The sequence below is a fragment of the Panthera leo genome, chromosome E2 (assembly GCF_018350215.1).
Source record: "Panthera leo isolate Ple1 chromosome E2, P.leo_Ple1_pat1.1, whole genome shotgun sequence".
In the NCBI taxonomy this organism is placed as follows: domain Eukaryota; kingdom Metazoa; phylum Chordata; class Mammalia; order Carnivora; family Felidae; genus Panthera; species Panthera leo.
Window position 1 is genome coordinate 24841060 of NC_056693.1, and position 288358 is coordinate 25129417.

Genomic DNA, 288358 nt, shown 5'->3' on the forward strand with positions numbered 1-288358 from the left:
AAAATTACTATTTTCTTAAAGAAAAATTGGAAAGTGGTTCCTGAATCTATTATACTTTAGCTACATTTATCCACACATATGTAGTATTTCTTATTTATGGAAGGAGTCCAGTTAACTCAACATTATCTTCATAAAGTTCCAAAGTAAAGAACTCTATGAGACATAGGAAGAACTCTAAGACATATTGTAGGTAGTGACATATGATCTTGTTTGTTGTTGTTAAGAGAGAGAGCATGTACACAAGCAGGGGAGGAGAGAGAAAATCCCATGCTGGGCGTGGAGCCTGACATGGGACTTGATCTCATGACTAAGATCATAACCTGAGCTAAAACCAAGAGTCAAACACTTAATCGACTGAGCCACCCAGGTGCACCTGATCTTATTTGAACTGAAACAAAACAAAACAAAAAACAACAACTGTGAGGCTCCAATTCTAAGGCAAATAAGAGTAAGGATACACCTGCCTCTCCCACTGAATATAACTTTAAATCCTGGAAAGAATGCATGGAGCATATCCTGAAGACTCTGAAATATAAATACTAGTAGCAGACAAATTAGGAAAGCAGACCCAAATTCTAAATTCCACAGAACTGGCAAAGACTTTATAATCCTCTAGTTACTGCCTAGCTTGGAGCCAAAGGCAGTCTGAATGTGAACTTCCATGGAAGTATGCACCAAATGCACACAAAAGAAGCCAACAGAAGCCCTCCCCTTCTAATCTCAAGAGTGGGAAACTCCTAAAGGTCAGAGAGGGTGGGTCATGTCTTTTTTTTTCCTCCCCCTTGTTTTCTCCCTTTTTCATCACTCCAGGTCCCAGATGATATACCACAGCAACCACACCTGGTAAGGCACTTAAATCTCAGAGCATTCAGAGTAAATGGATCCCTTCTCTTGCACCATGAGTTATGATCCCAAGTGTGGGTAAATCCCCATTGCTTTTCTTCCCTGCCTTGTTACCTTTTCACCACAGATGCAGTCCCCGGAAGTGTACAGCAGAAGGAAGAAACTAAAGCCTCAGCTTTTTAGATGAAAGACTGAGAAGGGAGGTTCTAATGAGCCAGAAAGTGTCAAGACTGTAAAAAATAGGAAAATGAAGAGTGTGATCCCAGAGTTGTGATTTATTGGGCTTACCTCTGAGCTGTGTATGCAATGGATCTGACCCTAAATAACACAGCACAAGTTTTGAGAAGGGAGTTACACAGTAGAACTAGGTCTGACTTGCCAGAGTAGTACACATGCAGAACTGATCTAAATAGTACTGCAATCACTTAGAAACTGAACGGATACTGGAACCAGAGGTTCCATCAAAATGTGCAGCCTGAACCACTTGGCTGACTACTGTTCTTAGTTACCCAGAGATTCATATACAATATTTGAAATATCAAAGATAAAGTCCAATATCACTTACAACACAAAGAACTAAGAAAACTTCAACTCAAAAATCAACAGAAACCAATTATGACAGGACACAAATTTTAGCATAACCAGAGAAAAGATGTTAAGGCAGCTATTATAATCATACACTAAAGGCAATCATTTTTTTTTCTTTTGGGAAGAGAGTGCACGCACCAGTGCGTAGAGGGAATCCTAAGCAGGCTCCACAACGCGGGGCTCAATCTCATTACCCTGAAATCACAAACTGAGCCAAAATCAAGAGTCAGTCACTCAACTGACTGAGCCACCCAGGCGCCCCAAAGTGAACATTTTTGAAACAAATGAAAAGATAGAAAGTTTCAGAAAGGGAATATAAAATCTAAAGAAAAGTCAAATGGCAATTATAGAAATAAAAAATTACAAAAATAAAAATAAATTCACTGGATGAACTAAGCAGACTGGAGATAAAAGGGGAGTCAGTAAACTTGACTATCCAAAACTATCCAATTGGAAACTATCCGATCCAAACAGAGCAGTAAAAAACGAAAAAAATAAATGAAGGGAGCCCTTGGGATCTGTGAGACAATACCAAAAAGTCTAAAATCTTTGGAGTCTCAGTCAGAGTTTGAGAAAGGAGGTAGAACAGCAAAAATATCTGAATAGCTAAGAATTTTATGTATTTGATGAAAGATATGTACTTACACATTCAAGAAGCTCACAAAACCTCACACAGAAAATAAAAAGCCAGAAAAAGCCATACCCAGACATATCATAATCAAACTGATAAAAAGGACAAAAAGTGCTGAAAGCAGCCAAAAAATAATAATGCTTTAAAAGGATGAAAAATTATTTGAATGGCTGCATATTTCTTGTAAGTCATGGAGGCCAGAAGGAAGTGAGGGAGTTTTTAATGTGCTCTAAGAACTGTCAGCCTAGGGCACCTGGGTGGCTCAGTTGGTTAAACGTCCAACTATGATTCAGGTCATGATCTCACGGTTCATGAGTTTAAGCCCCGTGTTGGGCTCTGTGTTGACAGCTCAGAGCCTGGAGCCTGCTTTGGATTCTGTGTCTCCCTCTCTCTCTGCTCCTCCTGCACTCATGCCCTCTCTCCCTCTCTCTCTCAAAAATAAAAATAAACTTAATGGGGCGCCTGGGTGGCTCAGTCGGTTGAGCGTCCGACTTCAGCTCAGGTCATGATCTCACAGCTGGTGAGTTTGAGCCCCGCGTCAGGCTCCGTGCTGACAGCTCAGAGCGTGGAGCCTGCTTCAGATTCTGTGCCTCCCTCTCTTTCTCTGCCCCAACCCACTTGCATTTTGTCTCTCTCTCTCTCTCTCTCTCTCAAAAATAAGTAAACATTAAAAAAAATTAAAAATAAAAAAATAAAAGTAAACTAAAAAAAAGGAGTGATAATAAAGAAATAATGAAAATCAATGTGACCCACTATATTAACATTCTGAAGGGAAAAATAAGTTTTCTAAAGGAAAAATCATCAGTTTACATGGAAAAAACCATCTGACAAAATTCAACAAATGTTCAAAATAAGAACTCTCAGCCAATAAGAAGGGAATTTCCTCAATTTAATAAGGGGCATTCTACAGCACAAAACCTATGGCAAACACCATACTTAATGGTGTAAGACTGAGTATGTTTTCCCCAGGACTGGAATCAAGGCAAGTATCTTCCTCTCTCACCATTCTTTTTCAATATTGTACTGAGGTCCTTGCCAGTGTAATAAGGCAAAGAAATAAAAAGCACACTGAAAAAACATTAAGGGGGAGGGGAATGACACTCTTAATGGTAAGAGGATAAAAGATTCCTTAATAATACAAAGGAAAATGTCTGTGATAAAAAGAATTATTCCAGTCTAGCACAGAGTCTATTATGTACCTCATACTTTTCGTTCCAGAGAGTTTGCTTTGTAGGTTATGATACTCATTATTATTATAGTTGTGACCCTTGAGCAATGAACACTAATAAACTAAGTGGATTAAAACAGCACAAAAGAGGGGCGCCTGGGTGGCTCAGTACGTTAACTGTCTGACTCTTGATTTCAGTTCAGGTTGTGATCTACACTGACAGAGTGGAGTCTGCTTGGAATTCACTCTCCCTCTCTCTACTCCTCCCCTGCTTGTGCTCCTCTCTCTCAAAATAAATAAATAAAACATTAAAAAAACCCAGCACATAAGAACGACTAGAAAAAGTAAAATATATATGTGTACATGCATATATAGATACATATACCCAAATATAAAAACAAGGCTTAGAAAAACAGGAATCAAAGATGAAAAAAAAGGAAACCCAACTACATTTGCACAAAAAATTTAAAAATTCTATCCACAGCTTATTTTTGTATGCAGAATCAAACAAATTTGATTAATATTTTCATATGAAGTACATGAGAGCTTAATTTCTCCAAATTTAAAGGATAAACATATGCATGTTGAATGTAAAAATTATCAAAAAAAGGTAAAAAGTTTTGCAGTTAGAATTAGAGAATCAAATGCAATTACCATAGTTTAGAAAGTCGAACACTTTTCAATTTGAATTCTTATCTCAGAAAAAACACGTACATATTACTTTTAGCAAACACCACAAATGTCATGACATACTGAGCATTATTTTTTAAAGTACTTTTGAAGTTTCAAAAAGTATGTATTTATTCTGGCTAAACTTTAAAGTCATTTATAATTTTATATTTTATGTCATCATGATGTAAATTGTCTCAAGCTGTTTGATCATTTCCAGTGATTGCTACAGAAGAAATAATTTGCAGGATTTCCTTAAATAACTTACATTAAGTACAACCGAAGGCTTCTCTGCCCATAAAAATGTAAGAAGTGTTGTTAAAAAAAAAAAATTAAATCTCAAAAATTTAAGTGTCCCCCCCCCCCCACCCCGCAATGAAAACACTCTGGAATACAATGGGATTGGGTGGGGGAGGTAAACATACAAATTTGTATAGTTTAACCTAACAACTCCCAAATACCTTGTATTTAATTTTGTTCACATTTAAGAATGAACATATCTTCAATGGACCTAATCTAATTATGGAATCATTTTAGGGCATTCTGAATAATCATATCACTTACAGATATTAGAGCAGAATAAATTTTGGATTATATAATTAAATTACTACAATTATGTTCTTAGGATATCTGCTGATAATAAAGGCTTCTTAAACACCAATAACAAGTAATACATTCTGAGGCCATTACAACATTTTTAGACAAATTCAGCTTTATAATGAGATTATAAACATATCAGAGAATACAATTTTTAGAGAAATTTTTTAAATAGGTTACATCACAAATAGGAGAAGCTTAATTTGTCCCTCTGCCAAAGAACTTTTTAAATAAGACAATGATTTAACCTTATGAGCATCTGAAATAAATTATCTCTTTACATGGCAAGTTCCAGCCTAGTCACCAGTCTCCACCCTTATTGTATACATGACTATTTTAACATGACTTTCCTCTAAGGTCTCCAGCTTTAAATGGATAGATTCTGACATCAATAATTCTTTAAAGAGATGCCTACTCCTAAGCTTTTCTGCCTTTTTCTGAGGACATATATATACTCACAAGCATTTTAGATATTATTTTTTTTGTCAAATTAAAAATAGTTTTCTTATATTTCAAAGATAAAATCACATTAGCATGCTTGGGAATAAACTTTATTACTAGAGCTTTAAAATGCATACAAGATAATTGTAGTAGTACCTGCAGGTAAATAGGGGGATTGAGGGTAAAGGAATTCTTAGAAAATTCTTAGAATAATTCTGCATCCTACCTAGAGTACCTCTTAAGCTCCCTCTGCTGGCTACCATTTAAATGAAATAGGAAAAAATGTGAATCTTTTTTTCTTCTGGGAGGTGATGGGAGATGCAGGATGAAGCTGCCAATGCTACTATTGAAACTGAAAGGGAGGGCGCCTGGGTGGCGCAGTCGGTTAAGCGTCCGACTTCAGCCAGGTCACGATCTCGCGGTCCGTGAGTTCGAGCCCCGCGTCAGGCTCTGGGCTGATGGCTCGGAGCCTGGAGCCTGTTTCCGATTCTGTGTCTCCCTCTCTCTCTGCCCCTCCCCCGTTCATGCTCTGTCTCTCTCTGTCCCAAAAATAAAAAAAAAAATAAAAAAAAAACGTTGAAACTGAAAGGGAAATTCTCTTAAAGTTAAATCTGGCTGATGACTACCTTCACTAATAGGGCTTCTGGACTTCCAAACAGATTTGGCCACTGGGGTGGGAGAGGGAGGTACCTGAAATAAGGGAAGTTACGGTCAAATTTGAATGTTAAATTGATATGCAAAAAATGCAAAAGCATCTAGTATAAAATAAATCAGCTATAAACAGTTATCATTTATGACTAGAAAAACTAAGAATTTAAATATAGTTCACAACTTCATAGAGCACAAACTTATACCACACTATTAATCTATTAGTTTCAATATTAAGGTTTATTTTTTTTCCAGAGTGAGGTTAAGTAACAATTTAAATAATTATCAGGATGTATAAATGAACATCCATTCAGATAAAACATTACTGCTTAAAAGTGGCTAAGAAATATTTTGTATGTAATAAATATATCTTATGTTTAGGTTAACAGGCACCATCTTGAGAGCAGAAAAGGTTTTTTTTAAACCAATAAATAAATTACATTCAAGAAAACAAGTTGTTTATATCTGAAGTATGATATATCCTTAAATGTTTTTCTTCATATAGCACCCAAACTTCCCAAATGTCTAGAAAGTATCTCCCAAAATATAACTCATACCTTAAGTCATAAAAATAAAGGCCAAGAAAAAAATCAAGACAAAATTTACAGTTTATATTCTTAATTCCCCATTCAATAAAATATCAATTGCCAATTTATTAAAAGTAAATGAACTGTATATATGCAATCTGTTACTGCTGAAAATCTGAAATATATATTTTTAAAAGTCACTCTTTTTCCAAGTACTTAAAATATTGCATCTCTGGTGGCAAACCTGAAAACTAACAAGCATTTTATTTCCCTAGTTTTCATTCTTCCACTCCCACCCCCTACCCCTTTACCCTTTAACAGCCATCCATTGTTTTTGTTTTTGTTTGTTTTTGTTTTTGGTAAATATACTTACTTATATCCCAAACACAAAACACTGACAATACTCCTTGGTAAACAAGGAAATCCCAGAACAGTCCAAGCCTACAGCTTTGCTCCCAAAGTGTGGCACAGGCTAAATGACAGGGGAAAAAAAACAATCAATGGCCCTTATTGATGCAGTCAGAATGCTCCTGAGAGTCCACAACTGTTTGAGAATTTGCTGATGTAATCCTGAAGAAAGTTTCAACACATTGTGCAGACAAATATCAGAGAATAAGTCTTTGATTGATAATTTTTCTATTTATTTCTGCCAAGGCGACTGAAAACACGAAAGCCTTTTCATCAGAGAGGTTAGCATAGATGTCAATTTCCTTTTCCTGTTTCTCTGTTAAAAGAAAAAGAGAAAGCTTAATATAAAGGCAGTAAATTCAGTCATTAAAAAAATACTTAAAGCTTTCAAGTATTTCTTTAGATGATAATAAACATTATATATAATACTAACACTGTATATTAAGTGTTATATAGTATCATGCTACTAAACTGAAAATTTTTAGAAATTACACAAAGGAGTTACTGAAATGCCATGAACTAAATGGAAACTGTATATATTTCTATACACACTGTTCATGTATCTACATCATTTCTGTAAAAATCCCAAGTATTTCTTTCTCTTCACTAGGATGAGTGCTCACTGTCCCAATCAAAATAAATTTCCTCATCCTAAAGATGTTCCCTTCTGAACACCAACAGTACCTTGATGAATATATTAACTTCTTCAACAAATAAGAATAACCTACATTTAATTCTAATTTCACCCTCCTGATTACAAATGTAACCCAAGTTCATGGTAGAAAGTTGAAATAAAAACAACCTATATATTATCTCCTGAGCCAGCTAAAATCACAATAAATATCTTTGTACACATTCTGCCAAATTCTTTTTTTGGGGTCTTCTAAGATTCTATTTTTGTCTGTTTTTTTTTTGTTTACTTGTTTTATTTTGGCTTTTTTAAGCAAAGTTAAACACATACATAAGTTTAGATTCAAATCACTTTTATAAAACTTATCACAAAAAACAGAAGTCCTCCTCCCCACATGTACATTTTTCACTCTCCAAATGCAACTATTTTTTTTCTCAGTTGTTTCTTTTTGTTTTTGCCTCTCTAAGCAACATTTTTATATGATGCTACTTCGTGGTTTTAGGCATTATTAATTGACCTTCCACCAGAGAAAGTTAGAATTCAGTTGTATCACAATTTTGATGAGACCAATATTCAATGTTTATATTATTCTAACTATGTAAATGATTTCACTTTTACTGCACATTGTTTTTTTTTTTTCCCCTGAAGAGATTCTCTTTTTCCATCTGGTTAATTTTCATTACTAATTGAACCCAAACTCTCTCCAAGTTGTATAGATCTTTCAGGATGTTTACACATATTAGGCATTATATCAATTTTATCTTCTTGAAGAAGTCTCTCCAAGTCTTCTGCTCCAATCTGAAATGGTTGCTTTCTGGACCTGCTACACAATTAATTATCATTGAGATCTCTCTTCAACATCATGCTGGATATAACCATCTTTCTCTCGAGTTGGACTCTGTGTCCTGGATGCCAGGACATTTTCTTGGTTTACTTCTTCCTTTGGATGTCATGTATCTTGCAGTAGCTTCCTGAGAAAGGGGAGTACAGGTAGCAAAAATTTTGAGACTCTGAATGTTAGAAATTGGCTTTAGACTACCTTCATGCTAATCCATAGTGTGGGCAACTAAAAAGTCATAGATTCCCTCTTAGTATGTCTTCTAATGGTGTCACTATTTTTTTTAAAAAAGCCAGTACCTTTTTGTACAGTTATTTAAAAAATTATTGCTAAATATGCATACAATGAAATACACAGATCTTAAGTGTACAATTGGATGAGTTCTAACAAAATATACACCTACATAACCCACACCCTCAATCATTAATATACAGGAAATTCCTCATGTTCCTTTCCAGTCACTGCTTCCCCCACCTCATCAGCAACTACTGTTCCATCGCCAGAGATTCATTTGCCTGTTCTTGAACTTATATATGGCATTATACAGCATGAACTGTTTTGTGTCTAGCTTCTCTCATTCAACACATTTTTAAAATTCACTGATGCTGTTCATATGTAAGTAGTTTGTTCCTTGCTGGGTAGTATTGCATTATATTAATTCCAAATGCTATCTTGATTTCCTCTTTTTCCCTTGAGCACTTGAAGGGGTTTTCCTTTGACAAAAGAGATAGGATTTATGATAGTACGTTTCAGCATGATCTCTACTTTTAACCATTCACTGGTCTGGGAATTTGGTGGGCCATTTCAATGTGGAAACTCAATGTCCTTCAGGTGGAAAAATTTCTTGAATTATTTCATTGATGACTTCCTTCTCCCCCATCTTCTATGTTCTTTTTTGGAACATCAGTTATTTATTGATGCTGACCTCAAACTGGTCCTCTAAATTTATCATTCCCATTCTATATTTTCATCTCTTTTTCTACTGCTCTAGGTTCTAGTACAATTCTTTAATTCTGCCAATAAACCTGTTAAAGTTTTTCATCTGCAAATCTTTATATGCATATTGTTTGAGATTTAAAGTTCATTTTCTAGGTACTTTTTTTTTTTTTTTTTTTTTTTTTTTTAATTTTTTTTTTATTTATTTTTGAGACAGAGAGAGACAGAGCATGAGTGGGGGAGGGGCAGAGAGAGAGGGAGACACAGAATCGGAAACAGGCTCCAGGCTCCGAGCCATCAGCCCAGAGCCCGACGCGGGGCTCGAACTCACGGACCGCGAGATCGTGACCTGGCTGAAGTCGGACGCTCAACCGACTGCGCCACCCAGGCGCCCCTTCTAGGTACTTTTTGACACGTGCTTTTCCTATTTAAATATCATCTTGTTCTTGTTTCATGACTACAATATCTCCTCTTGCCACGAACATTAATGATAGTTTTAATTTTTTCTCATTCATGCAAAAACTTGTTTTACCCAAGCTATTGTTTTTTCCTGTTGATATGGTCTTAGCCTTCCGTATAGATGCTTTCAGAGAACACATGCGCACACAAGGTGGGGAGAAGCAGAGAGAGGGGGAGAGAAAGAATTCCAAGCAGGCTCCCTGTTGTCAGCACAGAGCCCATCGCAGGACTCAATCTCACAAACCATGAAATCATGACCTGAGCCAACATCAAGAGTCAGACGTTTAACCAACTGAGCTATCCAGGTGCCCCAACCTGGGTAATTCTTGATAATTTGCTCATATTTATGAGTGGGATCCAAAAAGCTGATTAGCTCATATACATTGTGGAGCCTGACTCTGATCACTAATTTAGGGTGATCTGAATAGGCCATTTCTTTGTGAAATCCCTAATGAAACTATCTTTATTTTAGGCTTTTTCTCTTGGGTTTTTCACATTTCCTAGAGAAGATACTACTAATTTCTTTCTTACCTGGGAGATAAAAGCCTGAGTATAGAACTCAGTATTATTTATCATCTCCAATTCTCACATAGTCTTCCTGATCTTAATACAGTACCCCTGCCCTCAATGACACCTGGTGTTCCCTAAATCAGAGACTCTGTTTTGTCTGACCTTTTTCAAAGGATAAATTTGGAAGGAGGGGAAAATGATGTAAACAGCCCTACCAGGCCATTAAAAAACAGACTTCCAAGCAATCTCGTTTTTAACCTCACCTTCACCTCTACACTTCCAGACCTAACTGATGTACAAATTCCTGACCTTAAGGCAGTTGTGTAATAAAAATCAGTTTCTTTCTTAGTTTTCCCCAAAGGAGCTTACAATTTAGGTTTCATGGGTCTACTAAAGCAGTGATCACTTTCCAGAATTCTACTGCTTTTCCCATTCCTTGTCCTTGTGGTATTTGGTCCTTTAAAAAAAAAAAGTCCCTTTACTATAATATTACTAGGAGTTGAAGATGGTGGAGAGCAAGGTGTGGTTATTCAATCTACCAACTTTAACTTGAACTCTACATTAATCTCTTATGTTCATTAATAAGATATTCAGAATTGCCCATTATATTTTAATAAAAATGTCACTCAACATTACTAATATTCAAAATAATCCTACTCCCCTCATACAAAATAAAAACTTATCTTAAACCAACCAAAAAATTTTAATGGTTTGTTTTTATGATTGTATAAAAATAGGTTGTTATCTAGATGTCTAATAAGCTTCCCTTTCCCACTCTCTTCTTCCTATTCTTTTTTGAAATACAGAAAACACAGTCAATTAAAAATGTGTTTTTAGACATACTGTCAGGTTTTCCTTATTAAAGGTAAAGCTTGCTTCTTTTTAAGCACCCAATGAGCAAGGAATCAATAAAAATGGAATTAAATAGCTACTTAATACTAAGAAGCATATGACAGAAGTCTATTTTAAAATACACAGATATTTCAAAAGTTCATATTTCTTATCCCTATTATATTTAGGGAACATGGTCTGCCTCAAGGGTTGGTAAAATACAGTCCAAGGTCAAATCTGGCCTGCCACCTGTTTTTATAAAGTCTTAGTGGAACAGAGCCATGCCCGTTCATTTACATATTGTCTATGGCTGCTTTCCAGCTACAATGACAGGGCAGAGTAGCTGCAACAGAAGACCGTATGGCCCACAACGTCTAAAATATTTATTATCTGGCTCTTTACAGAAAAAGTTTGCTGACCTCCTCCCCCCTCAGACTCCTGGACTACATTAAAAGATTCTACTCCTCCCCCGTCGCCCTCCTGGCCTATATTAAGATTCCAGTTTATTCTACAAAAACTGCTTTGAGCATCTTCCTGTTTGTATTAAAAATAAATCAAAAGCATACCTTACTCTAGAAATAGCTCAAGATTTTTCTACCATAAGCTGAAAATACCTGAAAAAAGAATTTATAGCTAAGTAAATTCCTTTCTCAAGTTAACATGAAATAAAAATTCAGACCTGTACATACAGAGTCCTAGCACAACTATCAATAGACTTCATTTCTCCAACTAAAAGACCATCATTATCTGTTTTCTCATCTCCTCTCACCACCAGAAGCATTCCTTTTCCATTCTTTGGGTTATATTCCCTTTACTTCAACTGAAAAGTATGTTCTGTTTTCTGGGTCAAGCAGTATTTCCCTTTTTTTTTCCCTCCTGTTGCCTTTTCTTTACCTAGTTTCCCTTCTGAAACAGGTTTTAGCACAGATTTTCTGACCACCCCATTAAAAAATATATTCAAGGGCGCCTGGGTGGCTCAGTCAGTTAAGCGTCCAACTTCAGCTCAGGTCATGATCTTGCAGTTTGTGTTTGAGCCCTGTGTCAGGCTCTGTGCTGACAGCTTGGAGCCTGGAGCTTGCTTTGGATTCTGTGTCTCCTCCTCTCTCTGCCCCTCCCCTGCTCATGCTCTGTCTCTGTCTCTCAGTAATAAATAAACGTTAAAAAAAAAATTTGTTTTTAAACACAAAAACCCCAAAAAACCACATTCATGTTTAGAAAATAACTCAAAGTCTCCGGAAGAGCAGCATAAGAGAAGGAAAGAAAATGGGAGTAAAATTACCCATGGAATTAAGGAGTATTTAAGTATACTTCAAAGAATACAAATATGATATAAACCTTATCCTTTTAGCTATACAGTGCTAAGAAACCATATATAATTTATTTTTACAGTAAATTTATTTTCCCTAACAGTAGTAACTTTATTCAAATAAAAGCATACAGAGGGCCACTTGGGTGGCTCAGTCAGTTAAGTGTCTGATCTCAGCTCAGGTCATGATTTCATGGTTGGGCAGTGCAGGGCCTGCTTGGGATTCTGTCTCTTCTTCTCTCTGCCCCTCCCCCACTCATGCAAAGGAGCGCATGCCCACACGCTGTCTCTCAAAATAAACTTAAAAAAAAAAGCATACAAAGCAGGGAGAAATGGTAAACAGGTAAAAAAAAAAAAAAAAAAAAGCTCAGATGTCTAAAATAAAACAAATTTGTGCTTATGCTTGAATACCTAAAAACGAATGCCTGAAAAAGCAAAGTATAACTCACCAGCAAGAAATTATTAATGCATTTCACTGAATATGAAATTATTTTGATACAGGTTTTTTAAGTAATTAAAAAGAGCAACTATCCCTTTTTCCATTAATTACAGGTTTGACAGTCTCAATTTCAAAAGATATTCATGGCCACATGGGGGTTCATCATCTAGTCTAGTCTCTCTACTCTTGTGTCATCTTTGAAATTTCCATGGTAAAAAGTTTTTTAGAAGATGTATAAAAAGAGAAGATGAAGTTTTAGTTAATCATAAAAACAAGTTACTGGTAGACATACTACTTATCAGAAGGAGAAGACATGTAAGGAGAAATATAAATACATTTTGGACCAAGAAGAATTTACCTAACTATCCAAAAGCTGCCTCAAAGCAGGGAGGACACAATGAACAATTTAAAAATTCATACTAAAGAATACTTTCAATAGAAAAATTTTAAAACTTGTAGTATAACAGTTTGAAGTCTAATGGAACTCAGATTTATCTTTAAAAACAAATAAGTAAAAAACACCCATTTTAATAGGCTTCTCTGGGTGTCATATGAAAATTATTATCTCTGAACTCTTACTATCATCAGTTTTTTAAAATTTTTTTAATGTTTATTTATTTTTCAAAGAGAGAGAAAGAGAGCATGAGCAAGGGAGGGGCAGAGAGAGACAGACACAGAATTTGAAGCAGGCTCCAGGCTCTGTCAGTACAGACCCTGACACGGGGCTCAAACTCACCAACTGTGAGATCATGACCTGAGCCAAAGTTGGACCTTTAACTGACTAAGCCACCCAGGTGCCCCTCTGCTATCATCAGTTTATAGCAAGGTGAATTTTACCTAATTTAAGCCTTTAGATTTTGAAAACTAAACTCTGATTTTTTTTTTTTTTAAACAAGCATCTATCCTGGAGGAAATATTTTCAAACTAAAATATGAGTTGTGGGGCACCTGGATGGCTCAGTTGGTTAAATATCCTACCCTTGATTTGGGTTCAGGTTATGATCTCACAGTTCATGAGATCAAGCCCTGCATCGGGCTCTGTGCTGTCAGTACATGGGCTGCTTGGGATTCTTGCTCCCCCTCTCTCTCTGCCCCTTCCCGCTCAGGCTCTCTCTTTCTCAAAATAAATAAACTTCTAAAAATTTTAAAAATAAAATATGAGTTGTGATTTTAAGTCTAGGAGCTCAATGCCTACCAAACACTTTCTTTACTACTATCTAATTAAGGCTCTAGAAAAATTTTAATATTTGAAAAAAAAAAAACTGCTTGGATTTATTCATACCTCTTTCTTCCTCATGTTTTTTGGCAGATGCAGTTTTAGGTCTTCCTCTTCCTCGTCTGATATGATCTGAATGGCTGTTACTTCGAGACCTCTTTCTGTTTTCTAAATCCTTATTTACTGTAGAATTTATCTTCTCTCGCCTAACTCTCTCTGTTCGCCTCCTCTTGGCCTCATGCTTGTTTTCTGTATGGATGAATAAAAGTGATATATTTTAGGGCTTAGCAAGAACTGTTTGCCCAAGTTCTCATTGTCTTCTTTTTCTTTCTAAATAGCACTAAAGTTTGCTGTCTGGCATAATTTATAAAACTACAACTGTTACATCTATGCTCCTGACACCCACATAGGAAAAAAGAAATTCAAATTGAGATCCACATTAACTCATGAGGTAGGAGGAATTTTAATAGAAGACCAGTTTCTTTATTTGGCACAGTTAATTTCAGTCCCTACATATTCACACAGTTCCACAGAGATCTTTCTGCCTTTTTCCTTCTCTCTGCTTCCAAACTAAAAATGGTCAAGTATTACAAAAGGAAAAACAAAACAAAACATTTCGTTTTGCCCCCTACTCAAATTATAGATTGAAATATGTCAAATACACAGAAGCAAAACTGACCTTAACCATAATATATTAATTAAGGTTACCAACAAAAAGCAAACAGAAGGCATCCACAGAAAAATATAAAAACACTAGGGAATAAGTAGTTTTCATTTTAGCCACAGATGAGGTCATTTCTGACATTCTCAGAGCATGTGGATCCCTAAATGGAATAGCAATAGGGGAACTTTACTCAATATGATGATTTAAATAATGCAAGAAGCGATCCTTCTCACTCCAAACAATTCAAAACGTTGGAGAAGACAAATTTTAAAAAACAAAAATGTGCTTTAATACATCTGAACTCAAAAGCAACAAAGAGAAGGGGCACCTGGGTGGCTCAGTCGATTAAACATCTGACTTCAGCTCAGGTCATGATCTCATGGCTTGTGAATTGCAGCCCGGTGTCTGTCTCTGTCTCTCTGCCCCTCCCAACTCGTGCTCTGTCTCTCTGTCTCTCTCAAAAATAAACATTAAAAAAAAAAAAAAAAGCAACAAAGAGAATTCCCCAAATGGCTAAACCACAATGGTGAAGGGCCAAAATAAATAAAATTCATATCCCAAGAAGTAAAGAGAATAATTTAAAAGACTGTAATATAATTATGCTTAATAGGCTAGTGTAAAATTAAAAAAATAGTAATGATTATTTCCAAATGCCATATCTTTAGAAAATTAATTCTAATCTCAGACATATCAGATGATGCAAGAACATTTAATTATTCCAGACTTCAAGTTATCAAAGACAACCAGGCTTGTTAAAGGATTCAAGGGCAACTGGAAAAGGCCTGACCACTGCAGGACAACTTGAGCATCAATAAAAATAGTAACTGTAAAGCTGAAACATCAAATATACTGAAAACTACAAGCACATGACATTAAATACAAAAACAAAAGCAAAAACTACTTGACCAGGATAGGAAGATGCTAATGAACCAACTGAGTATTTTGAAAACTTAAAGAGACAGAATTCAAACTGTACCATTTACTGGATAACAAAACAACAGATAAAGAGAAGTTTCTCATTTAAGGATTATTGTGGATAAAAAATGAAGAAAGAATGATAAAATCAAAGTATAGCTGTTTTCAACCAGAAATGAACTAAAGGATGTAAGTACTAAACATAAATAGCTGCTAACATCAGAAAAACAGAGACAAGCAGGCTTTAATGAACCTCCTGACAGAATATCATCTTGTCAAGAAAATCAAGCCTTTGAATCCAAATTACAATTTACAGGAAAAACAAGTCACTGGAGGAATGTGTGATCCTATATTCCTACACCATAAAGACCCAAACAGCACATCCAAATGTAAAAATGACAGTATCTTTAACATATAATTTGCAAGGAAAAACAAAAAAAAGAAAACAACGGATAAAAGAGAGCTAAAAAAGATATTGTCCATATGTAACATGGAATTTGGTTTTTAAAACTTTTTTTTTTTAAGTTTTTAAGACCATTTATGAGACACCTGAAAATTTCAACACCAGTTGGGTATTTAATATTAAGGAATTGTTAATTTTAATTGTGCTTATGTTTTTAAAGATCTGTCTTTTAGAAACATATAATGAAATATTTACAACTGAAATTACATGATATTTGCTTAAAAATAATATGCAAGGGAAGGAGTAAATGTGGGTGTTAATGGGGACAGGTTGGCCATTTTCTCCTCTGTGTGTGCTTAGAAAACTTCTAAAAAAATCAAGGAAATAGTGATAGGTAAAGCTTCTGGTATGCCTTTTGAAGTTCAACAATGAATTTAGGTTTGTTCTTCCACCTACCCACTCATCTCTGCTAACTTCTAAATTATTAGCCAAACTTCTCAAAAAAAGAGATATCTGTACTTTCTGTCTTCAGTTTCTCAACCTCCCATTCCCTCATCAATCCATTCCAATACAGTTCCCCAATCAATGAAACTGATCATCCAGAAGGACAAACATCTGTTAACAAATCTAACAGTTTCTCTTTAATCATCTTAATACCATTCGTTATCAAATCTAACAGCATCTTTCTTTAATCATCTTAATACCATCCCTAAAAAATTCAACAAAGATAGGGGTGCCTGGGTGGCTCAGTCGGTTACGCATCGGACTTCAGCTCAGGTCATGATCTTGGTTTGTGAGTTTGAGACCCATATGGGGCTGGTCTGCTGTCAGCATAGAGCCCACTTCAGATCCTCTGTCCCCCTCTCCCTGCAGTTCCTTCATGCACACACACATACTCTCTCTCCCCAAAATAAATAAACATTAAAAAGGAGGAGGAGGAGGAGAAGTAACACACTCTCTCTCCCCAAAATAAATAAACATTAAAAAGGAGGAGGAGGAGGAGGAACATACTCTCTCTCCCAAAAATAAATAAACATTAAAAAGGAGGAGGGGGAGGAGGGAGGAGAAGAAAGAAAAAAGAAGAAAGACGAAGAAGAGGCACCTGGGTGGCTTAGTCAGTTAAGCACCCAACTTTGGCTCATGAGTTTGAGCCCCACATCAGGCTCTGCACTGATAGCACAGGGCCTGCTTGAGATTCTGTCTCCCTCTCTCTCTCTGCCCCTCTCCCGCTCTCTCAAAATAAACTTAAAAAAAAAAAAAAGAAAGAAAATTCAACAAAGATGACTATACTTTTCCTTAAATTATTCTTCACTTGATTTTCAGGCTTCTGTCTTTTCCTCCACCAGGTTCTCACCTTTAATATTAAAGCCCTGGGACTCTGACCTGAGCTCTCTTCTCTTACTTACACTCTAGATAATCCATAGACCCAAACGGTTCCAAAATTTATACTTTCAACTGATATCTTTCCAAAGCTCCAACTGCCTACCTGACAGCTTCACTCTAATATCTTACAAGCATTTCAAATGTATCAAAAAAATAACTTGATTTTCCCTCCTCCAAAGCTTCCTTATATTAATAGATAGTACCACCCAGGTGCAAAAGCAAAATAATTTGTAGTTATCTGTGACTCATCTTGTTTCCTATCATCACAAAAGTCCACAGGTATTCTCTGCAAAATATATCTACAATTACTTTATCTCTTTGCCTCTATGGTCAACATCCAAACCTAATATATTTTGTAGCTGCCAAAATTATCTTTAAAATATTCAAACCATATAGCTGCCCTTCTAAAATCTTTCATTAGCTTTTCATTGTATTAAAAAATAAAGTTAAATTTCCTTATGAGAGACTACAAGTGCCTATAAGACCTGACATTTGCCTCTCTCCAATCTTCTCATAGTGCTAGACACTTTGTTCACTACACTCCAGACATGCCTCCCTTTAATTAAAACAAGTTCCTTCCTCCCCTTAAGTCTCTGCATTTGCTAATCCTTCTGCCTAAAGCTCTTCCCAAAACTTTTAATGAAGCCACTTATTTACTTCAAATTGTCAATTTATAAATAAGACTCTGTGTCTCACAGTCCATATTACTTTTTATAATCCACTACTACTATAATCTGTTATTTATTTATATGCTCAATCCCCCATTGGAATATAAACTCTATGAAAGCTGGGAGGCCTTTGTCTCATTCACAGATCGAGAACATTACTTACACAGATTAAGTAGTGCTAAATAAATAAAATCAGACTGAGCACAAGCATCTACCACCACCCCCTTTGTGGAAAATCCCACTGAAATGAGAATAAACATGGGTAAAAGGGAAAGGGAAAAAGGAAAATAAATCTGTAGTGCTGGAAACAAGGAAAGGATGCTATCAATCACCTGAAATTACAGAGTTTCAGCCAACTGGCGAGCTCACAGATTCTGATTAAGAAACCAGAATAGAAGAAACTATAATCTAAACTAGAAACAAAAGATGGCTCCTGTAGAAGGCAGAGGTGTTCTTCCCAAAAATACTCCCAGGACAGATCAAAAAGTACAGTAAGGGAGAGCAAGCCATGAGTAATCATCGGAATACCTACAGGACTATTGCAGAACAGTTGGGCCTAAGAACTGACATAAGGAACCTCCAAAACATAGAAGAAAGAAACAAATGGCAACTCCTCATAGAAATGAAATACTGGGGCGCCTGGGGGACTCAGTTGGTTAAGCAACAGACTTGATTTCAGCTCAGGACACGATCTCATAGTTGTAAATTCAAGCCCTGAATTGGGTTTTGCGCTAAGAGCTTGGGACCTACGTAGTATTGTGTCCCCCTCTCTCTCTGCCCCTCCCCCACTTGCTCTCTATTTCTCTCTCAAAATAAATAAAAATTTAAAAAATGAAGTACTATAAGGGATTTTGCATTCTCTCCCAGAATGAAGCTTTCCTTATTTTGGCAATCATGGAATTCAACAGGATCACTCAGCTCGTATAATTTACATCCAAAAGCCTGCCAATAAGCTCCTCCCAACGGTACACTAAAGAGATCTGTGGTCAAAACAGACCTTTAAAACAGTGTGTACGATAGTCATGCTAATTATCTACACTGATAAATCAAATCCTACACTGATAAATCAAATCCTTCATTTATAAATATCAACAGGCAATTAAGGATTACCAGCAATTTAAGGAAAATGAAAAGTGTAATAGAGGAAGAACAAAATAAAATAGGAGGAAGAAAGGTAGTTCAAAAAACAAGACAAGGGGTGTCTGGGTGGCTCAGTCAGTTAAGCGTCCAACTTCGGCTCAGGTCGTGATCTCACAGTCGGTGAGTTCAAGCCCCGCGTCGGGCTCTGTGCTGACAGCTCAGAGCCTTGAGCCTGTTTCAGATTCTGTGTCTCCCTCTTTCTCGGCCCCTCCCACGCTCACGCTCTCTCTCCTTCAAAAATAAATAAACATTTAAAAAAAAAACACAAAAAACAAGACAAAACCATCTTTAAAACATTCTAATGCATAACTTTAGAGAGACCTGATTGGACTTTATATCATTAAGAATAAGATTCTTTTACAGAAATAGAAAGCTCAATCCTAAAATTCATATGGACTCTCAAGCGATCCAAAATAGCTAAAAGAATCTTGAAAAACGATGTCAGAGGTCTCATATTTTCTGATTTCAAAACTCACTAATAAGCTACAGTAATCAAAAAAGTGTGGTACTGCAGTATGACAGATATACAGACCAACAGAATAAAATAGAGAGCCCAGAAATAAATCCTTGAATATATGGTCAAATGATTTTCAATAACAGTGCCAAGACGATTCAAGGAGAAAAAGATAATATTTTCAAGTCATACTGGGACAACTGGATATCCACATGCAAATAAATGTAATTGGACCCTTATTTTATACCATATACAAAAATTAACTCAAAATGGAATGAAGACCTAAATATAACAGCTAGAACTATAAAATGCTTAGAACAAAAAGGGAAAAGCTTCTTAACACTGGACTTGGCAATGATTTTTTGGATATGACCTCAAAAGTAGTATAGGCAACAAAGAAAAAACAGACAACTTGGATTTCATTAAAATTTAAAACTTTTGTACATCAAAGGACACTATCAACAGAGAAAAAAGGCAACTTATGGAATAGGAGGAAATATTTGTAAATGTGTATCAGATGAAGGATTAATATCCAGAATAAAAAGAACTTATACAACTCAATAACAATCCAATTCAAAAATGAGCAAAGAACTTGAATAGACATTTGTCCAAAGATGACCGGCAAATGAAAAGATGTTCAACATCACTAATCATTAGAGAAACGCAAATCAAAACCACAAGTTATCACTTCATACTGATTACAATGGCTATTATCAAAAGCATATAAAATACGCATTGGTGGGGCGCCTGGGTGGCTCAGTCGGTTAAGCGTCCGACTTCAGCTCAGGTCATGATCTCGCGGTTCATGAGTTCAAGCCCTGTGTCGGGCTCTGTGCTGACAGCTCAGAGCCTGGAGCCTGTTTCAGATTCTGTGTCTCCCTCTCTCTCTCTGATCCTCCCCCGTTCATGCTCTGTCTCTGTCTCAAAAATAAATAAACGTTAAAAAAAAAAAATTTTAAAAAAAGTGCGCATTGGTGAGGATGTGGAGGAATTGGAAACTTCAGGCACTGCTGCTGGTAACATAAAATAGTGCAGCTGCGGTGGAAAATGATATGGCATTACCATATACACAAAAATACCCTATGACCCAGCAATTCCACTTCTGGGCATATATACAAAAGAAAACAGGGAATCAAACAGATATCTGAACAACAATGTTCACAGCAGCATTATTGACAATAGCCAAGAGGTGGAAGCAACTCAAGTGTCCATCAAGGCATGAATAAACAAAATGTAGTACATACACACAATGAAGTATTATTTAAAAAGGAAATTCTGACACATGCTACAACATGGATGATATTTAAAGACATTAATGCTAAGTGAAAAAGCCAGACACAAAAAGGCAAATACTGTGTGATTCCAAATAGGAAATTACACTAGTCAAATTCACAGGTACAAGATATATATATCTTTGCCTGAGGCAGTGGGGAAGGGGAACGGAGAGTTACTGTTTAATGGGTATGGCCTTTCAGTTTGGGAAGATAAAAAGAGTCCTGGAGATTAATAGTGGTGATGGTTAGGTATACAATATGAATGTACTTAATGCTTAAAATGATTAAAATACTAATTTTATGTTATGTGTAATTCACCACAATGAATAATATGAAAAAAATAAGATTCAATGAAAAAGAAATCAGAAAACAAGATGAACTATTCAAAATTAAAATGCAAAAGAGAAACTAAATAATGGACATGTCTGACTGAAGACAGAATTATAGATCTAGAAAGGGAAATCCATGAAATTTCCTGGAACACCAAAAAACAAAAAAGACAATAGGTGAAAAGTAAGTGAAGAGAAATGAAGATCGAATAAATCTAATATTCACCCATGACATAATTATTAATTATCTACCCAATATTCATTCTCCCCCTCTTCATTAAGAACAGAATGTTCTATTCAAGACAGCAATGGGCCCAGCTAAAATATACACATTCTAAGACTCTCCTGCAGATTAAGTGGACATAGAATTTTGTTCTGGCCATTAACAAGCATGTGGAATTGGGTGAGGTTGCCAAAAGATTTTTTTTAAGGGGGTAAGCATAGCTGGCATGTCCCTTTGTCCCTCTGCCCTTCCCTTTTCTTCCTACTTGGAATGCTTATAGGATGCGTGGAGGTACAATAGCTATCTTGTTAACAATGAAGATGAAAGCCATGTCAGGACAGAAGAAAGAGAAGAGCCCACGTCCTTGATGATATCATTGAATCATTAGTCCCATAGTGCCAACTTCACCTTTCTTTACTACATAGTGGAAAAAACCCTATTTGTCCAGTCCAGTGTTAGTCTCTGTGGATGGTAATCCTGATGTATCATACAGTAAGTATGCAGTAAGTATGCCAGGAGGAAGAGAAAAACGAATGGAGAAAAAGAAATACTGGGTAAAAACTGCCCTAAACTGAAGATTTGAGACCTCATATGGAAAGGACTGAGGAAGAATGAGAATGACATTTAAATGTGAGTACAAAGGAAAGGCCTTCCACACAATGGAAAACAGGAAATGTACCACCACATATCTTTTATAAAAAAATTTTTTTACAGGCCTAAAACAATTTTCTGGAAAATTTATTTCAGAAATAAAAGCACATGAGTTAAAAAAAAAAAATGGTACATAAGAAAAAGTGGAATTATCCTAAGAGTACAAAGGAAACAAGTCTCAGTATGACAGCTATGCAGCAGACCTAAAATCAGCCACTCTTAATTAGACGAAGTCAGAAGATTCTATAAGAGCCCTAAAAATAAATACTGCATCATTATACAAACTATATGATTAAGAACCTAAATGTATAGGTACAGATATATAAAGCTATGCATTCTTCCATCAAAAGGCAAAACAAAAACTTAAAGCCATGTCTCATATATGAATGTATAGCAATTTTAAGTGATTAGCATATAAGAAACAATGTTTTCTGAAATAACAAAACCAAACCTTCATTGTCAAGTAATTCAGAGTTGAGGATCACTTACTACTGAATTAATATTCAATCACTGGGTTTATAAAAGGTACTGGCAATCAATTGGCAATAATCATTTCACTTTTTTTCTTAACTAAAAGTGAATGTTATTTATAGACTTCTTGGCTTATTTATCAGCCTCTATTAACTTATCCTAGAGAATAATTTGAAAAGTTTAATTTTTTTAATCCGTTTTTTCCTTCTCAATTAAAACTGAGGAGGTTGTTATTTATCTGCCTAAGCTTAACCTGAAGAAATATACAGTTTATTTATTTATTAATGTTTATTTTTTTTTTAATTTTTTTTTTTCAACGTTTTGTATTTATTTTTGGGACAGAGAGAGACAGAGCATGAACGGGGGAGGGGCAGAGAGAGAGGGAGACACAGAATCGGAAACAGGCTCCAGGCTCAGAGCCATCAGCCCAGAGCCTGACGCGGGGCTCAAACTCACGGACCGCGAGATCGTGACCTGGCTGAAGTCGGACGCTTAACCGACTGCGCCACCCAGGCGCCCCTATTAATGTTTATTTTTGAAGGAGAAAGAAAGAGAGTAAGTGGGGGAGGGGAAGAGAGAGAGGGGGAGATACAGAATCTGAAGCAGGCTCCAGCCTCTGAGCTGTCAGCAGTCTGTCAACAGTCTGCCGCTTGACCAACTGAGCCACCCAGACTCCTATCTTTATAGTTTTTAAAATTAAAATTTTAGAAGGAAAAAGGCACATCCATAATTATTAAATGCAAAATGGCACCCCTGATATGACAAAACACCCAGAATAACCATCAGAAAAAACAAATTTAAACATCTGGATAAAGCAGAGTTTGTTCTCGCCAAAAATTGTTTCTATCAAAATTTTTGGTGACTGATCAAATATTTGAACAATATTTGGTGCTCAAGGTTTGGTCTATAGTACAGATACTCTCAATTTTAGGATATATAGTTTTTCTCATTTAATCTTTTTATTTTTTTAGGATTTTTTTTTTTAGGTAATCTCTACACCCAATGTGGGGCTCAAATTTACCCAAAACAAGAGTCCTAATGCTCCACCGACTGAGCCAGACAGAGACCCCTTCTTTAACTTTTTTTTTAATATATGAAATTTATTGTCAAATTGGTTTCCATACAACACCCAGTGCTCATCCCAAAAGGTGCCCTCCTCAATACCCATCACCCACCCTCCCCTCCCTCCCACCCCCCATCAACCCTCAGTTTGTTCTCAGTTTTTAACAGTCTCTTTTGCTTTGGCTCTCTCCCACTCTAACCTCTTTTTTTTTTTTTCCTTCCCCTCCCCCATGGGTTTCTGTTAAGTTTCTCAGGATCCACATAAGAGTGAAACCATATGGTATCTGTCTTTCTCTGTATGGCTTATTTCACTTAGCATCACACTCTCCAGTTCCATCCACGTTGCTAGAAAAGGCCATATTTCATTCTTTCTCATTGCCACGTAGTATTCCATTGTGTATATAAACCACAATTTCTTTATCCATTCATCAGTTGATGGACATTTAGGCTCTTTCCATAATTTGGCTATTGTTGAGAGTGCTGCTATAAACATTGGGGTACAAGTGCCCCTATGCATCATTAAAAATAGACCTACTCTTTAACCTTTTTTTAAAGAAATTGCTTCAAATCAATAGTTTAAGACTTAATCATAAAACTATTTTTTTTTCTCTTTTAATTCATTTATTTTTAAATTTACATCCAAGTTAGTTAGCATATAATGCAACAATGATTTCAGGAGTAGATTCCAGTGATTCAACCCCTATGTGTAACACCCAGTGCTCATCCCAACAAGTGTCTTCCTTAATGCCCCTTACCCATTCAGCCCATTCTCCCTCCCACAACCCCTCCAGCAACCCTCTGTTTGTTCTCTAAGAGTCGCTTATGTTTTGTTCCCCTCCCTGTTTTTATATTATTTTTGCTTCCCTTCCCTTATGTTCATCTGTTTGTATCTTAAATTCCTTATATGGGTGAAGTCATATGACATTTATCTTTTCTGACTACTTTTGCTTAGCATAATACCCTCTAGTTCCATCCACGTAGCTGCAAATGGCAAGATTTCACCGTTTTTGATTGCTAAGTAATACTCCATTGTATATATATACCACATCTTCTTTATCCATTCATCTGTCAATGGACATTTGGGCTCTTTCCAAACTGGCTATTGTCAATAGCTATAAACATTGGGGTGCATGTGCTCCTTCGAAACAGCACACCTGTATCCTTTGGACAAATACCTAGTAGTGCAATTGCTGGGTCATAGGGTATCTCTATTTTTAATTTTTTGAGGAACCTCCATACTGTTTTCCAAAGTGGCTATACCAGTTTGTATTCCCACCAGCAGTGCAAAAGAGATCCTCCTTCTCTGCATCCTCTCCAATATCTATTTTTTAAACTCTTAGGCAACCATTCAATTTAGAAATGAAATCCTACATTAACAAGACAGTTAATTTTTTTTAATTTTTTTAATGTTTTTATTTATTTTTGAGACAGAGAGAGACAGGACATGAGCAGGGGAGGGGCAGAGAAAGAGGGAGACACAGAATCTGAAGCAGGCTCCAGGCTCTGAACTGTCAGCACAGAGCCCGACGTGGAGCTCAAACTCACAGACCGTGAGATCATGACCTGAGCCGAAGTCAAACGCTTAACCAACTGAGCCACCCAGGTGTCCCAAGACAGTTAATTTTTAAAAACCTATCTCCATTTACTACTGCCCCCCTAAAAAGAATACAAGGAATAACACAGACCTAACTCATTTGGAAAGTTATCAAAGAATAATTAATTGTCTTTTGGTTCTATGCACTCATACAAAACACTGAGCATTTCTTTTTTTTTAAATTTTTTTAATGTTTGTTTATTTTTGAGAGAGACAGAGTGTGAGCAGTGTGAGCAGGGGAGGGGCAGGGAGAGGAGGAGACACAGAATCTGAAACAGGCTCCAGGCTCTGAGCTGTCATCACAGACCCAACACAGGGCTTTAACTCACAAAACTATGAGATTATGACCTGAGCTGAAGTCAGAAGCTTAACCAACTGACCCACCCAGGTACTCCATCTTAATACAGATTTATTTATAACACTCATCTTTTACCCTTATCAAAATTAAAAAACTTGTAAAAATCCTTTAATTTCCATAATAAATTTTATTTAAATGTATTTTCAACTTAGATAAAGTTCTATGTAGGTAATGTCCTACCTCCCTATTTCTACTGTGCTATGAAGATACACAGATAATTAGTATGTTTGAAAAAATTTGAGTTTTAAGCAATTTAAGCTTAGATAAATCTATTTGACTTAGCAGCTAATTTTCCTCCTACATGTCAGAAACTTACAACAGAAATTTCGGGACACCTGAGTAGCTTGGTTAAACATCCAACTTTGGCTTAGGTCATGATCTCACGGTCTGTGAGTTCGAGCCCCACATCAGGCTCTGTGCTGACAGCTCAGAGCCTGGAGCCTGCTTCAGATTCTGTCTCTCCCTCTACCTCTCCCCTCCCCTGCTCATGCTTTGTCTCTCTCTCTCTCTCAAAATAAACATTTAAAAAATTAAAAAAAAAATTCAACCCACTGAAATTTAAGATTATCTTCTACAGCTTTGATTTCATTTTTAAAATAACTGCAATCTGAACTTTACAGATGGCTCTCTTTCCTGTTTTAAATGTTTGTATAAGTAAAAGTCTTCCTTGATTCCTCCCTTCTTATTTAGTGACCTACCCATGTAGAAATCATTTTGTGGGGTCTTAAAATTAAAAACAAATGGAAAATAGAACTACCACATGATACAGCAATTCTACTTCTGGGTATTTATCCAAAGAAAATACTAACTTGAAAAGATACATGCACCCCATGTTCATTGCAGCATTATTTACAATAGCCAAGATTTGGAAACAATCTAAAGTGTCCACTGATGGATGAATGGATAAAGATTATGTGGAGTATTATTCAGTCGTAAAACAGAATTGACAGAATAAAATCTTGCCATTTTTGGCAACATGGATGGCGATATGCTAAGTGATATGTTAGACAAAGGAAGATATATACCATATAATCCCATATAATCCCACTTATATGTGAAATCTTAAAAAACAAACCTAAACTCATAAATAACAGAGAACAGATTGGTGGTTGCCAGAGGTGAGACTTGGCAGGTTTGCGGGGATGGGGTGGGGTGGGGGGTGATCTGGGTTGAAGAGGGTCCTACAAGCTTCCAGTAACACTATACAATATACAAAGTACAAGTTTCTAACAACAATATAAATAAGTCATGACAAGTAACATACAACATGGTGACTATAGTTAATAATACTCTATTGCATATTTGGAAGTTACTAAGAGTAAATATTTAAAGTTCTCATTACAAGAAAAAAAAACTTCTGTAAAAAAAAAGTTCATGCAAGTATCGTTTTGTACTTTTTTTTTAAGTATTAAAGTTTATTTATTTTGAGACACACACACACACACACACACACACACACACACACACACACACACACACACGGCACGAGTGGGGGAGGGGCAGAAGGGAGGGAGAAAGGGAGGGAGAGCGAAAGGGAGAGAGAGAGAGGAAATCCCAAGCAGTGCCTGACACAGGGCTCAAACCCACCAACTGTGAGATGATGACCTGAGCCAAAGTCGTGAGCTGGATGTTTAACTTACAGAGCCACTCAGGCACGCCCTGTACTTTTTTTCTTAAATTAACTTTTAGAGATTTTTCCATGTCAATACATAACAATTTGCACCATTCTCTCTAATTAGCATATACTATTGTTCCCTAAAAGACGTACCCTACTTAATCACTCCCCATTGATAATATCTGGCTTCACTTTTCCTATTATAAACACTGTTGCCTGAAAATCCTAGTTAAGTATTTCATTGTGTATTATAAACAACTATCTCCAGGTTACATACCTATTGATAAAGAAGTCTAGATTCTAGGTTATGTGCATTTAAATCTTTTAACAACTACTGTCAGACTGTTCTGCAAAAAGGCTGTGGTGTTTTATAACCTCACCACTAGTATGAAAGTACTCATTCCACCATATTCATAAAAGTACTTGGAAATCCTTTACATTTTTGTCAGAATATGGGTAAAAAGAATGGTATTTTATTTCAACTGCATTTCCCTAATTATTAGTGAAATTCATTATCCTTCCAGATATATATTATATTGTCCATTTTCATTTTTTATTTTATAAATTCTTATTAAAACTGAAATGTTTTGGATCCCATTGACCAATGTTCATCAAGTACTTGGTAACTGTAGACATTTTAAAAATTATACTCTTCTCAATCTCCCACATACTACAAACTAACCAAGGTAAATCTTACTTTTAAGAAATTTAATTGTAAAAATGAACATTTACTGAGTACCTATAACATACTAAACTTTGTTTACATTAGCAATTTTTATATGCACTTCATCTGCACTTCAATCCTCTACAGTTGATACTATAAATCTACCTTACATGCAAGTAAGTAGCAGCCACTCAGGGGTTAATTAACTTGTTAGAGAGTGACAAAATTGGAATCTGAATCTGAAGCCAAGGTTTCCAACTCCCATGTTTGTACTATACCAAACTGTTTTCTAGGCTTTGAATATTCTTAACCTTTCTCCTTAAAACCTTTTCCTCCTTTGGTTTCTACGGCACAGTCTACTTCTGATGTTCCTCCATATTTTTAACTATTTTTTGTTTCTTTTGCTGGTTCCTCTTCCTCCTCCAGGGAATTTCTAGGCTTTATTGTCTCATCTTTACTTCAAGGTCACAAGGCCACTTTTTATTAAACAACAGAACCTCAGGAAATTCCAAATGTAAAATAATAATGAACTGCCTCTTATTTATCACCATGACTTAAGTACCACCACTCTCTTTTGTTTGTTCCCCTACAGCTGACATGTACATGTACATCTTCTCAGTTGACCTGAACTCCCTAACAACCTCCACCATTTATGACTGGAGTTTGCCAGAGTTCAGTCTCTGAACTCCTTCCTTTTCCTACCCTATAGACCCTAGGGCACAATCTCCTCCATTTCCATGATGACAACTACCATTCACTAATGGCTCAAAAGATTTATCTCCAGGGTCACCAGGATGGCTCAGTCCAACGACTTCGCCTCAAGTCTTGATCTCACAGCGGGTGAGTTCCAGCCCCAAGTTGGGAGCTATGCTGTCAGCAGGCCTGGAGCCTGCTTCAGATTCTCTGTCTTCCACTCTCTCTGCCCCTCCCGTGCTCATGCTCTGCCTCTGTCTGTCAAAAATAAACAAATATTAAAAAAAAAAAAAAACAAGATTTATCTCCAGGGGCACCTGAGTGGCTCAGTCCATTAAGCATCCAACTCTTGATTTCAGCTCAGGTCAGGATCTCACACTGTGAGATGGAGCCCTGCATAGGGCTCAGGATGGGCTTGGAGCCTGCTTGGGATTCCCGCTCTCTCCCTCTACCCCTCCCCTGCTCAGGAGTGCACGTGCACTCATGCGTGCACTCTCTCTCAAAATTAGTAAATAAGCATAAAAAAAGAGATTTATCTCCAGTTGCGGCTATTCCCTAAGCTTCAAACTCTATGTCCAATGGGGAAAAAAATAACCCACAAGGATATTTCACAACCACATCCAAAACTAAATTCTTCATCTTTCCCTCAAAACTTGTCTTCCTTTTTATATTCCTTTTCTAACCAGTAATTCAAGTCATTGGGAGTCACTGTAAAAGTCTTCCCTCTGGTTCAAGTGATTCCAATTCCTTAATTGCAGCATCTGTCCCTTCTCTCTATCCTTGCTGGGTTTCTTCTTTATCTCATTTCTCACCTGAGCCATTGGTATACAGAAGGAGCTCAAAAATATTTGTTGAATAAAAAAAATTAACACATTTGTCCCGCTAAGGGGCACAAACTATGTCTTACTCATTTTGGAGACCCAGAACTGAGTTGACACACCACCCAGAAATCTACTGAATGAATCATTCCAGGATTTCCATACCTGAACCAAACTCTTTAGAGAATATGACCCAGGAGAACCCATTTTTAACAAGCTCTCTGGATGACTCTTGTATAACTAATCCAGCAAAGCCTTTATTCTCATAATGAATGGGAACAAACTTAAACAGAGGCAGAAATGGAATTAAATAATTTTCTTGACTCCTAGAATAAGCAGACCTCTCACAGACATAAATGTAAATAATTCTTGAATCATCTGCTACTATAACCTAACCACTCTCTTAGTATTTTCACTCAGTTAACATACTGCAATAGCCCACTTCTGTCTTGTACACCTTTCTCTAGACAACAACCAAAATGGTTATTTCTGAAAGGCAAATCAGATCATGCTACCTTTACCTCACTCCATCCCACATCCGAGGAATAGTTTCTCCTCACATTTTAAGAACAAAATCCAAAACTTCTTACTCTGGTTTACAAAACTGTATGCAATCTGGCCCCTGCCTATCCCTCTGGCCTCATCTCCCACATTCCCCTGCTCTTACTGTCTACACTGCAACCACACTGGCCTTTTTGTTCCTAAAATACACCAAAATTTTTTCAGCCCTAAAATTTTTGCATTTGCTATTTCATCTGTCAAGAATGTTCTTGATCTTATCAGGGCTAGCCCCTTGTTCCAATTCAGCCTCAGTTTAAATGTCCCTTCTCAGAGAGGCCTTCTCCAGTCACTCAATCAAAAGTAGCCTTCTAGTCACATACTAGGACAGCAATCTATTTTAATTTCCTACAAGGCATTTATCACAAGCCAGTAACTGCCCTTTTTATTTGTTCATTGTCTATCTCATGCCCACAAGAATGTAAGCTCCATGACAGCAGTGAACCTCCCTTGACAGATTTCATTCATTACTTTACGCCCAAGGCTTAGAACAATGCCTAGCATACAGCAGTCACTCAAAATTTATTTGTAATCAATTTACTTTTATTTGGAGATCATCACTCTTCTAATATCACGCAAGGATAAACAACAAAATTTCATCTTTTAATAAATATACTCACTGAATAAATCCAATTTGTCTACATTAATGGGAAAGTAAAACTCCAACAAAATTATTTTTTAGATATTCTAAATGAGAGAATTATAAAAAATAACCAATATGTCTAAAACTTATATTCACATCAAAATCAAGTTATATTTTTCCAGTTACTAGTTAAAAAAAAAAAAAAAACTTGAAAGTTGTTATAAATTTTACCAGCACTGAGGGGGTAAAACCAAATGTCCATCAACCAGTGAATAAACAACATACTGTCACATAGCCATACAAAAATTACTAGTGAGTAGTAAAAAGCAATTGATTCTTATTGATAAACACAACAATATGGCTGAATCTTAAATTATGCTCAGTGAAAGCCAGGCAAAAAAAGAGTACATACTGTATGATTCTATTTATATAAAGTTCTAAGAATAGTGACAGAAAACACATCAGTGGTTTTGTGGGGGTGAAGGTAGCAAGAAGAGAGTAACAAAGGGGAACTAGAAAACTTTTGGAAAGATGGACATTTTCATTACCTTGATTTTGATGACAGGTGTAATGATATGACACAACCTATCAGACTGTACACTTTAAATATGTGCTATTTATTGAATATCAATTATACCTTAATTAAACTATTTAATTTGTAAAAATCAGATCAGATCACTCCCTTCTTTAAAACTCTTCTATGTCGAGACACATCCTCCAATAATAAACAGATTCATCAGCATTATAAGGGAGTTAACATTTAAATGGAATGAAGGGCAAACTAATGTCATAAACTGATTTCCAACAGCTAATAAGAACCAAAGGCATACTTTAATAGGTTTTAATTTTTAACTTCAACAGAGATGTAAATACTAAATTCACAAAAATTAGTTTTAAATTTCTACATCAAAAAGCTAAATATGTGGTAAACTTTCACAATTACCTGTAGAAGGTGGTGATTTTTCTGGGTGTTTTGCATTTAAAAGTTTTCTGCTAATAAATATGTAACCACAGGGACACGATTTACATGCAACAGGAACCTGTACAAAAATAAGAAAAAGTGTATTATTACTATTCTTCTATTGAATTTCTCAGTGTTTATGTAGTCTCCTGAACTGAATGATAAATTATTGAAGTAGGGATCATAGATTTATTTAAACCCCACCCCCTTACAACAAATTGACACTGGTATTATGTCCTATACATCGTTACATTCTCCTAATGCTTTAAAATACCATGAATATAGAAAATGCATGATAAACATGTGCTGATGAGAGTGACCCATAGAACACCATAACAGAATCAGAGCAAGGGAAAAAAATGTGGGATAAGAGGTAGTATTTTCTAAAATATATGTTTGAGCCAATATCCCTGATGAATATGGATGCAAAAATTCTCAATAAGATACTAGCAAATCGAATTCAACAGCATATAAAAAGAATTATTCACCATGATCAAGTGGGATTCATTCCTGGGATGCAGGGCTGGTTCAACATTCGCAAATCAATCCACGTGATACATCACATTGATAAAAGAAAATATAAGAACCATATGATCCTGTCAATCGATGCAGAAAAGCCATTTGACAAAATTCAGCAACCTTTCTTAATAAAAACCCTCGAGAAAGTCGGGATAGAAGGAACATACTTAAACATCATAAAAGCCATTTATGAAAAGCCCACAGCTAACATCGTCCTCAATGGAGAAAAACTGAGAGCTTTTTCCCTGAGATCAGGAACACGACAGGGATGTCCACTCTCACCGCTGTTGTTTAACATAGTGTTGGAAGTTCTAGCATCAGCAATCAGACAACAAAAGGAAATCAAAGGCATCAAAATTGGCAAAGATGAAGCTTTCACTTTTTGCAGATGACATGATATTACACATGGAAAATCCGACAGACTCCACCAGAAGTCTGTTAGAACTGATACATGAATTTAGCAAAGTTGCAGGATACAAAATCAATGTACAGAAATCAGTTGCATTCTTATACACTAACAATGAAGCAACAGAAAGACAAATAAAGAAACTGATGCCATTCACAACTGCACCAAGAAGCATAAAATACCTAGGAATAAACCTAACCAAAGATGTAAAAGATCTGTATGCTGAAAACTATAGAAAGCTTATGAAGGTAATTGAAGAAGGTATAAAGAAATGGAAAAACATTCCGTGCTCATGGATTGGAAGAATAAATATTGTCAAAATGTCAGTACTACCCAAAGCTATCTACACATTCAATGCAATCCCAATCAAAATTGCACCAGCATTCTTCTCGAAACTAGAACAAGCAATCCTAAAATTCATATGGAACCACAAAAGGCCCCGAATAGCCAAAGTAATTTTGAAGAAGAAGACCAAAGCAGGAGGCATCACAATCCCAGACTTTAGCCTCTACTACAAAGCTGTCATCATCAAGACAGCATAGTATTGGCACAAAAACAGACACATAGACCAATGGAATAGAATAGAAACCCCAGAACTAGACCCACAAACGTATGGCCAACTCATCTTTGACAAAGCAGGAAAGAACATCCAATGGAAAAAAGACAGTCTCTTTAACAAATGGTGCTGGGAGAACTGGACACCAACATGCAGAAGATTGAAACTAGATCACTTTCTCACACCATTCACAAAAATAAACTCAAAATGGATAAAGGACCTGAATGTGAGACTGGAAACCATCAAAACCCTAGAGGAGAAAGCAGGAAAAGACCTCTCTGACCTCAGTCGTAGCAATTTCTTACTTGACACATCCCCAAAGGCAAGGGAATTAAAAGCAAAAATGAACTACTGGGACCTTATGAAGATAAAAAGCTTCTGCACAGCAAAGGAAACCACCAACAAAACTAAAAGGCAACCAACAGAATGGGAAAAGATATTTGCAAATGACATATCGGACAAAGGGCTAGTATCCAAAATCTATAAAGAGCTCACCAAACTCCACACCCAAAAAACAAATAACCCAGTGAAGAAATGGGCAGAAAACATGAATAGACACTTCTCAAAAGAAGACATCCAGATGGCCAACAGGCACATGAAAAGATGCTCAACGTCATTCCTCATCAGGGAACTACAAATCAAAACCACACTCAGATATCACCTCACGCCAATCAGAGTGGCCAAAATGAACAAATCAGGAGACTATAGATGCTGGCGAGGATGTGGAGAAACGGGAACCCTCTTGCACTGTTGGTGGGAATGCAAATTGGTGCAGCCACTCTGGAAAACAGTGCGGAGGTTCCTCAAAAAATTAAAAATAGACCTACCCTATGACCCAGCAATAGCATTGCTAGGAATTTACCCAAGGGATACAGGAGTACTGATGCATAGGGGCACTTGTACCCCAATGTTTATAGCAGCACTCTCAACAATAGCCAAATTATGGAAAGAGCCTAAATGTCCATCAACTGATGAATGGATAAAAAATTGTGGTTTATATACACAATGGAGTACTACGTGGCAATGGGAAAGAATGAAATATGGCCCTTTGTAGCAACATGGATGGAACTGCAGAGTGTTATGCTAAGTGAAATAAGCCATACAGAGAAAGACAGATACCATATGGTTTCACTCTTATGTGGATCCTGAGAAACTTAACAGAAACCCATGGGGGAGGGGAAGGAAAAAAAAAAAAAGAGGTTAGAGTGGAAGAGAGCCAAAGCATAAGAGACTCTTAAAAACTGAGAACTGAGGGTTGATGGGGGGTGGGAGGGAGGGGGGGGTGGGTGATGGGTATTGAGGAGGGCACCTTTTGGGATGAGCACTGCGTGTTGTATGAAACCAATTTGACAATAAACTTCATATATTGAAAAAAAAATAAAAAATAATAAATAATAAAATAAAATACATGTTTGAAAGCAGTTTATTAGAACCAGTTAGAAAAGAGAACATGGTTAGAAAGTAATTAAAGAAATCCCAGCATAAGAATGAGGGCCCGACTGGAATACGCTAATTTGATAAGACATAGGCATCTTTATTACATAGGCATGTTTATTACAGCATTATTTACAATAGCCAAGATATCCAACCCAAGTGTCCATACACAGATAAATGGATGAAGAAGTTGTGACACACACACACATACACACAGGAGTATTACTCAGACATAAAAAGAATGAGATTTTGCCAGTTGTGACAACATGGATGGACCTTGAAAATATTATGCTGGGGCGCTTGTGTGGCTCAGTCGAGAAAGTGTCCAACTCTTGATTTTGGCTCAGGTCATGATCTCACAGTTCATGGGTTTGAGCCCCATGTCGGGCTCTGCACTGACAGCACAGAGCCTGGTTGGGATTCTTTCTCTCTTCTCTCTCTGTTCCTCTCTCTCTCTCTCTCTCTCAAAAATAAACAAACATTAAAAAAAAAGAAAATATTATGCTAAGTGAAATAAGTCAGAGAAACACAAATATCATATGATTTCACTTATATGTGGAATCCAAAAAACAAATCAACAAACAAAAAAAAGCAGAAACAGACACATAAATACAGAGAACAAATTGATGGCCCCTTTGGGGTGGGGCATAGGTAGGGGTATGGGCAAAATGGGTAAAGGAGAATGGGATGTTTAGGCTTCCAATTATAGAACAAAGTAAAGTCACTGGGTTGAAAGGCACACCACAAGGAATACAGTCAATGGTACTGGAATAGACTCCTAGGGTGACAGACGGTAGCTACATTTATGGTGAACACATCTTAACCTATACTATCAAAATATTATAATGTACACCTGAAACTAATGTAACGCTGCCAAATATACTTCTGTTAAAACCATTTTTTTAAAGGGAAAGTACTGAAAATGACTCGGGTTCTAAAATGAGAGGGTAAGATGCCAATTGCCACTGACAAAAAAGAGTAGTTCACAACAATCACTTTGAAGGGCAAAAGTATAGCACAAACAAAAGAGAATGTAGGAGTCAAGATCTAGGATCTTTTTTCTTTTAATATTTTTATTTATTTGAGAGAGAGAGAGAGAGAGCGAGAGAAAGAGCACGCTCAAGCCCGAGCGGGAGGGGCAGAAAGAGAGGGAGACACAGAATCCGAAGCAGGCTCCAGGCTCTGCTCTGTCAGCACAGAGCCCAACACGGGGCCTGAACCCATGAGCCCTGAGATCATGACCTGAGCCAAAGTCAAATGCTTTACCGACTGAGCCATCCAGGCGCCCCCAACCTTCTGTTTCCAAATGTGTAAATTACTTACAAGCGGCTTTCTCCATGTCAAGTCTATAATGATTTTTCAAAAGCCAAATATTATTAAAAATCATTTTTAAAAGTTTGATTTTGCATAGTCATTTCACTAATACTAGCCTTAATGATCCCTGAAATCAAGACATGTTCACCAAAAACCAGAAAGTAATCTCAATAAAAAGTACTCAGAATAATTATGGTCAGAAAATTGTAATTTACTTTTCAAGATAAATTCCATTTGCCCATTGTTTTGCCTGTGTGAAAGCTTAGCTACAATTATAAAGCTTTTTATCCATATATATGAAAAATGCTTCATGGTCTAAAATATAAATACTTGATCTGATTAAGCTAAATTAATATTTTGATAGAATTTTTTTTACATGAAAATACTAAACAGGGGCGCCTGGGTGGCGCAGTCGGTTAAGCATCCGACTTCAGCCAGGTCACGATCTCGCGGTCCGTGAGTTCGAGCCCCGCGTCAGGCTCTGGGCTGATGGCTCTGAGCCTGGAGCCTGTTTCCGATTCTGTGTCTCCCTCTCTCTCTGCCCCTCCCCCGTTCATGCTCTGTCTCTCTCTGTCCCAAAAATAAATACAAAACGTTGAAAAAAAAAAAAAAAAAAAAAAGAAAAAAGAAAAAAAGAAAATACTAAACAAAGGATCTCTAGTTTGCAATTTCAGAAAAATCACAATGAATCCTATAAAAATAATTGAACTCCAGATAGCTCAAACAGCATGCTTTATCAAGAATATGATGAGATTCTTTCAAACCAGGACAGAAAATGTAATGTTACATTTTTTACTACTGTAAAATGTACCCAAAATAGATGTTTGTCATTTTAAAATTTCACATCTTCACAGAAATCAAACTCAAAGGTACTGACTCATTTCCTTTACACTTACACTATTAAGGTAATTCACTGTACTGTAAACTATTTTAAATTAGTGCTATCCAAAAAACACAGAAACATGATTTTCTTGTTCAAAAGGTCTTTTCCTACTCAGCAAGCATATTCTTCCAGTCACTAAAACCGAACAAATATAAATTTAGGTCTCTGTCTTATACACAAGAATAATATATCAACCCATATCCAGAATTAACAGAGGGCTGCACTTAAGTGAGACATGTACATTTGCCTTTGGGATAAAGAATGTACAAACACCAATCGATAGGTGGATTTTCATCCCTTAGTAAATGTTTTAGGACTAGAAACATTCATGCGCCTGAGCTAAGTTACCCTAAAGTCCCTTTTAAATGGAAAGTTGTCCTTCCCCTAATCCCAACTCTGATAAAAACACAACCAACCACCACCAAAAACCAGATCCTAGAAAAAGAATATTAAATAGGGTGGACTTCAGTAATATTGCTCTTTTATAGTACAATTTGGATTTTAAACAAAAAAATCCTAAATTTCCTTCAAATTTCAGTTGTAATGACAAAGATGATACTAACAAAAGTTCTAATGCTATACTCTCAGGATTTTAAAATAAAAAAAATAATAAAAAACCTAAAGTTTGTTTACTGATGACTTATTGTGTATCAATTTATCCCTTGTAAAGTGCATTCAGATTGTTTACAAGTAAAAAAGGTAAAAATAGGGGCCCTGGGTGGCTCAGTCAGTTAAGTGTCTGACTTTGGCTCAGGTCATGATCTTGCAGTTAACGAGTTCAAGCCCCGCATCGGGTAAAAAAACAAGTGCAAAAACAAGACCCTGGTTCTATATTGTTTCATTGATTTTCAAAAGTTCAAAATAACCACACTACAGAGAACTCATTTACATTTCCTTGCTAACAGAACCAAAGTGACCTACAGTGGACACGTTTGCAACATAACACATAACATTTCCTATAAATGGAAAAAAAACTGCTTTATTAAAAAAATTTAAGGCAAAAACAGACACATATACAAAAGATACCAGACAACTAATAAGAATCTTGAATATTCCTATATACAAGATGGTTCAATAGTTTGAGCTACTTGATGTGAAACCTCTCGAAAATGAAAAGTATTGTGGTTTAGATGTTTCAGAACTGTATTTTCAATACAGGATATAAAGGGTATGTTACAAAGCAACTGAAAATCTATGTCTTTCTTGATCTCTGTACCTGTTTTTAAACTTTTACACACACGGAAACAGAACATACGGGCTCTGTGCTGACAGCACAGAGCCCGCTTGGGATTTTCTCTCTCCTTCTTGCTCTATGCCCCTCCCACACACGCATACATGAACTCTCTCTCAAAATAAATAAATACTTTTTTAAAAAATGGCTTTCTAGGGGCGCCTGGGTGGCTTGGTCGGTTGGGCGTCCGACTTCGGCTCAGGTCATGATCTCACGGCCCGTGAGTTGGAGCCCCGCGTCAGGCTCTGTGCTGACAGCTCAGAGCCTGGAGCCTGTTTCAGATTCCGTGTCTCCCTCTCTCCCTGCCCCTCCCCTGTTCATGCTCTGTCTCTCTCTGTCTCAAAAATAAACGTTGAAAAAAAAAAATTTTTTTTTTTTAAAAAATGGCTTTCTAGATTATAATTTTTTTCTCATTTGTAACCATTGGAAGATTGTATTCTCCAATAATTAGAAATTTAAAATTAATCTTTTGTTGCCTTCAATCCAGTTGCTTTTAGTAAAAGATAAATCATTTTTAAGAATCACCAAAAGGTTTTTTTTAATGTTTATTTATTTTTGAGAGAGCACAGGTGCAGGGGAGGGGCAGAGAGAAAGAGAGAAAGAATCCCAAGCAGGTGCCTCACTGTCAGTGCAGAGCCCAAGGCTCGAATGGAACTCACAAACCATGAAATCATGACCTGAGCCAAAATCAAGAGTGGCACCCTTAACTCACTGAGCCATCCAGGAGCCCCAAAAATCACCAAAAATTTTAATTAGTCCTCATGTATATTATATTCTCTTAAATATTTAGAATAAAAAACAAAACCAACATTTTAAATTATATAGTAGCTTGCTGTGGACTGAATCGTGTCCCTCCCAAAATTCATAAATTGAAATGCTAACCCCTAATCTGAAGGTATTTGGAGATTAGATAATCAGGTTTAAAGTCCCGAGAGTGGGGCCCTCATGATGGCATTAGTGCCCTTATAAAAAAAGAACAGAACCAGAAAGCTCACTCTCTGCGAGGATCTGGGACTCCCAACCTCTAGAACTGTGAAAAAATAAATTACTACTGTTTGAGCCACCTTATCTATGGTATTTTGTAATGGCAGCTGGGGGGGGGGGGGGAGTTTTGTGTGTGTGTGACAAAATTAATGTATGTTTACAAATAAAATGCTCATCACATTTTGCTGAACAATTAAGGGGACTCCTAACAAGTTTATTATCCTTTCCTTTTTCTTTAACCAGGATATTAAAAACAGGTTATTTTTCCCAAAAGATTCCATTATGCCAAGTAAAACAAGGTCAAGACTTGCAATAACTTGTGCCCTACAAAAACTGGAATGCATAAAGCATACCATGTAAACCTTATACTGCAGTTCATTAGAACAAATGGAAATGATTTAAATATTGATATTATCTAGCAAAGAGACTTAAATCACAAAATCCAATTTTGTCAGATTTAACAAATTTTAATGGTAAGAATAGAAGTTTAACTTTACTTCAAAAAACATGGCTAAATTGTTTTTATACTGCATACCCAATAAACTCAAAAGATCAATAAACTAATTCTCCTTACACAATCTTCCTTCCTTAAATTTCTATCACTGCTCATAAAATATACTGAAACATGTAATGTTTTCTTTTACTAGATTAGATCAACGTACGAGATTGCTCTTAAAGAATGCACTAACATCAGCATGTTATTTTTTTAAAAAGCTCTCCAGCTATTTACTGGAGCCATACTACTCCTGTTTTAAAGAAAAATATTTTTTTTTTTTAAAGAAAAGGGGGGGAGAAAGGTAGTCATTTTGAAAAAACTGCCTCAGTAGAAAAGAAAAAAATCACACCCAGATCTGCACACTGGCATGTAATAAGGGCCTTCAGATGGTTTTATTGAGAGTTTTAACTCAATAGATTGTAAGACTTAGAGGAACGTCCATTATTCTAGTAAACAATGAGGCATGCATAAAACTAACAAACAGTAAAATGCGATTTTAAAAATTACAGCTGTCACTATTAATTCTGTGCAGAAAGAAGTCATTTAAAATTCATAAAACTACATACAAATTTTTTAAAAGATCTGGAAGCAGAAACGCCAAATTTTTAACAGCGGATACGAGGGCGGGTGGGGGAAGTGAGGAGCGCCCAGAAGACAAGGGCTTCAATGGGGGCGTTATTCAATAATGTTTCACAAAAAACAATGTAAAGATTCACTTTTATTTCCCTCAAAACTATAAGGAATATATATTTAGAAGAAAAAAATTGTCCAAATTCGCCTAAACTTGAAACCATTGCATTGCGGCCCCTTTTGTCACATTAAGCCTCCGCCTAGCTCGCGGCAGAACAGTTTTGGGGGTTCACTGTATACATCTTATGTGAACAAAGCAACCCTGCGTGGCAGGAGCCGCTTTCGGAGCCAGAACCCAGGAGCCTGGAGCCGGGCACATCGGGCATTCTCGTCGGGCAGAAAGGGAGCTGAAGGGGCCGTGCTCGTCCACTTGGGCCGCTGCCCCCACACTCCCGCCGCTGTCAACCGGAGCCGGCCAGGCGACTCGGGGAGGGTCCGGACAGGCTCCAGACAAACCCACGCCTCCCTCCCGCGCACACAGTCGCCTGGCTGACGCTGCCAGGTGGGCACCGGCCGGACTGCGACCCTGAGCGCCTCCCTGGCACCCCCTCGGCTCAGCCCGGCCCGTTCCGGGCTTCCACTGTAGCCCCCGAGCCCAAGCGGCCCGTCCACTCGGCCTCCCGAACCCGGCGAGGCGGCCTCTCCACAGCCAACGGCCGCCCGCCCGCGCACTCGCCCGGTCCTCTGCGCCCACCTGTTGGTCGCACTCGGGGCACGATTTGGTGGCCATCTTCACTTTCTTGGCTCGAGTTGCAGACATGCTCCTCTCCGGGTGCGGAGGCAGTGGCAGCAGCGGCGGCGACGGCGGCGGCGGCAGCGGCAGCGGCAGCAGCTCGGGCTCCTCCCCTAGTACCTCATCGGCCCTGCCTCCGCCAGGCGGGTCCCTGCTGGCCAGACCAAGGGTTGGGCGGGTGCGCGCGCGCGTGCGCGAATTCGCACGGAGCCTGCGTGCCGGGGGAGGGGGGGCGGTGGCGTGCACCAGCAGCGGCCGCAGGCCTCTGGCGTCGACTCCGCGGGCCCGCGAGACTCGCTCCCACACTCACGGCGCCGGTCTTCGAGCGTGTCCAGATTCTCACGAGAAGAGACGGTCTCGAAGGTCCACAATGACCAACGCCTTCTCCTGGCCCTGCGGAATGCGTGGGGGCGTGGCTTGGGCGTGGCTCAGCAGTAACGGGCGTCGGGATCGGCCAACGAATGCACAGATAAGGCGGGTCGTGGTGCTGGACACCCCCTCCCCCCGGGAGGAAGAAGATCGTGAGTGAAAGTGGTGGAAGAGAAAGCGCGCTTAGCGCAAGTCGCGGCATTTAATACACTTCAGTGAACGTTAGCCACTCTAATTATTGAGGAATTGTAATAGACACCTGCTGAGTCTGCTGTATGTCAAGCCTAGAATCGGCGCTAAGAGATACAAAATTCAACGTTAACTCAAATATTGAAAGCTAATTCTGCCAGCCAGACAAATGTGAATACTAGGAAGTGCCTGCCCTCAAAAAATATGCAGACTACTGTGGTACATGGCCTAATATTAGAATACAGCAGAACTTGGCGGTTGATAGGAAGAGTAAATCGGTTGACTATTTAGAACTTCATACCAAAATTTTAAATCCACATAGCCATTGACCTAGCCCCATAATCTAGCAATTCACCCCTAATAGTGGAAAAGATATTTTCCACCTGTACTCAAATCCATTTGTGCAAAGATATTGCACTTTGCGTCTCTGCTTGTCAGAGAAAATCAGAAACAGTCCAGGTGTAGGACAACAAATTGCTTGGGCAAATTAAGGCATGCACGCAACAGAATATCGCTGCAGTTCTTTAAAGAATGAGATAGATCTGTATGAAGTGATATAATGGTCTCCAAAATACAGTGTTGGAGCACCTTAAGCATCCAACTTCGGCTTAGGTCATGATCTCAAGGTTCATGAGTTCAAGCTCTGCGTAGGGCTCTGTGCTGACAGCTCAGGGCCTGAAGTCTGCTTCGAATTCTTTGTCTCCATCTCTCTGCCCCTCTCCTGCTTGTGCTTTCTCAAAAATAAATATTAAGAAAAAAATTTAAAACAAGTGTTAATTGGAAAAACAAGGTACAGAACACCTTATAAAAATAATATGAAAATGTATTTATACTTGAATATGTATTGAGAAACTGGAGAAAAGGAAATGGACAGCAGGAATAGGAAGACTTATTTTTCATTCCCTATCATTCATATATCCATTCAATTCATATTATTTGAAATTTCTACTAGATCAACCTGGTATGGCCTTTTCCCCCATAAAGGGAAAAGAATTTGTAACAACTACTGAGCTACTTAAGAGGTCACCTGCCCCACTGTTGAGGGAGTTAGAAGTCCTAGAAAGCTTTCTAGAAAAGTCATCTCCACAGCTGAATCCCTAAGGATGTCAAGTGGAGGTCTCAGGCAGATGGGGCAGAGAAAGTAAGCAATTTGGTGTGGGAATACCAAGTGCAGGGCAAAGTGCTGGGGAGGTGTGCTATATCCAGTTATGCAGGGTCTTCGCTACCATGGGAAGAAGTTCAGGATTCATCCTGAGGACAATGGGGCAATAAGGGTTTTAAGTTGGAGTAACACGATTCGATTTGAATTTGAGAATGATTGGTCCAGCAAAATTTAAGTTATCAGACCTGAGACAGGAGAAAAGAAAGGTCACTAAAGGAGAGGAGAGGGACTAAAAAAATATGAAGGCCATAATGTTAGCAAAACTTGAGAAGCCATTTTGCTGTGGCAGAGAGTTATCAGAAGTATTTCCAGGATAGGTCTGAAGTATCTATTGCAAAGGACTGGAGGACTAGAAGGAGCCATGGAAGATAGTGCTGCAGTTTTCCAAGAATGGGGTGGGACACGAATCAGAAACCTAGGCCCTGCAATCCAAGCCCTGAGGAGTTTTCTGAAAGTTTCATTTCCTTTTTCTGGAAATTTCCTCAAAAGCTCACTTGGCTGGGGTAGGTGTTAATGAAGAGGCCTTTTAATGTCTTTAACTCTATGGGGTTTCCAAAATGGTTAATGTGGCAGACACTGACAGTTGGCTGACACAAACTCCATCTAGGTCCCTGCTTCTCTCTAGATGCCTTCTAGCTAAAAGTGGTCATGTGGAGTTATCTGGTCAGTAAGATACAAACCAGTCTGCTGAGTGGCGTTATCTGGCCAAAAAGATATAAACCAAAGTCTGCTGAGGTGGGATTTTCTGGAAAGGTTCTGAGTTCCTGATAAAAATGAACAGATTCGGGGCGCCTGGGTGGCTCAGTCGGCTGAGCGTCCAACTTTGGCTCAGGTCATGATCTCACCACTTGTGGGTTCCAGCCCCGTGTCAGGCTCTGTGCTGACGGCTCGGAGCTTGGAGCCTGCTTCTGATTCTGTCTCCCTCTCTCTGCCCCTCTCCTGCTTCTGCTCTATTTCTTGCAAAAATAAATAAAGGTTAATTTTTTTTTTTTAAATGAACAGATTCATATTAAAAAAAAACTCTTTGTCCTTTGCCCTTCATACTTTTTCTTACTGTCTGGGGCATGAACAAGAGACCCTGAAGGTACAAAAAGCCATCTTAGGATGAGACAATGAGGTGTCATATTAGTTACCTATTGTTACATAACAAAGTACCCCAAAACTTGGTGGCTCAGAACAACAAACATTACCTCGGTTTCTCTGGGTTAGGAATCCAGGTGTGGTTCTGCAATCCCATCTGAATGCTCAACCAAAAGGAGATCTATTTCTACACTCACTCTTTTGATTGTTGGCAGACTGTCCCTTATCACATCATCTCTTCACAACATGGCAATTGTGAGCTGCCTCACAATATAGCAATTTGGCTTTCCCTAGAATGAGTAATCCCAAAAAGTATGAGAGAATGATCATGACAGAAGCCACACTCTTTTTATAACTTAATCTCAAAAATGGCATCTCATTGCTTCTGCTGTATTCTAGTCACTAAGCTAGTCACAAAACCCAGCCCACACTCAATGGGCTGACTACCTCAGAAGCCATCCATAGAACTATAATCAAAGTCCACTAAGGATGAACAAAGTACATGGGTCCCCGATAGCACTGTTAAGTGCCTACTCCAGTCATAGCCTGCCTCCCTATTTTCCTTATAATGTGAAAGGGGGAAAGTAGCTCAAAATAAGATACAGCTCCACACCCACCAGAATAGATAAAAAGAGTGACATCAAATGTTAGTGAGAATGGAGGGTATAAAATAGTGTAATCACTTTGGGAAAAGGTCTAGGAAAACTAGATATATACATATGCCTATGACCCAGTATTTCCAATCTTAGATATTTATCCAAAAGATACAAAAGATATGTCCACAAAAAGACTTGTGCAAGAATATTCATAACAGCTTTATTCAAAATAGGCTCAAACTGAAAAAAAAAACCCCACAAATGTCCATCAAACAGGTAAATAGATAAATTGTTATATTTGTTTCATGGAATACTAATCAGCTTTTCAAAGGAATGAAACATTGATACACACAAAATGGGTTAATTTCAAAAACATTATGCTTAGTAAAAGAAGCCTTACACAAAAGAGCACATCCTGCACAATTCTACTTATGTGTAATTCTAGAACAGGCAGAACTATTCCATGGTAGAAAAAAAATCAGAGCAGTTGTTTTGCCTCTTGGGGTCTTGTAAGAGTGGGGATAAAATGAAAAGGGGTATGAGAGAACTTTCTGGGATGATAGTAATAGTCTGTATCTTCGACAGGGATTTGTATTACACAAGTGTTTGCATTTGTCAAAACATACTGAAGAGTACAATTAAGATTTGGGCATTTTATCAAATTTAAATTTATGAGAACAAGAACTTTAAACAAATATTTAACTCTAGGTAATGATATGTATGCTAAAGTATTAAGGGTGAAATGTGCTAATGCCTGCAACTTTACATTGAAATGCATAAAAAAAAGGATAGCTATGTGGGTAGGTAAAGTGATAAAGTATAATCATAAAGTAAAGTAATGTCAATTTAGGTGGCTGGCATACAGGTGTTCACTGTAAAATTCGGGTATTTTGTTTTTATGTTTGAAAATGTTCATAAGTTACAGGAAACAAAACCTACGTATTTAAGCCACTGTTCATTAGGTTTTCAATTATGTCTTATCCACATATTCCTTACTTACACTGATACCAAAACAAGGATTTTCTATAAAGTGAATGACACTGGCCCTAACACTTATTCATTTAATAAACATTTACTAGGTACCTACCATGTGCTGGACCTTGTGCTCTTGATGGGGGTATAATCTTGTGAGGAAAAAAGTCCCTGCTGTTGTGAATCTTATAATCAACAGAGAAGATGACAAACATATACTATCACACCAATAAACATGTAACTACTGTGATCACAGTTACGAAGGAACCATACTGGGGCTCTAAAGCCATTGACAAGGGGACCTGACCTGTAGTGGGGTGGGGTAATCAGGTAAGACATCCTGGGGGAAATGTGCATGACAGGTAGAGTTAATAAGGTGAAGAACAGTAGCAGCATGGACAAATTAGCTGAGATAAAAGGAAGTGAAAGGAAGCTCTGTGGCCAAAGCACCAACAGAAAGAAGAGAGAGTCCAACCTACTGACAGGTCCTGGAACAGTCTACTTTGCACTGGCTTTTGATCCTATCTCTAACTTTACCCAAGATCTTTTATGCATGCTATTAAAGTAACTGTAGGTGCTCTAGTCTCACAATAAGCAATCAGACCAGGCAGGAGCTTCTTTAATAACGGTTACTACGTACTTAATAAACCAAAATGGCTATTCAGAGCCACTTTGTTTTTTTGTTTTAAGTAAACTCTACCCCCAACACAGGGCTCTAACTCATGACCCTAAGATCAAGAGTCACGTAAGTGACTCAAAGCCACTTCATATTTCCTTTTGTAATAAGGACCCAAGCCAGGGAATGGCAGGGAGGTGAGATGTAGCAGCTTCCATCTCACTCCTTTGACACTCAAACCAAAGTTTCTACCAAGGAACCTCTTAAAGCTTTTTTTTCTTTTTTTTTTTCCCTAGGAAAGGAGAATAAGATGGGATGCTTGGCAGGACTTTATGTGTATAAAATTTCTCATTTTTCTTGAAAATCTAATATAGCTTCCAGTTATAAATTTAAAGCTGTAGTTCCAGGGCACGTAGGTGGCTCAGTCAGTTGAGTGTTCAACTCTTGATTTTGGCTCAGGTCATGATCGTACAGTTTGTGAGATGGAGCCTCGTGTTGGACGCTGCACTGTTAGCTGCTTGGGATTCTCTCTCTCCCTCTCTCTCTGCCTTTCCCCCACTTGTGGTCTCACACATCTCTCTCAAAATAATCTTAAAAAAAAAAAAGTTGTAGTTGCTACTTACTACAGAAAAGCCACAGGCTCAAAGTGACTGAAGAAGTCATCCCTCTTCTACAGCTGGGTACCTCTGGACAGTCCAAGCCAGGCACCGGCCTCAGTGAGCACTGAACTCACCCCAACTGGCTACCGTGGACACAGAGGGGCCTCCAGAGGTATCCCACACACCTTACTTTGTTTCTTCTGCTTTTACTTTTCATAGTATTAAATACTACTTATTGGGCATCTACTCCATGCCTGTGCTTTACATTGTCCCTCTTGATCCCCAACCCCTGCAAGGTGGTATCATGAACTTCATTTTACAGTTTAGTAAGGCTCAGGGGAGAGTATCAGTCAGGAATCTTTCTTCTGCCAAAATAGCCCAGCTCTCCAAAACGGTTTAAGCAAAAAGGGTACTTGCCATCTCACATAACCAAAATATACTAATAGTAGTAAAGACACAACTCAATCCAGGACCCATTTCTGCCTCTCAAGTCTACACCCCTTCTTGGAGGTGATGATTGCTAGGATAACTGAACATTCTATAACTGCTCCTTTCCATGTCTCATCACATTTCACTGCTTCTTTTTGGGTTGCCTACCCATCCCCAAACCACTCATTTGGGCTGAACAAGGATATCCACCAACTGTTTTAGACAAAAGTCTAGGATCCAACTCTGAAGTCTGACAAGGGGTCTGAGAATTGAGGAAAGGATGAATGGCCATAAAGCAACTACTACTCAGACTAAGTAACTATACAACACCACTTTCTTTCACATTGGGCAACCCTCTGTGACCATTTGACCTCACCCTTGTACTTGCTGCCTTTCATATAAAGTCCTTCCCATACTTCTGGTTTTAGCCTGGTTACCTTATCAGTCTGAGCTAAATCTCAGGCTTCATTCTCTCTTGAGAGTAAGCAAGAGTCCACAAAAACACTCAATAGATTCCTTGACAATCCAAGGATGGGGCAGTAAAATAAGCAGGTGACTCCAGACCAGGGCATCCAGCCAGGGGAGTAAATTAGAACTGAAAGGCACTCTGCTCACAAAGCCTCTGTCATAGCGCAGGACTGTTACCCAAAGAAAGGGACATCTTTATTTTTAATTTATAGTAATGCATCCCATGGTCTTTAATCTTTTAGCTCACAGTCAATTCTACTTTAGGTAATTTCCATTCCATCTTTCCCTCCAATTGTCTCCCTTCTTCCCTCTTTCTGTCTCTCTCTTCAAGTAAGATCCATTCCAGGATGTCCTTCTCTCACCTCTTAGCTTTTAGGATTCCCTAACTCTCCTTCATAGGATAGACACAGCAAGTTGTCAGGAGGGAGAAAGGCAGGAAGAGGACCATCAGTTATCTTTATGCCAACTTAATCCCTGGAAGCCACAAGGAGTAACTGCAATCTAGCTATAAAATCATAAACAGCCCATTAATTATGGTCTCTGACAGGCCACTTACACTTTTTTAAAAATAAAGAGTAAGAATGGAAAACATATGAAAGGGATTGGTTGTGTGACAGTAAGTACTACCACTCAAAAGCACCACTGTGCCATGTCTATTGTGTTCATGGCTTTTGGTGTTAGAAACATGCTTTCATTTCTTTATTCAAAAAATATTTTCTCAGAGCCTGAAAGTTTCTGTTGAGGCTGTTCATCTCTCTAAAACCTTCTTTATACCCAGATATTTGCATGGCTGACTCCTAAGCATCTTTCAAACATATATACACTCTGGGTTGTTCTACATTCCTCCAATGAAGAAGCCCAAAACTCAGGGGTAGCTTGTAGTTTTCCAGTACATTAGGTACCTTTCAGTCTTCATGTTCTGCCAGGGTCTGGGAAGATATTAGGTTGAACCATATGAAACTGCCTTTATATAAAAATGAAAATGTTATATTTTTCAGAAAAAGAAAAGTTTCATTCAACCAAAATATGTGCTGCTAGCAATAACTGCTTTCCCAAAATGATAAATTTTTTCCAAATACTAAATTACATATTAATAAAGTTCAGCATTGTTAACACTTATTCAAATCCTTCAATTACTGTTCTCTATTGGAGAATGTTCTGTTTCTTAGACTTCCAAATGATGAAAAAGGTGGTAATCTGTTGAAAGTGATGGATGTGGCAAAAGTTCTTGGCCCAATTCAGTTATTCCCTATGGTGGTCCGCAATTTCAGTGGTCAAATGTTGTCATGGAAAAGTATAGGTCCATGTCTGTTAACCAATGCAGAGTGCTTTTAAATCTATTTTTATACATAATTTCAACTTCTTGACAATAAGATGCTACTGTTAGTTTTGCCTGGGCTAAAAGTAATAAATATTCTCTCTGCAGATCACCATCATTACTAGAACCTTCATTTTGGTTGCAGCGATAGTTTTAACACGTTTGGGAACTTCATCAACATCCAACCATTGTCCAGACCACTTTCATTTTTTGTCAAAGCTTATGATCCTCTCCAGAATAGGTCTCTGCTCTTTCAAATCCTAAGGTATGAGCACATCTCTAATCATCTCCATATATGATCATCCATCAGTTGGTGTGGTACCTACCCATTTGTCCAACTTTTTCACCTTTCCTATTGCAGCCAGATGTCGAGAAATTGTTGTAGCAGAAACTCCTAAGTCTGCTGCAAGGCCTCGAATTGCCATTTTGGGGTTAGCTTCCACCATGGCTCTCAATTGATCTTCATTTAAAACAGATTTGGGTCTCCCTCGAGGCTCATTTTTCAGACTCAGATCCCCAGAACGAAATTTTTCAAACCACCACCGGATAGTCCTTTCACTAACAGAGCCTTCTCCAAAGACAGAATTGATGTTTCTACTTGCTGTGGCTGCACTATGTCCTAGTTTAAATTCATATAAAAACAGTATTCGCAAATCTTTCAAAGATATGGTACAGTCCACTTCTGTGGAAGAAATAAACAATAAAAACTCAGCCATCAAAGAAAACTGAATACCATAATATCATTACGAATACTAAACAACACACCTGAAAACAGACCTGATATCAACTTTACCAATCAAATATCAGAAATTTCATCTGGAGAACACACATTTTTTATCACTGTGTTCTGCTGCCATCAGTTTATATCAGGCAGATGACTTTACAGTAGGAACAAAATTTCCAGTAATTTTATAAGCATTACCATAAAAGAAATGATTTTGAACTAAAATATAAGTTGTGCTTTTAAATCTAGGAACTCAATGCCACACAATTTTTTCTCTACTATCAAATTAAGATTTCAGATAAGTTTAATGCTTAGAAAAAAAATCTCCCATAATGGGTTGATAAATACCTGTTTCTTATGTTTTCTGACAGAGTATTTTTAGGTGTTCCTCTTCCCTGTTTCACATGATCTGAATGCTACTTCACACATTCTTTACACATTCTAAATCCTTATTTACTACGGAATTTTTCTTCTTTCACCTCTCTGTTTCACTTTCTTTGGCTTCATACTTAATTTTGGTGTAAATGAATATAAATAGTATTTTAGGTATATGAAAGAACTGTTTGCCTAAGTTCACATTTCCCCTGGCAGTCATGTATTTAAATGGCACTAGGGTCCACTGTACAGTGTACTTTTTAAAACTATAACCATAACATACATGTGACCTAAACCTACCAAAGGGTTACAGAGAGAGAGAGAAAGGTTCAGCAGAATTCAAATCTGGGAATATCTTGCGGTAACAAGGGGGAAGTTTTCCTTTTCAGCAGCTTTAATTCCAGCCCTTTGTAAGTACATATTCCTCCAATACTAACTTTTCTGCCTTTTTCCTCCCCTACGCTTCCAAGATGGCAAAGTGGAAATGGAAAAGGTTTCTATTCCTTTCTACCCTCACTTAAGTTCTAAACTATTTCAAATAAGTCAATAATCTATTACAAAAGCAGAAAAAAATTCTGACCTCAACCATAAAATAGTTACCAAAAAACAAAAAAGCACCCCATATATTTAACTACATGATAAATATTAGGAAAGTGAGTAACTTTATTTAGTCCCTAATACACTGAAAGCAATTACCCTATTGTTCATAAATGGAACAGGAATAGGGGAGAAAGGTTTTCCATCAATATAGTAGATTTAATAAATGCAAGAAGCATAACATCCCACTTCAGACATACTAATTGAGATATAACCAAAAAACAAAACTTGTTTTAATACAGAGCTAAATCCAAAAGCAATAGAGAATTTCCCAAATGCAAAAAAGTGGGAAACATTAAAAGAGCACAGTGGGGAAGGGACACATGAATAGAATTCATACTCTTCATCTCAGAACTATATACAAATAATGGAACAATCTAAAACAGACATTTTAAGATGTTAGAATATGACATTTTGAAACATGCCTTTAATGTTCAAAGAGAAAACAAAGAAATAGATTTCATTCAGCAAGAACAGGCCATTGTGAAAGAAAAAACTCCCACATTATATTTAGTTGTCATATCTTGTTTCTTCCAATCTCTGACAATGCTACAGTCTTCCCTTATTTTTCGTGATCATGACTCTTAAAGACTACTGATTGGTTTACTCTGTCAAATATATCTCATTTGGGTTTGGCTGATGACTGGACTAAGGTTATACATTTTGGCAAGAGTACACAGAAATGATGAATCCTTCCCAGTGCATCACATCATGGGTTTCATGATATCAATATGTTTTATTATTGTGATGTTCACCTTGATCATTTATTAAGCGATTTATTAAGATAAATTTTAGCAGGTTTCATTCTGATAAATTTACTATCTTTCCCTTTGTGATTAATGAAGATATACTTTGGGGGACATTCTTTGAATCTATATGAGTTTTACTTCTCAAATTTTCACTCACTAATTTTACAATCAGTTGGTGGATCTTGTCTACAATAATTATTACTGTGTTTAGCTAATATTTCTTTTCTGTTTTCCTCATATCTTACATCTTTCCACAGTTTTATTTTTTTTTTTTTTTTAAATTTTTTTTTTTCAACGTTTTTTATTTATTTTTGGGACAGAGAGAGACAGAGCATGAATGGGGGAGGGGCAGAGAGAGAGGGAGACACAGAATCGGAAACAGGCTCCAGGCTCCGAGCCATCAGCCCAGAGCCTGACGCGGGGCTCGAACTCACGGACCGCGAGATCGTGACCTGGCTGAAGTCGGACGCTTAACCGACTGCGCCACCCAGGCGCCCCTCCACAGTTTTAATTGGAATTTTACTATAAGTGAGAATTGTTCATTTTCCCCATTTTTTTTATCTGTATCAGTATGGACTCATGGATATTTACATTATTCTATGAATTATAATCCAGTGATTTCATTATTTCTTTTCCTCAAATTGCTCCAGCTTCGGCCATTAGAACTCTTTCCGGTTGACTCCCATGTTTTTTCAACAATATCCCCCTGCCTTTTTAAAAGCATTTTGTTATTACCTGGCACACATCAAGGTGTCCCAGGCACCTTTAGTATTTTCTCTCAGTCCTAGAATCAACAACTTCTCCAAGGAGCCCTGGTTCCTTTTATTTGAGGAAATAAAATATTTACTTAGAAATAAAAAACTGGATCCTAGGTTTATTCATTACTATTGGGGTGTCATACCTTTTAGTCACTCTCAGTGGACATTGGTAGGAAACATGCATAACAACCCACACATATATTGATATCTCAGATACCAAACCAAACCCAAACCAACAGAGTTCATTTTAGCCTTCTCTTTTCTTTATTTATGAGAACCCAGTTCTTGTTATTTAAAACATTTACCTATTTGTTCAGTTTGAGTACACACATAAGGCAGTTTCAGAATTGCTGATCTATGGCCCTGTAAGAAATACATTTACTGACTAGATTACAGCATTAATGTGCAGTTCTTTTTAACATTACAGTATCCGGTGAAGATGTTATTTTCGAAAAAAACTTGGAATAAAGCTCTTTTCTTCCTCCATCCCCTTTAATGTCACTCCTTCCTCATTCCTGATACCTAGTTCCCATCACCCCACTTTTATGCACCCCTTTCCCACCTACCCCCTATAGGTTACCAATCACTTTAGTTTCCAGTTTATCTTCCCAGTACGGATTCTATACAAATGAGCAGATGTGTATGTACTGTCTTATTATCTCCTTCTTTCTTACACAAAAGAATAGTATACTATGGATACTCCTGTGCTTTACTTTTGTCACTTAACAGCATATTATCCTGGCAACACTCCGTATCAATTGATATAGATAATTCTCATTCTTTTTTTACAGCTCCATTATTCCACTGCATGGACATACCATAGTTTAATCACTTTGCTATGTATGGGCATTTAGACTGTTTCCAACATTTTGCAATTACATTACACTACTTTGATGCAGTGAGTATCTTGTATGTATGCATTTTTATATTGTTGGAGGTGTATCTTCATGGTAAAATCCCAGAAATGGTCAAAAAATTAACAAATACATATTTTTAGGTATTACCAAATTTCCCTTCCAAAGGATTGTAACAATTCACACTCTCAACAGCAATGTATAGGAGTATCCATATCTTCACAGCTTCACCAACGAAGTATACGGTCATATTTTAAAATTTTTGTCATTGATAGGTATTATTTTAATTTGCATTTCTATAATTATGAGTGAATTTGAACTTTTTTCATATACTTTAGGCCATTGCTATGTCTTACTTTTTTGAGTTGTCCCTTCATGTCTGATTCACATTTTTACAACAGGTTTTTGGAACTCTGTCCCAAACTCAAATTTTTTGTTTTGTTTTATTTCAAAACCTTAAATCTCACAACCACTGTTTATTACCAAGGTGAACTCTGATCTTCACAATGGGCTTATCAATAGGATTTCTGGTAGGAAGTATGGGTACCAGAGCCTCCAAACTTTTTGGATTTGCTGCAATGGGGATCCACTACCACCAGCAGGGTCCACTCATACTGGATGGGGATGTCTGTGAGCTCCTTCTTGGAAGCCTCATCCACATATTTCTAGTAATAAGTACACCAGGGCTTTGGAGCTGGTACTGGTGAACTGTGCAAACCTGGACCACGTAACTACCACTGTTCACGCAGACTCAGACATCCACCCCAGGAAATCATTCCTTGCCCAGAAGCACAACAGGTTCCAGCAGCTTGTACTGTAGTGTGCACTGATGGATCATCTCCAGGGACTGTCCATTCACCTGGATAAGGCCATTGCCCTGTTTGCAATGCACCAGGATGTGCACTGGCCACCTTCCTGTGTCCAAGGACCTGCATGGACTGTAGAGGGCCCTTGGACTACATAGCTACCAGTGGGGCAAGAGCTCCTCACTGCCTGGCACTGCAACCTGAAAAGCTTTTGTCCCTCAAATTTTAAAAGCTATTTAAATATAAAAAGTATTGTCCTTTTTATGGGTATATATTATGAATATTTTCCCCCAGTTTCTCTTTGAAAAACTTTTATTTACGGGATTTTTTTTTTTGTTATGCAAGAATTTAACTTAGTGAAATTTATCAACCTTTTCTTTTAATGCTTCTGGATTTTAAGTCACAGTTAGCAAGCCTACATACCAACTATAGAGGAATTAACTTATGTTAATGGTAGATAACAATGGCTCTTTTAATAATAGTGCAGGGACAAGTGGGTAGCCATTTGGGAAATGCTAAAAGTGGATCATTCATTGTTCCATGAAAAAAAGTAGATCATTTCCAAAAAAAGTTTCCAAAAACTTTCCAAACTTCAGCAAAGTTGTCAGATACAAGAATAAAAATCAACTCTGTTTTTATACACCAGGGATGAATAACTTGAAGAGAAAACTAAAAAAGCAATTCCAATAAAATACTTAGGAATGAATCTAACCAAGGACTTAAGATTTTATGCTGAACACACTGCTGAAAGAAATCAAGCAAGATCTAAATAAATGAAAAGACAATCATACTCATAGATAGGAAGACTTAACATCATTAAGATGTCAGTATTACCCAAGCAATCTATAAATTCAATATAATCCCCATCAAAAGTCCAACAGCCTTTTTGGCAGAAATGGAAAAGCAGATCCTTATTTTTATACGGAATCACAAGGGGCCCTGAATAACCAAAATAATCTTGTAAAGGAATAAAGCTGGAGAACCCACACTTCCCAACTTTGAAACTAACTACAAAGCCACAATAATTAAAACAATATGGGCATAAGAACAAACATAAAGAACAATGGACTAGAAAGAAACCCTCACACATATGGTCAACTGATTTTCGACAAGGGTGTCAAGACCATTTAGTGGGAAAGGATGGTTTTTCAACAAATAGTACTGGGAAAACTGTATATCACATGCAAAAGAATGAAGTTGGACCCTAACCCAGACCTTATACAAAAATTAATTCAAAAATGGATCAAAGACCTAAATGTAAAAACTAAAATTACAAAAGTCTTTAAGAGAACATTGAGGAAAATCTTCATGGCACTGGATTTGACAACAGTTTAATGGATATGACAACAAAAGTAAAAACAGGTAAACTGGACTGCATCAAAATTTAAAATTTCTGGGAAAAAAAACACAGTTAACAGTGAAAAGGCAACCCACAGAATAGAATATTTGCAAATCACGAATCTGATAAGGGGTAAATATCCAGAATATATAAAGAACTCCTACAACTCAACAACAAAATACAAATAGCCTGATTAAAAAAAAAAATTTTTTTTAATGTTTATTTTTTTGAGACACAGAGAGAGTCAGAGCACAAGCAGGGAAGGAGGAGCAAAGAGAGGGAGACACAGAATCTGAAGCAGGCTCCAGGCTCTGAGCCGTCAGCACAGCTGACTCAACACGGGACTCAAACCCACGAACCACAAGACCGTGACCTGAGCCAAAGTCAGATGCTTAACCAACTGAGCCATCGAGGTGCCCCACAAATAGCCTGATTTTAAAATGAGCAAACAGCACTAGAATAAATGTTTCTCAAACAAAAATATATACAAGGTCAACAAGGATTTGAAAAGATGGCCAACATCATTAATCATTAGGGAAATGCAAATCAAAACCACAATGAGGTATCAACTCACACCCAAAAGGACAGCTACTAACGAGAGAAAATAATAAATGTTAGCAAAGATACAGAGAAACTGGAACACTTGGGCACAGCTGGTGGGAACAAAAAATGGTACAAGTCTCTATGGAAAACATTCATGTTGGTTTCTCAAAAAATTAAGAACAGAATTACCATATGATCCAATAATTCCATTTCTGGGAATATATCCAAAAGAACTGAATACAGAGTCTCAAAGAGGTATTTATATACCCACAATCACAGCATCATTATTCACAATGGCCAAAAGGTGGAAACAACCCAAGTGTCTATCAACCAATAAATGGATAAAGAAAATGTGGTAATTGCATACAATGGAATATTATTCAGCCTTAAAAAGAAAGGAAGTTCTGGGGTGCCTGGATAACTCAGTAGGTTGAGCGTCTGACTCTTGATTTTGGCTCAGGTCATGATCCTAAGGTCGTGGGATCGAGCCCCATGTCAGGATCCATGCTGAGTGTGGAGCCTGCTTAAGATTCTCTCTCTCCCTCTGCTCCTCCCCCCGCCCCAAACAACAGAAAAGAGAAAGGAGATTCTGATACATCCTACAACACAGATGAACCATGAACACATGATGCTAAGTGAAATAAACCAGTCACAAAAAGACAAATATTGTGTGATTCTACTTAACTGACATACCTAGAATAGTCATATTCTTAGAGATGGAAAGTAGAATAGAGGTTAGTGGGGACAGGGGCGAGGGAAGAATGGGAGTTGTTGTTTAAGGCTATAGAGTTTCAGTTTTAGAAGATGAAAAAGTTCTGGAGATCAACAGTAAAAGATGTGAAAGTACTTAATACTACTGAACTATATACTTAAAAATAGGATGGCAAATTTTATATTTTTTGTATGTTACCACAATTAACAATAAAAATAAAAAAAAATTAGGTAAGTTGGATCTCATTAAAATTAAGAATTTTGTGCATCAAAGGACACTATTAAAAAAGTGAAAAGACAACCTGCAGAATGGAAAAAAATACTTGCAAATCATACTTCTGACAAGGGATTAATACTGAAAATATATGAAGAGTTTCTATAACTTAACAAACAACCAAAACAACCTAATTAAAAATGGGTAAAGGAGTTGAATAGACATTTCTCCAAAGAAGAAATACAAATGGCCAATAAGAACCAGAAAAGATGCTTAACATTGCTAGTGTTTAGGGAAATGCATATCAAAACCCAGTAAGATAACAGTTCACACCTACTAGGATTAGGTTATTTAAAAAAAAATTGGAAAATGACAAATGCTGGTACGAATATAGAAAAACTGGAACCCTCATGCATTGCTTGTGGGAATGTAAAATAGTGCAACCACTGTGGAAAAGAGTTTTACGTTTCCTCAAAAGGTTAAACACAAAACTACTATATGACCCAGCAATTCCACTCCTAGGTATATATCCAAAAGAACTGAAATTAGGGATTCGAACACATATCTGTACACCAATGTTCATTACAACAACCCTACTGTCTATCAGATGAATGGATTAAAAAATGTAGTATGTACATAAAATGGTAATTATTCAGCCATAAAAAGTAATGAAATTTTCATATATGCTACAACATAGACAGGCCTTGCAAACATTATGCTTAGTAAAATAAGCCAAACACAGAAGGACAAATATTATATGATTCCACTTATATATGAGATACCTGGAAAAAGCACATTTACAGAGACACAAAGGAGAGACTGCCAGGGATTTGGGGGAGGTGTGGTGGTGGAGTGGGGAGGAAGAGATTGTTTAATGGGTACAGGGTTTATGTTGGGGATGATAAAAAAGTTTTAAGTATAAATAGCAATGATGACTACACAGAAATGTGAATGTTTTTAATTCCACTTAACTGTACACTTAAATGGTTAAAATGATAAATATTGTATGTATTTTACCACAATAAAAATGAGAAGAAGAAAAGGTCTATCTTTACCCTAGTAATTTTAAATACTACCTTTCTCATATACTAACTTTCCATATGAATTTGGGTCTAATTCTGCACTTTTTATTCTTTTCCACTGGTTTATTTGTCCCTGCCAATGCTACAATGTTTTAATTAATAAGGCTATTCAACCCTTATAGTTTTTTTTTTTTAAAGTTTCTCTTTTTAAGTGTTTTCCTGACTAAAAGTAATATTGAAGAAGAAAACCAAAGCGGGAGGCATCACAATCCCAGACTTTAGCCTCTACTACAAAGCTATAATCATCCAGACAGTATACTATTGGCACAAAAACAGACACACAGACCAATAGAATAGAATAGAGAACCCAGAACTGGACCCACAAATGTATGGCCAACTAATCTTTGACAAAGCAGGAAAGAGTATCCAGTGGAAAAAAAGACTGTCTCTTCAACAAATGGTGCTGGGAGAACTGGACACCAACATGCCGAAGAATGAAACTAGACTACTTTCTTAACACGATACACAAAAATAAACTCAAAATGGATGAAGAAACTGAATGTGACACAGGAAACCATCAAAACCCTAGAAGAGAAAGCAGGCAACAACCTTTGACCTCAGCCACAGCAATTTCTTACTCAACACATCTCCAAAGGCAAGGGAATTAAAAGCAAAAATGAACTATTGGGACCTCATCAAGATAAAAAGTTTCTGCACTGCAAAGAAAACAATCAATAAAACTAAAAGGCAACCAACAGAATGAGAAAAGATATTTGTAAATGGCATATTGGATAAAGTGCTAGAATTCAAAATCTATAAAGAACTCACCAAACTCCACACCCAAAAAACAAATAATCCAGTGAAGAAATGGGCAGAAGACATAAATAGACACTTTTCCAAAGAAAACATCCAGATGGTCAACAGACACATGAAACAATGCTCCACGCCACTCATCATCAGGGAAATACAAATCAAAGCCACATTGAGATACCACCTCACACCGGTCAGAATGGCTAAAATGAACAAATAAGGAGACTATAGATGCTGGCGTGGATGTGGAGAAACAGGAACCCTCTGGCACTATTGGTGGGAATGTAAACTGGTGCAGCCACTCTGGAAAACAGTGTGGAAGTTCCTCAAAAAAATTAAAGATACAATTACCCTATGACCCAGCAATAGCACTGCTAGGAATTTACCCAAGGGATACAGGAGTGCTGATGCATAGGGGCACACATACCCCAATGTTTATGGCAGCACTTTCAATAATAGCTAAATTATGGAAAGAGTCTAAATGTCCATCAACTGATGAATGAATAAAGATGTGGTTTATAAATACAATGGATTACTACTTGGCAATGAGAAAGAATGAAATCCTGCCATTTGCAGCAACATGGATGGAACACTGGTGGGTATTATGCTATATGAAATAAGTCTGTCAGAGAAAGACACATACCATATGTTTCACTCATACGTGGATCTTGAGAAACTTAACAGAAGACCATGGGGGAAGGGGGGGGGGGGAGTTACAAACAGAGGGAGGGAGAAAAACCATAAGACACTCTTAAATACAGAGAACAAACTGAGGGTTGATGGGGGGTGAGGGAGAGGGGAAAGTGGGTGATGGGTATTGAGGAGGGCACTTGTTGGGATGAGCACGGGGTGTTGTATGGAAGCCAATTTGACGATAATTTATATTTTTAAAAATCTAAAAAAAAAAGTGTTTTCCTGGCTATTTCTAAAATCAGTTTTATTGAGATATAATTCACATCCCATACAATTTTCCTATTTAAAATGTACAATTTGGTGATTTCTGTTACACTCACAGGGTTTTGAATCCAATTTTAGGACACTTTTCCTCTTCCAAAAGAAGCTCTGTACTAATTAACAACTGTTCCCCATTCTCCCTCTAACCCTTTCCCAGCCCTAAACCATTATTCTATTTATATATCTGTTAATATTAGTCTGTTTATATATCTGCTTATGTGAACATTTCTTATAATTGGAATCATAAAGTATGTGATCTTTTGTAACTGACTTCTCTCACATAGCACATTTTCAAATCATTCATGTTGTAGCATATATCAATACTTCCTTTCTTTTTATGTCAAATAATACTCTATTATATGGATATATCACATTTGTTGATTATCAGTTGATGGACATCAGGACTGTTTCCACTTTTTAGCTATTGTGAATAATGCTGCTAATAACATTCACAAAGGTTTTGTGTCCACTTCTGTTTTCAGTCTCTTGGGTTTATACCTAAGAATGGAATTGCTGGATCATATTATAATTGTGTATTTAACCATTTGAGGAACTGACAGATTGTTTTCAAAGTGACTGCACCATTTTACATTCCTAATAGCAATATATGAGTGTTTCAACTTTTCCACTTCCTCACCAATACTTGTTATTTTCTGTCTTTATTATTGCATCTTAGTGGTGTCAAGTGATATCTCATGATTTTGATTTGCATTTCTCTAATGACTAACAAAAATATTTTGGTATAGTTGTTGGTCATTTGTATATCTCCTTTGGACCAATTCTATTCAAATCTTTTGTCCATTTTTTAAATTGGATTATTTCTTTTTATTATTGAGGAATAAGAATTCTTTATACATTCAAGATATAAGTTCCTTATAAGATATGTGATTTGCAAATAGTTTTTTCCATCCTGTGAGTTGTCTTTCTACTTTCTTGATATCATCTGCAGCAAAAAAAAGTTTTGAATTTTGATATCATCCTATGTATGTATGTATGTATGTCATTTGAGCTCTGGGTGTCATATTTAAGAAAACACTGCCTAACCCAAAGTCACTGAGATGTACTGCTATGCTTTTAGTTTCATTAGCTCTTATATTTAGGTTTATGATCTATTCTGAATTAATTTTTATGTGTGGCATAAGACAGGTCCCCAACTTCATTCTTTTGCGTACTCAGCATGGTATTCCAATACTATTTATTGAAAAGACTATTATTTCCCATTTAATTTCTTTAGGACCTTTACTAAAATCAATTGATGATTTTCCTGGCTATTTTTGCATGTTTGTTTTTCCATATGAACCTTAAAATCAGCTTGTCTGACTCCATAAAACAACTTAATAGGATTTTTATTAACATTGCACTGATTTTATAAATTAACCAGGGAGGATTAACATTTTTATGATGTTGAATCATCGTATTCAACAACAAAGGACATTTTACCATTTGTTTAAATCTGCTTTAGTGTCTTTTAGGAGTGTTTTCAATTTTCCTTGTATAGATTTTATACCTTTCTTATTAAATTTATTCTAAACATTTAATCCTCCATGTTGCTATTGTAAATGGGCTTTCCTCTAACATTATGTTCAGTTTAAGCTATCTGTATATATGAAAGTTGATTTTTATATGTTAATTTTAAATCCTGATCCTTCACTGAATTCTTTATTGTAGGAGTTAGTTTATTATTGATTCTCTGGAGCACAGCTATACTATGATCTGCAAAGAGATATTGTTCTACTTGTTCTTTACCCGTTTTTATGCCTCTTACTGATTTCTCTTAATTTAATTCCCTTGGCTAATTTACCTCTAACAAAATGCCGAACAGTAGTGAAGATAGTGTGGATGCTTGTTCTTGACATTAATGGAGATGCCTGTAGTGTTTCCCCTTTTTAAATAAGATATAGTTTTAATGCTAAGATGTATACTTCATCAAGTTAAAAAAGTAGTATTCAAGGGGCGCCTAGGTGGCTTAGTTGGTTAAACATCTGACTTCAGCTCAGGGCATGGTCTTGCAGTTCATGGGTTCAAGCCCCTCATCGGGCTCTGTACTGACAGCTCAGAGCCTGGAGCCTGCTTCAGATTCTGTGTCCCTGTCTCTCTCTGCCCCTCCCCCACTCATGCTCTGTCACTCTCTCCTCTCAAAAATAAATAAACATTAAAAAAAATTTTTTTTAAGTAGTCTTCAATTCCTATTTTCTTGAGTGTCTCTATCATGAATGGGTACTTATTTTTGCCAAAGGTTTTCTTAGTATCTACTGAGATAACTGTATTATTTTTTCTTTATACTTAATAACATGGTATATAACACTAATAGGTTCCCTCATATTGAACCAATCCTGCATTCCTGGAATAAATCCTGCCTTTGTTTTCCCTCTGTCTAGAATTTGCTTTCCCTGGTTTTCCTTCATCTATTCAGACCTTATAAAATATCTCCTCCTCAGAGATGCATTCCCTGGAACATTTCATCAAAAGCAGCCTTCCAATTAACCTCTAGGACAGTACCCTATTTTAATTTCTTACTCAGCACTTATTACTGATATTTTCCCCATATATCCCATATGTATATACCTCTACATATACCTTCAACCATTATGACAACACTGAACCTGTCTTGGTAGTAGATTTCTTACTGTATGCCCAAAATATATAGTACCTGGCATACGTTAGGCACTCAATAATTGTTGATAATAAATGTATTGCCATTTTGGGTTGACTATTATTACAAATGTGATTTTATCAAGCAAAAAATAAGAGTAACAAAAACCTATCTCTCACTACACTTATGGCATAAATCCAGATTTCTAACTTTAAAGAGAAAGTTACAAACTCAAATAAAATTGAAGTCAGCAGCTCTTTAGCTAGTCTAAATCCGTGAACTGAAAAAAATAACTGGTACTAAAAAATTCTAATACTAAAATCAAAGTTTCCTTTCTTTCAGTTAATATTTTCTAATTAAAATTTCTCATTAAAATTTGTTACAAAATTTATCAGTAAAGGAGTTAACATTTAAATTGGTTGAACAAACCAATGTAAACAACTTGCTGTATCTAATAAAAACCAAAATGTACTTCAACAGATTTTAGTATTATAACTTCACCAGCAAAAAAAAAAAAAAAAAAAAAATTAACTCACAAAAATTAATTTTAACTTTATATAAAAGAAACCACAAAAGACAGAAAGGTGGTAAACTCTCTCAATTACCTGTAAAAGGTGATGATTTCTCTGAGTGTTTTACTTTTAGAAGTTTCCTATTAATAAATATATAACCACAGGGACAAGATTTACATGCAACAGGAACCTGGAAGGGGGAAGAAAAAGGAAAAAAATATATTACTATTTTACTTATCAAGTGTTTATGTGGTCTCTTTAACTAAACAATAAATTACTCAAAGGTAGAAATCTCATTTTTATTTAAACTCCACCTCCTCATAAAAATTACTCAAGATAGGAAATCCTACCCATCCCATTCTCCTAGTCCTTTACTGTTCCATGCATATGGTGAATGTTTAATAACACTAATATAAGTGGCCACAGGAAGAATGTAAAGAAAAAAAAATAAAATAAAACTATTTCCTAAAATGTCTCAGAATATTTACAACATGGATTAGATTAGAAGAAAACAACTGGTTAGGAAACTATTACATTAATTCCAGTATGAGAGGCTGTTGGCCTGTTCTACAATGCTGGCAGGGGAATGTATTTCAAAAAAAACAAAGACATTTTAAAGGGAGGAAAGAGGGGCACCTGGGTGGCTCAGTCTTGGTTTCAGCTCAGGTCATGATCTTACAGTTCGTGAGTTCAAGCCCAGCATTGGGCTCTGGACTGACAGCAGAGAGCCTGCTTGGGATTTCTCTTTCTCTCTCTCTCTCTCTCTCTCTCTACCCCACCCCTGCTTGTACTCTCTCTATCTCTCTCAAAAAAAATTTTTTTTTGTCTTTTATTTTTTGGTCCATTGGTTATTTCAGGGTATGTTGTTTAATTTCTATAAATTTATGAGTTTGCTAGTTTTTCTTTCTGTTGTTGATTTCTAACTTCACCCTGTTGTGGAAAAATACTCTGAATGATATGTCTTTAAAAAATGAACTTTGATTCTTACCTTATGCCATATAAAAATAATATTTCAAAATGAAACTTCTAGAAAATACTAAAAAAAAAAATCTGCCTTCAAGAGTTTGAACATGAGAGAGGAAGAGGGCCAGTACCAATTACTGGAAAAGGACCATTTACAATAGCCAGTTTAAGGGAAAGAAGGTGGAAGACTACAAAAAAGATGCCAAACATAGGTTCTCCTAGTCTCTGGTTGAGGAAAAACCTTGAACAAATCTCATAAGCCCTGCGGGTTTTCTGTTTTCTTTTCTAAAGTCTTTACTACCAGAAGTAAGTCATGATCTTTACATATCTTTATTTAATTTTTTAAAAATTATTTTTAACATTTATTTATTTTTAAGAGACAGAGAGAGACAGAGCATGAGCAGGGGAGGGGGAGACGGACACACAGAATCCGAAGCAGGCTCCAGGCTCTGAGCTGTTTGTTAGCACAGAGCCCGACGTGGGGCTTGAACTCACAAACTGCGAGACCATGACCTGAGCCGAAGTTGGACGCTCAGCCGACTGAGCCACCCAGGCACCCCTATTTATTTAATTTTTTAGAGAGAGAGAGCAGGCAGGCACACATGAGGGGGTGAGGGGAAGAGGAAGAGAGAATGGTTTTTTTCTTTAATTTTTTTAATGTTTATTTTTGAGAGAGAGAGAGACAGCACAAACGGTAGGTGCAGAGAGAGAGACACACACAGAATCCGACGCAGTTTCCAGACTCTGAGCTGTCAGCACAAAGCCCAAAGTAGACCTCGAACTCAAGGACCACCAGATCATGACCTGAGCCAAAGTCGGGTGCTCAACTGACTGAGCCACCCAGGCACCCCCACATATTTCTAAGTGAAAAAATGATTATGTCATTTAACAGCTTTATTAAGTTATAAGAAACATGCAATAAACTATACATATTTTAAATGCACAATTAGACAAGTTTTAACAATTATATATGCCCATGAAACCATCACCACAATCAAGACAGTGAATATATCCATCATCCCCAAGTTTCATGTGCCTTTGTAATCTACCCTCCTGCCTCTCCTTAGCACCTTCAATATTCCCAAGCAACTACTGATCACCATTCTACCACTACAGATCAATTTGAATTTTCTAGAGTCTTATATAAATGGAATCATAAGTACATGCTTTTTTTGTTTAGCTTCTTTCACTCAGCATAATTATTTTGAGATTTTTCCATGCTGTTGCATGTAACAAGTTCATATCTTTTATTGCTGAATATTATTCCATAAAGACATACCACAGTTTATCTACCTACCTTGCTGATGTACGTTTTGACTGTTTTCAGTTTTTTAGTTATTACAAATAAAGCTGCTATGAACTTTCACGCAAAGTCTTTGTATATACATACACATTTTTTTCTCTTGAATAAATAGCTATAAGTGGAATGGCTGGATCATAAGGTAGATTTAACTTTTTGAGAAAACTACCAAACTATTTCCCAAAGTGGTTGGACCATTTTACATTCCCAACAGCAGTGTATAAGAGGTCTAGTTCCTCCTCATCAATAGTTGGTATGCTCAGTGTTTTAACTTTAGTCATTCCGGTAGGGTTTCCTTGTGATAATATGCATATCCCTAATGCTACTGAGCATTTCTCCATGAGCTTACTTGCTATCTACTATACATCTACTCTGGTGAAGTTTCTATTCAAATTTTTGCCTATTTTTTAATTGGGTTGTTTGTTTCTTAATATTAACCTTTGAGAAACCTTTACATATTCTGGATATAAGTCTTCTATTACATACATGCTTTGCAAAGGTTTTTATCTGTTTGTGTCTCCTTTCTCTGAACAGAGATTTTCAAAGAACTAAAGTTTTAATTTTGATTAAGCCCAGTTTATCTTTTTTTCTTTTATGGGTCATGCTTTTGGTGTTGTAATTAACAAACAATTGCCTAACTTAAGTTCACAGTTTTTATAGTATTTTCTAGAAGTTCAATAGTTTAAAATTTTTCACGTAGGTCTACAATCCATCTTGAAATATTATTTGTATATGGCACAAGGTAAGGATTAAAGTTCATTTTTTAAGACAGATATTCAACCACAACAGGATGAAGTTAGAAATCAACAACAGAAAGGAAAACTAGCAAATTCATAAACTTGTGGAAATTAAACAACATATTCTGAAATAATCAATGGATAAAAAAAGAAATGATAAGGAAAATGAGAAAACACAGAGATGAATGAAAACAAAAATACAACCTACCAAAACTCATGGGACACAGTGAAGGCAATGCTAAGGAGGAAAGTTATAGCTGTAGTTATAGCTGTTATGTTAAGAAAGAAGATCTCAAATCAACAACCTAACTTTACCACTTAAAGAACTAGAAAGAAAAGAGCAAACAAAACCCAAAGCCAGCATAAAAGAGGATATAATATAGATTAGAAATAAATAAAATAGAGAATAGAGAAACAATAAAGAAAATCAATGAAACAAAAGTTGGTTTCTTTGAAAAGATGAACAAAATTGACAAGCCTTTCACTAGAGACAAAAAAGAGAAGACTTAATTACAGACATACCTCATTTTATTACACTTTGTTTTACTGTACTTCACAGATACTCTTTTTTACATATTGAAGGTTTATGGCAACCCTGCAAGTCTACCAGCACCATTTTCCAATAGCATTGGCTCACTTTGTATCTTTGTCACATTGTGGTAATTCTTGAAATATTTCAAACTTTTTCATTATTATCTTTGTTATGGCAATCTGAGATCAGTGATCTTTGATGTTACTATTTGAATTGTTCTGGGATGCCCTGAAACCACACCCATGTAAGACAGCAAATTTAATTGATAAATGTGTGTGTTCTGAATGTTCCACCAAATAGCCATTCTCCCTTCTATCTCCCTCTCCTCAGGCCTCCCTATACCCTAAGACACAACAATATTGAAATCAGGTCAGTTAATAACCCTATAACGGCCTTTAAGTATTCAAGTCAAAGGAAAAGTCACATATCTCGCTTTAAATCCAAAGCTAGAAATGATTAAGCTTAGTGAGAAAGCCATGTCAAAAGCCAACACAAGCCAAAAGCTAGGCCTCTTGCACCAAACAGCCAAATTCAAAATGCATTAAAAAAAATTCTTGAGGGAAATGGTACTACTCCAGTGAACACATGAATGATAAGAAAGTGAAACAGCCCTATAGCTCATATGCAGAAAGTTTTAGTGGTGTGGATAGAAGATCAAACCAACCACAACATTCCCTTAAGCCAAAGGCTAATTCAGAGCAAGGCCCTAACTTTCTTCAATTCTATGAATGCTGAGAGAGGAAAGGAAGTTGCAGAAGTCTGAAGCTAGTAGAGGTTGGTTCATGAGGTTTAAGGAAAGAAGCCAGGTCCATAACATAACAGTACAAAGTGAAGCAGCAAGTGCTGATGGAGAAGCAGCAGTGGGTTGGTTATCTGGAAGATCTAGCTAAGATAATTAATGAAGGTGGCTACACTAAATAACAGGTTTTCAGTGTAGATGAAACAGCCTTATATTGGAACAAGATGCCATCTAGGACTTTCATAGCCTCAAAAGACAGGCTGGGTTCCTTGTAGGCTAATGCATCTAGTGACTGTAAGTTGAAGACAATGCTCATTTACCATTTCAAAGATCCTAGGGCCCTTAAGAATTATACTAAATCTGCCTATGCTCTATAAATGGAAAAACCAAGCCTAGAGAGCACACCTGTTTACCACATGGTTTACTGAATAGTTTAAGCCCACAGAAAAGATTCCGTTCAAAATATCACTGTTCATTGACAATGCACCTGATCATCCGAGAGCTCTGATGGAGATGTACAGTGACACTAATGTTTTCATGCCTGCTAACACAACATACATGCTGCAGCCCATGGATCAAGGAGCTATTTTGACTTTCAAGTCTTCTTATTCAAGAAATACATTTTGTAAGGCTCTAGCTCCCATAGACAGTGATTCCCCTGATGGATCTAGGAAAAATGAATTGAAAACCTTATGGAAAAAATTCACCATTCTGGATGCTATCTCAAGAACATTCATGATTCAGGAGTGTCTGGGCAGCTCGGTAAGTGTCCGACTTTGGTTCAGGTCATAATCTCACTGTTAGTGTCAGGCTCTGTGCTAACAGTTTGGACACTAGGGACATCTGGGTGGCTCAGTTGGTTAAGTGTGCAACTCTTGGTTTCAGCTCAGGTCATAATCTCACGGTTCGTGAGGTTGAGCCCCATGTCGGGCTCCACTCTGGCAGCATGGAAACTTCCTGAGATTCTCTCTCCCTCTTCCTCTGCCCCTCCCCTGCTTGCTCCCTCTCTCAAAATAAATTAATTAAAAAAAGGACTGACTCCAATTTTGAAAGAAGTTTTACTATGGGTAAATGCTATTCACAGCATTGCATGCTACAGAGAAACTGTGAAAGGAAGAACTTCATTGTTGTCTTATTTTAAGAAACTGCCACAGTTACCTGAACCTCCAGCAATCACTACCCTGATTAATCAACAGCTATCAACATCAAGGCAAAACCTTCCACCAGCAAAAAGATCACAACTCACTGAAAGCTCAGATGATGGTTAGCATTTTTGAGCAATGAAGTACTTCTTTTTATTAAAGAGAGAGAGAGTGTGCAAGTAAGGGAGAAGGGCAGAAGAAGAGAGAATTTTAAGCAGGCTCCATGCTCTGAGCAGAACCCGACATGCAGGGCTTAATCCCATGACCCTGGGATCATGACTTGAGCCAAAATCAAGGCTCAGATGCTCAACCAACTGAGCCACCCAGGTGCCCTAAATGAAGTATTTTTTAATTAAGGTATATACATTGTATTGTTAGACAAATGCTACTGCACACTTAATAGACTACAGTATAATATAAACATAACTTTTATATGCCTTGGGAAACCTAAAAATTCATCTGGCTTGCTTTATTGTAACATTCACTTTATTGCAGTGGTCTGGGAACTGAACCCATAATATCTCCAAAGCATGCTTATACTAAATCAGAAACAAAAGTGGCCGGGGGGGGCGGGGGGGGTGGTTACTGCTGATTCTATAGAAATAAAAAGAATTATAAGACAGTACTATGAACAGTATGCTAATGAACTGGATAACATAGATGAAATAGACCAATTCCTAGAAACATAAAACCTAGCAAGACTAAATCATGAAAAAATGGAATATTTAACAGACCTACTAGTAAGGAAACTGAATCAGTAATCAAAAATCTCTAAACAAAGAAAAGTCCTGGACCTGATGGCTTCCTGGCAAATTCTACCAAACATTTAAAGAAGAACTAACACCAGTCCTCAAACTTTTCCAAAACTTGCTGTAACATGAACCATTAGGGACGTTTAAGTGAAGTAAGCCATTTACACAAGATACACACAGTATGACTCCATTTACAGGAGGGACCTATAGCAGTCAAATTAATAGAGACAGAAAATAGATGGGTAGGGGCACCTGGATGGCTTGGTCAGTTAAGCATCCAACTTTGGCTCAGGTCATGATCTCAGTCTGTGAGTTCGAGCTCCACGTCGGGCTCTGTGCTGACAGCTCAGAGCCTGGAGCTGCTTCGGGTTCCAGGTCTCCCTCTCTCTCTGCCCCTCCCCTGGTCACACTCTGTCTCTGTCTCTGTCTCTCTCTCTCAAAAATAAATATTTTTTAAAAATTTTTAAAAAGAAAATAGATGGGTAGTTTCCAGGGGCTGGGTGGAGGGGCCAATGGAAGTTATTGTTTAATGGGTATAGAGTTTCAGCTTTCAAGATGAAAACTATTCTGGAGATGGACAGTGGTGATTGGTGCACAATAATATGAATGAACTTAATACCACTGAACTGTACACTTAAAGATAGCTAAGATGATAAATTTTACATCATATATCTTACCACAATAAAAAACAATTGGGAAAAAGTTTGTTTTTGGGGGGGATTTTTTACATGTGCATATCTAATTATTCTACCATCGCCTGTTGGAAAAAAAATCCTTTTTCTACTACTGTGGTCACCCTGCAGAGGCACATGGATCTCATATCCAAAATTTGGTTCAGATGTTGGCACTGATGATGCTACCCATGTACCAGGAGGGTATGAAAAGGCTTTGGTAATGAGGGTTTGGGGGAGAACAGGGAAAGATCCCAAGCAGGTCCAAAAGACTTGAGAAGTAAGGAAAGGAGGTTAGTTCCACTTTTACCGCAGTTAGGGGGAAGGATTGCTCTCCTACAGGAGAGCAACTGTGGTTGACATGGTTTGAATGCTCTGTTGGCATGAAAGGAGGGAGTATCCAGGCTTTCTTATCAACTTGCCAAAATGTGGCCAGCAGGAGAAAGAAATGTTGGGGTTTCAAAGCCATCTGCAATCAAACTTGATCAAAAAATGGGAGTCAGGCATTTTATTAAAATTTACTCCTGACATTTACCTGATGGTTGAAATCAGCTGTTTTACTTAACTGAACATGAACTTGTTTAAGCAAACCATTATGGCAATATGTAAGGTCTCTTGTATAGGCTGAGACGAGTAAAGGAGGTGAGGATTTTGCTGAATGCATTGTGTATTTTGAGAAGTAAAAAGAGTGCCTTGGTCACTACCAATAATGTCTAGAACTACAACTGGGATAAGGAATGCCTTAGTGAGGCCTTGTACTGTGGCTTTAGTATGTGCAGAGAAATGTTTGATTTATATTTTGGGTGTCTGTGATGTAAGAAATTCCCAGAATTCTTTACCCCAAAGGGCCAACCTTGGGTAAGGAGTTGTTGCTGCCATTGGCAAGACCAGACGGCCAGACCATTGGCAATAAAAATATAGAGTTGACTGCTGGACAGAGCATCTAGTGCTAAGATAATTGCCTGAAATTTGGCCACTTGTGCTGACCCTTGAGTCCTGCCTTTTTAATTTTTTTATTAATTTTTAATGTTTATTTATTTTTGAGAAAGAGAGACAGACCATGAGTGGGAGAGGGGCAGAGAGAAAGGGAGACACAGAATCTGAAACAGGCTCCAGGCTCTGAGCTGTCAGCACAGAGCCTGACATGGGGCTCGAACTCACAAACAGTGAGATCATGACCTGAGCCGAAGTCAGTGCTTAACCAACTGAGCCACCCAGGTGCCCCTTAATTTTTTTTTTAAGTTTATTTATTTACTTTGAGAGAGACAGAGATAGCGTGAGCAAGGGAGGGGCAGAGAGAGAGGGAGAGAGAGAGAATCCCAAGCAGGCTCTGAGCTGTCAGCTGTGAAGCCTGACATGGGGCTCAAACCCATGAACTGAGATCATAACCTGAGTGGAAACCAAGAGTCAGATGCATAATCATCTGAGCCACCAAGGTGCCCCAAGTCCTGTCTTTGGTCAGCAACATCCCGCTTAAGAAATGGACAGCAGCAGCTTTCCCATGGGCTCCAACAACTGTGATGTCATAGAAAACTGTACAAACTCCCTTTGCTGCGCACTCAGTTGATCCCAAGGAGTTCCTTAAGTATCTAAGGGGTCCAGTAAAGGGGTGATGCCCTCCAGCACTGTGGCATCTGACAAAAGACTGAGAAAAAGGGAGACCAACCGTCCTACAGGTGGAATATGCCAGAGGGCTCAGGTTTGGCTATATGGTGGTTCTATTTTGGTCTTCACAAGGAGACTTTGAGGCTATATTGAGCTTACAGGTTGCTACCTCCATGACCTAAGGCATAGTGGGCAGCTGAGAAAAGACGGTAATGGGCTCAGAGCCTCTATTTTCCAGGAAAACTAGTATGTAGCCAACAATTACTGATAATGGTGTATACCATGGGGCCAAGAAGGGCAGTTTCTTGCATCAGAAGCTTACAGACAACTTATGGCCATAATGGACGGTCTAGAGATTCCAGGAGACATAGGAGGAGGTTGCTAACACTTCTACAGTAAAGAGGTCTTTGGGGCACTATGGGAGTGTCTGTTACATTGCAATTTCAACAAATTCTAAAACACTTTGTTGTAGAGTCTCCATTCAAGGTATCTATAAGTAACACAATAAATGGGCTTAAGAATAATTTGTAAATGAGGAATACATTGGCTTCAGAATCCAAAAGAGCCCCAAAGATATTACGCTTGTTTGAATATTGCTGAGAGGGTCAATAGTTATTCCTTGATAGTATCAGCAATAGAGCTGTTCTCAGCAAACCAAATAATTTTTCAGGTATTTAACCAAGATAACAAAGACTTCTATTATGTGTAGGGTAATGGCCCATGCCCTTTCTCTGGAATCCTTTGTAAGTATCTGTATGTCCTGAATAAGTGTGTCAAATCAATCTCCTTGGAGGAGGATATCATCACTGGGATGTCATACCTGTGCTTCTAGAGAAATGTGGTGCTTTAACATCTTGCCTGTAAAGACTGTGTGCAATGGCAAGGTTGTTGACATATCCATAGGAAGCTAGGTAAAGGTGTATTATGTTTATTTGAAGGTGAAGGCAAACCATGGTTGAGAGATTCTTGAAATAGGCACTGACCAGAACAGGTTAGCCAAATCTATGCAAAATACTTATAAGACATTGATTGGATGCAATCAGTAATTTCAATAATATTGATCATAGAGGCCTTAATGGGTAGAGCCACAAAATTAAGGTTGTGGTAATCCACAAAATTAAAAATCAGGTAAAATTGGGCAATGAGGTAGAGAAGCAGTGAAGATAAACGCTGTTCTTTAAACAAGTCTTGTGTACCTTCAATCCATCAAGTCCCTGTTTTAATTTATATTGGGCCAATATTAACTATTTTAATGGGGGTCATAGAGCCCCATTTGGTAAAGCTAATTATAAGTGCCACAGACTAATTTTATAATTTTTGAATGTTTATTTATTTTTGAGAGAGAGCAAGTATGAGCAGGTGAGAGGCAGAGAGAGAGAGGGCTCTGTGCTGACAACAGAGACCCCAATGCAGTGCTCGAACTCACAAACTGCAAGATCATGACCTGAGCCAAAGTTGGACGCTTAACTGACTGAGCCACCCAGACACTCCAACAGACTAATTTTAATGTATTACTTGATGGGTCTGAGCATCCGTGCCCACTCTGAGATATTTTATGGCAATATACATTATGGCTATAGGGAATTTAGGCAGCAATAGTTTTGACAGTTAAGATGAGACATAACTATTTATTCTCTATATTTTGTAACTCCTTTAAAACTATAGGGATACTTTGTTTAAATTTAGTAGGATCCCAGGTATAACTGTAATTTGAGCCCCAGTATCAACTTAGGCTAAAAAGGTTTACCACTCATACCCTTCAGCAGATGTTAAAGTTAACCCAGAACCTATGCTGTACAGACACACAAAACAATCAACCCTTTCATCTTTTCATTGCACAAAATCTAATAGCAAATTTTGAACTTCTAATTGGGTTAAACTGTGGACATGTTTCAACCTTTTGTTTCTTAGGTCTCTCTGGACTTTTGGCTGTCTCCTCAACTGAGTCTGTGGTGCTACTCCTGAAGTATTTTTCCCTGTGCCATAGCCAGAAATTCTCTTAGGGCAGTACGTCAGGGCAATTATATGGCTCATCTAATTTGTTTCTCAATTCTGTGAGTCACTATCCTTCATTACCTGATGTCCAATGTCCTGAAATCCATTATTTCAAACGTTTCATCTGTTTTTTATGGATGTTGCAATTAGGAGAAAAAATCTGGTCTCTGTTACTCCATCTTGGCAAAAAAATAGAAGTCTTTCATCATATCATTTTTTGGCTTTTTTGCTTTTCTGTTTACTTTTTATTTAAGGAAATTATAAGATCAGATGCAATTACAAGAAATACTATCAAGAAACCCTTATCCACTTGCCTAGTTTCCTCCAATAGTAACACTTTGCAAAACTATTATCTATATGTATACATAATATACATATGTAAATATGTATACGTACATATGCATATATAGATATATGTTGATATCATATATATATAATATATACATATATTGATATCACAAACAGGATATCAATTTGATACAATCCACTGTGGTTTTATTCAAACATTTTATATTTCAATATTTAAACCCCTGCAAAAAAGAAAAACTTTTATTTTTTTATTATTTTTTAAATATAATTTGTCAAATTGGCTTCCATACAACACCCAGTGGTCATCCCAACAAGTGCCCTCCTCAATGCCCATCACCCATTTTCCCCTCTCCTCCACCCCCCATCAACCCTCAGTTTGTTCTCTGTATTTAAAAGTCTCTTATGGTTTTCCTCCCTCCCTCTCTATAACTTTTTTTTTTAAAAACAACTTTTAAAGATATTGCTCACATGATGAGCACTCGGTGTTGAATGTAAGTGATGAATCACTGAATTCTACTCCTGAAACCAATATTGCACTATACGTTAACCAACTAGAATTTAAATAAAAATTTGAAAAGAAAAAAAAAATATTGCTCGCAAATAGTTTCACTAATGACAATCCTTTAATCAAGAATTATTCACCAAAAACCAGAAAAGATTTTCAACAAAACAGCACAAACAAGAATAAATACAATCAGGGGAGCCTGGGTGGCTCAGTCGGTTAAGTAGCTGACTCTGGCTCAGGTCACGATCTCACCGCTCATGAGTTGGAGCCCTGCATCGGGCTCTGTGCTGACAACTCAGAGTCTGGAGCCTGCTTCGGATTCTGTGTCTCCCTCTCTCTCTACCCCTCTTCTGCTCACATTCTGTCTCTCTCTCAAAAATAAACATTAAAAAAATTTTTTTAAAAAGAAGTACATTCAGAAAACTATAATTCAATATGTAAAAATGTCCATTCTCGAGGCACCTGGGTGGCTCAGTCAGTTGAGGGCAGGACTTCGGCTCAGGTCATGATCTCACGATTCATAGGTTCGAGCCCCACACCGGGTTTTGCGCTAACAGCGCAGAGTCTGCTTCAAATTCTGTCTCTCTCTCTATCCCTCCCCCGCTCATGCTTGCACACTCTCTCTCAAAAATAAATAAACATTTTTTAAAAATGTCTATTCTGTTTTTCTTGAATAAAGCTTACTAGTAGTGCTTTATACTCATGTATTTTCAAGATGTCTCATACACTAGAACATATACATTTTGTCCAATTAAATTATTTAAAATTAATTAAGCTGTCTAATTGCTGTAGCTAGATCTTCCAGTACTTTCTCGTATAAAAGTAGCGAGAGTGGACATTCTTGTCTTGCTCCTGACCTTAAGGGAAAAGCTCTCAGTTTTTCCCCATTGAGTATGATGTTCACTGAGGGTTTTTCACATAAGGCTTTTGTTATGTTGAAGTATGTTTCCTCTAGACCTACTTTGTAGGTTTTTATCATGAATGGATGTTGTACTTTGTCAAATGCTTTTTCTGCATCTATTGAAATAATTATTTGGTTTTTATCCTGTCTCTTATGGATGTAATGTATCACACTGATTGACTTACAAATATTGAACCACCCTTGCATCCCAGGAATAAATCCTACTTGATCATGGTGAATGATTTCTTTAATGTATTGTTGGATTAGGTTCACTAATATTTTGTTGAGGACGTTTATATCTGTTCATCAGAGATATCAACCTGTAGTTCTCTTTTCTTGTAGTATCTTTGTCAGATTTTTATATCAGGAACCACAGAATGAATTTGGGAGTTTTCCTTTCTCTTCTATATTTTGGAATAGTTTGAGAAGAATAGGTATTAACTCTTCTTTAAATGCTTGGTAGAATTCACCTGTCAAGGTGAAGAAGGTCTTGGACTTTTGTTTCTTGGGAGATTTTTGATTACTAATTCTATTTCATTACTGGTAACAAGTCTATTCAAATTTTCTATTTCTTCCTGATTCCATTTTGGGGAATTATGTTTTTAGAAATTTATCCATTTCTTCTAGGTTATCCAATTAGTTGCCATATAACTTTTCATAATATACATATCCAAAATATATACCCAAAATATATAAAGAACTCATAAAATTTAACACTCCAAAAATGAAAAATCCAATTAAAAATGGGCAGACAACATGAATACACATTTTTCCAAAGACATACAGATGGCCAACAGACACATCTGAAAAGATGCTCAACATCAAGGAAATACAGATCAAAGCTGCAATGAAATACCACTTCACAACCTGTCAGAATGGCTAAAATCAACAACACAAGAAACAACAGGTGTTGGTGAGAATGTGGAGAAAGGGGAATCTTCCTGCACTGTTGGTGGGAATGGAAATTAGTACAGTCAACTCTGGAAAACAGTATGGAGGTTCCTCAAAAAGTTAAAAATAGAACTTCCCTACAATCCAGTAATTGCACTGCTAGGTATTTAACCAAACAATACAAAAATATTTACTCAAAGGGATACATGCATCCCACTGTTTATAGCAGCATTATCTACAATAGCCAAAGTATGGAGACAGTCCCAGTGTCCATCAACTGATAAACGGATCAAGTACTGGAGTGTTGTGTGTGTGTTACAGAATATTTTTCTGCCATAAAAAAGAAAGAAATTTTGGCATTTGCAATGATGTGGACAGAACTAGAGAGTATAAAATGCTAAGCAAAATGAGCAATCAGAAAAAGACAAGTACCATATAATTTCACTCGTGTGGAATTTAAGAAACAAAACAAAGGAAAAAAAGAAAGAGAGAGAGACAAACCAAGAAACAGACTCTTAACTATAGAGAACAAACTGATGGTTGCCAAGGGGGAGGTGAGTGAGGAGATGGGTGAAATAGGTGATGGATACTAAAGAGTACACTTATTGTGATGAGCACTATGTATAGAATTATCGAGTCACTATATTATACACCTGAAACTAATATATGTATATGCTAACTATACTGGAATTAAAATAAAAACTTCATAAAAAATAAATTACAAAAATAAAGTGCATAAGTAAAAAAAGAAAAAAAAACTAACCTAACGAATTCTGGTAGAGATCTTTCTCTTCAGCAAAAATACTGAGAAAGCAGATCTCCAGCTTCTATTAAAGAGAAAGAACTTTAGTAACTGATTTATAAGATACAACTGTACTCTTGATATATCCAAATCCTTTTTTTTTTCACTTTTAAAGTTCATTTATTTATTTTGAGAGAGAGAGCATGAGCGAGAGGAGGGCCAGAGAAAGAGGGAGAGAGAGAGAATCCTGAGCAGGCTTCGCACTAACAGCACAGAGCCCAACACAGGGCTTGAACTCACAAACTGGGAAATCATGACCTGAGCTGAAACAAAGAGTCAGATGCTTAACCAACTGAGCCACCCAGGCGCCACCCCCAAGTCCTTATTTTACAAGTTCAAAGATATTAGTTCATTTACTTAAAATAGATTACCAAGAATATCATATATGCCCACATTCAGAACTAGCAAAGACTATTCTAGTTAAATGAGACACAAATTCGCATTCAATTAGTAGCTTGATTTCCATTACTTAATGAAAATGTTTATTGTGACATTTTTGCAACTGAACTAATTATCACCTCTCAAGACTGATTCAGATGTCTCTGAAATACAGTCCTCCACAGAGAATGTTATAAAGAAACTGAAATTTTATAGCTTTTTCTTGTTTGTAGCATTCCTATAAATAATGATTCTAAATTTTCTTAAGTATAATATATTCAAATAGAAATATGCCTTCAAACTAAGGATTTTATCCTTCAAAAGTGAAGGAGAAATACTTTCCACAGGCAAACAAAACTTAAGGCAATTTGTTGCCAGTAGACTTGTCCTGCACGAAATGTTAAATGAAGTTCTTTAGAGAAAAGGAAAATAATAGGATCAGAAACTTGGATGTACTATATATAAAGAAAACAAGAGCATCATAGAGGTATAAATGAGATGCATAGAAGTATACATCATAGAACTATAAATATAAGTATGAAACTTATATTTCCTAATCTAACAGTCTCTTCAGAATAACAATTATAACAATATATACAATTGCATATGCTTATATTTATTCTGTATATGTATATGTGTGGGTATGATTATATGTATATGTAGACATAGACACATATGATACATATGTATAAATATATACATATATACTCATGAACCATAGATAGCAATAATACAAAGGTTAGGAGAATCACTGTTATTTTGTTACAAGGCAATCACACTACTCATGAAACAGCAGAGTATTATTTGAAAGTGGACTTGGATTAGTTGTAAATGCTGATTTCAAACTATGAGGCAACCAATCAAAAAGCATAAGTGATATGCTTAAAGAGAGAAATGAAATTTTATATAATGTCCAATAAAAACCACACACACAAAAAGTGTAAGGCAAAAACAGAAACAAAGAATAAAAGCAATAAAAGCAGAAAACAATAACAAATAATGTATATATTAACCAAACTCTAACAATAATCACTTTGAACATCAATGGTCTCAATCTACCAATTAACAGACAAACTGGAGTGGATCAAAAACCAAAACCCACTGTCTACCAAGTAGACAAACCAAAATACCAAAATACACTGTCTACAAGAAACCCCTTCTAAACATAAAAATACATAGATTTACAAGTAAATGGATAGAGAAAAATTAATCACACTAACAAAAGAAAAGCAGGAGTAGCTATATTAATTTCAGATAGAGCAGACTTCAGAGCAAGTAAAGTTATCAGGGATAAAGAAGAGCATTACATAATGATAAAGTAAACTTTCCAACAAGACGTAACAATCCATAATGTGTTATGTGCCTAACAACAGAGCATCAATCTACATAGGCAAAAACTGACAAATCCACATTACAGTTGAAGATTTCACTACCCCTCCAACAAAAATGGGATTTTTTGCCTTCCCACAGGCAGAAAATTAGGAAGGACACACAGTTGACTCAATAATGCCTTCAATCAACTGGATATAATGGACATCTGTCTTAGTCCACTTGAGCTGCTATAACAAAATATCACACACTGGGTACCTTAAAAATGACAGAAATGTATTCCTCACATGCTTGGAGGCTAGGAAGTCCAAGATCAAGGTAACAGCATGGTCACATTTTTATGAGAACCCACTCCCTAGCTCATAGCAGACTCCTCAGTATGTCTTCATATAGCAGAAGGTCTGGGGAGTTCTATGGGATCTCCTTTATGAGAACATGAATTCCATTCATGAGGGCTCCACTCTCACAACCTATTCATCTCCCAGAGGCCCCACCTACTAATATCTTTGGGTATCAGGGTATTGGTATCAAGATTTCATCACCTTTGGAGGTTAGGATTTCAACATATGAATTCAGGACAACACAAACATTCAGACCATAACAGCTGTACAACAACAGAAGAATACTTCATACAACAACAGAAGAATACTTTTCTTCCAAAGTTCACATAGAACAATCACCAAGATATATCACATTCTGGGCCATAAAACACACTTTAACAAGTTTAAGTGAATAGAAAGCATACAATGTCTGTCAGACTACAATGGAATTAGATTAGAAATCAATAACGGAATGGTAACTAGAAAATCACAAAATACATGGGGATTAAACCACACAACTTGAAATAACATATAGGTCAAAAAAGAAATCTCAAGAGAAATTTTAAATATTTTGAACTAAATGAAAATAAAAACATCAAAATTTGTGTGATGCAGCAAAATCAGTGCTTACAGGGAAACTTACAGCATTAAATGCATATATTAGAAAAGACATCTGAAATCAATAAGCTTCTCCAGAGGAAAATAGTAAAAAAAGAAAAAGTTAAGCAAGCAAAAAAAGACAAACATCAGAGCAGGAATCAGTGAAACTGAAACAGGAAACCAACAGAAAATATCAATAAAACCAGAGCTGGTTCTTTGAAAAAGACATTAAGTCTGTAACCAGGCTAACTAAGAAAAAGGGAGGACACAAATGACTAAAGTCAGAAATGAAAGAGGGAACATCACTATGGATGGACATTACCATGGATGTTACAAGGATAATAAAGGAATACCTATGTATAGCTCTACGCCCACAAATTTGATAACCTAGGTGAAATGGCAATTTCAAAGAAATGAAACTCCTTGAAAGACACAATCTGTCAAAACTCACACACAAAAAAATAGACAATCTGAACAGGCCTATATCTACTAAAAAAAAACTGAATCAATAAATAATAACCTTCAAAAACAGCACCAAGCACAAAGAGGTTCACTGGTAAAGTCTACCAAACATTTAAGAAAGAAATTATACTAATTCTCTGTAATCTCTTTCAGAAGATAGAAGCAGAGAAATTACATCCTAAGTCATTCTATGAGGCCAGCATCACTCTAATATCAAAACCAGACAAAGACTGAAAACTACGGACAAGAAAACTACAAACCAATATATCTCATGAACACAGACGTAAAAACTCTCAACAAAGTATTAACTAATCAAATCCAACAATGTATTAAAAAAAAAACTATATACCACAACCAAGTGGGATTTATCTGAGGTATACAAAGCTAGTTCAACACTTAAGAATTAATTAATGTAATTTACCACATCAACAACCTAAAGAAAAATCACATGATCATATCAGTAGATGAAGAAAAAGCAATTGAGCAAACCCAACTCCCATTCATGATAAAAACTTTCCATAAGCTAGGAATACAAGGGAATCCTCCACTTAATAAACACTATCTACCAAACAAACAAACAAAAAACAAACAAAAAATGCTACAGGTAACTAGAAGCTCTCCCAATAAGGTCAGGAACAAGGCAAGAATGTCCCGTCTCACCACTCCTTTTCAACATCAAATTGGAAGTCCTAGTAATGCAATAAGACAAGAAAAGAAAATAAAAGGTATACTGATTCAGAAGGAAAAAATAAAAATAAAACTCTGTTTTCAAATGACATGTCTACGTAGAAATACAAAAGAATTGACCACAAATCTCTTCAGTGAAATAAGCTACTATTACAAGGTTATAGCATACAAGGATAATATTAAAAAGTCCATCACTTTTCCACATACCAACAATGAACTGGAATTTAATATTAAAAACATAATACCTTTACATTAGCATGCCAAAAAAATGAAAGACTTCAGTCTACATACTACAAAGTATTCATACTACAAAGTATGTATGTACAAAGTCCATATGAGGAAACTATGAGGAAACCTATGAAACTCTAATAAAAAAAAAATCAAAGAACTAAATATATAGATATTCCATGTTCATGGATAAGAAAACTCAATGTGTCAAGATACCATTTTTTCCCTAAAGATTCAATACAATCCCAACCAAATTCCCAGCAAGTTATTTTGTGAATATTGATAAACTGATTCTAAACTTTATATAGAGGCAAAAGACCCAGAATAACCAACACAATGTTAAGAACAAGGTTGAAGGACTGACACTACCCAACTTCAAGACTGACTATAAAGATACAGTAATTACAACAGTGTAGTATTGGTGAAAGAACAGACAAATAAATCAATGAAACAGAATAGAGAGGTCAAAAATAGACACACATAAATTAGTCAAGTGATCCTTGACCAAAAAGAAAGCAAAAGCAATACAATGGAGCAAAGATAATCTTTTCAACAAATGGTGCCAGAACTAGACATCCAGAGCAAAACAAACAAACAAAAACGACAAACCTAAAAATCTAAACACAGACTTTACATTCTTCACAAAATAAAAAATTAACTCAAAATGGATCACAGACCTAAATGTAAAACACAAAACTATAAAACTCCTAAAAGATAACATATGAGACAATCTAGATGACTTTCACTGGTGATGACTTTTTAGATATGACACGAAGGGCACCTGGGTGGCTCAGTTGTTCGGGCATCCAAGTCTTGATTTTGGCTCAGGTCATGATCTCACAGTTCTTCAGATCAAGCCCCGCACAGTCAACATGGAGCCTGCTTGGGATTCTCTCTTCCTCTTTCTCTGCCCCTTCCCCACTCATGCCCTTGTGCTCACCCTCTCTCTCCCTCTCTCCCTCCCCCCTCCTCTCTCTCTCTCTCTCTCTCTCTCTCTCTCTCTCAAAATAAATAAACATTAGATAAGACACCAAAGGCACAATCATGAAAGAACTGATAAGCTAGACATCATTAAAATTAAATTTTTCTGCTCTGCAAAAGACACTGTCAAGCAAATAAAAAGACCAGCCACAGACTGGGAGAAAATATTTGCAAGACACATATCTCATAAAGGAGTGCTACTTAAAGTATACATACAATTCTTAAAACTCAGCAATAAGGGGGGAAAAAAAAAAGACCAGGCTGATTTTAAAAATGGGCCAAAGACCTTAAAAGACACCTGACTAAAGCATATACAGATGGCATATAAGCATATGAAAAGATGCTCCACATCTTATGTTATCAGGGAAATGCTAACTAAAACAACCTAAACTCTGGACATCAAATGCTAACAGGAATGTAGAGCAATAGGAATTTTCATTCATTGCTAGTGGGAACGAAAAATGCTACCGCCACTATGGAAGACAGTTTGGCAGTTTCTTACAAAACTAAACATACTCTTACCATACTATCCAGCAATCATATTTCTTGGTATTTAACTCAAAGAATTAAAAACTTATATGCACACAAAACCTGCACACATTTACAGCAGCTTAATTATTCATAATTGCCAAAACTTGCAAGCAACCAAAATGTCCCTCATTAAGTGAATGGTTAAACTGTGGTACTTTCAGATAATGGAGTATTACTCTGCACTTAAAAGAAATGAGGTATCAACCCATGAAAAGACATGCAGAAACCTTCAGTGCATATTATTAAGTAAAAGAAACCAATCTGAAAAAGGCTATACACTGTATGAGTCCAACTATATGACATTCTGAAAAAGGCAAAACTACAGAGACAGTAAGAAGATCAGTGGTTGACAGGGGTTCAGGGATGGAGGAAAGAATACATGAAGCAAAAGGCAGTAAAAACATCCCATAAGATACTGTAATGGTGGATAATGTCATTATACATTTGTCCAAACCCAAAGAATGTCCAACACCAAAAAGTAAGCCATAATGTAAACTACAAACTTTGGGTGATAATGGTATGATAATAGAAGTTTATCAGTTGTAACAAATCTACCACTCTGATGGGAGATGTTGACAACGGAGAGGCTATGCATATGTGGGGGCAGAAGGCATATGGGGAATTCCTGTACCTTCCTCTCAATTTTGCTATGAACCTAAAACCACAGTGGTGGTATTTTTGCAATATGTACAAATATCAAATAATTATGTGATTTGATACATACACCTAAAACTAGTATCATGTTATTTGTCAATTATACCTCAATTTAAAAGTCTTTTCAAAAATCCTGTGAATCAATTACACACATACAGACAGACACACACTGTAGTACTGGCATAAGAACAAGAACAGACATATAGATTAACAGAACAGAAGTGACAATCCAGAAATAAACCCATATGTCTATGGTAGCTTGATTTTCGACAACAGTGTCAAGGCCATTCAATGAGGAAAAAATAGTCTTCAACAAATGGGAGTTTGAACAGCTGGATATCTGCAAACAAAAGAATGAAGCTAAACCCTTACCTCACACTCCATACAAAAATTAATTCAAAATGAATCTTGGAAGTAAACATAACTAAAATAATAAACCCCTCAGACGATAAAAGAAGTAAATCTTCATGACGATGGTTTCTTCATTATGGTTTGGTTTCTTCATTGGTGATGGTTTCTTCATTATGACACCAAAAGCACAAGCAACAAAAGAAAAAATAGGCATTCATCAAAATAAAAAATGTTTGTGCATCAAAGGACACTATAAGAAAGTAAAATACAACCCATAGTTTTTGCAAATATTTGTAAATCATATATCTGAAAAGCATCTATATCCAGAATATACAAACACTCTTACAACAACAAAAAGAAAAACCCAATTAACAAGCCAATTTAAAAATGGACAACAAACTTGAATAGATGTCTCTCTAAAAAGATACATAAATGGCCAACAAGCACATGGAAAGATGTTCAATGTCCTTATTTGTTATGAAAATGCAAATCAAAGCCAAAATGATATCCTATTTCACACACACTAGGATGACTATAATTTTTATTTTTACTTTTTACAGTGTTGTACTAGTTCCAGATGTATAATACAGTGATTCAACATTCCTATACATTACTCAGTGTCCACCACAAGTGTACCCTTAATCCCCTTCACCTATTTCACCCATCTCCTCAACTACCTCCTCTCTGGCAACCATCACTTTGTTCTTTATAGCTGAAGAGTCTGTTTTTTTTCTCTTTTCTTTGTCGTTTCTTAAATCCCACATGAATGAAATCATACAATATTTGTCTTACTCTGACTTATTTCATTTAGCATTATACTCTCTAGCTCCATGTTGTTGCAAACAGCTAGATTTCATTCTTTTTTATGACAATAATATTCTGTGTGTATGTATGTATGTACGTGTATACATCACTTCTTTATCTATTCATCTGCTGATAAGCACTTGAGCTGCTTCCAGATCTTGGCTATTGTAAATATAATAAATATAGAGGTGTATATAACTTTTCTAATTAGTGTTTTCATATTCTTTGAGTAAATATTTGGTAGTGCAATTGGTAGATCCTAGAGTAGTTCTATTTTTAACTTTGTGAGGAACCTCCATGTTGTTTTCCACAGTGGCTGCACCAATTTGCACTCCAACCAACAGTCAAGAGGGTTCCTTTTTCTCCATATCCTCGCCAACACTTGTTTCTTAAGTTTTTTTATTTTAGCCATTCTGACAGGTGTGAGGTGATATCTCACTGTAGTTTTGATTTGCATTTCTCTGATGATGAGAGACGCTGAGTATCTTTTTATGTGTATGATGGCCATCTGGATTTCCTCTTTGGGGAAATGTCTGTTAATGTCTTCTGCCCACTTTTTAATTGGATTATTTGTTTTTTGGGCGTTGAGTTGTATCAGTTCTTTATATATTTTGCATACTAACCCTATATCAGATATATCATTTGCAAATATCTTCTGCCATTCAGTAAGTTCTCTTGTAGTTTTGCTGACTGTTTCCTTTACTGTACATAAGTTTTTTATTTTAATGTAGTCCCAATAGTTTATTTTTGCTTTTGTTTCCCTTGACTCAGGAGACATATCTAGAAAAATGTTGCTATTATCAATGTTAGAGACATTACTGCCTGTACTCCCTTCTAGGGTTTTTATGGTTTCAGGAACTGCATTTATATCTTTAATCCATTATTAGTTTATTTCTGTTTATGGCATAAGAGAGTGGTCCAGTCTTCCCAACACCATATGCTGAAGAGATGGTCTCTCCCATTATACATTCTTGCCTCCTTCATCAAACATTAATTGATCATATATTTGTGGCTTTGTTTCTGGGCTCTCTATTCTTTGTAGTATATCTTGAAATCTGGTATTGTGAAACCTCCAGTTTCATTCTTTTTCAAGACTACTTTGGCTATTGGGGTCTTTTGTGGTTCCATACAAATTTTAGGATTATTTGTTCTAGTTCTGTGAAAAATGCTGTTGGTATTCTGATAGGGAATGATGGTGGTATTTTGATAGGGATTGCATTAAATCTGTAGATTGTTTTGGGTAGGGTAAACATTTTTATAATATTGGTTCCTCCAGTTCATGAGCATGGAATATCTTTCCATTTATTTGTGTCATCTACAATTTCTTTCATAAATTATTTTACAGTTCTCAGAGTACAAGTCTTTTACCTCCTTAAATTTATTCTAGGTATTTTGTTGTTTTGGGCCATTGTAAATGGGACTGTTTATTTTTTTGAAACACATGAGATTATTATAATAGATTCAAATACAGACATTATAAAAATTGAAGCTCCTCAGAAGAAATTATTAACAGTATGATATATATCATATACATATACATATTAACATAAACATGATAATATTATAGCAAATAAAACATAAAATACTATTGTTCCAGGTCTATTTTTTTTTTCAACTTTTTTTTTTTTTTTTTTTTTTTTTTTTTTTTTGGGACAGAGAGAGACAGAGCATGAACGGGGGAGGGGCAGAGAGAGAGGGAGACACAGAATCGGAAACAGGCTCCAGGCTCCGAGCCATCAGCCCAGAGCCTGATGCAGGGCTCGAACTCACGGACCGCGAGATCGTGACCTGGCTGAAGTCGGACGCTTAACCAACTGCGCCACCCAGGCGCCCCATTCCAGGTCTATTTAAAAAAAAAACAAAAAACTAATATTGACTTCACTGAGAGTTTCAAGAAAATATTGTTACAGAGAAATCAGACAGTAACCTGATTCAAGAGAATCATGATAAGATTACAAAACAGCCTTTACTATGGATTTAAAAAATCCTTTTGAGTCCAATGAAGCTGGGTTAGCAAAAACTGCATAAAAAATATCAATTAGTGCTAATGTGATCTCATAATGGTCCAGCTGTTTCACACAGGATGAAAACTCGCATTACTTTAGTAGTAATGCGTCTTAGAAAAAAAATAACCACTTCTGATTTCAAACATTTGTTACTGAAGTATATTTTTCTTAAATACTTTATTGTCAAGTTAGCTAACATACTGTGTAGAGTGTGCTTTTGGTTTCAGGGGTAGATTTCTATGATTCATCGCTTACATACAATACCCAGGGCTCATCCCAAAACATGCCCTCCTCAATGCCCATCCTCCCTTTTCCCCTCTCTCCCACCCTCCCATCAACCCTCAGTTTCTTCTCTGTATTTCAGGGTCTATTATGGTTTGCCTCCCTCTGCTTGAAACTATTTTTTCCCCTTCCCCCATGGTCTTGTTAAGCTTCTCGAGTTCCACATGAGTGAAAATATATGATATCTGTCTTTCTGTAACTGACTTATTTCACTTAGCATAATACCCTCCAGTTCTATCCACATTGTTGCAAATGGAAGAATTTCATTCTTTCTCATTGCCAAGAAGAATTCCATTGTATATATAAACCACATCTTCTTTATCCATTCACGGACTTTTGGGCTCTTCCCATGATTTGGCTATTGTTGAAAGCAATTTATAAACATTGGTGCACAAGTGCCCCTATGAATCAGCATTCCTGTATCCTTTGGATAAATTCCTAGCAGTGCTATTCCTGGGTCATAGGATAGTTCTACTTTTAATTATTTGAGGAACCTTCACACTGTTTTCTAGAGCAGCTGCACCAGTTTGCATTCCCACCAACAGTGCAGGAGGGTTCCCGATTCTCCACAACCTTGCCAACGTGTTGTTTCCTGAGTTGTTAATTTTAGCCACTCTGACTGGTATGAGGTGGTATCTCAGTGTGGCTTTGATCTGTATTTCCCTGATGATGAGTGATGTTGAGCATCGCTTCATGTTTCTGTTGGCTATCTGGATGTCTTCTTTGGAAAAGTGTCTGTTCCTGTCTTCTGCCCATTTCTTCACTGAATTGTTTTTCAGCTGTTGAGTTTGGTAAATTCTTTATAGATTTTGGATACTAACCGTTTATTCATTATGTCATTTGTAAATATCTTCTCCCATTCTGTCGACTGCCTTTTAGTTTTGTTGTTTCCTTTGCAGTGCAGGAGCTTTTTATCTTGATTAGGTCCCAAAAGTTCATTTTTACTTTTATTTCCCTTGCAAGAGAATTGCTCAAAACAAATATAAACAATATATCTGACCAAGAATTTAGAATAATAGTCATAAAATTAATAGCTGGGCTTGAAAAAAGCATAGAAGACAGCAGAGAATCTACTGCTGCAGAGATCAAGGATAAGAAATAGTCATGACGAATTAAGAAATGCTGCAAATGAGGTACAAAATGAACTAGATGCAGTGACATCAAGGATGGAGGAAGCAGAGGGGAGAATAAGTGAAACAAGATAAAATTATGGAAAATGATGAAGCTGAGAAAGAGATAAGAAAATACTAGACCATGAGGGAAGAATTAGAAAACTAAGTGATTCAATGAAACGTAGTAATATCAAGTATCATAGGAGTTCCAGAAGAAAAGAGAGACAGGCAGAAGGTTTACTTGAACAATTTATAGCAGAGAACTTCACTAATCTGGGCAAGGAGGCAGACATCCAAATCCAGGAGGCAGAGAGAACTTCCTTCAAATTTAACAAGAATAGGTCTTCTCCATGGCATATCATAGTGAAACAGGCAAAATACAAAGATAAAGAGAAAATTCTGAAAGCAGCTATGGACAAACAGGCCTTAACCTAAAAGGGTTGACACATAAGGGTAGTAGCAGACCTATCCACTGAAACTTGGCAGGCCAGAAGGGAGTGGCAGGAAATATTCAATGTGCTGAATAGAAACAATATGCAGCCAGGAATCCTTCATCCAGCAAAGCTGTCATTCAGAATAGAAGGAGAGAAAAAGGTTTTCCCAGACAAACAAAAACTGATGGAGTTCATGACCACTAACCCATCCCTGCAAGAGATCCTAAGGGGGACTCTGTGAGTGGAACGCTGCAAACACTACAAAGGACCAGAGACATCACCACAAGCATGAAACCTACAGATAACACAATGACACTAAATCCATATCTTTCAATAATAGCTCTGGATGTAAATGGACTAAATGCCCCAAACAAAAGACACAGAGTATCAGAATGGATAAAAAGCAAGATCTATCTGTATGCTGTCTACAAGAGACTCATCAAAAAAAATTTTTTTAAGTTTATTTATTTTGAGGACAGAAACATTGTGAGTGGGGAATGGGCAGAGAGAGAAGGAGACAAAGAATCCCAAGCAGGCTCTGCACCGTCAGCAAGGAGGAGCCAGACATGGGGCTAGAACACACAAAACGATGAGATCATGACCTGAGCCGAAACCAAGAGTCGGATGCTTAGCCAACCGAGCCACCCAGGCCCCCATACAAGAGACTCATTTTAGACCTGAGAACACCTTCAGATTGAAAGTGAGAGGATGGAGAACCATCTATCATGCTACAGGGAGTTAAAACAAAGCTGGAGTAGCCATACCTATATTAGACAAACTAGATTTTAACTAAAGGCTGTAACAAGAGATGAAGAAGGACATTATATCGTAATTACATCAAGAAGAGCTAACAAATAAATGTTTATGCCCCCAACTTTTAAGCACCCAAATATGTAACTCAATTAATCACAAATAATCTTATTGGTAAAAATATGGTAATTGCAGAGGACTTTAATACTTCACTTATAGCAATGGACAGATCATCTAGGCAGAAAATCAATAAACAATGGACTTGAATGATACACCAGACCAGATAGACTTGACAGATATTTAGAACTTTTCATCCAAAAGTAGGAGAATACACATTCTTCTTGAGTGCACATGGAACATTCTCCAAGATAGATCACATACTGTGTCACAAAACAGCCCTCAATAAATACAAAAGAATTGAGATCATACCATGCATATTTCCAGATCACAATACTATGAAACTTGAAATCAACCACAAGAAAATATTTGGAAAGCCTCCAAATGCATGGAGATTAAAGAACATTCTACTGAAGAATGAGTAAGTCAACCTGTCAATTAAAGAAGAAATTTAAAAATATATGGAAGCAAATTAAAATCAAAACATGACAGTCCAAACCATCTGGGATGCAGCAAAGGCAGTCCTAAGGGGAAAATACATTCCAATCCAGGCCTATCTCAAGAAACAAGAAAAATCCCAAATAGAAAACCTAACTGCACACCTAAAGGAACAAGAAGCAGAACAGCAAAGAAACCCCAAAGCCAGCAGCAGAAGAGAAATAATAAAGATTAGAGCAGAAATAAATACAAATAAAAAAAACCACAATAGAACAGATCAATGAATCTAAAAGCTGGTTTTTTTAATTTTTTTTTTTTAACGTTTATTTATTTTTGAGACAGAGAGAGAGACAGAGCATGAACGGGGGAGGAGCAGAGAGAGAGGGAGACACAGAATCGGAAGCAGGCTCCAGGCTCTGAGCCATCAGCCCAGAGCCCAACGCGGGGCTCGAACTCACGGACCGCGAGATCGCGAGATCGCGAGATCGTGACCTGAGCTGAAGTCGGACACTTAACCGACTGAGCAACCCAGGCACCCCTAAAAGCTGGTTTTTTGAAAGAATAAACAAAATTGATAAACCCCTAGCCAGACTTCTCAAAAAGAAAAAAGAACCCAAATAGATAAAATCACGAATGAAAGAGGAGAGATCACAACCAATACCACAGAAATACAAACAATTCTTAGAGACTACTATGAAAAATTATATACCAACAAACTGGACAACTGGGAAGAAATGGAAAAATTCCTAAATACCCACACACTACCAAAACTGAAACAGGAAGAAACAGAAAATTAGAACAGACCCATAACGAGTGAAGAAATGGAATTAGTTATCAAAAAATCTCCCAACATATAACAGTCCTGGGCCAGATGGCTTCCCGCAGCAATTCTACCAGACATTTAAAGCAGAGTTAATACCTATCCTTCTCAAGCTGTTCCAAAAAAAAGAAATGGAAGGACAGCTTCCGGACTCATCCTATGAAGTCAGCATTACCTTGATTCCCAAACCAGACTGAGACCCCACTAAAAATGAGAATTAGAGGCCAATATCCATGATGAACATAAAGCAAAAATTCTCAACAAGATACTAGCAAATCGAATTCAACAGTATTTTAAAAGAATTATTCACCATGATCAAGTGGGATTTATTCCTGGGCTGCAGGGCTGGTTCAATATTCATAAATCAATCAATGTGACACCCCACATTAATAGAAGGGTAAGAACGATATGATCCTGTCAATAGATGCGGAAAAACCATTTGACAAAATACAGCATACTTTCTTAAAAACCCTCAAGAAAGTTGGGATAGAAGGAACATACCTTAACATCATAAAAGCCATATATGAAAAGCCCACAGCTAATATCCTCAATGGAGAAAAACTGAGAGCTTTCCCCCTGAGATCAGGAACACGACAGGGATGTCCACTCTTACCACTGTTGTTTAACACAGTATTGGAAGTACTAGCCTCAGTAATCAGACAACAAAATAAAATAAAAGGCATCCAAATTGGCAAAGAAGTCAAACTTTCAATTTTTGCAGAAGACATGATACTCTACAAAACCTGAAAGACTCCACCAAAAAGCTGCTAGAACTGATACATGAATTCAGCAAAGTCACAGGATACAATATCAATGTACAGAAATCGGTTCCATTTCTATACACCAATAAAGAAGCAACAGAAAGGGAAATCAAGAAACCAATCCCATTTACAACTGTACCAAAAACCATAAAATACCTAGGAATAAACCTAACTAAAGAGGTAAAAGATCTGTAGGCTGAAAACTATAGAAAACTTATCAAAGAAATTGAAGAAGACACAAAGAAACGGAAAAACATTCCATGCTCATGGATTGGAAGAACAAACATTATTAAAATGTCAATACTTCCCAAAGCAATCTACACATTCAATGCAATCCCAATCAAAATTGCACCAACATTCTTCTCAAAGCTAGAACAAACAGCCCTAAAATTTATATGGAACCACAAAAGACCCCAAATAGCTAAAGTAATGTTGAAAAAGAAAACCAAAGCTGGCATCACAATCCCAGACTTTAGCCTCTACTACAAAGCTGTAATCATCAAGACAGGATGGTATTGGCACAAAAACAGACACACAGACCAATGGAATAGAATGGAAAACCCAGAAATGGACCCCCAAAATGTGTGGCCAGCTAATCTTTGACAAAGCAGGAAGAAGTATCCAATGGAAAAAAAGACAATCTCTTTAGCAAATGGTGCTGGGAGAACTGGACCACTTTCTTACACCATACACAAAAGTAAACTCAAAATGGATGAAAGACCTAAATAAGACAGCAAACCATTAAAAACCTAGAGGAGAAAACAAGCAACAACCTCTTTGACCTCAGCCACAGCAACTTCTTACTCGACACATCTCCGAAGGCAAGGACAATAAAAGCAAAAATGAACCATTGGAACCTCATCGAGATAAAAAGCTTCTACACAGCAAAGGAAACAATCAACAAAACTAAAAGGCAACCGACAGAATGGGAGAAGATATTCACAAATGACATAATGAATAAAGGGTTAGTATCCAAAATCTATAAAGAACTTACCAGACTCAACACTCAGGACTGTTTTCTTAATTTCACTGTACGTTGCTTCATTTGTAGCATATAGGAATGCTTAATTTGTAGCGTATATTGATTTTGTATTCTAGTAGTTTTTTTGGTAGAGTCTTTAGCAGTTTCTATACATAGTATCATGTCAACTACAAATAGGAAAAGTTTTACTTTTTTCTTATCAATTTGGGTATCTTTTCCAGAACTATGTTGAATACAAGTGGGGAGAGTGGACATTCTTGTCTTGCTCCTGACCTTAGGGGAAAAGCTTTCAGTTTTTCCCCACTGAATATGATGTTGACTGTGGGTTTTTCATATATGGCCTTTATATGTTGAGGTATGTTCCCTCTAGACCTACTTTGTGGAGGCTTTCTATCATGAATGCATGTTGTACTTTGTCGAATGCTTTTTCTGCATCTATTAGAATAATCATATGGTTTTTATCCTTTCTCTTATGGATGTATCACATTGATTGACTTATACATTGATTGAACCACACTTGCATCCTAGGAATAAATCCCACTTGATTATGGTGAATGATTTCTTTAATGTATTGATGGATTCGGTTCACTACTATTTTGTTGAGATACTGGCCTATACTTCTCTTTTTTCTGTAGCATCTTTGTCTGGTTTTGGTGTCGGGATAACGGTGGCCTCATAGACTCAATATGGAAGCTTTCCTTCCTCCTCTACTTTTTACAACAGTTTGAGAATAGGTATTAACTATTCTTTAAATGTTTGGTAGAAATTCCCCTGGGAAGCTATCTGGTCCTGGACTTTTGTTTGTTGGGAGACTTTTGATTACCGATTCCATTTCTTTGCTGGTTGCGGGTCTGTTCAAATTTTCTATTTCTTCCCATTTCTATTGTTGGCAGTTTATGTTTCTAGGAGTTTATCCATTTCTTCTAGATTGTTTAATTTGTTGGCATATAATTTTTCATAATGTTCTCTTATAATCCTTTGTATTTCTGTGGTGTTATTTCTCCTCTTTTATTTCTGATCTTGTTTATTTAAGTCCTCTTTTTTTCCAGAAAAAAAAGAAAAAAGTTTATCAATTTTGTTGATGTTTTCAAAGATACTGGTTTAATGATGTTCTACTGGTTTTTATTTGGCTCTATTTTCTTTTTTTCTGCTCTAATCTTTATTATTTCCTTCTACTGGTTTTGGGTTTTGTTTGTTCTTCTATTTCTAACTCCTTCTTTAGATGTAAGGTTAGGTTGAGTTTTTTCTCGCTTTCTGAGACAGGCCTGTATTGCTACAAACTGCCCTCTCAGAAAAGCTTTTGCTGCATCCTAAAGATTTTGGACCATCGTGTTCTCATGTTCAAGTGTCTCCGTATATTTTTTAATTTCCTCTTTGATTTCTCATTTGACCCATTCATTGTTTAGTAGCACGTTATTTAACCTCCATGAATTTGTGTTCTTTCCAGGTTTTTTTCTTGTGAATGATTCTAGTTGTACAGTGTTGTGGTCAGAAAAGGTGCATAGTGGGGCCCTTGGGTGGCTGAGTTAAGCAACCAACTCTTGATTTTGGCTCAGATCACGAGCTCACAGTTTATGGGTTTGAACCCCATGCTGGGCTCTGCACTGTGTCAACACAGCCTGTTTGGAATTCTTCCTCTCTCCCTCTCTCTGCCTCTCCCTCCCTCTCTCACTTGTGCTCTCTCTCCAAATAAATTAAGTGAAAGAAAGAAAGAAAGAAAGAAAGAAAGAAAGAAAGAAAGAAAAGATACATGTGATATTTTTGAATTTGAGATCAGTTTTTTGGCCTAATAGGTGTTCTGTTCTGAAGAATATTCCACGTGTACTTTAAAAGAACATGTATCCAGGGCACCTGGCTCAGTTGGGCAAGCATCTGACTTTAGCTCAGGTCATGATCTCACAGTTCATGAGTTTGAGCCCCACATCAGGCTCTGTGTTGACAGCTTGGAACCTGGAGCCTGCTTCAGATTCTGTGTCTCTCTCTGCCCCTCCCCCTTTTGCACTCTGTCTCTCTAAAATAAACAAACATTAAAAATTTGAAAAAGAAAGAAACAAAGAAACAAAGAAACAAAGAAAAGAGTATGTGTCCTGCTGTTGTAGGATGGAATGTTCTGAATATATACGTTAAATCCATCTGGTCCAATGTGTCATTCAAAGCCACTGTTTCCTTCTGATTTTCTGTTTGGATGATCTATCCACTGATGTAAGTGGGGAATGAAGTCCCTTACTATTAGTGTATTACTATCAATTAGTTCTTTTATGTTATTAACTGCTTTTAAGTATTTGAGTGTTTCTATGTTGGGTGTATAAAAATTTACAACTGTTGTGTTTTCTTGTTGAATCGTTCCCTTTAAAATTATACAGTGTCATTCTTTGTAATAATTTTTTAAAAACAAAAATACCACTGTTGCTGAGGGTGTGGAAAAATTAGAACCCATGTACAGTGTTGGTAGGAATGTAAAATAGAGCAATGGCTATGGAAAACAGGTAAGCAGTTAAATAAGTTAAACACAGAATCACCACATAACCATGCAATTTCACTCCTGTGAATATAATAAAAGAAATAAAAACAGATATTAAAACAAAAACTTGTATGTGAATGTTCACAGAAGCCTATTCACAATAGCTATAAGGTAGAAACAACTGAAATGCCCATCAATAATGAATAACAATATGTGATATATCCATACAATGGAATGTTATTTGGCCATAAAAAGAAACAAAGTACAGACATATGCTAGAATATAGACAAACTAAATGCCTAATTAACGGAATCAGATATCAAAGGGCATATATTATACAATTTCATCTATATAAGAAATATCAAGAAGAAGCAAATCCATAGATACAGAAAGCAAATTAGTGGTTGCTAGGGGCTGGAAGCAGGGTGGAATAGGGAGTGACTGCTTAATGGAAACAAGGTCTCACTTCAGAGTGATAAAAATGTTCTGGAATTAGATAATGGTGATGATTGCACAACACTGTAAATATATTAATACTACTAAAGTAGACCCTTTAACATAGTTTAAAGGGTGAATTTAATCTTTTTTACCACAATGAAAAAAATCAATTGTATTTCTATATGTGAATAATAGACATAAAACAAAAATTTTCAAACAATTCCACTCAAAATAGCACCCAAAAAGTTGAATTCATAAGGATAAATTCACAAAATATGTGCAAAACCTGTACAATGAAAACTACAACAAACTGCTGAGAGAAATTTTTAGAGGAGGCAGTAAATTTCTATTGCCAAGGCAATAGAGGGAGGTAAAAAGAGAGGTAACTATTTTGAAAAGATAGACACTTCATTTTGGCATAAAAGATGTCTTACCAATAGTTTTAATTGCAGTTTTAAATGAATTTCTACTTTTTCTAGTTAAGAATAGCCAAATTTTATAGAACAAGAGAAAAAAAAACTTCATAGGATTATGACATGTTAGTAAAGTGCTCACAGAAGTCCTTCCTGAGGGAAAAAAAAAAAAACTTTGGGTAAGTCTAGCACTCTTGATCCTGTCAGCCTAATCGAGTAGTGTTATTAGGCAATATTGCTATGGTAAAAATGGCCCCTTAATAAGGCATTTGGACTGGAAGGTACCTGATGAGAAGCTACCGTTTTAGGCCTCCCTAAGTACAATATAATCACACCATTCCCTGCAAAATCTTGGAAGCAAAGTTCTTACTCATGGGCTAAGAAACATGAAATTTCTAAGCCATGGTAAGTCTTGCAACCACTAGAAGGGTTTTGGGGGGTTTTGTGTTTTTTTTGTTTTTGTTTGTTTGTTTGCTTCCATATCTGAGCTGTCTGGAAAGGCAGAGATAGTCCTTAGTATGCTATGAGGATCCTCAGGGACCACAATTCTGATGCTATTCTGATTGCACGGAGTTTTTATAACTGGGCCCAGGGGCCTGGGATAAGCCTGAGTGGCTACCTGCACTAGAGCACTGGTGGTCATAAAGCCATTGCATGACCTTGTGAACTTGGTTTATAAATCAGGTGTTAAAAATTCAAGAAACCACATACAGGTAAGAATGGCAAATTCATTTTTAAAAAATTTAGACACATACTATTTTAAGAAACAGGGCTTTAACATAACTTGGTAGTTAATGGTGTTCTATTAAAAATTTAAAACAAATTAACAAATGATTATTTGGGTTATGAAAAGTATTAAAAGAACATTAAGATCACCAAATTACTGAAATCTAAACGGAAAATGTCATTATGGCTGCGGCTCTTTTTGTCACCATATACATCTGACAGGAACAAAGCAACTCTGCGTGGCAGGAGCGGCTTTCGGAGCCAGAACCCAGGAGCCTGGAGCCGGGCACATCGGGCATTCTCGTCGGGGCAGAAGGGGACTGAAAGGGCCGTGCTCGTCCACTTGGGCCGCTGTCCCCGCGCTCCCGCCGCTGTCACCCGGAGCCGGCCAGGCGACTCGGGGAGGGTCCGGACAGGGCGCCTCGTCGGCTCTAGACAAACCCACGCCTCTCTCCCGCGCACACAGTCGCCCGGCTGTCGCCGGCCGGACTGCGAGCCTGAGCGCCTCCCTGGCACCTCCTCGGCTCAGCCCGGCCCGTTCCGGGCTCCCACTGTAGTCCCCGAGCCCAAGGGCCGGCCCGCCCGCTCGGCCTCCCGGACCCGGCGAGGCGGCCTCTCCACAGCCAACGGTCGCCAGCAAAGGCCGCCCGCCCGCGCGCCCGCCCGCGCGCCCGCCCAAGCACCCGCCCGGCCGGCCCTCAGCGCCCACCTGTTGGTCGCACTCGGGGCACGATTTGGTGGCCATCTTCACTTTCTTGGCTCGAGTTGCAGACATGCTCCTCTCGGGGGCGGCGGCAGTGGCGGCGACGGCGACGGGAGCGACAACAGCGCCACAGCTCGGGCTCCTCCCCTCGTACCTCAGCGGCCCAGCCTCCGCCAGGCGGGTCCCCGCTGCCCAGGCCGAGGCTTGGGCAGGTGCGCGCGCGCGTGCGTGGGCGAACTCGCGCGGAGGCCGCGTGCCGAGGCAGCTGGGCGCGGTGTGCGCCAGCGGCGGTCGCGGGCCTCTCGCGCAGACTCCGTGGGACCGCGGAATGCACTCCCACCCTCACAGCGCCGGCCTTCGAGCGCGTCCCGATTCTTAGGAGAGGAGACGGTCTGGAAGGTCTAGCGCCACAATGACCACGCCTTCTCCTGGTCCTGCGGAATGCGTGGGGGCGTGGTTTGGGCGGGACTCGGCAGTAACAGGCCTCGGGATCCACCAACGAATGCATAGATAAGGCGGGTCGTGGTGCTGGGCACGCCCTCTCCCCGGGGAGAAAGGAGAACTTGCGTGAAGGTGGTGGAAGAAAAAGCGCCTAGCATAGGTGAAGGCATTTAATAACTTCAAAAATGTCAGCAACTGTAATCATTGAGAGACTGTAATAGACATCTGATTAACAGTGTGGACCTAGCGTTCAAGATTGAAAATTCATTCATTTATTTAATAAATAATTGCCTAAGGCCCACTACCAGGCGAATTTGAATAAAATGCAGTATGCTGTCTAGGAGCACACTTTAGGTATTTACACCAGCGCTACTTCGTCCAAGATGAAGGACCCGTTTTTTCTTTCTTAATCCGTCAATCGCTGATACTTAACTAAATTAAGATAAGAATAAATTACACGTAAACTGAAATGGAAAAAATTATACAAAATACAAATTCATTTTTTAAATGTGAAATTCAACAGACAAAATTACATTTCAGCAAACAATCAGGACAAACAGAAAATAATTTTAAAAACTGTACACTTTGAGAAAATTTGCCAATCAGCATTTATTATAGTAAATGGCTATTACACTGTTTTTGTTCTACAGTTGTAACTAAAGCAAAGGTGTGAGTGAAATTTCTATTCTCTTAATAAATGCCTGTAAGCATACTCTGAATGAATGAATCCATTGTGTACGAATACTTAAAGCTTTCAATGTGACATATATTTTTTCTTGTGTGGTAATTTATCTAAAGTAGATTGGATCGATAAAGGCAGAGGAAATTTTATATCTAAACTATTTCTAATTTCTCATGGTAGGAAAACTGTCTCATGATGGTATGTTAATGGGAATGGAAGAACTGATTTTAAAGCAACTTCAGTAAATTCGTGGTTCATTCTTACCCTTTATCTAAAATTAACTGATGATTTTTTTTTTTTTTCAAAATTCGTATTCGGTCCTCTTAAGTGGCCAGTTCCAACAGTTTATCCCATATTGTAATTAAAATTTTAAATATCTTTCCATAAAAAGAAATGGATTCCAGATTCATGATTTTCCTATGTGGCAATCTTCTTTTGAAGGAAAGTATGGTTGAAACTGTTCTATCATATTTGTAAAATATTTAATTACAATTTTCATAGGTGTGCAATGTCAAATTCATTGTTTCTTTTATTGATGTTTTTAATATATAAAAATAATATGTAAAATCTCTGTTCCCCCAACTTTCTAACTTAAATTTTTGTTTTTCCATCCTAACTGCCTTATGTTGCATTCTTTCCTTCCATTAAAATATTAAGATCCAAATCTTGTCCACAAAATACTAGCAAACTAAACTCAGCACATGTTAAAAGATTTATAGATCAAAAAAAAAAAAAAAACCCTTTTCTAATATGATAACATGTTTCAAAAAACAAAAAAGAGTTATGTCATGACCAAGTGAGATTATTTCCCAGAGTGCCCGGATGGTTCTACATACAAAAACCATTTAATGTAATAAACCACAGGAGTGATAGTTTTCTAACGTCTTCCCCTCAAAGAACCCTGATTTTGACAACGCCAGCAAATGAGAGTATCCTTTGTGATACTCCCCCTTTATGGGAGTCCAGGAGTCCAGTGGAGAAGTTCTAGCACATCCTGGGAGAAAGAAAAAACAAAAACAAAGATTGGATCCATTGAAGAAAGTAAAAGAAATAGGTTTACTTTATCTGTGTCCCCATTCCCCCAAGATAGCACAGCTCAATACTAAGAAGAACCCCTTGGCCTGCAATTTCTCCCATAGCAGAAAGTGAGAGCATGTGAGTGAGTACCCAGATTCCCCAGTGTGGGCAACACTGCCAAAGATGCCCATCTCTTTCTCACCCCATCTGGAATACTGAGGTAAGCTGCACAACTGAAGGTGAGGAGAGGCTGGGAGCAGAGCAGGCAGGACTTAGAGTGCACCGCTCTAAGAGACATAGAACATACTAACTGCTTTGTGGACTTCATTACAAGGGCCACCACAAATCACTAGAGGGATCTTGCCTGCAGACTCCCCCAAATGGCCCACAGGCATCCCTAATGCTCTCTATGCCTCACCCACATAATCCCCTGCACACACATCTTGTGGCCAGTTCCCCATGTGTGCCCCTGCGAATGGCAAGTGTAAGATTGGCAGAGAGCTCATGAACACGCACAGAAAATTGGTCCAACTCTGCAAGATTCTGAGAAAGCAAACAAACTTGAATATTCACCACTGCCCTAGGAAAAGTAACGCTGAAGCTGTCAGCACTAGGTCTAGTTTTGCAGAAAGAAGGCATATAATCTTAAGAATGCCACACACACACACACACACACACACACACACACACACACACGGGACAAGAAGTGTGGAGCAGGCATACCTATAGGAATGGTCTGAGAAAATCTGAGAATCCCTAAACAGGCTGACAGAAATTATTTCTCTTTCAAAGACAGACAATAAAGACTGGAAGAAGTTACTACTTCAAATGCAAAGGCAGTAATCCAACACTTGAAGGAACATGAAAAATCAAGGGAAAATGAAACCAACAAAGGAGCAAAGGAACAAATTGATTTTTTACTAACCAACCCCAAAAGAAATGGAGATCTATGATTTGAATGATAAAAAATTCAAAATAGTTGCTTTAAGGAAGCTCAGCAGCCTACAAAGAAACAAAGAAAAACAATTCAATAAAATCAGGAAAACAACACATGAACAAAATAAGAAGTTTAACAGAGAGATAGAAATCACAAAACAGAACTAAACAGAAATTCTGGACCTGAAGACCACACCAAATAAAATGAAAATTGCAGTAGAGAACACCAACAACTGTCTTGATAAAGGGAAAGAATCTCAACTCGAAGACAAATCACATGAAATTATTTATTTAGAGGAGATCACCAACAACAAAAAGAATGAAAAAGACTGAAGAAAGACTACTACATGGATTATAAAATTGCATCAATTGAAACAATTTCTGTATTTTAGGAGTACTAGCAGGAAAAGAGAGGGAGAAAGGGACAGAAAGCTTATTTAAAGAAATAATGTTAGAGAGGGCACCTGGGTGGCTTAGTTGATTAAGCATCTGACTTCAGCTCGGGTCATGATCTCAAGTTTCGGGAGTTCAAGCCCCACACTGTTGTCAGTGCAGAGCCCGCTTTGGATCCTCTGCCCCCCTCTTTCTCTGCTCCCCCCTACTCTTACATACTGTATCTCTGTTTCAAAAATAAACATTAAAAAAATGTTTTTTAAAAAAAGAAAGAATGCCTGAGAACTTCCCATTTCTGGAAAGAGATGGGCATCCAAATTCATGAAGTTCATAGGTCCCCAAATATATTCAACCCAAAGATATCTTCTACAATACATTATAATAAAACAGTCTCAAAACAAAGAGGAAATATTAAAAGCAAAAAAAAAAAAAAAAAAATCCCACATACAAGGTAAACTCCATAAGGCTATCAGTGTCATCCTCAACACAAACACCACAGGCCAGGATAGAGTGAGATGAAAAATCAAAATGCTGAGAGGAAAAAAAAACTGCCAACCAAGAATACATTACCTGGCAAAGCTGTCATTCATAATTGAAGGAGAGATAAAGATTTTCCCTGAAAAAGTCTGAGGGAGTTAATCATCACTAGACTTGCCATAGCAAATGCTGAAAGGAATTCCTTAATCTGAAATGAAAGGATGCTATTAACATGAAAACATACGAAAGAATAAAACATACTGGTAAAGGTAAGAATATAGTAAGTACTCTCACACTATAGTGTGGTGTTGTATAAATCACTTAACTCTAATGCAAAGATTAAAGGACAAAGCATTAAATAACTATTGCTACAATAGTTTATTGATGGATACACAATATAAAAAAACAGATATTGTGGAATGCCTGGGTGACTCAGTCCCCCAGGCATCTGACTCTTGGTTTTGGCTCAGGTCATGATCTCGCAGTTCATGGGTTTGGGCCCCATGTTGGGCTCTGCACTTACAATGCAGAGCCTGCTTGGGATTCAATCTCTCTCTCTCTCCCTCTCTCTCTCTCTCTCTCTCTCTCTCTCTCTCTCTTCCTCTCTTTCTGCCCCTCCCATGAACTCTCAAAAAAAAAAAAAAAAAAAAAAAAGACGGACACTGTAACATCAGAGGCAAAATGGAGTAAAAGGGTAGTTTTTGTATGCAATCAGAGTTAAGTTGTTATCACCTTAGAATACACTGTAATAACTATAAGATGCTTTATGTAAGCCTCACGTGAATGTTATTCAACCATGAGAAAAAAGGAAATCCTGCTATTTGCAACTATATGTATGAACTTCGAAGACACAATGCTCAGTGAAATAAGCCAAACAGGTAAATACAAATACCATATGATCTCTAAACATGTGGAATCTAAAACAAAAACAAACAAACAAACAAACAAAAAACATAAAAAGTTCTAAATCACAGAAACAGATAGAATGGCAGGATCTGGGGAATAGGGAAAGTGGAAAGATGCTCATCAAAATGTACAAGCTTTCAGTTGTAAGATAAGTTTTATGGATCTAATGTACATACATCATGAATCATGGTGGCTATAGTTAATAATACTGTATTGTGTGCTTGAAACTTGCTAAGAGAGTAAATTTTTTTAAACAAGATTTTTTCTTTCTTTTTTTTGAGATTTTATTTTTAAGCAATCTCCATACCCAACATGAGGGCTCATACCCACAACCCCAAGATCAAGAGTCACATGCTCTACCAACTGAGCTAGTCGGGCACACCCCTAACAGAGTAAATCTTTTTTTTTTTTTTTTTTTTTAAGAGAGATTGAGACTGAGAGAGAGAGAGTGCACGTGAGAGAGCTCCACAGCCACACGGTCAGCATGGAGCCTGACATGGGATTCAATCTCAGATGGAAAGATTATGACCTGACCCAAAATCATGAGTCAGATGCTTAACCAACTGAGCCACCCAGGCGCCCCTAAGAGAGTAGTTTGTAAGCATTCTCTCTTCTAAAACAAAAGGTAACATAAACTATGTAATATGATGGATATGTTAATTACTCTGATTGTGGTAATCATTTCACAAAGTATACATATATCAAATCACCACATTATACATGGTATACGTATACAATTTTAATTGTCAATTCTATCTCAATAAATCTGGAAAAATGGAATGTACCAGATTAATAGAAAGAAGGAGGAGAAAACACATGCCAATTTGAGGCAGAAAAAGCATGTTAACAAAATCAACACCTTTTCATGATAAAAACACTCAACAAAAAACAGCAAGTGCCAGTGTGAATGGGAGAAATTGGAACCCTTATGCATTGCTGCTGGGAATATAAAATGGTGCAGCTGCCATGGAAAACAGTATTGAGCTTCCCTTAAAAACTTCAACATAGCGTTACCATTTGATGCAGCAATTTCATATTTAGGTATATACACAAAAGAATTTGAAGAACGGACTCAAACAGATATTTTTATACTAATTTTCATAGCACCATTCATTGCAATAACCAAAAGGTGGAAATAATCCAAATGTGCATTCAATGAAAGAATGGACAAAGAAAATATGGTATATACATACAATAGAATATTTCTTCAGTCATAAAAAGGAACGACATTTTGATATGTGCTATAGCATGGATAGATCCTGAATAAATAAAAGATCATGCTTAAATAAGCCAGACACAGGAGCACCTGGGTGGCTCAGTCAGTTAAGCGTCTGACTTTGGCTCAGGTCATGATCTCACAGTTTGTGAGTTTGAGCCCCATATCAGGGTCACTGCTGTCAGCACAAAGCCTGCTTTGATTCTCTGCCCCTCCCCCACTGATTCTCTCTCTCTCTCTCTCTCTCTCTCTCTCTCTCTCTCTCTTTATCTCTCAAAATAAATAAATAAACTAAAAAAGTAAGCCAAACACAAAAGCACAAATACTGTGTAACAACTCCATTTATATAAGATACCTAGATTACTCAAATTCATAAATACAGAAGGCAAAATGGTAGCTACTAGGGTCTCAGGGGAGGGTGGAGAGGAAATATTTTGGTAGATTTTTTCTAGTTTTATCGAAATGTAATTGACATGTAACGTCATATAAGTTTAAGGTATACAACATAGTGATTTGATATATGTATACATTGCAAAATAATTACCACAATAAGTTTAATATCTATTACCCCACATGTTTACAATTTTTTCTTGTGATGAGAACTTTTAAAATCTACTTTCTTGGGAACTTTCAAATATACAATACAGTGTTGTTAATTATAGTCAACAGGCTATACATTACCTCTCCAAAACTTATTTATCTTATAGCTTGAAGCTTATATCTTTCAATCTCCTTCACTCCTTCCCTCATTCCCACCCCCCACCACCACCCACCATTGGTAATTACCAGTTAATTCTCTGTTTCTGTAAGATTCCACATATAAGTAAGATCATACAGTATTTGTCCATATGACCTTCTGATCCTACTTGGGCTTTGACATCTTATACTGACTCATACCTCCTCCATTCCCATTGCATATGTGCTTCTCACCCTTCTCAGGCTCTAACACATCACACCAGCTGCTGCTGCTATCCCCATACACACAGTTACTCTCCTCACCCTGCCTAAACCCGAACCCTGTGCTGGCTGCTACCACTCCACTTTATGGATGCCCTCTCTAGCCAGGTAGATCTTCAACACTCCACATTGAGTTACCATGGTTGCCTTCTTTTTCCCACTTGAAACCCAATCGCCCATGGACCCTTCTATTACATTCTTCATTTTTCTCAGACTTCAACACCTTGTACCGGGCCTTCAGCACAAATGTCCCCATCCCCATTTGCAGACTCTGACATTCCACCCCTTGCTGCAGGGATGTCCTCCTACCTTTATTTGTGCAACCTCTCACTGTCTCACTCTTTTCCTCAACCCACACAGACTTAACTTGCTTAGACTCACCTGATGGTTTTGGACTGGATTGTTCAGGAAGAAAGGAAGAAAGGAGGGGGAAGGAAGGCAGGAAGGAATGAAGGATGGAAGGAAGAAGGGAAGGAAGGAAGGAAGAAAGGAAGGAAAGAAGGAAGAGTTACTTTCTGTTATAACTAACATTGATTTTTTTATTTATAGGATATATAGAGTATAATTTCTTTTTTTAAATAGACCATTTTTTGGAGCAATTTTAGGTTTACAAAAAAATTAAGCAGCAGGTACACAGATTTTCCACACATACTCTGTCCTCCCCATCCACAGAGCTTTCCCCATGGTCAAAATCTGTCAACAGAATAACCTATTTATTATAATAGACATCACTGTCACCCAAAGTTCGTAGTTCAGATTATGGTTCATTCTTGGTATTATACATTCTGTAGGTTTGAACAATGTGTAATGACATATCCACCATTATAGTATCACACAGAATAATTTCACTGCCCTAAAAATCATCTATGTTTCATTCATCCCACCTCCCCCTTAACCCTTAGCACCAACTGATCTTTTTATTGTCTCCTTAGTTTTGCCTTTTCCAGAAGGTCATATCGTGGGAATCATACAGTATGTACATTTCTCAGATTGACTTCTTTCACTGAATAATATGCATTAAAGTTTTCTCCATGTCTTTTTAGGGCTTGATAGCTCATTTCTTTTTAGCGCTGGATAATATTCCATCACCTAAACGTACCACATTTTATTTATCCATTCACCCATTGAAGAACATCTTGCTTGCTTCCAAGTTTTGGCAATTATGAATTCAGCTGTTATAGGCATCCAGGTACAGGTTTTGTATGGACGTAAGTTTCGAAGTCACTTGGAGAAATGCCAATGAGCTCAATTCCTGGATCATACACCAAGAGTATGTTTAGTTTTGTAAGAAACTGCCAAACTGCTTTCAAAAGTGGCTGTATAGTTTTGATTTCCACCAGCAATAAGTAAGAGTTCCTGTTGCTGCATTGGGTGTTATCAGTGTTATGGATTTTAGCTATTCTAACAGACGTGTAGTGGAATTTCATTGGTTTAATTTGAATTTCCCTAATGACATATGATGTGGAGCATTTTTGCATATTCTTGTTTGACATCTATATATCATCTTTGGAGAGATGTTTGTTCAGGTCTAATGTTGAGCACGTTTTCATGCATGTGTTAGCCATTCATATATACTCTTTGGAAAAATATCTATTCTGGCCTTTGCCCATTTTTAGTTGGATTATTTGGGGGGGGCTTGCTAATGAATTACATGAATGAATTCTTTATATATTTGGCTGTTAACCCATCATTGGATATGTGGTTAGCAAATATTTTTTTCCCATTCCTAGATTGCCTTTTCATTTTGTTAATTGTTTGTTTTGCTGTGTATAAACTTTTTAGTTTAATGTAGTCCTACTTATTTATTATTTTGTTGCTTTTGCTTTAGGAGTCATATCCAAAAAATCATTGTGAAGACCCATGTCAACAAGTTTTTCCCTATTTTTTAATATAGGAGATATATGGTTTCAGGTCTTACATTTAAGTCTTTAATCCATTTCAGGTTAATTTTTGTGAGTAGTGTGAGATAGGGGTCTTCTGCAAGTAAATATCCAATTTTCACAACACCATTTGTTAAAGAGACTGTGTTTTCTCCATTGAGTATTTTTGGCTCCCTTGCCAAATATTAGTTGATTATAAATGCATGGAATTATTTCTGGGCTCTTCATTCTATTACATTGACTATGTGTCTATTTTTATGCCAGTACTATACTGTTTTGATACTATACATTTGTAATATAGTTTGAAATGAGGAAGTGTGGTGCTTCCAGCATTTCCCTTTTTTCCCAGGATTGGCTTGCCTATTCAGGGACTTTTGTGGTTCCTCATATGAAATCTTAATAAGGATTGCTTTGAATGTTTTGGGTAGTATGGACATTTTAACAATATTAATTCTTCCAATCCATGAACACCAAATATTTTTCCATTTACTTGTGCCTTCTCTAATTTCTTTTATCAACGTCTTTTTGTTTTGCCTCTTGGTTAAATTTATTCCTAAGTATTTTGTTTTTGATGTATTGTCAATGGGATTGTTTGCTTTTTTTCCTTTTCTGAAAATTCATTGATACTGTATTGAAACACCACTGATTTCTGCAACTATACTGAATTTGTTGATTAAATCTAAGTCTTTTGGTTGAGTCTCTAGGATTTTCTATATATAAAATCATCTGCAAATAGAGACAATTTTAGTTTTCCTTTCCATTTTTGGTAACTTTTATTTCTTTTTCTTGTCTGTCTGCTCTGGCTAGAACTTCCAATACTATGTTGAATAGAAGTGGTCTGAGTGGGCACCCTTGTCTTATTCCTGATCTTAGAAGAAAAGCTTTAACCTTTCACCATTGAGTATGATGGTAGCTATAGGCTTATCGTATATGGTCTTTGTCATGGTTAGGTAGGTTCCTTCTACACCTAATTTGTTGACAGTTTTTTTTTTATCATGAATGGATATTGAATTTTTTCAAATGCTTTTTCTGTATCTACTGAGAAGACCATATGATTTTTCAATCTCATACTTCTAATGCAATGTATCATATGTATTGATTTGTATATGTTGAACCATCCTTGCATTCCAAGTATGAATTCCACTAAATCATGGTATGTGACCCTTTACTGTATTGCTTAATTTGGTTTGCTAGTATGTTGAGAATTTTTGTAAGGATCAAGGATATTGGCTTGTAGTTGTCATCAAGCCTTATCTGGGTTTTTTTTTTTAAATTTTTTTAATGTTTATTTATTTTTGAGACAGAGAGAGACAGAGCATGAATGGAGGAGGGTCAGAGAGAGAGGGAGACACAGAATCCGAAGCAGGCTCCAGGCTCTGTGCTGTCAGCACAGAGCCCGACGCGGGGCTCGAACTCACGGATCGTGAGATCATGACCTGAGCCGAAGTCGTACACTTAACCGACTGAGCCACCCAGGCGCCCCAAGCCTTATCTGGTTTTGACATCAGAGTAATGTTTGATTCATAAGATAAGTTTGGAAGTTTTCCTTCCTCTTCAATTTTTTTGGAAGAGTTTGAGAAATATTGGTATTAATTCTTCTTTAAATGTTTAGTAGAACTCACTAGTTAAACCATTTGGTCCTGAGCTCTTCTTTGTCACAATGTTTTTGAAGTACTTACTCAATTTCCTTACTCATTGCTCAGATTTTCTGTTCTTTCTAATTCAGTTTTGGTAGATTGCATGTTTCTAGGAATTTATCCATTTCTTCTAAGTTGTCCAGTTTGTTGGCATTTAGTTGTTCATGTGTCTTATGATCCTTTGTATTTTTGTGGTATCAATTGTTATGTCTCTTCTTTTATTCATGATTCCATTGCTTTGTGTTCTCTTCTCTCTCTCTCTCTCTCTCTCTCTCTCTCTCTCTCTCAATCTCTCTCGGGCAGTCTAGCTAAAGGATTGTCAATTTTGTTTACCTTTTCAAAGAACTAACTCAGTTTCATTGATCTTTTCTATTGTTTTTCCTTTATTTCATTTGTTTCTGCTCTTATCTTTGGTATCTCCTTCCTTCTGCTAACTGTGGGCTTAGTTTGTTCTTTTTCTAGTTCCTTACGTGTAGAATTAGGTTGTTTGATATGTTTCTATTTTCTTGTTGTATGCTTATATATATAAACTTCCCTCTTAGAACTACTTTCACTGCATCCCATTAGTTTTGGTATATTGTGTTTCCATTTTATTTGTATCAAGATACTTTTTGATTTCTCTTTTAATTTCTGCTTTGATCCATTGTTTGTTTGGGAATATGTTGTTTAACTTCCATGTATTTGTGAATTTTCCAGTTTTCCTGATATCTAGTTCCACACCATTGTGGTCAGTGAAGAAACTTGGAATGTTTTCAATTTTCTTAAATTTGCTAAGACTTAGGGCGCCTGGATGACTCAGTCAGTTAAGCGTCCAACTCTTGATATCAGCTCAGGTCGTGATCTTATGGTGGTGGGATAGAGCCCTGCGTTAGGCTCCACACTGAGCATGGAAACTGCTTGGGATTCTCTCTCTCTGCCCATCCCCCACTCATGAGGACGCTCTCTCTCTTTCTCTTTCTCTCACAATAAATAAATAAACATTTTCAAAATCTGCTAAGACTTGTTTTGTGGCTCAACATTTGATTTATCCTGGAAAATACTCCATGTGTGCTTGAGAAGAATATGTATTCTGTTGTGGTGGTGGTGGTGGTTGTTTTTGTTGGATGGATGGGGTTTTAGATGTCTGGTAAATCCATTTGTCCTATAGTGTTGTTCAAATACACTGCTTCCTGCGGCGCCTCGGTGGCTCAGTCGGTTGAGCGTCCGACTTCACCTCAGGTCACGATCTCGCAGTCCATGAGTTCGAGCCCCATATCAGGCTCTGGGCTGATGGCTCAGAGCCTGGAGCCTTCCGATTCTGTGTCTCCTGCTCTCTCTGCCCCACCCCTGTTCATGCTCTGTCTCAAAAATAAATAAATGTTAAAAAAAAATTTTTTTAAATACACTGTTTCCTTATTGATTCTCTGTCTGGTTGACCTACCCATTGTTGAGAGTAGAGTGTTAAAGTCCTTAACTATTGGGGCAACTGGCTGGCTCAGTCGGTGGAACGTGCAACACTTGATCTCAGGGTTGTGAGTTCAAGCCCCATGTTGGGTTCAGAGGTTACTTACAAATGAATTTTTTAAATAAAAATTAAAAAATTAAGTCCTCAACTATTATTATATTGTTGTGTATTTCTCTTTTCAGTTCTGTTAGTATTTGCTTTATATTTTTAGATACTCTGATAATAGACACATAAAAAGTAGCAGTTTTATGTCTTCTTAGTGGATTGACCCTTTTATCATTATATAATGACTTTTGGTCTCTTTTGACCATTTTTTGCTTAAAGTCTATTTTTACTTGTATAAGAATAGCTCCCTTGCTTTCTTTTGTTTACCACTTGCTTGAATTATCTTTCTCTATCCCTTTAATCTTAGTCTATGTGCACCTTTAGAGCTAAAGTGGATGTCTTATAGGCAACATATCATTGAATCATGTTTATTTTTTTTTTAACAATTCAGCCATTATGTCTTTTGATGGGATAACTTAATTCATTATTTTTAAAGTAATTATTGGTAGGTAAGTACTTACTATTGTCATTTTGTGGGTTTTGGTTTGTTTTGCAGTACCTTTGTTCCTTGTTTTTTTCTTATTGAGGTATATAATTAATATATAACATTATATTAGTTTCAGATGTACAACATAATGATTTGATATTTGTGTACACTGCCAAATAATCACCACAAGTCTAGTATCTTCTTGTCACCATATAAAGTTACATAATATGCAATTCAATATTATTGGCTGTAGTTACCATACTGTACATTACATCCTCTTGATTTATTTTATAACTAGAAATTTATACGTCTGGACCACTTTTTCCCATTTTGCCCACCCCCCCACATGTCCTCCCCCCTGACAACCACATCTGTTCTCTGCATCTATGAATTTTGTTTGTTTTGTTTTTTTAAGTTTTTATTTTAAATTCCAGTTAGTTAACATACAGTGTAATAGTAGTTTCAGGTATACAATGTAGTGATTCAACACTTCCATTGAACACCCAGTGCTCATCGCAACAAGTACACTCCTTTATCCCCATCACCTGTTTAACCCATCTCCCCCACTATCTCCCTCTGGCAACCATTAGTTTGCTGTCTATAGTTAAGAGCCTATTTCACACCATATGGGTGGCTCAGTCAGTTGGGCATCTGACTCTTGATTTTAGCTCAGGTCATGGTCCTGGGATTGTAGGATTGAGCCCCATGTTCAGCTCTACACTGAGCGTGGAGCCTGCTTGAGATTCTCTCTCTGTCTCTGTCCCTTTCCCCTGCTTGCACATGCTCTCTAAAATAAATTTAATTTTTTTTTAATAGTCTATTTCTTGGTTTGTCTCTCTCTTTTCCCCCGTGCTCATTTGTTTTCTTTCTTAAATTCCACATATGAATGAAATCATATGGTATTTGTCTTTCTCTGACTTTTTTCCCTTAGCATTATACTCCCTAGCTCCATCCATGTCATTGCAAATGGCAAGATTTTATTTATTTATTTTTTAATATTTATTTACTTTTGAGACAGAGAGAGACAGAGCATGAAGCCGGGAGGGTCAGAGAGAGAGGGAGACACAGAATCCGAGACAGGCTCCAGGCTCCGAGCTGTCAGCACAGAGCCCGACGCGGGGCTCGAACTCACGGGCTGCGAGATCATGACCTGAGCCGAAGTCGGATGCTTAACTGACTGAGCCACCCAGGCGCCCCAAGATTTTATTTTTTTGATGACTGAGCAATATTCCATATTACTCCATATTACATATACATATATATGTATATATACATACATATACCACATCTTCTTTATCCATTCATCAGTCAATGGACACTTAGGCTGTTTCCATAATTTAGCTATTATAGATAAAGCTGCTATAAACACCAGGGTGCATATATCCCTTTGAATAAGCGTTTTTGTATTCTTTGGGTAAATATCTAGTAGTGCAATTGCTAGATCATAAGATAGTTCTATTTTTAACTCTTTGAGGAAACTTCATTCTGTTTTCCAGAGTGGCTGCACCAGTTTGCATTCCCACCACCAGTGCAAAAGTGTTCCCCTTTCTTGCATTCTTGCCAACCCCTGTTGTTTTTTGTGTTGTTGATTTTAGCCATTCTGACAAATGTGAGGCAATATTCATTGCAGTTTTGATTTGTACTTCCCTGATGATGAGTGATGTTGAGCATCTTTTCAGGTGTCTGTTGTCCATCTGTGTGTCTTCTTTGGAAAAATCTACTTTTATAATTTGCCCATTTTTAATTGGATTATTCATTTTTGGGGTGTTAAGTTTGAGAAGTTCTTTGCATATTTTGGATATGAACTTTTTATGAGATATGCCATTTGCAAATATCTTCTCCCATCCTATAGTTTGCCTTTTAGCTTTGTTGATTGTTTCCTTCACTGTGCAGAAGTTTTTATTTTGATGAAATCCCAATAGTTTATTTTTGCTTTTGTTTCCCCTGCCTCAGTAGACATATCTAGAAAGAAGTTGTTATGGCCAATGTTAAAAACATTACTGCCTGTGTTCGTCTCTAGGATTTTTATGATTTCAGGTCTCGCATTTAGGTCTTTAATCCATCTTGAAATTGTTTTTGTGTATGGTGTAAGAAAGTGGCCCAGTTTCATTCTTTTGCATATTTCTGTCCAGTTTTCCTTAAATCATTTGTTAAAGAGACTTTTTCCCATTGGATATTCTTTTCTGTTTTGTTGAAAATTAGTTGGCCATATAATTGTGGGTTCGTTTCTGGGTTTTCTATTCCGTTCCATTGATCTATGTGTCTGTTTTTGTGACAGGACCTTACTGTTTTGTTCACTACTATAACTTGAAGTCTGGAATTGTGATGCTTCCAGCTTTGCTTTGCTTTTTCTAGGTTGCTTTGGCTATTCGAAGTCTTTTGTAATTCTATACAAATTTTAGGGTTGCTTATTCTAGCTCCATGAAAATGCTGTTGGTATTTGATAGGAATTGCATTAAATGTATAGATTGCTTTGGGTAGTATAGGCATTTTAACAACATTTGTTCTCCCAACACTTGAGCATGGGATATTTTTCCATTTCTTGGCATCATCTTGAATTTCTTTCATGAATGTTTATAGTTTTCAGAATACAGGTCTTTTGCCTGTTTAGCTAGGTATTTATTCCTAGGTATCGAATTGGTTTGGGTACAATTATAAGTGGGATTGATTCCTTAATTTCTCTTTCTGCTGCTTCATTATTGGTGTATAGAAATGTAACAGGTTTCTGTATGTTGATTTTGTATCTTGCACCTTTACTGAACTTGTATATCACTTCTAACAGTTCTTTGGGGTTTTCTATATAGAGTATCATGTCATCTGCAAATAGTTTTACTTCTTCCTTGCCAATATGGATGCCTTCTTTTCTCTTTACGTTGTCTGATTGTTGTGGCTATGACTTCCAGTACTATGTTGAATACAGTGGTGAGAGTGGACATCCTTATCTCATTTCTGACCATAGAAGAAAAGCTCTCAGTTTTTCCCCATTAAGGATGATATTCGCTGTGGGTTTTTCATATATGGTCTTTATTATGTTGAGGTATATTCCCTCTAAACCTACTCTGTTGATGGTTTCTATCATGAATGGATGTTACATTTTGTTATATACTTTTTCTGCATCTATTGAAATGATTATAATGTTCTTACCCTTTCATTTATTAATGTGTTGTATCACACTGATTGCCTTGTGAATATTGAATCACTGCTGCATCTCAAGAATAAATCCCACTTGATGGTGGTGATTGATTTTTTAAATGTATTATTGGGGGACATCTGAGTGGCTCAATCAGTTGAGCATCTGACTCTTGGTTTTGGCTTGGGTCATGATCTCACATTTCATGACTTCATGCCCCATATTGGGCTCTGTGCTGACAGTGCAAAACCTGCTTGGGATTCTCTCTCTCTCTCTCTCTCTCTCTCTCTTCTCCTCCATTGCTCATGTTCTCTCTCCCTCTCTCCCTCTCTCTCTCAAACTAAATAAACTTTAAAAATAAACAAGTTGTTGGAATCAGTATGCTCGTACTTTATTTAGAATTTTTTTTACCAATGTTTATCAGGGATATTGGCTTGTAGTTCTTTTTGCTGTTGTTGTTTTTTTGTTTTTATTCAATAATCATGAACTTAACTCTGCAATCCAGCTAGACTTGGAAGGGAATAAGGAAAATATGGAACCCATAGAACTGCAGTGAGAGCACAAAGATTATAGGATATTTCAAGCAGATGGGGACAAAAGGGTGCCCTCTTGAGGTACAGGAATGGTCTGGACGTTAAGATAAAACACAAGTCAAATTTATTAGATTTGTGCACAGTTAGCAATAGTTATCTTTTTGCTGGTCTTGCCATTCCTGGGCCCAAAGTGCTCCATGGCTTCCGCAATATTCATGCACTCTTTCACCTTGCCAAAGACCACATGCTTGCCATCCAACCACTAGGTCTTGGCAGTGCAGATGAAAAACCGGAAACCATTTGTGTTGGGTCCAGCATTTGCCATGGACAAGATGCCAGGACTTGTATGCTTCAGAATGAAATTCTTATCATCAGATTTCTCCCCATAGACGGACTTGCCAGCAATGCCATTATGGCACGTGAAGGTACCACCCAGGCACATAAATGCTGGAATAATCCTGTGAAAACAGGAACCTTTATAACCAATATTTTCTCCCCAGTGCTTACAGTACAAAAGTTTTCTGCTGTCTTTGGACTTTGTCTGCAAACAGCTCAAAGGAGACACGGCCCAAGTGCTCACTGTCTACAGCAATGTTGAAGAACAGTGAGGTTGACCATAGCTGGGAACCGCAGGTGGCTCCAGGGTGGCAGTGTCTGCAAGGCCTGTAGTTCTCTTTTCTAGTGGATTCTTTATCTGATTTTGATATGAGGCTAATGTGGCATCATAAAATGAATTTGGAAGTTTTCCTTCCTTTTCTATTATTTTGGAATAGTTCGAGAAGAAAGGTATTAACTCTTCTTTAAATGTTTGGTAGAATTCCCCCGTGAAGCCATCTGGCCCTGTACTTTTGTTTGTTGGGAGATGTTTTGATTACTGATTCAGTTTCTTTGCTGGTTATCAATCTGTTCAAGTTTTCTATTTCTTCCTGTTTCAATATTGGTCATTTATATGTTTCCAGGAATTCATCCATTTCTTCTAGATTGTCCAATTTGTTGGCATATAGTTTTTCATAATATTCCCTCACAATTGTTTGTATTTCTGTGGTGTTGGTTGTTATTTCTCTTCTCTCACTTGTGATTTTATTTATTTGGGTCCTTTCTCTTTTCCTTTTGATAAGTGTGGCTAAGGGTTTATCAACTATTAATTTTTTCAAAGAACCATCTCCTGATTTCATTGATCTGTTCTATTGGTTTTTTTGTTTGTTTGTTCTATATCATTTATTTTTGCTCTAATCTTTATTATTTCCTTCCTTCTGCTAGCTATAGGCTTCATTTGTTGTTCTTTTTTTTTTTTTTTTTTTTTTTTCTAGCTCCTTTGGGTGTAAGGTTAGGTTGTTTATATGAGATTTTTCTTGCTTCTTAAGGTAGGCCTGTATTGCTATTTACTTCTCTCTTTAGCTGCATCCCAAAGGAGTTAGACTGTGCTGTTTTCATTTTCATTTATTTCCATGTTTTTTTTTAAATTTCTTCTTTGATTTCCTGGTTGACCCATTCATTGTTTAGTAGCATGTTGTTTAACCTCCATGTCTTTGTGGTCTTTCCAAATTTTTCTTCTTGCTGACTTCAAGTTTCACAGTGTTTTGGTATCTTTTTGTTTGTTGAGGCCTGATTGGTGACCTAGTATGTGATATATTTTGGAGAGTGTTCCATGTGCACCTGAAAAGAATGTGTATTCTGCTGTTTTAGGGTAGAATGTTCTCAATATATCTGTTAAGTCCATCTGGTCCAGTGTGTCATTGAATGTTATTGTTTATTGATTTTCTGTTTAGATGATCTGTCTGTCCATTGCTATAAGTGGGGTGTTAAACTCCCCTACTATTTATTATTGTATTATTATCAATTAGTTCCTTTATGTTTGTTCTAATTGTTTGTTTTATATTTGAGTGCCTTATTGTTGGGTGTATAAATATTTATAATTGTTAAATCTTCTTGTTTATTATCATCTCTTGTTACAGTCTTTGTTTTAAAGTCTAGTTCATCTGATATAAGTATTGCTACTCTGGCTTTCTTTTGACATCCATTTGCATGATTAATGTTTCTCCATTCCCTGACTTTCGATTTGCAGGTGTCTTTAGGTCTAAAATGAATCTCTTTTAGCAGCATATAAATGGCCCTTGGTTGGTTCTTTTTTTTATCTGTTCTGATACCATATGTCTTTGAATGTTTAGTCCATTTAGAATCAAAATAATTATTGATAAATATACATTTAGTGAATTTTATTACTTGTTTTGTCATTGTTTCTTGAGATTTTTCTCTGATCCTTTCTTGTCTTTCTCACTTTTGGTCTTTCCTTTCCACTCAGAATCCCCTTTAATATTTCTTGCAGAGTTGGTGTAGTGGTCACAAACTCCTTTAGTTTTTGTTTGTCTAGGAAACTATCTCTCCTTCTATTCTGAATGATAGCCTTGCTGGATAGAGTATTCTTGGCTAGAGATTTTTCTTATGCATATCATGCCACTCCCTTCTGACCTGCCAACTTTCTGTTGAGAAATCTACAGCTAGCATTATGGGTTCTCCCTTGTAAGTTAAGGAATTCTTTTGTCTTGCTGCTTTTGAGATTTTTTTCATTATCACTATATTTTACAAATTTTATTACAATATCTTGACCATGGATGTTATAGGAGTTCTCTGTGCCTCCTGGATCTGGATGTCTGTTTCCTTTCCTACATTAGGGAAGTTTTTAACTAATAGTTAAATTTTTTTGCCTCTTTTTCTCTCTTCTTCTGGGACTCCTATAATAATCCTATAAATGTAATGTGACATTTGAATGTTAGTGACATTTGATGGAGTCACTAAGTTCCCTAAGTCTATTCTTGTGTTCCATAATTATTCTTTCTCTCTTTTGTTCAGTTTCATTATTTTCTATTATTTTGTCTTCTATGTTACTTTTTTTTTCCTTTGCTTCTTCCAGTCTGCTGTTCATTGCATCAAGCCTGTTTCCAATCTCAGTTATTGTATTCTTCATTTTTGACTGATTCTTTTTTAACTTTTATCTCTGTGGTAAGGGTCTCCCTGATGTCTTCTATTCTTTTCTTAAGCCCAGCAAGTATCCTTATGATTGTTGCTTTAAATTCTCCATCAGGCATGCCACTTATATCGGTTTTGCTTAGATCTCTGGCCATGGCCTTATCTTGTTCTTCCATTTGGGATGAATTCCTCTGTTTTGACATTTTGTCTAAGTCTCTGCCTTCTTCTCTGTGTTAGAAAATCCCATTGTGTTTCCTGCTCCTGAAGTAATGGCCTTTTGAAGAAGAGATTGTATAGTGTCCAGGGCCTGGCTCTTCCAGGATTGTCTCTGGTGTGTGCTCTGTGCATCCTGGTGTTGTGTTTTGGCTGCTCTGTCCCTCAGGTCAGTCTCCTTCAGGGGCTCTCTTTGCCTGCAATGGGCAGTGCTTGGTCTTTGGCCAGAATGTGGCAAGTTTTAACTAGGTGTGCTCTGGTTTGCTTGTTAAATGAGACCTGATACTACTTCAACTGAACTGAGGCTTTGCACAACTCTCTGGTTAGGAGATGTGGTTTGGGCAGCAGTTCCTGCTGCTCTTCTGGATGCCTTTTATTCTTTTTTTCTTATCTAATTGCTGTAGCTAGAACTTTATTTGTTCTTCTTTTTCTAGCTCCTTTAAATGTAAAGTTAAATTGTTTATTTGAGATTTTTCTTGTTCTTGAGGTGGGACCTTTATTGCTACAAAATTCCTTCTTACAACTGTTTTTGCTGCATCCCATACAGTTTGGAGTGTTGTGTTTTCATTTTCATTTGCCCCAAAGTACTTTTTATTTCCTGGTTGATTTCTTCATTGACTCATTGGTTGTTTGGAAGCATGTTGTTTGGTCTTCACATGTTGGTGTTATTTTCCACTTTTCTTCTTGTAGTTCATTTCTAGTTTCATGCACTGTGGTTGAAAAAGATGCTTGATATAATTTTAATCTTCTTAATTTACTCTTCTTAAATTTATTGACACTGTTTTGTTGCCTAATATGTGATTTATCCTGGAGAATGTCCCATGTGCACTTGAGAAGAATGTGTATTCTACTGTTCCTAGAAGGACTTTTCTCTGAGAGAGATTAAGTCTATTTGTTCTAATGTGTTGTTCAAGGTTAATGTTTCCTTATTAATCTTCTTTTTTTCTTATTTATTTATTTATTTATTTTATTAACCTGTTTTATTTTTTATTTTTTTTAATTTACATCCAAATTAGTTAGCATATAGTGCAACAATGATTTCAGGAGTAGATTCCTTAGTGCCCCTTACCCATTTAGCCCACTTAGCCCATCCCCCCTCCCACAACCCCAACCTTATTAATCTTCTGTCTGGATGATCCATCCATTGATGTTCTCTCTCAATCCATTGTACTCTTCTATCCATTGATATTCTCAAGGTTAATGTTTCCTTATTAATCTTCTGTTTGGATGATCCATCCATTGATGTGAGTAGGGTTTTAAAGTTCCCTACTATTATCATATTGCTGTCAATTTCTCTCTTTTTGTCTGTTAATATTTGCTTATATATTTAGGTGCTCCTATTGTGGGCACATAAATATTTATAAGTGTTATCTCTTCTTGTGGTTTGATCCCTTTATCATTATATAATGCCATTCTTTGTCAATTATTACAGCCTTTGTCGAAAGTATATTTTGTCTGATATAATTATTGTTATCCCTACTTTCTTTTCCTTTCCATTCCCATCCCTCATTCCTTCTGTGTGTGTCTTTGGATCTGAAGTGAGTCTCTTATAGGCAGCATATTTTTTATCCATTTAGCCACCTTCTGTCTTTTGACTGGATTACATAACAACCTGTGTAATGTAGCAGTCTATTTTAAGTTGGTGGTCATTTAGGGGCACCTGGGTGGCTCCGTCAGTTGAGCATCCAACTTCGGCTCAGGCCATGATCTCATGGTTCACGAGTTTGAGCGCCGCATCAGGCTCTGTGCTGACAGCTCAGAGCCTGGAGCTGGCTTAGGATTCTGTGTTTCCTTCTCTCTCTGCGCCTGCCCCACTCATATTCTGTGTGTGTCTTTCTCTTTCTCAAAAATGAATATGAAAAAAAATGTTTAATTTTGTGGTCATTTATGTTCAAACACATTCCGAAAACACTACACTTTTAGTGTTTTGATGTCATAATTTACATGTTTTTATTTAATGTATTTCTTATCTAATTAATGTAGATGTATTGGCTTTTACTACTTTTGTCTCTTAACTCTCATACTAGTTTTATAAGTGTTGATCCACTACCTTTTCTATATGTTTGCCTCTACCAGTTAGAATTTTTTCTTTCATTTATTTTATTGTGTCCAGTTATGGCCTTTTCTTTTCCATTTAAAGAAATCCCTTTAATGTTTCTTGTAAAGCACATTTGGTGGTGATGAAATCCTTTAGCTTTTGTTTGTCTGAGAAACTTTCTATCTCCCTTTCAATTCTGAATGATAATCTTGCTGGGTAGAATTTCCTTGGTTATAAGTTTTTTTCCTTTAAGTACTTGGAATATATTGTCCCACTTTCTTCTACCTTGCAAAGTTTCTGCTAGAAAATCAGCTTCCCTTATACATAAGTTTCCCTTATATATAACTATTTGCTTTTCTTTTGCTGCTTTTAAGATTCTCTCTTCATCTTTACTTTCTGACATTTTAGTTGCAGTGTGTGTCTTGGTGTGGATCTCTGCATTCATCTTGTGTGGCAGTCTCTGTGATTCCTGGTAGTTGTCTTTAAACTATCCTCATTTTTAAAGATACTTTTTTCTTTTTGCTGTTCAGTTTTGGTGATTTGCACTACCCTGTCTTCCAGATCACTGATTTGTTCTTCTGCATCTTTTAATCTGCTGTTGATTCCCTCTAGTGTATTGTTTATTTCTGTTGTAGTCTTCAGCTCTGATTGATACTTTCTCATATCTTCTATCTTTGTTGAAGTTTTCACTATGTTTATTCTTCTCCTGAGTTTGGTAAGCATCTTTATGACCATTACTTTAAACTCTTTATCAGGTATATTGCTTATCTTCACTTCATTTAGTTTTTTTCTAAGATTTCATCTCGTTCTTTCATTTAGAACATATTCCTCTCTTTCTTCATTTTGCCTAACTTTGTGTGTTTGTTTCTGTGTATTAGGTAGTACAGCTAAGTATCCCAGTCTTGAAGGAATGGCCTTATATTAAAGATGTCCTGTGGGACCCGGAAGTACAATCCCTGGCCACCAGAGCCAGCTGCTCCAATTGTGTCGCCTTTGTAGTATGGCAGAGCCATAGGTGCTTTGGGTACACTGGTGGGGGGTATGGCTCCTGTCTCAGCTAACTATAAAGACCAGTTTTGACTGTTGCTGGTGTGCTGTGGGCAGAGTTATCATTCTGTCGATTGTGAGGCCCAGCCAACACACAGGGTTGTGTGATACTTTCAGCAAGTCATACCCCAAGGCATTAGCAATTTAGAAGGAGATTCCAAAATGGCAGCCATCACTGCTGGGATCAGCAGAGCAGAATTACGTAGCAAAAATGGTTGCTGCCAGTTTCAATCCCCAGAGAGAGACCCAGCTGCCTCCTGCCTCCTGCCTTTCCAGCTGGTTCTCTCATTCATAAGTGGGTCTCCTTCACCTGTGATCTATGTACTTTTCCATCTGATGTTTTTGTGCTAGTTTCTAGGTCAATTGAGTCTGCACACAAGCCCTTCAAAAGTGCATTTCCCTATAGTTCTATAGTTTTCCTTGAAGTATTCCCTGTTAGTTTTCAAAGATAGCTTTTTGCCAGATCATCTCTCTTGTGTAGAGTTAAGGTTTGGGGTGCCTGATCTGGAGCTCGAATATCTCACTCCTCAGGGAAAATTTCTGTACATTTGAGATCCCTCCTGACAGTGGAGTGCTGTACCTGGTGTGTAGTTTTTTTTCCTTAGCATAGCCACATCTCTGCCTCTTCTACCCATCTCAGTGCCATCCCTTGCTGGGAGGGTCTGTCCATCCAGGTTCTAGGTCGTCTTCAGAGGCAATTATTCTGAACGTAGGTGGAGATTTGTTGTGTCCATGGGAAGAGGTGAGATCAGGATCTTCCTAGTCTGCTATCTTGAAACCTCCCCTTATGTTTCATGTTTTAAGGAATTGTCAAACTGTTTTTTTCAAAAGGAGTTGCACTATTTTTCTGTTGTCTTTTTAATCCAATAATATTTATTTTAAAAGATTATCTTGAAAAGAAAAAAAAAAGATTTTGTAACTGTATGGTGACAGATATTAACTAGACTTATTGTCTAGTTGTCTTGACTTATTGTCCATGCTGCCCTGCTGCCCTGGCACCCATGGCCTAGGAGCAAGGAGAATGCGACCTATGCTGCCTGCTGGCCACTGGCTGCCACCTTCACCCCTGCTGCGCTTGGCGCCACTCTACCCACCCTACCACCCCCTCCCCTGCCCTTGGAGCTGCTGGCATCTCAGCCACCTTCTGTATTTTTTTTTTCTGACCTGAGATAATTCTTTTTATTTTGACCAAAGAGGTGAGTCAAGTAGGGACACCCAGCCTTCCACCAACAGCCACTTCTCCAAACAAGCCGCCTGTCCAGACACCTTGGTCCCAGGCCCAGCTAGTCCAGGGGCCCTCATGGGCAGCAGGAAGAGGAGAGAGGAGGACACAGCAACAGGGTCAGGGCCCCTATGGGGCACCCCTGGCCACCCCCGCCCTACCCCACCCACTCTGAGCCGCCAACAGCCAAGATTCAAGCAAAGCCAGGAGAGGGAGGCCTGGGGTGGGGGGTGGGGGAGGAATCTCTAAAATAACCCCACCCTGGAAACAAACCAAAGTGAGCCTAAGTTCTTCCTGGGAAGGAGCCCCAGCTCTCACTGGTGTATTTCTCTCAAAACAGCAGAGCCCTCAGCGGAGGTGAGGGCAGGGGGGGCAGGGACCACACTGAAGACTTGCCGTGGTGATCATTTAGCAATATATACATATACAATCATTATGTTGTATACTTGAAACTCATACAATGTTATATGTCAATTACCCCCTGATTTCTAAAAAGATTATTTTGGTTTTGAATTTATTTCTTTATGGTTTTTAAAAATATTTATTTATGTATTTGTTTAATAATCTCTACCCCCAGCGTGGGGCCAGAACTCATGACCCCAAGATCAAAAGTCGCATGTTCTACTGCCTGAGCCAGCCAGGTGCCCCTTCTTTGTGTTTTGTATGTAAAGTCATTTACATTTTTATAGTTTTATTGTTTCATTAAGCAGTATACCTCCACAAATAATATACTACAGTCTTAGCTCTTGACTGTTAACTTTGGCTTTTCTTGGCAAAACCAAACCAAAAACAGTAAAGTTTCTTTTGTCATATTAGGGTGAAAAATAAGTAAATTTTCCTCCTCTAATTTAGCTGATAATAATAAATTACATATATTTTTTAAGACTTAATTAAAACTTAAATGATTATAAATTTAGGAGCAGCTTAGCTGGGTGATTCTGGCATAGAATCTTTCATGAAGACGTTGTAGTCAAGTCGTCAGCTAGAACCCAGCCATCTGTAGCCTTGACCAGAGCTGCAGGTTATGCCTCCTGGAAGACTCACTCCCATAGTTGTCAACAGGCAGTCCCAGTTCCCTGCTTCATGGATCTATCCACAGGGATGTTTGAGTGTCCTCATGTCAGGGAATTTCCCCTCAGATCACATAGTCTAAGAGAGACAGCAAGGGTAAAGTTGTGATTCCTTTCATGACTAAATCTCAGAAATCACAAATCATTATGTCTGCTATATTCTGTTCATTAGAAGTGAGCCAACAAGTCCAGTCACACTTAAGGAGAAAGGAATTAAGCTCCATTTCCTGAAGGGAGATGTATCAAAGAATCTGTGGACATCTTTTAAAACTACTGTCTTTTAATGACACAGCAGCTAAACTTCCACAGGGCAAGTGATCCAAAAGAGAACAAGAAAGATTCCACAATGTCTTTTATGGCCTAACTTCAGAAGTTATATGCTCATTTCTGCAATATCCTATTGGTCACACAGGTCAGCCTCATTCAGTGTAGGATGGTACTAAGTAAGGGCATGTAACCCAGGAAGCAGGTATCATTGGAGGCCATTCTGGATGCTGGCTACCACAGATACCAAAGGAAGCAATAATTAATTCTGCCAGGGCATGCTGGGGATGGCACCACAAGGGAAGTGACATAAAGATGGGCTTTTGTGGTCCCCCAAGCCCTAAGAAAAATGAGAAAAACCAGTCGAAATCATCTAGTCTCTCCTTGACTTGAAGACAGAAAGAAAGTAAGAACCAGAGCAGGTGCCAGAGGACTCCACTTTCCACTGGCTTTTGATGTTATCTACTTTACCCAAGAGCTGTCATGCATGCTATTAAAGTAACTGTAGGTGCTCTAGTCTCACAATAAGCAATCAGACCAGGTAGGAGCTTCTTTAATAACAGGTATTAAGTGCTCGATGAACCAAAATAGCTATTCAAAGCCACTTTTTGCTCTCTGTAATAATTAGGACATGAACTTCCCCGGGGAGATTAGGAGAAATGAGATGTAGCAGCCTCCACCTCTACTGCTGTCATTGTAACATTCAGAACACAGAGTCTCTACTAAGAAGTCTTTTAAAGCTTTGAAATTTTTGGTGGGAGAAGAAAAGAAGACCAGTGGGAAGCCCAGCAGATTTTTAAAATATAAAATTTCCCATTTCTCTCAGAAAACTGAAAATAGTTCTTGGGTTATAAATTAGAAGTCTCTGTTCTTTCTTGTTTTGTTGTTGTTGTTTTTCCCCAAAGCTTTGGAATCAACACAATGCTGCAAATGTGGTCACGTTTATTCTTTTTATTTTATTATAAACTTTACATACTTCCACAAAAGAACCATTTACATAGTTTACAATCAACAGTAACAAAAATAAATTCAAAGACTGTCCAGGTAAAGAAAAAGAGGATGACAATCCTCATCTTTGGCTAGAAAGAAGACTTGTTTTTACTCCTACGTGGACAATAATGCACTGGGTCAGGGAACACTCATTGCAGAAAAGCCACAGGGTCACAGTGACTCAAGAGGCCAGTCCTGCTTTACAGCTGGGCCCCACTGGACAGCCCAACCAGGCACTATCCTTACTGAGCGCTGAACTCAGCCCACTGGCCTACCCTGGACACAGAGGTGCCTCCAGGGGTGTCCATACCTTGCTTTGCGCCCTTTGCTTTTTCCTCTCATAATATTAAGTGCTATTTATTGGGCATCTACTCTGTGCCTGTGCTTTACATTAATTGTCCCTCTTTCAACTCAAACCCTGCCAAGTGGTATCATGAACCTCATTTACAGTTAAGTGAAGCTCAGGGAATGTATGTATCAGGAATCTTTCTTTTGCTGAAACAGAAAACCCAAACTCAAAATGACTTAAGCAGAGTATTTATTAGTTCACATAACCAAAAAAGTCAAGCATATTATGGGTGTCAGGCACAGCTGGATCTATGTGCTCATGTGAACCACAAGGGCCACGTTTCTCTCATGTTTCTCTCTCTGCCCCTTGTACCTATACTCCTTGTGGGCAGGCTCTTCCTTCTTAGTGTTAGGAGATGGCTGAGGCAACCAGATATGCTACATTTCATTAAGTGTGGCAGCTGTGGAGGTGCTCTGTTTGGATCTCCCTTCTAAAAGAAGTTGCTATTCAGCTGCAAGGAGACAGCCTCCTGTTGTGCCACCTTCAGGATCTTGCCTTTCCTAGTCAACTACCAGGCAATGACTAGACATGGCAACAAGTCGCTGCTGCCCAGTGCATGACCCCTCTCATGATCAGTGTTTGCTCCAGAGTTCCCATGGGATTGGCTGACTGTCAGATATGACTGTGTTCTCAGGCTCTCCCTTTATTTTTCACAGGCATTACCTTCCTTCCCCCCAAACAATCCTTTTGTACTTCAAAACCATCTGTGTCTTCCTCCTTCAGGAGTCATCTGACATCCCACATTTCACCAGCTCCCATCCCCACATGAGACAGATGTCTTTGCTTCACCCAGATCCCTGTAGATCCCTTTGAACTGATTTTCAGTGTGTTATTCTAACATCCAGCACCTACAGCTATGTTAAGGCAGTGTTTGCAGAGCCTCAAAACTACCCCTTCACCCTAACTGAACATTCAGAAAGTCTAGGACCTAGGTGACTCCCATGCTTCCTCCCCTCCCACCTAACTGGTGACTATCAGGTTGAGGGTTTAAATGCTAAGGCTCTCTGCCTCTAGGCAGGTCTTCTGAAACATAACCTACCCTCCAAAACTCCCCTATAGCATCAGGCTGAAACTACCCTCCAGAGGACTTTGCCTGGGATCACACTTTGCCTGGATTTCTCACCTGTGCTGCCCTGCTTCTCACACTTCACTTCCCATCTGCCCTGGGAGTACTTCCTTAATAAATTACTTACAGATGAATCCTCTTCTTAGTGTGCTTCTCAGGAACCCAGTCAAGAACCAGCAGCTGGGACCACAGCACCTGTCAAGTGGCCTCTTCCATAGAGCAGATTCTGCTGGGTCCTCTCCCTCTTTTTGTTCCATCAGGCCTATGGGTTGTAGCTGCTTCCTACTGCCACTAACTCTAGCATGCTTCCCCAGGTCTTGATTGTTTCCCTGGGTTCCTTCTCACTCCTTTGTAAGTAGCCCTTTCATTAAACTCTCCCCAGGTACTGCTTTGGAGTGTGCTGTTTCTTGCCAGAACACTGAATCATAAATATGACCATTACAGGATTTATTTTTTTAATTACCTATCCACCCAACCATCCGTCTATCCATCTATCCATTCATCCATCCATCCATCCACCCACCCACCTATCTTATCTATCTATCTATCTATCTATCTATCAAATCTATCTGGTCTATCTATAAAATTCATAGTACCCTAGAGGTTTGAAATGAGACAGAAGTTTAACATTGTGAGATGATTGCCCTTTTCCCCTATCCAATCAGTTAGGCTCTGGGAGTGCAAGAAGGTAAATTGGAGATAATATAGAAAATCTGATTTTGAGTTTCTTCCTGATGTAAAGACAGAGGTAGTGACCTCCTCCTTCCAACTGGCCCTCAAAAACCTTCCAGCTGGAAACAGCCAGTAAACAACTTGCAAAAGGTGACATCTGGCGCTAGATGGCGGACATGACCCACCAGTGCCATTGCTCACAGAAGCCACTGACCGACCCAGCTTGCCTGGCTCTGCAGGTCCAGCAAAAACCAGTTTGCCTGCCAGCTCTCCACTCTTAAATCATGGTTGTTCCTCATTCCTCCAACACAGAGGCAGCTTGTGGTTTTCCAGCACCTCAGGTACCGGACCACCTGCCTTGCCAGAGCCTGGGAAGGTTTGTATTTGTATCTCCCTATAGCAGCTCTCCCTCAGTGCATCTGTTACTAGACATTAAACACTGATGCACACCCAAGGGTCTGGATCTCTGAGGAAGAGAATGTAGAATATAAAGGCTTGGGGGAATCCCTGTCAGTACAGGAAATATTAGTGTATTTCAGCTGCCTCTCCTTCTAGCTAACTGACCTCCACGATTGCTTTGGCTGGCCTCCCCCACGCCCTTTTGGCTTTAGCAAATGAGTAACATCAGTTAAAATCATTGTATTAATAAAGACACTTTTAGTTGCAAGTCACTGAAGCCCTGTGAAAATGAGCTTAAGCCAAATAAAAAGATGGGAGGTTTAGCCAATAGCTTTGAGAACCATATGTGAATTTAGACACAATTATTAAACTCATTAGACACATGAGTTTTAGGTATGGCTGGATCCAGGTGCTGAAAAAAAATCATCAAGAATCTACCTGTCTTCATCTATCTTTTTCCCTTTTCTTTTGAGTACAAACCCCCAAGCACTAAAAGAATAGTTTTGCTGAGACTCCCAGACTTGACTGAGGTCCAAATTCATCCCTAGACTAATCACATGATCACTAGTCAAATGCCTATTACTAAAAGAAGGCAGCGGTGAGAATGAAAATAAGGAAGGCTTAGATCCCCAAGAAGAAAAATCAGGGTAATATCACCTGGAGAAGGGACACAGGACAAGCCAAGTCAGCAGATGCCCATGATGACCAAGCAGCCTAGTTCCCTTTCCTCTCTCCCCTACTCACAATCTACTGACTCATTCAGTACACCTCAAAGTCTCCTGACAGAAAGCCCTCCTAGCTTTCCCTCTGCACTCCTACTCAGGCAAAAGTCCTGTTTATCCAACCTCTGTATCCTCCTACCACACAGTCTCCTAATATCCTGTTCTTTTCCTTCAAAGCACTGATCAGTTCAAGATTGTATAATGACGTGTAACTATTAACCTAGTGTGTATCTTTCTATGAGATTGTAATCTTCAAAGAAATAACATCTTGTTGTCCCAAGAGCCTAGTACAGTCACTGGTACAGTAGGTACTTAGTAAATATGTGTTGATTCATCCACTGGAGATAGTAAGTCCAATCAGACACGGTCCCTGCCTGGCTTCTATGCTAGTGAAGGAGATAGCCGAGTAAATCACTGCTCACAGTCCAACTGCAATGCTTTCTCCAAGAAGGGTGGACCCAAGGGAGTCTAGGGGAGGAACATATAAATCAGAAGGATCCAGGAATGTTTTCCTGAAGAGTCATGATGTTGACCTAACTTTAGGAAAATAAGCAAGATGAATGACAGGAGGAAGATGCCCTTAGAATAATGTTAGAAAACAGGGAAATGTAACATAGCCTGATGCAGTCCTGGGAGAATTGATGGCCTTGATCTCATTTCATTAGCCACCCAGAATAGGGATAACCATATAGGAATTAGGCCTTTTAGCTAAGACTGTGCCTTTTAAAAAAAGAAGAAAAGAAAAGAAAGTGAAAGAAAGAAAAGGAAAGAAAAGAAAAGAAAAGAAAAGAAAAGAAAAGGGGGCAGTTCTAAAGTAGAGTTTGTTGGACAGAAAAACTAGCTTAAAAGGATAGGGAGGAGCCTTCTGATTACATCAGCAACTGCCACATAGTAGGTCTTCATTAAATGTGTGAATGCCTGTATGAAAGTCATTGGAATCCATCGTTCTGCTTAAAAGCACGAGCAAAGCCAGCCAGGGATATGGCCCATTAAGAATCCAAGCAGACTCCCAAAGGCACACAAAAGAAATAAAGGGCAAAAGAAATTACTTTAAAGCAAGAAGATTTATATAACGCTGTCTGCGTAGAATAAAAATGTGCCCAGCTTTGCATGCCATTTGCTGCCAGGATCTGAGATTGTTACTAAGAAAAGGGTGGGAGGAGGCTGTTGGGAGAAATCAAATGCCAGGCGGAGACACAGGCACAGAGAATTCAACATTGGGGATTTGAAAAGAAGGCCTGGAACACAAGCCTCTTTTGTTTCTCAGGCTTCTCTTAATTACCATGTTCGAGACCTGAGATTTATGAAAAAGGCACTATTCAAAAGGACAATTTACACTCCATTATAGAGAAAGTTCAGTCACAGTCCCCAGTTTCCCCTCTAGTTGCAACCTGAGTCATTTGTGGGATGGCTGTGTTAAGTATGGAGGAGAGCTATAAATGGTTTATAAGTCAGCATGTTGCATCACAAACTGAAGTGGCTGCTGCTCCCAAGGCTGGGAGCGGAATCATGAATCAGAGTCTAAAGTTCTAGAACAATGTTTGTGAATCAAATCTCACAATGAGTTGCTCTTAATGGCATTCTACAGTGATGCCCTCACCCCCCGATCTCCTCAATGCAAGCCATACCTCATCATGCACATGCATGGAACCTGCAAGCATATCTTTCCAAACTAAGATGGATGAGTTGATGAAAGGGGTCACTTCCAGTCACTTTATCTTAGCTTATCCCACCTTAGATTAAAGGAACACTACCCTTTATTGAAGACTTGCTGTACGGAATATTTCCCCTACTTTCTCCTCAGGATCATTAAATCTGTCAATAATGGCAAAGACTTTAGATCTTATCCCATGCCTTTCTCTATTCTAAGTGTTTTATGCATATATAATCAATTTTATGTCGCACAATCTTATGGGGGGTATTGCTGTCATCCCCTACTTTTCAGATGAAGAAACTGAGGCCCAAAGAGGTTTGGTAATTTCCCAAGGTCACATAACTCTTAAATGGTTATGTCAATTTTGGAACCAAGGTCATTAGGCTCCATAGTCAACACTCCCAACTGCTATGATATGTTGCCTTGTAAGAGAGGGTGCCATCTAAGTCAGATGGAACCATTCCTTGTCACAGCCCCACTCTGTTAACCATTCCTGGTGTCCTCCTACTCACCGCTACCATTCAAGAGATGCTAAAGAAGCTGCCAACCTTGATTAGGCATGAGCCAATCAGCACATCAGTTTTCTCCTGACCTCAGTGATTGGCTCAGAGCTGGGACTGTGACCCAATCAGAGCCAGTGAATCATGATGGAATTTTTCCTGGGGCCTTTGGGAGAAAGAAGTCCTCTGTTCTCTCCTGAGGAGCAAGTGGGGAGTGTGGGGAGACGAGTTACTACAGCACTTTACTGCTATGAAGAGAGACCACTAAGAGGGAGTCAACAGAGAAAGCAGAACAAAGAGAAGACCTCCCAGCACAGGACTATGGGGGCATTGCCAAGAGTACCTAGTGTTGGGCTCATGCCATGCAATATAATGGGAGCCCCTGAAGTTGAGTAAGGCATAGTATTGCCGTGAGCCCACTGGGGCCCTGAATCCAGTGACTCTTGAAGTGTCAAATACCTCCACACTGTGTGGTTCCATGAACCAGTGTATCCCTTTTTAATAGCCAATATGAGTACGGTTTTTTGCAACTTGAATCATAATGCACTATAATCAAAGCAATCTCCACAAACCTTATGAAAGGGGAGCCCAAAAGCCCATTAGTTACCAATACTGTGGTGGAATAGTAAGATTTGCTGATCAAAGATAGAACAATGTCTAAGGCTCTCACCATGCTCTAGAACAGAGAAAGAGCAAAATTTCTTAAATTCTCAACCATTCTCAAGTTTTACATTTTTTGTACAAATGGAAAACAGCACAGATAATCCTCCCCAAATGGCTATTAGCAGGTTCATTTTCATCATTACATTTAACTTTAGTTAATGTCAAAATGACTTTAAATGCTATGTCAGCAGGGCAGAAGGTTGTGGACCAGAAGTTTGTTGAAGATAGGGCAAAGTCAGCTAGGCATCAAAAAATAGCCAGGGGATTTGGATTGGTGAGCTGGTCAAAGAGGACTTTAGCCTTATGTTCGTGTTAATCTCTTATAAAGGAATGTATTTGTAAGTCATTCATATAATTAAAAGTTAACTTTAAAATAGGGTTAAAGGACAAGTCATGTAATTGCATTATCTTAGACAAGTATTATCATACTTTTTTTTGGTAGTTTTATGGTGTTATTAACACAAATATGATGTGCACATAAGCTGTATGTCTATTCATTTTCTTCACTACACAACCTGGAGCCATGATTGGTGATTCTGATGGCCAGCTGAGCTGCTTTTTCCCTAATGGCTTTGTGGTTCTTGGAGGAGACATTGTAAGCACTCTCTGCACAGTAAGATTTGTTACACATTAGCAACACTTCAAGCTCTTTGACAGTTCAGACTAGGATCTTCTGGAAGCCACCAGGCATCATGTGCTTTGTTTTCTTATTGCTCCCTTAACCAATGTTGGGCATCAAGATCTAGCCCTTGAATCTTCTGAGCACCCTATGGCTCTGGGTTTCTACTAGTTTCACTTAATTTTGACATATGGGTCTGACTGGTACCAGATGAACTTCTTGGTCCTCTTTTTAATGATCTCAGGTTTCACCAGAGGTCTGAGGGTGACTATGATGAAGTAGGAGACCTCTGCCACCTCCTACAGACAGTGCTGAGGAAGAGCTATCATACCTTTCTTTTTTTTTAAATAGTAGAATCCCTCAAATGAAATGTTACATAAAACACTGTAGTGAACATCTGTTGTTTCCTCTTTTTTGATATAGAGTTCAAAAATATGATAGCTTGCTTCCGGGGACCCATCTTCTCCTATTCACACTTAACTGTGGTTTAGGCACATGGTCCTGGATGAAAATATAATTTGCTTCCTGAGCTCTCCTGGCACATTTCCCACCCACACCCCCCCACACCCCGACAATTCTAGAAAGAGACAGCAGTGGCATGGTTTTTTAATCTCCCTGAATCCCCTCCCCATCCAAAAAACAAAAACAAAAAACAAAAAACAGCAGACAGTAACTAGATAGTGAAACCAAAAACAACTGTGGACAACAAGGTCAAATGACAAGGTGTCCCCACAAAATTTAAAAACTCAAGAGAGTAAGGACAACTAGTACCAGTATTACAAAATCTGCATTATATTCACATTGATACAGGAGAAAGCAGAGGGAAGAAACAGGGCAACTGATGGGATGGCAAAATTGTATTTATGGAAGGCAGAATGGGCTGATTCAAGCAAAGCAGATGAAGCAACAGACGGTTTGCCTGTTCCAATATTGGATGAGTACAAGGGGTCTCCGATAAGATCTGAAGAGGCTGGAGCAGTTTAAACAACATGGATTCCTAAAGCTAATTGACCAAGTTCCCTTCCACAAAATTGATGAAAAATATAAACTAGTATTTCAAAACTAGCTAAAAGATACTTGAAAAGATACAAGGTATCAAAGATTAACATGAATCAGAACTAGAAAAATATTGCAGTTAAGTGACAAAACTTAAGGAAAATTCAGAATAAAAGTGATTTCAGAAATAAAACTAAACCAGAAAGAAACAAGAGTATATATAGACTATAGATATTGCCTTATATGAGAAGTAGAAGGTGAAAAAAGAAAGCTTTTAAAGAATAAAGAGAAAGAAGATTTGATAGAAAGTGACAAACATTGAAGACATGTAAATAATATATAACATGTTTTTTAGGGGTTACTGCAAATGAAAACCAAACCAAGGCAACAACATGACAAATAGTAAAAATAATTATTCAAGAAAACTTTCTTAAAATAAAGATTTTAAACTACATTTTGAAAAGGCACCCCTTAAAACTGAAAATATTGACCCAGAAAGACAAACACTAAGACATATTCTAAACTTCAAAGAGGAAGAATAAAATTGATCCTTTTTTGTATCTAGGCCAAAAGGCCAAATGAATTATAATGGAAAGAAAATTAGATTTCCACTAGACTTTCAACAGCAATTCTTTATGCTGGAAGAAAATAGAGTCACATATTTAACATATCAAGGAAAGAAAATGTGAGCCAAAGATTTTGTATCCAACTGAGTATAAAGGGCACAGAAACAAACAACCTGCTATCAACATGCCAAAACTCAGGGAATCTTGCCCAGAATTGTAGTCATTTTGAAAAAGGGTTGGTTGTGATTAAGATGAAACATGAATTACTTCTGAGTGGCCGGCAAAGTTCCATCTCTTATTGTAAGTGGTGGTTATAAGAGTGTTCACTTTATGTTAATTTTCAAAGCCATATGTTATGATTGGTATAGTTTTCTGTATATGTGTTTTATTTTTTAATAAAACTTTTAAGGGGCACCTGGGTGGCTCAGTCAGTTGAGCATCTGACTCTTGATTTGGGCTCAGGTCATGATCCCAGGATCATGGGATCCAGGCCCATGTTGGGCTCCTTGCTGGTCATGGAGCCTGTTGAGGATTCTCTCTCTCTCTCTCTCTCTCTCTCTCTCTCTCTCTCTCTCTCTCTCTCCCCCTCTGCCCCTCTACATTGCTCTCTTTCTCTCTCTCAAATAAAATTTAAAAATTAAAATTAAAAAAAAGCTTAAAAACAACAAACATAGGGGCACCTGAGTGGCTCAGTCAATTTAAGCGGCCAACTCTTAATCTCAGCTCAGGTCATGATCTCACAATCATGAGATCAAGCCCCACATCAGGCTCCATGCTAAGCATGGAGCCTGCTCAAGATTCTCTCTCTCCATCTCCCTATGCCCCCCACCACTTGCTCACAGGCACATGTGCGTGCTCTCTTTCAAAAAAGTAAAATAAAACATTAGACAATTACATTTAGAGAAATTTGAATATGAACCAAAGATAATATTAGGAAACTATTGTTGTTAAATTTTTAGGTATGAAATAAGGGCATTGCAGTTATATAGTAGAATGTTCTTATTTTTTGGAGATGCATGCTGAAGAATTTACTTTATTATTATTTTTTCAATATATGAAGTTTATTGTCAAATTGGTTTCCATACAACATCCAGTGCTCATCCCAAAAGATGCCCTCCTCAATACCCATCACCCACCCTCCCCTCAACCCTCAGTTTGTTCTCAGTTTTTAAGAGTCTCTTATGCTTTGGCACTCTTCCACTCTAACCTCTTTTTTTTTTTTCTTCCCCTCCCCCATGGGTTTCTGTTAGTTTCTCAGGATCCACATAAGAGTGAAACCATATGGTATCTGTCTTTCTCTGTATGGCTTATTTCACTTAGCATAACACTCTCCAGTTCCATCCATGTTGCTACAAACGGCCATATTTCATTCTTTCCCATTGCCACGTAGTACTCCATTGTGTATATAAACCACAATTTCTTTATCCATTCATCAGTTGATGGACATTTAGGCTCTTTCCATAATCTGGCTATTGTTGAGAGTGCTGCTATAAACATTGGGGTACAAGTGCCCCTATGCATCAGTACTCCTGTATCCCTTGGGTAAATTCCTAGCAGTACTATTGCTGGGTCATAGGGTAGGTCTATTTTTAATTTTTTGAGGAACCTCCACACTGTTTTCCAGAGTGGCTGCACCAATTTGCATTCCCACCAACAGTGCAAGAGGGTTCCCGTTTCTCCACATCCTCGCCAGCATCTATAGTCTCCTGATTTGTTCATTTTGGCCACTCTGATTGGCATGAGGTGATATCTGAGTGTGGTTTTGATTTGTATTTCCCTGATTAGGAGCGACATTGAGCATCTTTTCATGTGCCTGTTGGCCATCTGGATGTCTTCTTTTGAGAAGTGTCTATTCATGTTTTCTGCCCATTTCTTCACTGGGTTATTTGTTTTTTGGGTGTGGAGTTTGGTGAGCTCTTTATAGATTTTGGATACTAGCCCTTTGTCCGATATGTCATTTGCAAATATCTTTTCCCATTCTGTTGGTTGCCTTTTAGTTTTGTTGGTGGTTTCCTTTGCTGTGCAGAAGCTTTTTATCTTCATATGGTCCCAATAGTTCATTTTGGCTTTTAATTCCCTTGCCTTTGGGGATGTGTCAAGTAAGAAATTGCTGCGGCTGAGGTCAGAGAGGTCTTTTCCTGCTTTATCCTCTAGGGTTTTGATGGTCTCCAGTCTCACATTCAGGTCCTTTATCCATTTTGAGTTTATTTTTGTGAATGGTGTGAGAAAGTGGTCTAGTTTCAATCTTCTGCATGTTGGTGTCCAGTTCTCCCAGTACCATTTGTTAAAGAGACTGTCTTTTTTCCATTGGATGTTCTTTCCTGCTTTGTCAAAGATGAGTTGGCCATACGTTTGTGGGTCTAGTTCTGGGGTTTCTATTCTATTCCATTGGTCTATGTGTCTGTTTTTGGGCCAATACCATGCTGTCTTGATGATGACAGCTTTGTAGTAGAGGCTAAAGTCTGGGATTGTGATGCCTCCTGCTTTGGTCTTCTTCTTCAAAATTCAAAATAGCCTTCAAAAGGCTATTCGGGGCCTTTTGTGGTTCCATATAAATTTTAGGGTTGCTTGTTCTAGTTTCGAGAAGAATGCTGGTGCAATTTTGATTGGGATTGCATTGAATGTGTAGATAGCTTTGGGTAGTATTGACATTTTGACAATATTTATTCTTCCAATCCATGAGCACAGAATGTTTTTCCATTTCTTTATACCTTCTTCAATTTCCTTCATAAGCTTTCTATAGTTTTCAGCATACAGATTTTTTACATCTTTGGTTAGGTTTATTCCTAGGTATTTTATGCTTCTTGGTGCAATTCTGAATGGCATCAGTTTCTTTATTTGTCTTTCTGTTGCTTCATTATTAGTGTATAAGAATGCAACTGATTTCTGTACATTGATTTTGTATCCTGCAACTTTGCTAAATTCATGTATCAGTTCTAGCAGACTTTTGGTGGAGTCTATCGGATTTTCCATGTATAATATCATGTCATCTGCAAAAAGTGAAAGCTTAACTTCATCTTTGCCAATTTTGATGCCTTTGATTTCCTTTTGTTGTCTGATTGCTGATGCTAGAACTTCCAACACTATGTTAAACAACAGCGGTGAGAGTGGACATCCCTGTCGTGTTCCTGATCTCAGGGAAAAAGCCCTCAGTTTTTCCCCATGAAGAATTTACTTTAATTTACCTTTTAAATGCTTTAGCAAAAACAAAAATCAATGTCAAGTCACATTTTGTTATTTTAATTTCTGAGATATAATAAATACAGTATTATGTATTATATACAGATGTTAAATCTTACAAAGAAATGAGTTTTGATAAATGCCATTATTCTATCAAAATACAGAATATTTTCCTCAGAACATTTCCTCCTGCCTTTTCCAAATCAATCTTCTCTCCAGCCCCTCACTGAGGGAGCCACTGTTCTGATTATCTCTTTCACCATAGATCAGTTTTACCTGATGTAGGACTTCATATAGTGGAGTTATGTAACACACAATCTTTAGACACGTTTCTTTTTTTATATCTTAATATCCCTAAAAATTGGAATGTATCTTAGAAATTGGTGGTGTTTAAACAATTAATAGCAGTGTTTTATTTTATTTTCATGTAAAATAATGGGGTGTCTTACAATCAGTGTCATCTTTGATTTGATGAATTATTTATATATAAATGAAGCAAATATAGCAAAAATGTTAACAGTTGCTGAATCTTGGTGGATATATGAATGTCCTACTTTTCTATGAGTTTGAGCATTTTTACATGAAAAAGTTTACTAAATAAGTAAATAAAAGGATACCACAATTGTTATATCCTGCTTTGGCCTTTTTTCCTCCTTAATTAAAGCGACCCTTAAATAATGGAATTAGCTGGAGCCTTTCTTGACCTCTGTGAGACCCTGACTACAGTAGGGACATGGGTGCTCTAGAATAGTACAAGTCTTTGTAGAATTTGTCTTTTTCTCAGATATGTTATTATTCTATGCTCTATTTTTCCAAAATTTTCAAAAGCTTCTGTCCTCTGTGTCCTGAGAAAGAGGAGCTCTGCACTTGTGATCAAAGTGCCTAGTCAGGTATCAAATCCAGCATGCTGAGGGCCTGAGTCTGAGGCAAGAAAGAAAAGCTAGGGCCCAGAACTAGCACCTTGAAACTGGAAGACCACGGTACTGGTTCTCTAAGTATAGACTTACTTCCAGTTCCTCCTTATGAATAATTATAAATCCATATAATGGGTACAGAATATATAAAGATGGAATTTTGACATTAATAATATAAAGTTTGGGAAGATGGAGCCATATAGAAGTAGAGTTTTTGTATGTGATTATAGTTAAGTTGGTATCAATTTAAAAATAGACTGTTATGGGGTGCTGTAATATATATATATATATAATATATATATTATTATATTATATATAATGAGATATATAGATTAATATATATATAATATATATAGATATATATATATATTAATATATATATAATGAAATATTTTTTAATGTTTACTTATTTTGAGAGGGGGGAGGGTCAGAGAGAGAGGTAAAGAGAGAGAATCCCAAGCAGGCTCTGTGCTCAGTGTGGAGCCTAATGTGGGGTTCCATCCCATGACCATGAGATTAAGATCTGAACCGATATCAAGAGTTGGGAGCTTAACCAACTAAAGCCACCCAGGCATCCCTGTATATATAATGGAATATTATTCAGCCATAAAAAAATAATGAAATCTTGCCATTTGTAACGACATGGATAGAGCTAGAGAGTATAATGCTAAGCGAAATGTCAGTCAGAAAAAGATAAATACTATATGATGAATTTAAGAAACAAATGAGCAAAGAAAAAAAGAAGACAAACCAAGAAACAGACTTTTTTTTAAAAAAATTTTTTTAACATTTATTTATTTTTGAGACAGAGAGAGACAGACCATGAACGGGGGAGGGTCAGAGAGAGGGAGACACAGAATCTGAAACAGGCTCCAGGCTCTGAGCTGGCAGCACAGAGCCCGACACGGGGCTCGAACTCACGGACTGCGAGATCATGACCTGAGCCGAAGTCGGCTGCTTAACCAACTGAGCCACCCAGGTGCCGCAGAGACAGACTCTTAACTACAGAAAACAAACTGATGGTTACCAGAGGGGAGGTGGGTGGGGATGTGGATGAAATAGGTGATAGGGATTAAAGAGACACTTATGATGATGAAAAAAAGTAAAATGAAATGATAAAAAAAAACATATGTGGTCTTTGTTCTCAGTTCCCGGCACAGAGCTTCTAAAACCCTTGGAATATCATGAGTAATAGGAGTGTCTTTAGTTATTCATAATGAGTCCCTCTTAACCATATCTGAGTTTATGCTAAGAAGGTGGCTGAAGGTGAGCCCTTAGATAATTTCAAGGGAGGAGCTGGCCATGCACCATGATTAGAGGATTGGAACTTTCAGCAAATTCCAGGGAGGTGAGTGAGTCTAGACATTGAGTTCAATCACCAATGGTCAATGATGTAATCAATCATGCCTATCTAATGAAGCCTTGATAAAAACTGAAACAAGGAGGCTAGGGGAGCTTGTGGGTTGGTGAATATTGATTTGCTGGGAGGATGTGTTGCAGGATTTTTTACCTCAATACCCAGTGTTCGTTGTCTCGCTGCTTCAAAGAATGAAGAGGTGGACACAGAAAGAGCAGCTTGCAAAATTTTATTAGAGTATGAGATCAGAAAGGAAGAATAGTAGAAAAGCTCTCTTTACAGAGAGGAGGCATTGAAAGTGAATGCCTGCAACTATAGGCAAGGGTCCTTGTTTTTCTGGTCATCCTCTCCTTTCCTTCCCCCTTGATCCTTCTCAGGTTCTACCCTTATTGGCTTGATAGCTCTAGGTGCTGGGTTGTCCATTCCTGATTGGCTCATTTCCATTGTATGAGGGGTGGTCTATGGCCACACTGTTCCTTGTGGGTCATACGTTTTATGGTCTATTACTTATTTTTAGTCAGGTCTTTGTCAAATTCCTGAGGGGAACCTTAGGGGGAGGAGATGTGTCTTACATTCTTAAGAGGAACCTTATGCCCAAGGGGCTTTGCTGTGGTCAGATGCTCCCAGCTATTCCCCTCTCTGAACATGTGACCCCTTGACCCCTAACTGCCTTTAGGAATTGGGACAAGACCAACAGATCTTAACTGCTTCCTGCTGAAGGGCGGGCAGGGAGGGGTGGGTGATGACAGAAAGACAGTCAGGACAGGTTCAGCGGTTGATCCAGATGTCTGATATAATGGGAGGGTGTTTGGAAAATCTGCACTAGCAAAATTTTGTTGGATGTCTTATTTTTTTTTTGGCATATGAAACAGCATCTACAAATGACATACAAAAAGAATATTAGACCAACAAACATCAATATTCCAAATGTAATGCCTCCTAGGGAGGAAGCCACACCATAGGAAGGAAAGACACATTGCAGCCATCAAAAAAATCCCTGGCGTGTCTGGTCATATTTTTTATTAATTTGACTATAGTTTTTCCTCTCTTTCCCATACTTATTTGGATCTTGTAATAGTGTTGATTAGAATAACTAAGTACCTGAACTAGATTTTGGTTCTCAATCTTCAAATCTTCCTTTGGCCATCCAGTTTCTATAGGAACAACTCCATCAGGTGTAATTTTACCTCAAGGAAAGATTGACCTTTGATATCCAGATTGCTGTAAGCTTAGGCAATTGTTTGTCTGTCCTGGAGCTAGTAGTTTCTAATTCAGTCATAGTTTCTGTAGTTTCTAATTCAGTCATAATGTCTCTTTCTAGCAAGGGAGTGAGGCTCTCTGGCATTATCAAAAAAGAATGTGAAAAAATCAAGTCTCCCCATATGCACCCCAGTGGCTGAGAAAAAAAAATTTAGTCTTAAATTTTCTGGAGATGCCTCTAATAGTTACACTGCATTTGGATAGTTGGCCAGGAGGTGGAAAGGACAAAAAATGTGGCTCCAGTGTCAAGAAGGAAATCAACCATTTTTCCTTCTATATCTAGAGTTACCTGAGGTTCTGGATTTCCAATAAGTAATTGGTTGGGGGGAGCCACTGTAAAGAACCCTGGGCGGCATCAGTCCCTTTCAGGGACATTGGTTATCTGAGCCCTTGCAGATTGAGGTCCCTGAAGGCATTCAGATCTCCAGTGACTGTCTCCACACAAGGGGCGTGGCTTATGGGTTTCAACTTCAATTGTCCCCTCTGAGGACATTCTCATTTCCAGTGCCCTGAAAGGCCACATAATTGGCCCATGATAATTAATGAGTTGCTCATCCCCATATCTCTCAACCGCTACCAGAACCCCATGTTTCAGCATTAAGAGTCTGACCTGTATCTTTCCAGGTCAACTCAAAAACATATGTGATATTCTGAAAGGCCTCTATATACTTACCTGGATCATCAGAAAATTTACCTAGATCTCCTTTTATCTGTCTTGAATCTTGTAATGAAAAAGGTACTTGTAATCTTATCATAGTGGTGCCTCTTTGTGTCCCTTCTCCTGGCACTCTAACTTCTTGTAGGGGAAACACACCTGTTACATTATGGGGAGGGCCTGAGTAAGGTGGGCAGCAGGGAGCAGAAATGCACATTTGTGGGTTTTTTTCTTTTAAGTCTGGATATATAGATCGAGGACCCAAGGAGGAGGAAGTTGAGGTGGAAGATTTCCCTTCCTCCTTCTCTAGGTCTGCTTTGGGTACAGGTAATGGGCCCTTAATTGTTTCTTCTCCTGATTTCTGGACCTTGGAAAGGGCTGCCAATAAGCCAGGGTTGACCTTGCATTGCATACACATGTCCCAATTTTTCTCTTAAAGCCCCAAAACATCAAACATAGGGGACTTCTCCCCATTTCCCCTCATGTTTACAAAACAAGTCCAATTGTAGGATAGTACTATAATTGGTATTTCCCCCTGGCGGCCAGGTTTCCTCCTCCAATTTGTACTCAGGCCAAGCCTCCATGCAAAAGAAAGTGAGTTGCTTTTTCAGAATGCATCCCAAAGGAGTTTGGCCTTGGTTGGGGAATTGCTCAGCTATAGAAAAAAGGGGAAAAGGCATCCCTTATCTCAATTTCCTATGACTGGCCAGGAGAAAACTCATCTCCTGACCCCAATTGTTGGCCAGGAGAAACTTCATCTCCTGGCCCTGCATTTTGGCTGGCTATGTGAATGGCAGCCAAAAGCCCTGTCAGTCTCGTGAGGTGCTGGGAGGTACGTTTACCCGGGCTTGATCCTACCTCCAAGAGCTGGCCTGTCTTCCTCACTTTTTCCTACCCCTCCATTTCCCACCTGCAGGACTTTGGGGGTATCTACTACAAGCAAGACTCCCTTGGTTGTAGAAGGATGCACTAATTTTATTTTGGCCCAACAGCAATTTACATATCGATCATCAGCTGTTGAAGGGGGGTGCTGTAAGGGCCAAAGTCAAGGTCTAGTCCCCTGCCCCTTTCAGCAATGCCCACATAAATATGTTCCAGCTATATGGGTGTCCATTTTAAAGTCACTAGATTGGTACAAGTCAGCATACACTGAGCTAAGTGTAACAAAATGGCTCCCATGTGTCCTGGTAAAAGGCCTTCATGTCATAGTCATCCATCCTTCAGGCATGGGGTGCATCCATTCCTCTGCTTTGCAGAAACAACACAAATGTGGAGCATTTGGAGGCCAGCAGTGAGGGTATCGCTGTCATTTCCCCAGTTTTTGGATCAAAGGAGGGGCAATTATAATCTTATATCAGTGTATATCATTTTAACCTTAGTCCATCCTGACCACACATAAAATTCCTTTCCAAAGATTTCCCTTCATGAACCTTCTACAACTTTTCTTTGCATCCAAATTTTGTCCCAAGCCATCTCTCTCCAAAGAACCAGTTTCACTTTAGGACAAAATTACTTCCTTTTACTTCAACAAAAATGTATTTCCATTCCTTATGTTGTTCTTACACATCTACTTTTCTATATACAGAGTTGCTTTCCTTATATCCATCAGTCTTAACCACATCTATAGAATTTTAAGTCTTAGAAACCTTAGTCTCCAGTGAAAACTCAGTAGTAACCAGTGAACTGTTACATCAGAATTCCTTAAATGGCAAACTTATGAATCAATAAAGCACAAAGCATGTTTTCCAACAGACCCAAATATCCTTAGTTTTTCTGCAATAAGTCAAAAGCACAAACCTATGTTTAGTAAATAATGTTTCAGCATTCCATCCAATTTGGAAGAGGCCTAAATGTCCAATGAATTTAATCCAGTTTATCATCCAAGAAAAAGTTAATAGTTTCATGTTATCAAAGACCTGAAAGCTATCTATCTTAATGATTACCCATGAAAACTTTGAGACAGACCAAATTAACTATCATTTTAAGTCATCTTTTTGATAGCAAACTGTGACAGACATAACATGAGCTTATTTGACCTTCAGTAAACCTAGGTAGAAAAAGTTTTTTGGATTTAGTGCTGATAACTCTAAAGACATGTCTATCTTAAAGATGTTTGTTTTTTTTTTAATTTTTTTTTAACGTTTATTTATTTTTGAGACAGAGAGAGACACAGCATGAACGGGGGAGGGGCAGAGAGAGAGGGAAACACAGAATCCGAAGCAGGCTCCAGGCTCTGAGCCATCAGCCCAGAGCCGGACGCGGGGCTCGAACTCACCGACCGTGAGATCGTGACCTGAGCCGAAGTCGGACGTTTAACCGAATGTCTATCTTAATTAAACCAATAAATTAAAATCTGTTTAAATACTGAATATGTTCCACCTGTGTCCATTTAAAAGTCAATCAATTTGTTCACCATTGTTAATTTTTATCTGGGGCACCAGTGGGGAAATCTGAAGTAAGCGGTACAAGTAAGGGGGTGTTTTTTGCCCCTGGACAGCAAAGGAGGAGTTAGAGCCAGTGGTCCCTGAGGCACCAAGGATTGTATAAGAACCAGTTTGTAGGCCGTACCCAAGGTGGGGCAGAAACAGGAATAGAGAGGGGAAGATGAAGAGGTGAGGTTCATAAAGAAGCCTGGACACAGATAAAAGCCCAGAGGGCTAAGAGAGCGGTCTCCTGGTCCTGCAGCCTGTCAGCTCAGACAGATGAGCAGATGCAGATATTTTTCTTCTCCCACCAACAAGTGGAAATGGGCAGTCCTTGTCAGGCCAGAAAAGATGGGGAAGTTCCTAGAAACAAAAGGAGTTTTGGCAGCTGCTTGGGAATATTCCTTACTTAAAGTCCCCATCCCGAGGTAGACTAACCAGAGACAGTTGGCTCTAATTATCATCTGCATCTTGAGGGAGCCTGCCAAATGTCTTCTCTCCCATCCACTCCATGGACATCAGGGGCAGGAGGAGGGTGGTGAGCCCAGGTGGCATGGAAGTCAGTGCTGCTCTCTGCTCTGGAAGAGACATTTGAAAATCAAAGATCCAAAAAATGGGGACCTGGGAGGTGAGCCATGCCAGAGTGTCAAAAATGGAAGCAAGCACAGGACTGCCTTCCACTGTAGTTAGGAAACTTGTGAGTAAGACCCCTTGGAAGTCATCCAGATAACTCCTGGAGAATATCCAAGGGATCAGTCCTGGGCTCTTCCACCCATTTCCCAAAGGGAGAGGCTGGCCAAGACAGAAAGAGAATTCCACTGGTTACCCAAATGGATGATCAGGGATCAGGTCCTGCCAAAGGCCTTCAAGCATCCATCAAAAAGTCACCTTGGTCAGGACCCATCAGTTGCTGTTTGGCCTCCCCTGAGCCCATGCATCCAGAACTTTTTCTCAAAAGGAAATTGGGGCTCCACCACACTGACATTCCCAATTATATTGGGAGATCAGGTGCCCATTATTTAGTTTGAGAGTTTTATTTATGATAGAAAAGGGGGGGGGGGTGCTGGCTACTCTTTACTTACGGTTGGAAGACATTGATATCCCAGACAAGCCCCCAAAGAAATGCTGTAGGATTTTTTACCTCAATACCCAGGTTTTGTTGTCTCACCACTTTGAAGAATGAAGAGGTGGACACAGGATGAGAAGCAGGAAAAAGCTTATTAGAGTATAAGGTCAGAAAGGAATAGTAGGAAAGCTCTTTTTGCAGAGAGGGGGTATTTGAAAGTGAATGCCTTTGACTACAGGCAAGGGTCCATGTTTTATAAGGTTCTGGTCGCTCTCCATCCCTTCCCCCTTGTTCCTTCTCGGGTTCTTCCCTTATTGGCTTGATAGCTCTAGGTGCTGGGTTGTCCATTCCTGATTGGCTCATTTCCATTGTATGAGGGGTGGCCTATGGCCACATCATTCCTTGTGGGTCTACTTATAGATGTTTTATGATCTACTACTTATTTTTAGTCAGGTCTTTTGTCAAATTCTTGAGGGAAACCTGAGGGGGAGTAGATGATATCTGTTACATTCTTAAGAGGAACTTTATGCCCAACGAGCTTTGCTGTGGTCAGATGCTCCCAGCATTGTTCCAAAACATGTGTTTTTCCCCACCCAGGGACCTCACGTCATAATCTTTCCCTCTCTGCCTACTAAATCCTATCTTTTCCTATCATAGCTGGCTCGCCCAAAGAGGGCATGGAAGCTCTGTGCCGTCGCACCCGCCCATACTTTGCCCTGTTCATCTCTTCCATTTAGCTACTCCTGAGTTGTATTCTTTATCATACAATTGTAATCATAAGTATAGTGCTTTCCTGAGTTCTGTGAGTCATTCTAGACAATTATTGAGCCTGAGTGGAGTGTCTCAGGAACGCTTGAGTTTGTAGTTGTTTAGGCAGAGTGCAGGTAGCTTGGAGACTCTACTTGTGACTAGTGTCAAAGTGGGAGCAGTCTTGTGGGACTGAGCCTTTGAAGTCTTAGGTTCAAATTTCAGCTCTGCCACTTATTAGCTATGTGATTGTCACAAGTAGCCCAATCTTTCTGAACATCAGTATTCCTGTCTATGTAATGGGGATCATAGTAGTAAGTATGTCATTGGGTTGTTCTGAAGCTTGTATGAGACAATGCAGTAGAGTGCTTAATACAGAACCTGACACATTTAAAATGCTTAATAAATATTAGCTATAATTAAAAAATATTATTAATAAAGAAAGCTTTGTGCCAAACCCAAATCACAGATAATGTTCTAGGTAAATATCTGTGCCTGTGTCCCCAGGCATAAAACAAGAAACAGATTTCCTTTCTTAAAATTTCTTAAAACACAGAAGAGTCTGAAGAATGAACAAGAGCTAGAATTTAAAAGCTAAAAGAGGGGTGCCTGGGTGGCTCAGTTGGTTAAGCCTCCGACTCTTGGTTTTAGCTCAGGTCATGATCTCACAGTTACCAAGTTCAAGCCCCCAACAAGCTTGTGCTCACAGCACGAAGCCTGCTTGGGATTCTCTCTCTCTGCCCCTCTGCCCTGTGCATGCACTCTCTCTCAAAAAAAAAAAACCAACAACAACAAAACCCCCCAAAAAGAAAACAAAACAACAACAACAAAAAAAAACACATAAAGTTGAAAGTAAACTTTTTTTTTTTTTTAATCTAAAAGAATAAATGAGAACTACAAAACAAGGCCTTGCAGGGCACCTGGGTGGCTGTCGTTTAAGCTTCTGACTTTGGCTCAGGTCATGATCTCATGGTTTGTGAGTTTGAGGCCCACATTGGGCTCTTGCTGACAGCTCAGAGCCTGAAGCCTGCTTCGGATTCTGTGTCTCTTTCTCTCTCTGCCCTCCCCCACTTGTGCTCTGTCTCTCAAAAATAAATAAATGTAAAAAAAAAATTTTTAATAAAAAAATAAACATTAAAAGTTTTTTTTTCAAAGCATAAGACCTTGCATAAATATTTTTTTCTCCTAAGTTCCTAGGTCCTGAAACTATTTTGCAAGCCTCTCTAGGTGAAAGATTATGTGGCTTCATGAAGAAAATATCTGGGAAAAGTTGGAGAATAAACCAGCTGGAGATACTGATTCAAGCATTGCTTAATATTTTGTCTGTGCTTTAAGGCACTGAATAGCTAAAATCACTGAGTTTGCTGCTAAGGGTTTTCTTTATATTGGTCTCTTGGACTGTTTCTGAAGTCTCCCAAATGTCCTTCATGGAAAAAGTAAAGTCAGAGTCCTCATACCCCCGCAGGACCAGGAAGCAAGAAATCAAGGAATGTGGAACAACAAATACACTGAATGAAAGAGGCTGTATTTGCTCCTGAAGCTTATACAATTGCTCTTTCTCCTTTGCTTTTCTACCATTTCCTCTCCTCATGTTCAGTACTTTCTGGATTTTTTTGATTTGGCTGCTAAGACCACAACATTCTGCCTCTGCTTTGACATGTTGTCAATGCAATACTGAACTGTAAATATTGCTTTTGTGAAATGTCTTTATTCTGTCTCAATCTCTGTAAATTACACTTATGTTGAACATGCCAGTTGCCTTGTCTAGCTTGGCTTTGTATCTTTACAAGTTTATCTTTAACCCACTTTGCAGGTCATTTCGAAAGCTTTACTGATACGTGTGTCCTGGCTATTAGCTCAACTCAACTAATATTTGCTTGTTAGGGAGGCAATAATTTGCCTCAAATTGACTCAGAGCAGATGGATCTCAATGAAATTCCCTGCTAATTTTCTCCTCAAATCTCAACACTGACTTTTTAAAAAAATGACCTTTATTTAGAAAGGGAACCATGAGGAGCAAGGATAGAAGCTGACTGGTTTGTGGCAGAGACAGAGGGAGATGGAGAAGCCTGAGCAAATGCTCCCAGATCCACTCACAGTAGCCATCTCTGAAATAACACCACAACAGTCTAAGAGTTACAGTTTCCCTTTTTAAACTTTCCTGTGGGGCACCTGGGTGCCTCAGTCTATAGCTTCTGATTTCTGCTCAGGTCATGATCTCACAGTTGGTGACTTTGAGCCCCACATCTTCTCTCTCTCTCTCACCTCTGTCTCTGCCCCATCCCCTTTCATTCTTGCTGTCTCTCTCTCTAAATAAGTAAAAAAAAAAAATTTTCTTGCAACATACAGGAAATCCTTGTGATTACTTTTTATTATGGTAAAATATACATAAAATTTACTATTTTGAGCATTTTTAAATTTTATTTTATTTATTATTATTATTATTATTATTATTATTATTATTATTTGGAGAGACATAGAGAGCAGGGGAGGGGCAGAGAGGGAGACAGAGGATCCAAAGCTGGCTCCTCACTGTCAGCATGGAGCCGGATACAGGGCTTGAACCTACAAACAGTGAGGTCATGACCTTTTTAAGTTTTTTAAAATTTATTTATTTTGAGAGAGAGAAAGAGAGAGAGAGCACGAGTAGGGGAGTGCACAGAGAGGGGGAAAGAGAATCCCAAGCAGGATCCACGCTGTCAGCACAGAGGCCCACACAGGGCTCCAATCCATAAACTGTGAGAGCATAGCCTGAGCCAAAATCAAGAGTTGGCCGCTTAACCAACTAAGCCACCCAGGTGCCCCTTATCATTATTTTTTAAAACATTGACAGTATGTTAAGCAAAAGGAAAAATTAGTCATCAATAAGCCCACCACTCAAAGATAACCATCATTAACAATGGACTGTTTATTCTTTCAGATTTTCAAATCTATCCTAATATCCATTTAAAAAAAAGAAGTTTAAAAATATCATTTTAGGGGCACCTGGCTGGCTCAGTCTATAAAGCATGCAACTCTTAATCCAGGGATCATGAATTCAAGCTCCATGTTGGGCATAGAGCCTACTTAGAAAGAAAGAAAGAAAGAAAGAAAGAAAGAAAGAAAGAAAGAAAGAAAGAAAGAAAGAAAGAAAGAAGAAAGAAAGAGGAAGAAAGAAAGAAAGAGAGAAAGAAAGAGAGGGAGGGAGGGAGGAAGGAAGGAAAGAAGGAAGGAAGAAAGAAAGAAAAAAAGAAAAATATCATTTTAGTCTTGTCATTCCCGGGCATCTTGGTTGGGGCTGATTCACACCTAAAGCAGGAAGATAGTGGCAGCAAAGAAGATGAAAAAGTCGCTGGAGTTGGTCAATTCTAGTTTCCAACTCGTTATGACAAGTGGAAAGTACATGCTGGGGTACAAGCAGACTCTGAAAATAATCAGATATGGCAAAGTGAAACTGGTTGTCCTCGCCAACAACTGCCCAGCCTTGAGGAAATCTGAGATAGAATACTGTGGCATGTTGGCTAAAACTGGCGCCCATCACTACAGTGGCAATAATATTAATTTGAGCACAGCATGGAAGAAATATTACAGAGTAAGCACTCTGACTAGCATTGATCCAGGTGATTCTGATGTCATTAGAAGCATGCCAGAACAGATTGGTGAAAAGTAAATCATGCAAAACTTTTCTTTAATAAAACTGACCAGAGCTTGTTTTAAAAACAGTGTTAAAAAAAATTTTTTTTTAATCCTCTCAGGAAGGATTAAAGGTCTGAGGAAGACACTGTCATCACCTTACTGACAGGTAAGGAAACTGAGGCTCAGTGAGCAGAGGCTGCAGCTGTGACTGAAGGAGTCAGTTGGGCTTGAAGAGGAGGCTGAAATATCTTCAAGCTAGAGCCAGTAACTTAGAAATCAGGTAGAAATGCAGGTTGTTCTGCAGATGAGGAGGCTAAGGCCAAAGAAGAGGACAGTGCTGGCTCAAGGTCATACATACAACAGGTTAGAGACAAATTTGGAACCAGAATTCAGAACTTTCTGATCTATGCTTTTTCCACTATGATACTGCCAAGCCTTGCCTTGCACCTGTGGTTCTCAAACTTTAGTGCACATCAAAATACTGATTATAGGAAAACCCTGGGTAAACCCACCCCTGGAGTTTCAGAACCAACAAATCCAAGTACAACTCTGGAATCTGCATTTTAAGGAAACAATCAGGGGCTCCTCAATAACACTTTAGAATCACTGCTCTGGATCAAGGCATTTGATTATTAAGGGCACTAACTTCTACTGAGCTCCCCAAGTGTCCTTGGGAGCAAGAGACCAAGAATTACCCTTAAGTCACCCGAGCACCCAACTTGAGCATGATTTGACATTCTGGAATGTCAGCCATCTCTCACTCCAGCACCATAATGCGCATCTGCTCTTGGAAGATCCTCTCACTTTCTGTTCTGGCCCTCACTGACTACAAGGACTGGCTGCTCTGCACTCTTGGGGGCTACTCTTAACACTTACTATGCACTGCCCATCTCCTGCTGGACTGCAAGGACCTTGAGAGCATGGACCTTGTAGAGAGCTCGGACCTTGTAGAGTCTACTCCATTCATTGATTCGACAGAGAACTTCTGTGTGAAAGGTAATATGCCTTTACTTTGCCCTTTAGACCAGATTGGAGATGCAGAAGAGCCTATTTCTCATCATCCATTCTTCAGTCCAGGCCAACAGTGGACCTTGCTGGTACCACAATCCATCCTCTTGCACCCTCTACAATCCATCTTCATGCAGCAGAATTTAAACATAAATAGGATTGTGTCACTCCCCTACTTTAAGCTTTCCAGAGGCTTCTAATTGTTCTTAGGATGAAAACTGAAATTCTTACATTTAGGACCTAGGCCACCTGTCCAACACCACTCACCTCTGACCCTTGTCTTCTAGCTCTGCCCCTCTTCCTCACTGTCTGCTCTACAGTCACCTTAGCCTCCTTGGAGCTCCTCACCAGTCCCTGGCCTGGGATGTTGTCTGCCTCATCACTGACAGAGATGGAATGTGAAGTGCAAGATGGATATTAGGGATCTACTTCTATAAGAGGAAGTGGGAGGAAGCAGGATTGGGCAGAGAAAGAAAAGCCATGAAGCAGGCTTGCCAAAGCCTCAGCCAACCTCCTGGGGAAGGCTTGGAGCAAATATTGCTCCAGCACTTGCTGAGTCTTGCTCTGTCACTAAGTTTAGGCTTCTCCAGTTAGGGTGTGATGGCAACCTCAGGCAAAGCAGTTCTGTGCAAGTGAGGCTGACACTGATGGCACTGACAGGTAGAGGCTGTCTGCTAACCACACCCCTTGGTTGAAGGCAAGTTCTCCCCTCCTATTTTTTAGGCAAGTTTTTCCTTGATGGGTGAGGGCACATCCCCATGTCTACCACACGGGTCAGTACTGCTATCCCTTATCATCCTGACAGGCTTCTGGGTAGTTCATAGGCTTCGTCCTCTGGGAAACCTTCACTCAGACCTCTGGGCTATAAGTGCTCATAAAACTCTGTCCTTTTTCTCCCCAGTAGTTATCACAGTTTGTAATCACATGCTTGTGTGTGTGTGATTATCTAACGGATGTCTGTCTTTCCTAAGACACTATATGTTTGTGCAGGCAAGGACCATCTGTGTGACTCACTATAGTCCCAGAGCTCAGGCCAGTACCTGGTACATGGTAAGGAATGAAGTAAAAACTTGTTAAGAAATGAAGACTCGTACCATGTCTTGCAAACAAATGACTTTCCCAATTGTGTGGATCATCAAGAGCTTGCTGTGTATTTGGAGTTCTCATCCAGCTCACAGAGAGGACATTCATGACTATTTCAGGTTTTATCTTTAATATTTAGGAGCCTGCTCCTGCCCCACACCAATCTGGTCTAAAGGGCAAAGTAAAGGCAAAGTTCACACTATTACCACCATCAACATCACCACAACTACCACCCATAAGCCTTTTAAGGGCCCAGTGCATTGCAATGTCAGTGCAAATTTCCAAACCCAGAGAGATATACGAGCCTGGTCCCTGCAGGTATGGGCTACATCACTGGGTTAGAAATCACAGTCCCTGCTCTACACTTAGCTGTGCCATCTGAATAAGTCACTTAATCTCTTTGAGCTTCACCTGTAAGATGGGGATAATGCCTGCCTTTTTCACTTCATTGATGTTGATCAGGTTCAAATGCAGTGATAGATAGGCAAGTGCTTTGCAGATTGTAAAGCGTGGTTCACAGGAAAGAAAGGGAGCTTTCTTTTCATGTAATCGTGACAGGTTGGCAAAGGACATAATTGGGACACTAACTTGTTTTCTACCATGATGACGTGGGAGCCCACGTAGATGGACTGTGTGCTAGGCATTGTTTTTCCCAGTTGTGCAAATAGATTTGTGTTCCCCTCTCTGCCTGCCCTTCCTTCTACCTCCTCTGCCCCTTCTGATCAGGGGTGGAGACAACAGGAAGTGCACCAACCCTTGGGTGAACAGTGAGGGACTGTGTTGACATCATATGCAGGTCAAGGTTAAGTGTGTTTAGAGGTGGAGGGGTGTGTGGGTGTGTTTCTCCACAACGGGGCAGAGCAGGTGAGAACATGACGTTGAAGGCAGTGTAGTCCTTAGGGAAGCCAAACTCCCTGGGGGGAAATCTTTTACCTGGAAACTGAATACTTGGCCACTGAGACCGAAGCCAGGAAGAAGACAGTATAGACATAGGTGCTGGAGGTGGAACCATTGATGAGACGCCCAAATAAACTTCCAGGGTCCTTGGTGGGCAAGCCAGTTTGCTAATAGGAATATTCAGAGAGATTTTTGGTTTCTGCTGCTCTCTCCATCCCATTTACCCTTTTATTGGTAATCAATTTATTTAATCCAGGTATATGGCATTCTCTTGACAAGGATGAATAGGAGTGACCCACAGCACTAGGTTCCAAACTTTTGGCTTTTTCAGTTACCTCACTGAACTTTCTTCACAGCCCCATGACGTAAAACTAAGCTTACAAAGGCTAGGTAACATGCTCAAAGTCAATCAAGAGGTAAGGGACTATATGTAGCTACATTTAAACTTGGATTTTCCAGTACCTTCTCCCCTACACTGCTATGGAGGGTTTTTTGTTTTTAAAGTTTGCTAATTTATTTTGAGAGAAAGAGAGAGAGAAAGCACAAGGAGAAGAGGGGCACAGAGAGAGGGAGGGAGGGAGAGAATCCCAGGCAGGCTCCACGCTGAGTGAGGACACCCACACTCACAATAGTGAGATCATGACCTGAACAGAAACCAAGAGCTGGTTGCTTAACTGACTGAGCCACCCAGGTGCCCCTACACTGCCGTGTTTTTTAAGTTCCCCTCCCCCCCTCCTACTTTCACACATCTACTGTGAGTGTGTGTGTTTATTGGGGTGAGGGAGCTTTGGGCTGTTTTTCTACCTGAAAAACACCTAGGCAGTGTTTCCACAATGGGAAGGGACCTTACGGGTTACTTAATCCAATTTACTTTGCAGATAGAGAATCTGAGGCCCAGAGAGTGACAGTGACTTTTCTCACATACTCCCTGGATTTTGGGGTCTCAGACCTGGTGTCTTCCAGTCCTATTCTTGCCCACCCTCAGGGAGCCAGGGTGCCTCTGCCTGTCAATATCTTTGCCAAAAATAATAGCTATCCTATGCTGAGCAGTCATTCTTCAAATATTTACTAGTGCCTACTATGTGCCAGGAAACTTTACAGGTGCCATATGAATAGGATGAACAAAGAAAACTGCCCTTCTGGAGCTTACGTGGTGAATGGAGCTTAACAAGTCAGTAAGAAGTATATAAATACGATAATTTCAGATGCTTGCAAGGAAATAAAGAGGCAATGACGGTGGGGACAGACTCCAGACGGAGTAGTCAGGAAAAGCCTGACCACCTGGTACCTGCCAGGTGCTGGTCCTTTAATTCTCACAATAACCCTTAAAATCTAGGTTCAGACCTCCGCTTTTCTAACAAGGAAACCCACATTCAGAAGGGGTAAGAGTGGCAGTGAAGTCCCAAACTCCTAACCTACCAGCCACTGTAGGGCCCTGGATGATGAAACTCCGGACGAGGACTGCACCATCTCTCAGCCTGCCTCCTCGCAGGTATTGGGTAGTGGGGGGAGGGGCTGTGGGAAGGCGGGATGCCCTCCAAGGAGACGCTGCAAATACCTCTAAATTCGCAGAAGGCTGAAAGAACAGCCCCTGGCTGGCCCCAGCCCAACTCTGGCCGCAGCCCAACTCTCAGCACCCTCAGCGAGGACAAAGAGGCTGCCCCCTCCCACTCGGGCAGCTTCCGAAGACCGTTCCCGCCTCTTGCCCGGCCCCCTATCGGGCCGGCGCGGGGCACTTTGGGACTTGTAGTTGATCCAGCCCCCCACACCAGCTCCGGAAGCAGACTGGGGGAACTACAAGGCCCAGGAGTCAGTGGGCAGGCCCGGGGCGGATCCGCCGGCTGTGGGTGTGCGATCGCTGGGGGCCGGGCTGTGCGGGCTTGGGGCGCTGAGATGCGGCTGCTGGTGCCGGAGCCCGGGACCAGTTTTAAGCGCGCGCGCTAGCGGGGCACGGCGAGGGGTGGCCAGGCGGTGGCGACAGGCACGTTGATGCATGCGTTAGGTGCAGCTTTTGCAAAACTGCTAGGCTCTGCAGTGGCGCGGTGGAGGGTCCGAGTCGCCGGGGGATGGGCACCCAGCCCCGGAGCCAGGCTGGCACTGCTCGCTGAAAAGGCCCTTGGCTGGGTTTGGGGGCGGGGGCACTGGTGCTTGCCTTGGATTGTGCACGACGTGTTCGTTCTTTTTCTTTTTGTGCCAAGGTTTTCCTGGGCGGGCGCGCGATGCAGCGGGCAGCGGCACTGGTCCGGCTGGGCTGTTGCCCCCGGACTCCAGGCCCGTGGGGCCGTAGTCAGAGCAGCGCGGCCGCCGAGGCCTCCGCGGTGCTCAAGGTGCGACCGGAGCGGAGCCGGCGCGAGCGCATCCTTACGCTCGAGTCCATGAACCCGCAGGTGAAGGCTGTGGAGTACGCGGTGCGGGGACCCATCGTGCTCAAGGCGGGTGAGATAGAGCTCGAGCTGCAGCGGGTGAGTGCGGGCGCCGGGCTAGCGGGGTGGGAGGGCCCTAGTAGGGCCCAAGGGGAGCTGAAGTGGGGTAAGGGGAGAGCAGTAGCTGCCTGCGCCTGGGGTCCACCCGCTTGACTCACTCCCACCCCTGTGGCCAGCTCCTTAGTTGGCTAAAAGAAGAATGTCCATCTCCCATCCCTTCATCCAGTAGTGCCGGGCACCTGGCACAAAGTAAGGCCCTTAGATACCGTTCACTTGTTGAATTGAATTCATCAGTTGTAATTGAGCGACTGTAGTGCCAGGCACTGCACGTTATGTGACTGTCCTACCCGAGTGAAACCAAGATCCATGGGGGGAGGGCAACAACAAGCAGTAAAGAAATAGACGGGAATTTCAGATAGTGAATAGTGCTTTGAAGAAAGTAAAAGGGAGGAGCGGTGTAAGGGGGTGCTGGATGAGAGTGGTGGGAAGGATATCAAGTTAGGTTGGAGGAGAAGGAGGAAGGCTCTAAGACTTGGGTTTGTTCCCAAAGCCTTTTCCTTTCCGTCTGAGACCTTTTGGGTCATTCTGCCAGTAATGATTTCATGACAAGAGTAGAAGTGTGGAGGAGGATCCTGAACAATTCCTTCCTTTAGGCCCCTCACTGGAACCTTGATTAGCCACCACATTTTGTTTTCTGAGGACACATTCGTCCCTAGTGAGTAGTCAAAATCTTGGGCCTTTGGGGCCTTTGGTAGGATGGCTCTGGGACTTTTTTCATCTCAGTGGCTGGCTGGCTAGGATCGTGGCTTTAGTTCATAGTTGCTGTAAAGTGACCACATCCCCAGGGGTGATTTCTCCCTCCTTCCAACCGGGTGACTGGTGTTTGTGAGAGATGCCCCTGTAGGACACCAGTTCTAATCTGTGTGGAATTTAGGAGGCCATGTCAAGAGAGGCAATGTAAAAAAAAAAAAAAAATGTAAACACTCCTAAGATTTGTAAGATCTGATGAAATAGCTGCTTGCTTAAGATAGTTCTAACCCAGAAGGGGGGTGGGGGTGGGTTCCTTGATCTTGCTCTCAGAGGCACTAGAACTGGATGACTGGGGGGCAAGTTGATTACTTACTGTCCCTTGAATGCATGGGAAAAAGCTACGGTGGAATGCCCAGTTCTCCTGACTGAAATTAATGAGCTGGACGAATCAGAGTCCAGTGTCTCCCTCTGACTCCTTGGGTAGGGGTTTGATTGGGGTTTGGCTTAAAGAAGGCTGGCTCAGTTTCTATGGGCCAGGGGCAGAAAACATGAGTTTTGCTGCTCTGCTTCTTGTTGATATCTGGCTGACTGGAGGTGACGGTTCTGGAGACAACAGTCTTCCTGTTAAAACAAAGCTGAGATTAGATTGTTCCTGGTTTATCACTTTACAGCTAATTTCTCAGATTCCAGAGCTGGTAGGGGTTCCAGGGATTATCCCTATCTATCTTTTGCTAAATAACAGCTTGGTTGTGGGCTTCATGAAGTAGGAGGATGATTAGGACAGAAAGGGGCCCTGTCTTTGCCTTCAGGAGGTTGACTGCCATACGGTTCTCTGGGCCCGAGCCTCTCCTCCCCCAATTTTTTAAAGATTGGTGGGATTTTTTAGCAGAGAAAAATGTAAGAGCATTCCATGTGGGAGCAGGGCTGTGAGCAAAGACAGAAGGTTGGGAAGTTTTGGGCATTTGTGGAAGGGGATGGTGCTGTTGGAAGAGCGCTATGGCAGGGGCATATGAGAGATGAATGAGACAGAAAAGGGGGACTGGAGTCTTGGGTGCTGGGCTCAGGACTTTATGGTGCAAAGTTTTGTGGTGTGAAGTGGGGGAACCATCAAGGGTTTCCAGTAGGATATGGTTCCATGATTGAGGTGGACAAATTTATTGGTCATTTAAGCCAGAAACACCTGTGATTTCTGGTATAGACACCCTACACTCCCATGGCCTACTCCTGAGTGAGTTGAGGTGTTTTGTGTCCACTTTGCATCGTCTGGTGTTTTCATTCAAGCCCATCTCTTCGTGTTTTATTCTCACTTCATCCGAGTCTCTGTTTCCCAGTCTAGGTGCTGGAGACATAGCTCGACCAAGCTGGCATAGCCTCACCTAAACCTTTCATTTTGGGAGACCACCTCTGTCCACTTTACTAGCTTACACAGGGCGCCTTCTGAGAGAGCCATATTTTCCCAGTCTTTTTTGGCATGCAGGGTAGGGGGGTGGTGGGGAGAGGGCTGGGCTTGGCACAGCTTCATTTTTTTTTCTACCTCTGTTTTGTATTGCAGTGACTGAAACTGGACTGATGTTATAAAGGGTTTGATTGGGTAGAGATGGGATGAGCAAGGGTTTGCAGGGAGTAGGGTGACTTGGGTGAATCTCCTATGCTCTCTGGGCTTTGGTTTCCCTGGTCTGTAAGAGGAAAGAGGTGGCTTGTGGGCCCAAAGTCCCCCGCCCTGACTTTTGTACCATCTTGTCCATCTGAAGGTGTCCTGGCCATTATGCTACCTTATGGAATTATTTCACCATGTGCTCTGCAAACACTACCCACTGTTTGGCTGGACACATGGTTCTGGTGTTTGACTTTGGGGTGGCTTGATGGGCGAGTCCCATCCTTCTTCCTTCTGTGATAGAGGGGAGAATCCTCAGGAAAGCCTGAAGGAGGGGGGAGGTTGGCTAAGTGGGTATGAAAGGCGCCATTCTCCAGTCTGTGTGCTCTCAGGGAGGCCTTGTTTCTCCCTGACAGCAGCTCCAAGGGGGGGACACTGTTAGCTTTTCAGATCCTGCTGTTAGCTGGGAGCGGCACTTAAAAATAAGCTGCAATTAGCAGGAGTTTTGAAAAGATCTGTCAGTTCTTCCTCAACCTACTTCTTTTTTCCTTTACTGCAGGAGGGGAGGAAGTTGGCACAAGTAGAGACAGAGGAATGGCTTTACTTCTATTTGTAAAGTACATACAGTTGAGGCAAAACATTCATAGAGGGAAAAACTGGTTATGACTGTTAACATCAGTGTGTGCTCATCTAAACCCTGGTAAAAAATGGGGGTGCTATAACACATGGTTATAGTCAGCTAAGAACTAAGATTGAAAACCCTGGCTATTCCAAGCACAGGTAGTGAAATCTAATTGGTCATTTTCTTCAGAGTTTAGATGCTACTTTAAAATAAATGTGTAGGTAGGGGCGCCTGAGTGTCCAATGCCTGATTTCAGCTCAGGCCATGATCCCAGCCAGAGTCATGGGATCGAGCCCTGCATTGGGCTCCATGCTGAGCATGGAATCTGCTTGGGATTCTCTCTCTTCCCCACTTGCGTGCATGCTCTCTCTCTCTCTAAAATAAAGATGGGGCACCTGCATGGCTCAGTAGGTTAAGCATCTGATTTCAGCTCAGGTCATGATCCCACAGTTCATTGGTTTGAGCCCTGTGTCAAGCTCTGTGCTGATAGCTCAAGCCCTGGAGCCTGCTTTGGATTCTGTGTGTCTCTCTCTCTCTCTCTGCCTCTCCCCCACTGTGCATGGGCATGCACGCATGCTCTCTCTCTCTTTCTCTCAAAAATAAAAAACAAAAAATAAAGATAAATAAAATAAATGTGTAGTGTGGGCTTATAATAGGATGAATCTTCTACCACCCACCCTGCTCAAGTCATCATAGACCTATACCCTGGGCTTTGGTTTTATGTGCTGTGGGCCTCAGACAGGTCTTTCAGACTACCTTGGCCTCAGTTTATTCCTTTGCAAAATATTTCTCCTAAAGCCTAATTTGCAATGTCAGTAACAATGCTTTGAAAACAGCTAGAAGCCGGTTAGAACTCTTAAGAGCCGTTTTCTCAAACTAATGAGAGTTGCTTGAGGAGAGGCACCAATGGACCCCTGTCCTTGCCTTTGTGCTGAACCTCTTTGGGTCTGGGAATGTGCATTCTGTGGGGTTTGCTCTGTCTTTCCTGGGCCTTAGCCTTGCTGTCATGAATTATCCTATTTGGAGCTCATTCATCTTTCATCCCTACTTCTGCCCTGTGAGTCTCAGTTTCTATGGTTGACCCTCCCACAGACCCCCAGAGTTCAGAATCCTACACCCAGCCTTCCCTGCTTTCGTGGTTAGGAAACTCAGCCGTTGGAGCTCCCATCTAGTCTCTTAATTGTGGGCATTTATAGCTTCAGCTGGGTTTCTTCTAGCTTTGTTTGTCTTTCCACAATGGTTGGGACCAGACCCAGTGCTGAGCCTCAGTTTCCTCACTTGTGAAATGCACCTGTTTTCAGGGACAGTGGGGACTGGTTTGAGTTTGTCTCTGGGGCCTCCTTCTGGGGTGCCTGGGTGGCTCAGTCAGTTAAGCGTCCGACTCTTGATTTCAGCTCAGGTTTCTCACAGTTTGTAAATTTGAGCCCCGCATCAGGCTCTGTGCTGATAGTACAGAGCCTCCTTGGGATTCTCTCTCTCTCTCTCTCTCTCTCTCTCTCTCTCTCTCTCTCTGCCTGTTCTCTCTCTCAAAATAAAATAAACTTAAAAAAAAAATCATCTGTCATCCCCTCAGCCCTCATGGTGATGCTGGGCCTGTAAGCTGGGAAGACAATGATAATCTTTCTCCCTGCTAACACCTGCTGAAATATGCATCCCTAAGAACCCAGGGGCCTACTCCCCTGATCCTTACCTAAGCTGAATGTTGGGAAAGGAGCTCCCCTGGGTGGGACCTTCATCTCATTGCTGCACGGGGAGGCAGCTCTGAGCTGAATATATGCAGGTGGATTATCTAGATGGGCTCTAGGATACTGTGAGAGGAAACTAGGTTGCTAGTGCTGACCTGGCAGGCTCCTGGGCGGGGTTGAAGCAAGGTTAGCATTGGGTGTGTCTGTCAGACCTGGATGAGTCACTGTGAGCAGGAGTCTGTCCCTTGCTCCTTGGTATTTCCCATTCCATGTAGATCTTGAGTGTCCAGATACAGAAGTCTGCCCAGAAGTTTCCTCTATATGGTGGCCTTTTGGGAAGGCCCATTCACGGGAGCCAGTTTTCCACCCCACCCCCCAAAACATCCATCACAGCAAAGTGTCTGGGGTCTGTGGGTACCCAGACCCAAGAAAGATGTTCAGTGTTCCCAGGCTCCTTGTCAGCAGGCCCTGAATTGGTTGAGCAGTGGCAGACGGAGGGCACGGGAAAGGGACATCCAGTGCTCTGTTCCAGGCATCATTCCCTCCCTGCATTGGGTTGGCTGAGGGCCCGCAGCTGCATGTTTGTTCTTGGCCCTCGACTGTGACCGAGTTACTCCCTACCAAAGAATGGACTATGCCCATACCATGGAAATCACCTGTGTTCAACTGGCTGAGCCTAGAGAACTATGTAATTCAGTCAGGCGGATAGAGGGGACCTCTGCCAGGAGCCCAGGCCAGTGCCAAGGGCTGGGTCAGGCCTGCCCCTTTGCACACAATGGCCTGGGTCCCTCCCCCATCCCCAGCCTCTTGCCTCCCATCTGTGGGGCAAGCCCTGAGGCTGCATGTCTCACTGCCTGTCTCTAAGGTGCGTGCTCTCACTCCTGTCCTATCCCTGGAGCAGAAGGTGGTGTCACCCCATGCCTTGGCCCTCAGGACCCTTTGGCTGCTTCTCCCATTCACCCTGGGACCTCTTTCCATATTGGCCACCTCCAAAGAGCTCCGCAGAAGGAACACAAGGGAATTAAAAGGGAGCTTTCCCCCACAGAAGCTTTTGGCGACTTATCAAGCCCTGTTTAAGCCCTTCTAGTCTAGGGCCATTTATGGGACACCCTCCTCAGCCACCCATCCCTCTTTGCTCCAGAGCAGCCAGAGAATTTCTATAGAGGAGGGTCTTAGGGGTGGCAGATGAGGGTCAGGAAAACTTGTGTGCCACTGTTTTTTACTTAAAGTATACATTACTGATTTGAAAAAAGGGGAAGTTTTCTAAAGGTGCTTTTATTCACACATTGTGTGAAATGGAGAGAAGCGTCAAAGCCATAGAATTGTATGTTTAAAATTTGTGTTTAGCATGCCCTTGAGGAAAGGGCAGCTGGAGATGGGAAGGTGGCCAGGCCTTCTACCCAGGCCACCCCTCGGTCCTGCCACCTCCTTGCCCCACCTCCTTCTTCCTCCACCACGACCCTCTCAGCCTCGTCCTTGGTCCGGCTTTGTAAGATGATGATGTTTGTACTCTGCCGAGTGCTTTCGTACTGTTTGTCTCGGATAATCCTTCAGCCGCTCTGGGAGGTCCTGGAACCTGCTACTGATTCTTACTCTTCCAATGGCTAATTCTGGACTTATCAAGGAGCTCTGTGGAATCCCCACATTTCTAGATCCCCACAGTCCTCCATCCAAAGTGCATTTTCCCCTTTACGTCAGCCAGGACTGACCCCTTCAGTCACCCCCAGTGACGTTGCCGTTGGTGGGGTCTCTGAGTTCCTCCTCTCTGGGACCTCCTTCCTGTGCTGAACACATTGTTCAGGCAGTGGCCATGAGTTTTCTCATCAGCCAGTCTTTCCATCCCTGATGCTTTTTTTTTTTTAAAGTAAAAATCAGCCCACATTTTTTATGCTGCAAAGTCAGGTTGCAAGGGAAAAACCTGAGAGGTCCCTGCTGATTGGGGTCTTCTGGAGGGGAGGGTGGCCTTAGTGCCCCTGCTGTTTATTTAGGCTGTCAAGGTAGAGCTGCACTTGGGGACGAGTAGTGGGAGCCTCTCCCTGACGTTTGGCAGCCTCTGCTGCTGACCCCTGCCTTCCACCACTTTTGCCCCAAGGCCCTCTTTTAGGCATCCCTCCCAGGCCACAGCTGGCTGGCCCTGGACCTGCAGCTGCCTCAGGGTGCTATGGCAGCCCTGGAGAGCTCTTTCAGCCTTCTCAGAAGGAGGGGGAGTGGTGCTGCGCAGTGAGCATAGTGGTTAAGAAGAGTGATCTTGGAATGACCTCAGGCAAGTTTCTTAACCTTTGAAGCCTCATTTTCCTCATTTGTAAAATGAGATTAATACTAGTTCTTCTTCATGGGAATGGTGGTTAAGGTTAAATGGGGCTAGCCATGTCAAGGGCTTGGCACTATGCCCGACACCTGCTAAGGCTCAAATTAGGAGTGTTTATTAATATCCTGTGGGGGCATTGCTTGGCCTCTGGAATCCAGGATCTGAGAGTCTCCAAGTAACCACCTGTTGCCTTCTCTCTATTCAGGGTATCAAGAAACCATTCACTGAGGTCATCCGTGCCAACATTGGGGATGCCCAGGCCATGGGCCAGCAGCCAATAACCTTCCTCCGACAGGTAAGCTGGCCCTCAGGAGCAGAAGCTGCTGGGAGAGCAAGGAACTAGAGACTGGTAGAGCCAGCCCATTTCTCTGATGTCCCCTGGGTCTCTCCTTAAACCTCTTCTCCTTCCAAAGTTGTCTAGAATTCCTAGACTCATTTTGGGGTTACTCTAGTGTACAAGGCTCCCAGGCATGCCTTTCCACGGTCCATGGTCTTGGATACTGAATTTGGAGCTTGGTTGATGAGGGCATCAGAGAGGCAGCCTGGAGAGGTAGAGTCCCAATGGGCTGGGAGGTGGTATGTGGGAGTCCAGATACAGCTTCCCAAGTGAGACACCCCGAATTTAAGTGTTAACTCTGCCATTTACCAGCTGTGTGGCTTTGAGCAAGTGGAGATCACCAGAGCATTGCCTTGGAGCACAGCTGGGGGCCTCAGTGCAATGATGAGTGTAAAACGCTCATCCCTAGCCCAGCAGGAGAGTGTGGGGTTGGTGATCACTGTCAGCTGCTGCTCTCCTGGCTGCCTTGCTGATGTGACCCAGCTTGCTCCTGAGGTCTCCGGGAGGCAGGTGTTAATGTTTCAGTTTGAGCACCAACCACAAGGATGCTGCATGAGCTCAAATTGTGGGATTGATAGGCTGGAGGGGTAAAAATAGGGTGTGAGAATGCCATAGGGCCTCCTGAACAGAGACTGGAGACCAGCTGTGATGAAAGCTGTTTCCTAGAGGAGAATTGGGGCCCTTTTTGGAGCAAAATATGGTCCTTGTGTGGTTAAGGTTCACAGGGTCAGGCAGGCAGGGAAGCTGAGCACTGAAGTCCCCAGTTCTTTTCTCAGCCTGTGTCTCCTGCTGCAGGGGGCGATACAGGGAGGGGCGACCCTGCCCAGCTCTTGGTGGAGGGGTGTGGGGGTGCTGGGGGACCTTAGCTCAGGGAGCACACATAGGGTATGAGGAAAAGAACCGAGGCTGACACTGACCTGAAGGACATCCGTTGGCCTCCCCTGCTGTGGCCACTGCTGCTAACCTCAGGAGCATGCCAGCTGACTGTGAATATAAGACCCAAACTGGGCCCAGGATGGAGAAATGGATCAGACCAAATAGAGCAGCTCAGCCAGGGAAGTGGAGGCAGGAGGAGGCTGGGGGGCCCTGGTTGTCCTGGAATCATGCAGCTTTGAAGGGGAGAGGCAAAAGATGTTCCCCACACATGCCTGGGACTCTGGGCATGAAGAGGTTCCTGTTGCCTCAGCCTTTCTGTCTGGCTGACATGCTCCTAAACCCTGCTCTGCCTTGGCAAGCCCAGCCTCTCCCACCTGATGCTGGCCTCCTGCAGCCTTCACGCATCTCCTTTCTTCTTCACAAGTGCCCCTGGGAGGAGGGCTGGGTCACTGCCCTTGTACAAATGAAGAAGAATGAGGCTCCAAGAAGCCAGCACCTGCCTGAAGTCACCCAGCTGGGGTCAGAGCTGTGAGCACCCTCCTCCCCTTAGTGGTCCTGGCACAGTTCCTAAGCTGCCAGCTTAGACTTGCCCAGTGAGCTGGGGTTTACCAGCACTTTTGCAAACATTTCCTTGATTAATCCTCTTAATTTGTGAAGTTAGGGTGATTTTCTCTGTTATAGAGATGAGAAAGCTGACCGGCTTTCAATTCTGGCCAGGAAAGGGGATGATGGTGAGAAAGGGGGAGGGGGCCTGGGGCACGGGGATCAGGGACAGTCAGTCTGTGAGTTAGGAAGGGGTCTATGTTCCTGTCAGTTGGGGCTCACCTGCTTGCTCAGTTCTCGCCCCTTCTCAGGAGCCCCCTGGTGTGTGGACTACTGTCCTCTTTGGAAGAGTTGGTGCCAGGGACTGAGTAACAGGCTCATTCTGTCCCATGGATCCTCTTCTGGAAGACCCCCTATGGGCCCCAAGCCCAGGTCCTGATGTACCCCACCTTTCAGCATGAGAGCCCAGTGTGCTCCTCCCCCACCCGCCCCCAAGCTCCTGCCAGCTGGAACCCTTGTGGAGCACATCTGCCACACATCCCTGAGTTGTCATCTTCATACCCCTCCTGGGGCTCTGGGGTGGGGGGGTGGTGCTGAGAGCCCAGCCATGCCTCTTTTCCCCCAGGTGATGGCACTCTGTACCTACCCAAACCTGTTGGACAGCCCCAGCTTCCCAGAAGATGCTAAGAAACGAGCCCGGAGGATCCTACAGGCTTGTGGCGGAAACAGCCTGGGTGAGGCTCCCAACTGGCCAGGTCCCAGAGGGTGTGAAATGAAAGTGTGCTCTGAGCGTGGGCTTGGGCCCTGACCCCGAATGGAGAGTTATTCATGTGAGTGAGTGTGTGAATGTGCATGGGATGGTGACCTGCAGAGTAAAGGGAAAAATAGTGTTCTTCTTCTTGTCTGTGCTCTGCTAACCTCCTGTTAGCAAGGCAGTGAGGTCAATGCCCTCTTTGGTAAGCCGGGGCACATCAGGTACAAGAGCCTACATTTGCCTGGGTTTTGGTGTTACACCTGGGAGCCAGCTTGGATAGCTGAGCCCTCTGTCAGAGGAGAGGGTTTAACCCAGTGATTGGCCTCACTGACAGGCAGTTGGGTGCAGTGTGTGGCTTTGTCTAGCCTTCTTGCCTGTCTGTGGCCCCTGCCCAGCATCCAGCAAGTGGCAGTCAGTTACGGGGGAAGGGAAGTGCTGTGAGATGCCTGTGACCCCTGTTTGGTGGCTTCCTTCCTTCTGGTTGTGCTTCCGCCACCCCAGCCTCTGGTCCTCTCTGTCGGAAGCCCATGTCCAGCCATCTGCCTCCTTATTGAGGGGGCACACCAGGCACCAGAGGGCTCCATGGAGGGAGGCCCCAGAAGTTGGCCCCTGTACATGTGAAAATGATATTCTCTCTCCCTTTGCTGCTGAGATGGATTTCCGGCCTCTGGCCCTCTGGCTCTTTGTTCTCATCTTATGTTCTTTGTTCTGTTTGTTTTTGCCCCATTCCTTTGCCCAGCACCTACACAGGAGATCCAGCTTTCCTCACTACAGGAAAAACAGTTGTTCTTAGAGCTTTTTTAGGACACATGCCTAAATGTTCTAGAATGTGGAAGAAGGATTCTTATGGCTTGTTCAGCAGAGGATCAGCTACCTTTGGCCTCTCTGCCATCTCCCTGCCTCTCCACTCCCTTTTTCTGCTCTTTCCCTTTATTGAGAGCCCTATGCTTGCTTTCCTTGCCATGGTTACCGCGCCAGCCCTCTGTCCAAGTCTGTTACTGTCCTTTTTTTTTTTTTTTTTTTTTAAATGTTTGTTTATTTTTGAGAGGGTGGGGAGAGGCAGAGAGAGGGAGACACAGAATCTGAAGCAGGCTCCAGGCTTTGAGCTATCAGCACAGAGACCTAATGCGGGACTCAAACTCATGAACCATGAGATCATGACCTGAGCCGAAGTCAGACGGTTAACTGACTGAGCCACCTAGGTGCCCTGGTCACTGTCCTTAATGGTGTCCTTCTCAGGAAGGGGCCAGCTGCCCCTTGCTTCCTGCCCATCAGACTGGGTAGGGTGTGGGCCAGCACCTTGTGTGGCAAGGCCTAAACCACAAGCTGGTAGAGAGCTGCCCAATAAGCCCAGAGGCCCGGCCTCCAAGCTCTTTTCCTTCTGCACCCTCTGCCCAGCCCAGAGGACAAAGGTGCTTCTCAAAGACCCCTTGGCCATGGGCCTAAGACTCTTGGAAGCTGCAAGGAGAGAGGAGGAGGGAGTGTTTGCCTTCTGCGTGTCTGGTGGGAATGTCTGGGGAAGGGGGAGGAGTTCTTTGTTTCATGGAGGAAACTTCATCAAGTTTTGCAACTCTGTCAGCCAGGCTATGGAAAGGAGTTTGAGAAGCCATGTTCCTGTGAGTCTCCTCTTGGGGTATTGTAGCAAGAGGAAAGTTGGCCTTTGGGGTTTTGGGGACCTGCACTGAGTTTTTTCTGAGGACCTTATGAGGATAGGTGAGGTAGGTGCTCTCTGAGCCCCTCTCCTCATCCTTGAACTAGGAAATACTTTGTACTCATCTCCTAGGCTTGTGAAGAAGGTTGAGATATGTGCTAACCCCCCTTGTCAGGTATGGAGAAGCCCTGTCCCTGGAGGTTGCTACCAGTTCCTGTCCATTGCTGAGGGCAGGGCAGTATCATCAGGGAGTGGTGCTCTGTCACCTAAGCCTTGGGCAGCCTAACAACCTGCCTGCCCATAAGGGTAAAGGAAATAGAAAATGTCAGTACCCAGGGCTACCCTGACCCAAGTGGGGATTATTAAATACACATACAAGGTCTTAAAGCTCACCCAGATGTTTTTATCATGCCCTTTAAAATTACTTCTTACTAGAGTTTCCTTTATTATCTGTTTGACAAGTAATTCCGCTCTCAAGTTGTATCTTGGATCTTAGGTAGGATTAAGGTGGAATCTAGCCCTTATCTAGTCCTCCCTGAGCATGCTCTAGGCATTGAGGGACACTGGTGAACCAGGTGAATGGAATTTCCATGCTCACAAAGCTCACTGTCAGATTTGGGAGAAACAAACATTAAAAAGAATTGACAACAAAAAATGTTCTAGTTTTCATGAGTTCTTGGAGAAAGAGCAGAGAGTTATGGGGCTTTAACAAGGGATTCTAATGTCCAGGGAGGGTTTAAGGAGCAAATACATCTCAAATTCATGTGGAGGGTGAGTAATAGAGAACCTGCAATGCATCAGAAGAAATGGTGTGTGCAAAGGCCCTGAGGTTTAAGAACTGGGTGAAGAGGTCTGGATGGGGCGTATGTGATGGGGCTGGGAAGTTTGGTAGTGGTGATGGTGCCAGTTTGTAGGCCATGGGAGGCAGGTTGCCATCAGCCTGAGGGCAGTGGGTCCCAAGCTGGGGTAGACCAGGCAGGGGGATAGGTGCTGTAGCAGAGATGCACAGAAGAATCTGGCCCCTGCCCTCAGGGAACTTATATTCAAGATGGGGAGGCAGGGCTTCATAAATAACTGGAGAAATTGCAGGTCAGGAGAGAGGCTGGGGGTGGGGCAGTATCTTTATGACAGGCCCCCTGGAGAGAGACTAGATTAGAGCTTTGAAGGACTAGTGTGGTTTGGAGCATAACCGAAAAGTTAAAGGAAAAGGGTTGGAAGGTCATGGCCTACTGGAACAGGGCATTTGCGGATGGCAGAAGGCCTGGGAATTCAAGGAAGTGGATGAACTAGAGGCAAGAAGGAAGGGGAGGCTTCATCCCATGGCAAATGGCCCATGGAGTGAAGAGAGCATTAAGAGAAGGCTTAGGAAAATAGGGAGCCCTAGCAAGTTTCTGAGGATGGGAGTTCAGCAATAAGTAAGTCACTCAGTAAAGGGAGAATTCTCTAACACCAGCATTTGTACTTCCCCACTGTTTTTAATTTACAAAATATTTCAATGCAACAGAATACCCAAAGTAATGTAACAAAAGACTTTATACCTACCACCCAGATTTGATACATGTTAATGTTTGCCTTGTGAACTTTAGAGAATTGGCCCAGCCTCCCCTCTTTTCCAAACCCTCCATTTTATAGCTTGTCAGAGGGGAAGTGTGAGCCAGTTTCACACACAGGCTGAGGCAGAGCCTGCCTGGCCTTCTTCAGCAGAGCCTCCAGGGTGCAGGGCCTGGACTGATATCCACTGAGGCCCAAAGAAGCCCTGTCCTGCCTCCTGGTGGTGGTTTTGCAGTAGACTTAGAAGGAATAGGCTGGTTCTTTTTAAATGTGGTATAAAATGTAAATGGTATCAAAGGATATAGAATGAAAACTCTGCCTCCCACCTCTGACCCCTAGCCTCCTCTTCACTTCCCCAGAGAGTTCAGCTCACCATTTTGAGACTCCTACCAGATCTTGTGCATGTGCAGCTACCTATTTCCAAATTCTTTCTAAAAACATAGTGGTTTGACCTAAAAAAAAAAAAACAACAAAAAAAAACAACAACAGAAAAACCCAACAAACTCTTTATTTGAAGTATAGCAAACCTATAGTAAAATGCACAAATATTAATGTACAGCTCAAATAGTTTTTGCACATGTACACACCTGTGTAACCCCCACCCAGATCAAGACATTGAACATTTCCAGTGCTGCAGAAAGGCTCCTTTGTGCCCCTTGGCAGTCATACCACCCCCCCCCCCCCCCGCAGAGTGGTCACCACTGTTCTTCTACCTTCCAGCACCGTAAATTAGTTTTGCCTGTTTTTGAACTAAATGTAAATGGTAGTCTGGATTTTAATCCAAATGATAGCCTAAGGATATTGTTGACATGGGTGGGGGTAGGGGAGTCATGCCCAGCAGCCCCAGGGATCTGTGGTTAGTACCAATCAGGGATCTGGACTCCTGGGGCTGGCAGCTGGTGCCATTTTGGGTTGACCCATTCTTCCAGGTTCTGTGGAACTGTGTGTAGGCAGAGGTGATAAAGACATAGCAAGCCCAGCTGTAATGATTTATACTATTGTAGAACGTGTATAAATCCCACAAGGGTAGATAAAACAGGTATGGGCACATTTAACTGATTGGAAGCCAGGGCCTAGAATAATGCTTGACATATAATGGGTTCTCAGTGAATACTGAGTGGATGAATGGGGGGGTGGGTGGGTAGATGAACAAATATGCAGATGGATGGATGGCAGGTGGATGGTTGGATGAGAGGGTGGGTGGATGAAGCCCAGATAGGTGATTAAACAGCTTGCCACCATTCCACAGCCTAGAGTAGTGGGAGTTGGGTCCCTTCCAAGACCTTCCCAACCCCACCCTAGCTAATTATATAGATTTCACTGACTCCATAGCACCAGTTACCATGCCTCTCTAGTCACTGTCTTGTTTGCTGTCTTACAGGCTCTTACAGTGCTAGCCAGGGTGTCAATTGCATCCGTGAAGACGTGGCTGCCTACATTACCAGGAGAGATGGCGGTGTGCCTGCAGACCCAGATAACATTTACCTGACCACTGGTGCCAGTGACGGCATTTCTGTACGTGTTATCTAATGTTCACCCATGTGAAGAATAGCCTTGCATGCTAGGGCCAAGCGTGTGAGCCTACCAGCCGGGGGATGGGCCTGGGAGGGAGGGGTTGGCTACCCTCTGGTTCCTGCTGTGTCCCCCATCCTGCTGTCCTTACCCCATTCAGTCATCTTGAAGCTGGATATTCCTGCAGCCTTGGTTTCCCTCCAGAGTGCACACCTGCAGATCCAGCTGGAGAAGAGCCATGGGCACTCAAGGGTGCATTGGCCTTTCTCTCACTTAGTACATACTGGTGTCCCTTCTCTGCCAAGCACTGTACCAGGTGCTGGGGAGATGGTGGCAACCAAACACGTTTGGCCTCTGTTTACATACTCATGTTGGATCAGACTAGCCTTCATATCAAATAAATGTCTCATCACACGCTTTCAGTTTCTCTTCTGAGTGAACAGGACAAAATGCTAAAGGAGGGGCAGCAGGTGGCAGGGGTGGCTGTCAGGGGGCAGAAATGTTTCTACAAGGATGGCTGAGCAGAGATCTGGAGGATATGTAGGTGTGAACAGGGGAGGCAGGGGTCAGGGTGTGTTTGGGACAGAAGGTCAACATGTGCAGAGGCTGTGAGCTGGAAGGAGGCTTTATGTTTGGAAATGGAGAGATGAAGTGAATGAGCACCTGTAGCAAGGGCCAGTTTCCAGAAATGGGCTAGGGAGGCAACTGGAGCCCTAGTCCTATAGGGCTTTTGTGGCCATGTTAGGATTTAGGTCATTGTCCTAGTAACAATGTCCATTGAAGGATTTGAAGGTGAGGGGAGTGCTGTAAGGACATGGAGATAATTAGATTTGTGTTAAGTTTTAACTTTGGCAGGGAAGGGGCATGATCGGGATGAGGAGGAGGAGGGGGAAGAGGTGACTTGGGCTGCGGGTCAGCTGTGGATGGAGTGAAGAGGGGCTGGTATTAAAGTGTGCTTAGCAGAAGGGGCCTGAAGTCCTGGGTCTGAGGGACCTGTGGTCCATTCCCATGTAGCATGCCTCTTCCTGTGCCTAATCAGTGCTAGGCGCCTTCAATTCACTTATTTTCCCTCCTCAGGGAGTGTGTGCTGGTCTTTCTTTTAAATGGTTATCTTTGTCTTTTGACCTCCAAGGCTCTTGTTTCTAATGTTTACTGAGTGCTTTCATCCTTTCCCAAAACCTTTCAGATGCTTTAAACTCTTACTGGAGACCGTGAGGAAACAGGCCCAGTAATGTTAAGTGGTCTGCAGGCTTTAAGTCAGCCTCTTGTGGAATTTGGAATTTGAGTGTTGAGGCTCAGGTCTTCAACCGCAGCATATTCCATTGTGTTCTGTTGTCAGAGCCCCTTGTAATTCCCAGAGAAACCCACATACACCCAGAGGTCCTGGAGCAGGGGAGGAAGGTGTCTTCAAGATTTAGGGAAAAGAATCAAGTTGTTGAGCTTCTTAATTTGGTGGCGTTCTTGCAGCAAGGAACTGAGCCTGTGTGTAAGGTGGGGGCTCTGACCGAAGAGGGTTTCTTATGAACTACTGCCATGTCCACCGGTAGCCCACAGGACTCACATGACCTGGTTTCTCAGGAGTCCTGCAAACCTTGAGCTGTGGAGACAGCTGTGGAGACAACCAGGTTGAAGCACCACCTGCTGATAGTAGATGGGTATTTTCTCCCAGTTTGACAATCCTTTCCTTGTTCAGGGGTCTGTCCAACCTTGGACAATGGTAATTACTAACAAGACAGATTTCCACTGCCCATCCCCACCAGGACAGACGGAATGAGGTTAAGGGCTGAGGTCAGAATATTATTCCGAGACAGCCAGTTTGTAGACCACTGCTTTAGAAGACCTCTTTAAAAAGTAGAAGCATTGAGTCTTTTAACTACTGTGCTGAGAACGTTAAAGCATTTCATTTTGCTTATTCCTCATAGCAGACCTCATTTTACACATGGAGAAAGTGAGGCTCAGGGAAGCCAAGGGGCTCATGTGGACTGCACTGCAGGCAGGCAGCAGGGTGGCTGGTGAAAGGCTAGAAGTGGGGCTTCCTGGAGTATCTGCCTGGCAGCCCCCAAAGGGTGCAAGGTGGCAGTATTCTTGGAAGACATGGCTTCTCTATTGCAGACAATCCTGAAGATCCTGGTCTCCGGGGGCGGCAAGTCACGGACCGGCGTCATGATCCCCATCCCACAGTACCCCCTCTACTCGGCCGTCATTTCTGAGCTCGATGCCATCCAGGTGAACTATTACCTGGATGAGGAGAACTGCTGGGCCCTAAATGTGAATGAGCTCCGGCGGGCTGTGCAGGAGGCCAAAGACCACTGTGACCCCAAGGTGCTGTGCATCATCAACCCTGGGAACCCCACAGGTCTGTGCTTCGCTTCGCCACTTTATTGGGGAGTAGGGGTAGGGCAGCCGGTGTACTACAGGTCTGGACACGAAAGAGTTAAATAATGTGACGTTCTCTTTGCTCCCCTTTCCCAATCTAGTTCCAGATTTGTTAACATAAAGCCATAAAATCTGCCACAGGCCACCTTAGGAGATGAGCAAATGCAGGCATATTTTTTGGACAGGGTTGCATTATTATTAAGACCAGTTTTTTGGTTTTGTTTTTCTTTCTCCCATTCTTACATTTGCAAAGAATCTCCTTGAGGTTACTTACAACCCGTCACCATTAATCATAGGCCTCATTTTACCTTTACTCCTAGTTGTTTTTCTGAACCAGTTTTCAGAATGCTGGTGTGTGCGGTTTTTTCTTTAACACAGCGTTACTGTGTACTTTGAGACCTGGAAAGGAAATGCCATATTAAAAACAAAAGCAAACAAACTGAAAAAACCTGTTTCCAGAAGTTGAAAATCGCTCCTAATTTTGCATATTTTTCTTTAAAAAAAAACAAAAAAAGTCCAGCCCTGCATGTTTGGATCTTTCTGGGCTGCTGGCTTCATTTGCCCCCAGTGCTATTTGGATGCTGAGAACAAGGGCTCCTCTTTCCTCCTTTGTTGAGATAAATTGGGTCAGGGCCAAAACGCGTTGGAGTTGATTGTGGAATCTGCTTCTTTGGAACATTAAATGATGCTTCAATCAGCTGAAAGCACCACTTGAATTCCTGAGTGCAGAAAATGGGTGCGCCTGGCTGTAACACTCATTTATTTACATCAGCTCCCTGGGGGTAGGAATGCAGATTCTAGCTCTAATGCAATAGGAAAATGACTACAGCTGGGTTCTCAATCCTGGTTGCACATTAGAATCACAAAAGGAGCTTTTAAAAATGCCAAAGTCATGGCTGCATCCCAGAATCTCTGGGGATCGGGCCCAGGCATCAATATTCCCCACAGCTGATGATGAGAACCACCACGTTAGGACAGTAGTTCTCAGACTTAAGCTTGTTAAAAAGCAAACTGCTGGACCCCGCTCCAAGAGATTCTGATGTAATTGGGCTAAGTTGGGGCATGAGAGTTTGTATTTCTAATGAGCTCCCAGGTGATGCTGTTGCTGCTGGTCCCAACTTGAAGTAACAGTTCCTACATCTTGGGAAATACTCTGTATACCTAGTTTATATTAGAGGGTTGGTAACTTTTAAGGCCAGGTGTTTATGCATATCTTTTCACCTGGTTCTCTGGGAAGAAATAATTGCATCAGAGACTTTACTATTTTAGGTAAAGGGATCATGGGAGTGTATATTAATATGAGTAATTTTTAGAATAACTGTAAGTGGGCAGAGGCTGGTGTTGCTTTCTGGGGTCTGAAATGTGTGAAAATTGGTGAGCTCTTGGAAGATGGGGGATGAAAAATAGAAACTCCCTGTGATGGCCATATATCTTGTCTGGACCACACACTGACCACTTGGGCTGAAAGGTGTCAAAATGGACTGGGATATTAAACCAGGCCTCTGGGTTCTAAGATAGAAACCCAGCTCAAGATTGCAATTGGGTCATAGAACTGTAAAGTCCAGGGGTGAAGGAGCACACCTGAATCAGCATCATTGTCATAGGAATCTCGGTCCATTTCCCAGGTCTCAGTTGGAGTCCTTCTCAGGAAGGATCTGTCCTTGGTGTGACCTTCAGCAGCCCCAGCCATGGCCCACCAGCTGAGCAACCTCAGCAGAGAGCCTCACCCATAGTTTTAACAAAAATTCCAGGCCAGACTCACTTTGGCCCAGCTTAGGTCATCTGCCCATTCCTGCACCAGTCAAATCACCAAGACTGTGGCCAGGTCTGTGTCCCTTGGCCCTGCTGGAGTGCAAAGAGAAGCAGTTCCCCATAGAATAGCTGAGCTCTGTCACTCAAAGGAGGGAAGGACACTGGGCAAACAAAGCAACAGATTTTCTCTTTGGGTTGTGGGAAATTTCCTTTGGCCTGGCCTCTGGTGAGAGGCACTTGGAAGACCCCTCTCCAGCCTTCTGTGTCAAAGCCATCCCTTCTATGAGGTGGTCTCATATCTCCCCCTGCTGGGCATAGCTGTGCCTTGGCCCTCTAAAGCCATTTATGACTGTCCCTTCTACAACACTGTATGTATTTGTCCACCCATTGGCTTAGAGGCATGTTCTGAGTGACTCCCAGACACTGGAGAGAAATAAGCTCTGTCCTTATCCTCAGGGTTGCGTTGCACACATCAGTGGAATTATTTACATATAGTGTGTCCGTTCCCTCTATTGAGCTGCAGGCTTTCTGAGGCCCTGGTCCTTGTTTACTTCCTCTTTGCACTCTCCTTGGCATTATGTGCACATGGTTTTGATATTCTTGCTGCTCAAATCTTTGCTTGCATTCTAACAGGATAGTGTGTGGGATCAGAGGCATGGAAGGGCAAACCCAGTAGGGTTTGCAGGCAGACTCAGCCCCCTGGGGAGCCAGCACCTGGCTGTCAGTGGGAAGAGTAGTTGGTTCCTTGTAGAATCCCGGGCTGTCTCCTTTCCAGAATCCCAGAACCCTAGAACCCTGAACTTCAGAGAAAGCCTGGTTTGGTGCTTGCTTGGCAAGAAAAAGCTGGACCTTTCACAAAGGAATTGAGCTTTAGTAAAATAATTGGTTCATTGCTTTGATAGTTCAAAGCTGAGATCCTGGCTGAATCATACTGTGCTCTTATAAGATATATCTATTTTTTTCCATACATGTCCTTGATATTCTCACACAGAGAAGACTATAGGTATTTTTATTTTTAACAAAAAGGTAACATATTCTACGTATATAAATAGTACCTCTGCATACATATACACATACTTACAGAGTTATATGTGATATGCATAGAGACACATACATATACATCTTTAAAAATGCTGTTTCTTTACTAAGTCAGTAAGTATTCTGACTTACTGGGATTCTGGGTGTTTTTCCGGAAGGTATGTGAGCACCGCTGATACCCCCAGTGCCACACCCATAGCAGGTCTCAGGAAACACTGGGGAAAGTTTCCATCTCCATCTTGCTGCATTTGTTTCTTCCCCATCTAAGCCCATGGCATTTCTGGTGAACTGGTAGAGTAATATTTTGCTATTTGTGCTCATTTCTGTTAAACGGGTGCTGATTATTTCCACTGTTTGTGTTGAGTCAAGTGCTCAAAGGTAGACCTTAAAAGGGAAGACTGCAGAGTGTTCTCCATCATCATCAGTGATACATAACTCCCACATGGCCACGAACAGGAGACACCAGAGCTGGCACACAGGCTTGTTCATTTTGTGCTTACTTTGCAAATATTTACCGAGCACCTGCTGAGTATGGGCTTTGAGGATACCCGATGAGCCATACAGACCATGTCCCTGCCTCATGGAACTTGTGTGTGCCTCTCTGGGAAGTTGTGGTAACTGTCCATCAGCCAGTGTGATTCTCTTCATCAGTTGCTATTGGTGTGTGGTAAGGGGGGCTCAGAGATTATTGATTTAACCCCTTCAGTTTTATCTTCCTTCTCCTTAAGACACTATCCTCCAACACAAACATACCCCGCCACCCACCCACACACACCTCTCATAAGAATAACAAGAAAGTTGAGTGTGAAACACTTCTCCCTCCTCCACATACCTGGCATAAGTGAGTCAGACAGATGGGGCTGAGACTTGGGAGTCCCTAGAGGTTGACTACACCCTATTAGGCACAGCAACTAGGGTGGTCCCTAAGGGTCATGCAGGAACACAGGACACCTGAGTGATTCTGGGTGGGATTCTTGTCCTAGGGACAATTTAAACAGCATTACAAACTGCATTCTGGTTTTGTTGGGGATTTTTTAGGTCAGGTCCAAAGCAGAAAGTGCATAGAAGATGTGATTCACTTTGCCTGGGAAGAGAAACTCTTTCTTCTGGCTGATGAGGTAAGAGTTGCCCAGCTCTCTCCTCCGTGAGGAGTGAGGCTGAGCTTTCTCTTCCAGGGGGAGGGAGCCAGGCCTGACTGTTCTGTACCACAGGGAAATTTCTAGGTGTTGGAGGAGTGATTCTAACCAAGGAGGAGGATGTTAACAACCTGTGAAACTGTGACCTAAATCATCCCTCTATTCGGTTGGATTCTTGATTATAAATTTCAGAAAGTTAACCCAAACCACTTTAAACTTTAAAAGAGGGGCATCTGGGTGGCTCAGTAGGTTAAGCATCTGACTCTTGATTTTGGCTCAGGTCATGATCTCGGGGTTTGTGAGATAGACCCCTGCATTGGGCTCTATGCTGATAGTGGAGCATGCTTTGGATTCTTTCCCTCCCTCTCTGCCACCGCTCCCCCCCACCTCTCACCTTCCTGCCTGGTCATGCTCTCTCTCTCTCAGAATAAATAAATAAACTTGAAAAACAACAGTGGGGGTAAAGGTGTGGGGCTAAGTTCAGGGACACAAACCATATCCCTTAGATTCACTCTCCTTCCACTTAGGCCTCACAACATTGCTATCTTCCCAGCCTAGAAAGAGAATTTCTTCCTGGTGATTCTAGCAAAAGTCTCAGAGTTGAGCCTGAATCACACAGCTTGGGTCACACACCCACTGCTGAACCAATCACTGTGGCTGATGGTTGCAATATGCACATTGACCAGGCCCCATACAAGGGGCAGGCTGTCTTCCCTAAGAGCAGGGAGCAGTGTTCCCCGAGGGGAAATCAGGGGACTCTCTCTCAGGAAGGGAGAGTGGATGCTGGGTGGACATAATGCTGTGTTCCTGTGCCTCCTGTGCTTCCATATCTACCATCTCATTTAGTCCTCACTGCAGCCTGTGAAGGGAGGTGGGGAAATTTTAATTTCATGGTTGCCACTCCTTGAACCTCAGTTCTGGAGCCAAGGCTCCCCATTTTTTTCTTGCTTTGCAAGGAAGAAACTCAAGGCCTGTCAGATTCTATTTCACTTCTTCATTTCTGCATGATTCTGGTTAGTGGTAGCTTCTAGCACCCTGGTTTCATTTCTTTGCTCATTAGCACCCCCCCCCCCCCACACACACACACAACTTACCCACCAAATTGTTGCCATGATTAATAGATGGGCTAAAAATCTTCCTTTCTCTCTCTCTCTTTTTTTTAAATTCCAGTAGAGTTAACATACAGGGTTATATTTGTGTCAGGTGTTAAAAATCTTCATTTCTAAAGGAGAGAAGGGGCAGCAGAGTGACTTCGTGCACTAAACTCCTCCCCTTGAGGTCCAGGAAGAGGAGGGCATGAAGAAGTTCATCTCCAAGGACAGAGGAAGGTGCTTGCCTGCTGAGTGTGGACTATGTGGACAGGGAAAAACAAAGCATATGTGGGTGCCATTCATGTGTACAGTCTAGTGGGAAAGCTGGCAGTGAAATGAATAGAAAAACAGTAGTTCCAAAGGGGGTAGGTGTCGTAAAAAGCCAGGAGAGCAACACGTTCAGCTCTTCAAGTACGGAGGTCAGAGGATAGCTCCATGAACTGCTTCAATTATTTTTTTAAAACTTTTTAAATTTTTATTTTTGAGAGAGAGCGACAGAGAGAGAGAGAGAGCAGGGGAGGGGCAGAGAGAGGGAGACACAGAATCTGAAGCAGGCTCCAGGCTCTGAGCTGTCAGCACAGAGCCTGACATGGGGCTCGAACTCATGAACAGTAAGATCATGACCTGAGCCAGTCAGACGCTTCACCGACTGAGCCACAGAGGTGCCCCTGAACTTTCATTATTAATCTTATGGAAAGAAGTAAACATTCAGGGAGGAAACTTGCTTGGGCAAGTAGGAGTCCTGACATTGTCACTGGTCAGATGAGGTAGAAAGGAGATCTGAAAGTTGGGTGGAGGTGAGTGTGGGTGAATGGGAGAAATCAAGTGGGCATACAACTCAAAGCTTTTCTCCTTGTGTGTTCTATAAGGTTCCTTTGGGCACATCTGCCTTATTCCTGGAATGGGCTTTGTAGCACACAGCCTGACTGCAGGTTGACCCTGAGCACCTGTGCCCTTCCTACATGGGCTCAGGCCTCTCGGGGAATATGGGTGACTGTCCCTGTGTCCCTGTTCCCCCAGGTGTACCAGGACAATGTGTACTCTCCGGACTGCAAATTCTACTCCTTTAAGAAGGTGCTTTATGAGATGGGGCCTGAGTACTCCAGCAACGTGGAGCTCGCCTCCTTCCACTCTACCTCCAAGGGCTACATGGGCGAGTATGTTGGCCCCCACCTTCCTCCCACTGCCTCTGGGCCTGCCCCATACCAGATCCCCTCTGCCCTGCCCCACACTCAACCTGGACAGAGAAGGCCGTCCTTATCTATGGCCTCTGCTGACCTTAGAAGCAGGAGACAGGCCACATCTCCCCAAGGGGAAGCCCTGTGATGTGAGGACAGCAGGACAGCCTTGTGCAGAGGCCCATACAAAATAAGGTCATGCTTGAAAGAAACCTGACTGCAATAAACAATGCAAATGAAAGCAAGACCTACAGCAGCTTCCAACACTAGTGTTTTCTGCCAGCCCATTTACTGTTGCTCCAACATTGACTGAAATCTGAGGGGCTGGAGAAGGCAGGTTGAGTGGACAGATGGCGTCAGGGCCAAGCTGTATGTGTACCTCACCCTAGCACTGGGGCCAGAGAGTCCGCTTCAATCCTGTATTTGTTCATTCAGCTAATACTTTTTGATGACCTGCTCTGAGTCCAATACTGATCTCGGCACTGAGGATACAGCAGTGAGCAAACCACAGCAGTCCCTGCCCTAACAGCTTATGTTCTAGTGAAGAGAGAGGCAGTAGACAAATGAATAAAATCATATGTCAAGTGGACAAAAATAGAGAAGAAATGGGAATGCGGGTGGTGGGGGTAGAGTTATTGAGGAGGAAAGAGGGAGCTATGCAGGTATCTGAGGGAGGAACATTCTAAGATAAGAGAATAGCATGTGTGAAGGCCCTGAGGCATGCCTGGAATATTCAAGGAGTAGCAAGGAAACTGGAAAAGAGTAAGTGAGGGGGAAAGTAGCAGACATGGAGGCCAAAGAAGTCACAAGAGGCCAGATCATCTGGGCTACTTAGGTTATTTTTTACTTTTACTCAGAGTGAGATGGGATCTGTTGGAGGATTATAGCAGAGGCATGAACTCACCTGACTTAAGTTTTACTGGACACTGTCTGTTTGCTGTCTGGTGAGGGCAGGAACAGAGACCAGTCAAGAGGCTGTTATAGCCAGGCGAGGTATATATATGACCGTGGGCCAGGATCGAGATGGGGAGAAGACGCTGAATCCTGGATATATTTGAAGGTAGAGTGGACAGGAGTGGCTTGATGGAGAAGATGATTGTGAGACAGAGGAATCAAGAATGATTCCCAGGCTTTTTATTCAAACAACGGGAAGGATGAAGTAGCTAGCCATCAATGGATGAGGAAGGCTGTGGGTGAAGTAGGTTTGGGGGAAAGATTGGGAGTTGGGTTTTTGACGTGTTGAATTTGCAAATGCTCATTGCATGTCCAGATGGAGATGGATGTGTGAGTCCCCAGCTCAGGGCTGATAGCCAGCTGATTTAAGTTTGGGAGGTTCAGTGAATGAGTTGTTAGATCTCTGAACCTGGACATCTCACAAGGAGCGAGGTAGACCCTAGGTAGACCAGGGACTGGTTTAGGCCCTCACTGCTCAGAAGCTGGGGGAGAAGAGGAGGAACCTGAAGAAGAGAATGAGAAGGAAAGACTAGTGAGTTTACAGCTAAGGGCATTCATCCACCAACTTTGTGGGGGTTCTTTTATGCGCCAGCTGTCAGGTTCTCCCTTGTTAAGCTGAAGGCCAATGGAACCATGAAGCTTGGAGGAATATTTTGGCCAGGTTGATGGAGCTGCATCATTGGGATGATTGCCCAGCTGGCTTTATTTGATGTAGGCAAGGGTTAATTTATGCTGGTCTTTCTGGTCTATACTAATAGCAGTGCTTTATCTCTGCTAGACTTTTGTGTGCTATGTAGCTCTTTTCCTAAACAAGTCTGTTCTCTATTAAGTCTTTTTTCAAACTCAGGTGTTTTTATCACATACTTAGTCGTGTCTCCATCTGTGCTATTGATTATTGTTTTTAACAGTCTTCTGGATGTTGGTATCCTGAGTTATGACCTGTAGTCTTCAGATCCTGATTACCTGGGATTAGACTGCTCTTCTCAACTTGGTTTTCTGCTCATCAGCAGAGGATTAAGCAGAAAGTTGTTTCTTTCAGCCTTTGTTATGGGAAACCTTTCTGCAATACTAGAATTTATCTTCTTGCCTTGGAAAGTCCAGTCAAGAGATGAGATGGGAACTGGCCTTTGCCAGTTCAGTTCTGCAGCCTAATTCCAGTGGCATTTTTTTTTTTTAATGTTTATTTATTTTTGAGAGAGACAGACAGAATGTGAGTGGGTTAGGGGCAGAGAGAGAGGGAGACACAGAAGCAGAAGCAGGCTCCAGGCTCTGAGCTGTCAGCACAGAGCCCGACGCGGGGCTCGAACCCACGAGCTGTGAGATCATGACCTGAGCCGAAGTCGGACGCTCAACCGACTGAGCCACCCAGGCGCCCCAGTCCAGTGGCATTTTATTGAGTGTTTCACTGTGTCAGGTCTTCTGAGGTTGAGGATGTGGAGTATACAGAGGAAGGTAAGACTGGGTACCCACCTCAAGGAGTCTGCATTTCTGCAGTCTTAGTCTGAACGTTATCTATCACAGTCCAGAGAAGGAGGTACAGCTCCAGAAAGTGTGACTGCTGGGGCAGATTCAGGTTCGAAAGTTTTTGGGTTTTTTTTTGTTTTGTTTTAACTCCTTGCAGATTTCATCTTACTTTCCTGTGATTTCAGTCTATATCAAATATCTATATCAGTGGTGATAGTAATGGTGGTGATTTAGTGATGGAAACTAAACTTGAACTGACTTTCACCAAAGAGGTTTTTTTAAAAAAATTAATATCAGTAAAAAGTCTAGGAATCTTAAAGATGTCAGTGGGACTCTGTCCCTGATTTCTTGCTTTGTCTCATTGTCTTTCTCAGCTCTGCTCTCCTGTAGGTTAGCTTTGTTTTCAGAAGAGGACCAGCAAAAGTCCTCAGACTAGGTTCATAAGCTCCAGTGAATCAGGTACCTACCCCTGGAGCCTGTGCAGCCTTGAATCATGTGCCCCTTTAGAACAGAGGCTAGTGTATTAGTTAGGACTCAGGCTAAGCGGCTTTAACAAAGAGGCCCAAAAATATAGTGGCTAAAACAAGTGGATCTCTCTTTGACATAACAGACCAAAGGTAGGAGAAGTCCAGGACAGGCTGTGCTCCACGAGGTCATTCCAGGACTAGGCTGGTAGGACAGTTCTGCCATATCAACATGTGGCATCCATCTCTGGCACTGAGGCTGCTGCTCCAGTGTCTCCATTTCTCAGGAAATGGGGGGAAAGAAGGAAAAAGAAGAGAGCATACTTTTTTCTTGTAAGGAAGTGATGTGGAATTTGCTCATGTCACTCCCGTTCACCTTCCATTGGGAAGAACTTGGCCACATCTGACCACTCAGCATTAGGAATGGGGATGATTACAGAACATTCTGGCTGACCGGATTGCATTTAGTTGAGGCCTCTCTGTGACTGGTGGGTCCTCTCCCCATCTTCAACCTGCAGGTGTGGCTACCGAGGAGGCTACATGGAGGTGATCAACCTGCACCCTGAGATCAAAGGCCAGCTGGTGAAGCTGCTCTCTGTGCGACTGTGCCCGCCCGTGTCCGGGCAGGCTGCCATGGACATCGTTGTGAACCCCCCAGTGCCTGGAGAGGAGTCCTTTGAGCTGTTCCACAGGGTGAGTTGCTGTGTTCTGTGGCCCATCTGCATCCCTGCCACAACAAGCATCATGGGTATTCATGGTGTATTCAGGATCACCATGGCCAGCCTCTCTCCACACCTCTGACGGGTGCTCATGGTTCCTCTTGATGCCTAAACCACCCCATGAGGTTCAGTGTGAAAATGTAGTTGGGCTGTGTTCTGAAGTGGAGGACTGTCCATGCATGTGGGTGGGAGACCCCTACCCCTTCATCCCCTGTGAGCACCATAGATGGGCAGGCATCCCTGGAGGATTCTGTTACTAAACTAAAAAGGAGAAAAGGATGGGTGTGGCATTGGTTCTAGGCCATAGGCCTGTCTTTGGCCCAACGAGATGTTCTCACAGCTCAAAGTAATCCAGTTAGACCCTTTCCATTCATTGCAAGTGACAAAAACCCGACTTTAACTAGTTTACACACAAAGGAATTTATGGGTCATGTAACCAAACAGTCAGTTCCCAGCCATTCTAGGCTCACATTTTTTTTAAAATTGTGGTAAAATACACAGAACATAAAATTTACCATTTTAATCATTTTTCACTGAACATAAAATACACTCACATTGTTGTGCACCCATCACCACCATCGATCTCCAGAGCCTTTTCCTCATCCCAAACTGAAACTCTATACCTATTAAACACTAACTCCCCATTTCTCCGTCCCCCCCAGCCCCTGGTGACTAACCTCTGTTCTACTTTCTGTCTCTATGAACATGACGACTCTAGGTACTTCATCTAAGTGGAACCATACAGTATTTGTCTTTTGTGACTGGTTTATTTCACTCAGCATAATGTCCTCAAGGTACATCTGTGTTGTAGCATGTGTTAGACTGGGCTTCCTTTGGAAGGCTAAGTAATATTCCACTGTGTGTGTAGACCATGTTTCCTTCATTTTCAGGCCACAGCTTCCATCCCCTGTTCCAACAGTACTTGCAGAAGTCCTGGACTGACACATGTGCACCTCTGAGCCAGCCAGTGATTTGCTTTGCCTGAGTCACATGCCCTATGCATACCACATGGATTGAAAGTGGCCCCCCAAAATGAAGTGGTTGGGCCATCTCCTAGAAGCATGTTCTAGGGCTCTCTATCCAGGGCCAGGTCCACTCAGACCGCTGGGCAGGGACAAGGTTTTCTCATTTTGAGAAATAACCTCCTTCCTGGTAAGAGAATAGAAGCCATGACACAAGTTACCCAGGACCTACCTTTTTCCCAGAACTCCCTGCACTTATGGGCCTCAGGGCCCACAATAGCCTTTTGGGCTGAGCACCCAGAGAAGTTCCTGCAGAGGAATGTGTCACCCACCTCCTTGATTTGCTGTGTTCCTGCACACACAGGCTCACTTTTTACCAGGCCACCCCATTCCCCTCCGTGTTGAAGGGACAGTTTCCAGTAGCTAGAGCCATTCCATGATGCCCAGAGGTGCTGACTCTTGTTTTCTGTGTCTCATCAGGAGAAAGAGTCTGTCCTGGGTAATCTGGCCAAAAAGGCTAAGCTGACAGAAGACCTGTTTAACCAAGTCCCAGGAATTCACTGCAACCCCTTGCAGGGAGCTATGTATGCCTTTCCTCGGATCTTCATCCCCAGCAAAGCCGTGGAAGCAGCTCAGGTTTGGGGTGCTGGGCTGGGGCTCACTGGGTTCGCTTGGAATTGCTGGGTTGGGGGTTGGCTCTTGCCTTGGGGAGCAAAAGTGCTGGTTCTGGAGGCTCGGAATTTTTCGGACCCCTCGGCCAGATGGTGCTTATAGCATAAAGATGATGGGCCCCCGGAGGCCCAGCCCTGCAGCATGCTGTGGTGAAGGGGCAGCGATGAGGTCAGCCCCAGGCGAGTGGTGCTGATCTGGGCTCTGTTACCTCCAGTGTTCTGAAGGCAGGTGCCCAAGCATGACATGATGCATTTAAAACTGAACCCACGCTGGGGAAACAGTGACAGCCGTCTCTTCTGCGCAGCAACTGCCCTAGAGCAGCACTTCTCAGTCCTTGAATGTCAACACAAAATCACCTAGGGACCTTGTTAAAATGCCAGTGATGGTTCAGGAAGTCTGTAAAGGGGCCGAGATTCTGTGTTTGCAACAAGTTTTCAGGCCGTGCCATAGACATCTGCCTACTTTAAGGATCAGAAGCCAGAGCAGTGTTTCTGAAAGTGTTGTCCTTGTGTCCCTTAAACCTCCTCAATACCTTGTTAAACATTCAGAATCTGGGCCCTCCCCCACTCACTCAGACCTGCTGAGTCAGAATCCCTGGTGCCCGAGAAGCCATTTAACAGGTACCCCAGGTAGTAAAAACCAAGGTGCAAGAAGCACTATGAACAGAGCCCCCAAGCTGCTGTTCCCTAAAAGTCCCCCTGGGCACAGACCTCAGGGCCATGTTGTCAGAGGTTATACAGCTTGGCATATATATAGGGGACCACCATCAAGGCTTGCGGAGATACTGCCTGGCTGTGGGGCACAAAGGAAAGAGACTCTCAGTCCTGGGCAGAGAGCAAAGTACCACAGCCCATGGCCATCCTGAAGTAGCCCGCAGACCCCAGCTTCTAGCAGTTTCCAGTGTCCCACCCTGGTCCTTGCAGGGAGGGTGGATGAGCCCTGTCACGGGAAAGAACCTGCCGTTTCCATTGTATTTGACTTTGAGTGTTCAGTGTTGTGTTTGTGCAGTGCAAAGCCGTAAATGAACTCTCAGTCCTGCCCTGCTCCCACAGGCCCATAAAATGGCCCCCGACATGTTCTACTGCATGAAGCTCCTTGAGGAGACTGGCATCTGTGTTGTACCTGGCAGCGGCTTCGGGCAGAGGGAAGGCACCTACCACTTCAGGTACTGCTGCCTCTCTGTGCCAGGGGACTGGTCCCAAGTTTGTCTTGGAAAAGACAACCTGTGTTATCATAGAACACAGTCTGGCTTCAGACACTGAGGTGTGTGCAGCCCCAAACTCACTGTGGCAAACCACCCGCCCTGCCCACTCCCATTCTGTCCTGTTGCAGAGCCAAGCCAAGACCTGGGTCTGGGGATTAAGGAAAACTATGGGTAGATTCCAAGGTCATCTCCTTGACCACTCTGTCCCCCCCTCCATTGCCTCCATCTGTCACATACTATCCAAAGTGTCCCCAGTGGGGTGTTTTCTTCTTTCTTTCCATGTCCTTTTCCAACTCCATGATAGCAGCTTGCAGTACCCAGGTGCTCAGTAGCTTATCCAAAAGTCTGCAGATCCACATCTAAAACAATGGAATTGGTTTCACTTACTGTGACACATTTCACAGGGTGTGCCAACTCTGCCCCTGTGTGGATAGCAACCCCAGGAGCAGAGCAGGCTAGAGCAGCTCGGCCCAGGTTTCCCCACTGAAGCCAGTTCTAACAGGACAGCATCTTCTCCACGCTTGGTGCTCTCAGATGTCTCCTGCAGCAGATGCTAAAAAAAGAAATGTCATGAGCTTAGTTAGCACCTGGAGCCAAGTCCTGACTCAGGTTGTAGGCAGTGTGCCCTGGATGGACAAACGTGTCTGGTTGGCCTTTCTACCCTAGTGAGGTCCACCTTGGCAGTTCACGGCTCATTCAAAAAAACGGTTAAATCGAGAGGGCTGACTTTAAGGTGGTGAAGCAAACCAACAGTATTAGAGGAAGTATTAGTTACTATGGCAACTTGGGAGTTCTTCTGGAGGGAGAGTTGTAACTGGAGGTTCTCACTGTAAGAGAGTTTTTGTTTTTTTTTTTTGTTTTTTTTTTTTTTTTTTTTTTGAGAGAGAGAGAGAGAGAGCAAGCAGGGGAGGAGCAGAGAGAGGGAGACAGAGAATCCCAAGCAGGCTCCACACTGTCAGCACAGAGCCCAATATGGGGCTTGAATTCACTAACCTGAGCCAAAATCAAGAGTCAGATGCTTAACCTACTGAGCCACCCAGGCACCCCAAAAGAGAAATTTTAAAAAGGCCCACCTAGCAGGAAGAACATCTTGCTCTGTATCTGCAGGAAACACCAAGTCATGCTCTAGAGGAAGTTGTATACACAGGTCAGAATGTTGCATGGGCCTTCTTTGATAATGGGTGGACGTGTTAGTGAGATTAAATGCTGCTGGCATCTTACTGCTTTTGGTCATACATGTTACTTGAGTTAAAAGTAAATGTACAAATTCAGGCAGGAGGTGGTTCAACAAGTCAACAAGTTCCAGGTTTTGTCCAGGGGCTGGTGTTATCGCAATGGACGAGACAAGCGTCCCCCCTCCCACACTGTTTGCCCACATTGTCACAACTGCAACTGAAGGAAGGAGCTGCCAGGTTCATTCCTCTCCCCTTTTCCAGAACAACTTATGTCCAGGCTGATGCTATCTTCTTTCCTGACAGAATGACCATCCTCCCTCCGGTGGAGAAGCTGAAAACAGTTCTACAGAAGGTGAAGGACTTTCACATAAAGTTCCTGGAGAAGTACGCATGAGGATTGCTCGGGCCCAAAGGGAGACACAGTTGTCAGGCCTTCCTCCTGATGGCCCGCCCACACCAGACTGAACTTGCCTTCCCCAGCAACTCTGCCTCAGGCCTCACAAAGGCCACTGGTGGCTTTTGTTGTCATTTTGCCCCAAGAGACTTCTTTCTTTGTGCCTTGATGTTGGGAGCACTTCTCTTCTGAGCAAATGTGAATTGGGGATATCTCAGAAGCCCTGTTTTTGTTTGTTTGTTTGTTTTTTGTTTTTTTAAGCAACCAAAGTAGAGGGGACTTGCTCAGCACATGTGGCCGGTGTTCTCTGAATCCATTATTGTGCTATTGGAGAGGCTATTTGGGGTTTAAAACAACCAGGGTATGTATGTTGGGTGAGATGTTTCAGATCTGAAGAAACACGAAGGTGCTGGGAAATGTATGATAACCATGGCAAGAAGTGGAAATCCTAAATTCACCACCGTGATCTGTGAAATAAAACCATTAGCGGTGTGAAAATCTAGTTCTTCAAACAGGAGAGCCTGGAAGTCTACTAGAGGCTCAGAGAGGGCCCACCATTCTGGCTTGTAGGCAGACAGCCTATCTCTCAGACAAGAATGGTGAAAGCAGTAGCATGTGGGTTGGACTAGATGCCAGGCTAGGTTGTGACAGGTACGGGGGGCAATGGCCAAGTCAAAGCGTTCTGCAGGGGAAGAGTGGGTGCAAGCCAGGCTCCAAGTTGAACCAGGTCTCCACTTGGGAGCGCACATCAGGTAGTGAGGACTCTGCAACAGGTAATTGAGCAACAGGTAATGAGGGCTTTGGGGGTGAAACGTTCCCTTAAGCATGCTTAGGTTGGGACCCCCATCTGGGAGGTCTTCCTGGACTTCAGGGACACAGGGTACAGCCTGTCCCAGTCGCATGGAGGCATTCTGCCTGCTGATGTGTGGATCCATCCTGCCCTTAGCCAATAGCTGTTTTCTACCAAGGGCTTGATTTCCACACATCGCCCTCTGTTGGTGACAGCAGGGACAAGGAAACACTGAAGATGTCCACAAATGAGGGAGGGGCATCCTCAAGGACTTGACCAATCAAGCCCAACCAATCCCCTCCTGTAGTGTGTGTTGTTTCAAATCAAATTCAGTCCATTTCCTAGCTGATAACTGGTCAAAGTGCCTGGTAGCTTGGCTGCTGTGGGTGAGTACATGTAATTGGATTCGAAGTTTATAAAAGTATTTTAACTTAATGCCAAGCATTTTGCCTCACTTTGCTGCTGGCTCCCCTCCCAGACTCTGCAGACTGTGCTGTAGCATCAGTCATGTCTCCAGCCAGGGGAGTATCCTCCATCAGGCCTGCTGCTTCCCTGGCATTAGCAAACCTGGGTCAGGGCCTGACCCACACTTTGAAAACAAGTGGGTGCCATGGGAGCAGCAGGCTTATCTGAGAGCCCCTTCATTAAGAGACCCTTCCTACCATTGGCCTTCCCCAGTGGGCAGTGAGGGAAGCCAAGGCCAGCTATAGAGCCTGGGGGCCCAGCAAGTCCCAAATTGGAATCAAAGGAGCTGGAGAGACAAAAATGAAGAGAAGTGAACTTTGAAGGCAGCCTCCTATGCTGTAATTTCCACGCTTGGGCCCGTGCAGGGGAATATGATAGAACACTACAGACTGCCCCTACTTGCTAACATTACAGTTCCTGTGAAGAAAGTAGCCACAATCTACAGTAACAAAGGGAATGTTTGGGAACTTTTCCTTCCTTAAAAATTGAGAAAATTGCACTTGTGCTTGTTGGATGGCACATCAACCAGAATGTGTCCCAGAGTTGTGAGGTTTCTGGTGGAGAGGTTACATAGTAGAAGCTAGTCTATTTTTTATATTTTTGTAACAATTGCTTTTTTCATGAGGGGATGAGGGGTTAGTATTTGTAGTCTTAACGAGTCTAGTAGTTTTTTATAAATCTCTTCAGATTATAAATAACATAAAAACTTTGCAACGTTTACATGATTTTTTAAAAGACGCTGTATGCACTTGGTTTGCTTTTAAAATAAAAATGTAATAGGTCAGCTGGTTTAGGAGGTTAACTTCATTCAGGGTAGGATTGCTGATCATGATAGATTTGATTTTTTACAGACTTTATTCTGGCATCTTGTTTGGGTACCGCCAGAGAAAGTCATTTGTCATTTGGGGTCGCACTTAAATCTACACCTGCAAAGTTTTTTGTTGTTCATCTAGGTCCGCACATGGGGAATGCCAGACTGTACCTCTGGTGGTTGATCACCTCATACCCTGAGGCCCAGCATGTTGCTGTCCCAGTGTTGTGTGATTTTGCAGGAAGAGCTGACAGGCCTGCCTGTCCCTGTTTCCCAATTTAGATTCTCATAGGCATCTCCTGACAAAGGTACTTAATGATAGCTCTGCTGGAAATTTCTAAACAATAAAATACATGTCCAAAATGGTGATGGTGTTTAACTTTCCTTGTAGTTTAAAAGTCAAACAGATATCACTAATTATACATCTTCACTCTTTGTAATTTAATGGTCCTAGCACTAGAATGAACATTTTCCTCAAATGCTACAAACTTCTCTCACCATTTCTCAGCTTCCGTTTCCTTTTAGGTGTCAACCCTCAGGACCCTGAGCTGCTTTTTGTTGCTTGAGGTAGGAAAACATAGATTCTTGAAATGGGATGTTGTTAAAATGAATACAGACCTTGTCTGTCTGGTGGAATCAGAATGAACATCCTCTTCACAGTGGTCAGGAGAAGCTCGAGAAGCACAGCAAGGTCAGTGGGGGAAAGGAGTCATTGATACAAGGGATTTCATTCCTTTTCCCTAGGCTTTCCCAGATCTACATCAGTTTTGATGTGTGGTTTTGAATTCAAAACTATTTTTCACTCAAAACTAAAATTTCTATGTTTTTATTAAAAAAGAATTGGAGGGGTGCCTGGGTGGCTCAGGGTGGCTCAGTCAGTTGAGCATCTGACTCTTAGTTTCAGCTCAGGTCATGATCTCCCAGTTCGTGGGATCGGGTCCCAAGCTGAGAGTATGGAGCCTGCTTGGGATTCTCTCGCTCCCTCTCTGCCCCTCACCCCCTTATTTATCTATTTAAATAAACATAAAAGAATTGGAAAATGGAAAAAGGTAGGATTCTTTCAGTTGGAAGAAATGGAAACCTACTCAGAATAGCCTGAAGTAGGAAAGAGGAATTTATTGAAGTCCTGGAGGGAAGCTGGCTTAGGTTCTCCTGTTCACTTTGTTAAATGCAAAGCCTGTCTTGTCCAGCTCCATGTTGAAAAATTCCAAGGAAGGACTTTGATTGGCTACCTTTGTCCGTGTCCTTCCCTGAATCAGTCTCTGGTCCAGGGTGATTTGGCTGGCCCTGTGCTTGCTGGTGAGGCAGAAGAGGGGCTTAGAGTCACCAGCCCCATCAGAGCCATTGGAGGAGCTGCTCTCTGTAGGATAGGGGACTTCATTTACTATATGTGGCTCTTTAGAGAGGACTGGGGGAGAGAATGGTGTGTTTAGGGTGTGTTGAGGGTCCTTACTGGTTGATAACCAAGGGAACTAGAGATGTTCTCTGCATCTTCCCTCATCATTCATTTACATGGAAACATATACAACTTGCCTGGAGACTAAACTTTGTGTAGCTATTATACAGAGAGTTTATTAAGTAGGGGTTAGAAAAGACTTATTATTCAATATTATTTTTGGTATGGTTTGCTGTAACACACCTAGAAAGCTGTCAGCAAATGTTTGATAAGTACCATGAGCCATGGACTTCTAGGAAACAGGGAGTCAAAGCTAATAAAATATCACTGTCCTCAAAAAGCCATACGTGCAATGGCCACCAGACAGTTGAGTACTCAAATTCAATCCACCTAGTTTGCTGGGCTTAAAAGAAGCATGTGGGTCAGGCATAGGAGAAGGGGATGATGCTGTTCTCTACCAATTTAAGGATTGGTACTTTCTGAGAGCCAGATATCTTTGGCTTTCATCCTGCCCCCAAGCCAGGAGACACCCCTCTCCCTAAGAAACAAAGAAGATGGAATTTACTGCCACTGCTCAGCTCCTTAAGAGGCACAGGTCATCTAGAGTTTCTTATTAAAATTTCATTCTCCCACTTAAAAAACCATACTGACGTTTTTTGTCTCCCCAATTTCATCTGCCTTGTTCTGAATGCACATACTTCGGCATCCCCTTGAAGTCCTTTTGAAGATATGAAATGTTGAAGATTTTAAAGATATTAAAGATTTTGAAGATATTTAAACATCCAGAATCCTAGTGAAAACTGACAAGTTCAGACCACAAAAGTATACATTCCACAAAAGTGTAAAACTCAAAAAATAATCTGATTAGCAAAGTAAACATGTTTGTGTGGAAAAGTTAGAAAAGAAAGAAAAGTTCAGAAAACTTGAAATCCCCTAACCAAAGTTAATTAGAAGCCTAACATTCTGGGAGATTTCCTTACTGTCCTTTTCTTGAGAGAATATATATATATATATATATATATATATATATATATATATATATATATATATATATATATATTCATTTTAAAATTTACATCCAAGTTAGCATATAGTGCAACAATGATTTCAGGAGTAGATTCCTTAATGCCCCTTACCCATTTCGCCCATCCCTACACACAAAACCCCTCCAGCTACCTTCAGTTTGTTCTCCATATTGAAGAGTCTCTTATGTTTTGTCCTCCTCCCTGTTTTTATATTATTTTTGTTTCCCTTCTCTTGTGTTCATCTGTTCTGTGTCTTAAAGTCCTCATATGAGTGAAGTCATATGTCTTTCTCTAACTTCGCTTAGCATAATACCCTGTAGCTCCATCCACATAGTTGCAAATGGCAAGATTTCATTCTTTTTGATTGCCAAGTAATACTCCATTGTATATATACCACATCTTCCTTATCCATTCATCCATCAATGGACATTTGGGCTGTTCCATACTTTGGCTATTGTTGATAGTGCTGCTATAAACATTGGGGTGCATGTGTCCCTTCGAAACAGCACACCTGTATCCCATGGATAAATACCTAGTAGTGCTATTACTGGGTCATAAGGTAGTTCTATTTTTAATTTTTTCAGGAACATCCATACTGTTTTTCAGAGTGGCTGCACCAGCTTGCATTCCCACCAGCAGTGCAAAAGAGATCCTCTTTCTCTGCATCCTCGCCAACCTCTGTTGTTGCCTGAGTTGTTAATGTTAGCCATTCTGACAGGTGTGAGGTGGTTCCTGAGAATATTTTTAATGTGGTTGAGGTGTGTATGTGTGTGTGTGGTTTGAATCCTGTTTACTCCCTCAGCATCACAACATGCTAATAAAGGTGCCTGATGAGCAGTTTGGATGGTCACCTTACCAATTCTGTGGAGGATCCCATCATTTAGTTAACTGCACTCTTAAGCATTTAGATTGTATATTGTTCTTGGTTTTTAAAAATAATGCTGCATAACTAGCATCCTCACGTTAAGAGGGTATCACACCTCCCTTGCCCTTGTATTTAGGCTTCTTGTGGAACATTCTTAGGACTCAGTGTTTGCCATGAGTTTCAAGGGCTTCCTCCCAAGGGCAGAGTCCAGAGTAGGGTAGACCATGGTGCACACCTAGGCTCTAGCTCTTACCAGTTGTGGGATCATTGTGCCCCTGTTCCCATCTGTAAAGTAGAGCTAATAATACCAACTCATGGAGTAATAGGATAATTATGAGGATTAAATGGGGGGAAATTGTGTGTATGTGTGTGATTTAGCATATTTCCTGGCAAGTAGCCTCATTTATTGAGCATTTTCCATGATTATCTCCAGTTTAGAGTAGTGTTGATATGACCTATGTTTGATAATGTTGAAATTGAATGGGACAATATGCCAGATACAATATGAAAATGACAGAATCAGTGAGGACCATTTGCCAAAACTTCTGAACATATTCTATGAGGCAGAGTACACTGGTTATTTTTTTGTCTGTGGTAACTTTTTTTTTTTTTTTAGTCATGGTTTCTGAAATAAAAATGCCTTGAGTCCAGTTACACTGGAGTCTTTATAAGGTAAGTCCAATTTAAAAATCACTTTTTACAACTGGACATTGTAACTGGACATTTGTTTTTGGTGTGGGTCCATCTTGACTGGCTGGTGCCAGTTAAGAACTGAAATTACTGGGCTCCTTGGCATTTACATGGGATTGTGCCCTCCCTCAAAGGACCTCTGTGGGCCTTTATTCCTTTGTGGTTAAGGTAAACTGCTGTTTGCCATTGCTGACTTAAAACTTCAAAACAGGGTGACCCCAATCTTTTGAGTCAGCCTCATAGGACACACATTGGGTGCCAAAACCCCACTCAAGGGTACAGAGTATGTAAGTTAGGGTTTTTCTGGTCGCACATGACAGAAGAACAGACCTGAGAAGTTAAGAACTGGTACAAAGGTAAGAGAAAGGTACATTTCTCAGCTTCCCTTTCTTCTATATATGGCTACAAATTCAATGGGACATAAATAGCGTCACGTGGCAGCTGCTGGGAACTTCCCTTAGCGGAAGGCTACCTCCCCTTTGTCCCTTTTCTTCCTTGTGCTCTCCTCTAGCTGCTTGGAATCTAGCTGTAATGGGTGGCATCTGAGCCATGACAACAAGGACAACATGTATGTACATAGTGAACACTGTGAGATTTAGCTATTATTTCTGCTGTTGTGTTACTCCACCCTAATCTAAAGACACAATCTTTTGGGCTTTCAGAAACATCTGCCTGGAGTTTAGCTTGATTGTCTCATCTTGTTACCCACTAGGGCAGCTTAATAAGTGTTAGCAACATTCACAGATATGTTAGAGCTTCTTGTCATTCATGCTGGGTACAGTGCTCAGTAATGGGAACACAGCAGTGAATAAGACACGGTCCCATGATTTAGAAGCTTAATAATGACCCATGCTAGTAAGAGTGGGGATACATATTGGTAGGAGTGTGAATTTGTACAACCTTTTGGAAGAGCAATGTGGCACTGTCAATGGTAAACATATATATGCCTACTATAGGAACCAAGACAGTATGGTGTTACTGAAAGGACAGACAAAATAACAGAATAGAGACTAGATATAGACTCATACATTTGTCACTGTAGCATAAAAAAAGACCACACACTCACATATGTAAATATATATCTTTGATACACTTGTATTGACAAAATAACTCTTGATACAAAGCAGTACAAGGAGAGGTACCTGGGTGGCTCAGTTGGTTAAGCATTCAGCTTCAGCTCAGGTCATGATCTCATGGTTCATGAGTTCAAGCCCCGCATCTGGCTCTCTGCTGTCAGCATGGAAGATCCTCTGTCTCCCTCTCTGTCTGCCTGCCCCTCCCCCACTTGCACATGCATGCTGTCTCTCAAAAAATGAGTAAACATTAAAAGAAGACAAAGCAATACAATGGGAAAGAAAAGTCTCTTCAACAAATGGTACAGACCTAAAATGTGAGCTAAACTATAAATCTTCTAGAAGAAAACATAAGAGAACATCTTTGCCACTTTGAGGTAGATAAATATTTCTTAGGACAGAAAGGCACAAATCATAAAAGAAAAAATTGATAAATTGAACCATATCAAAATAAAAACTTCTGTTTTTTAAAGAACACCATTAAGAAATGAAAAAGCAAGGCTCAGAGAGAGAGAAGACATTCTCAGAACATAAATCTCATAAAGGACTTGTATCAAGAATATATAAAGAACTTTAAAATGTCAGTAACAAGACAAACAACCCTATTAAAAACCAAAGGAAAGACTTGAACAGACATTTAACAAAAGGAAATATACAAATGGCCAATAAGCACATGGAAAAATGTTCAATATCATCGGTGCTCAAAAGGAATGCAAATTAAAAGTACTAAGATACCACTGGAATGGCTAAAATGAAAAAGAATGACAGTATCAAATGTCAGGGAGGTGGAGTGATCAAAATCTTGATCATGGGAGTGAAAAATAATCCAATCACTTTGGAAAACTGGTAGCTTCCTAACAAAGTTAAACCTACATCTACTCTATGACCCAGGAATGCCACTCCTAGATGGGAATTCATCCAAGAGAAATAAAAACACATGTCCTCGAAAGCGTATGAAAAGGCTTTGTTTGGGATTCTCCTCCCTACACTGTGGCCTAAAACCTTTTGCTAGGCAGAAAGCTGGGGCACCCTGCAGCTTGCTCCATTTGTTTCTCATCTCCCAACACTATCTTGTGCTGCCTATTGTTTAATGCCTCGCCTATTGTTTTGTAGGGTTTTTTTTCTCCAATTTTTTAGTTGATTAAGGTAGTCAGGTAAGTCCAGTCGCTGTTACTACATCATGGCCTGGAACAAAGTCCTGTTCCATGTCTTCATAGAGCTGTGGGTTACACCACTGTATTCATTTGTCAAAACATATAGAACGGTCCACTTATGACCTGTGTATTCCACTGTATGTAAATTATAACCCAACAGACTTAATTGGGGCAGGGGGAATGCATATGTTCCTTGATCTAAAAATTCTACCTGTAGGAATGTATCCTAGAACATTTCCCACATGTGAAAGATACATGTACAGGGATGTTCTAGGCAGCATTGTTGGCCATAGCAAAAGGGGTGGGAAGACATAAGTATCCATTAATAATGAATTGGTGTATCTCTTCAAAGGAATACCATGTAACTGTTAAACCAGTTTAACTGTTAAACCTCTATATCTACTGACATGAAAAGTCATTCAAGATACACTATTTTTTTTTTTTTTTAGACTGAGAGCACGAGCAGGGGAGGGGTAGAGGGAGAGAGAGAATCCCAAGCAGGCTCCGCGCTCAATGCAGAGGCTGATGCAAGGCTTGATCCTACACCCCTGAGCTGAAATCAAGAGTCAGACAGACGTTCAACTGACTGAGCCACCCAGGTACCTCAAGATACACTATTAACTAGGATTAGCAATTGCACTTGCCACATGTGATGGACATCTGCAGTATTGTCTGATCAGACTCACCCCATCTATTTCCTGGGAATATTCTTCCCTCCCCCAAGTAAGGGAGCTGATCTTAGGTAAACCTGCCAAACCCTTGGTCTTTGGATGGGCAGTAAGTCCATTCCCAGGATTTTCTAACTTGAAACAGAGTCTAACTCTCCAAAAAACTGAAATTATTAAAACAAATAAATAAAAACAAAAACAACCCATGAAACTCGAACTCCAAAGGCAACCTGGATCTTGTTTCATGGAGGAAAAGGGATTTTCAGCCAAACTGACATTTGTAGAAAACCAGAGATGAGAGTCTATGGCCCAAAAGCTTAGCAATATCCCTGAACTTCTGATTTCTTATATTTTAAGGGTCAGTAAACCCTCCCTTTTGTCAAAATTAGCTGGAGTTGTTTCTACTACTTTCAGACAAACTACATCTCAGTATATACAGAGGGATTATATATATGTGGACTATAGATGCTCAAACTACTCAGCCTGATTTTTAGCAAAGAGAGCTGGGAGAAGGAAATGGTGTGACTAAAGCCATCCACAACTGTTGCCACTTTTGTCGGAAGTGAAGCTGGGTCTGGTTTCGGCTGTTTAAAAGTAGATTGTGTGGAATTTTTTTTATTATTGAAGTATAGTTGACATACCATATTATGAGTTTCAGATGTTCAACAGTGATTTGACAGTTCTATACATTACGCATTGCTCACTGCAATCAACATAGTTATCAGTTACTATTTGTAGTTACCAGTAACACATAAAGTTATTATAATATTATTAATGATATTCCCTATGCAGTACTTTTCATCCTCATGATTTATTTAATTTATAACTGGAAGTTTATGCTTCTTAATCCCTTCACCTATTTCACTTATCCCCCTATCCTCTCTCCTCTGACAACACCAGTTTGTTCTCTGCATATGAGTCTATTTCTGCTTTTTGTTTGTTCATTTGTTCTGTTTTTTTAGATTCCACATATAAGTGAAATCATATGGTATTTGTCTTTCTCTGTCTTAGTTCACTTAGCATAATACCCTCTTGGTCCATCTATGTTTTTGTGAATGGTAAGATCTCATCGTTTACTGTGGCTGAGTGATATTCCATTATATATATATATATATTCCATATATGTGATATTCCACATATACACATGCACACACACAGTAAAACCTTGGTTTGCAAGCATAATTCTTTCTGGAAACATGTTGTAATCCAAAGCATTTGTATATCAAAGCGAATTTCAAGAACCATTGGCTCAGTTGTGATCATGTGATGGTCAGCATCATGTACTATTCATATTCCAAGACATAGCTCATTTATCAAGTTAAAATTTATTAGAAATATTTGCTTGTCTTGCAGAACACTCGCAGAACAAGTTACTAACAATCCATAGTTTTACTGTGTGTGTGTGTGTATGTGTGTGTGTGTGTGTGTGTGTGTGTGTGTGTGTGTGTGTGTATTTATCACATCTTCTTTATCCATTCATATGTGGATGGACACTTAGGTTGCTTCCAAATCTTGGTTGTTGTAAATAATGCTGCAGTAAACATAGGAGTGCATACATCTTTTCAAATTAGTGTTTTTGTTTTCATTGGGTAAATACCCAGAAGTGGAATTACTGGCTTGTATTTTGAGCAGAGAACAGGAACCTACTGGGTAACCTTGAGATAGAACTGTATCTACATAATATCTGTTATGGGAATCAGTCTCCCTCACTTTCTCCCTCACTGTCTCTCTTGATTTCCATCTCTCAGGCTCTGCATCTCTCTTACAGACAAGGGATTTTCCCCTATAATGCTATTATTCTGTCCTAAATACTTAAGGAGAAAATTCTTAAGAAGTCTGAAGCATCATTACACTGCTAAAAAGTTGCAAGTCTTTATTTGTCTTTACAGCATTGCTGTATCCATCAGATTTAGTATTTAATTGCTTAATGTAATCAGTGTGTTTCTGAGGGGGGAAAATGTGTAAACCAAAGAATTTTTCTTTTTTTTTTAAATATTTATTTATTTTTGAGAGGGAGGGCAGGGGCAGAGAGAGAGGGAGACAGAATCTGAAGCAGATTGCATGTTGTCATCACTGAGCCTAATGCGGGCTCGAATTCACAAACTGTGAGATCGTGACCTGAACCGAAGTTGAATGCTTAACCACCAGAGCCACCCAGGCACCCCAGAATTTTTCATTAAAAAAAAATTTTTTTTAATGTTTATTTAATTTTGAGAGAGACACAGTACAAGCAGGGGAGGGACAGAGAGAGAGGGAGACACAGAATCTGAAGCAGGCTCCAGGCTCCAAGCTGTCAGCACCGAGCCTGACACGGGGTTCGAACCCACAAACTGTGAGATCATGACCTGAGCCAAAGTCAGATGCTCAACCAAATGAGCCACCCAGGCACCCCAGAATTTTTCATTTTTAAAAATTGTTTCTTTTAAATAATAGATGTTGTGTTTATCATAAAAAATTAGAAGACACAGATAAGAAAAAAGAAGAGAAAATCATTCATGACAGTATGACTATAATCTGGGTAGTGCAGAATGCAAAGGGCTTAGTGGACATTTTGTTAAGTGTGATAATGGCATTGTAAACACACAAGAAATGTCCTTTTTAAAGATGCATCTTGGGGCGCCTGGGTGGCTCAGTCAGTTGGAAGTCCAACTTTGGCACAGGTCATGATCTCATTGTTTGTGGGTTCAAGCCCTGTGTCAGGCTCTGTGCTGACAGCTCTGAGACTGGAGCCTGCTTCAGATTTTGTGTCTCCCTCTCCCCCTCCCCCTCCCCACCCCTTCTTTCTCAAAAATAAATAAACGTTAAAAAAATAAAATAAAGGTGCAGGTTGAAGTATGTAGGGATAAAACCCAGTGATATCTGATATTTGCTTTTAGGAGATGGTGGCTCTGTGAACTCACGGTTTGTGAGTTCAAGCCCCACATTGGGCTCTCTGCTGTCAGCACAGAGCCCACTTCAGATCCTCTGTCCCCCCTGCCTCTGCCTCTCCCCTGCGCGCTCTCTCTCTCTCTCTCTCTCTCTCTCAAAAATAAATAAATATTAAAAAGTGGGGCTCCTGGGTGGATCAGTCAGTTAAGCGTCCGACTTCGGCTCAGGACATGATCTCATGGCTCGTGAGTTCGAGCCCTGTGTCGGACTCTGTGCCGACAGCTAGGAGCCTGGAGCCTGCTTTGGATTCCATGTCTCCCTCTCTCTCTGCCCCTAACCCACTCGCATTCTGTCTCTGTCTCTCTCAAAAATAAATAAAAACATTAAAAACATCTTTTTTAAGTAAGATAAAATACCTCAAGAGAAAGTTCATTTTTTAAATATTTTTGAAAGAGAGCACAAGCAAGGGAGGGGCAAGGCAGGGAGACAGAGGTTCCAAATCAGGCTCCAGGCTGACAGCAGAGAGCCTGAATGTGGGGCTTGAACTCATGAGCCATGGGATCATGACTTGAGTAAGAGTCTGACAGTCAACCGACTGAACCACCCAGGCGCCCTGAGAGGTCAGTTTTTAAAAACAAAACAGGTGAAGCAAGGATGGCCAAATATTGATAATGAATTGGGGCAATGGATGTAGAGCAGTTCATTATATAATTCTACTCAGGTGAGTATTTTCATAATAAAAATGTCTTTAAACATATATAAATGTGAAACAGAGAAAACCATTATTTTCAACTTTGTGTACCTCCTGTCAGAACACTTTTGAAAGCACATATTTTTTTAAATAGTACCATATTGAATGCATTTGCTATTATATATTTAACATCATGTCATGAAGCATTCTTTAAAACATTGTGTTTTAACAAGTACATATGATGCATTGAGTGGATGTAACAAAATTTAATGGGGCATATTCGGGTAATTTCTAATTTCTCACAAACATGAATGATCTTTCAGGGAACATTCTTGTATTGAATCTTGTAGCACAGCAATCTTTCCCTAATATAAAGACCTCAACGGGGATTTCCAGATAAAAACCTGTTTAAGCACCAGGGGGAGCTGGTCACCTACAGGATCCCCACAGGCAGTTTTTGTTTTGTTTTGTTTTGTTTTGTTTTAAAGCAAACCCTCACAAAATTAGCAGCCGAGCCCATCTTGAACTTCCTATTTCAGCTTCATAAGATGAAAGTGTCAAACACCTGGCCATACAGCTCCTAAACAGTGTCTGGTACCCAGTAACACTTAACAGATCCCCTGGACATATGCCAGTTATATGACTCTATCAATTTAGAGATCCTGTGCATAGAGGGAGGTGAGATGGGTGGTAGACATTCTTTCTTTATTACTCACTGGACAAGTTTCTTAGCCTACAGATGATTCTTTCTGGTGCATTCCTGTACATCCTCATAAGCCTTGGGGTTATTTTGACATTTTGATTGGCTTTGAGGACCTGATCAGAAGGAAACTGAGGGATGCCTGGCTGGCTCAGTCACTGGAACATGTCACTCTTGATCTCGGGTTTCTGGATTCCAGCCCCACAATGAGTGTAGGGATTGCTTAAAAATAAAATCTAAAAAAAAAAATAAAAAAATAAAAATAAAGGAAACTGAGATGTTTAACAACTGACTTTCCTCAGAGATTGTGGAGATCCTAATTCAGAGTGCCTCAGGTCCAGATGCTGCCTCCAACTCCCATCCCTGAATAGATACACATTGGTCTGTCAGAAAAGGTGCTCTATTGGGGTGCCGGGGTGGCTTAGTCAGTTAAGTGTCTGACTTTGCCTCAGGTCATGATCTCGTGGATCATGAGTTTGATGAGGCCCGCGTCTGGCTCTGTGCTGAGAGCTCAGAACATGTAGCCTGCTTTGGGTTCTGTGTCTTCTTCTGTCTCCCTCTCTCTCTGCCCGTCCCCTGCTGCTCTCTCTCTCTCAAAAAAAATAAATAAACATTAAAAAAAAAAAAGGTACTCTAGGGATGACCTCCCAACATTTCAACTGGTCAAAGATGACAGTGGAGAAGGACAGAAGCACCAAGGCCAAGAGTAGAGGCAACACTACCTCCCTGCCCACCCCCAACAAATGAGGACAACTGATGTTTCTCAAACACATAAAATGCCATCACCTTCCATTCCCAAGCCCTTTCTATATGGACATGCACTGGCATTGTCTGGGTCATGTAATTTAGATGAACATGCCCCCCCGCCCGCACCTGCCCAGGATCACGGTTGGGGATGCAACCCAAGCCCAGCAACCCTGACCCCAGTGACAGGTTTAAGGATGGCATATGTCCCACACAAGCCAACGAGAGCCCCACTCGGGACTTTTGCTCAAATTATGGAGAAAGAATTGTTGCTTTTACAGGGTTACTGACTTGGTTGTATAGCATCAGGTAGAAGAGCAAGTCCTTGAAGTTTGGACTTGAATTAGCATCCCCTCTTCATTACCTATTGGCTATGTAACCTTTATGAAATCCCTTAATATCTCTGAAATGTGTTTTCCTTATCTGTAAACTGGGGCAAGATAATTTTCTACTTTACAGGGTTGATGTGGGTTTCATATGATGTAACACGTGTAAACTATTGGCACATATCAATCATTCCATGAAGTTTGTTGGTTATTATGACACCATCCTCAACCTGGCATATGAAGGCAGCAAGCTTCCATCTTGTTAATCCTGTTAGTCCACAACACTATTCCTCTCTCACCAAATATATGTGTATATTCTTTATCCTTTTATACTGTGTGTGTGTGTGTGTATAGTATCTTAATACTATAAGTATACTGTATATATATATATATATATATATATATATATATATATATATATATAATCTTAATCAGATTGTGACCATACACCTGGGATTTGGGGGGGAAACTCCCAATATCAAGTATTTGATCCTGTTGGCAGAAAACAAGTAGCAGCTTCTGGTCAAAGGAACATACAGTCCCATCCATCATTGATGGGAAAGGACCATTGCTGCTGTTCTGGTCATGTATTTTAGGCCCTGCCAGGAGATAGATTTGTATCAGGCAGGCTTCAGTCAGTTGTCAAATGACAGAAAACCTAACTCAAACTGGGTCTAATCACAAGAACTGAGAGTGAGGAAGGTCTCTTGGGGCAGAACTGGGCAAACTTTTCCTGTATAGGATCAGATAGTAAATATTTTAGGCCTTATAGACTATATGGTCTCTGTTGTGACTAGTCAACCCTGCCATTGTAGCATAAAAGTACCATATAAAATATGAAAAAAAAAATGAGTATGCCTGTGTTCCAATAAAACTTTATTTATAAAAACCTAAAGAGAGGAGATTGAAAGAAAGTAGCCAAAATATAGAAAATGCTATAATATAGAAAAGGCTTATAAGCCTTTAATGCTCCTGACATACTCTGCATTTTGTGTCCTCTTCAAACAAACAAAATAATGTTGACTAGCTGGGCTAGGGATCTAGTCTATGTGGATATAACAAAGGGAGGTTCTTTCTCTCTGTGGATCTACTATATCGGGAGTTCAAATTCAGGACCTTAAAGAAGGGGATACTGAATCCTGGGGAGCCTGTGTGCTGAGATTTTACTTCTTTATAAGCTGATTTCTTTTGTGCCAGCTCTAATTTCTTAGGCAGACACCTGGAGCCATGATTGTCCATGGATCAAGACTCTTGGACTTTCAATGATACAAGATAGTGTATACATATTGTACACAAGATGGGTCTCACTGCTTCTTACGACTGGTGTGTCTTTGTTAATTGCAATCACAAAATGTTTTAGATGTAAGTATGTACTGATCAGTATTAGCAGAATGTTAATCAACCATTATGTACTTATGTTTTGAAGTGTCTTGGTCAGATAAATATGTATACCATTGGCAAAGGCATTCTAAGAACTTTATGTGGACCAGATATTAGTTTGCTGAATCTTGTGTTGAAGAAATGTAGTCATTAGTCTTCTGTGAGTAAATATGAGGAATGACAAGGAAACTCTGTGGACAAACTCTTTGAGACCAAAGCCATTTTAATCATAAGGAGTCAAAGTTTCTAAAGGAGAAGGCATAGCTGGCCAGTGGATTACTGCTTCTCCATCCTTGAAGTATTAGAACTTTGCATCAACATAAGCTGTGACAAGAGCCTAACCTATAGCTACATAGGTTCACCTATAGTTGAATCTCTTCTCTTCGATAGCAAAAAATGAAACATTCAAAGCATAAATTCCTGTAATGGGACCACTACAATGGACATGTCTGGATTATTGGGATACATTGGGAAGATGCAATACTGTCTTTCCTAGGATAATAATTCTGGGTATCTAGCTACTGACTAATGTCTAGGACCAAGCCAGAGAGGACCTAGAACTTAAGGAGCTTTAGCTATAAGACATTCCTGGATCAACATGGTGAGAAAGAGAATGGGATGAAGTGTCACCATGTCTATCATGCCACTGCTACCCATATAGAGTCTTGTTTGTAGAGCCTGCTCGTTAAGAGCATTGGGAACAAGAGATCAACTATGTCTTCAAAGAAAGAGCTCAACCCTCATTTTGCTTTTAGGTGCCTAAGCAAGGCCAAAGCCTTGGAGACTTTAGTCTAGCTGAAATCAATTGCGCATAAGGGAAGCCCAATTCTCAATGATATCAGTATTAGTTCATAAGGCTTGGCACTGAGCCATCTTTAGTTGGGTATTTCACTGAAGGATTATCTATAGTGTCTCAGGAAGTGGCATTCTCAGGCATTCTCCTTGACTGAATCTTGTGACTTCTAAAGTTAAGTAGACCACTTGAAATATAGATCCCCATTTTATGGTTTTGGTTCTACTGTGAGTTACATCATACCTTTCAGGACTGAAAATTGTGCCTTAATAAAGTAAAAATGTAAGTAACCATAATTTGTTTGGCAAGCAAAATATTTCAGCATGAGGTCTTTGGTACTGAAGAGGTTGAGAGACTCATTTTGGTTCTGTCCTCCAAATCTAGTGTTCTAAGAGGGATATATTATTCTCTAGAGTCCTTTTTCAGAGATTTTAAGTCATTATTTCATATCTTCCAGATTAGATTCAGAAGGTCAAGAGGCACTCCTTTCGTTCAATAAGTATTTATTTAAGGGCGCCTGGGTAGCTCAGTCAGTTAAGCATTTGACTCTTGATTTCAGCTCAGGTCATGATCTTACAGTTCGTCAGTTTGAGCACCACATCGGGCTCCGTGCTCATGGTGCAGAGACTGATTCTCTCCCCCATCTCTCTCTACCCTTCCTCTGCTAATGCTCTCTCACTCTCAAAATAAATAAATAAATAAATAAATAAACAAACAAACAAACAAACAAACAAACTTTTTAAAAATAAGTATTTATTTAGGTTTTACTATGAGCCAGCATTCAATGCATTAGAAGCTTAACTTTATAATCGGTGGTTTGTGTACAAATGCACAAAGATGAGCACCTGGGTGGCTCAGTCGGTTAAGCGTCTGACTCTTGATTTCGGCTCAGGTTATCATCTCTTGGTGCATGAGATCAAGCCCCACATCAGGCTCTGTGCTGACAGCATGGAGTCTGCTTGGGACTCTCTCCCCCTCTCTCTCTGCGCCTCTTTCACTTGTGCACACTCTCTAAATAAATAAATAAATGTAAAAAAATACACAAAGACATATTTATGGTGTTATTATCCATATTACTGCTTCCAATAAGACATAATTGGAAGCAATCCAAATATCTATTGTGAAAAGTAATGAGGGAAAATCTCATTTAGAATGAAGTCAAGAGTGGCACCTAAGTGGTACAGTTGGTTAAGTGGCTGACTCTTGATCTCAGCTCAGGTCTAGATCTCAGGGTCCTTGAGTTCAAGCCCCCCTGTTGGGCTCTATGTTGGGTGTGAAGCCTACTTAAAAAAAAAAAAAAAAAAAATGGAGTCAGGAAATCTGAATGGGGACCTCTCATACAGAAACTTTCTGTCACAGCTTACTTCACATTCCTGAGCAAGAGGTTCACATTACTGCCCCCAGCAAGAGTGAGGATTTTCTCCTTGCCCAGCAACAGCCCAGCTAGTGAGAAACTAACCACAACTCAGCCAATGAGAAATCATCACCACCCTAAAGTCTTGCTTTCCTCCAATAGACTTGTTCAAAGCAGCCCCTCCTAGCTTCCTCATTTTCTCTATAAAGTAACATTTTCCTCCTTTATTCTCCAGACTTGCCTATGTTTTGCCATAGCTTGCATGTCCTGAATTGCCATTCTTCTGCTATTTCACAAATAAACTCATTTTAACTGGCTATTTTTAAGGTCAACATTACCAATAGAGAATTGGATGATGGTTCATTCAAACATCAGAACTGTGAGGTCGTTAAAAAGAAGACATAGACCATTATGTATTAGTATGCAAATATAGCAAAGGAATAAAAAGACCAAAGAAAAGTTGTTAAAGAAGTTGTATCCCATTTGCACAAACACACACATGAAAAATGGTAAAAGTGACTGTATCTGAGAAGAGGACTAAAGATGGGACGTTTGGTACTATGTGTATTAAAAAAAAAAGTCTTTTTTTTTTTAAATTAACATTTATTTATTATTGACAGACAGAGAGACACAGAGTGTGAGCAGGGGAGGAGGCAGAGAGAGGGGGAGACACAGAATCTGAAGCAGGCTCCAGGCTCTGAGCTGTCAGCACAGAGCCCGACGCGGGGCTGGAACTCACAAACTGTGAGATCATGACCTGAGCCGAAGTCGGTCGCCTAACCAACTGAGCCACCCAGGCGCCCCCCAAAAAAAGTCTTGAAGAATAAAGACTGATCTGTTTGTATTGATAGTCTCATTAGTATGGTATTTGAGGAAAGCAGTTTATTCATTTTTTCACATCTCATTTTTTAATGATCATGTGCTTCCCTGAAAACATAATTTTTAAATTTTTTTTTAACATTTATTTATTTTTGAGACAGAGAGTGAGCATGAACAGGGGAGGGTCAGAGGAAGAGGGAGGCATAGAATCTGAAACAGGCTCCAGGCTCTGAGCTGTCAGCACAGAGACCGACGCGGGGCTCGAACCCACAGACGCGAGATCATGACCTGAGCCGAAGTTGGACGCTTAACCAACTGAGCCACCCAGGCGCCCCAATAATTTTTAGATCACAAGAGGGGATTAGCTGGTCACACATAGACTGGTAAAATACACCACTAATTGAAGGTCCTCAACCTTCCACTGCTGAAGAGCTTCCTCAGGTCCTTCTCTTTAGCCTGACTCATGGGGGTACTGGCCATAGGTTCACTTTGGCCAGAGATTTAACTGAACTTTCAGAAATTAAAAACAAACAAGAATCATACAACGTTCTCTAGAAGGCTGTGCCAGACTAAGTCTGCTTCAGAATTTTATCAAATCCCTTGCAACTGGAGATGAATTAATCACAAGACTTTTGGAGTAATTATTAGATTACATGTATCTCTTTGTAATCAAACTCCAGCTATTTATATTAATATAAATGTGTTTACTTGACACTGAAAGAACATAAGAATTGCAAAATAGCAAGCCAAAAAAGTCCAGGTTTATAGATCTAACTTACTCTGTATGGACAAAGTAAATGAGTTGGCAAGGAGAGACAAGAAAATGAGTACTATAAGTAGTACTTGAGGAAAAATACACAAGACCTAGTTGATACAATTGTTTTTAAAAAAAAAATTTTAATGTTTATTATTGAGAGACAGAGAGAGATAGAGCATGAGCGGGGGAGGGGCAGAGAGAAAGAGAGAGGGAGACCCAGAATCCGAAGCAGGCTCCAGGCTCCGAGCTGTCAGCACAGAGCTCAAGGTGGGGCTCAAACTCACAAGCTGTGAGATCATGACCTGAGCCAAAAGCGGATGCTTAACCCACTGAGCCACCCAGGTGCCCCTAATTGATACAATTGTTAACTGTAACTTCATGTGGGCTTCCCAAGTAAAATATCAGTTACCAGGCAGTATCTACAATGTCCTTCCTACTCACCAGAACCAGATGACTGTTGTATGCAAAACAGTAGCTACTATACCAAAATAAACACTGAAGGTTTCAACTCCAGTGTTATACATTTTAGTTAAAATTCTTTATACTGCTCAGAAGGACAAGTAACAAAAGAAAAAAAAAAGATAAATTGGGCTTAAAAATTAAGAATCTTTGTGCTTCAAAGGACACTATTAAGAAAGTGAAGACAGCCCATGTAATGGGAAAAAGATTTTGCAAATCAAGTGTCTTAATAAAAGATAAACTGTTGGGGGCACCTGGGTGGCTCAGTCACTTAAGTGTCCGACTTCAGCTCAGGTCATGATCTCACAGTTTGTAGGTTCAAGCCCCGCGTCAGGCTCTGTGCTGATAGCTCAGAACCTGGAGCCTTTGGATTCCTTGTCTCCCTCTCTCTCTCTGTCCCTCCCCTGCTTGTACTCTGCCTCTCTCTCTCTCAAAAGTAAATAAAATAAAACATTAAAAAAATGAAAAAAAAAGATAAACTGTGGTACATCCATACAATAGAATCTTATTCGGCAATTATAAGAAATGAGTTATCAAGCCACAAAAAGATATTGCATGAATCTTAAATGGATATTGCTAAGTGAAATTCAGTCTGGAAAGGTTACAATTGGCTCACTCCAATTATATGAAATTCTGGAAAAGCAAACAGTAAGAAGTGGTTGCCATGGGTTCAGGAGCAGGGAGGGGCAGTTGAATAGGTGAAGCACAGGATTTATTTTAGGGTGGCCACACTATTCCGTTTGACATTGTAATAGTAGATACATGACAATGCATTTATCAAAACACTGAACTTTATAGTACAATGATGTTTAATGTATGCAGATTTAAAAAACTCATCTAGGAGGTGGTGGGGGTTGTTCATAGGATGAAATGCAGAGCACAACAAAACTTAAGTATGTTACAAACATAATAAACAGTCTCCCTGGAGAGGGTGAGGTTGCTGACCTAAGTCACTTTGGAAATGATATCTATAAAATTAAAGGTAGAGGGAACTATTCTTAGTACTCCACGCTAGTTGATAAAGTTGTTTCCCATGTGGGCATGTGTTTATAGTTCTGCTACCACTATACACGTATACTGGAATTCAACAACTAAGCAAATGGTATGCAGATGGTAGGAGCAAGCTTTCTCAATGTTTCACTGAAAGAACACTAGACTGTTTCATTCATGCAAGCAGGTCTGTTAGAAGCAAGTTTTACACATGTGCCTTTACAGAGTTTTAACAGGCAGCAGTGTGTGCTGAAGTGTTTCACTGAGATAATACTGTGAGATTGTGGTAGAATAAAAATACACGCATTTGGTCTTTATTCTTGGTTCCTGGCATAGAGCTCTTAAAACCCTTGGAATTTCCTGATAGGAGTGGGAGGAGTGCCTAGGAGTGGGAGGAGTGTGTTTTTTATTCATAATAAGATCCTTTCAACCATACCTGAGTTTATGCTAATAAGATGACTCTTGTAGGACACGCTGGGAGCTGGTTACCAGAGGAAACAACCACATGATTACAGGGGTGGAACTTTCAGTCCCACCTCCAGCCTGAGAGAGAGGCTGAAGATTAAGTCCAATCACAAATGGCCGATGACACAGTTCTGAGACCATTCTTTCACCACTGATTAAGATTAGGGTGGCAGGTATCAGGGATAATATTCTTTTAGCCTTGTGAGCTCTCTGGGCATAGTTGTGACCTTGCCAGCTCCAGCTGCCCAGCTGCCTCCTGATCCACTACTTTCATGACACCATTCAAGTTTAATTGTAAAAGGTTAATTATAACAATGCATCATAAAATGTTCAGAAGAAAAGGAGAATGTTTTGTGACCCGTGTTTTGTGTGTGCGTGGCAGTTTTAGGTTATTAATTTTTAAAATAAGTACTTCTTAATGGAAACAATTTAGCCAAAAATCTGTCAATCTTGAGACCCATTAAAACAAAAGTTGAATGAGACAACAAAAATAAACCCATAAATGGCCAATGAACTTAATCAATTATGCCTATGTAATGGAACCTCCGCAAAAATCCTAAAGGACAGGTTCCGGATAGCTTCAAATTGGTGAACAACACATCAAGGTGCTGGGAGAGTGATGTGCTCAGAAAGGACATGGAAACTCCACATCCCTTGCCCTATTCATCTCTTCCCTTTGGGAGCTCCTGAGTTGTATCCTTTGTAACTGACCTATATATCCTTTAGTGTTTTCTATGAGTGTAGCAAATTATCAAACCTGAAGTGGCAGTTGTGGGTAACCCAATTTATTACCAGTTAGAAGTACAGGCAACAACCTGGGACTGATGATGGACACTGAGGTAAGGGCAGTCTTGTGGGACTGAGACTTTAACCTGGGGGGTCCACACCAACCCCAGGTACTGTCAGAAGTGTTATGAGCAAACAGGTTTTTCTTTATACTAATTCATTCCTACAGCTAGTGATTTAAGAAACAACTTTACACGTGTAATCAAGGGACATTCTGTAGAAAACTTAATCAGGATTCCTCAAAATTGTGTTGGTCATCAAAAACAAAGCAAGTCTGATAAGTGTCACAGTAAAGAGGAGCCTACGAAGGCATGACTAAATGTAATATATCCTGGAACAGAAAAAGACAAAAACTAAGAAAATCTGAATAAAGTATGGTGCAAAGGGTTTGAATACATTTCTCTAAAGATCAAACAGCTAGTAAGCACATGAAAAGATGCCTAACATCATTAGACATTAGACAAAGGCAAAAACCGCTTCATTACCAAGGTGGCTATAATAAAGCCAGATACTAACAAGTGTTGGCAGTTAATGTGGAAACATTGAAATCTCATATATTGCTGGTAGGACTATAAGATGGTGCAGGCTTTTTGGAAAAATTTGGCAGTTTTTCTAAAGATTAAAGACCATGTGACCCAGCAATTCCACTCCTGGGTATAGATCTAAAATAATTCATTATTCAAGTGGAAATAAAAAACGTATGTCCACCAACTGATAAATGTGAAAACAAATGCGTGGTATTGCTAGCTATATAATAGACTGGCAATAAAAATGAACTGATACGTACTAGGACAGGGATAAACCTTGAAAACATAATGAACAGGTTACAAAAGACCACATATTGTTGACTCCATTTTATATAAAATGTCCAACAGACAAATCCTTAGAAATGGGAGGTGGGGAATGGAATGGGGAGTGACTGCTAATGGATTTGGGGTCTCTTAATTCTTTTAAATGTTTATTCACTTCTGAGAGACAGAATGCAAGCAGGGGAGGGGCAGGGAGGGAGACACAGAAACCCAGTTTCCAGACTCTGAGCTGTCAGCACAGAGCCAGATGCGGAGTTCGAACTCACGAGCCATGATCATGATGTGAGAAGTTGGACACTTCACCTACTGAGCCCCCCAGGCACCCCTTGGCGTTTCTTTTCTAGGGCAATGAAAATGTTCTGGAATTAGACTGTGTTGGTTGTTTTAAACTCTAGAAATATACTGGTAACGACTGAGTCATACACCTTTTATAAAAAGGTAGATTTAATGGCTTATGAATTACTTCAATAAAGTTACTGAAAAGACTCTTTGTGCTGTTGATACTATACATGCTTATTCTGTAAACAGGTGCTCTACAAAAGCAGAGCACAACTGAGTGAAATAACAGATCTCAACAAGGTTTTATTCTCCTTCAATATGGTTTTCTTTGCTATGGCCAAAAAACCTGAGTAGAATTAAAAGAAAGACTACACTGAACAACTCTAATGTTTTATAAACCTTTATTGGAAAGGCTACAAACTTCATATTGCCACTGCATTTCTTAACCTTAAAGTGGTTGTGGGGAAGTAACCTTGGATACAAAACTACTATGCTGTTGAATCTTGCCCAGGCTGGTTGTAAAATATTTTTTGTACAATGGAGGTAGAGTGGATAGGGCAATAATTTAATCCTCACAGGCCTTGATTAATGCCAGGACACTTCCTAACATTCCACCCCCACCCCCACCCACCCACCATTCAGGTTATCTAGTAGGCCTAGAAATAAACTACAAGTACTGTATTTAGGCTCAGGGATGGCATAATACATTTTTTAGTTTTCAGTTTTCCCCATTTGTTCTTTTACAAATGTAAAATGTATAACTGATGTCTCTTTTCCCTAAAATTAAAGTGTGTTCTAAAAATATCTACTCTGGGAATGAAAAGGTAGTAGAAGATGGAAAGAGCAACACAACATCCTTTTCATAGTAGTTTTACCTGATTTTTCTCATACCAGCCTAAGAGTCTTACTTTTCTATAAAACATTAGTAATCGATGCTTCCCCCAATTTCAAATATTCAACTTAATGGAGACAGAGAATCTTTAACTTAACATTTAATGAAAACAGAGCATTTTAACAGGTTCTATGCAGACATGGTTCTAATATTGATTTGCTGTTACCTTATTTTTAAAAGGGGGAGGTGGTGGGGAAATACAGAGGCTAGGTTAACCTGGCCCCAATGCTCAGGATTATAACTTATGAGTTACAGAACTCAGATGTCCTTGACTGTACAAAGCATCAGTTGAAGCCAATAAAGCCTGTTTTTACCAACATGTCAAACTTTCTTTTTGCCTTTTAAAACTATAAAATGGGCATGTACCTGAAGCATAAGCTTCAGGCCAATGGGCTTTTAAGGGCTGCTTAAGAACCAGAATGAAGGATACATTCTCCAGTTTAAAGATACATTTTACAGTTCAAAGTATGTTCTTCCTTCTAGAAATGTGACACAAAGAATAATTTATACCAACTGCTTTTTATTATTGAGTCTCAGAAACCTTTCACAAGATGGTTAAAAAAAAAAGGGGGGGAAAGAAAAACAAAACAAACAAAAAAAAAAAACTTTACAACCACAGCTAATGTTATTTTCTCCATTGTTCCCAGTCAGCTCCAAACCCATTGTGTGCAAAGCCCATTTTTCCATGCATCTAAATGATAGATACAGGCTATGAAATTCTTTATTCTATTTGTAGCAGCTTACGCAGGTGCAGCCAAACACAAAGCTTCAGGACAAATTGTACACAAACTTTACAATGTGGGATTTGGATTTAAAATATGAACATAAAATCTACACAAAACTGATAAAAATCAAGCACAGATACCAGGACTGAAACTTATAACCCATGTGTGAAAGGGAGTCTTGTTTCCTTTCAAGTGCTTTATTCTGCTACAGAACAGTCAAAATGAAGATGTAAAGCTTTGTGGTTAGTTTAAATTATACACTCTGTAGATACTATACCAATTTTAAAAGTTACACATAGACCAACAGATGTCCATCAGTTCATCTGGATTGACCAGACACTCCAGCTGGATCGCTGAAAGCAAACCGAGCAAATGTGGAAAGAAAATCCACCTGTGCAATTTGTTTGCAGAGTTTACTGATGGGCACATTGCACTCCTGGTCCATGATGGCTGCTGCTTTCTTCATCAGAGCTATCATTATAGGCTTCACGCCTCTGACCACCTCCTGAGCCCCGAGTGCTATCAAATTCTTGAAGCTCTACCTCCTCTGTATCTCCAATGATGTTTGGAACTTCTGGTCTAGATGGCAGAAGGTCTTCTAGTTCCTTCATTAAAACAAAACACAGATTAGCTGGGAAATATCTTCAACTTTCCTTTGGATACAATCCAAGATATATGCTTGAGAGTTAAGATAGGTCAACCTATGTGCACTTTAAGCCAGAGATCACAAACTGATGACACATAGGCCAAATCTGCAGAAATCTTTTGTACAACCCAACTTAGAAAATAAAAAGCCAGAATTAGTTCCCAACATTAAAACACTGAAAGATTTCACATGAGACGTGCCTTCCCGCATAGAACAGCTAAAAGATGCTAAGCTGGCATACTACTATGATATGTTGGATGCCTTTTCAGGTGAGGGATCTGGTCTCCAGAGAGCCTCAATCCTCCCAACACCAACTCATACCCAGTCTGCTTTACTTCTTTACTATTCCCTGCTTGGCCCTGTCAACATTTACACCAGCAAGCCTCGCGTTTAATAACCACCAGAACGGCCCAACAATCACTCAAATGTTAAAAAAGTAAAATTTTATGAATTATGTGTTCTAATCTTAGCACTAAAAACAAATGAACGGTGACAAAGAAAAACAACTATTATTAAACTTTAAGTTATCTGCTGCTTAGAGAACACTTACAGAAAGCTTGTCTGGGTTGATCCAGTTGTTTTCAGGAAACTGCACATCAAACTTTATGTATAGATCACCTTTTTCAAAGGGATTACGATACTGTGGCATTCCTTCACCTCGAACTACACGGACACATCCTATTGAGTAAAAAGGAAACTATTTAGAATTTATTCAAGAAGGTACTCAATAATTCTTTTGAGAGTCACTAGCTATAAAAAACTAAAAATCACAAAAGAACACATGGAATCCCGGATCAAACAAAAATCAAGATCTACCTGGTTCAATTACTTTTCCAGGGGGGTATTTCACCACAATCTGACGTCCATCAAGGTGTTTAAATGTGAACTGAAATCCACACAAAGCTTCAACAAGTCCTATCTTGTATGTCATGTGCAAATCATTCCCGTCTCTCTGGAACACCTACAAATAAACCACACAAAACATTTTAAAAAGTACGGAGCCATGACCTGTTGTGCTGTGCTCCTTGAAATAATTTCAAAACCTTAATTCTACCATTCATAGTAAAAGCCAAACTGTCATCATCCCTAATTCCCTAAATTTACATAAGGAAACCTAGCTATTTTCACTTAATATGCTAGAAACTTCTGTCAGAAAAGCACTGGAATCAAGAAAACAATGGCTCATAAGGCAGGCTGAGGCTCCAAAAAACAGAACCAGGTATATTCTGCAATTGTGGCCCATTTCCTGACTCTGCCTCTGAGCAAAAAAAATGGTGCAGACAGTCCAGTAAGATTCTGTAGAACAGGTTCACCTTAGGACTGTTCCCCAGACGTGATCCTAACAGGTAAAGGGGAGAGTCCAAATTCAACATAAAGTTCAACCAGTAATGTTCAGCCAGTAAACGGGCTCACACACACGTACAAAGAAGTTTTATCTCATCTAAAATTCAAAATTTGCTTAGGTGAATGTACATCAAACAGCAAATGCTAAGGGTGCCTAATTACACTATAAGCCTATTGACTAGGTAATGCAATGATTATTCAAGAAACATCAAATATGTTTCTGAGCTTTTAACGTATAGGAAAAATATATCCAACTTCACACATACCTGACTTACAATTTTTGCTTATTAGAATTTACAAAGATCAGGGCACCTGGGTGGCTCAGTAAGTTAAGTGTCTGACTTTTGATTTCGGCTCAGGTCCTTCTCATGGTTGAGATCAAGCCCTACTTCAGGTTCTGTGAGGAGTGTGGAGCCTGCTTAAGATTCTCTACCTCTCTCTGCTCCTCCCCTGCTCGCATACACTCTCTTTCAAAAAAAAAAATTTACAAATATCTATACTTAGCCTTTGAGATTTAGGATGAAACAAAATTTACAATGAAAGGTCACTAAGATTTTTTTCAATACAAAATAGTCTCTTCCAAAAAAACAATGCTGGCTAATTCAGGGAAAAGTGGAAATCTAAAAAGATATCCTCTTTTCCTAAATTATCCTCCTAAATTTACCCATGAAGAAAAGTTAATCTCAAACCATTATCTTGGATCAGTGGTCCTGAACCAGCAGCCTCAGCAGCACCAGGAAACTTGTTAGGAATGCACATTCTTGGGCCACACCCCATACCTACTGCATCAGAAACTATGGAGGTAGGGCCTAGTAATCTGTAGTTTTTTTTTTTTTTTTTTTTTTTTTTTTTTTTTTTTTTTTTTTTTTTTTCAACGTTTATTTATTTTTGGGACAGAGAGAGACAGAGCATGAACGGGGGAGGGACAGAGAGAGAGGGAGACACAGAATCGGAAACAGGCTCCAGGCTCTGAGCCATCAGCCCAGAGCCTGACGCGGGGCTCGAACTCACGGACCGTGAGATCGTGACCTGGCTGAAGTCGGACGCTTAACCGACTGCGCCACCCAGGCGCCCCAGTAATCTGTAGTTTTTTAACACCAGGTGATTCAGGGGCACCTGGGTGGCTCAGTCGGTTAAGCGTCCGACTTCGGCCCAGGTCCGTGAGTTCGAGCCCCTCTTTGGGCTCTGTGCTGACAGTGCAGAGCCTGGAGCCTGTTTCAGATTCTGTGTCTCCCTCTCTCTCTCTGACCCTCCCACATTCATGCTCTGTCTCAAAAATAAACGTTAAAAAAAAAAAAAATTTAAAAAAAAGAAACACCAGGTGATTCTAATGTAAGTAAAAGTTGAGAACCACTGAATGTATATTACCTATGTGCATTTCTTTAAGTATTTCTCACAATGGGTGAAAAAATTAAGTTCAATAAGGATTCTTCAATGCAGAATGTTTTAACGCTTTAATAGCTATAAAATGTTAGTGTTTCTAAACATCTTATTATTGTTCCAAGAATCATCTATAACCAAATATCCTTTGGTTAAAACTACATTAGAAATAGGGAACAAGGGGCACCTGGGTGGCTGAGTCAGTTAAGCACCTGACTCTAGATTTTGGCTCAGGCCATGATCTCATGGTTTGTGAGTTCGAGCGCTGACAATGAGGTGCTTGGGATTCTCCCTCCCCTCCCCCCCGACTCTCTCTCTCAAAATAAACTTAAAAAAAAAAAAAAAAAAAAAGGAATAAGAAGGACACCATGCTCCTGGATAGGAGAGCTCAACTTAAAGTGATTCCAATTAAAAATGATATCAGGGCGACGGGGGGTGGCGGCAGGGACTAGTGGACAGGTGTGTAGATTAGAAAACTTGGTGCTAAAATTCAAACAGAATAAACAAGCAAGGACACTCAGGAATTTTTTAAAAACCATGTTAATTAGAGGCCCCTGGGTGGCTCAGTCGGTTGAGTGTCCTTTTGTTTAGTGTCGGTTGTGTTTGACTTCAGCTCAGGTCATGATATCATAGTTCATGAGTTCGAGCCCCACATCAGGTTCTGTGCTGATAACTTTGGAGCCTGGAACCTGCTTCAGATTCTATCTTCCTCTCTGTCCCTCACCCGCTTACGCATACTCTCTCTCAAAAATAAATAAAAAACTAATTAAAAACCAAGAACCAGATAGTAAAAGACTTAAAAGCAGTAAGAATTTCTGGAAAACAAAGGTACAGAGAACAGAGAAGGGACTAACATCACCAGATATGGTGATTTTTTGCTATGCAAATGCACAATGGTAGCCATAACACCAGAACAGATACACACCTGTACTGAAAGATGAATACACATGATTTACTGCACTCTCAAAATCAAATGTTTTTTGATCAGAAGATTTATACTGTTTCAGCTAACAGCACCCACCCTAATCTCATGGCCTCATAATTCCTTCAGCACAAGTGTTGGGAAGTGGGGGGGAGAAAATAAAAGAAAAAAAAAAGCCCCTAACAAAATAACTACAAGCTTTTTCATGAACTAGTTGAGACTACCCAACTTTTCTTAGAGGGTTAATATTTTTGGGGCATCTGGGTGGCTCATTCGGTTGAGTGTCCAACTTCAGCTCAGGTCATAATCTCACAGTTCGTGGGTTTGAGCCCCACATCGGGCTCTGTGCTGACAGCTCAGAGCCCGGAGCCTGCTTTGGATTCTGTGTCTCCCTCTCTCTCTGCCCCTTCCCTGCCTGCACTCTGTGTCTCAAAAATGAATAAACATTATAAAAAAAAAAAAAAAAAAAAAAAGGAGGTTAATATTTTCAGTGGTATAAATGAAACAAGATGCCTAAATCCCACCCTGGGCTCAAATTTACTTTATTGGTCATAATAAAACCAAATCTTTGACCTCTTTCTAGCTGAACTTCCACTCTAACCTCTACCATCTTTTATTTTCTACTTTACACAGTTACATCTGCTGTCTGTTGGAAATTCCATGCAATTCCACACCTTCCAACAATTTTAAGAGGTGACCTTCTTCCAAATACCTTCCCATAGCCTTAAGAAAGAAAAGTAGCTTATTCATGATCTCATTTGATTCTACAATATCCTTCTAAGGGAGGCCTCTTTTTGTATTTAATAAAGCCAAGCCAAGCCCAGGGATCCCAAAGCTAGTAAATGGGGAGTCAGAACTTAAGTCCTTATCTCCAAATCCAGTAATCTTCATTTAAAAAATTTCCATTTAATTATGTAGCAACATTAGAAACATCTGGGTAGCTCAGTTAGGCATTATACTCCTGATTTTGGCTCAGGTCATGATCTCACAGTTCCTGAGATGGAGCTCCACGCTGTTAGTACAGGGCCTGCTTGGAGGATTCTCATTCTCTCTCTTTCTGCCCCTCCCCCACCTGTGCTCTCTCTCAAAATAAACATTTTTTTTTTTTTTTAAATTATGTAGCAACATTAAAGAATGAATGTAGGGGTTAAAAAAAAAAAAAAAAGGTTTCACCATCAGTCTGACATACCAAAAACTCTCCGCCAAATAAGCATTACTTAACTTCCCCATTACTCTCCCGCTACTACAGTGCCACACATCATTTGGTAACTGTTCCAACGATATAGCAACGAAAATACCCACGTGTTATCTGAACCATCTCAAAATACAGTTTATACCCAAGCATACTATAAAGCTTATAAACATCTCAATTACTTGGCTATCGTTCTGCCTTCATCCTTTGTATGGTGGTGTGCATGAAAGGCATGACTGAACAAATGAGGAAGTAGCTAAAATACCAATTAACAGAGAATCTAGAGTTACAAATATTTCAACCTATAAGACCTTAAGGCAGAATTCTAGGAATTATTGTTTTTTAGCAATCAAGAAGCCCTTGCTATTTGCAGGATTAGCAATATCCACAAAGGGCCTAGATGTAGATAGTAATTTATAGTTTTGCCAAGGCAAGAAATTTGCCCTGAGAAAAACAAAGGAGAGCAAACCACAACCTAGCATGGGAATTGATCTAATCAAATTCCCAGAATCAATATGGCTTTATTATTCTCTATTAGATTCGATTCTTTAAGTTTTATTTATTTACTTTGAGAGAGAGAGTGAGGATAGGGAGAGGGAGGGAGAGAATCCCAAGCAGTCTCTGTGTCAACACAGGCCTCGATCTCATGACCATGAGATTATAATCTTACCCCAAATTAAGAGCCAGACACTCAACTGACTGAGCCACCCAGGCACCCCGTGATTTTCAAAATTTATTTGTAGAAATCACCATCAAATGGGAGAAATTTTTAGTGTAAACTAATAAAGTGGTGACTTGTGATATAAAGACCTTCAGAGAAACTCAAGTCAATGAGATCAAGTAATGCCAGAACCCCGTCAAAGGCTTTTATAGTCAAGAATCTGGGTGATTACTAAACAAGTTTCCTGAATAGCTCCAGATACAGCTTTCAAGAATAAAGGCTTTTTACAACTGCACCAAGAACCATAAAGTACCTAGGAATAAACCTAACCAAAGAGGTAAAAGATCTGCACACTGAAAACTATAGAAAGCTTAGGAAAGAAAATGAAGACACAAAGAAATGGAAAAACATTCCACGCTCATGGACTGGAAGAACAAATTATTGTTAAAATGTCAATACCACCCAATGCAGTCTACACAGTCAATGCAATCCCAATTGAAATAGCACCAGCATTCTTCTCAGAGCTAGAGCAAACAATCCTAAAATTTGTATGGAACCACAAAAGACCCGAAATAGCCAAAGTAATGTTGAAAAAGAAAACCAAAGCAGAAGGCATCACAATCCTGGACTTTAGCCTCTACTACAAAGCTGTAATCATCAAGACAGGATGGTACTGGCACAAAAACAGGCACATAAACCAATGGAATAGAATAGAGAACCCAGAAATGTACCCACAAATGTATGACCAACTAATTTTTGACAAAGCAGGAAAGAATATCCAATGGAAAAAAGACAATCTCTTTAGCAAATGGTGCTGGGAGAACTGGACGGCAACATGCAGAAGAATGAACCTGGACCACTGTCTTACACCATACACAAAAATAAATTCAAAATGGATGAAAGACCTAAACATGAGACAGGAAACCATCAAAATCCTAGAAGAGAAAACAGGCAGCAACCTCTTTGACCTGAGCCGCAGCAACTTCTTAATTGACAGGTTTCCAGAGGCAAGGGAAACGAAAGCAAAAATGAACTACTGAGACCTCATCAAGATAAAGATAAAAAGCTTCTGCACAGCAAAGGAAACAATCAACAAAACTAAAAGGCAACCAATGGAACGGGACAAGATATTTGCAAATGACATATAAGATAAAGGGTTAGTATCAAAAATCTATAAAGAATTTACAAAACTCAACACCTGAAGTAATCCCATCAAAAAATGAAAGACATGAATAGATACTTTTCCAAAGAAGATATACAGATGGCTAACAGACACATGAAAAGATGCTCAACATCACTCATTATCAGGGAAATACAAATCAAAACCACACTGAGATACCACCTCACACCAGTCAGAGTGACTAAAATTAACAACTGAGGAAACAGATGTTGGCGAGGATATGGAGAAAAGGGGACCCTCTTGCACTTTTGGTGGGAATACAAACTGGTGCAGTCACTCTGGAAAACAGTGTGGAGGTGCCTCAAAAAGTTAAAAAATAGAATTACCCTATAACCCAGCAATAGCACTACTAGAAATTTATCCAAAAGGTACAGGAGTGCTGATTCACAGGGGCACATGTGAAGAGCATGTGCTATTATAGCAGAGTTATCAACAGTAGCCAAAGTATGGAAAGAGCCCAAATGTCCATCAACTGATGAATGGATAAAGAAGATGTGGGGTGTGTATGTATCTACATACATACATACATACATACACACACGCAATGGACTACTACTCAGCGATGGAAAAGAATGAAATCTTGCCATTTGCAAAATGGATGGAACTGGAGGAACTGTTTTTATTTTTATAATCATATGTTTAATTTTTTTTAATGTTTATTTATTTTGGAGAGAGACAGAGAGTGAGTGGGGGAGGGACAGAGACAGAGAGGAAGACACGGGATCTGAAGCAGGCTCCAGGCTCTGAGCTGTCAGTACAGAGCCTGACGTGGGGCTGGAACTCACAAACGGCGAGATGATGACCTGAGCTGAAGTTGGACACTTAACCCACTGAACCACCCAGGCACCCCTGGAGGGTATTATACAGAGAACTGAGGGTTGATGGGGCTGGGGAGTTGGGGAAAATGGAAGATGGGCACTGAGGAGGGCACTTGTTGGGATGAGCACTGGGTGTTTCATGTAAGTGATGAATCATGAGAATCTACTCCCAAAGCCAAGACTACACTGTATATACTATATGTTAGCTAATGTGACAATAAGTTATTAAAAAAAAAAAAAAAAAAAAAGAATAAAGGTTCACAGGGGCACCTGGGTGGCTCAGTCAGTTAAGTGTCCGACTTTGGCCCAGGTCATGATCTCAATGGTTTGTGGGTTCAAGCCCCATGTCAGGCTCTGTGCTGACAGCTCAGAGCCTGGAACCTGCTTCGGATTCTGTGTCTCCCTCTCTCTCTGTCCCTCCCCTGCTAGCATGCCCTCTCTCAAAAATTAATAAACATTAAACAAAGAAAAATAACAATAGGCTCATAAAAAAAATAAAGGCTCATACTATACTATATGGCACATCAGAAAATAGAGGTGCAATGGTATAATCAAAAGAATATACACTAGACCACATCGTTGGACCAGTTAATTATGCCTTGTACCTAAAATACAACATAAGAACAGAATAAATTTTTTTTAAACTGAAGTACTTTTTCTATCAAGAAAAGGTCACGTGGTTAACCCAACATGTAAAACAATTCAACAGAAAAGCACTGAGGACTGAAGCCCTATCTATCCACCATTCAACACCAATCAAAGGAGTTTCACAATGAAAAATAAGCTGCCTTAGATCATCTGGTCCAATGCCCTTATTTTCATAAAATAAGGAAACTGGGGTACAGAAACAACAGGATTACTTACGATTACAGTGTAATCAATGGCTGAGCTGCAACCAAAACTGACTCCTTTTCAGTGCTTCTGACTGCACCTGGCTTGTTGGTCTACTAGTCAGTTCTTATGAACTCAGCCCAAGCACTTAACAACTTCATTTAAGTTCAAAGTTGTTCCAGAGAACCCAAAAAGATCTAACCCGTACCTTGAGCAAAAGACTCATTTCTGCATAAAACAAAAATCAAACAAACAAAAAGGAAATTACCTCATGTTCCTTCTCTTGGAGCAAAAGAACAATGTCTCCTGGTTCCACTCCTGGGGCCTGATCTGCTTCCCCAGTGAATGTAATTCTCTGTCCATGTTTCATGCCTTTGTCTACGTGGACTTCAAGAATCTTCACTTCTTTAATCACCTTCTTGCCTTCACATTTTTTACAGCGGTCCTTCTCATTAATTACCTCTCCTAGAAAGAGAGGTCATTCAAACTTCCAGCAAGAGAACCATACTGCACTCTTAAGATACATCTTGATAATGCTTTTATTCATTAAATAAACGTTCCGAATCTAACTGCTATCTAAAGTTTTGTTTAAACTATCTTTCTTAGTAACAGAAACTTGCATCTTACTACCCAGTCTCCTCTATTTCAGAGTATAATGTATTTTAAAATACACTTTCTTGGCTGACTCATCTCCTAAATTTAAAACAAAGTCCAAGGATCAACAAGGAAACAAAATGCGTGGTCAAATGCTAAAGCTTCTACAAGTGCTTCTTCATTTTTTGTTTTCAGTCTTAGTTTCATATAGGTTTAACTCTGTCAGAGACAACCCAAATAAAAATTTAAATACCCTTTATGGATCATTATTACATTGTATAATCGGTACTGGATTTTATTTATTTCATAGACTAACCCCTGCTCAGGTGTCCTATTATGGATCTTCCTTTTATTTAGGTGCACTATCATTGACAATTTCCAAAACCAAAGAAGAGATGGCTAAATTTTATCTGACACTGAGTATCTCCATACCATGTTTAGAACAACACAGCTTTTCTATGCATTCTTCTGAAACATTTAATTAGTGGTATAATGAAGTAAACATGAAGTTGTACATAACTTATTATGAAAAAATATCATTGATTTTTGATGGCTGATTATTGGCACACATTAATGCTTAGATGACACATATAATTAATGACCTCAGGGACTGTTTCTAGAACACTGCTTTCAAAAAGTATGTTCTGTAGAACACCAGTTCCTCACAATGGTAATAGTACACGGGAAAAGATTTCAGTAAACTTGGTTCTTGATGGCAGAAACTGTTAGAAACTTTAATAAGGGAAAGTGCACTGAGACTTTACAGGAAGGGAATATAATATGTAGTTTCTCCATTATCTCATCACTTCTTGGAGCAATTTGGAAAAACATGCTCTAGAACTGTTTTCAGTGTGGTAGCCACCAACCATTTGTGGCTATTTAAAGTTTAAATTAATTATAATTAAAAATTCAGTTACTCAGTTACACTAGCTAAATTTCAAGTACTCAATAGCCACAGGTGGCTAATGGTTACCATACTAGACATTGCATATACAGTATTTTTCCGTTATTGTAGAAAAATTTTATTAGATAGCACTGCTCTACAACAGGGTCTGGCAAACTAAAACCCACAGGCCAAATAGGGTATGCCCTTGTTTTTCTAAGAAATGTTTAGCTGGAAGTCAGTCATGCCCATTTAGTTATATATTGTCTGTGGCTATAAAAGCATTACAAGGATAGGGGTGAGTAGTAGTTTCAAAAACCATTCTGAGCCTAAGTATTTCAAAGACATTCAAAGCCTAAAGTATTTACTTCTGTGAGAAGGACTTCAATCCCTGTAACTACCCTTAAAAGCTAGCAGCTTACAGTACAATCTGTTGCTATCTCCCTCTTTCTCAAATATAACCTTTAAAAATATAAAGGGACAAAAAACTTTGCCCATCCTTTTGGAACTAAAAAAGACTAACATTTCACTGAACATAACGTAAACTTACTATTTGTGTTCATTGGGCCTATACATAATAATTATTTTCATTTATTCTTTTGGAACTGTATGAATACACATGTTAAAAAGAAAAAATATAAGCCTCTCCAATTCCTGCATTCCCAATCCATTTCAACATAAAAGCAGAGAAGTACTGGCATGCATACCTTCTCCATTACAGTCAGAACACACAGACTGCATCTGTTGTACCATTCCCGGAGCCAGCTGTCTTATCATAATGCGTACACCTCGACCCCGACAAGCACTACACTTCTGAACAGCTCCAGACTTTCCACCTTGGCTAAAGCAAGCAAAAGTGTAAATTAGATTTTTGCCCATAGACCATTCCAATAGGTCATGGAAAACAAGAATTGTGCTTTTCAACTTCATCTTCTCAACACCCAATGACCAGTATTTAAATGGACTTTCAGAAGTATCAGAAAATGTTGAGTTGGGTAGTTTAAATCATAAACAATTTTTACCTGGTAGAGACTAAATGCACCACTGAAAGATCAGATGAAATGCATCTTATAAACTAGAACACACACTTACCCACTGCATGCACTACAGAGTACATTCTTGCTAAGTTGTAGTTTGGTTGTCTTGCCATTATACAGATCTTCTAAAGATACTCTGGGGAGAAAAGAATTAGATTCAATCAAATTTTGCCAAGTTCTCCTAAATACAAGATATACATGACAGCTGACACAGCAAATTCCACTACAGCCTTTTAAAACAAAGAATTAAAAAACATCTTACACTAAGTCAACTAAGGTTTTATTTTGTGGCTCAAATTAACAGAAGGATTTTATAGTTATGGACAGTATATATGGTGTCAAAACCAGAACCTACAGGATCGGGCCAACAATTTACTATGCTGCATTTTCTGATAAAGTTGATAACTGCACAAACTCAAGGATCAACCTTCTTCTGGCCTCAAGCAGGAGCCCCTCCATCTAATCCAACCCTGTGAATGTGGTACAATTATTATCCTCATCTTACAAGACAAAACTGAGCCTAGAGAGGTTAACTTGCCTTACTTGATCACACAGGCAGTTTGGCTCCAGAATCCATGCTCTACTAAAGACTCTGTTCCCCTCAAGGACAAATTTTAGAAAAGCTACAAAGTTACATTACAACTTATGGGAGTTATATGCAACTTAGATTGTATATGTCTCAAAAACAAAACAAACAAAAAAAAGTGACCTTGTCAACAGTGTGACAGAGAGGAGGAAAAGAACAGGTTTTCAAGAGAGACAGAAGTTTTAGAGGTCTTAAGAAACCACTGACTTATAAGCAAAATTATATATTTGAATTAACTTTTACCAAACTTTCAAAGGGGTCTATGATCAAAATAGGGAGGTTTAGGGGCGCTTGAGTGGCTCAGTCGGCTAAGCTTCCAACTTTTCATTTTGGCTCAGGTCATGATCTCATGGTTTGTGAAATCAAGCCCCAGCATCAGGCTCCACACTGAACACGAAGCCTGCTTGGGATTCATATTCTTTCTTTCTCTCTCTCTCTGTCTGTCTGTCTGTCTCTCTCTCTCTCTCTCTCTCTCTCTCTCTCCCCCACCCCCGACCCTCCCCTGCTCATATGCATGGTCTCTCTCTCTCTCTCTCTCAAAATAAATAGACATTTATAAAAAAGGCAGAGCTTATAAGCCTATTAAAAATACACAACTGATAAAACCCAACTACCTTTATACAGCAGATGAATTATAGGGCCATTTATTTCCAAACCAACCTCAAAAAAAATCTATGTATATCAAGTCTCAAAAACACTATTCAGGGGCGCCTGGCAGGCTCAGTCAGTTAAGTGTTCACCTTCGGCTCAGGTCATGATCTCAAGGTTCATGAGTTCAAAGCCCTGCATGGGGTGGGGGTGGGTCTTTCCTAATTTAATTTTTAAATTAAAAAAACATTTTTTTTTTAACACTATTCATTTAGGATCTGAAAGCAATGCTTTTAATGTGCTTTTTTACCCATCTCATTGTGTTTTTAAATTTCTTTCAGCAGTAAAGATTTACTTTAAAATAGAGGAACAATAGTTAAAAGTAATTTGCAAAGCACCCATAATATTTATTTTGTGGTATTCAAACTTTCCCAAAATCATTATTTCAAGCTAATATTTGTACACATTCTAGGCAGTATAAGAATAAGACACTTAGGGACAAAACATTATCAACACTTGCAAATAATGACATAGCTACAGCTTAATCTTAGACAAAAGCAATTGGCTGCATCTTTCTTTTAGTACTCATAACAATCTTTAACCAAATCATTTACAGAAAAAAAAAAAACAGGTACGTCTTTTCCTCCTTGTATATTAAACTGCAATCAGTATGCAAAACCACTATCTAAGAGGCCAGAAAAATACGCACTTCAACATGGCCAATGGACAAAAAATGTGGGTAACAGTCTGGCCAAGCTGGCACTATCCACCAATGGTGCTAAACTGGCACAATCCTTTACAAGGCAATTTAGTTGTATTTATCAGCCTCAAAATACTGATGCCTGCCTGGGAATCTCTGCCAAGAAGAGACAAAGCTGTATATAAAGACACTCAAAGCAGTTACTCATTACAGAAAAATATTAGCAACAGCTTATAGAAAAGGTGAATGATTAAATAAAACATGGAATGGAATATTATAAAGCCACCCAAAATGAAATGTAACAACAGGTAAATTCTAAGTAGTATTAAAACCGGCATTTACTATATAATTTGAAAAAAATTTTAAGGAGAATATTAAGAATTTATTAAGGTACAGCAAGCACTCTCTTGATCCTATTTACTTCTTAGATCACTTCTGTATCAAAGAAAAAAGAACACACACCATACAAGTATTACTCTTCGAATAATATCCTAATGATAATTTCTGAGGATAAATTCTTTTAAAATACAAACAAATTTGAGAATGAGATTCAAACAATGTAACAGTTTGCACTTCCTCTAATCTACTCAAATATATAAATTAGGTAATATGAAATATTTTAAATAAACGATGAAAGTCAAGTCTCTGGCATTTGCTAGTAAAACCCTTATTGGTTCGTGAAGACGATAAAAGACCTCACAAACTTTGCAAAGTAAAATAGCTATTTTCATACTGTAGAGGGCCATCGGTGGTTAGCAGTCTAAGATCAAGGTCAGACACCATTCATATGTTGGCAGGTTAATGTCAGGCTTGAAGCCAGCAAGCTCCATGGAAACCAATTTAGGAGAGTTCACACTGAGGATCAAGTAATGAGTGACTGTAACAGTGTAAACAAACTAGTCAGAGAGTCACTCACTTTGTAAGTTTTTAAACAAAAAGTAACTTGTAAAGTTTAAATACTTAAAAAGCAAATAATCTTCATAATTGAAATTTTAAATCATTTAGTAAAAGCAGCTTCAGATGCATATAACAAAACCACCTACCTACTCACTAAAAACGCCATACTTTCAGATCTGTAGCAAAGTACAAACACCTAGGTTACCAAATTCAATTTAGTCACCCAAAGAAGATAGCAAGGACATGGAAGATTTTTTTTTTCTGACAAAGGATGAACATTTTTAATACATTTCTCTTTACTGAGCATTACTACATGAAAAAGTAGTACTTAATATTTTTTTAAGAAAGAAAAAAGATATTTACTTAAGTGGATGCATCATGTCTTCTCCTCTTCTTCTGCCATTTCGACTTCTACTCTGATTGCCCATAAAGCCGAACAATCCCCCACCAAAAATGTGAGAGAAAATATCATCCATGCCACCACCTCCGCCGCTACCTTCCCGAAGACCTTGTTCTCCATATCTGTCATATAATTCACGTTTCTCAGGATTTGACAGTACTTCATATGCAAAACTTATTTCTTTGAACTATAAAGAAAAGTAACAAGGAAAACAATTGGGTTCTCAGGAAGATGAGTGGGGGAAAGGTTAAGGGAATCTGGAATCTAAAAGAAAAGCCACAAATTACATTTGGTTTGATTCTGGTCCTACCTCCCTCTGCCCGGAATGCGGGCATTCCCATTACAAAACCAAAATATTCTTAACGTAAAGATTTGGCTCTACAGGCATAGATGGGACTTTTCTTACAACGTTCCTGTTTTTAAGGAGGGCAATTTAAAACTGAAACCTCATGGGGAAAAGTGTCAACTTACTTTGTCACCAGCATTTGGATTCTTATCAGGATGATATTCCTTGGCTAACTTTCTGTATGCCTTCAATAAAAAAGAGAATTTTTAAAAAAGGTTACATAGAAAATCTGCTTTAAAGATTTGTGAGTACTAAATATCCATTTTTCTGAGAAGCAATTGTTCTAAAATCAGAACCTTCTAAAAATTATCTTTTATTCACTAAGACTGTTTGGCATCTAGATTCATAATTACTAATTTATCCATCCCAATACTGTTTACTCACTATCTTGATCCAAAAAAGCAGACAGCAGCTATACTTGAACAATGCCAGAGAAAAACCAAAATACTGGAAAATTCTGCATCTTCACTATTGTCAAATGACTTTGATGGCCAGTAACCAGACCAAGATGACTCCAATGAACTCAAGAAATGACTGTCAAGCTTAGCAAACTGCAAAACATTACTACTAAAAATTAAACGAAGAATCTCTGCTCAGGATAGCTCCTGCCTTTCCTCTAGTTGAAATACCAGGAAAAAGCCAGGAGAAGCTTTTAATATTTCATGTGGTGGATTTATTAGGGTCTTAATTAATTGGAGTGACCTCAGTCTTCGCGAAGTTGCATACATTTTAGGTGGCTGGGATATACAGCACTTAAGTCTTTATTCACAGACACATGAAATTATATAATACAGACTAGCATTTCCGGTAAGGTAACAGGAAGTCCATTTTACTCTCAACTGTATTGGTCCCAGTGCCTAAGGAGCATTCTCATTTTTTTCTCAGCTTACAAATCTGGATACTCTAAAATCAGGGAAGACGGTACAGGGTTTAATCAAATGCCGCAAGTGCCTTGAAATCCTTAGATCAAAGATTCGCAGCACTACAAACAACAATAAGGTCTTATATTTATTTTTAGTTAGTGTGCACTCAGGTGTTTGGCCGAGACCCACGGCTTATTCCCGAAGCGGATACAGAACATCTAGGTTACCTGCCCACAGAACAATACATCCGAACACAGACCCAAGGGTCTGTGAGCGGAGGAGGAAAAGAGCGAGGTGCTCCTGCGGCCGCGGCACCCAGGAAACATCCCCCACTGCCCGGAGGCACCGACGGGGGCGGCCTCAACCCTCCCGCCAGACCCTAGACCCAGCCCCGACTCGGCTCCGACGCCGACTACCACGACGTGGACAACTTCTCTCCCGGGGCGAGATGCGCTGCGCGCCTCTGTCCAACCTGTTTTTCCAGGGTGGTGACCTCCGCGCGGGGAGGGCCGAGCTGGCTGCAGCCTCCCGGGAGCGCCCAACCTCCGGCGCCCGCCGGGGGAGACAGGAAGGAAGCGTTCTTCTGGTGTTTGCGCAGGGGTGGGTTTCATTTGCTGCATTTGCGGGCGGGCGGGGCCGACAGCCCAAGGTCAGCCGAGGCCGGTCTCGCCGCCACCGCCCCCCAGCCTGGGCCCGCCGCGTCCGGCGCCGGCTCGTGGGCAGCCCCGTAGCGCGGCCTGGCCGCCCCAGCCACGCAGGCCCGCGCCCCCCACACCCTGCCTGGCCCGTCCCGCTCCCCACTACCTTCTTCAGCTCGTTCTCGCTGGCACCAGGTGGGACGCCCAGAATGTCGTACAGCTTAGTGTCGGCCACGTTCGCCATGGCGGCCGGCTGAGAAGCGCTCAGAGGAGAAGGCGACGGAGCGCAGCCAGGCCCACAGCGGCGTCGGCGGCAGCGCAGGCCGAGGAAGACAGCGAGGGGGAAGAGGGGCGGAGCTGAACTTTGACCCGGCGCACGGCGCGCCGTGACGTCGCTACGCAGAGTCCGCCCCGAGCGCTCGGCAGCGACTGTTGAGGGTAGTGGTGGTGACCGAGCTTGCGGTGGGCTCGCTTTTGCTCAGGGTCCAAGCCCTGGGAAACTGAGACAACAGTGATCTGCGCTTTCCAAGGATTCAGCTCCCTGCGAAAGGCGTTAATGGAGGGTACTGAGGGGATGAAGAGGCTGTCCCCTTGGTCAGCTTCGAATCCGGCGGGCGAGAAAACCGGGCCGGGCCCCCGCGGGAGGCCCCGTTGAGGTCGTCCTCTGAATCCGAGATGCCGCAGGTGGACTCTCTGCGTCTAGTTCCCTCGGGGCTACGAGAAAAACAGCTCCTGGGGGTGGGTGTGCGTGTCTTTCTGTCTGCGTGTTTGTTTTGTATTAAGGAATTTTTAAACACTCAACAAAGGTAGTATGTTACACCGAGGAGTACAACAGTTAGCTACATTTTACCGATTTTGTTTCATCTCCTCCAGCCTCATACTCCTTAATCTTAAGTGTTTTAAGGGAAACCGTTTTATTCATAAACATAAATATATATGTCTCTAACATGAGTTTTTAAGGCATAATCACGTCATCACATTTAGTCCATGTTCAGATTTTCACAATTGCCTTAATCACAAATTGTCTTTTCACAATTTGTTTGTGGCTTCGGGATCCAAATTAAGGCCGACCCGTTGGGTCTGGGTCATGTGTTTAAGTCTCTAACTTGATAGCTTTACAATTAGCAAACACCAGAATTCTAGATGGTATAAGGCAGCCTGACAGGACACAAAATCACCTGGTGATTGATGCCCGTTGATTTATATTCGCTTTTCAAAATGTTTGCAGTGCACCTACCACGTGCTGTGATGGTACAGACACGGACTGGGGGAGGGGTGTTACAAGAGAATAAGCCCTAGTGCCTGCCTTCAACTCACTAACGATTTATGGACAGGAAAATAAAATGTTCTGATCCTTTGCAACCTGAACTGGTGGTAAAGACTCCAACATAATTATCTCACTCAGGCTAAGCTCTCTTCCTCGGCATTCCTCCAGACCTAGTTGTGGAGGGCCTGGAGTACCATGCCCAGGAGTTTAAAATTTATCCTGAAAACCCTGGGGAGTAATTGATGGGAAGTCATCATACTGTTTCCACCTAACTCTTCCCTTTTCTTCAAATCCTACCCCAAATGCTGTTCTTTCAGTGAAGTCTTCTTTGATTCCCCAATCCGGTGAATACCACTGTCTCATCTGAGTTTACACTACTTTAAGTTTGTGCCTCTCCTAGATGGGTCTGATGTGCAATTTAAATAGTATTTTGGTGTGAGTCTGAACTCCATTAATAGGCTGTAGGTTACTCAGGGGAAATTCATTCTTCTGTACCCCACAGGGTCTGGTTTTGAATGCAGTAAAGGCCTCAGTAATTTCAGTTTCCCCACTTCCTTTTCACATTTTGAGACATTCATAAAAAGCAGTGTAAAGTTGTAGTGGAGTTAGATTATGTGGGTTGGTGGCCTGATTCTGCCATTTATTACAATGTGACCTTGAACAAGTTACTTAATTTTTCTGAGGCTATTGCCTCACGTGTCAAGTTAGATTTAATAGTATTTATGTCATTGGCTTTTTTTCAGGATTAAAAGAGTTAGTAGCATACTTAGAACAGGAGCTAAAACCAACTATATTAGCAGTTGGTTTTTACCCATTTGCCTGTAGGCTGTTTCCATATCTGTCTATTCGTTTTGTCTTCATTCGTTTAAATACCTGGCTTCCTGAGCGGGATTCCCCAGCTTCCTCCTTGCCTATGTGGAATGCCCCTCAGTCCTTTTTCATGATCTCACCTCTCCAGATCTCCCAGCTTACCAATTACCATACTTTCTTCTTCATTCAACAGTTCCTGCTCCACCTGAGAATATGAACTGAAAACTGGGTCATTATTGCAACCTTCATGTAGTTTACCTTATTTTCATCTTTTTTTTTTTTTTTTTTTTGCCCATAAAGAGTCAAAAAGAGCTGGACTTTTCTGTTTCAGTTTTACTCAAACTTTTTTTTTTTTTTTTACAAGAAGGAAAAAATCCTCATTTAGTTCAATTTTAGTTTCTGATATTCTATTGAAGAGTAGCTGGGTAAATTCCCTCCTTAGCTCAAAGTTTTTTTTGTTTTTTTTTTTTTTTTACCTGTCTCTAAGCCAGCACCATAGTTCATATTTTAATTTTGTTTTCATTTACTTATATTTTCTCCATTGCTGAGTGTTCATTGTAGTCAGTATGGTTATTTGCTAATTTTATAGGTCAACAGGTTATTTCAGAACAGTTCTGTGTGTTTCAGCTGACACATGCTCTCCTCCCTGTCATCACATACTGAGTCAAACCTGTGTCATTGTGAGCACTATAATATTTCAGCCACTGGCTTTGTGTTTTTAAGGTAGCTCTTTTATTTTAGCTCCATATTTAACTAATGCCATGAAGGGAACAAGACCTTTATCTCATTTCATGTGTCAGGCACCATAAAATGCTGAGTCACAGTCATCTGAGGGCTGCTCTCAGTAGGCAAATGATTTAAAGTTGGAGGCTCTAGTGATTTCAGATTTCTGCCAGGCTTATATTCAATTCCTTTTTAAAATTTTTAATAATTTGGTGTAATTGTGCGGGGTTGGGGTGGGGAGGAGGTGGTGGGTAAGGACTAGGGACAAAGTGTATGACCTGTAAGAGTTTTAAGGCCATTCATACTGTTCACAACTAACACAATACAGACTATGTAATCCATTACTTTGCAGATAGCCCTGTATATATGATTTAGGCAGTTCAGACAGTTTTGCTTTCAGCTTTTTATCTAATTAGTTTTGAATGTACAGGGCAGGTGATGCCAGTTAAAATATTTTTCAGGGGATACAAAAGAAAGTGCTAATGGCTCTTGTCATGAAGATATTAAGACTACAGAATTGATGATTGTTGGTACTCTGGGGAGAAAAATTGTGGGGTTCGGATCACTAAATTCTTTGCAGTTCCTCAACTAGATTGTTCAGTAATGGAGCAACATGGTTGTATATGGTGTATACATACAAATATTTATATACGTACAAATATTTATATACATATACACACACAAATATATATACACATATGTGTATATGATTGTATATGGTGTATAGCCCCACTGCTAACCTGTCAAACCATGTCATGTCAAACTTTTCCATATCAATTAGCACACTGTAAAGGTTCAATTTGCTTATAAATTGCAATGGTATAGTAAGCATAAGAATGGATGTTTAGCTATCTGTTTGGGAAAAAATAGTGGAGAAAATATCTCTACGTATTCATTCATCATCAGATATATATTAGGGCCCATAATGTATCAGACATTATCAGGGTTAGGGATATAGTCATAAATAAAATCCCTGCCCTCAACTTCTATCTAGGGGGGAAGACAGTAAACAAATATATGGTATATCATATGGCAATATGTACTCTGGAGAAAAGGAAAAGGAATAGAGAGTTTTGGGATTGGATATTATTTTTATTTAGGGTATATGGGGAAGACTTAATTGATAAGGTTACATTTGCATTTCAGTCTAAAAGAAGTGAGGATATTTGAGCAACCTCCCAGGCAATGGGCCTGCCAAGGCCCTAAGGCAGAACAGGCCTGTCTTACTTACAGGAAGGAGGCAAATATGGCTGGGTACAGCATGTTAGGGAGATAGTGGAAGGAGAGGTGGTAAAATCACAAGTTGTGAGAGACCCAATTAGGTCCATTTTATTTTATTTTTAATTTTTTTTTAACTTTTATTTATTTTTGAGACAGAGAGAGACAGAGCATGAACTGGGGAGGAGCAGAGAGAGAGGGAGACACAGAATCTGAAACAGGCTCCAGGCTCTGAGCTGTCAGCACAGAGCCCGACGCAGGGCTCGAACTCCCCGACCGTGAGATCATGACCTGAGCCGAAGTCGGATGCCCAACCGACCAAGCCACCCAGGCGCCCCTAATTAGGTCCATTTTATTCTGTGATGAGAAACCATTAAAAGGTTGTGAGCAGAGGAAAGACCTAAGTTACCATTTTAAATGTATCACTCTGATAGCTGTGCTGAGAAGCTATTGCAATAAAACCCAGGCTGAGACATGAAGTGGGCAAGATAGAAGAGGTGGGGGTTGGTGAGGATTGGTTGGATTCTAGATGTATTTTGAACTTGGAGCTGACAGAATTAAATGTTTGTTGGAAATGGGAGTGTGGTAAAAATAAAAGTTCATGTTAAATTAGAGATGCTTATAGATATTCATGGAGCAATGTTAAACAAATAGTTGGGTTTATAACAATGGAATTTGAATGGGGAGTGTTTCAGGTTAAAGATGTAAATTTGGAACCCCTTCAACATATTGGTGGTGTATAGAGAGGTAAGGCTGGGTAAATTTATCTAGGATGGTGCATTGAATAACTGCATGTTAGAACCCCCTAGAGAAGCTTTTTAAAAATGGCAGTGCCTAAGTCTCTCCTCCCAGACGTCCTGACTGAATTGATCAGAAACAGGGTAGGGCATTGTATTTTTTTTTAAAGTCTAAGGTGATTCTGTTTTTGAACACTTAGATTGTTTACCCTTTTTTAAAAACGTTGTAAACAATACTTATATGAGCTTATAGTCTAATTTTTGTGTATACTTTTTGTTGCTCCTGTAGGATACATTTCTAGAATATTGATAGTATTTCTGTCAGTTTCAAACATGAAGAACATATAATTTTGTTCTGGAGTACAATTCTTAAAATACTCCAAAGCTATGAATTTGCTTAATAAAATTTCCATGCCTTAAGCATTACAATAATTGTTATTAAACAATTGATAATATAGATTAGGAAAAACATCCAAAATCTATAGTGACATTTAAGTGTCAAATCTTTCTCCTACACATAGTGCTAAGAGGTCTCGTGATTGTTTAATCAGAAAAAAAAATCATAGTTTACAAAAAACAAAAAAATGAATAGCATACATAAAGCTTATTCAATTCTGATTTAGTCATTAAGGTAGTCACAATCTTGGATTCAGTTTTTTTTATCAGGCACCTTCTTTCTTGGTGAATTTCATCAAAGTAAAATCACAGTATCAAAGATACACAAAATAAAATGTTGTTAAATAAGGATTAAGGAAACCAATTAGGAAGCTTAAATGCAGGGACCCAGGAGAGAGAAAGGTAGACAATCTGGAGTAGGATGACAAAAGTGAAAATGGAGAGGAATGAATGGATTTGGTATATATCTCAGAAGTAAGGCTTGGAGGTAGGATGGATAATCCTCAAAGCTGTTTCCATATATTTCTCCCTCCTGCATTCCAAAAACAAAGTTTTACTATCTAGTCACCAGACTATATCACCTACTACTCCATAATGCATCGTCAATTTATTAACCCTTAGAGTCATTCCCCCATATTTCTCAAAAATTTTAGCTCTTGGCTCACTCTCTCCAACTCTACCACTGTCTTAATTCTTGGCCTGAAATATATGTGTAAATGATCCTTCCAACACCCTGACCTCTCAGTTATTACAACTCAAATCCAATGATCTTGTCCTACACTGCCTTGGAACTACTTACTCTCATAGTTTTAGGACTCGATCGTTGCCAAACTACCCTTAGTCCCATTTACTGACTAGCTTTCCATTCCCTCTAAGACTCTTGATTCTAACAATCTGTCAACCACACCAGGATTGGATTTAGCAAAGTGGAGACCATTAATGAGAACCATTAGTGAGACCATTTGAGAGTTTGCAGGGGAGAAATGATAATTTTTGACAGTGAGATTTTAACAAGAATGTGGTAAATTGACATTGTTAAATAGATTATGGGTCATGGCCCTATATGACTCACTGATTGTTTTAATGTGGATATTGAAAAGAAGAGAAGATGATGTCTAGAGTTTTGACTTGAGGCTAAGCTGCTGATAGAGTCATTTACATAGATAAAAAAGACTAAGGTGATAAAAAAGAGCCTAAGAGATAAAAAAAACAAAAAAAAAACACCCAAAAAAAACACAGATTTGCTGGTTATATGAATTATATTCTATCTAGTTAAATTTGAAATTCTAATATTTAACTAGAGCCATAGGCTAAGGAATCAGACTGAATCACTTGGAACTCAGGGAGTAAGTCAGGGCTGGGATACTTTTGTAGCAGTTATCCTGCGGTAGCATTCAAGTCCAGAGATTAGAGGGCAGGAAGCCCAGGGGTAAGGAGGAAAAACAGGCACAGTTTGAGTGGCCTACAGGTTTTTCTTTGAACAAGAAGGCAAAGGTAAGTTCAGAAAAGGGGATGGAACTATAGGAAATTTGATGGATGGTGAATTCTAGAGGAAGAATTTTAGCCTTATGATAATTTGGGACCCAATCCACAGGAATTTAAATTTCTAGTACCAGCCAGTATTGCTTTGAAACCTTTTCAGATCTGGTGTGATATGCTTCATAAACCCAAGATGATTTATTACAGAACTTTAATTATATTAAAGGGTATCAGATATTTTTTCAATTCTAGCCTAATCAAGAGTCCTAATGCTTTCTTTCTAAATATCTGGGTCAGAAGGATTAACCAGTTTCTCAAATGAAAAAGGAAAAAAAAGTACTTGATTTAATCTACAATAGAAAAATTTCATTAAATGACTTTTGGGATCAACTGTTTTCTAGGATTATCTATCTCAACTTGAATGGTTCTTACACATATAAGTCCATAAATGTAGACATCTTGCTAACAAGATTACCTCACCCCATTGCCTATATTTCTTAACTTATCCTTCCATTTTTCTTTTAAGTTTATATTTATTTTGAAAGAGAAAGCACACAAGCACCTTGAGCAGAGGAGGGACAGAGAGGAAAGGAAAGGGGGGAGGGAGGGGCAGAGAGAGAGGGAAAGAGAATCATAAGCAGGCTCCTCTCAGCATGGAGCCTGATGCCGGGCTCCATCCCATGACTGTGAGATCACAACCTGAGCCCATATCAAGAGTCAAAAGCTCAACTGACGGAGCCATCCAGACACCCCCTTCTATTGTTTCTTTATACAAGTCAAACAAATATTTATATTCTATCTCCACTTTTTGTTAATATGAAAATTAGAATACTAAATGTACTTCTCAGCATTGGCTTTGATCACCTAATGAATCCTGAAAATTCTATATCAGTATACAGACTTATTTCATTTTTTTCTAATTTTTTTATAGGAACATACTTTGTGAGACTATACCATGATTAATTCTTTATTGATAGGCACTTGTTATCTGGTAATTAAGGTATGTATCTGTGCCAAAGATGAAAGTGCCTTAGAAGTTATTATTTCCCAACTTTTAGAAAATAAGATCCATTTCTTAAGGGACATCTATAAGGCTGAATCAAGTTTTGAATTTATTTTTAGTAGTTTAATTTGTAAAGGAAGTTGCTTTAATCAAAAGAAATTTTCAAATTTTCTTTGGAACAGAAGGCATTACTTTTAAATATCATGGAATTAAAGAGCTCCCGGGGGGCTATATAAAGCCAACAGCCATCAGCATCAACATTTGCCCTTTGAGCTTGAAGTTATTAGCTTTCTCCTATGATTCAGGGAAGGATACCTTGAAACTGAAAGAACAGTAGCTTTGAATTACAGTTTCTAGGTCAACGTAATGGAGACTACTTTAGCTGTGGTTTAGCTGTGGACTTGGCTAGCAGATCTTTCCTGCTAAGAAACAAGCTACTCAGGTCAAACTGGAAAAATACATAGAAGGAATCCAGAGGAATTTTGGTCTCAGTGATGGAAGACCTCTTTTCCTCCAAAAGAAACCATGTCAAAATACTGTGTCTTCTTGGAAAGAAGATCCCATTCTGAAATTTTATTTAGGGAAACCAAAGATAGGCCATTTAGATGCTTTTTATCTGGCAGATTAGTGGACTGGCAGACTGAGAAGGGTCATAAATGAATGGCCCACCTTATCTAGAAAGCCATCATTTCAGTGATGGCCTAAGGTGAAGTGCCACCTAGCTCCTACAAGAATTTCTTGAGTTCTTTTGTCTCTTTTCCTGGCAGGATTAATGAAGTTCTAAATGTTAGTTGTGACCACTCCCCTAAAAGTTGCTCTGGGAATTGCTGCAAGTTGTCATCAAATAACAACAATAACAGTTATTGAATGCTCATTCTTGCTAGGTGCTATAGAATGGGCATGACCTTTTTCCTCAAAGACCATGCACCATGAAATCTCAACACTGCCTGTTCTCCAGCAATTAGATTCCTGAACTGGATGGATATTGAGAAGTGAATGTGGTTCCATTGCTCTTTGAAGATGGGAGATAAACAGTAATTGTTAGGTTCCAAAATGCTCTATAAGGGTAAGGGAAATGCCATCTGTAGATATGTGCAGGCCAAAGACTGTGGTTCTTATGTTTTGTAGTAAGTATTCTGAATGTGAAAGTAATTTAAAAATTCCTTCCCATTTTTCTATATGTTTCATGGGAGCAGGAACTACATCTCTCTTGTCAAAGCATGATAAGGAAGACTTTATTCATAGTGGGGGGAGCACTATTGTGTGATAGGTATAGTAACCACTTGAGTAGAATGTTGCAGTTTGACAGAGAGATTGGGCTCAACTCTGAATAGAACATGGACAAGTGGGAATTTATAGCCAAGGAATAGGGTGGGGTCAGTGGAATGAAAATTACTAAGAGGACACATTTGAGGTAAGGGGAGATTCCAGCTAAACTGACCTAACAAGATTCCTGCTGAAGGCAGGCCAGGATGATCATACATCATCTGGGGGATGGTGGAGGATGAGGAACCTGATTACATATTGAGGGTGATCAAATATGAAGGATGGGGTGGGGGGAGGGTTCTGGTTAACTGATTTATCAGGATTCTTGTTTAAATTGGACAAAATAGAGGTAAATTAAGAAGTCAAAAAGTTAGACCTCATTGAAAAAGAGTTCAGGGGAGTCTGAGTTTGCATTGAAATACTGTTCACATGTGTGTAAAGCAAAAATATAAAACTCCCTGAAAAAAAGTAATGCATGCCCCACTGAATTTCTTAACTTTGGGACATGTGCATGCTGGTATTTACCACACTGGATTATGTGCAACTTGAGTGTCTAACCCAGTAGACTTTAGGCTCTTAATGAGTAGGATTTATGGCTTTTGTCTTTATTTCCTATCAGAGTACCTGGTCTAGACAGTACATGTTTGCGGAGTGAATGAATTTTGTATTATGAATTTTGAATGTATTATGTTTCCAGGCATTTTCCATATGAGTTTCCATTTAAATCTTTTTGTCTATAATATAAACACAAAGTTTTTTTGTGTTAAAAAATATACACATTACAAATGAGACCGGGGTTCTGTGTTGCTCAGAAACATCTGCTCTTGTGCTTTTATTGTGTATGTTGTAATTCAATAAAAATTCCTTTAGATTCCTATTGACCTTGTATTATTAATGTGTTCCCTATCAATTATAAGACATGCATTTGAGGATTTGTTTTATAATAAGTTTGATTTCTTCTAAGTTTCCATGTTCTGTTTTAAGAAGTTTGTAAAGCATAGGGATACCTGGGTGGCTCAGTCAGTTAAGCATCTGACTTCCTCATGGTTCGTGAGTTCAAGCCCCATGTCGGGTTCTGTGCTGACAGTGTGGAGCCTGGAGCCTGCTTCAGATTCCTAGTCTCCCTCTCTCTCTGCCCCTCGCCTTCTCATGCTCTGTCTCTCTCTCTGTCCCGCAAATGTTAAAAATAAATTTTAAAAAACAGTTTGTAAATCACAAAAGTGGCCCTGAACACACACAAGCCTCCACCTCCCCATTGTCCTAGCACTTCCACTTTCTCTCCTAATGCCCTCATCCTTCCAGTTGCTCCCATCACAAACACACTCTCCCTTATTTCACCCTGAACTCGTTTTCCATTTCTATCCACTCATGTTATTTCATGCCTCTCTACTCTTAAACCAGCAATGAAGTGGCTTCTAAAGTACTTGTCAAATTCAATTTGGTGACTGGCTATCAGAGTTATATCAATTTTGAAGGAAAATAAAACTAAATCTTTTTGGACCTCTTTCATTTCCCACCTCCCCTACAACATCTGATAATGGAAACACAGTGGAAACCTTTCATTGTCTTTCCATCCCCAGCAATTATTCACATTCTCCTCCTGAAAGTACTGAACTCTGCCCAGCAGACATTTTTCTTCCCAAATAGCCTTAAGTCTTTTGAATTTTCACCTCAGGAAATATGTGGAGTATTTAAAAAGCAGTCACTTTGGGAAGACCTATTTATAAAATTTTATATAAATCTTTACCACATCAGCCATACTATAAAGAATATCAACCACCTTTATCTTAAAAGGCTAAATAAGACATATGCCCAAATCACTCAGCAGGTAGAAGATTCAAATTTGGTCTAAAAGATTTCGTGGCATTAACATAATCCCAGTGAAACCTGTAGACATGGTGTTTGTAAAGGTAAAATCTATGCCTGCCAAACCTAGTATTCCTCCTAAAGTACAGTCACTTGATTTCTGTTTGTAAGTGTCATCTATACAGCACAAGTATTTATGTCAGATGCACAGAAGGTAGTATGTATGCAGATTTTTATAACCCATGTGTATCTTCTTTTCAACATCCAGCCATTGTGATTTCAATCTTTCCACAAATTTTTGTTGAGCACTTACTCTGTTAGACACAGTGCTAGAGACTAGAGATACATTCATGAATAAAACAGCAAATTTCTTGCTTTCATAGAGCTTGTATTTCAGAATTGGGGTGGGGGGAAGAAACACAAAAGAGAATATCTGATAGTGTCAAAAGCTAAGGGAAAAAGACAGAATGGGGCTACAGAGTGCTGGGAAAGCATGAGACTAGGGGTGGGAGAAGCTATCTTAAATAGGGTAGCCAGGGAGGACCTCACTAGAAAACAATTGAGCTGAGACCAGAAGGAAGGTGAGGGAACTGGCCCTACTGCCATACTGCTCTTTTAAAAAAAAATTTTTTTTTAACGTTTTATTTATTTTTGAGACAGGGAGAGACAGAGCATGAACAGGGGAGGGTCAGAGAGAGGGAGACACAGAATCTGAAACACGCTCCAGGCTCCGAGCTGTCAGCACAGAGCCCGACGCGGGGCTCGAACTCACGGACTGTGAGATCATGACCTGAGCCAAAGTTGGCCGCTTAACCGACTGAGCCACCCAGGCGCCCCTGCCATACTGCTCTTTGAGGGAAGAATGTATTCAGTGGGCTTGGTTGATTAGTTTTTGTTTTTGTTTCAAGAAAGCTTCTTCTAACAGTCTCATTGAAAGAAAATATTTTTCTATTTCAGCAGGTCATTCCCATCCAATTACCATATACATTCTACCTTCTTTTAACTTTTGAAGGGTTTAAATGGATCACGAAGATCACAAAATCCATTTCCAACTGAAATACATTACTAAATGAAATGCATCATCATATCAATAACTATAAAGACAGAATAGAGCCTATTAGTGATATGATACAGAATTCAGTCCGTCTATTAGAATCATGGCCAAGATCTAGCAGAAAAGAGACAACTCTCTTGCCTAGCCGTAAAGGGTGAAAAATGCAGAGTAAAAATGTGAGTTAGACTCCTTCCCATTGCTAATAATGAAGTAGATGAGCTGGGAGTACCTGATTTAGACATTTTGTTTTCAAATTAGCCTTTCTTCCCAAGGGATTGGTGATTTCAGTTAGGGTTCTTTGGGTGGCAAGGAACAGAGGTCCCCCTGAACTTATTTAAATAAAGCAAGTTTTATTACAAGGATTTACAAGGTTTGACCCCTGAGTTCCCAGACCAGGAACCACTTTCCAGGAACCTGTGCAGCTGTGGGAGCTGCATGCCCCCAATTCTGGTGTCCTACTCTGTCCTACTCTCTTTGCTCACTAGTTTCCTTTACCTATTCTCTAATAAATAGCTGTTGAGTTACCACTGGCTTTGGCTTTTGTTTTGCTAATTGCTGATTTTCCTTTTAATATTAAAGTAATACAGGGGTGTCTGTGTGGCTCAGTGGTTAAGTGACAGACTCTTGATCTCGGCTCGGGTCATGATCTCACGGTTCAGCATATCGAGCCCCACGTTGGGCTCTGCACTGATAGTGCAGAGCCTGCTTGGGATTCTCTCTTTCCCTCTCTCTCTGCCCATTCCATCCCCCCCGCCCCCCACTCACATGTGTGCATACACTCTCAAAATAAATAAACTTTGAAAAATAAATTAATACATTCATGAGTAACGAATTATTTCTCTTTCACTCCAGACCCTTAGCCTTGTCCTCCAGGAGGCAATTTCTTTCTTTCTTTCTTTCTTTCTTTTTTTTTTTTATTTATTATTATTATAATTTTTATTTACATCCAAGTTGTTAGCACATTGTGCAATAATGATTTCAGGAGTAGATTCCAGTGATTCATTCCCTATGTGTAATACCCAGTGCTTATCCCAACAAGTGTCTTCCTTAATGTTACTTGCCCATTTAGCCCATCCCCCCACCCACAACCTCTCCAGCTACCCTCAGTTTGTTCTCTATATTTAAGAGTCTTTTATGTTTTGTCCCCCTCCCTGTTTTCATATTATTTTTGCTTCCCTTCCCTTATGTTCATCTGTTTTGTATCTTAAATTCCACATATGCGTGAAGTCATATGATATTTGTCTTTCTCTGATGGACTAACTTCGCTTGGCATAATACACTCTAGTTCTGTCCACGTTGTTGAAAATGGCAAGATTTCATTCTTTTTTTAAAATGTAATATATATTTGGGGCACCTGGGTGGCTCAGTCGGTTGTGTATCCGACTTCGGCTCAGGTCATGATCTCACGGTTTGTGAGTTCGAGCCCTGTGTCAGGCTCTATGCTGATAGCTGGGAGCCTGGAGCCTGCTTCAGATTCTGTGTCTCCCTCTCTCTCTGCCCTTCCCCTGCTTGTGCTCTGCCTCTCTCTGTCTCTCAAAAATGAATAAATGTAAAAAAAAATTTTTTAAATATATATTTATTTCACATGGTAGAAAGACTGTGTATTAAAATGACATCCTGGCCTAGTGTTAAAACTGAAACCAAAATAGGTAGGGAGGGGTGGGAATGTAATTCCTATTTATTTATTTATTTATTATATGAAATTTATTGTCAAATTGGTTTCCATACAACACCCAGTGCTCATCCCAACAGGTGCCCTCCTTAATGCCCATCACCCACTTTCCCTCTCCCCTAACCCCCATCAACCCTCAGTTTGTTCTCAGTATTTGAGTCTCTTAACATTTCATTCTTTTTGATTGCCAAGTAATACTCCTTGTATGTATATACCACATCTTCTTTATCCATTCATCTGTCGATGGACATTTGGGCTCTTTCCATACTTTGGCTATTGTTGATAGCGCTGCTGTATACTTTGGGGTGCATGTGCCCCTTTGAAACAGCATACCTGTATCTCTTGGATAAATACCTAGTAGTGCAATTGCTGGGTCATAGGGTAGTTCTATTTTTAACTTTTTCAGGAAACTCCATACTGTTTTCCAGAGTGGCTGTACCACCTTGCATTGCCACCAACAATGCAAAAGAGATCCTCTTTCTCCTCATCTTCACCAACATCTGTTGTTGCCTGAGTTGTTAATGTTAGCCATTCTGACAGGTGTGAGGTGGTATCTTATTGTAGTTTTGATTTGTATTTCCCTGATGATGAGTGATGTGGAGCATCTTTTCATGTGTCGGTTGACCATCTGGATGTCTTCTTTGGAGAAGTGTCTATTCATGTCTTTTGCTTATTTCTTCACTGGATTATTTGTTTTTTGGGTGTGGAGTTTGAGAAGTTCTTTATAGATTTCAGATACTAACCCTTTATCTGATATGTCATTTGCAAATATCTTCTCCCACTCCATTGGTTGCCTTTTAGTTTTGCTGATTGTTTCCTTTGCTGTGCAGAACTTTTTATCTTGATGAGGTCCCAATAGTTCATTTTTGCTTTTGTTTCCCTTGCCTCTGGAGACGTGATGAGTAAGAAGTTGCTGCAGCCAAGGTCAAAGAGGTTTTTGCCTGCTTTCTCCTTGAGGATTTTGATGGCTTCCTGTCTTCTGTTTAGGTCTTTCATCCATTTTGAGTTTATTTTTGTGTATGGTGTAAGAAAGTGGTCCAAGTTCATTTTTCTGCATGTAGCTGTCCAGTTTTCCCAATACCACTTGCTGAAGAGACTGTCTTTATTTCACTGGATATTCTTTCCTGCTTTGTCAAAGATTAGTTGGCCATATGTTTGTGGGTCCATTTCTGGGTTCTCTATTCTGTTCCATTGATCTGAGTGTCTGTTTTTGTGCCAGTACCATACTGTCTTGATGATTACAGCTTTATAATACACCTTGAAGTCTGATTGTGATGCCTCCAGCTTTGGTTTTCTTTTTCAAGATTGCTTTGGCTATTCAGGGTCTCTTCTGCTTCCATACAAATTTTAGGATTGCTTGTTCTAGCTCTGTGAAGAATGCTGCTGTTATTTTGATAGGTATTTCACTGAATATGTAGATTGCTTTGGGCAGTTATCGACATTTTAACAATATTTGTTCTTCTAATCCAGAAGCATGGAATATTTTTCCATTTTTTGTATCTTCTTCAATTTCTTTCATAATCTTTCTATAGTTTTCAGTATATAGATTTTTCACCTCTTTGGTTAGATTTATTCCTAGGTATTTTATGGGTTTTGGTGCAATTGTAAATGGCATCAATTCCGTGATTTCTCTTTCTGTTGCTTCATTATTGGTGTACAGGAATGCAACCGATTTCTGTGTATTGGTTTTATATTCTGCAACTTTGCTGAATTCATGGATCAGTTCTAGCAGGTTTTTTGGTGGAATCTTTTGGGTTTTTCATACAGAGTATCATGTCATCTGTGAAGAGTGAAAGTTTGACCTCCTCCTGGCCGATTTGGATGCCTTTATTTCTTTGTCTGATTGCTGAGGCTGACTTCCAATACTCTGTTGAATAACAATGGCGAGAGTGGACATCCTTGCCTTGTTCCTGACCTTAGGAAGAAAGCTCTCAGTTTTTCCCCAAGGTTCTTCTTATAAAAAAAAATGGAAATGTATAAAGTATAATAAAAACTTTTATCTCATTGAAATTAAACACTGATCTTCCAGTATTGGATATGGAGGGAGAGTCTCTGATGAGGAGGTATAGCCAGCTACTGTTATTCTACCTATGTGTATGATGCTTACAGCTTTTACTTAATATACTTAATTGTAGAAAATTTGGCAATTCAAGATAACCAAAAATAAAACAAAACTCTTCGTTACTTGGTGTTCAATAAATCATAACCTTGTTTTGTGGCATATCTGTGCATCTGCAGAACACGTGGCACTGATGCACAGAATCACAACTCTACATTGTCTCCTGAAACCTCAAAGACTAAAACTTGCTAAGGAGGTATAGCATAGTTGATTCTGACGGCTGCTTGACCGCTTACTGTGTAACATGAGGCAAATTCACTGCTCTGCACTTCAGTTTCTTCATCTATAGAACTGGGATGGTAACAGTACCTACTTGAAGAGTTAGGAAGACTAAATGTGTAATAGCTGTAAAGTGCCAGGCACACTGTAAGTGCAATACAAATGTGTTATTACCATAGAAATCATTTTAATGTTTTAGCCCAATTCTTGGAAAATTGAGAACACATGTAGGTCTCATTTAATAGCTCTTATTTATCTAGAAGAATTGGTTAATCAGGGCACTGCCTTCCTTGACCATGTCAGATAACAGGAAATTTATTGTATTTGGTGTTGTAGAAGTATATATTCAAAAGGATGGTTATCATCATGGGTAGCTTAATATAGTCACAGAGTGATTGATACAGAAGTAATTACAGAGTGTGTGCATACATGATCTGGTACACATCTATATTTTTCCTAGCTTTGCCCACAGAGAGAGCCTTAGTAGCAATGAGCACATCCAATACTGAGATCTTGTTTTCTAAACACCATTCTCTAATAAAAGAAATCAGGTCTTGGGCTGCCTGGGTGTATCAGTTGAGCATCCAGCTTTGGCTCAGGTCATGATCTCTCAGCTGGTGAGTTCAAGCCCTGTGTCAGGCTCTGTGATGACAGCTCAGAGCCTGGAGCCTACTTTGGATTCTGTATGTGTCTCTCTCTCTGCCCTTCCCCCGCTAATTCTCTCTCTCTCTCTCTCTCTCTCTCTCTCTCTCTCTCTCAAAAATAAACATTAAAAATTTTTTAAAAACTAAAAAAACCCCAAAATATAAAATAAATATATAGGAGTCCATAGTGATATAAATAAACAATTGAATAAATAAATAAGTAGAGGAGAAGAGACAAATCTTCCTTGCCAAAGAATTTATATTGATAACCACCCCTCCTTGGGAAATGGAGCATAACCTCCACCCCAGCACCAGAGTGGGCTGCATTTAGTGATTTTCTTCCAAGAATAGAGTACGGGGGCACAGGAGAGTAACTTTACAGTGGAGAAATGTGGAAACACTACCTGAGCCTGGTAATCAAGGTTAACATCACCAATAAGTCATGTTGATAGCATGTACCCTGATAGTATGTGATGAAAAGGTTATTTCACCTCCGTGATGTTCTTCCTAAAAATGCATAATTCCATATCTAAGAAAATAATCAGACAAATCCAAATTGAGGGACAAAGTACATGATCAGTAATTCTCAAAACTGTCCCAGTCAGGAAAAACAAGGAAAGACTGAGAAACTGTCATAGACCAGACAAGAGTAAGGAAGCTGGACAACTAAATGTAACATGATATTCTGGGTGTTACTTTGGAACAGAAAAAAGACATTAGTAGAACAATAAGTGAAATCAGAATAAAGTCTGGAGTTTAGTCAATCATTCCAAGTTGGTTTCTTAGCTATGACAGATATACCATGGCAACTTAGGATGCTAGCAATGGGGAAATTGGTTGAGGGGTTTATGTGAACTCTCTGTGCTATCTTTACAACTTTTCTCTAAATCTAAAGCTATTCTAAAATAAACAGTTTATTAACCCCACCTTTTTCCCAAAAAAGGATAGCCAAATATTTGTTCCTTCTGGGTGTCTGCTCCATTAGAGACTCTACTTGGTCTGTTCCTTATCTGGGCCTTTAACAAACACTATGGTAGGACTGATTAGTCCTACTTGCCATTTATCAGTGTCCTTCCATTTATGCCCTTTCAGCCACTTTTCAATTCCTGTGAGTATTTTTATCCAAGTTATATTAAAATAATTCATAAAATAACTTTGAAACATCTATCATGTGCTTAGGTACCAAAACCTTTTTCCTTCATACATTTATTTTATAATGCTAATGGAAAGAACCATATCATTCTTCTCAAGTGGTTTGAGACCATATAGTCCTAATATTTGTTATTTACGATCCCATTGTCTTCTAGACTTTGGCACTTGATTTATTATTTAATTTTTTAAAAACCCAGAAAGTGGAATCCATAATCCCTCATTTATCAGTTCTTAAAGAACAATAGAAATGATTACAACCTTAAGACTGAAGTCTGATGGAAAGAGTAATAATAAATCAATGCTACATTTGTTAATCTGCCAAGATTTGGAGTGGATTGTTTTAGTTAAATGGAAATTATAAAAATAACTTTTAAATCCCATTAGTATCCTCAAAGGTATTTTCTCTGCAATTAGTGGCTAGAATGTATTCAGATTTTCCAAGGGTACCTCAAGCAGCTTTTCTTATGTCCTTTTCTAAAAGATGTGTAAATTTTTTTAGTGAAAAATTTTCCTCTATTCTTATTCTCTGAAAAAAGGTGTCAATATTGCCATCATTTGGAAGGAGTTTTAATTTCTTACTCTTTTTCCTGTTTTAAAAATAAATTCTCTATTGTCTGTCTTGATTTGCCTATACTTGCCTATAGAGTCTTATGGGTTCATTTTTATAACAAAAGGAGTGTAAACGAGAAAGTCTAAAATAGAAGTTGCAACCTGGTGACCCATAGGCCGAATATAACACAGATTTGTTTTGGTAGGTCCCATATAACTTAGAACTTTTTCACATGAAAGTCTAGATTTCCATATTCTCTTAAAACAGTTCTGACAATACGAGTCTCATATTTCCACCTGGCTGCAATTAGCCATACCTGAAAAGCGTCTTCCTTCATCTAGTTGTACAAATACTCCACAATGCCACAATCCTTATCAATCTAAATTGTAAGACACTCAGTTTACCCCCATTCATGCCTCTCTGCAGCTAATTGAATTTCCAAGTCCTGATGTAGAATATAAAATACTTTCCTGGTCTAAGTGATTTTCTTTGAAGTGTCATAAAGAGAAAGAAAAAATAACTAAAGCTATGTAGCAAAATGAACTTTGTACAAACCTTCCATAAAATGAATTTAAAGCGATCACTCTACACATATTTAGAAAAAGTGATAAAGAAATTAATGTTTTACTGTAAGTGTGCTACCTTTGGAATAATACTCTTGAAGGTGCCAACCAAAATTTGGGGTTGTTGGTACTTATGGCAAGAAGTACAGTCACTTCCTAACCAGCACCTACCTTTGCTGTTGGGATACTACACAGCCCTAGTGACTTTAGATTACATGCTGAATGTCTTCTCCGTTTGAAGCGTAATTGTGACTGGACAACATCAGTTCTCAGATGAATGCAGTATGATCAATGGTATTGAAAGAAGTAAAGTGGCCTTTCTGCATCCTTTATCACAATGACAGCACAGTTAGATGTGAGACTTTGCTGCTAAGAAGACAGAGCCTACCCAACATGACAGAGATGTAGATTCTCAGCCCAACTTCCTGGACTATACTGGACATTGAAATTTTAATGTTTATGCCATGGTGAACAAAACTGTACATATTTTCACATTTTCCTAAAAAGGTTAATCTATGATAATACTATATAACAACAAAAAAAGAACGGATTGTTTTCAGCTTAATAGCATATATATCCTACTTTTTCTCTACTTGTTATAAGAAATTCATTTTGTCTTAAGTATTTCTAAAATTATCTGCTGATGCGTCTTAGAGCCCTGAATCAAAAGTCATATACAGGGACATCTGTGTGGCTCAGCTGGTTAAGCGTCTGACTCTTGATTTTGGGTCAGGTAATGATTTCATGAACACCAAGAGCCCCATGTAGACCTCTGGATTAATAATGTGGAGCCTGCTTGGGATTCTCTTTCTTTCCCTTTCTCTCTGCTCCTCCCCTGCTCATGCTCACTCTCTCTCTCAAAATAAATAAATAAATAATTAAAAAAGAATCATATATGCTGTCGATTAGCCTAATGATTTTTTTATATCCTTGTGTCTAAAGTCAGCAGGAATTAGTGGAGATCTGGAAAGTTGGTTTGAAGGCAAGAAATCACAAAGACCAATTGTCCAGAAAGTAAAGAGGACCAGTATGACTTGGGGAGACATAGGTGGACACTGCTCCCACCCTGAAATTGTTCATTTCCTGGTATCAAAGAGTTGATCCAGGCCACTTCCTGGGCCTGGCAGCTCAGCCTCCTGCCTGAGTCTTCTCAGCTATTCTCATTAGAGCTTCTGTCTTCAGGAGTAGACTAAGAACAGATTCTATGGCCCTCTGGTTAGGGCTTACCAAGTCCCTTTTAACCCTAGGAAGTGAGATTGAAAAAAGAACACCAAATTTTAGTGAAAAGAGCCCCCTGGAAAATAATGCAAAGTAGAGCACATCTTATGGATTTTCCTTTATATGATGTAACAGGAGGGGGCTGATGTGCTGGGGCCAGCTGGGGTCAAATGTAGGTGGAAGGGAGGGCCAGCTGGGCAGTGACAGAAACCTAAAAGCAATGCTAACAAAGCAGTAGCACTGCAGCAGGATAATGGCTCCTTCTACCTGTTTGCTATTCACCCCCTCCCCATGTCCATCTGTCCCAGACTAAGACAAAGACTGAGGGCTGATAGATTGGGGGAAAGGGATAAGAGGGGCAGGGAAAGTGATGAAGGTTTAGACCCGAGTGAAATCTGGGTAAAGGGGGTCCAATGTTCACCAGTGGGAAGTGCAGAAAGAAACATACTAAATCCCAAGAATCTGAGAACAATAGATTTGTGCCATGCTTCTTGGGAAAGTTGCAAAACCCTAGAGAGGAAATGGTCACATAGTCTGGGCGGATGTGGGTATGGAGAGACACAGTTACTTCCCAAGCCCAGACACAGCAACGGAAGCAGCGGCAGAATGGCCCAGGTGCCATTCACTATAGTGTGGACCGTGCTATGCCACCACCAGGATCAGGCAGATGGGGGGAGGGACGGCTCCTTGGACAACTAGTAGGCAACAAACTCCAACTTCCTGGTATGACAAAAGCCTCTAGAGCTTAGATACAACCACAGGAAAGGGAGGAATTCCACATTTCCACAACCTCAGTCATATAAGGGTCTTGATGGAAATTGAGTTATAGAACAACAGAAAAAGTTCTTTTTCTTGCACACTCCAATTGCGTGCCCAATACAAAATGTAAATTGATCTGGTTTTTACCAAAGCCTACAGCACTGTGAAGCTGAAATCCTAAAACATCCCTGCCTACACACAGCTATGGTCAGAGTCTGAAATGAATAATGTGTGGTGTTGTATTGCTTATTGGTAATGAGTCATTTATTTTGTGATCTAAAGTTTAAACCCCTTAATATGTGATCCCAGGGTGGGGGTGGGGGAACGACTTGGAAATGTAAGAAGCAAAACTGAAGAATAAATAAGAATACAGAAGAAGCAGAAAGTGTTTTAATGAAATTTTTCTAATATGAAATTTGCTTTAGCCAAACAAGGTAAATTAGTAAAGCAATCTGCTTCTTGGTACAACTTTTATTAAAATTTGGTGAAAATGGGAAATCTGTGTATAAAATGGGGACGTATGTATTTATATGTGCATAGGAAATGTCTGAGATGATGCAGAAGAAACTGTTATCACTAACAGAAATTGCCTCCTGGAAGGCATCACAATCCTGGACTTCAAGATGTATTACAAAGCTGTAATCAAAAAAATATAAAAACAGGGAGGGGACAAAACATAAGAGGCTCTTCAATATGGAGAACAGAGGGTTACTGGAAGGGTTGTGGGAGGGGGGATGGGCTAAATGGGTAAGGGGCATTAAGGAATCTACTCTTGAAATCATTGTTTCACTATATGCTAACTAATTTGGATGTAAATTTTAAAAAAATAAATGAAATAAAAAAAAAAAAAGAACCTTATACATTTCCCATTTCCCTTTGCCTGTAAGAAAGCTCAACATAACAACTGCACAGGTCCTTATGGCTGACTCAAAGATTTTCTTGGTTGTAATTTAATTCACTTTTAAAAATATTAAATCAGGGGTGCCTAGGTAGCTCAGTCGGTTGAGCATCCGACTTCAGCTCAGGTCATGATCTCACAGTTCATGGGTTCGAGCCCCACATTGGGCTCTGTGCTGACAGCATAGAGCCTGGAGCCTGCTTCGAATTCTGTGTCTCCCTCTCTCTCTGCTCCTCCCCCACTCATGCTCTGTCTCTCTCTCTCTCCTTCAGAAATAATAAAAAAAATTAAATCAGAGGTGCCTGGGTGGCTCAGAGGTTAAGCATCCAACTTCAGCTCAGGTTATGATCTCAAGATTCATGGGTTCAAGCCCAGGATTGGTCTCTGTGCTGACAGTGCAGAGCCTATTTGGGATTCTCTCTGTCTCCCTCTTTCTGTCCCTCCCCTGCTTGTGCTCTCTCTCTCTCTCTCAAAATAAATAAATAAACATTAAAAAACATATATGTATATTTTTAAAAAGTTCAAATCCAAGGCTAAACTGAAAATAAAGAAAGAGAATTTCCCCAAGTGCCAACAATAAAGGGAAACTCATACCAGAGTGGTACCCATGCAAGTTAGTGACATGATGGCCCAGGAGACAGTGGATCTGGATATTGCCCAAACATTTTATTGGCCACAGTGGGCCTCCAGCCACAAGTGGTGAGGGGTTGAACTTAACTACTGCATAAACCTGGGGTCTGGAATGGCTGCATCTCTGTGATTAGAGGACCAAAAACATTGCTCATCTACCCAAGCATGGGGGTTTATCTTGTCAAGGCTCTGGATGAAAAAAAAAAAGAACAAATTGAGCACTTAAACATCCAAATTTCTTTTTTCTTAAATATATATATATATGTATATGTATATGTGTGTATATATATATGTGTGTATATATATATGTGTGTATATGTATATGTGTGTATATATGTGTGTATATATATATGTATATATATGTATATATATATGTATATATATGTATATATATGTGTATATATATGTGTATATATATATGTGTGTATGTGTATATGTGTATATATATATATATATAGAGAGAGAGAGAGAGAGAGAGAGAGAGGAAGTTGAGATAATTAATGTGAGAAATTACCCTGTGGAAAAATAATAGACTTGATAAAATTCATAAATCTCTGGACTCAGGAAGCACCCAGGATGCTGAGCAGCATGGACAAACCAAATGTGCCCTTGAGGTGTTTGCTTTGTCAGTTCAGGTTTTCATAAATTTAGCGTTCTTAAAGGAGAGCTCACCATACACAGAGGGCCATCAGGAAGGATTTAGGAATGTTTTGGGCAGCCCTAACAAAAGAAGCCAGCCCTTTTTAGATGCCTGGACAAAGAAAGGCTCAAACCACAGAAACCCTTATTACCTGGAAGATTCTTCCATAGCACTCTGTCCCCCAGGGCTTGGCAGACCACTGGATGTCTGCACAGGACACTGGATTAAACGGTTGTGGGTTGACATAGGAAGAAAGATTAGAAGAGCTAAAAATGACTACTGGGCAGAGTCACACAGTTTGCTGACCAGCTAGCTGCCCACTTAGTCCTGTGCTACGTGGAGCAGTTCACAGGGTTAGCAAAGGCAATGTCGGAAACTGAGAACAGGAAGTTGAGGATGTGAGCCAGGGGAAATCTGCCAGAAACACTTTCCTCAAGAAGAGAGGATGTTTGTAAGGAGAGAGAACTCAACACTACACAGGCTCTGCAGCATCTAATGAAGTTACTGTGCATCAGTTAGCTGGTTAATTTGGTCCATGAGACAATATGATCTGCCACTTGTTTTCTTATTCATCCTTCAAGACATGGCTACAAACTCCCCTCTTGGAGAACCCTCTCTGCCTGTCTCTATCCCAGCTTCGATTCTGCCCCCTCCTCAGTGTACCTTTTGTTCACGTCCATATGGTGTCTGTCTAGTAACCCTAACAAAAAGACCACAGTGGCTAAATCCTAGCGCAGTGACCTGGCATGATTTTGGATCATGGAGCCAAATGATGGGATGTCCAGACAAGCTCCCACACTCCACGCATTATTCAACTGGTGCCATACAGGTAAGGAGTTAAGTCAACTGCGCTAATAGAAGTTGATACAAATACAGTCTTAATGCTAATCAGGCAAATAGAATCCATTTATTAAGAAAAATCACAATTCAGTGGGGAGAGACCAAACAGGTTTCTTGACATGGTATAGAAAAGAGTTAATGGACTATGTTGTGCTCTTCATTGATATGTTTTGGCATCATTTACATGGTAGTAATAATTTTATCTGCCTTTCCCAACAGTTTAAAAAAATTTTTAATTCCGTGGAACATTTTTTTATATATTTTCTGTCCAACTCTGAAGGAATGAGAAAAATCAGAAGAGCCAACAATCTATTTTTAAATGTTTAAGTACAGCTATATTATTATTATTATTTTTAACAGAGGATTTAAATATTTATTTTAGCTATTGTTAGTTATTGTTCCTTAAGGCTTTATGTGGATGCTGGTGGAACTCAAAGTGGGTATATTCTTTGAATACAGAGAAATACAGTCTGTGTGAAATAAACCATGATTTAAATAGATTCCTTGACTTATTAAAAGTGGTTCTTATCATAAGCCCAAGTTTTGAATTGGTAAAGGCATTTGTTAGAAGCATGCTCCAGTGCTGAAATCAGAAGTAGGGAAACAAATTCATAAAAAATCCATTTATAAGCTCAGCAACTCTCCTTTTCACAAGCAGCAACTTCTCTCCTGAATTGGTTCAGACTCACAGCTCTTACTGCAGAGATGGTTCTGCTCTAGAAAGTGCCAACATGATTCCAGTCTATTAATGCCTTGAAGGACACAGAACTGTATCTTTAATGCAGCTCTTGGTCTAATCTTCCTGCCAGAAGGGAGCCTACAAATCTCCAGGAGCCAAAATTGTTGCTGTAAAATTGGAGAACAAAAAAGTGGTTTTTTCCTATCAAGCCACGTGTGCTGGGCTGAGGCACACATTCAGTGTCTCTCTGTGCAGATGAGGTGATAGGTGCTCCATTTCTGCTTCTAGGATGCTATGGCAAGAGAGGGGCACAGGGCTAGAGGTGCATGTGGTTACAGAATAAATGCTATCTTGGGACAGAGATTTAGTCAATAAAGGACTTTCTAGATGGAGATGGTAAAAGGCTTGATTTGGAATATGCAGGCATGAAACTAGTTAACTCATTTGTTCAAAGTAAGTGGTAAAATTGGGCCAAGTCTACAAACTGAGGCTTTGGGGGCCATTTTGTTTGGATTTGGGGAAATACAGTGGCTCCTCATACATGGTCCTCAAACCTAGCTGATCTTCAGTCACCCTGGGAACTTTTAAAATACAAATTCTTAGGCTTTCCCCTAGATTTACTGAATTAGGGGTGGGAGGGTGGGGCCCAGGAATCTTGAGTTTGGGATACACTGGACCTTAGAGAAAGAGTTCAAGCTTAAGACTAGGCAGATCTTGGGGCGCCTGGGTGGCTCAGTCGGTTAAGCGTCCGACTTTGGCTCAGGTCATGATCTCACAGTCCGTGAGTTCGTGCCCCACGTCAGTCTCTGTGCTGACAGCTCAGAGCCTGGAACCTGCTTCAGATTCTGTGTCTCCCTCTCTCTCTGACCCTCCCCCATTCCTGCTCTCTCTCTGTCTCAAAAATAAATAAACATTAAAAAAAATTAAAAAAAAAGACTAGGCAGATCTTGTTTTGTGACTCTGAGCATGTTTCGAGCTTTCTTAGCCTCAGAACCTCTAAGAAGAGCAACTTTGGGGTGAATCAATGAGATGCTAAAGATCTCAGAGGGTTGGTGCAGAGGCTGGACATTATTGGGTATTTGGTAACTGTATTAGTCCACTTGGGATACCATAATAAAAATACCATAGACTGAGTGAATTAAACAACAAATATTTACTTCTCACAGTTCTAGGGGCTGGGAAGTCTAAGGTCAAGGTGCCAGCAGATTTGGTTTCTGGGGACAGTCCTCTTCCTGGTTCATAGCTGACAGTCTTCTTGCTGCAACCTCACATTGGCGAAAGGGGCATGGGTGCTCTCTGGAGCCTCTTTTATGAGGGCACTAATTCCATTCATGAGGGCGCCACCCTCATACCCTAATCACCTCCCAAAGGCCCCATTTCCTAATACTATCACTTTGGGTCTTAGTATATCAACATATGAATTTTGTGGGGATACAAACATTTAATATATAGCAGTAACTGTGGGCTGTCATCTCCTTCCTAATTCCAGCACACGATGGCCTTTGGGATTTCCGTGGACATGGTGATACTTAATTAAACCATAATTAGATGGCAACATGGCAGGTCAAGAAGCTGGCTAAATCACAAAGAGGAAGTACTTGACATCCTGGTGAGTTATGATAACCTCACAGTGAACCTGTAAGTATGTGGCTGCCCAATCAAAGGCCAATAGCAGTTGGATGGAACCAGTTGAGCAGGCTGGCTTAAGCCTCAGGGCTTCTGATTCATTGAGGGACATCTGTTGTATGGGGTCCCCCAAGCACTTGATCATGCTTCATGCTCACCCTGGATATCTTCAAGGTTCACTTCATTCTCACCAGAATTGGGTGGAGGATAGCCTGCAGGATCCCCCTGACAGCACCTTGCTGGCCCAGGATCTTCCTCAGGGTGCAGAAATTAAAGGAACTCAGGGGCATTTGTAGCCACAGAATAAACATGGCTTCCTGGATTGTCCATTTTATTCAAATGCTAGAGGAAGCAGCATTGATTTTACACTAATAATAGCTGGTGTTTATTGAGTGTTTGCTTTGTGCCAGGCACTTTCATCCTAATAACAATCTTATGAGGAAACCTTGTGAGGTAGGTACTATTATTATTCTTGTTTTAAAGATGAGGAAAAACTGAGAAACAGAAAGGTTAAATAACTAAACAAAGGAGTATTGAAGGGGAGTGAGGAATTTGAAGAGAAAAGGCATTCTTGGTAGAGGGCACAGGGCACGTGCAAAAGCCCTGGGGCAAAAAGAAACACTGAGAAAAAGAAAGGCCAGCATAGCTGCTGTGCAGAGAACAAGAAAGCAAGAATCACCAGATCATGCAGGGCCTCTCAGACCAAAATGATTTTGTTTGTTATCATAAAAGCAATGGGAAGCAGTTGAGATTTTTGTTTTTAATTTCCCTTTTATTATTGAAATTTAAAAATATATACGGTAGCAGAAGAAAATAACAGACCCCTATGCACCATCATCCAGATTCAACAATTAACCATTTAAGCATTTCAAACAGGAAAGTGACATGATTAGCTAGCTTTATGTTCAACCAACCAACCAACCAACCAACCTTCTGGCTACTGTGGAAAAGGAATTGGAGGGAACAAAGAGGACATGGAGAGAATGTTGAGAGGCCACTGCAGTGCTCCAGGCAACAAGTAGTATCCTGGCAAGGTGAGAACAAACACAGGGCAGCAGACAGATTGAGGAGAAATGAAAATGAAAAAAAAAAAAAAAGAGGAAATGAAAATTCAGGAGAGTCATGGGTTGGCTTTCCCCAGAAGTAAACTCTGATACAACTATTTGACTTCAAGTGGAGTATTTGGGGGTCAGCAAATACTGATGGGAAAGAGGGGAAGAGAGATAGGGAAGGGAGGAGGGCAGACAGCTAGTGCTTTCCCAAGCCAGCTACCCCATGGGCAGGACCAGCTGCATTATTTGCAGGGCCTAGTGCAACATGAAAATGTGAGGCCTGTTGCTCATAATTTATTAAGAATTTAAAAATAATGGCAGCAGAGTGTTTGGCCAAGCATAGGGCCTTTTGGCACTGGTGACTTAGGCAGCTATGTTGCATACCCATGAAACCTGTCCTGCCTTTGGACTTGATCCTGTGGGAACCTTGGGGAAATAGTATAAATTTCATCAGAGAGATGAGGGTTGAGATAGATGAGAGATGAGGGAGCCATTGGTCATTATTTGAAGGCTGCTCCTGGAGAGGTTGAACTTCCTGGCACTTCCAGCCTGCCTTGCCTAGGAAGAATGGCTTTCCCTGACTTCTTCATGCAGATCCTGGCAGTTAGAAGATGAGAACCATTGCCAATGACCAGAGGTGCTCAGTCCTGAGGGACATAGGCTGGATACCAACAGCATCTGCTGTAGGCGCTGAGGATGGGGGGTGGTCCAAAGAGACATGAGGTGACTTCTAGGTCTCTAACTTAGGCATTGGAAGGTCAGAGGGAACTTGAGACAGGGAACACCAAAGGGGAGCAGGTGGGGACAGGTCAGGGAAGCAACTCACTTTGGTCTGAATGTGTTGAGCTTGACTCATTCACATGGAGCTGTCAAGAAGGCATTTGGAGTTTTGGCTCTTAGGCTTAGAGACAATACTGGCTATGGGCATGGGCAAAAGTGCCTGGGGAGGGTAGACAGGGCTGTGAGACGCCTGATATCTGCAGTCCACAGGCTGAGGCCAGGCCACAGGCTGGCACTGGGGGCACTTAGTTAACTACAACTAAAATCTGCTCCCTCAGCCTCTGCTCCTCAGGCCCTGGCCTCTGAGCCAGGGCAGTCATGGGCCACCTGCACTGATGGCCTCTCCAGGGGGGCAGCTAGAGCCATCGTCCTGCCCAGGCTCCTGTAAGTATCTTCTTGTCCCAGCCTTGGTGGAAGCAGAGAGCAGATCCTCTAAAACCATCAAAGTCAGGATGACCTCTTGCCGTGCCCCCCTGAACACTCCCCAAGACAGGCCAGGGGTGGACAGAGGCAAAAGGAAGTTATAAAATCACCTGTACCAATACTGAAATCATTTTCCATCCTTATCTCCAGTTTCTGTTTCATGGATTTTCTCTGTGCAAATAAAACCCTAAGTTTACCAGTAAATATTAAAACAATGAATTTTCTTCCCAAATGGGGACATTGAAATGGCTAGAGTTTTACAGAATCTCATTACCCGGAGCAATGAAAGTGTTCAAAACTTAGTGTGTGGGTGTCCAGATGACACGGATACTTCTGCATACTTTAATGCCTATTTAAAGACAGGGCACCCAGGCTCCATTTGTGTCAAGAGAGGCTCCTGGAAGTCACTGTATTTCTGACCATTAAAGTCAGTCTGAGTTTCCAAATAAAGAGGAAGATAAATGAGTCGGACCTGCCAGTCTCAGGCAACCCTGGGCTCCTTGGCCCAGTAATTGCTTCCTTATTGTTTTTTCTCTTCAAACACTCACTGCTCTCCCTTTTAGGGTGAGAAATCTTCCCAAGGGGCAATGGGAGGGCCCCAGGAGCCCACCACAGGGAAAGTCCAGGCACAGGCTAGGGCCTCCATCTTGCATGCTTATGGCTTTACTTCAGGTCTTCTTGGGCAGAGTCTTTCTACTTTTCTTGTGCTTGAAAGACTATACATACATGAAACTACTTCCCAGGTTTTGGTGTGGGCCAGTTGAAGCAATTTGAAAAAAGGCCAGAGTGCACATCTCCATTAGAACTTTTGGAAAGTGGCAAAAATGATGAATGTATTCTATTTGTCATTGTGGAAAATTAAACATCTAGCCTGTTCATTAATTTTTTTACTTTTTTTCTTTTTTCTTTTTTTATGTTTTTGAGAGACAGAGAGAGAATGAGAGAGAGAGGGTGTGGAGGAGAGAGACAGTGCTCGTGCACACACACACACATTAGTATGAGCAGGAGAAGGGCAGAGAGAGAATCTTACACAGGTTCCACACTCAATGCTGAGCCCAACAAAGGGCTGGAACTCACCTGAGCCCAAACCAAGCTCTGGACTCTTAACTGACTGAACCACTCAGGCGTCCCTAATTTTTTTACCTTTTTTTTTTTTTTTTTTTTTGAGAGAGAGGGCACAAGTGAGCAAGAAGCAGAGAGAGAGAGAGAGAGAGAGAGAGACAGAGAGAATCACACAAGGGACAGAAAGAGAGAGGAAGACAGGGAGAGAGGGAGAAGCAGGGCTCACTGGAAGCAGGGCTCATGTTTTACATGAAGCGGGGTACAAGCTTACCCGATGTGGGACTTGAACTCATGAAGTGTGAGATCACGACCTGAACTGAAGTCAGATGCTTAATGATGCCACCCAGGCACCCAATCTTATTTTTTTTTAATCCAGCTATTTTGACATGGCAGAAATACAGCCTGAGAGCCTCTTATTTATTATAATTTCATGCCTGTTTTACTCAGTGATGATATTTAAATCTTGAGCATTAGGTTTGACATGAACACCACCCCAAAATAGCCAGTATATGGTGTTGGTATGCATTGGCCTAATAACAGTCCTGCTGTCCTGTTCACTCTGGAAGTGAAGGGAGGGAGAAGGGGCATCGAGGCAAGACTTTAGGTGGCATTTCCATTTGTCCTGGTATCTTGCTGTAAACTGGAGATGGTGCAATGCTGGGGAAAAGGTGGAGCATTAGGTTGCCCTGGTGTTCCTGGGAACTCAGTTCTGGGGGGCTGGTGGCTGCCTGGCTGCCCTCCCCCAGGGCAGACCTGCTGCTTCTATCTGTCCTCTTGATACCAGAGCGGGTGAGAACACAGATACCAAGGACTTGGACTCCAAGGATGGATAATCTGTGGTATAAAAAATGACACTCTAAATTGGTTCCAAATACAAGGATGTTTCATAATGCTGCTGGTGCTGATTGTCTCCTGTAGCTTCATGCTTCAAATGTTTTCAGCCAAATAGAGAGGACTAATAGCCATCAAACTCTTGTCCAGTGTAATTACCATAAATCATTACAAATGGGTTCTAATATTGCTAGAAACATAGATGCACAGCCATGGTCACGGGGAAATGGGGCCAAGAGATTGTTTTGCTGAGGGAATGTGGTATCACATTGTGTTCATGAGACTAGCTTGAACCCTTGCTCAAGAAGTGAAGGAGATCTCCCCAAAATGCTTTGTGACTATTACAGGTGCTATTATCAAATGTGGGAGAGAACTGGAATGTCGCACTATTCCAGGAGAAAAGTCAGTGGTCACCTCTCGGTAGGCAGTGTTCCAGCAATAATTATAAAGGTAAGAGCTAACATTACTCCATCATTGGCTTTGTTTCCAGGTTTAATTCAAGGGACTTTACATCAATTAACTAACTTATAAGGTAGGTGTGGTTATTATTCCCAATTTACAGTGAGGAAATAGCTGGCAAGTGACACAGGCAGGTACTAACTACCTGGTTACAACTTTCATTAATCCATTTCATACAGATAGTGACACCTCCATGTGCCTTGGGGGAAACACAGAAGGAGACCCAACTTCAGCCCTTAAGGGTCTGCTCCCTGTGTCCTGCAGACACAAGTTTGAAGACAATGGAGGGAAGGCCCCTTGTGGTTGGAGGGGTCCCAGGGAAGACTGGGGACTGGGGATATTTGAGCAGAGCCTTGAGAATAGGTAAGGTTCTCCTTGTTTTCAACAGCTCATATCCCCATGGTGTGAATGTAAATTCCAGGTAAAAATGTGAAGTTTGCATTGCTATTTTATCTCTGGCCCCAAACTGGATTTAGATCAGCCCCTCTGCCTGTCCCAGCTTCTCTGGGACCTGCTTGCCCAGCCTTCCCCACCCCACCCCCTTAGGGCCTTTGCTAGAGGGTCAGGAGGGTTGCCAGATTTAGCAAATAAAAATACAGGCTATTTGTTAAATTCTAATTTCAGATACACAGCAAAACAAATTTTTAGTTTAATTATGTCCATGCAATATTTGGGACATACTTATACTAAAAGAATTTTTCATTTGCTGTTTATGTGACATTCAGATTGAACTGGGCTGTCCAATGTTTTCATCTGACAACCTAATAACCAGCCTCTGGGAGATCACCCTCAGCACCCTCAGGCCTGTGGCCCCAGCCTTGAACCCAGACCCTCCCAGTGGCCCTTCTCTGGTCTACTTGAAACTCATTCATTTAGTTTTTAGAAATGGCCTGAGCACTCACATGAAGGAGAGCCCCATGCTAGACTCTTTGGGGGTGAGATGAGCTGGCAGGGTGGGCCCTGGAGAACCTCTCACTCAGTGGGACAGAGGGGATACATGCATTTGCAACATTGTTACAAGGAGAAGGGCCAAGTACAATGACTTGATTGTGGGCTGGGTGGAAGGTTCTAGGAGGAGGTGGTCTTGCAGGGGCACTTTGAAGGAAGGGCTGTACCTGGCGATCAAGGAGAATGAGGGCAGGGGCTGCCATGAAGCTGGGTTCAGGCCAGTTACCACAGCCTCCAGAGCATATTCCAGAGCGTATCCTCTGTTGGAAAGTCTGGTGAATAGAAATCAACACTGCTGGTTCCTAACTCTGGCCACCAGAGGGCGGGCTGGCTTGTGAAATGATTTTCCTCCACCGAGGGGAGGGAAAACCGACTGAGCCTCACCCGGCAGAGTTTCCCATTTTTTTTGCTCTGAAACCATGTCAAAGAGGAGAGAAAACCAAGGGTACATCCCCTCCTCCTTGTCAATGAAGGGTCTTGCTGAAAGTCTCATGAGAGCCAAGACAGCACCTTCTCAGGTCAGAAGAGAACCCCCAGCACATAGTGTAAGGCCCGCCTTTCTGAGGGTGCCCAGGAAATGTGGGAAGAGAGGGAGGAAGAAGGAAGGGGGTAGAGAAGAAAGAAGGAAGGGAGAAGAAAGGAAGGAAGGAAGGAAGGGAGCAAGGAAGGGAAGGATGGAGGAAGGAAAGAAGAAAGAAAGGAAGGAAAGAAGGAAGGATGAAAAGAAGGAAGAAAGGAAGGGAGGGAGGGAGAGGGGAAGGAAGGAAGGAGGGTAGAACAGATGGAGGGAGGGAGGGAGGGAGGGAGGAAAAAGGTGAGAATACAAGAGAGGACACACACTCTGGGTGTGATCAGCATTTCCTCTATCCTCTTTCCCCTGTTAAACATTCTAGAGACCCTAGGGCCATAATTTTCTTATTTGCAGGAGAGAAGTTTCATTCATTATTCAACAAGCATTTACTGAGCCCACAGTCTCTGCCATCCCAGGAGGAACATTCTAGTAGGGCCACAGCATGTATGCCACAAGATTCCCTCAAGGGTCTCTATAGGGCTTCACAGTTAATAAAGCATTTTTACAGGAGCTTTTGTATTTGTCCTCTAGGCAACCGAGGGCAGAGGCAGAGGCAAGATTATTTTTTTCTTTGATTTAGAGACAGGAAGCAAGGTCAGAGATCCCAAGTGCTGCCCAAGGTGACTCAGTAGTGAGTACATTCATTTGGCCTCTTTTTCAAGCAAATGCTTCAAATGTAGTGATTTGAGAAACGTAACAGGAGAAAGTGATCTTGTTTGAGGAATGAATTAATGAGGTGAGGAAAAACTGGAAACAAGCTGATGTTTGAAGGGGCAAAGAGGCTCAGCACCTCTGGACCACGGAAGGCTGTACCACTGTTCTCATGGCTTTGTGGGTTTTGAGATCATCACAGTGTTTTTCCATAATTTAGGGTCCTCAGTGTGCTGGGAACTCTGCCAAACTTTCCACATAGATTATCACGTAACCCTCACGACAGCGTCACAGGTAGGTACTCAGGGAGGTTGACTGACCCTTCAAGGTCACGCAGCTGGGGAGTGGTGAGGGTGGTTCCAAGCCCAGGTGTCCACTCAGGAAACTGCCTTCTCTGGATCACAGCAGTGTGAGTGCCTAGCTCTCAGGCATGTTCATGGATGTTTGTAGAAAGTTTGTCATGTCCTAATGTCACCTAGTCATATTCCACTGACTTGTTGAGTGGGGAGGTAAACAAAGGAAGTTACAGAACACACCAGACTGGTGTGTTGAAAAACAAGATTTCATGTGGGCATATATTTTTGTTTATGGGAAGAATAATCCTCTGAGAGGACACTAACTAAACTATTTTCAACGGTCACCTATGCAGTGAATGGAATTAGAGTGGGGGCAGAATAAGAGAGAATGTCTGACACTATTCTATGATCGTGGCTACTGTCTGAAATTTTATACTTTAGTAGTGCCTGGGTGTCTCCCTTGGTTAAGTGTCTAACTCTTGGTTTCTGCTCAGGTCATGACTTCATGGTTCATGAGTTCATGAACATCGAGTTCTCTGCTGTCAGCACAGATCCCACTTCAGATCCTTTGTCCCCCTGTCTCTCTACCCCTCTCCCCAACTCTTTCTCTCTCTCTTTCTCCCAAAAATAAACATTAAAAAATTTCTTAGCGCACCAGGGTGGCTCAGTCAGCTAAGCATTTGACTGTTGGTTTCAGCTCAGGTCATAATCTCATGGTGTATGGGTTTGATCGATCCCTGTGTCAGGCTCTGCACTCTTAGTGAGATTCTCTCCCTCTCTCTCTCTCTCTCTCTCTCTCTCTCTCTCTCCCCTTCCCTCCTCTCTCTTTCTCAAAATAAATAAACTTTAAAAAATTGAAATTCTTGTACTTTAAAGACCTTGGAAATCTATTGTTTGTATTGTGAAAATTTATGAACAACATAAATGCCTCTCACCAACACCATAGGTTCTCCCAGTGCATCTGGCCTGGCTGCCCTCCCAGTTCAACCTAGGGTGGGATTGAAGGTCTCCCCATCTGAGAATGGGAGTCAGCTCAGATTGGAGTAAAAGGAAAGGCAGTTGTGTGGCTGTGGCAGCCTCCCTCCCCCCGCAGTGGCTGCTGGGACTGGAACTGAAAGTCTGTGGGAGTGTGTGCACACACATATACACATACACAGACATATTACACCTCCCCCCTACACATACCCTATAATCTGACCTCTGCTCCATAATTCAGAGGCTTCTCTGTGCCTTCAGGCCTTGCCTCCTCCTGGAAGCCTGCTCAGGGCTGGGGATGCACATGTGTTCTCTGCCACAGGCCCCATCCCTGAGGACTCTAATGGCTAAGCTCTCTCCCTGACTTGCCTCTATACCTGATAACTCTGATAGCAATGGGCCTAGGAAAGGAGACCCAGGATCCTCTAGTATCCTGGAAGATCAAGGCCTTGGGCAGTCAGCAATGATTCCAGGTTACCTTCTTGTTCCCCTTTTCAAAGGAGAGAAAGTCTTTCTCCTCCCAGCCCCTCCACAGGCCTTCCCTTGTCTAGAGTACCTAGGCAGAGTGAGCTCCATCTACACAGGATCCCAGCTGGTAGTAAGCATGTTGATACACATGCACATATATGTAGAGAAAATTTTGGGAGGTGTTGCCCAAAATGTTCACTGTGGTTACCTCTGGGTAGGGGATTGTGGATGAGCCTCACTTGTTCCTTTTCTCACATTTGTGGCTTGTATTTATTTAATTTTTAAAGTTTGCTCACAGCTCCAGACAAAAAAATCATCCAGAAAGGAAGAAAGAGAAAAGAAGTAGAAGAGATACACAAAAAGCAAGAAGAATCAAAGAAGAAGCAATGAAGAGAGAATGAAATAAAATGAGAGAGGGTATAGGGGAGCAGAGAATAAGACTGGGAAGCAAAGAGCAGAGGAGAACTGGTGGTGGGCTGAACTCCTGGCAGCACCATGGTCTCCCTCTCAGGCCACACCTCAGGTCCTCTGGCACTTTGGGCAGCCTGGCATCTCTGCTGGTGACGGAAGCAGCAGATGCTGGAAGGAGCCAGAGCAGTTGAGTGTTAGGAGACAATCCTCAAATGGGTCTCTCATATTTCTGCACATCTCCCAAGCAAGACACTGGAAAAAGTAGTCCAGTCTCATTCTTTTGCATGTAGCTATCCTGTTTTCCCAGCACCATTTGTTGGAGATACTGTCTTTTCCCCATTGTATATTCTTGCCTCTTGTCACAGATTAATGACCATATAAGTGTGTGTATACTTCCAGACCCTATTCTGTTCCATTGTCTGTTTTTGTGCCAGTGCCATACTCTTTTGATCACTATTGCTTTGTATTATGATTTGAAATCTGAGAGTGTGGTATCTCCAGCTTTGCTCTTCTTTCTCAAGATTTCTTTGGCTATTTGGGATCTTTTGTGGATCCATACAAATTTAGGATTATTTGTTCTATTTCGATGAAAAATGCCATTGGTATTTTGTTGGGGATTGCATTGAATCTGTAGATTGCTTTGGATAGTATGGACATTTTAACAATGTTAATTCTTCTAATCCATGAGCACAGTATAGCTTTCTTTTATTTGTGTTGTCTTTAATTTTTTCATCAATGTCTTATAGTTTTCAGATTACAGGGCTTTTACCTCCTTGGTTAAATTTATTCCTAGGTATTTTGTTGTTTTTGATGCAATTGGAAATCGGATGGATTTCTTAATTTCTTCTTCTGATAGTTGGTTATTAGTTTACAGAAACTAACAGATTTTTGCATATTGATTTTGTATCCTGCAACTTTACTGAATTCATTTATTAGTTCTAGTGGTTTTTGGTGGAATCTTTAAGGTTTTCTCTGTATAATATCATGTTATCTGCAAATAGTGACAGTTTTTAAGTAAAAATTCCTTTCTAATTTGGATGCTTTTTGTTTCCTTTTCTTGCCTAATTGCTGTGTCTAGGACTTCTAATACTATATGGAAAAAAGAGTGGCAAGAGTGGCCATTCTTTTCTTGTTCTTGATCTTAGAGGAAGAACTTTCAGCTTTTCACCACTGAGGATATAGTTAGCTGTGTGAGGAGATTCTTTCATAAAACAGTTTGAAGGTGGAAGGCAATATCCTGGTTTGGAAGGTGACAATGAAGCAAAGAGATCGTCCATTGCTCTATATAAGAAATGCAAGGAGGGGCACCTGGGTGGCTCAGTGGGTTGAGCATACAACTTTGGCTCAGATCATGGTCTCATGGTTCATGAGTTCAAGCCCCAAATTGTCTGTCAGCATAGAGCCCACTTCGGATCCTCTGTTCCCCTTTCTCTGCCCCTCCCCCACTTGTTCTCTCCCCCAAATGAATAATATTAAAAAAAAAAAAGAAATGCAAGGAGATTTTGGGTTGGGGTGGGGTAGTGAAGAGAAGTCAGGAGGTAATGGAGGAGGAGGAGGAGGAAATGAGGGACAAAATGGCAGGAAGCTGATTCTTAGTAATAATTAGTAACCCTTACACAGACTTATTCTGTACTGGGCACCGTCCTAAGTTCTTTCTCTAGTATACACATGTACCTTACAAAATGATTTAATCCTCCATTCTGCAGGGATTACTGAGCACGTCACATGCTCAGTAAGTGGTAGTGCTGGTATTTGAGCCAACACCATCTGGCTGTCAGTCTGAACTCTTAACTGCTAGGCTACACTGCCCCAGTGTCTTTGAAAACAGTCTCATATGTCATTATATGTCATTTGTGAGTGGCCGTGTAAATCTTCTTTCCCCCCCACCTCCATTTCAGTAGAGATTGGTTGGAGTGTCTGGGGAAGCGCTGAGTTGCATGTTGGCATCAGCATTAGCAGAGACACAAGAACAGACATGGGAGTGAGACAAGAGTCTTACTCAAATTGCAGACACCAGCAGGGGCAGGAGGGGACCCTGAGTGCAACCATCCCCAAGGAGTCGCAGATCTTGGGGACAAATATTGGATTTCTCATTGACAAGTGATCTGAGGCCCCCACAAGCTCAATTTAAATTTCAAAGAACAGCATATATATATGCTATAACTGGCATCTGGGTTATAGGAAGGCTCTGTGATCTCCATTTCACAGAATAAGAATAACCCAGAGAGATGAAGAAACTTGTCCAAGGTCACACAGTGACATGGGGTTTGAACTACCTGTCCTAAAAAATACCTAGAGAAGATTTGTGCCCTAAGAATACAGTTCCTGTCACCTGGGTCCCCAGGCTGTTCCAAAGCTGGAAAAGTTCATGTAGCCCTTTCTCTTCATCTATAAGCTGCCTGGATCTTTCAGGTAAATTACCTTCTTTGTCCTAGGAAAGCCAAAGGTGTTTCTTCACTTGCGATAAAGTACAACTAACAGATGGATGTGAGGCCTGCCCAGTGCCCAGCCTTGGCCTGGCCCTGGGCATGTAGGTCCAGCCTCTGCCCTGGAGGGGCTCATAGTCAGGAGGGAAGAAGCTGCCATTGTCAGAAGGAAGCTGATGAGAGGGTGTGTGCGCTACCCATCACCCAAAGCCTCACCGGAACTTCCCCAAAGACTGTCATCCTCCAGGAGCTGGGGCAGGAGTAGGGGAAGATGGGGGAGGGGGGACGTGTCCCTCATTTTCAGTGATGGGATTTGGATCTATAAATAGTCTTCAGAAATAGAGCAGAGAGAGAAGTCATTTGTGGGCTTACATTAATTCAATAGTGGCCTTTTTCTTCCTTATTAGACAAGCTATTTGATTCTATTCAAACTGAAAAAGATAAAAACTACTTGATTCAAAAAGTCTATTCTGCCCCCTTGATGCCCCTCAGGATGGGGAGTCACATGTTATGAGGCCCTTGCCAGGGTGCGTGTGCAGGCAGATGGCTGACTGGTGTGGAGGAGGGACAATGAACTCCAGGGCCCCTTCTTTCCTTCTCCTTCCAACAAGGCAACAGAAAAAACTAATCAGCATCAGTAGCCAGAGGGGAGAAATTCATTAGCAGATCTGGTTTTGCATAATTTAGTAGTTGGCATTAGCAAATTAAGTCTTTTTTGGCTTTCTTCATTGTAATGGTCATTAGAGAAAACAAGAAGAAAACACAGGCTCATAATCCCAACAGTTTTCTGGAGATGATAATTAATAACAGCAATAATAAACTGCTAATAAGACTTTGCAATTTTCCCTTCCATTCGCGTTGTCCTGCTTTTCCTCACAACTGTAGCAGAGGAAAGCAAATCTGGATCATTGTCCTATTTGATGGACAGTGAAACTGAGGCCTGGGAGGCATGTGCAGGTAAGGAGGGCCTCACTGCCTGCCTCAGGCATGTCCGTGTGCTCGAACTCAGGGCCAATGTGTGGTCTCAGGAGAACCAGGCTCAGGCAGGACTAATGGCCTTCTCAGTGGGAGTCTCAATTCTCCCTCAGCCAGAGCAAATCCTATTAACAGCAACAGCAACAATCATAAAGCTAACCTTTGTTGAGTACTTCCAGGCACCAAACGCTTTACATACATACTATCTCAAAAATAACAGCCATGAAGTAGGCATTGACATTAGCCTCATTCGTTCGTGAGGAAATTGTCTCAGAGAAGTGTAACAGACACTGATTGGAGTGGCTTCCTGGTTCCTAGTGAATCTTTTTCTCTAAGAGTGATGTAGACACATAGGTGGCCAGTGGCTCTGCCTTTGTCATGTGGCCCTTGACAAACCTGACTGGGCCAGGAATGGGCAACTGACTTGAGCTTGGCCAATTAAAGTCCCTCTCTGGGACTTGTCAGGTTGGAGCTAAAGCAGGGGAGCAGTCCCCTTCTGGTGATGGCTGACATGGAAGAAGTCAGGAAGGCAGATGCAGTGATAGGGCAGGGAGGGGCGGGCAACACCCTGTGGTATTTGAGTCCTTTGTTCTAATTGTCCCTGAGGCACATGGGTGGTGAGAAGCCCCAGTGTCCCCCCTTTTCTGGTTTCTGTCTCTCTTTTTTTAATGTTTATTTATTTATTTTGAGAGATAGAAAAAAAGTGCGTGTGTACACAAGTGGAGGAGGGTCAGAGAGGAGGGAGAGAGAATCCCAAGCAGGCTCTGTGTTGTCAACATAGAGCATGATGTGGGGCTTGAACTCATGAACTGTGAGATCATGACCTGAGCACAAACCAAGAGTTGGACACTTAACCAGCTGAGCTACCCAGGTGCCCCAAGTTTCTGTCTCTTCAAACCATGAGTCATAAGCTAGGACCTTGCTTGGTGTCCCCCAGGAAGAATGTGGTGTGGCAGGGACGGCAGTCTTATTCCCTTTCACCACAGTGTCCAGGGTCTCCTGAGCCTCTCCTGTCTAGCCGTGTCTGGGGGCATGGGGGACAGAAGGGCAGACCTCTAGCTTTGATGGCCCCCTGGCAGTGGGGTCTGTAAGTCCTGTGCCCTGCAGAGGAACCATAGTGAAGGCAAAGTGCACTGAAGCTGAGTCTTCAGCTGAACCCTCAGTCACTAGTGTGGTGCATGGCTCAACCCCTGTGCTCTGGTAGGACTGGTAATGCTGACCATTTGGGGCCTTGGAATTTCTGAGAAAGGAAGCCACAGCCATCTTGGGTCTGGAGGGAAGGGGTAGGTGAAGATGGCCATGAATCTGCTCCTGGCCTTTGCTCTAGACCCAGCCTGTGGCCATGCCTCTGGGGGCTCCCAATCCATGAATTACCATGGAGAGTTTCCCTGCCTTCTCGTCCTACTCCTGGGCTTCCCTGAATGTCAGGAATCTAACAAGTGCTTTTCAGGATCTCTCTCCTCCCCATTTTACAAGTCTTTTGAGAAAAGTTGGCCCCAGGCTCCTATGGAATTCCCACAGTCCGGGCCTCCTGAGTAGACAGCCTGAGGCGTGTGACACAGGTGGTTGGCATACAGGGGCTGCTGTTAAACTGCGGAGGCTCTGCCATTGCTAGTCCTGTCATCTGTAGGAACATTCTTTGACCCCTCCATGCTTCCAGTTTCTAAATCTGTAACAAAAATCCAGCAGCCCTGGCTGGAATTGAGCCGTGGTCTCTGACTCCAAAGCCCAGTTCCTTCCATCCCTGCCCCGCTGCATAGACCAGCTAGGAACAGTGAGGGGGCAGTAGGAAGGATCAGGATACTATGACGGGACATGAAGGTGGATGTGGTTTGAGAAATTTGATCCTCTGCATCTGGTCCTGTGGTACCATCGCTCTAGGTGAAGTCAGAGGGCACACACTAAGAACTACCCTGGTGAGAAGTGACTTGTAGGCCATGTGCCCATCCTGACTGACCAACCGATATTCAGAACTTGGTGGAAACTTCTTTATGCTATTTATGAAACAACAAAGAAACAAATTCTAAAAAAAAAAAACAACCCATCTCCTGGTGTCAGAAGCCACATACAGCACCAGAAGAGGATTGCTTATGGATGTGGCTTTCAATTGGTCACTGCCCTGAGAAAGGTGTCCCCTATCCCAATCCCTCCTATTTTCTATAGCTGGACAGGGTCCTCCAGTGGGGAGGACAGAGCCCTCTTCCACTGCACAGAGTTCATGGGACCCATCACTGCTGCTGGACCCCAGAGCTAAAGGTTGGCGAGAACTTGGACCAGGCACAGTGGGGAGAGGGAAGAATGGAGATCCAGCGAAAAAGATGGTCCATCGTGGTGGGCAAAGTTTAGCTCTTGAGGCCAAGATACTAGTCTTGCAGTGACTCTTCTCCTCACTTGTCTGTCCATCTGTCCACACACCCACTCAACACAAAGCACCTATTATCTAGTGCACTGAGGGGAGAGGCTGAAATAGGCGGTTCTTCCCTGGGTGGATTCACTAGTCCCTAGTCCAACCCCAGTTCCCTGGGCTCAGAGTCTGTATCTGGCCAGCCCTTCTGAGCACACAGGATAAAGGGAAACTAACCCACAACCCAGAGTCCTGGGAGATGGAGGTAGAAATATATATTCACTGATTAGTCACCAGTGAGAATTACAACTGGCAGGCAGAGGTCCGTATGGCCGACCAGTACCTTTCTTCCTCCCTGCTGACCAGTGATGCGGAAGGCCTGGTTATCAGAAGGGGTCATGGTGGGCACGCTGCAAAGCCAATGACTTGTGCATTGGGAAATGGTTGCCTGAGGCAGCCCCCATTCCCAGTGTGGCCCTGCCTTCCTCCAGAACCTCTCAGGTCAGGCATTTCTTCTTTTAAAGAACTGAAATGAGGCCACCATTCTCTTGGGAACTGCTTGGGAGGGTATGGTCTGTCTCTGTTGCTGATTTCCCCTCTTTTATACTTTCAGAGCCAGCCAACCCCCTGTGACAGAGACATTCTGTCTTTAGACATGTTATTAGTACTTGTAATCAGGTTATGGTTGGTCTTGCTGACTGAGGGCCCATCTCTCTAGAGTGACAATGTGTGATTCTGCTTTTCTCTGGGAAAATTTCATAGTTTAACTCTCAGAGAGTGATCTTCCTCCTTGTTTTCAAGTCTTTGAGTGCACCTGAAGCACACCTCCACTTGGCACAAGGCATGCAGAGATGAATAGCACCCAGTCTCTGCCTTCCTTACAGTTGGGAGGGAACAAAAGGCATGCTCATGAACAATGAACTACATTCCTGGAAGTCTTTAGGAAAAGACTCATCCACTGGATGATCACTCCCCCATCCACTGGAGGCATATTGTTTGCTTGCAGGGATGCAGGCATCCAGTTGAAGCCATGAACATTCCTGGTTGGTGAACATTCCTGCAAATGCTGGGAGATTAGTGAGGGCTGTAGCTATGGCATCCCAGGGTGCAGGGCCTCTGGCTCATCTTCTCTTATGTGCCTTCCACAACTTTCCTGGTATCCCCATTCTCAGGCTGCCCTTCCTAGGTAATGTGAAGTCCCAGGATTATGTGGTATCCCTGGGCAGTGTGAGCCCTAATCTCTTTTGTGTCCTAACTCCATCTACACTCAGCCTGGAGATCTTAAGGACTGAAAATGAGGTTACTATGTGCATTTTAGTAGGCTATGTTTGATGAGTTTGGTATTTTTTTAAATGTTTGTTTATTTATTTATTTTGAGAGAGAGAGAGAGAGAGAGAGATCAGGGGAGGGGCAGAGAGAGAGAGGGAGAGAGAATCCCAAGCAGACTCTGCACTGTCAGCACAGAGCCCAACGTGAGGCTCAAACTCATGAACTGTGAAATCATTACCTTAGCCAAAATCAAGAGTCAGATGCTTAACTGAGCCACTCAGATGCCCTGATGAGTTTGGTTTTAAAGTGAAGAAACTGAGTTCTTAATAGTGCAATTTCAGGCAAAATTGGGCACGCTTAAGCCTCCTTAGAGCTTCCAGAATCTTAACAGGATGTAGACCTTCTCTCTTACTGGTGGGACCTGGGGCAGATCGTTTATCTTATTTGAAGATCAGTTCCTTTGTCTGTAAAGCAGGAATGGAAAATATCAGAACCCACCCACAGGGCTGTTGTGAGGGTTCATTGAGGTGATATGTGTACAGGGCTTAACACTTGGTCTTAGTGCTTGTGAGGCAAGGATTCAAAAAACATCAGCTCTTCTTTTTCTGGTGGCATGGCCTCTCTGAGTTGGCTGTGTAAAGGGTATCTCTCTTTGCTTCTCTGTCCCTCTGGCTGTCCTATCTTTCATTTTTTTCCCCTCCTTAGCCCTGGCCCATTCCTCAGGAAGTGTGGCACTCCAGAAAGGAAGTGCCTGCAGAGGGCTTTGGGAATCTCACTTTGTGGGGTATTGGGGTTGACTTGGGTAGCGACACCCCAGCCCAGAGAAGGCCCCACTTTCTTCTTTTAATTAACTAAAATCTCTGCCTCCTGATTAATTCTTGTCAAGAAAATTGTTCTTCATAGTTTATAGCTATTTTCCTTTCCAATGAGTGTCTTTCTTGGAATGCTGCCCTAATTGTATTGTGGCTGCTGAGGAGGTGATAATGGTAGGGGCTGGTGTGTGTGTGTGTGTGTGTGTATTTGCTGGAGGTGGTTCCAGAAACTGGAAGTGGGGAGCTCCTGTTGATTCCTTCTGGGCAGTGTACAGGGTAGAAATAGGTCCCTCCTGACTCTTCTTTCCCTCTTGGCCTTTGTGCTGTGTCTGAAGTAGTGCCTGAGTGACCTGACTACTCTCCTTGAGCCACATCAGCTGACCTAAGACATGGGCTTGGAAGACAGAGTGGGTATGCTCTGCCCTTGGGATGCCCAAAAGGGCCACAGTGGCACATCTGGGTTCAACAGAGCAATTTCCCCTCCTGTCTCCTGGCCTTCACTCAGCCCTCATATTGCCAGCTATTGTAGTCTCATCTGAAACAAGTCTGTGAAACCATGTATTTTATGAACTAGCTATATTTTTATATTAAATATATAACAATTTCAACAAAATAGTTCATGTTACATTTTACCTAAAATCATCCCCATGTCCCGCCAGTGGTAGCTGCCACTCTATGAAAACATCTTAGCTTGAGTTTTGGCTAAGGCAAAAGGGGTAAGAGTTCATGCCATGTGCACTTGCTAAAATCCCTCTTTCTAGGCTAGGAGCTGCGTGAGGATGGAGGCTGTAGTAAGGAGGACGGAACACATAGTAAGTAGCACGGTGTGGGTACAGGAAAGAACACAGCTTTGCATTCAGATCTGCGTTCAAAAACTAGGTGCCTGGGTGACTCAGTCGGTTAAGCATCTGACTTCAGCTCAGGTCGTGATCTCACCACTTGTGAGTTTGAGTCAGGCTCTGTGCTGACAGCTCAGAGCCTGGAGCCTGCATCTGTCTCTTTCTCTCAAAAATAAATAAACATTAAAAAAATATTTAAAAAAAAACAGCTTGTGCTTTATTTTGTATCCAATTCAGGGGAAGCTAATTTATTTTGATCTAGTCCATGTAACAGGGATAACCTCTATCTTGCAGTAGTGTTGGAAGGCCAAATGGGATAGTATATCCAGTACTTAGTATAGGGCAAACTCTTAATAGATGCCAATTCCCTTCCTTTCTCTCTTCTGGTATTTGATTAATCAATCTGTACCAAGCTGTTAGTGAGATAATGTGCCTCCCCCTTTCCCAAGGGAGTTTTTGCATTTACCCTCAAGGATGAGTCTCAAGGATCACAGGCAGTAGCAGTACAGCAGAGAGGCATTTAGGCTGAGTAGCAGCTCCCTGGTGGGCACCAAGGTCTCAGATTTCACCCTGGGGCCATCACTACTGCTGGCCTGGGAGGCAAGACTTAAAGTGGGATCGCAATCTCAAGTCATCCAGAGACTGGGCTTGTAGTAACATAACACTGAGCACAGGATGGCACCCGTGCGGGTGGCAGTGCTGACGGCACACTGGAGAAAGCCTGATGGCACTCAGGTTCATGGGAAAGCAACAACACTTTATTGGCTAAATGAAACAGGTTTGACAAAACAAACAAACAAAAGCAGAAACAGACCCATAAATGCAGAGAACAAATTGATGGCTGCCAGAGGGAATGGGCAAAAAGGAGTGAAGGAGAGTGGGAGGTACAAGCTTCCAGATATGAAATGAATGAGAAAAAAAAGAAACAAAATTTAAAAAACCCCAGGGCACTGCTAGTTTACAACCTGTCAAAGCAGGCAGGAATTATAGTCACAATATTTAATGACTAGAAGGCTGGTTATGAGACACAAGCAGCTCCCCATTTCAAGCCTCTCCATCCCCTAAAACTCTGGGTGGAGGGAAGAATGAACTTCCCCCCTGGGTCCCCAAGGCCTGAGCTGCAGCTTCCTGTCCTCATTTTACACCCAGTCTATAAGGAGTCACTGTCCTCCTGGGCTCTGGCTCAACCTCTTTCTGGGCCTCCTTGCCTGGGGCAGAGCTGCTGGGCAATGCTTGCTTCCAAGCTGTGTGGGGTCCTTAGCATGTGTAGGCTGCTCCTGCTGACCCTGAGGGGCCCTGACACCCAAGATGGCCTGGCCTAACTGCAAATCCAGGCCACTCTACCAGTGGTGGTTTGTAGCTCAGGTTTCTAGAGCTCAGTCTTTGGGGATCTGAAGCCTCTTTATTCTTGACTTCTGAGGCTCTTACTATGGGAGATTGAGTTGTGCAGACTGGTTTATAACCTTCTCTGAGACTTGGCTTCCTGCATCCCAAGGGTGGGCTGAATAAGATGCCAATCTGCTTGGGATGGTGAAAATCATGAAGGTCAGGTACAAGGGTATATGTATGGCTTATATTTCCTCTGGCCCACCTACTGCAGGTCAGGAATGCCCTGTGACTGGTGACCGATACAGCTCCAATGATCACATCATGGGGATTATCTGGTCCCTGTCCAGCCCTCCTGGTGTGAAGAGTCCCTCACACCTTATGTGTTCCAGTTTGAAAAGCATTTCTACATCTATACTCCCTGGGAGTCTGTTCACTGCCACCAATCTAGGCAGGACAGGGAATGATGTATTTATGGTTTTGGTAGAAGATGAGAGGTCAAGGGGCTTACCTAAAATCAAACAGAAAATCGAGGGGCGCCTGGGTGGCGCAGTCGGTTAAGCGTCCGACTTCAGCCAGGTCACGATCTCGCGGTCCGTGAGTTGGAGCCCCGCGTCAGGCTCTGGGCTGATGGCTCGGAGCCTGGAGCCTGTTTCCGATTCTGTGTCTCCCTCTCTCTCTCTGCCCCTCCCCCGTTCATGCTCTGTCTCTCTCTGTCCCAAAAATAAATAAAAAACGTTGAAAAAAAAAATTAAAAAAAAAAAAACAAAACAGAAAATCGAGGATAGTGTCTGGATTGGATAAAAGCACAGACCTGCCTCCAGGGGCTTTCCTCACCACTCTTACCTCTCTTTCCCACATTTGCTACCCCCTATTGGGGAGCATGGGGTGTGAATGGACACATTCCCTTCTATTAAACAGGTAGAGAGGGACAGTGAGCTGTGAACAGAGGAGAGGGGAACAGTGGGCATTTAAAACCCAGTTAAAACCCATGTTTCAAGGCCCATTGTGGACATCTATCAGATTATGTGTGTCTCACAAAGTATACAACATCATCTATGATATTTTAGAGCCCCAAATGTTTCACTTGAATTCCTCAAGTGGAGGACCCAACTAAAGGACATTGCACTAAAGCAACCAGACAACCAAGAGGACATGGAACTCTGCAGGGCAAGTGGTCCAGTCTCTCCACCAAGTTTAATCACATAAAAGGAATACTGTGCTAGATTACAGGAGACCTAAGGAAGGTATCAGGTGCAATTGGTGGTCCTGGATTGGACACTGGTTTGGTGAAGTGGCTGTAAGCAGGTGGGAAAATCTGATTGTTGTTTGTTCACATGAACAATGTTCACATGATATGAACATTTACTAAAATGGAAGGGAGACTGTTAACTGAACAAAATAGGTTAGGAAACAAAATAGGTTTGTATCAGACAAATCCAAATTGAAAGACATTCCATAGAACAATTGACTGGGCCATTCAAAATGTTAATATCATTAAAAAAAAACCGGGAAATATAATTTAAAGAAGATGGACAGAGGCACCTGGGTGGTTCTGTCAGTTAAGCATCTGACTCTTAATCTTGGCTCAGGTCAAGATCTCATGGTTCATGAGTTCGAGCTCCTCATCAGGCTCTGCGCTGACAGTGTGGAGCCTGCTTGAGATTCTCTCTCCCCATCTCTCCCTGCCCCTCTCCCTCACTGTAGCTCTCTCTCTCTCAAAATAAATAAATATTTTAAAAAAGATAAAGAAGGGGTGCCTGGGTGGCTCAGTCGGTTAAGCATCCAACTTCGGCTCAGGTCATGATCTCGTGGTTCGTGAGTTCGAGCCCCGTGTCAGGCTCTGTGCTGACATCTCAGAGCCTGGAGCCTGCTTCGGATTCTGTGTCTCCCTCTCTCTCAGGCCCTTCCCCTCTTGAGCTCTGTCTCTGTCTCTGTCTCTCTCTCAAAAGTAAATAAACATTAAAAAAATAAAAATAAAAAAGATAAAGAAGATGGACAACTTAGTCCAACTAGTGACCCTTGATTAGACCCAGATTTTAAAGAAAAAAAAAAAGAAAGTCTAGCTTTGTGCTACCCAGATGTTCCCTCAGGACTTGCTGCCCAACTGGAGGAAGAGTAGTCAGCAGACAGCTCCTTCGGATCTGTTCCAGCTCATGCCCTTCCCAGGGTGATCCCAGGGAGTGACTGATCCAAGAGGGACCACAAAGCCCACTCTGGCTCCACACAGGACCTTCTGATGGGCAGTTCTAACTCCAGAGAATCTCCATTGGGTAGACTGAGTCTTCATCAGCTCTCATGCAACACTTCATGTCTTCCTCTACCCGATCATGCTTCCTACTGCTTCCTTTCACAGGAGTTGATCCCAGATGAACATCTTGCAACCTATACTCCATCTCGATGTGTCCATCCAAAGAACTCAACCTGTGACACCAACTCTAAAGGACTGCATTGGACAATTAGGCAATTTTGACTAAGGGCTGTATATTAGTTAATAGTATTGTTTCTGTGTTAACATTGTTGAATATGGCAATTGCTGGGTGGTGGTATAAGCAGACTGTCCTTGTTCTTGGGAAACAGGTTAAAGTATTTCATAGAGAGAGGTCAACTTAGTCTCAAATGGTTCACATATATCTACATATCTGTGTTGCTATATTATCTATACAGATCTCCCTATATAGATATCCAGATACATGGATGTAGATACATATGTAACTACATAGAAACCCATATATACTGGAAATAGAGACAGAGACAAAACAATTGCTGCAAAATGGTACCAATTCATGAATCTAGGATTACAAATCTAGCTTACAAATGCTCATTATATTAGTTCTTCAACTTCTTGTGAGTTTGAAATTTTTCCAAATAACAACTGGGAGAAAAAATCAATAGCTATAGTTTGACTTCATTTTGGTAAAAATAATACACGTATATGTCTATGTGCAGAAAAGGTCTGGAAGGATGTACACTAAGGAGCCACAGTGGTAATCTCTGAGTGGTTGGAAATGTGTTATTTTCATTTCACTTGTCAGCATTTTCTCCTTTGCTGAAATTCACATGTAATGAAAAATTACTAAAATAATTCATCAAGGCCAACAGCAGGGGAAATGTGGGCCTCCCTGTGACCCAGGAGGGCAGTGGGCTGGAAAAGGGGGACAACTCCTTCACTTCCTACCCTCCAACAAGTGAGATTAAAATTCCAATAATGTCACTGCTTCTACTGGCTGTTCCAGCCTCAGGCTGACATGGCACTGACTTGAGAAAATGAAATTATTGAATAGGAGATCACCAGTAACAGATGAGGCTGGCCCACTGGTGGAGAGTGTGGGCTGCTGGCTACTTCAGGCTGCCCAGAGCTCTGTCTATGGACACCAGACACATGTTATTTCTGTTTTCCAGCTGTGTGTTGGTGTGGAGAAAACATGAGTATTCTTTGAATTACATTTAAAATTGAATATTTCCACCTCTCTCAGGTGTCATTGTGTAACTATCAGTTCTGATATTTTTGTAACCTTTTTATTTTTTATCTTTATTTTTTTTAATTTTTAAAAAATATTTATTTATTATTTTTGAGAGAGATCTGTGTTGCTGGGATCCTGGGCACTGAATTGGGTCTGGGTGGGAGACACAACCCAAAGTGCAAGACAGTCACCTGGATGTCTCCCAGATGCTGAAAACTCAAAATTTTCTGCTTTGAAATCATATGTTCAAACTCACTTCTATTCGTGGAGACCTTTCCCAAGCTCTAGGCTAGGCTTAGGACCTTGCCCTGTGCTCCTGCTGGTCCTTCTAATTCCTCTACATCACTCATCACATTAAAAAAAAAAATTGCTTGTTTAAATCAGCCTGCTCTAAGAGCTTCTACATTCGTGAGGACAGGGACCATGTCTGTCTAATTCACAATGGGATCCTTTATGCCTGGCAGTTGGTAACTCAACATTTGCTGAATGAATGACAGAGTGAAAATTCAAGTCACAGTTGGAGAGGGAAGACGGAAGCCAGTCCAGGAAGAGCAGCAGCCTCAAGCACAGGTTTGAGATCAAAAGCCAGAGAGAAAATGAGGGATATGAAGCTACACTCAGGTATCGGCTGGGAGGTTGGGTAAGAAAACTATGGTTTGGGACATAAACTGTGGCCCAGGCAGGATGCTGGGATCTGACCACAGAAGGGACAAATCTCATGGTAAGCTGATTGTTTTAGTCCCTGTTGTTAAGCTTTCTTCAGGCACCCAGAAGTTACTTAACACTGGATCCCAGATGACTGACTCTGCACACATGGATTTTCTCTCTTGATGTGTGTGGAAGTCCTCAGCACAGATCTTGGCACTTAGCACTTACTGATGCTAAATTGACAGAACAAAGTTATATTAGCCAAAGAAAGAAAGGCAGCTGTATTTATTAGGGTTCTCTGGTTACAAGCAAGAGAAACTGACTCTGGCTAACTTACACAAACACTTAACTAGAAGAGAAGTGGAAGAAGCAGTCTTTGAGACTGAGAGGGTGAGTACAGCTCTGGGAATATGATATCAGAAACAGTGAGGTGTCTCGATAAGGAAGAATTTCCTTCATCCATCCTTAGTCCTTCTCACACCCAGCCCAGGAGGGATAGGCTCCTTGACAGTCCCATCAAGTCTGCATGCAGCAGGAAGGGGTTCCCCAAATGAAAGGGGTATAGATGTTCACACTCCCAGCCCCTGTGTTGACTCAGTGAGAGTCTCTCCTGGTACTGGCTGGGATGTCTTGCCTTGTCTAGTAATTTGTCCTTCACATACAGTTGTCCTTTCCCTAAGCCTTGGGCTATATGCCTGAAACTTTTTGGCTTTCTGGGCTACCCTGATCTGATTCCCCTTGTTTTGCATTTTGCATCCACAGGTCCAGCCTTCCTACCCTTAGTTCCAGAAGCTGATCCCCTCCCTTGCCTGGGAGAGGAGGTCAGATAAGTTCCCAGGAAATCTGAACCATCAGCAATCATAGATGTGAGCTGGAAATCGGAGGCCAAGAGGGGATAGATATGTTGTCACTATTGGTGCGTGAGTTAAGGGTAGATTCACAGCCATAGCCTAGGCTTCTCTGTTTCCTGGACAATACATTTTTGCTTTTAATTATAGAAGTAACATATGTTCATGAAAGAAAATCTAGAAAGTATGTGAAAGTGACAAGTACCCACCCCAATACACCCACCCATTTATATTTTAGACCCAAATCTTTTGACGTCTATCTAGTTTAGCTGGGGAGGCAATATAGCAAACTGGTTGAGAGAATGGGCTCTGGAGCTCCAGCCCTGCCAGTTAGTAGTTATATGACCTTTTAATGTTCATTAGCTTCCCTAAACTTCAGTTATCACCTAATGTAAAGAAAAAGCAGAGAGATGTTTGTTATATAGTAAGTACTTAACAAATCTTGGTAAGTGCTCAATAAACATTTAATTATATTAACATTTTATGCCCTGTCTATGCTGCCACACTGCCTGGCCCAATTCTTTCCCTGAATTACTTAGGCAACTTATCTCAATCCTGGCCTTCTGGGGGTACCATCCATTTGTCTTGGGGAATTTTTTTAAGCCATTTTTAAAAATGTTTATTTATTTTTGACAGAGAGAGAGAGACAGAGCACGAGCAGGGGAAGGGCAGAGAGAGACAGAGACACAGAATCCGAAGCAGGCTCCAGGCTCCCAGCTGTCAGCACAGAGCCCGACACGGGGCTCGAACCCATGGACCATGAGATCACGACCTGAGCCGAAGGTGGATGCTTAACTGACTGAGCCACCCAGGCACCCCAGGGAATAATTTTCTTTATTGGACCCACTCCATGCCCTAAAAGCAAAGCTAGCATCCAGGAGATTACATGGAGCGATTTGAGCAGGAAGTGTGGCGAGGATGAAGACGAAGTGCACGGAAGAGCCAACGAGCATTATGTTGGCCCACAGCAGGTAGGCTCTGACTGCTCTCCCCTTCCAGTAATAGTGCCCTTACTCCCTTTTTCTTCAGGAAAGTCTTCTCCCTAGGTATTCCAACCCACTGCCTTTGTTGGTTCAGTAATTGGCAAGTGATCTCAGCTGGGCCCATTAGATTCTTCTTGGGGCTTCGTCTTTGGAATCAAGGCTGGAAGGATGTAAATGTGTGCTTGCCATATGGAGGAAGCCTGCTTGCAGGGAGAGAGAATGAGATCAATATCAAGAGATGCACAGATGAACCTGCAAGTGTCAAGTTCTGGGTTCCAGTCCCTGAAGCTCTTGTTCTTACAGGACTTCTGAATTATGTGGGTTTCCCCAGTATTCTTCCCAGCCATGTGAGCCATGTAATTTTCCTTTTTTTTTTTTTTTTTTTGCTTAACTGAATTTTTTTTCTTAACTGAATTGTATTAGGCTGTTATTTCCAAGTCAAAGAGTCCTGACTAATACAAATGCTTTGTTTGTAAATGTGGGAAGATAGTTGTGTAATCATTCTGTAATTTTGTCCATTCTGTCTCTGATGAGCAGGAACATTCTCCCCAAGTATGTAGCACTCCCAGCACACTGACCAAGATCAAGAGAACCCCAATCTTTTGGGACTAGGTCTTGCTGATTACTTATTCAAGGCTCTCTGGAGTTGCTCTCTGTCTTATTGATTGCTGATATGCTCTGAAGCATTCACTCCATCAAGCAGAATTTGAGTCTCTCAAGCCTTTGGAGTTATTTGAAGAAACTGTGATCCTTTCATCTCTTCTGGTTTCCTTGGAGCTTGTTCTATTCCCTTTCATCTCCAGCTCAGCACTATGAAAAGGTGTAATGGCATGAGATCCTGGAGTCTCGATGTGTATGAAAGTATATAAGCATATTCTGAGCAATCAGAATTAATAATGTGGCATCCATATCCTACTTGCTTTATTATCTCAGGCTTCTTTTTTTCTTTCTTTTTTTTTTTAAAGCATGCCCGGATGAATGGGACATCCCAGGGAAGGCTTGTGCAGTCCTCTGTCTGGTAGAGGTGCAGGAAGAGAGCTGGTCCCATGTAGTCAGGGATGCAACAGGTTTCCAGTTTGTTGCCACCTTGAGGATTCCCCTGCAGTCAGAGACTGTCTTCCCATTGTCTGGGAAGCCTGCCCACCTTCTCATCACGTTGTCACTCTCCTCCTTCAGGAAAGTGCACAGAACACTTCAGAAAGCCTTCTGGCTTGATTCCTTTCAGTGTCAATAAATCCAGCATTTGTTGTTTCTTACATGTGCTTTTTTTTTTTTTTAATTTCTTTGAGCCTTGGTACTTATTGGAGGCAAGAACAGTGTATCCTTAGATTTCCTTAAGAACATCATAGAAAAAGCAAGAGATAAGGGGCTCAAGGCCAGTTTAATGGGTTCTGGGATATGTCTAGATTTCATCATCAAGGTGAGGATATAGAACTGGGGGAATAGGCTTTGTGGTGTGTACTTTCTAGGATAGAAATGCTGAGAGGGCTATGACCAACTTAGAGCTTTCAGTTGCATAAAATTCATAAGAAGAAATGAAAGAGGATGTTTTTCCTACTCTCTATTTGGTTTATCTCTGCTCTAATCATTAGTAATACTGTTTGCTAACTTTGGGTTTGGTTTGTTATTTTTCTAGTTTCTTGAGATGTGAAGTTAGGTAGTTGATTTGAGATCTTTTTTGATGTAAGCATTTATGGCCATAAACTTTTCTCTTGGCACTGCTTTCACTTCATTCCCTAAGATTTTAATAGGTTGTGTTTTTATTTTCATGTGTCTCAAGCTACTTTATAATTTCCTTTGTGAGTTCTTCTTTGACCCACAGTTGTTTAAGACTATGTTGTTTAATTTCCACATTTCTATGGATTTTCCAGTTTTCCTTCTGCTATTCATTTTAGTTTCATTTTATCATGGTTGAAAAAACTTGTTTGTATGATTTCAGTCTTCTTAAATTTGTTAAGAATTGTTTTGTGTCTATCATGTGGTCTACCCTGGGGAATGCCTCATTGCACTTGAAAAGAGGTGTATTCTGCCACTCTAGGCAACAAAGTCTCCCTCCTCAACTAACCTGTAGTCAACTTCTCTAAGGTCATGAGGCCTCTACCTTAGTGTCTGTCCTCACTGGAGCTGCCTCACCTATTTGTAGCAGTAAACTTGCTAAATTAGCTTACAGAGAATCCCCCCACACTTGACATCTGGTCACCGTCAATCTCAGATCAAATTCTTCACCTGCTTCCATCCCCCCAAGTGATGTCTGATCATTTTGGTCTGCCCTCAGCAAGAATCCTGTTCAAGTGTATTTACTAGAATTTGTCCTTCCCTTTGATATTTCCTGTTAGTAATTTTTCATCCACTAACCCCACTCTGTTCCTTGGCTACAAATATTTAATTGTCCATGTTGTATTTGGAGTTGAACCCAGTTCAATATTGAAATCTCTTTTTCTTGATTCCAATAGTTCCTGAGTAAAATTTGTTTTTGTTTCTGTTTTTACCACTTTAACCACTGGTAGGTCTTGTTTTTCCTTAACGTTGGAAGGAGGATTTTCTGAATATTCCCACAGATATAAATGTGCAAGTGACTTTTGGCTTGATTTGTTGGCATTTGCAAATATAAATGCTACTGTGATAATTTCGTTGCAAACCAGTCAACCGGTCATATCTGAGCAACAACAACAAAAAAATTAAGACTTCTAACCAATGTTCTACTGGGCCTCTCGAGTGTTCTAAGGGGTCAGCAGAAGTTGTGAATCCCACCAGGATGAAGTGATCAGGTGATAAAGAGAAAATTGTAAAAGCAGTCAGAAAAAGAGACTTAGTATATATAGAAACAACAAATGGCCACAGACTTCCTGCCAGAAATGATGCAAGCCAGAAGACAATAATAATCCATCTTTAAATTGCTGAAAGACAAGAAAAATCTGTCACCTTAGAATTATATAACCAGCAAACATGTGTTCCAAAAATACTTTTTCAGACAAACCCCATGAGACCTATACTACAAATTGTACAGGAGTTCTTCAAGCAGGAAGAAAATGATACCAAATAGACACTTGAATCTTCACAAAGAGTGTATGAAATAGTAAATATGTGGCTAAATGTAAGAGATCTCCTTTCAATAACTAACATATTTAAAAAAGAAAAGATAATTGAGGGGTGCCTGGGTGGCTCAGCCAGTTAAGATTTTAACTCTTGATTAACTCTCAGGCCATGATCTCATCAGTTGTGAGATCAAGCCCTGTGTGGGGGCTTCACACCTAGTGTGGAGCCTACTTAAGATTCTCTCTCTCTCTCTCTCTCTCTCTCTCTCTCTCTCTCTCTCTCTCTTTCTCTCTCTCTCCCTCTCCCTCTGCCATTCCTCCATCCATGCTCTCACACAAAAATAGAATAGAATAGAATAGAGAATTAAAAAGATAATTGAATACTTAAAGCAAAGTAGTAACAATGTATTGTGGGGTTTTAGTAAAATATATAACAACAAAAGTGGAAAGGATGGAAGGGAAAAAAGGAATGCTGCTGGTATAAGGTTCATATATTACATGTGAAGGGAAATAAAATTATTTGAAGGTAGACTGTATAAGTTAAAAATGTGTATTGAAAACCCTAGAACAACCACTTAAAAAGAAGCAAAGCTATAATAGCTAATAAGCCCTTAAGTAAAAATAAAATGTAAAAATAAAGAAAAAAAAAACAGTCTAACACAAAAGAAGCCAGGAAAAGAAAAAAGAATAAAGAGTGGATGGGACAGGGGGCATCTGGGTGGCTCAGTCGGTTAAGCATCTGATTTTGGCTCAGGTCATGATCTCATGGTTTGTGAGGTCGAGCCCCATGTCAGGCTCTGTGCTGATAGCTCAGAGCCTGGAGCCTGTTTCAGATTCTGTGACTCCCTCTCTCTCTGCTCCCCGCCCCCCTCATGCTCTGTCTCTGTCTTTCTCTCAAAAAATTAACATTAAAAAAAAGAGTGGATGGGACAGATGGTACACATAGAAAATGGATAGCAAGATGGTAAATTAAAACCTAATTATATCAATAATTACATTAAATGTGAATGGTCTGCATTATCAAGGATTTAACTTGAAGGTCTATAATCATTACATTGTCAAGGATAAAGTGGATAATTTCATAATGATAAAGGGGTCAATTCAACAAGAAGATAATCTTTTTTTATTAATTTTATTTATTTATTTATTTTCAAAAATTTACATCCAAATTAGTTACCATATAGTGCAACAATGATTTCAGGAGTAGATTCCTTAGTGCCCCTTACCAATTTAGCCCACACCCCCTCCCACAACCCCTCCAGTAACCCTTAGTTTGTTCTCCATATTTATGAGTCTCTTCTGTTTTGTCCCCCTCCCTGTTTTTATATTATTTTTGTTTCCCTTCCCTTATGTTCATCTGTTTTGTCTCTTAAAGTCCTCATATGAGTGAAGTCATATGATTTTTGTCTTCCTCTGACTAATTTCACTTAGCATAATACCCTCCAGTTCCATCCACGTAGTTGCAAATGGCAAGATTTCATTCTTTTTGATTGCCGAGTAATACTCCATTGTATATATATACTACATCTTTTTTATCCATTCATCCATCAATGAACAGACATTTGGGCTCTTTCCATACTTTGGCTATTGTTGACAGTGCTGTTATAAACATGGGGGTGCATGTGTCCTTTTGAAACAGCACACCTGTATCCCATGGATAAATGCCTAGTAGTGCAATTTCTGGGCCATAGGGTAGTTCTATTTTTAGTTTTTTGAGGAACCTCCATACTGTTTTCCAGACTGGCTGCACCAGCTTGCATTCCCAACAAGAAGATAATCTTATATGAGTTATGCATATAAAAGAACTTCAAAATTCTTGAAACAGAAAATGACAGAAGTGAAAGAAGAAATAGGCAAATCTACAGTTATAGTTTGAGATTTCAAAACACTTCCCTTAATAATTGATTAAAGGGGCGCCTGGGTGGCTCAGTCAGTAAAGTGTCTGACTTCAGCTCAGGTCATAATCTCATGGCTTGTGAGTTCAAGCCATGATCTCATGGCTTGTGAGTTTGAGCCCCACATTGGGCTCTGTGCTGACAGCTCAAAGCCTGGAGCTTGCTTTCAATTCTGTGTCCCTCTGGCTCTGCCTCTCCCCTGCTCATGCTCTCTCTCTCTCTCTCTCTTTCTGTCTCTCTCTCTCTCAAGAATAAAAAAAAACATCAAAAAACATTAAAAAAATAATTGATTAAAAAGCAATAGATATATAGAAGACTTCAATAATGCAATGAAGACTTTCAACCAACTATGCCAAATGATATTTATAGACCGCTACACTCAGTAACTACACAACACAAATTCTTTTAACTTTCACATAAAATATTTACCAAGAGAAACCATATTCTGGGCCATAAAATGAATTTTAATAAATTAAAATGACAAAGATCACACAAGGGGTGTATTTTTAACCACACAAGAATTAAACTAGAAATCAGTAATGGAAATATTGCTAATAATAGAAAAGTCTAAAGCCAATGATCAAAGCTTCCACCTTAAGCAGCTTGAAAAATAACATATCAAGCTGAAATCAAGTAGAAAGGAGAAAATAAAACTATAGAAGTGAAGTCAATAAATAGAAAATAGACAAACAATAGAGAAAATCAATTAAATCAAAGGCTGGACCTTGGTAAAAATCAATAAAGTTGCAATCTACCTGGACTGATAAAGGGAAAATGAGGAATTTCTGATATTGAGAACAAAGGAGGAATCAACAAAATTAAAAAGCAATACTGAATAGGAGAAGATATTTGCAGATGACATATCTGATAAAGGGTTAGTATCCAAAATATATAAAAACGTATACAATTCAACACAAAAAGCAAATTATCCAATTACAAAATGGGCAGAAGACATGAACAGATATTTCTCCAAAGAAGACATCCAGATGGACAACAGACACATGAAAAGATGCTCAACACCACTCATCATCAGGGAAATGCAAATCAAAACTACAATAAGGTGTCACTTCACACCTGTCAGAATGGCTAAAATAAAAAACGCAAGGAACAACAACTGTTGGCTCTCAAGGGAGAAAAAGGAAACCTTGCACTATTGGTGGGAAGGCAAACTGGTGCAGCCACTGTGAAAAACAGTATGGAACTTCCTCAAAAAATTAAAAATAGAACTATCCTACAATCCATTAATACATTACTGGATATCTACTCAAAAAACACAAAAACAGTAATCTAAAGGGATATATGCACCCCTATATTTATGGCAGCAATATTTATAATAGCTAAATTATGGAAGCAGCCCAGTGTCCATTGATAGATGAATGGATAAAGAAGATGTGATATTTATAAACAATGGAATATTTTTTTAGCCATAAAAAGAATGAAATCTTGCCATTTGAAATGACACAGATGTTGCAAGAGAGTATAATGCTAAGCAAAATAAGTCATTTAGACAAAGATAAATACCATACAATTTGACTCATGTGTGGCATTTAAGAAACAAAACACATGAACAAAGGAAAATAAAGAGAGACAGAGACAAATCAAGAAACAGACTTTTAACTATAGAGAACAAACTGATGGTTACCAGAGGGGAGGTGAGTGGGGGTGTGTGTGAAATAGGTGATGGGGATTAAGAAGAGCACTTGTCATGATGAGCACTGGGTGATGTATGGAATTGTTGAATCACTATATTGTACACCTGAAACTAATATAACACTGTATGTTAACTATACTGAAATGAAAAAAAAAAAAATAAGAGGATTGCTTTGGCAACACATATACTAAGAACAAAGGAGGGGACATCACAAGAGATCCACAGAAATCTAAAGGATAAAAAGGAGATTTTATACTAATTTTATTCCAATAAAATCAACCTAAATGAAATGCCCAAATTCTTTGAATTCCAGAACAACCCCAAAAGGAAACAGAAAAACAAAATAGCCCGGTATCAATCTTTAAAGTGAATTTCCTATTAAAAATCTTTAAACAGGTTTAGTCATAGCTTCACTGGTAAATTTTATCAAACATTTAAGGCTGAAATAATACTAATTCTATGCAAAATCAGAAAATGCAGGAGGAAGTAAAATACTTCCCAACTCATTTCGTGGGCCAGAATTGCCCTTACACTGAAGTCAAAGACATCACAAGAAACTTTATAAACCAATATTTCTCATCAACATAGATGCAAAAAATCATTAACAAACTATGAGAAATCAAATCTAGCAGTATATACAAAGTATAATATACACTATTACAAGTGAATTTATCCAAGGAATGCAAAATTTGTTAATCATTTGGAAAATCAACCAATGTAATTTACTGTATAAAAAAGAGAAAAACCATAAGATCATCTCAATAGATGTCAAAATAGCACTGGATAAAATTCTATGTAATAAAATCCCTTAGTAAAGTGTAAATAGAAGAGAACTTCATCAACCTGATAAAAAGCATCAATGAAAAATGTATATCAAAGTAATATTAAATGTCACCATTTAATTTAAGACAGAATGCTTTCCCTCCAAGATCAAGAACAATAAAAGGATATCTACTCCCACATTTCTATCCAAAATCTTACTGAGAGCCTTAGCCAGTGTAGAAGGCAAGAAAAAGAAATAAAATGCATGCATCATGTAAAACTGCTTTTACTCACAGATGTTATGTTTGTATATATAGAAAATCTAAAGGAATCTATAAAATGCTAATAGAATAAGTGAGTTTTGCCATCTTGGGAATAAAGTCAGTATACAAAAAAATCAGTTGCATTTCAATTTATCATCAACAATTAGAAATTTAAACAATGAATTACTGAATACAGAATATAATTATGTTTAAATGTTTAAAGAAAAGAAGGAGAATAAAAACCAGGAAAATTTCACAATGCATATATCTGATATAAGACTTGTATTCAGTATATATATAACTATTATTGCACCATGAAAAGAACACAAGCCAATCTAAAAAATTTTGCCAAAATATTTGTATAAAAGCCTAACCAAAGAAGATATGTAAGCACATGTAAAAAAGCACAACATCACTAGTCATCAGGGAAATAGAAATTAAAACAATGTGGTATCATACTCATTAGCATGGTTAAAATTAAAAAGACTAATCATACTAAGTAGATTAGTATGCAGTAGAGCAGATGGAAATTTCATACATTGCTGGTGAGGTTGTAAAATGGTACAACAATTTTGGGAAAACAATTTGGCAATTTCTTAAAATGTTCAACATGTACGTAGACATAATCTAGCAATCCTACTCTTTGATATTGATATGAGATGTAAACATATATGTCCACACCAAGACTTGAATGTGAATGTACACAGAGGCATTATTATAGCCAAAATGGAAAACAATCCATATGTTCAACAAAAGAATAAATAGATTGGGGTATACTCAACTATGGAATACACTCAGCAATAAAAACTATGCACTATTGATACACACAGCAACATAGATCAATGGGAACATTATCTTGAGTAAAAAAGCCAGACATAAAAGAATACATAACATACAATTCCATTTTTAGAAAACTCTTGGAAATATAAATCTACACTATAGTGACAGAAAGCAAATCAGTGATGTGAGGGGTTAGGGGAAGGTGCTCAGGGAATCTTTTGGGGTTTTATATCTTGATTTGTATGTGCCTACAGAGGTGTGCATATTTATTAAAACTCATCCAACTAGGCACTTAATTATATGCATTTTGTTGAATGGCAATTATACTTTAATAGAATTAATAAAGAATTTCATAGTATCTGTGGGTTTTGAAAATCCCAATATGAGAAACTAATCTAAAGTCATCATGGGTTGAAAGAACCCTGGAGACATCTCACAGAAGCAAATGCAAATCCTTTGTGGATGCAATATACTCACACCTGTCTTCATCAGATTCCCACAGTTATAAAGCCTTTTCACAGATGTATTCACAATAAAAAGAAAGTTAACAGCCAAGCCACCCATGAAAACCAAGTACCACGTGCATAAGTCAACAGAAAGAATAAATAACTAAAACTCTCAAGAAAGTTTGGTAATGAAATTATGGAATACAGAATGTAAAATTGTTTAAAGGAGAAAAGAGAATAAAAACACAAGAAAAGAAAAGGATACCATAAAAAGGAGCAGATAGTTTTAGAAAAGAACTAAATGGAATTTCTAGAAATAGTCAATATAATAGTTCAAGTTAAACACTCATTGGAACCCAAGAAAAGCAACTACTGTGAGTTAAATAGAAGTTAGATACAACAAAACAGAATATGTAGCACATGGAAAATATGAAGGGATGGAAATACTGAGAGATTAAGAGACATGAAAGATAAAATTTTCTACAATGGAATCATATGGAACCACAAGAATAATATAAAATAAGTCCATATGTAGATATACTATAGGAAGTGACAGAATAGAAAAGAATATTGTACAATTATTAAGAGGGAAAAGAGGTTATAAATAAAAGAATTTAGATTTATAAAAGAAGCCAGGGGTGCCTGGATGACTCAGTTGGTTAAGCATCCAACTCTTGGTTTTGGTTCAGGTCATGATCTCCTGGATCATGAGTTTGAGCCCTGTGCCAGGCTCCACACTGACAGTGCAGAACTTGCTTGGGATTCTCTCTCTCCCTTTCTCTCTGCCCCTCCCCTGCTCATTCTCTCTCTCTCTCTCTCTCTCTCTCGCTCGCTCTTCTTCTTCTTCTCTCTCTCTCTCTCCCTCAAAATAAATACATAAACTTAAAATAAAAAAGCCAGATCATCTAAACACTGAGAGAAAATAACTGTCAATGTAGACTTTTATACCCAGATAAATTTTCAGAAAAGCAAAAATTGGACAGATCACTAGGCAGAGTGTCTATAAATAACTTCCAAAGGAAAGCAGAAGGAAAGTGAGCCAGATGTAAGGTCTGGGATGCAAGAAGATATGAAGAGCAAATGAATTGAAAACCATAGAGCAAAGTTTAAATATTCAATATAAACATAAAAATATTGACCATTTTGGGGATATATAAAAAACAAATTAAAATTAAAATACCTGTAAGATGGAAGGTGGTAACTGGAAATAAAGCATTATATGATTCTTGTTCTGTTCAGAAAGATAGTAGATATATTAATTTCAGACTTGATGCATACATGAGATAATGTGAAGGTCAGTCACAAAAGTAAGACATAGGTATTTAACTTCTAAACAATATAGACATGGGAATGATAAAAACCAAATTCAGGAACTCTGAGGGATAGGGCTGGAGAGAGGGAGGTGAAACTGGAAAGTATTAAGCAGGGCTCCGGGTATGGGGTGCTCACTATTTTTTTTTTTTTTACTCTTTTTTTTAATGTTTATTTTTGAGAGAGAGAGAGAGAGAGAGAGAGAGAGAGAGAGAGAGAATGAGAACAGGAGCATGAGCAGGAGGGGCAGAGAGAGAGGAAGACAGAGGATCCGATCTGGGCTCCATGCTGACAGCAGAGAGCCTGATGCAGGGCTTGAATTTAGGGACTACGAGAGCACGAGCTAAGCCGAAGTCAGACATTTAACCGAGAGCCACCCAGGCACCTCTACCTCCCCTGTTTTTTTTTTTTTAAATGTTGGGTGCCCTTTATTTTTTATACCTTTTCAGAAGTCTGAAGTATTTCTTTAAAATAGAATTCAACAGCTTCTGGTTATTATTTTTCAAACCCTTTAATCTCTCTACAGCAGTGATTCTCAATCAAGGTTTATTTGAGCCCTCTCTCCAGGGGACATGTGGCCATAACTGAAGACATTTTTGGCTGTCACAAATGGGGGTGATGCTATTGGGACCTAGTGGGTAGAGGGCAGAAATGCTGGTAAACATCTCACAGTATGCAGAACTTTCCGCCCATAACAGAGAATTATCTGGCTGTAAATGTTAATGGTGATAAGTTTGAGATATCCCATTCTTTTAGAATAAGCAAATTATTTTTTTCAAAATAGATTTTTCTCCCTCTCCCTTCCATTTAAAAGAAAATGAAACTCCATTTTGTAAATCATGAGAAGCAGAAATGATATCAGATGGTGACTTCATCCTCAGTACTTTTCATGTACATAATTATTTTCAGAAAGTAAAAATGCTTGATAAAGTCTTCAGGAAAAACATGAACTTTGTAAATAGGTAGTGTTAAAAATTAATTTACCTTTGGTTGATTGATAAAGCGCCATGAGCAGAGCAACAACTACTATGGGATGAGTTTGACTGGAATTTATATACGAAGTTTCTATGAAATAATCACTTTCATTTTCTCCATCTCCAAGAAGGGACAAAAAGGTAACTGAGAAAGAAGCTGTTTGTTCTCTTGTTTTCTTGTTAGTGGCACATTAGTATTCAACAGTGATACTGTACTAAATTCTGGAGCTGCTACTGAAATGTCATCATTAAATTCTGACTTTACACATCTGGCATGCTGCCTAAATGCAGCTCAGTGTGTTAAAGTGTAGATTACAGTCCAACAAATCAATGCTCTTGAATTGTGAGTTTATGTAAACCTGCAATTATAAACAGTGTGCAATCACTTTCTATGCTTACCTGATAAGGGGAAGAAAAGCAAGCTGTTTTTCCAGGTGAAGGGGTGAGAATGCCAGCTTAGAATAGAAGCATTCTCCAGCACATCCTTTAAGACATGGCTTTTGATAAAGGCAGTTTTTCTGCATACGTTTTAGCCTACTACTACCTGTACTGTTTAGGGAAGTTCCTTTCTTTTTCACTGACAGACTTGGGAGTTTCTTCAGGGAACTGGTTTCGTGTTTTAGTATTTTCTTAAAAAATCTGTGAGCATTTGTGGTAATAGGAAAACAAAACAAAACAAGAGCCACGAGGCCCCTAGTAGAAAGGCAGGCACTTCTAATCCCACAGAAAATGAAGTTTCAAGCAGCACACTCACTGACTGCTATCTAGCAATTAAAAATGGCAGGATGGGGAAGACCAGAGATTCTTTTTTTTTTTTTAAGTTTATTTATTTATTTTGAGAGAGAGAGGGAGAGGGAAAGAGGATCCAAAGCAGTCTCCACAATGTCAGCACAGAGTCTGATGTGGGGCTCTAACTCACGAACTGTGAGGTCATGACCTAAGCTGAAACCAAGAGTCAGATGCTTAACCAACTGAACTACCCAGGTCCCCAACCAGAGATCCTTTTGATGCTTTTGCAGAGATCAGAGTACAAGGAACAGGTACTATCCTATTTCTAGAGGCTAAGGTTTGATGGATTTATATTAGAAAAGGATTTGGGACACAATTATACCCACAGGGCAAAACAATGTCAGCAAAGTCAGCTTCAAACTCAAAGGAAAAATTTAAACACAGATACAATTAAAGATAGAACTTTATCTTCATAGCAGGTAGCTGGTGGCTGTCAGCCAGTTATTGAAAACAATTTTAGAAAGAAAAACTTTCCAGGGTTGGTCTTTCAATCATATTTTGGCCAAAATAAAGCAGAGTTAAAAAAAAAAAAAAAAAAAAAGCGTTTTCTCAGGAAATCTTTTTATCACAACAGAAAAATCTCTATATAGAAGTGTTTTTGGCCACATTTCTCATTTGAGAATAGGGTGGTTCTGGACATGAAATGCTTGTATTTCTTTTCTCAGTGACAGTCCCCTCCACCTTTTTTTTTTTGGAGGGGCGTTCCATTGCTTTTGGGAAAACCAATTGTTCCAAGAGTCACCTTTTCATGTAATATAGAGTTGTAACCAGCCCTACAGTCTAGAAACTGTGATGGAAATGTGGAAGATGTTGACTGAATTATGGGAGCATGATACAGAATCTGAATAGAACTTTATTCTTTTTTTTTTTTTTTTTTTTTTTTTAATTTTTATTTTTGGGACAGAGAGAGACAGAGCATGAACGGGGGAGGGGCAGAGAGAGAGGGAGACACAGAATCGGAAACAGGCTCCAGGCTCCGAGCCATCAGCCCAGAGCCTGACGCGGGGCTCGAACTCACAGACCGCGAGATCGTGAGATCGTGACCTGGCTGAAGTCGGTCGCTTAACCGACTGCGCCACCCAGGCGCCCCAGAACTTTATTCTTTATACATTTCTAGATAAATTCATTTTCCTCAGAAACTTGATGAGTCACTTAAAAGGGGCACTATTCAAGGGTTAGGATTTCATTTAATCTAACCTACATTTCAAATGTAGAATCAAATTTCAGTATTTTGCCATACTTTGGAGACAATGGATCTAGTTAAGTGTTTTTATCTGTGGCTAGGGAGGCTAAGATAGCTGACAGGTACTCATGTTGGAAGAAGACCAACTCTTCTTATTCCATGCTGCCAGATGCGAGATGATATGCCCATTGCTTTCAGGTTCTTTTGCAAACCTAAAACATCATGTTAAATTTTCATCAACTATTTTTCCCCCCTGGGATCGAATTGGGATATGCCATTGTCCTTTTCTAGCTTTGTATTAGTTATCTATGGCTGCATAACAAGTTACTCCAAAATTCAGCTTAAAACAACACCTGTTATCTTGGATATCTGCATCAGCTATCTTGGTGGCATTCAAGGTCTTTCACAGGTTGCAATCATGGTGTTGTCTGTGGTCATCTCAAGGCTCCAGTGTGGAGAGCACCTTCTTCCAGATGTGTTGCTGGCAGAATTTCAATTCTTTACAGGTGGTTGGATTGAGGACCTCTGTACCATGTTAACTGTTGGCTGGAAATCCCCGTTTCTTGTCACATGGACCTCTCCAAAGAGCATCTCAGCACATCACATCTGACTTCCATCTGGGCAGAAAATCACAAAACTACTAGTGTGTGAGCAAGACAGAAGCCAGTCTGTCACCTAATCTCAGAAGTGAGAGGTCACTTTTGGCACATTCTATTCATTAGAAGCAGGTCCCCAGATCCAGCTCACATGCAAGGCAGGGGATGACAAAAGATTGTGAACACCAGGAGGCAGAATCCCTGGGAGTCAACCTAGAAGCCTCCTACCACAAGCTTTATTCATCTTTTTTATATTAAAAATGAATGAGGAAGTAAGATTGCCTTTAGACTATGAACGTGAAAAACAGGGGCAGTTACAGCAAGTTTACTATTGTTAGTTGGATGCATTTTCAGAGCTAAACTGTCTTCTGAGGGTCTAGAAAGAACTCCCCTACAATTCATGTGACTATATTTTGGCTCAAAAGTTGTTATTTCTCTGAAACACTGTTTAATACGATAGGACAGTCATCAAAGCATGGTTCAATACCTAGATTTCTGATGAAAATTCCTTCTAGCAATCAGCCGTTACTCAAAATGTTTCAATAAAGTATGTACCCGCTGAGTGGCCTGCTGGCACCAGATGTTACAGAGTATGACAAAGCTTGGCAGGTGAGAGCACTTTCAGATAAATGCTGTTTCTTGATCCTAAATAACACAGAAAGTAAAATTGCTCTGTAACTATTTGCAGAGACAGACCAGTGGTAACTGCTTTTTCTTGTCTTTCTTTACTCCTTGATCTTTGTCTATATGATTGTAAAACTCAAACGAGTTTTTTTGCCTTCTGTTGCTTTCTTCTCAGTGAAATCTACTCATCCATTCTTGCTGACCAGTGGCTGTGACGGTTGCGTTCCACACCTCAAAAGGACGGTGTGTTCTGATAGCCCACTCTGGAAGTCCTCGCTGCCACTTTAGTGACTGGGTGTAGCAGACTGTATTTGCAGGCAATCGAACACATATTCTCCTTTAAAAAGTTCTTTTCTTTTTCTTTTAGCTTAAGATTAACCTGGAAACTTAAATGGTGTAACAGCCTGAGGATGCTCTTATTTAGTTATTTTTTTTATCATAACTAAGATTACTTTATCAAAGTAAAGCTTTGGTACTGGATAGGAAAGCTACTGGATAGGAAATGCCAACTTCGCCCTATAAGGAAATAAGGCTTCTTTGCCACTTCTGGAGACTTTGCAAATTGAGACAAGCAAGGAAAACAAAACACAAGTTTTGTTTCCAGCTCAAGGGTCATATTCCCTACTGTGAAGTGTCAAACCCAGGATTAAACATAGAAGAATTCTTATATGGTCTGGAAGTTCAACTCTAAAAAAATTAATTGCTTTAAAAAAACCATTTAGCTTTTTGGGCTTTTGTAGTCATTAAACCAATCACAGAAATATATGAAAAAGTTACTCAAAAAAAATTCAGAATTTTTGTTATTAGTAGAGGTATATAAAACATGGAATACTGATTTTGCAGGGACCTAAAAAGATATCTGAGGTCAACTTGTCATAATGGCTCAGAACTCAAATCATTCTACAAACTCAAGAGATAATAGCACATACATCTTTAATTTCTGGAGTATACATTATTTCCTTTAGATTAAAAAAAATCACAAAAGCAAAACACTGAAGCTGTTTTTATCTAGTGCCAAGCCTATAAATT

At 40.2% G+C, this 288358-nt stretch overlaps 5 protein-coding genes and 2 pseudogenes across 9 annotated transcripts; 2 read left to right on the forward strand and 5 right to left on the reverse strand.

Annotated features, from left to right (window-relative positions):
* Window positions 1-5804: 5804 nt before the first annotated feature.
* LOC122207779 (UPF0547 protein C16orf87) lies at window positions 5805-40473 on the reverse strand. Of its 2 annotated transcripts, XM_042917954.1 has the most exons (4): window positions 40314-40473; window positions 31149-31245; window positions 13752-13934; window positions 5805-6836 (listed from the first exon to the last, which is right to left on the reverse strand). In XM_042917954.1, the coding sequence occupies exons 1-4, from the start codon at window positions 40377-40379 to the stop codon at window positions 6718-6720; spliced, it is 465 nt and encodes a 154-aa protein (XP_042773888.1). In that variant the 5' UTR covers window positions 40380-40473; the 3' UTR covers window positions 5805-6717. The 2 variants fall into 2 exon arrangements, with proteins under 2 accessions (XP_042773888.1, XP_042773889.1); XM_042917955.1 differs by lacking the exon at window positions 13752-13934.
* Window positions 40384-95745, reverse strand: CE2H16orf87 (chromosome E2 C16orf87 homolog). 4 transcript variants are annotated; one of them, XM_042917951.1, is made up of 5 exons: window positions 95330-95745; window positions 61805-61901; window positions 48477-48832; window positions 40663-40839; window positions 40386-40503 (listed from the first exon to the last, which is right to left on the reverse strand). In XM_042917951.1, the coding sequence occupies exons 1-5, from the start codon at window positions 95393-95395 to the stop codon at window positions 40474-40476; spliced, it is 726 nt and encodes a 241-aa protein (XP_042773885.1). In that variant the 5' UTR covers window positions 95396-95745; the 3' UTR covers window positions 40386-40473. The 4 variants fall into 4 exon arrangements, with proteins under 4 accessions (XP_042773884.1, XP_042773885.1, XP_042773886.1 ...); XM_042917950.1 differs by having other exon boundaries at window positions 40384-40839; XM_042917952.1 differs by lacking the exons at window positions 40386-40503; window positions 40663-40839 and adding an exon at window positions 43096-43442.
* On the reverse strand, window positions 51117-53169 carry LOC122207781 (annotated as a pseudogene).
* Window positions 95746-111631: 15886 nt separating the features above from the next.
* LOC122207732 lies at window positions 111632-137305 on the reverse strand (annotated as a pseudogene).
* A 2356-nt stretch (window positions 137306-139661) lies between these two features.
* Window positions 139662-144772, forward strand: LOC122207733 (60S ribosomal protein L30-like). Its single transcript, XM_042917911.1, has 2 exons — window positions 139662-139738; window positions 144418-144772. Exons 1-2 carry the CDS (start codon window positions 139662-139664, stop codon window positions 144770-144772), a joined length of 432 nt encoding a protein of 143 aa, XP_042773845.1.
* Window positions 144773-149616: 4844 nt separating this feature from the next.
* Window positions 149617-183344, forward strand: GPT2 (glutamic--pyruvic transaminase 2). Its single transcript, XM_042919307.1, has 12 exons — window positions 149617-149707; window positions 149925-150188; window positions 157314-157403; window positions 159490-159598; window positions 164202-164335; window positions 166445-166688; window positions 170537-170616; window positions 172746-172882; window positions 176304-176478; window positions 177947-178102; window positions 179191-179303; window positions 180821-183344. The coding sequence occupies exons 2-12, from the start codon at window positions 149946-149948 to the stop codon at window positions 180909-180911; spliced, it is 1572 nt and encodes a 523-aa protein (XP_042775241.1). The 5' UTR covers window positions 149617-149707; window positions 149925-149945; the 3' UTR covers window positions 180912-183344.
* A 21111-nt stretch (window positions 183345-204455) lies between these two features.
* On the reverse strand, window positions 204456-222535 carry DNAJA2 (DnaJ heat shock protein family (Hsp40) member A2). Its single transcript, XM_042919367.1, has 9 exons — window positions 222358-222535; window positions 220816-220875; window positions 220308-220531; window positions 217229-217309; window positions 216844-216977; window positions 214928-215124; window positions 207148-207292; window positions 206882-207009; window positions 204456-206290 (listed from the first exon to the last, which is right to left on the reverse strand). Exons 1-9 carry the CDS (start codon window positions 222433-222435, stop codon window positions 206099-206101), a joined length of 1239 nt encoding a protein of 412 aa, XP_042775301.1. The 5' UTR covers window positions 222436-222535; the 3' UTR covers window positions 204456-206098.
* Window positions 222536-288358: the final 65823 nt, after the last annotated feature.

Excerpts from the sequence above, each read along its gene's own strand:
- GPT2 (XM_042919307.1), top strand. The coding sequence starts at position 149,946 with ATGCAGCGGGCAGCGGCACTGGTCCGGCTGGGCTGTTGCCCCCGGACT. Across the intron at positions 176,479-177,946 it reads CCTTTGAGCTGTTCCACAGG|GAGAAAGAGTCTGTCCTGGG; the intron begins GTGAGTTGCTGT and ends GTGTCTCATCAG. Across the intron at positions 179,304-180,820 it reads GAAGGCACCTACCACTTCAG|AATGACCATCCTCCCTCCGG; the intron begins GTACTGCTGCCT and ends CTTTCCTGACAG.
- CE2H16orf87 (XM_042917950.1), bottom strand. The coding sequence starts at position 95,395 with ATGTCTGCAACTCGAGCCAAGAAAGTGAAGATGGCCACCAAATCGTGC. Across the intron at positions 48,833-61,804 it reads GAAATCATCACCTTTTACAG|AAGTGGACTGTACCATATCT; the intron begins GTAATTGAGAGA and ends TTTCTTCCACAG. Across the intron at positions 40,840-48,476 it reads TGAAAAAGTTGGACAAATGG|CACCACGACCCGCCTTATCT; the intron begins GTAGGTACCACA and ends GGGGGTGTCCAG.
- DNAJA2 (XM_042919367.1), bottom strand. The coding sequence starts at position 222,435 with ATGGCGAACGTGGCCGACACTAAGCTGTACGACATTCTGGGCGTCCCA. Across the intron at positions 207,010-207,147 it reads TGGAAAAGTAATTGAACCAG|GATGTGTCCGTGTAGTTCGA; the intron begins GTAGATCTTGAT and ends TTTACTCAATAG. Across the intron at positions 206,291-206,881 it reads TCAACCCAGACAAGCTTTCT|GAACTAGAAGACCTTCTGCC; the intron begins GTAAGTGTTCTC and ends GTTTTAATGAAG.
- LOC122207779 (XM_042917954.1), bottom strand. The coding sequence starts at position 40,379 with ATGTCTGCAACTCGAGCCAAGAAAGTGAAGATGGCCACCAAATCGTGC. Across the intron at positions 31,246-40,313 it reads GCCCCGAGTGCGACCAACAG|GTTCCTGTTGCATGTAAATC; the intron begins GTGGGCGCAGAG and ends ATTTTTGTACAG. Across the intron at positions 6,837-13,751 it reads AAAACATGAGGAAGAAAGAG|AGAAACAGGAAAAGGAAATT; the intron begins GTATGAATAAAT and ends TTCTTTTAACAG.
- LOC122207733 (XM_042917911.1), top strand. The coding sequence starts at position 139,662 with ATGGGGAAGTTCCTAGAAACAAAAGGAGTTTTGGCAGCTGCTTGGGAA. Across the intron at positions 139,739-144,417 it reads CTTAAAGTCCCCATCCCGAG|CAGGAAGATAGTGGCAGCAA; the intron begins GTAGACTAACCA and ends TCACACCTAAAG.